This window comes from Caretta caretta, chromosome 4, assembly GCF_965140235.1.
Source record: "Caretta caretta isolate rCarCar2 chromosome 4, rCarCar1.hap1, whole genome shotgun sequence".
In the NCBI taxonomy this organism is placed as follows: domain Eukaryota; kingdom Metazoa; phylum Chordata; order Testudines; family Cheloniidae; genus Caretta; species Caretta caretta.
In genome coordinates this window covers 12,585,629-12,863,407 of record NC_134209.1, presented here as the reverse complement: position 1 = coordinate 12,863,407, position 277,779 = coordinate 12,585,629, and the positions used below count along the sequence as shown (strand labels likewise).

The 277,779-nt window shown below is 47.5% G+C and overlaps 6 protein-coding genes and 1 long non-coding RNA gene across 17 annotated transcripts; 5 read left to right on the top strand and 2 right to left on the bottom strand.

Moving 5' to 3' along the window:
* The first annotated feature begins 1,574 nt into the window (after nucleotides 1–1,574).
* On the top strand, nucleotides 1,575–10,394 carry LEPROTL1 (leptin receptor overlapping transcript like 1). Its single transcript, XM_048846869.2, has 4 exons — nucleotides 1,575–1,691; nucleotides 4,833–4,911; nucleotides 6,694–6,880; nucleotides 7,942–10,394. The coding sequence occupies exons 1-4, from the start codon at nucleotides 1,676–1,678 to the stop codon at nucleotides 8,056–8,058; spliced, it is 399 nt and encodes a 132-aa protein (XP_048702826.1). The 5' UTR covers nucleotides 1,575–1,675; the 3' UTR covers nucleotides 8,059–10,394.
* A 5,304-nt stretch (nucleotides 10,395–15,698) lies between these two features.
* SRP72 (signal recognition particle 72) lies at nucleotides 15,699–63,291 on the top strand. Its single transcript, XM_048846865.2, has 19 exons — nucleotides 15,699–15,854; nucleotides 19,669–19,789; nucleotides 21,526–21,649; nucleotides 22,520–22,663; nucleotides 24,947–25,058; nucleotides 27,410–27,441; nucleotides 28,087–28,211; nucleotides 28,306–28,363; nucleotides 40,171–40,302; nucleotides 42,219–42,347; nucleotides 43,340–43,412; nucleotides 45,264–45,328; nucleotides 46,193–46,288; nucleotides 47,876–47,979; nucleotides 52,134–52,211; nucleotides 53,002–53,139; nucleotides 53,778–53,815; nucleotides 54,697–54,856; nucleotides 63,015–63,291. The coding sequence occupies exons 1-19, from the start codon at nucleotides 15,749–15,751 to the stop codon at nucleotides 63,193–63,195; spliced, it is 2,016 nt and encodes a 671-aa protein (XP_048702822.1). The 5' UTR covers nucleotides 15,699–15,748; the 3' UTR covers nucleotides 63,196–63,291.
* A 160-nt stretch (nucleotides 63,292–63,451) lies between these two features.
* On the top strand, nucleotides 63,452–68,305 carry LOC142071825 (uncharacterized). Its single transcript, XR_012668002.1, has 2 exons — nucleotides 63,452–67,027; nucleotides 67,676–68,305. It is a non-coding gene; the product is annotated as an uncharacterized LOC142071825 (long non-coding RNA).
* Nucleotides 68,306–88,031: 19,726 nt separating this feature from the next.
* On the top strand, nucleotides 88,032–121,402 carry ARL9 (ARF like GTPase 9). Its single transcript, XM_048846868.2, has 4 exons — nucleotides 88,032–88,291; nucleotides 101,381–101,549; nucleotides 118,699–118,874; nucleotides 119,966–121,402. The coding sequence occupies exons 1-4, from the start codon at nucleotides 88,118–88,120 to the stop codon at nucleotides 120,143–120,145; spliced, it is 699 nt and encodes a 232-aa protein (XP_048702825.2). The 5' UTR covers nucleotides 88,032–88,117; the 3' UTR covers nucleotides 120,146–121,402.
* A 14,027-nt stretch (nucleotides 121,403–135,429) lies between these two features.
* SPMAP2L (sperm microtubule associated protein 2 like) lies at nucleotides 135,430–248,271 on the top strand. 10 transcript variants are annotated; one of them, XR_007356229.2, is made up of 12 exons: nucleotides 135,430–135,548; nucleotides 138,904–139,092; nucleotides 147,081–147,111; nucleotides 151,002–151,058; nucleotides 156,013–156,141; nucleotides 159,438–159,575; nucleotides 163,468–163,588; nucleotides 169,127–169,258; nucleotides 178,908–179,083; nucleotides 202,579–202,780; nucleotides 222,530–222,622; nucleotides 223,163–226,040. XR_007356229.2 is itself a non-coding variant. In XM_048846915.2 (10 exons), the coding sequence occupies exons 1-10, from the start codon at nucleotides 135,530–135,532 to the stop codon at nucleotides 180,944–180,946; spliced, it is 1,107 nt and encodes a 368-aa protein (XP_048702872.2). In that variant the 5' UTR covers nucleotides 135,431–135,529; the 3' UTR covers nucleotides 180,947–181,187. The 10 variants fall into 10 exon arrangements, 7 of the variants coding, with proteins under 7 accessions (XP_048702876.2, XP_048702872.2, XP_048702873.2 ...); XR_012668001.1 differs by having other exon boundaries at nucleotides 222,530–222,634; XR_007356230.2 differs by lacking the exons at nucleotides 222,530–222,622; nucleotides 223,163–226,040 and adding an exon at nucleotides 247,667–248,271.
* Nucleotides 198,034–219,557, bottom strand: HOPX (HOP homeobox). 2 transcript variants are annotated; one of them, XM_048846926.2, is made up of 3 exons: nucleotides 216,564–216,789; nucleotides 209,902–210,076; nucleotides 198,034–198,729 (listed from the first exon to the last, which is right to left on the bottom strand). In XM_048846926.2, the coding sequence occupies exons 1-3, from the start codon at nucleotides 216,698–216,700 to the stop codon at nucleotides 198,652–198,654; spliced, it is 390 nt and encodes a 129-aa protein (XP_048702883.1). In that variant the 5' UTR covers nucleotides 216,701–216,789; the 3' UTR covers nucleotides 198,034–198,651. The 2 variants fall into 2 exon arrangements, with proteins under 2 accessions (XP_048702883.1, XP_048702882.1); XM_048846925.2 differs by lacking the exon at nucleotides 198,034–198,729 and adding an exon at nucleotides 202,778–204,639 and having other exon boundaries at nucleotides 216,564–219,557.
* A 17,159-nt stretch (nucleotides 248,272–265,430) lies between the features above and the next one.
* On the bottom strand, nucleotides 265,431–276,477 carry SPINK2 (serine peptidase inhibitor Kazal type 2). Its single transcript, XM_048847163.2, has 4 exons — nucleotides 276,371–276,477; nucleotides 276,240–276,283; nucleotides 274,534–274,643; nucleotides 265,431–266,855 (listed from the first exon to the last, which is right to left on the bottom strand). The coding sequence occupies exons 1-4, from the start codon at nucleotides 276,432–276,434 to the stop codon at nucleotides 266,810–266,812; spliced, it is 264 nt and encodes an 87-aa protein (XP_048703120.2). The 5' UTR covers nucleotides 276,435–276,477; the 3' UTR covers nucleotides 265,431–266,809.
* Between the last annotated feature and the right edge of the window lie 1,302 nt (nucleotides 276,478–277,779).

Below are 277,779 nucleotides of genomic sequence, written 5' to 3'. Positions count from 1 at the left end.
AACATGAGCTGCTAACCCAAGTTAAATTCCGAATAGTTGAGTCTTCTCTGCTGATTTAACCCAATTTAGCGATCCTGAGTTAAGAACACGCTTTGTTTGGAGCCTAGACATACCTAAAGAGTGATGCTCTTGTTCAATCAAAAGTTATTGGGCTTGCTAAAGGACACATTAGTTAAAATTTTGTGGCTTGTGTTATTCACTAGATAAGAGGTCAGTTTAATCCCTTCTGGTCTTAACAACTGAATCTATAGACCCAATTTATGCACTATAGCTCTCATTTGTGTTAATAAACTTTTTCAATATTGTAGACTTTCTGTGCGTCATATAGTGCCTAATGCAGTAAGCCAGAGGTTCTCCACCTTTTTCTTTCTGAGCCCCCTTCTCCCCCCAGCATGCTATAAAAACTCCCTGGCCCACCTGTGCCACAAAAACAGTTTTTCTGCATAGAAAAGTCCAGGCTGGCATTAGGGGGCAGCAAGCAGCCAAGCAGGGCAATTGACCACGGCCCCACACCACAGGGTACCCTGTAAAGCTAAGTTGCTCAGGCTTTGGCTTCATCTCCCCATGGCGGGGCTCAGGTTTGGGCTTTCTGCGCTGGGCCCCATAGAGTCCAATGCCAGCCCTGCTTGCCAGACCCACTGAAACCTGCTTGCAGCCCTCCATGGGGCTCTGGACCCCCAGTTGAGAACTGCTGCATTAAACTTAAATGTAGACCATACCCAATCCTCCTCTTGAAGGACTGAGCCTTAAATGTTTTTGGCAAAACGTAGTAAATTGGTTTTGCTTATTGAGGACTTGAGCTAGACACAGATTTGGAATATACACATGTTCAAAAAGCATGTTGGTCATGGAGGGCCTTTTTTGCTTTGTACCAGCTGTTCCTTCCAAGTTCTTTTGCTCTGCATTCAGTGTGCAATTACATATTTTGTGTGGCTCCTTTGAAAGGGATGGGCAATTACCTTACACATCCAGCAACATCTAAAATTGTTCACGCTGGAGGGAGGAGCAGGCACTCTGTCAGCTGCAGAATTGCCACCTCAAGCATTCAAAAATCATGACTCAGACCCAAATGAAATTTGTCTGAAAAATAACAAAATAACAACAGTGGGGATGTTTTGATTTGTTTTCAGCATCCTGTTCTGACTGGCTCACGGTGTCAGCCAACCACAAGGGCTAGAAACGAACTTGTTTTACAGAGGAGAGTCTCCCATAATCACAGGGCTCCAGGAGCTGGGGCTTTAAGGAAAGCACCACACGTTGTGCGACTAATGATAATATCAGGGGGGTTGCAACATTTCTGAGGTAAGAACTGAGGCACAGCTGGCATCTGCGCCCAACAGGGAGCGGTCTTGGGCCAGGCGGGAAGGGGTGTGACTTGGGCGCTTCATTTTGCTGGTCTAGGGAGGCTGAGTAACATGTTGTCCCTGGCCCTGTAAGGATTCCCCGCTGCGATACTGGCCCTTTAAGCAGCCACCTCCCTTCCCCGACAGGCCCCTCGCGCAGGGCTTCACAGCCGCCCCAGTCACAAGACGGGGGGGCCGAGCTCCTGCGTTGGCGGCTGCGCAGTTCTTACCGGAAGTGTTGTCTCGCCGCATACGCACTTCCGGGGGTGGGGTCGGGCCTGCTCTGCGCCGGCGGGCGGCTGTGCGCAGAGGGGAGCGGCGGCGGCGGCACTATGGCCGGGATCAAAGGTGCCGGGGGCAGGAGCGGTTGTTGGCGCTCGGCGTTGGGAGGGATCAGGGAGCGGAGGCGGATGGGTGCCCCGAGACCCAAGGTCCCAGCTACACCCCGTGCCCCGAGGTAGAGGGGGAGCCGCCGGGGCAGCGCCTTCGCTCCCCGGTGCGGGGCCGGTCTCCCGCAGCCTCGGGTCGGGCCCTCCACCCTGGCGGGGAGCAGTGGCTGGGCCGCGGGTGCGCGGAAACGGCTGTCAGAGCTGCCCTGCGCCCCCAGCGCCGTGAGCAGCCGCGAGAGACCGGGCGCCGCGCTGAGCGGTTCTCGGGGTGAGCGCTCTCTGCGGGGGAGACACGGTCCGGAGGCCCGAGTGGTCTCTTCCTCCGTGTGGCTGATCCAGGCCACCCCAGTACCCACCGCCGGGGGCTAGCAAACACACCCGTACCTTGTCCCCCCTTGGGTTTGACTGCAAGGTAGCTGTTTCCACGTGAAAACAAAGCCTTAGGCCTGCAGCACTTGATTGGTTTACCCTTGGCTCTCGTTCGTGGGGGCGCCTTTGCAGACAGGAGGGTGGAAGGTCAAATTTTAAACACCCACAACTAGTAAATTCTGCAAGAAATATTACTTTTGCTTTCCCTCGCTCTTCCAGTGAAAGCCATCTTCTGGCTACAGGCAAGCTGACTCCTCAAATCCTAGATTTACTCTAATCTTCATTTGTATTGTATCTATACAACTAGAATCTCCAGTAACATTTTTCATAAAACAAATCCTAACTTTAAATGGACTGAAATCTCTTGGGGAATACCTTTATGAATCTGTGAAGTTAAATAATTCTGATCTTAGGATTTTATTTAAAGACAGATTTACAGTGAAGCCAGCTGGCTGGTTAAGAATTGGTAAGACTTCAGTTTCTTGAAATCTGTCATTTGCCTCAAAATGTTTTCAGATAAAAATGAACACATGGAACCAAAAGCACAATAACTTAATGGGAAACAGGTTTAACATGAAATTTAACATATTTCTATATTAATAATTCCTTTGATTGTTTAAAATTTGAAATAAGCTAGAAGTAGCCTTAGGTACTAGCTCTGCTTCTGAGATCTCACTGATTTTTGCTGTATAATTTTATGTGGGTCATTTTAAGAGAAAATACGTAGAAGAAACCGACTGAGTGTACGGGGTAAACAGTACAATGTACTATGGGCAAAATGCTGTCAAATTAATGAAGGGCCTGATTCAGAGTCCTTTGAGGTCAGAGTTTTTGTTAGCTCCATTGGGCTTTGGAATCCATAAACAAACCGAATAATCCATTTTAAAAAATATGAAAGGAAAATACTTTACAATTACCTTACAATACTTTAGAATTCCAAAAACTCTGTTCACTTCAATTTTATTGTCTGAATCTATACTGGGAAATGGGTATGTATATACCACATAGCTTCAGGAGAAACCTCTATTCATTCTCCTTGCTAGCTTAATCATACTGCCAAAGTTAAATCACATTTTCCTCAGAATAGGATTAATAAATGAAGTAACCCCATGAAGTTACCTGAAGGGACTCAACCTCTCTTGTGGTTCAGAAAGTCCCAAGGTGGATATGACAGTCCCACTTGCATCATCTTTGTTCTTTAAGTATTAACAGGTGAAAATATGTAGCAAACAAAGAGGTGAAAGCCTCATTTTAAATTACATTCAAAACTTCATCTAAAATAGACTTTCTTTTAAAGCTTAATATAAATGTTCCTGTAACCAAAGTTACATTTTTGTGTAGTGTTAAATACAAATGTACAGAACCTTTTACTGTAATACCAATAAACATCTCCTTAAATTAAATATGAAACAAATGAGAAATAAAATGTTTGCTTATAATGCTCTAATGGCTTGGAATCAGTGAAAAGAATCTGGGAACTTGAGTTTCAGTAGATTTGAATGAATCCTACTTAATACACAAATGGTAGCACTTTAAATTTTACAGCTACTATGCTTTTCAGAATTAAATCTTTTAATTTGGCTGTATATCAAGTTAACATTTTCATTGGTAAATAACTGAGCAGTTTTAAGAGGACATTGTTTGATAGGATGTAAAATGAGGATTTAAAACAATTACACTTTCACATCAGTCAATGGGAATAGCTTCTATTTTCTGATTTAAAAAAAAAAAAGATTTCTAGTGGATGCAATTACCATACTTTATTTTTATATAAACGTGGACATCTCGGAGCATGAAATAAAATTGAGGTATATGTTGCATGTGACTTGACACTAATTTAGTCAAATATAACTTCAGAATAACTTTAAAAAAAAATCACATAAGAGAAGGTTTCAGAACATAGCCTTGTGAACAATTATCAATCTCTGACCTATGATACTAAACAATGAATAAGTATAAGGCAGTGAGTTTATACAAAGGAGGCTGGGCTTCTTTGCTAAAATCTTATTGTGCTAAGTGAATACAAGTAATTTAGAAATATGTCCAGTTGTATTTTTTGCAAGCTTGATTATGGAATATTCCATTCAATAAGCATGATTTGTGGCTCATTTCAAAGTTCAGCCCATTTGCATTATTAGTGTGACACATTTGTTTTTCACAATTCAAGTAGTTGAATAGATTTCCTTCAAACATGCAAAAAAATTAATCTTCTGTCTAGCCCCAAGGAGTTTTTGAGCAAGTGAAAAACAGGATTATTATTGAATCTGTTTTGCAACCTTAATTACAGCGTATTCTGTCAAGCAAATGCTGGGGAGGAATGAGATCAGCTCACCCCAATCTACTGCAATAGCATCCATTGATCTGTTTTAAATGTTTATAAAAGTAAAATTGACTTGGATATTATAGGATACTCTGTAAGCTCAAAAGCTTGTTTTTCTCCCCAACAAAAGTTGGTCCAATAAAAGATATTCCCTCCTCCACCTTGACTTTGAAAGTCTGTTAATGCAGCAGGAGGAGGCTGTTATCGCAATGATACCCATTAAAATCCCACATAAACAGTTATAATATACTTCCCACATAATATACTTCCCACATAAATCCCTTGACTTGTGTAGATATTGTTCAGCTTTGCCAACAGCCAAAAAAATTGTTAATGCTTTCAGATTGTGTAGTAGTGTTCCATGTGGTCCAGCAAACTGACCATCCTGTTCTTGATTTGTTTTCCTTACAGCTTTGATTAGTTTGTCCTTTGGAGGAGCAATTGGACTAATGTTCCTAATGCTTGGATGTGCTCTTCCACAGTACAATAGGTAATGTATACAGTTTGACTTCTTGCCCTTTCACTACTGAATAGTCTGTCCTCCAGATCCAGTGTACTGAAAATCCTTTTGCTGCACACTCGCCTGTTCCTATAGGCAGTTTTTTGATTATGGATTGAAAATGTTGGAAAAAACAAAGATCACCTGTGAACTAGTTCGCAGCTATCTGGTCAGAAGAGGGAAATCAACTAATATTAATAGGATAGTCTTAAATACAAACCATTAAGGAAAGCATCAGAAAAATATTTCTCAAATACTCCTTTTATCCTATAACCTCTGTGTACTTGCGATTGACAAGGGTTTTAGCATGTATTGAAATGGGAAATAGAAATGTATTGCCAGTGTGATGGCCACTTTGTCCAACAAGCTCTGTTGGATAGTTGATACATTCAGTGTTGTAGCTGAGTTGGTCCCAGAATATTCGAGAGATAAGGAGGGAAAGGTAATATCTTTTATTGGACCAACTTCTTGGTCTCTCTTGCCAACAACAGTTGGTCCAATAAAAGATATTACCTCACCTACCTTGTCTCTCTCGATTCACTGATAGACAAGCTTGTAGACCATCTAGCCCAAGGGAAGGCCCTTCTCGTTTCTTCTGTATACCAGGTCTGTTTGATAAATTGTCCTGCTCTTTCAACTTATGGTAGAATGAAAAAAATATACTAAACACCTCTTGCTAGGTAGGATGACATCTTGCACTGTTGTTGTGGGATAAGTTGTCCTCATGGGTCTGTGTTTTGGTCTGTAGCGTCCTTTTCCCTGCTTTCTGTGTGATAAATGTCAGGTGTAGTGCTAAATATACTTTGTATGACCCCTTCTTACTGAGTGAACGCTAAACTTAAAATATCTGCCAAAGTATTAATTTTCCAAGTTCTTAAAAATATTATGGAGGCATTCATTCCATTGCTTTGCTTTTTTTTTTATAAATGTCTGTAGAGAACAATTGTCTCCTTCCACAGATAATTTTTTTTATGGGCAGCTTTTAAGTCCTATTAAGCTTGGCTTGGTTGGTAAAATATTCAGAGTGGAGTTGATCATATCTGGTTCTCTTAAATGATGCAATGAGGCTCCCAGAAAAACATGGATGGATATGTCTTTCCCTTCATTATGTGCTTAAGAAACCATATCGGTTTAAGTGTTAATAAAATAAACCATTATTGCCAAATGGTATGGATGTATGGATTACATAATGGCATTGGTGCACTTGGATATTTAAAATGTTAAAAGATCTTGGCACTTGATTATTTTTAGTAATGATAGCTGGATTTGTGTTTTGTTTTAAATGTTTCAATACAAGTTCATGAAGCGAAGGGAGGAGCAGATTGAGATCTTTCTCTATAACCTTCTGAGAACTCCCTCTGAACCTGTTTTCCTCCACTGTCATTGAGGTCAGCTGAATCAGCCCCAGGCTTGAACATCTGGGGCTATTGCCAGAACATTTTCATCAGTGGGCCTATCTTGGTTATGGAATTCACTTCCCACATCAATGAACTGGAGCCAATATGTCTGTCAGTTCATGTTGGAATGCCCCATTCTTAAAGTTTTGCCTGAATAGGAAATCGATTAAAAGAGGGTTATAACTTTGCAGTGGGGCAAGTGACTAGTTCTTAATATGCTTTGTACAGCAATCACTGTGGTAGGGGCTTCTTAAACTTTCCTGTTTCCTGGGTGGTAGGATAAAAGTATAATCTTATATCAGGAAAAGCAACAATAAAGTATTTACTGTGGAGAAATGGGAATATTAACTCTTGTCTCTTTTTTTCTTTTCCCCAGCCAATACTGGCCACTGTTTGTTCTGTTTTTTTACATCCTTTCTCCTATTCCATACTGCATAGCAAGAAGATTAGTAGATGAAACAGATGCTACAAGTAATGCTTGCAAGGAACTAGCAATATTTCTTACAACAGGCATTGTTGTCTCAGCATTTGGACTACCTATAGTATTTGCCAGAGCACAACTGGTTGGTAATATTTCCATATGGGAACATGTTCTTTGCTAAATGATTCTATGTTGTGTAATACTCTCTCTAAGCTTAAAGTTTTGCTGATACATTTTAATATAACTTAAACTAAGATGTTTAGAGTGTACCTGAGTAGATGAAAATATATATAACACAACAGCAATATAAAAACTTACCCCCAGAAACAAAACTAGAAATGTTCCAAATAATTTGGAGACCCTTTCCAACTATTACACAAATGATAGTTCCTTGGTAGTCAGCTATTTCTCTTTCTTCTTTTTGTTAGGTTCAGTAAACAAAAATATAGGATGTCAGAGAATGATGAAAAAATGAGTGGCCCTCATTCTAATCCATGTATAATTCTCTTCAGTCCCTCAAAACACTCTGTACTGCTTTGTATTCTTTCACTTACACCTTTTAAAAGAATATCTAGTCTGCTTTAATTCCATTGAGAAAATCAGAAAATAAAGTTGTTGTTTAAGTTCTTTCCTAGAGGGAAACCTCCCAACTGAAGTGTGGCTTTCAGAAGTGCCTGAGGGAGTCAGGTGCCCAACTTCTATTGACTTTTAATGGATTCTGAACACCTAATTCCTTTATATGGCTTTTGAAAATCCCACTTAGTTACCAAGATAACTTTTTTTTTTTAGAGGGCTGCATCTATAATTCTCTGTTTAGGCAAGTCTGGTACTCGGGCTAGCAACCAAAGAAGCACAAGGGTAGGTTGAGAGCAGACGTGTTTTACTGTGTTATCTAACCCTGCTTGGAGCAGGTCTAGATGACATGGTGGTGAAAAGCAGCTGTGCCTGTACTCTAGCACTTCCTCCATTGCTAGCAGTGTGGGGAGCTGCTCTGGTGCCGGACCAACTGTGAGAGAATTGTTAAAACATGTACCTGGGCTTTGTGGTTTAATTTCAAATCATAATATACAAACTTGTCCTTGCATCAGTGACTTGTTACACTTCAGACCACGTTCAGTAACTTTGCATACTCATTTTTGTCTCATTTGGTTGCTTCTGCTGTCTGTTTCTCTGTATATGTAACTAAATTTCCCTTATCCACAGATTTTGTGGGGAGCATGTGCACTCGTCCTCACAGGGAATACTGTCATCTTTGCTACTATCCTAGGATTTTTCTTGGTCTTTGGCAGCAATGACGACTTCAGCTGGCAGCAGTGGTGAAAGGAGTTTAGTACAGAACTGTCATAGACATCTTGTCATTCAGTGGCCATCCATACAAATGAGAGAAAGGGCAATAAGGAGAAATAGCATAGCAAACCTTGGGTGTATTTTAGATCCTCCTTTTCACCTTGTTTATTGTAAGTGTACTATCTTGACTGACTTGCTGATGGATTTCAAGGTTTCTATTGTTTGGAAAAAGACACTGTGTTCACTTCCTTTTATCTAAATATGTTTAGTATCTCACTTTAAAAATTGTAATTGTTGGTTCCATTCTGTTTTTGTATTTATGCTACATATAAATGCTGGAACAAGAATTTTTAAATGGTTCCATTGAAAGTTTTTTTTTTTAAAAAGAGCAACAGTAATATTGAGTTAAAAGATGAAATGTATCTTTTTTTTCTTGACCATGGTGACTAAAATATGATGTACAAAGGAGACAAAGTAAGCAATTTTACTGCCCAAACGACAGCATTGTCAATAAGCAAATGTGTATGGGGGTGGGGGTATGCATAATGGGTGGGAGTACCAGTTGTAGACTTTTTCTGTTCATACCTCACTATGACTGAAGTATTGATGTCACTGGCTTGGGGATGGGGCTTCTGCCAATAAGCAGGTAATTATTTTCTGGGATCTGATTCCTATGTTTTTAACACCCTTAAAGGAGTACTTCCCCCTTTTTGTTCTCAACTCTTGTATGGGTGTGACATGCAAATCTCTTATCTGTAAGTTTATTGATGCTATAAAATGCAAAATTTAAATTGCATTGTTGAGAAAAGAAAACTGACATCTAATTCCATTTTTCAAAAAATCTGTGTTGAAATGTTTCTATTTATAAGTATTGTATGTTTTTGGTCTTATGTCAACTTTTCACATTTTACCAAAGGGAGGTAAAATGTTCATTTATGGAACTACTGATGTGTGTTTTTGTGGTTTTTTTTTTTTTTTTTTGCAGTGGATACAAAATATTTTCCCCGCTTCCCTTTTTAAATTTATTTTATACATAGTATATATTGAGTAAAATGGCTTTTCAAATGTAGACTAACACTTAAATCATAGGTATTTAACTTGTGTAAGAAAATTGATTGCTATATGAATATACAGTACCGTCAAAGCACAACTTTTTTGCAAGTCTTTGACTGAAATGATTTCCTAGTGACTGTCAGTCTTTCAGTTCATGCATTATCTGTTAACAGTAATGTTATCTGTAATAATTGTAGTTCTTGTTCCATAAGGCTATATCACCTGTAATTTACAATATTTAAGACAAGTTTTCTGCATACCTCTCAGTTGTCTGTTTTTAATTGAAGCAAATCCTATTTATTAGACATTCATCGTGGTAGACAGTGGATTAATGCAGATTAGCCAGGCTTGATTGTATTAGATGCATCAATAAAGCTGACCAAAAATACTTCTTAATCTATTTTTATTCAACTTTTTTTAAAATGAAGATTAGAAAGCTAACTGTGCAGGCATGATAAAAATTGATTACTTAGGTCTTAATGACCAGTGCTTCAGTATAAAAAAGCACAGAGTAAGTGGATCTTGTCTTATCTTGTTTGAAAGGGGATTATTTTATTTACACGGATGTAAACTAACTATAAAACTATTTCAAGTCTGATAGTTATATATGTGATATTGTATGTTCAAGATACTTAGTCTAGTGTGTACAGCTATCTGTCAGTCTACTAAAGCCACACAATGTTGTGGCTTTGAGCAATATTCTCCATAGCTATAAAGGAACTGAAGAATAAAGTCATAGGTGTGCAGAAAGTGAGTCTTTAGCAGATAGCATTTCAGCCACCTGTAAAGACATGTAACAGAAGAATCTGCTGAGTAAGGTGGAAATTTTCAAAAGTGCCTAAGTGAGTTAGAAGCATGTCTCATTGACTTTCAGTGGCACTTGTCCATGCTTTTGAAAATCTTCTAAACCAGTGGCTAAGGATAGTACTTGCCTTCACACAAAAGGTAGCACTTGTGACTTTGACAGCTCCTGCCAGATTCTTGAATTTTTTTGACCTGTCCCAGTCAATTGCCCAAGAAATGAGTTCTGTTTTTCCCATACCCACATTGCTTTCCTAGTTGTCATTGTAATACCCTGTTACTCTTCCACTTGACCACAGAATTTTTTATATTTAATAGCTGTGTATTTTTCTGTATATTTGCATTGACAGCATTGTGTTCTTGACCTTGCACACTAATTAGACATAGTGCTGTCTCTGGTTTCTAGGCTAGACACTTGAGAGGTATGATTTTTCCATATAATATGCACTGAAATAGCATTGCCATCCTTCTATAGAGAACTTTTAATGATGAAACAATAAACATTTTAAATATCAGCTTGAGTTCTGGGTATTTAATTAAAATATACTGTTATGTTAATCAAAGAGTATAATCTGATGTGTTTAAAACATGGATTGCTTTCCCCAACTTGTTTTCATAGGCAGTTGCTATTGGAACTGTTGGAAAAATGTGCTTGTTTTCAAAAATTACTTGAGGCAGTTCTGTGAACCAGTACTTCATTAATCTGAGGCTGCTATTGAGGCTTACTGTGGAGGTTTAAGATTATATATTCATCAGTACACAATGATGTCCCAACAAACTCCAAAAAAGCCATAAAAGATCATTTAAAATGTTTAGACACTTTTCCAAGTCTCTCTCCCATTTTCTTGAATTTCATTTGTAAGATGTGTAATATCAGATACTACCTCTCTAACTTAATTGTATATGCTTACATTGCCAATAGATGTCACAATATGGGGACTTCTGAAATTCTTAAATTATATATAACAGTATGCTAAACCATACAGTATTTTATTAGTTGTAACCAGTGGATTCGCCCAAGCTAGCACAATTTAAACTTAAATATTCCACAGTAATATGTTGTCAGTCAAAACTCTGGTATGTTGAGCTTCTGCTACATTTATTGCCTCAGTACACACAAGGTATAAGAATACTCATTTATAAAGAGTGGTGTGAAATACGTTTATCAGCAAACTTCTGAAAATTGGGAAGTGCCTGTTTCTAACAAAAGAAATCAATGGAAACTGTTGGATGAGCCCTTTCCTTTTTTCTAGGGGGGGAAAAACTGATAACTTGATGGGGTCAAACCAGTTTCTGAAAAGCAAAAAACATGTATTTCTAACGTGTGAAATCTGAGGAAAATTATAATAGATGGTTTCTAATGGTTGAAACTTTAATTTTCTAACCATCACTCATAAGTGAGGAAACAAGTGAGTCAGAGTCCTGCAGTGGGTGAGGGAAGAACTTATGACCGTAACAACGAAGAGCTGCTTTTCTGGGGTAAATGAGATCTCTTGGGACCAGTACTGGGGGAAGTGTTAATATAGTTTGTTGGACACAACTGAGTTGAGACTATTAAATTAGCAAATAAGGATTAGGGATACTTTAGGTCTAAACATATCAATGGACATTAATTAGCACAATGGCAAATGGAATTTGACTAGGATAAGTTACTCTTGACTAAAATCTAAAATACTTGTTGTGACGTTCCCCCCTGGTGTTATCTGGACTGGTGATCTGCTAGGTCACTCCAATCCTTGACTCTGGGAGCCAGCCTTACCTTGCTCTGCTGTGAGAATCTCCACTCTTGGGCTGTTCATGCACAGCCTCTGGCATGGAAGCTGCTCCCAGCTACTTGCAAGCGAATGACACTAGCCAATATCTCCGGTCTCAGACACAACCCTAGGAACCTCCATCTTGCAATGTCCAGTTATGCCTGCTGGACACTGCAAGTTTGAGTTTGTCAAGTGAACAAAGAAATTGATATGTACCAGGCTTGTTATCCCAAAGGAAGCCTCTGACATGTTTCAAACCAAATGCACTGCTTCAGGTAGAATAAACAAACTTATTAACTATGATAGATTTTAAGTGATTATAAGTCAAAGCATAACAAGTCAGATTTGATCAAATGAAATAAAAGCAAAACATTCTAAGCTGCTCTAACACTTTCAATGTCTTTACAATCTTAGATGCTTCTCACCACAGGCTGGCTGGTTGCTCTTCAGCCAGGCTCACCCCTTTGATCAGCGCTTCAGTTGCTTGGTGTGGTGTCTGTAGATGTAGGTGGAAGAGAGGAAGAGCATGGCAAATGTCTCTTCCTTTTATCATGTCCTTTCTTCCCTATTGGCTTTGTCCCGCCCCCACCCCGTCCAGAGTTGCATGAGCATTGTCTCTCCAAGCAAGGTTGAGCAATTCCCCTGGTGTGGCCCCATGCAGGTGAGTCATTGCAGCACCCATTGCAGCTCCCTTGTTGGACAATGGCTGTTGATGATTGTTTGATACCCCACTTGGGTGTTGGTTACCTTCCTTGCTGTTGCCTCTGTGGAGCTAATATTTGGCTGATTCCCCTAACTTACAGCATGTTTTAGTGACCACCATACAACACAATTCTTTTCTCATATATGAGTTAACGATACACATCTATGGATAGAGAAATGACTTCCAGCAGATCATGACCTTTCCCCTGATACCTTACAAAGCATGCTTTATTTGTAAGATCACAATTATATGAAAATGAGGAATATGGGGGCTACAGTATGCTCCCCAAGGTATAGAATGTCACACGCATGAACTCTGAACTTGCACTATCTTAGGAGTGGAAAAGGCCAAAAAGTCCTTGTGGATGGATAGTTTAAAGAATAAGGCTGCCTATTGTTTTTAAAAAAAAAAAATTTAGGTTGCATTTGCAAAAGGATGGATACTACAGACTTGAACTTTATGCAATCACCTGGCCTCAAGAAACCACTGAGATTTAAATGTTTATACAAAAATAGTGGTACAATGGGTTTACATACCAGAGACTGGAAAGAAAGTGAAGTGTTAACAATGTCAACATAAAATGAAGCTTCTGAGTCTGTTGCCTATTACAAATTACTCCTTCAATGAGTAGAGTGTTAGCATAACTGGAAAAAGTATAGGAAAAATGTTTAGCATGTAGTGTTCCCTCAAATTTGTCTACTGTGTGCAACAAATGATCAAGTCTAAAACCTCTAAATGTAATCTCTCCCACATTGTCCATTTATTTATAAAATTAAGTCAGTGGCAACGTTAATCTACCAATTTACTATGGAAGTGTTACATGTACTTGTTCTATTATCATTTTAGTTTTCGTGGATCTTGTTCCTGGGCACTGTTGCTAAGCTGTAAGTTAAACAAGGAAAGGCTGTTTGCGCCAAAGATACTGTTAAAATCAAATCCTGTAACAACAGCAAGCTGTACTTCATGGTCATTGTATAGTTTGGCTATTCTCAGCACAGGAGTGAAGTTCTGGAACAGCCTTCCAAGAGGAGCAGTGGGAGCAAAAACTTAACAAGCTCAATCTTGAAACAAGTTAAGTTTTTATGCAGGGGATGTGTCATAAAGGGAAGGCTAACCACCTTTAAATCCCTCCTGGCCAGAGGAAAAAACCCTTTCACCTGTAAAGGATTAAGAAGCTAAAGATAACCTCGTTGGCACCTGACCAAAATGACCAATGAGGAGACAAGATACTTTCAAAGCTGGGAGCGGGGGGCCAAAGGGGTCTGTCTGTCTGTTTCTTTTGCTGGGACAAGAGCAGGAATGCAGATCAGAACTCCTGTAAAGGGTTAATAAGCAATCTAGTTAGATATGTGTTAGATTCTGTTTTGTTTAAATGGCTGATAAAATAAGTTGTGCTGAATGGAATGGATATTCCTGTTTTTGTGTCTTTTTGTAACTTAAGGTTTTGCCTAGAGGGATTCTCTATGTTTTGAATCTGATTACCCTGTAAGGTATTCACCATCCTGATTTTACAAAGGTGATTCTTTTACTTTTTCTTCAATTAAAATTCTTCTTTTAAGAACCTGATTGCTTTTTCCTTGTTCTTAAGATCCAAGGGTTTGGGTCTGTGTTCACCTCTGCAAATTGGTGAGGATTTTTATCAAGCCTTCCCCAGGAAAGGGGGTGTAGGGCTCGGAGGGATTTTGGGGGGGAAAGACATTTCCAAGCAGGCTCTTTCCCAGTTATATTTTGTTAGATGCTTGGTGGTGGCAGCCATAAAGTCCAGGGACAAAAGGAAAAATAGTTTGTACCTTGGGGAAGTTTTAACCTAAGCTGGTAAAAATAAGCTCAAGGGCTTTTTCATGCAGGTCCCCACATCTGTACCCTAGAGTTCAGAGTGGGGAAGGAACCTTGACAGGATGGTTTGATGTTGCCTATGATAGCAATGTGCCCCTTTTGTGTGACTGTTAGCAAATCTCTCCAAAGGCCAGAGATGGGACATGAGAGGGGGAGAGCTCTGAGCTACCACAGAATTTTTTCCCAGGTGTCTGGCTGGTGGGTCTAACAGACTGCCATATTTGGGGTTGGGAAGGCATTTTCTTCCAGGTCAGGTCGGCAGAAACCCTGTTTTGTTTTGCCTTCCTCTGTAGTGTGCAGCATGGGTCACTTCTTTGAACTATAGTAAATGGTGGATTCTCTGTAACTTGAAGTTTTAAATCAAGATTTGAGGACTTTAATAATTCATCCAGAGATTATTGGCCTATTACAGGAATGGGTGGGTGAGGTTCTGTGGCCTGTGATATACAGGTCAGACTAAAAAAATCATAATAGTCCCTTTAGGCCTTAAAGCTTGAGTCTAAGATGTACAAACCCAAACTGAAGCTGGAATAAGAACTGCCTCAAGATAATCCCAAATGTGTAAAATACTGCAGAAGTTTGCTGAGGAAATGTATGGCACAAACGTTTTGCCAAATTTTGAGAGAACTATGGCCATAAAAGTAGCTAGTCTTAACTAAAAAGTGATGCAGTGCAAATATTGAAATCAAATGCATTTTAAGATTTTTAAAATATTCTCTCCAAGTTACAGATTTTACAGTCAGAAGGGGCCACTGCAAGCAGAGAACAGATGGGAAAGGCTTTCATTCTGCCCTAAATTGCATCCGATGAAGTGAGCTGTAGCTCTGGAAAGCTCATGCTCAAATAAATTGGTTAGTCTCTAAGGTGCCACAAGTCCTCCTTTTCTTTTTTCGTTCTGCCCTAAGTACCTTGTCTGAAACAGCGTGGTTAAGGGCCCGCTATCCCGGGTAACAAACTGGGAAAGTACTGTGTTGCTAAGCCCCGATCCGCTTGGAATAAGTTAGTGACAAACGGGGTGGTTCAGATTGTGTTTTCTATTTTCACTTCTACAAGCGTCTAAGTTTTTTCTCCTCGGGGCCCCGGAGTCCAGCACCGGTCAAATGCCTGTAGCGCTCCCTTGAAGTAAGTCTTATTCCAGGGGGTCAGAGCGGGCCTGAAGCAGTCCTGCACCGCGTGCGCTAAACGCCGGCCCGGCCTGGCAGGAGAAGGCGGAGAGCCCCCTCCCGTTACACGAGCTCTCTGCGGCAGGCGCCCGAGGGCGAGCGGCCGCAGCCACTTCCCACCAAGCCACGCGTCACGGTGCCCGAGGGCCAGCGGGCGCTGCGGGCTGGGCGGGGACCGGGACTGCTGAGGCGGCGCCCCGGTTTCTGCAGGCGGCTGGGCGCGCTTTCCCCAGCAGCGCTCCCGGGCCTGGCTATCGGCGCTGGCCCCACCTGGGGCTCTAGCTGGCCCCGTCCCCGGACCGACCCCGGACAGCGCCGGGCCGACGGCGACGCGCGCCCCGGCCCCCGGCGGGCACGCGTCCGCTTCCGGGGGAAAGGTGACGAGCCGCGCCCCCGCTCTCCCCGTTCCCAAGATGGCGGCCGCGGGCGGCGCGGGGACGGCGGCCGCGCTGTGGAGCGAGGTGAATCGCAGCGGCCAGAACGGAGACTTCGGCCGCGCGCTCAAGTCCGTCAACAAGTGTGAGTCCCGCGCGCGCGCAGCACCCCCTCCTTCCCCCCCCCCAGCGCGCGGTGCGGAGGGGCCGGTCCGAGCCGCGCCGGAGCCGGAGCGTGGGGGTTCCGGGCCGCGGCGAGACTCCCCGCGTCCAGCGCCGGGCTGGTACCGGTTCCGGGGTGCCGGCCCAGCTGCCACGCCTGGCCGTTCCGGGCCCGGGCCCTGCCCCTTCTCCCCGGGCCCTGGGAGATCCCTGGCGCTCGGTGGCGGGCAGCGCTGCCGGGCCCCGGGACTGCCCCCCCGCCGGGCCCGGTGCAGCGCTCTCTGCAGCCCGCTGTGCAGGCCGGTGCCATATGCCGACGTGTCACAAACACGCTGGTCTCGGGCTGTCCCGGGGCAGCGCCGGCTGCGCCTTGATGGGCTGGAGCAGCGGATCTCAACTTTTCCAGGCTGTGCCCCTTTCAGCAGGCCCACGGGTCTTATGAACCCCCAAGTTTCACCTCACTTATAAACTATTTGCAGATGATACAAAACTATTCTTCCCAGGCAGACTGCGAAGAGCTACAAAAGGATCTCTTATACAAAACTGGGTGACTGGGCAACAAAATGGCAGATGAAATTTAATGTTGATAAATGCAAAGTAATGCATGTTGGAAAACATAATCCTAACTATACATATACAATGATGGGGTCCAAATTAGTTGTTACCACTCAAGAAAGAGATCTTGGAGTCATTGTGGATAGTTCTCTGAAATCATCCGCTCAATGTACAGTGGCAGTCAAAAAAGTGAACAGAATGTTGGGAATTGTCAAGAAAGGGATAGATAGTAAGACACAGGCAATATGATATTGTCTGTATAAATCCATGGTATGCCTTCACTGTGAATACTGCGTGCAGATGTGGTCGCCCCATCTCAAAAAAGATATATTGGAGTTGGAAAAGATTCAGAAAAGGGCAACCAAAATGATTAGGGGTATGGAACAACTTCCGTATGAGGAGAGATTGATAAAACTGGGACTTTTCAGCTTGGAAAAGAGGCGACTAAGGGGGGATATCATAGAGGTCTATAAAATCATGAGTGGTATAGAGAAAGTAAATAAGGAAGTGTCATTTACTCCTTCTCATAATACAAGAACAAGGAACCACCAAATGAAATTAATAGGTAGCAGGTTTAAAACAAACACAAGGAAGTATCTTTTCACACAATGCACTGTCAACCTCTGGAACGTCTTGCCAGAGCGTGTTGTGAAAGCCAGTACTGTAACAGGGTTCAAAAGGGAGTTAGATAGTTTCATGGAAGATAGGTCCATCAATGGCTATTAGCCAGGATGGACAGGAATGGTGTCCCTAGCCTCTGTTTGCCAGAAGCTGGGATTGGGTGACAGGGCATGGATCACTTGATGATAACCTGTTCTGTTCATTCCCTTTTGGGCACCTGCCATTGGCCACTGTCAGAGGACATGATACTGGGCTTGATGGACCTTTGGTCTGACCCAGTATGGCCGTTCTTATGTTCAGTGGTTTTCAAACTTTTTGAGCTGGACCCCCCACCCCCCTTTGAGTTACAATTTTCAGTTGTGTACCCCTGGCCCCCCCCCCTCCCCAGCCCAGACAAAAAGAGGTGAGTCGGGGGTGGAGGTGGTGCTCCCTCTCTGAGCTCCACCGGGCTGAAGCCCAAGCTGCCTGGCGTCACCGCACGTTCACCCAAATGTTTCTCCAGGCCCCCCACAGTTTGAAAACCATCTCAAGGGACTTTCATTACATCACATGTTAATGTATTGAGAACGTCTCCATCTATGGATATTTGTGTTCTCAGCTCCCAGGATCCTGATTCTGCAGTTGGGTCTGTGTGGGCAGCGGCTTATCAACCTCAGTTAGGCATTTCATGTTCTCAGAAGCCTGTCTGCATGGATCTGATTTCAGGATCAGGGCGCCAGTATGTCCTGTGAGCGTAATGCGGGTGGTCAGGCAGCTGGTGTTCTGTGGTCACTGCTTTTCATGCTGGCTGGTTTTGTTTTATTCTTTCCTAGTGCTCCCCTCATCTTTTCATTTAGCCACTTGTTTTTGTAACATTACACTTAGCCCTGGTCTACACTCGGGGGTGGGGTGATCGATCTAAGTTACGCAACTTCAGCTACGTGAATAACGTAGCTGAAGTCGACGTACTTAGATCGACTTACTGTGGTTTCTCCACCGTGGTGAGTCAACTGCTGCCGCTCCCCCGTCGACTCTGCCGGCGCCTCTCGCAGCGCTGGAGTACAGGAGTCAACGGGAGAGCGCTCAGGGCTCTATTTATCGCGTCTAGACTAGACGCGATAAATTGATCCCCGCTGGATCGATTGCTGCCCGCTGATCCGGTGGGTAGTGAAGACATACCCTTAGATTGTAAGGTCTTCCAGGGAGGGATTGTCTCTATTGCGTTTCTACAGTGCACAGTGGGGCCCTGGTTTATAGGCTCTACAGTAATACAAATAATAAAGAAAAGCATCTACAGTACAGTAGCAAGATGCAGACTATATTTTATTGAGTAGTAATATTATGTGAACAGTTCCATTGCTAAAGTATGATGTGGCTTCATAAATCCATTGGTTTGCAATCGGGCTACCCTTGATAGAGGAAAAGGGAGAATACTGATGGAAGGAGAAGCAAGAGAGGAAGGGCGCATATTTAGGCCCTAGTCCTGCATCAGGGGCTGTCGTTAGATAGTGTTTGGGATTCAGTTTGGTTATGTTTAACTGGGCAGCCTAGATACAGTTTCTGAAGAGATGTTTTCTAGGGGTTAAGTTCACCTTGCTGTGTCTCCATAGATGTATTAGAATTCTGAGTTTTGTCAGTTTTGTAGAGGCACCCGTAAGCTTTGTGAAATCAGAGTTTGGGAGCATTGGGTGGCACCCAGGGAGCTTCAGCCCTGAGAGATTTCGGTGTGGAGGAAGGAGCCTTGGTTTGTGTATGCAGCTTTGGAAGCAGCTGACCTATGGCTAACTGGAGTTTGGACAATCAGGGTTGAAAGGTGTTGTCATATGACTGCTAGTCTGGTATCTAAAGCGGTGTAGTCTGAGGGTGGTATAGGGAAAGAGCAGGTACTTTTCTCTTTGACATGTTTTTGGGGGAAGGAGTGGATCTGTTTTTTTTCCATAGTCGAACTTTCAACAATTAATGTCGTGTGGCAAAAATACAAACCGTGTTCCAAATTTTTCCCTATCATCTTTCCCTGGTAGCAAGCCTCTGGGTCCTGAAATTAATCCTCTTGTCGACCTGGACTTGCTTTGCTTTTTCTCAGTGTGCTTGCCCTTTTGTTCCTGAGTAGGGATTGCAGAATTGATGATGCCCAGTTCTTGAGAACCTGTTAGTCAGGCTTTGACCTCTGATCTGCAAAGTGACGTGTGAGTGCAGTAACCCTGGTGCTATCTAGCCCTCCCGTCACTTTCACACTTAGCTGACATCAAGGCTTGGTCTGCCCTAAAAAAAAAATTCTACCAGTATAATTGGCGATTAATTGTGTTATTTATTTATTTAATTTATTTATTTATACCTGTAATACTGGTATAAACCCTACTGTGGAGGCAGTTTTACCAGTATAAGGTATTTTATACTGGTATAGCTTTTGCTGCCTAAACCAGAATGAGCTATACCAGTATAATCACTTTTATACCATTATACCTGATCCACTCCAGGGGTTTTTGGCCACTTCTACGTCACTGGGATTGTTAAAAGCAGTTCAACTTTCTAGTCTAGACAAGGTCTGAGACATTGTCTGGATTTTAATTTGATGAACTCTGATTTTAATGGGAAGTAGGAAAGGAGTTAGAGATTGTGATAACTCTCTTTGCTTCCCCAAGTGTTGCAGATCAACAAGGATGATGTGACTGCCCTTCACTGCAAAGTGGTGTGTCTCATTCAGAATGGAAGCTTCAAGGAAGCCCTCAGTGTAATCCACACCCACACCAAAGTGTTAACCAGGTGAGTGGTAGCCCCACAGGCTCCTGCAAATGAAAAAAACACAAGCCCCAGGAAGCTATTAATCTAGGTAGAAGGGTGGTGCTGGTTGGCAATGGCTGTTGCTGATGTTTTCAGTGTTTCACATGCTTAACTTTAGGCTTGGTCTATACTACACAGTTAGGTCAATGTAAGGCAGCTTATGTCAACCTAACTATGTCAGTATACGCACCACAGCCTTGCTCCCTCCAATGTAAGTGCCCTACTACACTGACAGAACTCCATCTCCACAAGAGGTGTAGACCTTATGTCAGTGTAGTTACGGTGACGTAGTATCTGTGTAGACACTTATATATGCTGTTGGCTGTCATCCAGTGCAGCTGTGAAATTGACAAGAAAGCTGGCTCCTGGCTCACCCATTGGGCTGCTACCAGGTCTCTGCTCCAAGCCGGGCTGTCACCTGAGCTCCCCATTCCTCTCTGGGAGCCCTACTGCCCCCCGGGGTCCCAGTTCCCCAGCGGGAACACGGCAGCTGACCAGACTACGGGTGCTGATTTACCTGCCGGAGGTGAGAAGCCCCGGGCGACTTGCCCCCCACTCCTGACTGGGAGCATGCAGGCGAGAAGCCTTGCGGGGGCAGCTGGACTTCCAGTGCGGAGTGGTGTGGAACTGAGAGCCCAGGCCAGTGGAAGTGCTCATGGTGAGGATGCACAGCACTGACAGAAGAGGGGTAGTGTGGACATCAGCCACCGTGGTAATTACTGTGGTGGCTGTAAGTCGATCTAACATAGGTCGACTTAAGATTGTAGTGTAGAGGTGCCCTTACTCTCATAAGCACTCCTGTGAAAGACAATGGAACTGCTCAGGTGAATAAAGTTCAGAATATGCAAAAGCGTTCCCAAGACTGGGGCCCATTCCCCTCCTTATCTCCATTTTCCCATCTGTGAAACTGCAGTGATAAATGTTACGTATCTACCTTCCTGCCTCACAGGGCTGTTTGTGGCCTAGTGTCTGTGCAGTGGCTTAAGATGAAAACTGCTATGTAAGAACTCACTATTAGCAAAACTAATGTATGTACTGTCAGAAGCACTTCCCTATGGGAAAGCAAGAAGTATGCATGGAGGGAAAGGATGTAGGACTGATTATTGTTATAGTACAAGAGTAGACTCTAAAAGTATTTTCTCATATTTCTTATTTATAACCACTAATGTGAATGTAAAAAAAATCAATCTAGACTTTAGCCTTAATTCCTTGCCTCTTTGAACACTCATAACTTAAATAGCAAAGCAACTTTCATTCAGCCTATGTAAAAATATGTGTGTGTGTGTGTGTGTATGTACTTGTGAGGACTGGTAGAACCTCATGGGAAATTACCTGTCAGGTGTAATGGTAGTGGATCGCATGAGACGTAGATAGCCTTACAGGTAGTGCTCGGAAGGAATTGGTGGTTGTGGTACATGTAGGTACCAAAGACATAGGAAAAGGTAGAAGAGAGGTCCCGGAGGCCAAATTTAGGCTGCAAGGTAAGAGATTAAAGTCCAGGATCTCCATGGTAGCGTCTTCTGAAATGCCTCCTCAGTAGAGAAATAATTCAATACCCTTGTGCTGACACATGCTGTTCTGTCTCTAGCAACACGGTAAGCTTATAAGAGTCGTTATGGATGCTCAAATAAGGGTTCATGGCTCTCCTAGGAGGCAGATGTTGTAGAATGAGCGCTGTGGTGATGCGCCCGCCATCCGTCTCTGCCTTGTTTTCGCAGTGACTGTATCACATTTGAGAAGGCGTACTGTGAGTACAGGTTGAACAGAATTGAAAATGCCCTGAAGACCATTCAGAGTGCCAGCCAGCAGACAGACAAACTGAAGGAGCTGCATGGACAAGTGGTAATTACTGCTTTGGAAACTCTGTGTCTTTCATTCATGAGCTCTCTGCTTTGTGAAGGTGGAAAAAGTCAGAGAGAAACTTTTCTCCCCCTCAGGTGTGATTTTATAAATGGTTATGTTCTGGGCGAAAACCCCAGTGAAATCAGTAACAAAACTCCCACTGACTTCAGTGGGGCCTAGGATTTTACCCTCTCTTCTAGTTAGCCGGGGTCTCCCAAACTGTCAGATAGCACCACCCTTTCACTTGTTGGCTCACTAATCTTCCCCCACTTCCATCCATTTCAGCTCCTAATGAATCACATTCCTCTGTTCCGGAAAGCAGGGTAGTTTGCTGGACGCCACTGAACCAAAATGTGCCTGTGCAGCCATACAGTTGGCCACCTTCCTTCTCCCCAGGGCTAGAATGAAGTGATTTGCTTGATTTCCATCAGCCAGGGAAGTGGGCGGTCCTGAGGCGAGTGCTTTACTTCTCACTCTGTGAGCGCTTGGTTTAGGATCTAGTCCTGCACATGCTTCATGCATATAGCTCTGACATCAGGAGCCGCTGTGTGTGAAGCAACACAAGGATGGACTACCTTGGAGCATCAGGATTGAAAAGAGGAAGAGAAAAGGCTTTTCCTCCTCCTTTTGTTTCCATAGTTGATTAGAATAATCCCAACATGTGGAAGAAACAGTTGTTTGCTGTAAACAGTGCTTGAAAGATGGTCATTTAATTTGCTCCCTAGAGAGCTAAAGCCTGCTGTGAGGAGGCTGGCAGAGACCACAATGGACTCTATTTTCTCAAGTAAATTCTGAATTAGACTTTACAGCACTTGTTCGGGTGTCTCTAGTTGTGGATGCCGATGTGCAGGGCAATGTCTCTCTTTTCAGTTGTACAGGTTGGAGCGCTATGATGACTGCTTAGCTGTGTATCGGGATCTCATCCGGAACTCCCAAGACGACTACGAAGAAGAAAGGAAAACCAACCTTTCTGCAGTGGTTGCAGCACAGAGCACATGGGAGAAAGTGGAGCCAGTGAGTTTGTGTGCATGCATGCACGCGTGGGAGAGATTGTTCCTCCTTCCACCCTCTCTCTGCTGAACCTTGCCCGTGTTAGAACACTTCTGAAGATGGATTGCATGGCTCATAGATGGTAGAGGCAGGAAGAGGACATTCGAGAACCCAAATCATTAACAGAAAATAGGAGAACTCAGCTAATACACACAGAAAATGACAGGTTTCAGAGTAGCAGCCGTGTTAGTCTGTATTCGCAAAAAGAACAGGAGGACTTGTGGCACCTTAGAGACTAACCAATTTATTAGAGCATAAGCTTTTGTGAGCTACAGCTCACTTCATCGGATGCATTCAGTGGAAAATACAGTGAGGAGATTTATGTACACACAGAACATGAAAAAATGGGTGTTTATCACGCACACTGTAAGGAGAGTGATCACTTAAGATGAGCTATTGCCAGCGGGAGAGTGGGGGGGGGCGGGGGAGAAAATCTTTTGTAGTGATAATCAAGGTGGGCCATTTCCAGCAGTTAACAAGAATGTCTGAGGAACAGTGGGGGGGGGGGAGGGGGGGAATAAACAAGGGGAAATAGTTTTACTTTGTGTAATGACCCATCCACTCCCAGTCTCTATTCAAGCCTGAGTTAATTGTATCCAGTTTGCAAATTAATTCCAATTCAGCAGTCTCTCGCTGGAGTCTGTTTTTGAAATTTTTTTGTTGAAGAATAGCCACTTTTAGATCAGAAATTGAGTAACCAGAGAGATTGAAGTGTTCTCAGACTGGTTTATGGATGTTATAATTCTTGACGTCTGATTTGTGTCCATTCTTTTAAGTAGAGACTGTCCAGTTTGACAAATGTACGTGGCAGAGGGGCATTGGTGGCACATGATGGCATATATCACATTGGTAGATGTGCAGGTGAACAAGCCTCTGATAGTGTGGCTGATGTGATTAGGCCCTATGATGGTGTCCCCTGAATAGATATGTGGACACAGTTGGCAACGGGCTTTGTTGCAAGGATAGGTTCCTGGGTTAGTGGTTCTGTTGTGTGGTTGCTGGTGAGTATTTGCTTTTGTTTCGGGGGCTGTCTGTAGGCAAGGACTGGCCTGTCTCCCAAGATTTGTGAGAGCGATGGGTCGTCCTTCAGGATAGGTTGTAGATCCTTGATGATGTGTTGGAGAGGTTTTAGTTGGGCCACCTGCTGAAGTGAAGAAACAGATTGACAGAGCCAGAAGAGTACCCAGAAGTCACCTACTACAGGACAGGCCCAACAAAGAAAATAACAGAACGCCACTAGCCATCACCTTCAGCCTCCAACTAAAACCTCTCCAACGCATCATCAAGTGAGGGTGATGGTGGTTTCTCCAAACTGGAGGCCTCCTATCCAACAGGAGCACATCCAGATTGACCTCTGGAAGTGTCAGAGGTCACTCTTGTGGTTTATCCATGCAATCAGTGTCCCTTAATGCACGAGTGCATGACGTACTTCAAGTTTCTAGTTTGGGAATGTGGACATTTATTGCTAATGAGTCATCTGTCACCTTGCTTACCAGTGTCTCTTTTCTATTGGATACCCCAGCACGTCATGAAGTATAATTTAATGTAAACTACAGTTAACAAAAGTGCCTTTTGCTATTGGCACATATTACCACACTTGTGCAATCTGGTAATTTACAGTGGGTCTCCAAGACCGTGCAAACCAGCAAGATTCCACTGAATGTGAATGGATGTAAGCCCTTGGTCCTGCAAAGCCTACTTAAATCCAGTAGAACATTGCTAATCTGCACTAGTGACTGGGAAGAGCCATTGCAAGTGTAAAGCTCAATAGTTAGGCACATTAAATAAGTTTTTAAATATTTAAGACTGCAGCTTGTCTTTGAAATTCTCCAGGGCTACAGTTTCTGCCAATTCTCTCTGTGCTTAAACAGCCTGGACAGCTCCCCTGAGGTCTAATCTGATTTTCTCTAATTCCTAAGAACAGGACTGCTCTACAGCTAGGAGTTGGATAGCTCCATTGCAGATTCCCCCTTGGCTTTGTCCTGCAGCATAAAGGGAAGACCATTCATGTCGTGGCTTTTTAGACAGCACATATCCTCTCAAGATCACCTTCGCATGTGGATTTCATAATGAATCTTCTGTTGTATATTAATCTAAGAAGTTGGCATGTTTGCTAAAAGCTATGATTTGTGTCTGTAGTAATCCTATAAAAGTGGCTTTAAACAAATCTGTTTAGATTCTAATCCAAAATTAGGCTGTATTTAATTTCTTTCAAGCATTTAACCCAATCCTTTCACTCCATGTCAGGAAGATCTGGGCCTCCAAGAAGCTACCTATGAGCTGTGTTATAATGCTGCATGTGCATTGATTGGTCAAGGCAGGCTGAATGAGGCAATGAAAAACCTACAGAAAGCAGAAGGTAAAAACACAGGGGGGTTATAGATCTCTCTGTCACTCATTCTTTGTAAACACATTTAAAGAGAGAACAAGGATTTGATACCGGATTGAAAATGGGATTGGACAACCATAGGGTTCTTCTATTACAGTTTCCATAGCTTGTTTGCCAAGACGGGTTGGGACATAGTAGCACTTAACATTCCTTAAATAAATTTTATTATATCAGTAATTTTTAACTCTTGTAGATCAAACTGTTTTCTTATCTACAATTCCCATGTAGTCCATAGTTTTTCAATCTGTAGATCTCAGCTTGCTTTCCAGCTATGCATAGTTTATTGTTTTGCTGTCATTTTACAATAGTAAACTGTATATAACATCTCAGTCTTCTCTCCCAATTGGTGTTTAATTCTCAAATGCAATTTGGTATCTGCTTATAATTTTGTCAGTGCAATCTCTTCACGTTAGCAGAAGTTTTAAAAGCCCTATTTAGTTGTTGTTTTATGAGTGTACTGAAGACTGTAGAGTGCCGTAATGTTCTGAGTTGGGGGTTGCCCTATCAAGTGTACTAACTTTGATTTTTCACATTCAGAAAGACCATTTTTATTATTGTTATATTTCAGTCTGTTCAATAAGATGTGTAGGAAGGAGAATAAATGATTAAAGTAGAAGCTGATAGTAGCAAAGAGGAACCAAGTTACAGGCCTTTCAGATTAGGTTTAACATCGACAGCTGCAAAACTGAAAAGCTTGATCTCCCTTATATCCTCTTATTAAGCTGACTAAATATGTTATAGGTGGAGCTGGCAATGCCATCAATACTTAAAGCTACCCAACACTTGCCATTGTAAGGCCCTGTTTTCAGTTGCTTATAACTTTGCCAGACTATAGTCATTCAGAAGTTTTCCAGGCCAGGTGCTTGCCTTAGGCCTGACATTTTTGGAAAACCTCAGCATAAATAGTTCAGCCATTTCCAAGAAGGGGTGTAAGAAACAATACCTTAGTTTGCCCATGTTAAAAACCAAACAAACAATGCTTACAGCAGTTTCATTGAGAAGTTCTGGCACGCCCAAGTGACACAGCAAGTACTCAGTATTTGGAAAAGGGGTTGCCCTGGTGTCATGGATGTGCCTTTTGTCCTCACAAGCTATACGTCTCTGAAAATCTCAATTCTCAAATACTAGAGGTTTGTTAGTTTTACAGCTAAATTTGTAAATCTGTCTGTGTGCAACCAGATGAGGAAGGGGGCTGAGTTAAGCTTGCACAGGCAACCTTAATTCTGGCCTTTCCTGACTTTGGAGTGCTTGACTTTGCAAACTTAATGTACTTCTAACATAATTTTTTGGTTCAGTAGCTAATCTATAATGTTACTGTGGAATCAGGAGTGCTAGTTTTGTACATTCCTATTTAGTAATTTTGCTTTTTTGTGATCTAATTGTGGAAAATAATGCGAACCCTTCAGGTTTGTCCTGTCGGATACCATGGTAATAAATAACATAGTTCAGTCTTGACCTTAGTTACAGTTGTGTGGAGCTAGACGAGCTGCAGGTCATTCTTAGTGCATGTTCTTTCTACTGTTAGTTAATCCAGGCGCTGAGACAATAATCTTTAGGAAAACACAGAGCTTCACTGCTTTTATCACACTGCAAAACTGCTTACTGAGCAGTAGGTGAGAGAGAAGAGTAGACTCCAGGAATAAAAGTGGGGATGAAAACCAGAAGGACCTAGTGAGGCAGTATTGCACAAAGGAGAATGACAAAATCTACATCAGTCTTTTAAGTCTGGGTAAGGCCATATGAGTAACAAGTAATTATGGTGGAGAGAGCTCCTTCATGAAAGATCATAAAGTATTTTTAAAGAAAATGAACAGGGGAAGGAGAGAAACAAGTAAAAAAACAGGTTTCAGAGTAGCAGCCGTGTTAGTCTGTATTCGCAAAAAGAAAAGGAGTACTTGTGACACCTTAGAGACTAACAAATGTATTTGAGCATAAGCTTTTGTGAGCTCCAGCTCACTTCATCCACTGATGCATCCAATGAAGTGAGCTGTAGCTCACGAAAGCTTATGCTCAAATAAATTTGTTAGTCTCTAAGTAAAAAAACGTGAGTACTCAAAAAGAATTCTGGAGGAGCTATGTCTCCGGCATTCTTGACTTTTTAAAAAATTTCACTGTAGACTGTATTTCTCTCCCACACACACCCAATCATTTCCTTACTTTCTTGCATTAAAAAGTACTTGTGAAACTTTGTAGAAGCCTCACTTATTATCCACAATGGGCACATGATATAAACAAACATTCCTGCCATCGTCTTGTTCTGTGCTTTCCTCTAGGTAAGAATTAACCCTTTCTAAATTTGTCTTTCAAATTATTTTCTCTAGATCTGTGTCGCCAGTCGCTTTCAGAAGACTCTGTAAGTTGTTGTTGTTACTCTGAATAATGTGCCTTTTACACCAAAGCATTTCAAAGCAGTGCCCCAGGGATTAGCCATGTGATCACTTATTAAATTGCTATGCAATATCATACCCAGCAAGAGTCACCAGTCTGCCTAATTTCATGTTCCCAATACCACTCCTGAGGTGTGAGCTATCCTTCTGCCTGTTGCTAAAATTTAAATTCTTGGGGCCTGACTGTCTCCTGTCTTGCCCCTTCTGCAGTCCCTTCATCAGTGCAATGTGTGTGTACTCCTACCACATTAGAGGGGTGGGTACGCCCACTGCAGAGGTATTGAGGCTGTGTGAATCAGGCCCACAATTTGTGATTCATATCCAGCACACTTTGACATATCTGTAGGGTGGAAGCAGGCCGCACACACGTGGGTTGGGAGGGTACTTTCTGTTGTTAAAAGTAGCTCTGCCTTTTGCGCCTATTTTCTGCTTTATGGCGTGAATGTGTGTAATGGTGTCTTTTGAAGATATGCTCTTCTAGTGGTGGGGATTGTGACTGATGGTTTTGCCCAAGATCGACTGAAAAAGGAACAGGTCCTCTGCAAAACGCTGAAGCCAGGGAGCACACGAAAGGAGAGTCTTCATTTTGTTTTGTCTGGATTTTCCTTCAGGATGTGACTGAGGAAGACATTGAGGCTGAGTTGGCCATTATTCATGGTCAGATGGCCTATATCATGCAACTACAGGGACGTACAGAGGATGCTCTCCAGCTTTACAATCAGATCATCAAATTAAAGTAAGTGCTTCATTCAAACAAGCTCTCATACTTCCACATGTGACAAGGCTGCTGTCTAATAGCTGTGCCTTTCATTCTCATTTGTTGTCTGCAGGCCGACAGACGTGGGATTGATTGCTGTCATTGCAAATAACATCATCACTATTAATAAGGTATAGAATTTGCCCATCCTCTTTCTAAAGCATTTTTGCAAAGAAGTGAGAATGAACTCAGAACTTACCACATAGAATCATAGAATCATAGAATGTCAGGGTTGGAAGGGACCCCAGAAGGTCATCTAGTCCAACCCCCTGCTCGAAGCAGGACCAATTCCCAGTTAAATCATCCCAGCCAGGGCTTTGTCAAGCCTGACCTTAAAAATCTCTAAGGAAGGAGATCCTACCACCTCCCTACGTAACGCATTCCAGTGTTTCACCACCCTCTTAGTGAAAAAGTTTTTCCTAATATCCAATCTAAACCTCCCCCACTGCAACTTGAGACCATTACTCCTCGTTCTGTCATCTGCTACCATTGAGAACAGTCTAGAGCCATCCTCTTTGGAACCCCCTTTCAGGTAGTTGAAAGCAGCTATCAAATCCCCCCTCATTCTTCTCTTCTGCAGGCTAAACAATCCCAGCTCCCTCAGCCTCTCCTCATAAGTCATGTGTTCCAGACCCCTAATCATTTTTGTTGCCCTTCGCTGGACTCTCTCCAATTTATCCACATCCTTCTTGTGGTGTGGGGCCCAAAACTGGACACAGTACTCCAGATGAGGCCTCACCAATGTCGAATAGAGGGGAACGATCACGTCTCTCGATCTGCTCGCTATGCCCCTACTTATACATCCCAAAATGCCATTGGCCTTCTTGGCAACAAGGGCACACTGCTGACTCATATCCAGCTTCTCGTCCACTGTCACCCCTAGGTCCTTTTCCGCAGAACTGCTGCCTAGCCATTCGGTCCCTAGTCTGTAGCTGTGCATTGGGTTCTTCCGTCCTAAGTGCAGGACCCTGCACTTATCCTTATTGAACCTCATCAGATTTCTTTTGGCCCAATCCTCCAATTTGTCTAGGTCCTTCTGTATCCTATCCCTCCCCTCCAGCGTATCTACCACTCCTCCCAGTTTAGTATCATCCGCAAATTTGCTGAGAGTGCAATCCACACCATCCTCCAGATCATTTATGAAGATATTGAACAAAACCGGCCCCAGGACCGACCCTTGGGGCACTCCACTTGATACCGGCTGCCAACTAGACATGGAACCATTGATAACTACCCGTTGAGCCCGACAATCTAGCCAGCTTTCTACCCACCTTATAGTGCATTCATCCAGCCCATACTTCCTTAACTTGCTGACAAGAATACTGTGGGAGACCGTGTCAAAAGCTTTGCTAAAGTCAAGAAACAATACATCCACTGCTTTCCCTTCATCCACAGAACCAGTAATCTCATCATAAAAGGTGATTAGATTAGTCAGGCATGACCTTCCCTTGGTGAATCCATGCTGGCTGTTCCTGATCACTTTCCTCTCATGCAAGTGCTTCAGGATTGATTCTTTGAGGACCTGCTCCATGATTTTTCCAAGGACTGAGGTGAGGCTGACTGGCCTGTAGTTCCCAGGATCCTCCTTCTTCCCTTTTTTAAAGATGGGCACTACATTAGCCTTTTTCCAGTCATCCGGGACTTCCCCCGTTCGCCACGAGTTTTCAAAGATAATGGCCAATGGCTCTGCAATCACAGCCGCCAATTCCTTCAGCACTCTCGGATGCAACTCGTCCGGCCCCATGGACTTGTGCACGTCCAGCTTTTCTAAATAGTCCCTAACCACCTCTATCTCCACAGAGGGCTGGCCATCTCTTCCCCATTTTGCGATGCCCAGCGCAGCAGTCTGGGAGCTGACCTTGTTAGTGAAAACAGAGGCAAAAAAAGCATTGAGTACATTAGCTTTTTCCACATCCTCTGTCACTAGGTTGCCTCCCTCATTCAGTAAGGGGCCCACACTTTCCTTGGCTTTCTTCTTGTTGCCAACATACCTGAAGAAACCCTTCTTGTTACTCTTGACATCTCTGGCTAGCTGCAGCTCCAGGTGCGATTTGGCCCTCCTGATATCATTCCTACATGCCCGAGCAATATTTTTATACTCTTCCCTGGTCATATGTCCAACCTTCCACTTCTTGTAAGCCTCTTTTTTATGTTTAAGATCCGCTAGGATTTCACCATTAAGCCAAGCTGGTCGCCTGCCATATTTACTATTCTTTCGACTCATCGGGATGGTTTGTCCCTGTAACCTCAACAGGGATTCCTTGAAATACAGCCAGCTCTCCTGGACTCCTTTCCCCTTCAAGTTAGTCCCCCAGGGGATCCTGGCCATCCGTTCCCTGAGGGAGTCGAAGTCTGCTTTCCTGAAGTCCAGGGTCCGTATCCTGCTGCTTACCTTTCTTCCCTGCGTCAGGATCCTGAACTCAACCAACTCATGGTCACTGCCTCCCAGATTCCCATCCACATGCAGAGCTCCCATTGGCTTTGAGGGGGGTTCTGCGTGCAGAGAGATTGGAGAGTTGCATCTCTCTTCGAACTAAGTCCTTACTTTCAAGGGGAAGCACTCTAGCATGAAAGTTCTATTTACAGTGTTGCTGTTTGTGCTGTTACACTGGTATTTCCATTATATTTTTATCCTTATAGGCCCCAGTCCTGCAAAAATAGATGCAAAAATGATCTTGCACATAGATAAATTCACCAGAATGAGTCCCACTGGAGCCAGTCACACTGCTTGCATGACTAGAGTTACATATGTGGCTAGGAATTTGCAGGATCTGGGTCTTAGAAGACTGGAGCTTCCAGACTAAGGGTGTGTGTGTGTGAGAGAGAGTTTTTTTCAGGTACAGGATTGAGGGAGATGGGAAGATTCTGGATTTAGGTGTGCTGTGCTTGTGCTTCTGTAACTTCTAAAGTGCATCACGCAAGCTGTTAGTGCGTATTGTGGACATGAGGCTTTTGTGCTGTCTTCAAAACCTGATGGATGACTTCAGTGAAATTTACATCAAGTGCACAGCCACAACAGTATTTTTATGTGTGAAAACTACAAATAGCATAACGGAGGAGTCATTTCTTATCTAGTCTCACCCTACTTCTGCACTATTGTCATGAGCATTGCAAGCATTGGGCTCAAGATCCTGAAATATTTGCAGAGCCTCAAGAAGAACGGAATGAATAGGGAGCATGACGGGTTCATGGAGGACAGATTGCTATGGGACACACAGAGAACCAATTCGAGGTTGGTGGTGGTGGTCTCAGAGTGGCTTCAGATAGTGGGGCACTGATTCTCGGACCAAGAAACAAGCACGAGCTGTTAGTATCACATTGTAATACAGGGTTGGGATGAAGAGCTCTGGATGCAGAACTTTCAGATGCACAATGCCAGATTTCTGGATCTGTGCACTGAGCTCATTCCAGCCCTCCGTTGCAGGGACACCAAAATGAAAACTGCACTGACAGTGGAGACGCAAGTAGTGATTGCACTGTGGAAACGTGTAACACCAGATCGCTATTGGTCACTCGGGAATAATTTGGAGTTAGGAAATGCACGCTGAGGGTCGTTGTGATGCAAGCATTCAGGACCATTATTCACCTCCTGCTATGCAGGACTGTGACTCTAGGCAATGCACAGGACATGGTTGATGGATTTGCAGCAGTGAGGTTCCTGAATTGCAGTGGAGCGATAGACAACACCTATGTACCCATTTTGGCACAAGCCCATGTTCATATAATCATAGAATAACAGGGTTGGAAGGGACCTCAGGAGGTCATCTAGTCCAACCCCCTGCTCAAAAGCAGGACCGATCCCCGACTAAATCATCCCAGCCAGAGCTTTCTCAAGCCTGATCTTAAAAACTTCTAGGGAAGGAGATTTCACCACCTACCTAGGTAACACATTCCAGTGTTTCACCACCCTCCTAGTGAAAAAGTTTTTCCTAATATCCAACCTAAATCTCCCCCACTGCAACTTGAGACCATTACTCCTTGTTCTGTCATCTGCTACCACTGAGAACAGTCTAGAGCCATCCTCTTTGGAATCCCCTTTCAGGTAGTTGAAAGCAGCTATCAAATCCCCCCTCATTCTTCTCTTCTGAAGACTAAACATCCCCAGTTCCCTCAGGCTCTCCTCATAAGTCATGTGTTCCAGTCCCCTAATCAATTTTGTTGCCCTCTGCTGGACTCTTTCCAGTTTTTCCACATCTTTCTTGTAGTGTGGGGCCCAAAACTGGACACAGTACTCCAGATGAGGCCTCACCAATGTCGAATAGAGGGGAACGATCACGTCCCTTGATCTGTGGGCAATGCCCCTACTTATACAGCCCAAAATGCCATTGGCCTTCTTGGCACTGTGCAACAAGGGCACACTGCTGACTCATATCCAACTTCTCGTCCACTGTAACCCCTAGGTCCTTTTCTGCAGAACTGCTGCCGAGCCATTCGGTCCCTAGTCTGTAGCGGTGCATTGGATTCTTCCATCCTAAGTGCAGGACTCTGCACTTGTCCTTGTTGAACCTCATCAGATTTCTTTTGGCCCAATCCTCCAATTTGTCTAGGTCCCTCTGTATCCTATCCCTACCCTCCAGTGTACCTATCACTCCTCCCAGTTTAGTGTCATCTGCAAACTTGCTGAGGGTGCAATCCACACCATCCTCCAGATCATTTATGAAGATATTGAACAAAACCGGCCCCAGGACCGACCCCTGGGGCACTCCACTTGATACCGGCTGCCAACTGGACATGGAGCCATTGATCACTACCCGTTGAGCCCGACAATCTAGCCAACTTTCTATCCACCTTATAGTCCATTCATCCAGCCCATGCTTCTTTAACTTGCTGTCAAGAATACTGTGGGAGACTGTGTCAAAAGCTTTGCTAAAGTCAAGGAACAACATGTCCACTGCTTTCCCTTCATCCACAGAACCAGTTATCTCGTCATAGAAGGTAATTAGATTAGTCAGGCATGACTTGCCCTTGGTGAATCCATGCTGACTGTTCCAGATCACTTTCCTCTCCGCTAAGTGCTTCAGAATTGATTCCTTGAGGACCTGCTCCATGATTTTTCCAGGGACTGAGGTGAGGCTGACTGGCCTGTAGTTCCCCGGATCCTCCTCCTTCCCTTTTTTAAAGATGGGCACTACATTAGCCTTTTTCCAGTCATCTGGGACCTCCCCCGATCGCCATGAGTTTTCAAAGATAATGGCCAATGGCTCTGCAATCACATCCGCCAACTCCTTTAGCACTCTCGGATGCAACGCATCTGGCCCCATGGACTTGTGCTCGTCCAGCTTTTCTAAATAGTCCCGAACCACTTCTTTCTCCACAGAGGGCTGGTCACCTTCTCCCCATGCTGTGCTGCCCAGCGCAGTAGTCTGGGAGCTGACCTTGTTCGTGAAGACAGAGGCAAAAAAAGCATTGAGTACGTTAGCTTTTTCCACATCCTCTGTCACTAGGTTGTCTCCCTCATTCAGTAAGGGGCCCACACTTTCCTTGACTTTCTTTTTGTTGCTAACATACCTGAAGAAACCCTTCTTGTTACTCTTAACATCTCTTGCTAGCTGCAACTCCAGGTGTGATTTGGCCTTCCTAATTTCACTCCTGCAAGCCCGAGCAATATTTTTATACTCATCCCTGGTCATTTGCCCAATCTTCCACTTCTTGTAAGCTTCTTTTTCGTATTTAAGAGCAGCAAGGATTTCACTGTTAAGCCAAGCTGGTCGCCTGCCATATTTACTATTCTTTCTACACATTGGGATGGTTTGTCCCTGTAACCTCAATAAGGATTCTTTAAAATACAGCCAGCTCTCCTGGACTCCTTTCCCCCTCATGTTATTCTCCCAGGGGATCTTGCCCATCAGTTCCCTGAGGGAGTCAAAGTCTGCTTTTCTGAAGTCCAGGGTCTGTATTCTGCTGCTCTCCTTTCTTCCTTGTGTTAGGATCCTGAACTCGACCATTTCATGGTCACTGCCTCCCAGGTTCCCAACCACTTTTGCTTCCCCTACTAATTCTTCCCGGTTTGTGAGCAGCAGGTCAAGAGGAGCTCTGCCCCTAGTTGGTTCCTCCAGCACTTGCACCAGGAAATTGTCCCCTACATTTTCCAAAAACTTCCTGGATTGCCTGTGCACCGCTGTATTGCTCTCCCAGCAGATATCAGGGTGATTGAAGTCTCCCATGAGAACCAGGGCCTGCGATCTAGTAACTTCTGCGAGTTGCTGGAAGAAAGCCTCTTCCACCTCATCCCCCTGGTCCGGTGGTCTATAGTAGACTCCCACCACGACATCACCCTTGTTGCTCACACTTCTAAACTTAATCTAGAGACTCTCAGGTTTTTTTGCAGTATGAAACTCTGAGCAGTCATACTGAGCAGTCATACTTTTTTTGCAGTATGAAGCTCTGAGCAGTCATACTGCTCTTTTACATACAGTGCAACTCCCCCTCCTTTTCTGCCCTTCCTGTCCTTCCTGAACAGCTTATATCCATCCATGACAGTACTCCAGTCATGTGAGTTATCCCACCAAGTCTTTGTTATTCCAATCACATCATAATTCCTTGACTGTGCCAGGACTTCCAGTTCTCCCTGCTTGCTTCCCAGGCTTCGTGCATTTGTATATAGGCACTTGAGGTAACCTGCTGATCACCCCTCTTTCTCAGTATGAGGCAGGAGCCCTCCCCTCTCACGCGCTCCTCGTGCCTCCTCCTGGTATCCTACTTCCCCACTTACCTCAGGGCTTTGGTCTCCTTCCCCCGGTGAACCTAGTTTAAAGCCCCCCTCACTAGGTTAGCCAGCCTGCTTGCAAAGATGCTCTTCCCTCTCTTGGTTAGGTGGAGCCAGTCTCTGCCTAGCACTCCTCCTTCCTGGAACACCATCCCGTGGTCAAAGAATCCAAAGCCTTCTCTCCGACACCACCTGTGTAGCCATTCGTTGACTTCCACGATTCGACGGTCTCTACCCAGGTGGATTTTTTTCCTTCCACGGGGAGGATGGACGAGAACACCACTGGCACCTCAAACTTCTTCCCAGAGCCACGTAGTCCGCAGTGATCCGCTCAAGGTCATTCTTGGCAGTATCATTGGAGCCCGCGTGGGGAAGCAGGAACGGGTAGCGATCTGAGGGCTTGATGAGTCTCGGCAGTCTCTCCGTCACATCGCGAATCTTAGCTCCTGGCAAGCAGCAGACTTCTCGGTTTTCCCGGTTGGGGCGGCAGATAGATGACTCAGTCCCCCTGAGGAGAGAGTCCTCGACCACCACCACCCGCCTCCTTCTCTTGGGAGCAGTGGTCATGGAACCCCCAACCCTAGGACAGTGCATCCCATGCCTTCCAATTGGCTGAGTCTCCTTCTGCTCCCTTCCCTCAGACGTATCATCTGGTCCACTCTCCGCATTAGTATCTGTGGAGAGAACATGAAAACGGTTACTTACCTGTATCTGCCCTGCTGGTACATGGACGTTCCCCTTTTTTCTTCTGGAGGTCACATGATGCCAGATTTCTTCACCATCTTTCTGTCCCCGATGTGCAGCCTGCTCTGAATCTTCAGAACCTTGTACCCATAGAAGCCTATCCTGACATCCGTCCAGGAAATCTTCAGTTTCTCTTATGCAATGCAGGGTTGATACCTGTTGCTCCAGACCTTGAACTTTCTCTTCCAGTATGGAGACCAGCATGCACTTTGTACAGACAAAGTCACATCTGTCCTGTGGAAGAAAAACAAACATAGCACATCCAGTGCAGGTCACAACAGCTGAACACTCCCCATCTATATTACCTTCCTTCTATGAGCTTCCTCAGGAGTTGTAGTACTTAGAGAATCCAGCAAGATGTAAGCCTCAGTGGGCTCTCCCCAGGCAAACTCCTAGGCAAACTCCTTTTGTTAGCTGCTCTGCTGTTTGCTGCTCAGCTGGTTCGCAGCCACTGAGTACATCATAAGAAAGGGCTACTTTTCTATGGTTATGGAAGCATTGGTGGATCACTGGGAATGCTTCACTGACATCACTGTTGGCTGGTCAGGGAAGATGCATGACACTTGTATCTTTAAGAACACAGGACTGTTCAGAAAACTACAAGCAGGGACTTTTTCCTGGTAGATGGATTACCACAGGGAATGTTGAAATACCACTCGTGCTCCTGGGCGACCCAGCCTCCCCCTTACTCCCCTGGCCAATGAAGCTGTACACTGGCCACCTTGACAGCACCAAGGAATGGTTCAACTCCCTGCACGGCAGGTGCAGAATGACGGAATGATTGATTGAAGGGCAGCGGTTGTATTTACTCACAAGATTGGATCTCAGTGAGAAAAATACCCCAATGGTTATAGCTGCCTGCTGTGTCCTGCATGATATATATGAAGCAAAGAGGGAAATGTTTTTGCTGGGGTGGATGGTGGAGGTGGAGTGGCTGTCTGCTGAGTTTGAACAGCCGGCTACAAGGGCTATTAAAAGAGCTCAACATGGAGCTATGCAGTTCAACAAGATTTTGAAAGACCATTTTAATAGCGAGCCAGAGTAGTGAGTGGTGGTATGCTCCTGTGGCCTAGTAGGAATCCTGTGGTGATTGCTGTAACGTTGTAGGTGTACCTATGAATTTTAATTGTGACTGAATCCGAGTTGTGTGACATTATGCAGTAACAGGAAATTGATGGGTTTCAGAATTGCTGAGCATTCTGCTGCATGTATTGTAAAATAATTATGTTCAACATAATTTTATTCTGTAACAGAATTCAGTGCAACTCCATCCCCATGCAATTTTAAAACACATACTTTAAAAAACTAATAAAAACGTAATAAATTAAGAGCACAGAACTTATGAAGAGAAAAGAACATGCACATCCATTTCAGCTACACGTACACCAACGGTGGCTTTCAAAGGCCTGGGTCTGTGACGTTGCAATTGTCTTCAGTGTCCCCCAGGGTGGAGTGGTGGGGGTAGTGCAGTGACCCCGAGGCCATGTGGAATGTTGGGGGGAGGTTAATGGGAAGGTCCTGCTATTGAGTTTGCAGTGGGCTGCAGAGGGAGGCAAGCCCGGGCTTGTTGAACCTGCAGGTCCAGCAGAGTCTGCAGCATCTGTGTTTGCTGTCTGAGAATCTCTCCATTATGTCCTGGTGCCTCTCCCTCTTCTTTTCCTACTGGGACTCCTGGGCCTGTCTCCTCTCCACTCTTTCCTTCTCCAGGCTGTCCGCAGCGTTCATCCTCCAGGCCCTGTGTTCGTGGTCCGATGCAGCGCTGGTTTGCAGGGTCTCATTGAACGTGTCATCCCGAGTCCTCTTCTTTCTCCTCCTTATCTGGCTTAGGTGTTCTGTGGGTGTGGGGGGGAGACCCTGAAGGCCACAGAGGCAGCAGCTGAAGATACAACACACAGCGGTACATTGTCAGCACATTCACTACAGAGAGCGAAACTACCGCTGCTGAACTCACTCCCCCTGCTCCCCTAACGTTGTAAACTCTACATTCTCACTTGGGATTGGGATTGCTTATGCATGGCCCCACTCGCAGCACCAGCCCTGGTGAGTATGGCCCACTGGGGTTGGGGAGATGCGGAGGGATTTGCTCACTGGCATGATTCTCTTGGCACAGGGCAATGGCACTGAGCACTGGCACCATTTCCTACAGATGGGGGTGATTTTAGCTGATCTCTCACTCGTGAGTGTAACAAAGGCAGAGAGAGCAAAGCTGCTGCAAGGATCCCGAAGCCACCAGGGTCCATATGCTGCTAGCCTGTGCACTCCAATGTCGCCTGCTGAAGTTATCACTGACTGGCGTGGGAAAGTGTCCCACCGCGGCGGAAGAAATAAGGCTGCCTTCTCTAGAAACCTTCAGCAGGGGATTGCAGACACCTCCATGAAAGTTTCATCGAGATCTCGATGGAGGATTCACGAGACATGCCGGTGCACATAAACAGACTGCTCCACTTGGCCCCCTTGGCCTAACGAGGGGAATGAAAAGCAGGTAGCAACTCTACCTCTCTTGGTTGTGCCACACCCTCTTCTAGCTTGAGTAAAGTAATGAAAAGTCAACAGTTGTGTCCTGCCATTTTGGGGCTGCCATCCCTGTAATGGAAAAGTTATCTACGCACCTACCTGAGGTGCCTTCCCCTGCATCAGGCTCACCTGTGCTCCACTGGTGGAACTGGCTGGACGGCAGCGAAGTCAAAAACAGGTCCTGGCTGTCTGCGCAGGTGGATCCCACCGGTCGCCTGACCCCATACTCCTCTTCCTCACTTTTCACAGCAGGGACCTGTGGCTCGGGGTCCTCAGAGGTAGCCATAGTGCTGTAGGGGGTGGTGGTGGGGTCTGAGGATGGCATGTAGCTCTTTGTAAAAGTGATAGGTCTGCGGCTCAGCCCCACAATGACTGTTGGCCTCACTGGCCTGCTTTCACATGGCACTGCTGTTGTCCCTGTCGTGCCCCTCCTCCTGCTTCCCCCGAGCAATCTGCTCGTAGATGTCCAAGTTTCTGTGGCTGGATAGGAGCTGTGTCTGCGCAGCCTGTTCTCCCCATCAGCCCACGAGATCCCGTATCTCCTGGATACATCCAGGCTGGAGTGTGCACTTGGCATGGTTAGTGGGGGAGCTCCACTCAACAGTGGAGAGCTGCTAAGTGTGCTCACCAAGCTGGGCAATGAGAAAAAGGAATTTCAAAAATTCGCCAGGCTTTGTAGGGAAGGGGCTTCCGGTCTCCATGACCCCTGTGCAGTGGATTTCACGATGGTAACCAGCGTGGTCAGTGTGGAGCATTGCGAGACAGCAGCTGGAGGACAGTTAGGGTCAATGTAACTAATGCAGAGTCTACCTTTTGCGTTGCGTCGACTTCAGCACATCGATTGTGGCTCTCCCCTGCTTGGGCAGAGGTGTTACTATGTCAGCGTAATGGGGTGCTTTCATTGGTGGGAGACCAATTTGAGTGTAGACACGTGCACAACTAGGTCAATGTAAACTGCCTTTTGTTGAGCTAAGCACGTAGTGTAGACCAGGCCTTAGTTACGTATCACAGCTCCAGTTTGCACTTGGTTCACGTTTGGGAAATGTTCTTCACAGCCATAAGCACTAGAGGCCTGATTTCTTTTTAAGTGAAAACTCTGGAACGTGAGACACAGCCTCCAGGGGAAAGTATTGACTCGCTGAGCTCTCACACACTGGCCCAGTTCAGCCCCTTCTAACGCTCTTCTCTGTATGTATCTCACAGGAAGTCACATAAATACCTAAATAATGCAACATTCCCAAAGAGTTGCCACTCTGGTTAATTTGTGTTTTTTATTGTCAAGTGAGTGAACTCTTCTTGTAAGAAAGAATAAGAAACCAGTGAGAACTTTAAAGCCAGTCTTGCAAGAGAACAAACAAGCATAAACATTGATTGATGTTTGTCAGCAGTTATCAAGGTCTTGTTTCTTTCACAGGAGGTGAGCCAGGCTTTGCTCTAGGAGGCAAATACTATTTCTATAAGTCAGGATTTGGCTAGTTACATACTTTTAATATGTTTTTATGGTGGAAAATAACGAGGGGAGAATCAGAATATGTGGCCCAGAGGGAAGGGTGCTGACTTAGGAGACCCAGGTTCTGTCCCCGCTCTACCACAAACTCTTTTTGCAACCTAAGGCAAATCTGTGTGCCTCAGTTCCCCATCTATACGATTGGGATAACAATATGGCCTTACCTCACAGGGGTGTTGAGGGTAAAGACGACAAAGGTTGTCAGGTGCTCAGGTAGCACCATAATGGAGGCTATATAGATACTTAACCACGCTATGCTCTTTTATCTTATTTCCCTCCCAGTCACTGTGCCTCATCGGCTCCTCTCTTGTGTTTTTTATGCTGCCCAGTGCTGGCAAACAAGGCAGAAACACATGCCTGTGGGTGTTCATGGCACATTCTGCATGTGGTGTGGGGAGGGCCAGATAGAGATCACCATTTAATTAAGATAGTGGAACTTGGCTTTATCTCGGTTTTGTTTCCTACAGGACCAAAATGTCTTTGACTCAAAGAAAAAGGTGAAATTGACCAATGCAGAAGGCGTGGAGCACAAACTCTCCAAGAAACAGCTCCAGGCCATCGAATTCAACAAAGCTTTACTGGCTATGTACACCAATCAGGTAGAGAACTGTCCTGTGTCTGCTGGGTACAGATTTACAACCAGTCACAGGAGTTTAATTAAGCAGAAATGTAATCCAGTTGAGCTAGTTAAGTATCAGAGGGGTAGCCATGTTAGTCTGGATCTGCAGAAGTGGCAAAGAGTCCTGTGGCACCTTATAGACTAACAGACGTATTGGAGCAACAGCTTTTGTGGGTGAATACCCACTTCGTCGGATGCATGGAGTGGAAATTTCCAGAGGCAGGTATAAATATGCAAGCAAGAATCAGGCTAGGGATAATGAGGTTAGTTCAATCAGGGAGGATGAGGCCCTCTTCTAGCAGTTGAGGTGTGAACACCAAGGGAGAAGAAACGGCTTTTGTCGTTGGCTAGCCAGTCACGGTCCTTGTTTCATCCTGAGCTGATGGTGTCAAATTTGCAAATGAATTGAAGCTCAGCAGTTTCTCTTTGAAGTCTGGTCCTGAAGTTTTTTTGCTGCAGGATGGCTACCTTTACATCTGCTATTGTGTGTCCAGCGAGGTTGAAGCGTTGTCCTACAGGTTTTTATATATTGCCATTCCTAATATCTGAGGAATTGAGCTAGTTAGATTTCCATAGACTGTTCTTTCCCCCTCAAAATAGTCAGGATGTTATCCAGAGATGCTAGATTTTTCAGAAGTGCTCAGCACCCAGCAGCTCCTATTGAGAATAATCTTTTTGCTGAGGCCTTTTGATGATCTGGCCAATTCATTTAGGTGCCTAAATCGGAGATGAGCATTTAAAAAAAAAAAAAGTCTGGCCCATAATGTTTAATACCTATCAGGGAAACATCATGTGACTGTCCTGGTGAATGTATTGTTTGTTAAAATAGTATTGACTGGGTATCTACAGGTTGAGAAGAAATTGTGCATTGCTATACATGAGGACATGTGCATACCGCTGTTCTTGTTAACAAGGACCAATAATATCCATTGCCAAAATGAAAACACAGGAATAATGGATTTGGTACTAATATCGGGTCCATGAAGCTCAGTGCTTTGGATGCGTGAGCTTTGTAGAGGTCTAAATAACTAACAAAAAATACTATCTGTTTTCTAGATCACAGAGACTTACCTGTACAGGCACTTCATGGGCTTACACACTGGTTGCTGATGGCAGCTTTCGGTGTGGTCCTGTAGTGAGGGAGATTCTGAGTCACTCTAGCAAGAAATAAATACCTGGAGTTGCATGTACACAGAAACTGAGATTTATCCTTTGTCTATTACAGTATCTGGTAGAAGAGGTGTGCTGGGCATTTTCACATGGTTCCCCTTCCATTTCCTGTAAAATCAGACTCCACCCCCGTGTGTGTGTCTAGCTCCTCTGTTTTCCACACAGACATTCTGGTGGAAAAACAAGGGAGAACTTTTGGGAAGAATTCATATGATGGTGGCTTGCACAGCACCTCACTTGGAGAGTCTCTTCCCAGATAATGTATTTATTACTGCCGTAGCACCTACAGGCTCTGATGCTGATTGAACTAGGCACTGGATGCACATAAGTCTGTCTCTGCCCCCACACTGCTTGCAGCCTGAGCGTCTAGGCAGATGTAATGAACTGGCAGGAGGAGCACAAGGGGGTAATGAGGTGGCTCTGGCCAGTGTAGTAACCAGCTTCCTGCCCACTGAGTGTTGCGTAGGAGAGATGTAGAGGAGTGCAGAGTGATGGCTGTAGTTGTCACCCAAAGGCCCTGCCATGTGGGAGTCGTGGGTCAGAATCTCCTTGGGCCAGTGACTTTACCTGTTTCCACAGCCTCTACTGCCACCACGTCCCATTCCCCACTGATGGCAGGCAGTGTCTGGCCCCACTATCCCTTTCGCCCTGTTCTCTCTGTGGGGTTTGCACCGTTGCACTAACTATCCACTAATACTGAGGAAAACGTTCCATTGTGTCCCGTAGGCAGATCAGTGCCGCAAGCTGTCAGCAAGTTTACAGTCCCAGAACCCCGAGCACCTGCTGCCCGTGCTAATCCAGGCTGCCCAGCTCTGTCGAGAGAAGCAGCATGCAGGGGCAATAGAGCTCCTACAGGTGGGTGACTGATCTCCTCCTGCTGGCCAGGAGAGTGGAGCCCTGTTCCCTGCACTGGAACCTGACAGATGGAGCTGGTACAAGGGGCAATTAATAGTCCTGAAACACTGGGCACTGCAGAAGTGGATGTTAGCTCAACTACCCGCAGTGGTCATTGCGTTGTGTAATGGATGTGGCTTACGCAGGGCTCAGTAGTGAGGATGCAGTGACTGGTGTGTGGGGAGAGACGTGGGCACGCCCATGCTCTGATCATGAAGGGTGTGTTCTTTCTGTAAAGGGAGAGCCCCACCTGAAAATGACCCCCTTCACTATGGCGGTGGCGCCAGGGCTGCTTTTCCTTCCCACAGGGACATGGTGGGCGCTGGTGCCTGGGGCTGTGCTCCTCTGGAAGGCAGGACTTCACTTCTGGCCTCTCATCCCAAAGGGTGGTGGTGCCCACATTCCTTCTCCAGCCCTTCTCTGGCCTCATCTACATGCACAGGTTGCACTGGTTTACTTAAAATTGGGGTTTAAACCAGTGCTAAAGACTCTGCGGACACTTCGGTTTCAGAGTGCCCTGTTCCTAATCAACCTCTGCTAAATTGAAATAAGCTGGTTTTAAACTGAAGTCGTGTTCGCATGGCACTTTAAACTGGTTTACTTAAACAGGTACAGCTTCCTTATGTAAACAAGGCCTTGGACATGGTGTCAGGTGTCACCTGGGACGCTGCACTTGCCAGCTGCTTGCCTAGAGGGAGCAGCTACTGTGTGTGGTGAGGGCATGGACCCTGGGAATTGCTTGTGGTGGAATGGGATGGCACTGTGGGAGGAGTGACAGTCCATGGAAGCAATTCAGGACTCTGGGTGGCGTGGTTCCACTCGAACTGGCTCCCTCCCTGTCTATTCAAATGACACTGTCGAGCTTTTCTTTCTGAAGTTGGTTTTAAAATGGGCCCGGGCCATGGCTGATGCGCTGTGTTCATGAACATGCTCTTTGCTTCTCTCGCTCTCAGGACTTTGCGGAGCAGAGCCCTGCCAACTCGGCGCAGATAAAGCTGACAATGGCCCAGCTGAAAATCGCTCAAGGTACCAGTGCCCTTTTGTGCTGAGAAATGCTTGTTTAATGCTAAGTTTAAAAAAACCCACAATTCTTTGTTGCTGGCCTTAGTGTCCGGAGAGCCAGGACTGAGAGTGGCCTCTTGCTGCTGTGAGCCCCAGCAAGACAACTCCATCCAGAGTGGGGTTAGAAATACCTTCTCAAACACTGCGCTTCACAGCCCTGCACGAGGGCTGGGACAACATCTCCACTCCTCATAGTGAGCAGCATTAAAGCAAGATGTACTCTGCATTTGGCCAGAACCATTTTTCTCTTGATTAGTTCTTGGACAGAGCTGCACCTGCCCCTCTGGTGTCTCTGAGAGGAGTTACCAGGGGAAGGGATTGTAATTAGGGGATAAAAAGAAAAGGAGGACTTGTGGCACCTTAGAGACTAACAAATTTATTAGAGCATAAGCTTTCGTGAGGTACAGCTCACTTCATCGGATGCATACGAGCTGTAGCTCACGAAAGCTCATGCTCTAATAAATTGGTTAGTCTCTAAGGTGCCACAAGTACTCCTTTTCTTTTTCGGATACAGACTAACACGGCTGCTACTCTGAAACCTGTAATTAGGGGATGGCACCTTTTTCGGGGGGGCTGGAGGGAAATTAAGCCTGGCAGGGGCGGGCCTCTTCTCTTTTCACCATGGATGGGGGGGTGAGAAATGAGGAGACGTTCTCCCGTTCCTTGTCTCTTGCTGCCCTTTCTTCTCAGAAGAATGCCTGCAATCCCATAGTACGGCACCTCTTGCCGAGAGGGGTGCCCTATGGAGATCAGTGCTCATGCCTGAACCTGGCGTTGTCCATGCAATGTGGGGGGGTTGTGTGCCCCAGGGGGCATGGCCTGTGGAACAAGTGGAGGGCAGTCCTGGGCACTGTGCTGATGGCTGGCGTTCACCACATTGACAATGGGCTGATGTGTGTGCCTCAGCCTGACCCGAGAGAGGAAGCAGGACAGCTGGGCACTGAGAGTCAGCGGGGGCAGGGGAAAGGGGAAGGGGAATTCATATTAATGTGGATGGTGCGGGATTGACCCTTTCCTGAGTGGCTGCAGAAGTGCATACTGGAAAGCTTGGGGATCTGCGTGTTGAAATGGCTGGCTGTTGCTGATTGCATGTCACTCAAGTTTTAAAGTTCCCCTCGAGCTACCTCAAATATGCACTACCCAGCATCCAGTACTTGGCATGGGCCGTACTCCATTGTGCCTGCAATGGGTGGGACTATTCAGGAGAAATAAGGGGGCAGGATCTGGCCCCGCACTGCGTGGGGTGGGGAGAATGGGGAAGGGGTCAAAGCACATGGTGATGGCCCAGCTTTGCTCTCATTGAAGTTTGTGATAAAACTTGCACTGGCATCAGTCGGAGCAGGCAGGCCAGAGCTGTTTTAGGTTTGTTCTGAAATCGTAAATAATACACCCAGCTGCTGATGCTCCATTCCCTCTCATAGGGAAGTAAAGCATTGCTCTGGACCCACTGCTTCTAGCATTGGAGGTGGGGATGAGCCCTTTGCATGTGGTAGCAGCCTTGGGCGTGCTGGACACTTAGGTGGAAAGCCCAGTAGGTGCTGGGGTTGCTGCAAAGGCTGTTTAGTCTGAGAATGAGAAGAGCACTGTTGGGACTGACGTTTCTTCCCCATGAATGGCCAGCGATTGTGTTGTCTTAAGAATAATAGTGGAGAAAACCTCTTCGCAGCTGGCCTTGCAGGCAGAGGAGTGTAGTGGCTGGTTGGTGTATGCTGACTTCCCCAGGGAGACTCTGAGGGCAGGGGGATCCAGGATGGAGAACAGGGGCAGGGAAAGCATTGCTGTTTAAATTGCATTATTCTCCCTTCTTTCTCTAAGGCAGCGTCACCAAAGCATGCATCATCTTGAGGAGTATAGAAGAGCTGAAGCATAAGCCAGGCATGGTGAGTGGCAGTTAACAGGCACCATCCCAGAATACCATCATCCTTTTCATGCTCCTTCCTTGTTCCTGTTTTCCTGTCTCCTTAGCTACTCGTGGGCTGAGATTCAGATCTGGGTGCCCAGCGTTGGTCTCAGTCTGCTGGTCTGCTTGCACAGTGGGGCTTGGTTGCTGAGATTTTTGATACACAGCATTATGCCTCAGAGTAGATGTTAGACCTTTAGGTAGCTCACTTATTGTGGTGAAAGCCAGCCAGACAAAGGGTAATAACTTGCATCAGGGTCCCCAAACTTGTTTTTAGAGTGGACAACTTCCCTCTCGTTCATAGTTGCACGGACCTGCCTCCCCTTCCTCCAGCACTCCCTTAACAGCCCTAGGGCAGCTACAGGAATTGCTTGCCCAGTAAGCAATGTTGGGGAAGTATCAAACACATTTTTAAGCTGCTCTATGTGGCAGTGAGCAGTGGGAAGCAAGGAGGAGCCAGTATTGTAAGACCTTCCAGCTCCCCCCAGGGCCCCAGCAGCAGCAAGTGCCCTGCCGACCATTGTGGTGGTGAGAGAACAGTGTGGGAGCCTTGGCTTTTCCAATTAAGTAATTCTCTCATCCCTTATCCTCTATTGATCCGAAACCTTTTAAAAACAGTTCTCCTGGGCTGTTTCGACCATTGCAGTAATGTCCTAGCTGTACTGGGGAGGATAATCCCAGGGGGCGGCTGCTGCCTCCAAATTCCATTGTAGTAGTTCGTTCCATTCCCTTTTTTTTCAGCAATTCTTTTAATAACGGGTTTACATGAAAAGTACCTTAAAATGATCACTTACAAGTAACGCCCGTCCCGTGGCTGCACGCTGACTGTTGTTGGGGTTTGCAGGTGTCTGCATTGGTGACGATGTACAGTCATGAAGAAGACATTGACAGTGCTATTGAGGTCTTCACGCAAGCTATCCAGTGGCACCAGGGATACCAGGCAAGTAGATCAGGTCAGACAATACATTTGAGAGGTGAAGCTACTTTTTGTCCCTTGCTAACTTGCTGGAGACCAGCTGTTCCTGTCCAGCTCCCAGCTCCCACCTGTCTGTCCCCTGGAGAGGAGCGGTCTCCTTGCCAACGGCTCACTACCTCTGATGAGATGTTGGGGGGCCAGGGAACATTCTACTCCATGTCTGCCTCTGTCTCTGACATGCTGCTTGCACCAGGTTTGTCATTCAGACCAATGGCAAGTCTGCAGTGTGGGAAAAATGGCAGACTCTTTTCCAGCTCTTCCAGTGCCTGTCAGGTTATAGATTCTGGAGGCTAGCAGAGGGAACATCGCAGTATTGTCCCTCTTCCCATGTTGACTTTGGAGCAGCAGCAGTCAGTTGGCTTTTTGCATGCACTTGAGGAGAAGGAAAAGCTTGAGCAGAAGAGCTTCAGAGGGGGAGACTGATTCCAGCCCGGCAGCCTGCTGGCTGTACTCAGTTAATCGGAACGTCAGGCTGCTGAAAGGAGTCAGTTGGAGTCTGTCTGAGCGGAGTGATGGTTCCATTGGGGGCTTAGTGATTCGTTCCTGTAACCTGGTTATTTTGGAGCTGGAGGTAGCAATTATTTTAGCAAACAGTGAATTGCCGGAAAAAGTGTGACCCCCATGGGAAGTGTTCTCACAAAGCTGCGTTGGCATTGGCTGTTTCCTTTGTTTCTTTCTTCCCTGGTTTTCTATCAGCAAGGACACTTGGTTTTTCAAAATGTGTCTGCCTGCACTTGTTCCTTACCTGATGATCTGATGCCTTGGCAGGTCACTGGGGAAATGGCTGATGTCCTAAGCGAGGCTGACTGCAGGTTGCAAATCATCATCAGCAGCAGACTGTTAGTTTTCCGTGATTGTCAAACACTGGCTAAAATGCCTGTCCCCTTCCCATTTTCACCCCCTCCTCCCAATTCTGTTGCTCTGGGGCTGCTGGCAGGGTTAGTAGCTGTGTTTGTTAAGAACCAGGCAGAGGAACTGGAGATTATTCTTACATATGAGGGGTCTCCGAACAAGGGGCTAGGTTGTGCTAGCACCATCTGGGTGTGAAGGGGCAGGGAAAGTGCGTGAGGGCTGTGCACAGGGGCCAGGAGCAATCCTGCCCCTTACACTCTTGGTAAATACGCAACCCAAAGACTGAGCTGTGGACCCACCCCCTTCTACACCAGCCAGCAGCGCTAGGCTCAGAGCATTGGTTGCAGGAGGTAACGCAGGCATGAATATTAAGTAACAGCCATCTGTGTACTGTATTAATGAGCTGACAGCCTGTTTCCGCCTCAGGCTCATACAGGTAGCTGCTGCTGAGCAAACCACGTCTCCTTTCCCAGCCCCGTCTAACATGCGTAGTGGTTTAATGCTACAGACTGCCAAGCCTTTTTCTCATGGAATGGGGAAGAAATTCCTGCAGCTCAGTTTTCCTTCCAGATCACTTGGGTGGGGAGCGTACGTTGGTGTGAGCCAGTCTCTAGTAACGTCAGGAAGCAAAGCAGCCACATCACTGAATTGCTAAGTGCTGTCAAACATGTCTTCATTTGAAGAACCTTGTGATTGCAGCCAAAGTCTCCAGTTCATTTGTCGCTGATAAGGGAAGCAGCCAACTTTAAGCTGAAGTATGGGAGGAAGAAGGAAGCAATCAGCGACCTGGAAGAGCTGTGGAAGTGAGTTCAGGGAGGGGAGAGGGGTATCTTGTTTTCCTTCTGGACTTGAGCCGTGGCCCTGCTGTCTTGTGCACTGAAACATGAGCAGTGCCTGGTCCCCGTGAGGACTGCTCAGGGGTTCTAGAGCCAGATAACGTCTGCTAGCATTTTGGTGACGTCTGAGGCAATAGTTCGTCCTTTTAGACATTGTAAAGGGGCTTCTGGTCAAAGCTGTGCTCCCTGTCCAACCCCTTGGATGAAGTAACTGTTCCAGCAGGCCTAGCCCTGCGATCTGTTGTGGGTTCTTTTGTGTTACATCCTGATAGAAGCTGTGTCTTCCATGTTGGATGCCATGTCTTCTGTTCTCAGCCAGCACCCATTCACTGCGGGAGGAGTTCCCCAGTCTGTATCCAGATGCAGACTGCTGGCACTTCACATTAAAAAGGTTGCAGAGCAGTTTTTAAACTAAACGATGGGGGAAAGCCGATTGCTGCAGAGGCGCACGTGGATCGGACAGAGACTTCTCTTAGAGGAGAATCTATTGATAGAAATTCTCTTGATTTTAGTCAGGAGGAGAGGATGGAAGAGGATAAAGTATGGGCCAGATCAGACGAGAAACATTCACATAAAGAATCTGACACATCAGAAAAGGGCAGACAAATAAATATTTACAAGTTTTTAAAGTGCTTGTACACAAATGCTGTAAGTCTAAATAATAAGATGGGTGAACTAGAGTGCTTTGTGTTAAAGGAGGATATTGATATAATGGGCATCACAGAAACCTGGTGGAGTGAGGACAATCAATGGGACACAATCATTCCGGGGTACAAAATATATCGGAAGGACAGAACAGGTCGTGCCGGCGGGGGGAGAGTGGCATTATATGTGAAAGAAAATGTAGAATCAAATGAAATAAAAATCTTAAATGAATCCACATGTTCCATAGGATCTCTGTGGATAGTAATTCCATGTTCTAATAAGAATATAACGGAATACAGGGATCTATTATTGACCATCTGACCACAACAGTGATAGTGACGATGAAATGCTAAGGGAGATTAGAGAGGCTATCAGAATAACTCAATAATAGTGGGGGATTTCAATTATCCCCATATTGACTGGGTACATGTCACCTCAGGATGAAATACAGAGACATTATTTCTCGATACTTGAAATGACTGCTTCTTGGAGCAGCTGGTAAAGGAACCCAAAGGGGAGAGGCAACTCTCGATCTAGTCCTGAGTGGAGCGTAGGATCTGGTCCAAGAGGTAGCTATAACAGGACCACTTGGAAATAGTGACCATAATATAATAACATTTAACATTCCTGTGGTGGGAAGATCACTTCAACAGCCCAACACTGTGGCATTTAATTTCAGAAAGGGGAACTATGCAAAAATGAGGAGGTTAGTTAAACAGAAATTAAATGGTACAGTGACTAGAGTGAACTCCCTGCAAGCTGCATGGATGCTTTTCAAAGACACCATAATAGAGGCTCAACTTAAATGTATACCCCAAATTATAAAACACAGTAAAAGAACTAAGAAAGAGCTACCGTGGCTTAACTACCGTGTAAAAGAAGCGGTGAGAGATAAAAAGACATCTTTTAAAAAGTGGAAGTCAAATCCTAGTGAGGTAAATAGAAAGGAGCATAAACACTGCCAAATTAAATTAAAAATGTAATAAGAAAAACTAAAAAAGAGTTTGAAGAACAGCCAGCCAAAAACTCAAAAGGTAATAACAAAATGTTTAAGTACATCAGAAGCAGGAAGCCTGCTAAACAACCAGTGGGACCCCTGGATGCTCGAGATACAAAAGGAGCACTTAAAGATGATAAAGTCATTGCAGAGAAACTAAATTAATTCTTTGCTTCAGTCTTCACGGCTGAGGATGTTAAGGAGATTCCCAAACCTGAGCCGTCTTTTTGTAGATGACAAATCTGAGGAATTGTCACAGGTTGAAGCATCACTAGTGGAGGTTTTGTAATTAACTAACAGTAGCAAGTCACTGGGCCCAGCTGGCATTCACCCAAGAGTTCTGAAAGAACTCAAATGTGAAATTGCGGAACTCTTAAGTATGGTTTGTAACCTGTCCTTTAAATCAGCTACTGTACCCAGTGACTGGACGATAGCTAATGTAACGCCGATATTTAAGAAGAGCTCTAGAGATGATCCCGGCAGTTATAGACCGGTATGTCTAATGTCAGTACCGGGCAAATTAGTTTAAACAATAGTAAAGAATACAATTGTCAGACACATAGAAGAATATAAATTGTTGCGCAAAAGTCAACATGGTTTCTCTAAAGGGAGATCATGTCTTACTAATCTATTAAAGTTCTTTGAGGGGGTCAACAAACATGTGGACAAGGGGGATCCAGTGGACATAGTGTACTTAGATTTCCAGAAAGCCTTTGACAAGGTCCCTCACCAAAGGCTCTTACGTAAATTAAGTTGTCATGGGATAAGAGGGAAGATCCTTTCATGGACTGAGAACTGGTTAAAAGACAGGGAACAAAGGGTAGGAATAAATGGTAAATTTTCAGAATGGAGAGGGGTGTTCCCCAAGGGTCAGTCCTAGGACCAATCCTATTCAACTTATTCATAAATGATCTGGAGAAAGGGATAAACAGTGAGGTGGCAAAGTTTGCAGATGATACTAAACTGTTCAAGATAGTTAAGACCAAAGCAGACTGTGAAGAACTTCAAAAAGCTCTCACAAAACTAAGTGATTGGGCAACAAAATGGCAAATGAAATTGAATGTGGATAAATGTAAAGTAATGCACACTGGAAAAAATAACCCCAACGATACATACAATACGATGGGGGCTAATTTAGCTACAACTAATCAGGAGAAAGATCTTGGAGTCATCGTGGGTAGTTCTCTGAAGACGTCCACGCAGTGTGCATCGGCAGTCAAAAAAGCAAATGGGATGTTAGGAATCATTAAAAAAGGGATAGAGAGTAAGACGGAGAATATCTTATTGCCCTTATATAAATCCATGGTACGCCCACATCTTGAATACTGCATACAGATGTGGTCCCCTCATCTCAAAAAAGATATACTGGCATTAGAAAAGGTTCAGAAAAGGGCAACTAAAATGATTAGGGGTTTGGAATGGGTCCCATATGAGGAGAGATTAGAGGCTAGGACTTTTCAGTTTGGAAAAGAGGAGTCTAAGGGGGGATATGATTGAGGTCTATAAAATCATGAGTGGTATGGAGAAAGTGAAGAAGGAAATGTTATTTACTTGTTCTCATAATATAAGAATTAGGGGCCACAAAATGAAATTAATGGGTAGCAGGTTTAAAACAAATAAAAGGAAGTTCTTCTTCACTCAGCGCACAGTCAACCTTTGGAACTCCTTGCCTGAGGAGGTTGTGAAGGCTAGGACTATAACAGGGTTTAAAAGAGAACTGGATAAATTCATGGAGGTTAAGTCCATTTATGGCTATTAGCCAGGATGGGTAAGGAATGGTGTCCCTAGCCTCTGTTTGTCAGAGGGTGGAGATGGATGGCAGGAGAGAGATTACTTGATCATTAGCTGTTAGCTTCACTCCCTCTAGGGCACCTGACATTGGCCACTGTCGGTAGACAGGATACTGGGCTGGATGGACCTTTGGTCTGACCCAGTATGGTCGTTCTTATGTATCTGAAATTCATATGAACCCCAGACCCTTCTTGATGCTGGCATATTCTGAGGTCTGATCTGCAGCTCTCTCTCCTATTGTGCCAAAAGACAAATCAGCCTGTTTGTGCAGTCTGAGCTAATTGTGGAGAGAAGCAGAGGCAGTGTCGTTTTTTTATAGGGGTAGAAGATTTTCACAGGAGCGACCTTAAAGGAAAAACAAACAAACACACGAATTAAAAGAATGTAGAATAAGAAAATGGGTAAGAAAAATGAAAACAGGCCCTAGATTTCTAGGGTTGTTGGTGGCAGCATGGTCCCTGGGGAGAGGCTAGTCAAAGTGCTTGGCAGTGTGAGGTAGTGAACACGCTCCGGATTGTACTTTGAATCTCAAGGCCTCTATTGGCACCTGCTATTGTACACACTGAAAGCACCTGCCCGGGGCTAGCCAGTGCTGGGCCAAGTGGTTAGCTGTAGTGTACACTTGGGGCATGGCTGGTGTTTGTAGAGTGTTCAGTGAACTTCAGAATGTTTCTTTCTTCTCTTCAAGGCAAAATCCAAGAGATATTCATACTCTGGCCCAGCTCATCTCCGCATACTCCCTCGTAGACCCCGAGAAGGCGAAGGTGTATCCTTTGTGGTGGTGACTGGGCTTGCGGTGGGAAACGGGTTTTGCTGTCCCTTCGGTTCCCAGAATGTTTTCCTAATGATGTCATGAGTGTTTGGAATTTTTGAGCTGCTTCAGGACCCTTCCAACAGGGACATCAGAGAACCTCTGACCCTGGAGAGGAGCGGGAAGGTCATAGTGCAACTCCACATTAAGGGTGGGCTTTTCAAAGGCGCCTAAGTGAGTTGAGTGCCTAGCTGCTATTTACTTCTGGTAGGATTTGGGTGTCTAATTTCCTTAGGGCTTTTGAATCGCCCCATGGCCCCCCAAAAGCAATGAGAACTTCAGTCAGTTAATGATGAGCGAACATATCAGTATGATCCAACTTTTTGCTGTGGCGTTTTTGTCCTATAGTGGTAACATGTTGTACTTTCCCACCGAATCGTTTGGTGTAACTCTTATTATAATAACCAATTCTTACCGCACTCCCCATCAGCAGCTTTCAAAGCATGTTACAAAGGACCTCAGGGTCATCACTCCTATTGTACAGATGGGGACACAGGTACCTAGAAGGGAAGTGACTTGTCCAAGGTCACCCAGCAGGCCAGTGGCAAAGCCAGGAACAAAACCCAGGTCTCCTGGGTCTCTGACTGTTGCCCTCTCCACTAATTCACTCTGTGTCTATGGATTGGAGCTGCTGGTTAATCCCCCTGGGACAGAGATGGGGTTTGAGTTGCTGCTGGTGCCTCCCTCCTGGCTCTCTTTGCTGAATGCATTCCTGTTTCCATTCCTGAGCTCCACCCCTCGACAGCCTTAGCAAACACTTGCCCTCGTCGGACACGATGTCTTTGAAAGTAGACGTGGATGTGCTTGAAAATTCCCCCGGGGCTACGTACGTTCGGAAGAAAGGCGGAAAGCTCACGGGAGAGAACCAGCAGAAAGAACAAGGGTAAAAAGCATCTCTCACCCGTCATTCTCTTCCGTGGGCTTGGGGTTAGAAAGCACCTGCTGTGTGGATCACCTCAGAGCTTCAGGCCTGTTTCTGCAGCCACCCTGCAAATGGTCTGACTAGTCGAAAAGCAGGCTGTCCCTTAGAGTGTCTGTAGGTAACTCCGGGAGGTCCAGAGAGGGACAGCAGTCGTCCCGATCAGCGATGCAAGGACGTGTCCCTATGAGCGATGCAGAGGTGGGCAGCAAGGTCCTTGTGAAGCCAGAGCTGTGCACACCACTAGAGTGAGGCCAAGCATGGTCTGGGGAACATCCCCTCACACGGGGGTTCTTGTGCATTAGCTTGTGGTGCGTTTGCTGGAGGGCTGCAGAATGAAACATTGAGCCGGGGAAATGAGGGTATTCTGGGAGCAGGAGTCAGGGACTCTAACAGACTGATCTGTGGGGGAAGTAACTGGAGATCCACTGCCCCAGGGGATTAGAACTGTTTCTCTGAGACTGGTGTCCTTTCCTCCTTGCCCCCTCACTTCTTTGAAAAAAGACAGTCTTCTTTTCCCCTCCTTGGCTCCATGCTTGTTGGTGCATTCCAGGGAAGCCATGGCAGCACTGTGATCTTGTTTCTTCTCCTCGCCCTTTTAGGCAAGGGGATGTAAAGAAAAAGAAGAGGAAAAAGAAGGGTGAGTTGTGTGTGTTTGCAATACGCCTTTGCTGTCCTGTTAGCAATCAGTTTGGAGCCTCGACCACACCGTATCATCTGTGCATTACCCCTGTCCCTGGTAATGTTCTTTAAACTCCTGTCCAGAAAAGCAGAAGATTGTGAAAATCCCAGGCTGTTCTTTGAGGGTGGGGGGAATGCCTACAGGAGTTAGGTGCCCAAGTCCCATAGACGCCGAGTGCCTCATTTCCTTGGAAGGGGTGGGGAGGGTTTGGAAATCCCATATATAGAGTTTTAAACCATCTCTTTTAAAGAATAACAGCATGGCTGCTACATGCCCTCCCTCACACCAGGTCACTGTGCTTCCTGTGTGTTACCTGCCTAGTCCTGTGTCTTCAACCTCTTCGCTCCTCAGCTGCTGGGTTCAACATAAAATGTGAAGTGGCCAGGCCTGAGCACCCCTCTATTCCCATTGGCTTCAGTGGGAGTTTAAGGCAGTTTGCATCATACAGGATTGGGTCCTAAACAAACCATAACCCCTCTGATTTCCATGCCTTTGATTCCTGAGAGTATTTCCCACATCCCTTTTAGAGGGGAAAGCAGCCTGTCAGACTTAGCAGGCGCAGCTGTACCAGCAAGAGGAGCTTCATTTGACCCTGCACACCTTGCGGGCTTAAGCTTTGTAGAGTCACAGATTCTAAGGCCAGAAGGGACTAGCCTAACCCCCTGTATAACACAGGCCAGAGAACTGCCCTGGAATAATTCCCTGAGCAGTTCTTTTAGGGCAACATCCCAGATGGAAGGAAGATAGAAGAATTACTCTAGCTTCATATCGATGTGTGTGGGGTTTTCTTCACCATGTCACGTGATCTCCATGTTTTTCTTCTGCTGACTGCTGTGCAGGAAAACTGCCCAAGAACTATGATCCCAAGGTGACCCCGGACCCTGAGCGGTGGCTGCCGATGCGAGAGCGCTCCTATTATCGCGGAAGGAAGAAGGGCAAAAAGAAGGATCAGATTGGAAAGGGAACCCAGGGAGCAACGACAACTGGCACATCTGAGTTGTGAGTAGGGGTTGCACAGAAGAGTGCTTTGTAATTACACAGTGCCCCAAGTAGCAAACACTCCTTAACTGCTTCACAAACATGGCCCCCAGATCCCACCAAGGCCAGTGAGGCTTATCCTCTGCTTCTGCCAATGCATTGAGCCTGATTTGTTTGCTCTGTAGATTGCTAACTCCCCAGAGCTGGGACTATATCTTTAGTTGTCTTAAACTGAGCATGTCATCCGTGTGTGGCATGAGTCTGGCGTGCGCCGGGCATATGGGGCTGGACCATAATGTACAGAGTATATGCTGACAGAGCTTCATCGGTCATTAAAAATAGTAGTTCTTCAACAGCTTACGGGTGAATTAGGCAGCACTTCAGGACAGGAAATGAAACATCCTTATCCAATTGCAAGTGTGGGAAAACGTAAGTAGAAAGAATTACATAAGAATATTAGAATGGCCATACTGGGTCATCCAGCCCAGCATCCTGTCTTCTGACAGTGGCCAATGCCAGGTGCCACAGAGGGAATGAAGAGAACAGCTAATCATCAAGTGATCCATCCCCTGTCGCCCATTCCCAGCTTCTGGCAAACACAGGCTAGGGACACCGTCCCTGCCCACCCTGAATAATAGCCATTGATGGACCTATCCTCCATGAACTTACCTAGTTCTTTTTTGAACCCTGCCTTGGACTTAGCTTAATGGTAGAGCTGCTTCAACTTTTCCAGTAGCCTTTCCTTTGTGGCGCCCCTGGGGTGGAATGAATTCTGTCTCTCTCATCACACTTGTGTGTGTATAATATGAGCCTAGTGTTAAATGGGCAATTCATGGCTAAATCACTTCTTAGTGCAGCTGATTACTTTAGAAAGGATTGAAACTATTAAGCTACTAATAGCGGTAGAAGCAAATGGGAGTTGTAGTACCTCTTAGCCCGAATGGTACCTGGAGTCACTTGTGAAAAAGGTGGCCATGGCTCTGATTGCAGACTTGTGAGTTGGGACTCACTGCTAAGTGCAGCAGTTACGCAGCTGTCGCCACCTGCAAATCACAGGCTCAGAATCTGTCGACAGGGCGGCGGCTTTAGCAGAATGCAATGGTTATGTTTTTGTTGTTGTGATCTACATCAGTTCTTACTGTTAAACATTTTGAAATGTATCAGTTTTAATTTTCTAAGTGTGATCTGAAGGGTTTCACCTTTTTTAAATTTTTTTTTTCTATTTGAATGTTCACAGTCGCAGAAAATTAAGGTGGGGGGTGTCAGACAATAACTTTGTAGTGACCCCCGATTCCGGCAGGGACAAGATGCGAGGAAGGCTGAGTTCCTAGCAGGGCAGAGCAGAGACTGAGAGCAGAATTCCTGGCAGGGCAGAGCAGAGACTGGCCAAGACTGAGAGCAGGAGGATGAGCTGGTGGCCGTGGGGCAGGCCACCTCGCTGTGTCCAGCCCCAGGCAGTGCAGGGAGCCTCCTGCAGCCCCACTGTTCATAGATTCATAGAATAGATGAATAGAATATCAGAGTTGGAAGGGACCTCAGGAGGTCATCTAGTCCAACCCCCTGCTCAAAGCAGGACCAATCCCCAATTTTGCCCAGAACCCTAAATGGCCCCCTCAAGGATTGACCTCACAACCCAGGGTTTAGCAGGCCAATGCTCAAACTACTGAGCTATCCCTCCCCACACTGTTATAGCCCTGCTCACTCACTCACTGTCCAGGAGTGTGGGAGCCATCCCTAGGCAAGAGCCATTCAGCAGCAGGGTGGCCTCCCTCCCGGCTGGGGGCTTGTCAGTGTCCTTGCAGACCTGGCTGGGTGGTGTTGCTTTGCCCCACCAGAACCCAGCCTTCCCTGCACCTGGGGCCTGCAGGGATGGAATACCCAACAGTATTTATCATCCGGTTGATGCTCCAGAGGAGAGATATGTTGGGATTTTCAAAAGTGCCTAATGGAGGTGAATGCCCCTTGACTTTCACCTGATTCCCTTGCACCCTTTCACGACCCCAGCCCAGACAGAACGAGGGACCTGGTGCTTTGTCGTTAGTGAACAAACAGGTGATTTATGCTACCTGAGGTTTGGGTGAAAAGGTTCCTTCAGCCCAGAATTTGTCTGTGCAAGCTTGTGCCATTCTTCTGACATAAAATGTTCTGATTTGGAACCAAAGCGTGTGCTGGTTGCAGTTTTTGTGAGCTAGAGCTAGGAGGCAAATCACACTTCCTAAAACTTTCTTGGCTCCTGTCTTCTTCCCTTCCCACTTTTCAGGTGTACCATGTTACATTCATGTTGAATTAGAAAGGAGACTGTGTTCTGTTTAGTTTTACGATAAGTGAGCTCAGCTCCTACAGACCCTTCAGAGCTCCTAAGCATGAATTCTGGGCTAAAGTGAGGTTCTGTTTGCATTGAACTCAGTAAGAATTGTGCACTGGATAGGAGCTCATTGCTGCCACTTGCAGGGTCAAGCGGGGAGGAGCTGAGTTGTGGCAGGGGGAGCCCTGGTGCAAACAAACCTCCCCGTAACAGTGCAGGCAAGAGAAGAGCAGGAGCCTGGCTTCTGTCGGGTTTGCTTGTCTGCATTCCCTGAGCGTGAGCTTTCTACTTTGTGTCTGAATAATTTAACCATAACCTAGACAGTGTGGTCACTTCAGTTCTTCTTAGAGTGCTTGCTCATATCAATTCCAGTTGGTGTGTGTGCATGCACCGCGTGCATGGCTCTCGGAAACTTTTCCCTAGCAGCTACCTGTCGGGCCGGCTGTGGAGCCCCCTGGGGTGGCGCCGGTATGGAGCTCTATATACGACCCTGCCTGCCCATCCCCCCTTCAGTTCCTTCTTACCGCCAGTGACAGTTGTTGGAACAGTGGTCTCTTGCTTGCAAGTGTCCCACTAATCCCTAGCTCTTCTGCTAATCTCTGTATATAGTTACCCATTGTTAGTTAATAGTTCTTAATTAGTTGTTAATTGTTAATTGTAGTCTCACTGCTTAGCAGTTGGGGGGTCTCCCCCTCCAACTCGTGCCCCGTGCCCCGCAGGACCACAGGGCATGCCATCTTAAGGTTTCAAACCCTGTAGTTCCTGTGCTAAACCTATGCCCACGAGTGACCCCCATGACTACTGCCTCTGGTGTCTGGGAGAAGGCCATCAGTCAGACAAGTGCAAGATCTGCAAGGCTTTCAAGCCTTGCACCAGGAAAGAGAGGGACATTCGCCTAAAACAACTTCTGATGGAGTCAGCCCTCTGTCCGCAGCAGGACCCGGCCCCGAGCGCCTTGGTGCGGAGCGATCCTCCTGCGGTGCCTTCTGCAGTGTCGTGGAAGGACTCTGCATGCCAGCCCGGGAGCTGCCAGTCCCCCAGGCCCCAGAAGCGCTCTCCCCGGCACCGTTCTCCTTCACCGGATGCTCGTAAGAAACAGGCCAAGGGGAAGTCCCCCCAGCAGCTTGCTATGGCTACTGCACCCCCGGAAGGGGACTGTGAAGGGGACGGTCCTATGACTGACAGACCCTTGGGCTGCGCACAATCCTCGCAGGCCCCTGTCTCCCCAGGAAGCGCTGCTCTCCTGGACTCACCGCGGCTGCATGTGGGGGAAGTTGTGTTGCCTTCCACCCTAGACTCCTTCGAAGCTGCTAGGGGGCTCATTGAGATGACTGCATCTAAGTCTCCCACTATGAGGGATAAGCCTCTACTCCCTCGAGGTACGGCACCATCTAGAGGCAAGCCTGCCATGTTTGGCCAGTCTTCCCCTGACCTGTATCTCTGCACCGCTCCAAGTCCCGGCGCTGCTCTGAGTCCCAGCACTGGTCTGGCAGCCGTGACCCTTGGAGCCGCTCTCACTCAAGGTGGTCATTGGCGGACAAGTCGTGGTCCCGCTCGAGGTCCAGGTCCCATTCTGTGACCTCGTGGCACCGTTCTGAGCGCTGGCCTCAGCCTGCACGCTGTTCACCTTCCAGGTGTTGCTCAATGGACAGCACCGCTCCCTGCTCGCAGCACTGCTCCGCGCCGCGGCATCTCTCCCCGCTTCGTCACTGTCCTCGATCGTGGCACCGCTCCCTGCCTCGACGCGGCTCTGTGTCGCAGCACTGCTTTACTTCATACCACCGCTCCACACCCCGGCACCGCTCCTCACAGCAGTACTGCTCTGCACCGTGGCACCGATTGACATCAAGGCCCACTACGCTTCATGGCATGCATCCCACCTGTCGGAGGAGGATGTTTCTTCGGTGCTATCTTGCACCATTCCCCCTTGGCCGTCCCACTGAAGGTCACCCTTCCTCCGCTCAGGCAGGGCATCGGGGGCATCAGAGGTGCCCAGGTCGGGGCCAGGGAGCCTAAGGCAGGACGCTTCAGCGCCCCAGTGGCAGCCTCAGTGGCAGTTTTGGACCGCTTGGGCATGCCATTAGGCCCAGGGTGCCCCTCCTGATATCCCACCACCTCCCCATTCGGGATCTCGCCTCCCAGAGGCAACCCTCAGCCGCCTACCCCTGGACCCTCCACAAAACCCACACCCAGCTCCACGTTCACCCATTGAAGCTACGCCTGGTGCTTGTGAGGATCCGGTCCCTAAGGACCAAGAGGCCACCACGGAACTGATCCTACTGGTGGCTTCCTCCTCATTGTCCCCTGATGAGGTGGTGGCAGGCACCTCAATGTCTGGGCCGCCACCCAGGGATTACAGGGCCCTGCAGGAACTCCTCTGACGAGTAGCCCTGAATATGAACCTCCAGGTGGAGGAAGTGGTCGAACAGGAGCACCCTATGGTGGACATCCTGGCACCAGAGGGCCCTCTAGGGTGGCCTTACCCATTATAAAAACTATTCAATCCAATGCCAAACCCATTTGGCAAACGCCTGCTTCCGTTCCCCCTGTGGCCAATGGGGCTGAACGTAAATACTTTGTTCCCACTAAGGGATATGAGTGTCTCTTCACCCACCCTCCCCCATGCTCTCTCATGGTGGAGGCGGTGAATGAAAAAGAGAGACAAAGTCAGCAGGCCCCCGCACCCAAATCAAGGGAGGCTAAACAGCTTGATCGGTTTGGAAGGAAAATTTATTCCACAGGGGGTCTCTCTCTCAGGATCACAAATCAACTCATGGTCCTGAGTAGATACAACTATAACTCATGGTCCTCAATCTTAAAGTTTAAAGAGCACCTTCCCTCTGAATTGAGAGTGGAGTTGGGGGTCATCACTGAGGAGAGTAAAGCTGTTGCCCGGACTTCCCTCCGAGGCTCCTTTGATGCCTCGGACTCTGGCGTCCGGGATTGCGATGAGGCGCAGTGCCTGGCTCCAGTCCTCTGGCCTTCCCCCGGAGGTCCAGCAGACCATACAGGACCTTCCCTTTGATGGCCAGGGCCTATTTGCTGAGCAAACAAATTCCAGATTGCGTTGCCCAAAGGACTCCTGGAACACAATAAAGTCCCTCAGCATGCACACTCTGGTGACCCAAAGGAAGCCCTTTAAATTGCAGACCATTCAGCAGTGGTCTTTTCCCCCTAGGCCCAGACAGGACTTCTCTCATAGGAGAAGTAGATACAATCGACGCAAGCTATCGCATCGTCCTCCTGGGCAGGGCCGGGGCAATCCAAACCCCCTTTGGGCCCTAAGCGACCCTTTTAAAGGTCCAAACAAGGATGGATTACCAGTCCACAACCCCTCCTTTCCTGAACCGTCCTATCCTGCTTTTACCATGCATGGTCCCTTATTACGTTGGACCGACAGGTGCTCCACACGGTAGAGGCGGGATATTCTATCCAATTCCGTTCCTCCCCACCCTCCCATCCCCCTTGCCTGTCCCTCTTCAGGGACCCGTCTCATGAGCAGCTTCTCGTCCAGGAGGTCCAGGCTCTCCTTGCTCTAGGAGTGGATGGAGAAGGTCCCTCGGGAGCTTAAAGGCAAGGGTTTCTTCTCCTGATATTTCCTCAATCCCCAAAGCGAAGCGGGGCCTCAGGCCCATTCTGGACCTGTGGGAGCTCAACAAGTTCATAGCTTGAAGTTCCTATGCACAATCATTCCTTCCCTAGACCTGGGAGACTGGTACGCCACCCTCTATATGAGGGATGCTTATTTCCACATATCCATCACACTGGCTCACAGACGGTTCGTAGTGAACAAGGTGCATTACCAGTTCATGGCCTTCCCATTTGAGCTTTGCACAGTGCCTCACGTCTTCACCAAGTGCATAGCAGTTGTAGCAGCTTTGTTCCGCCGCCACCATGTGCATATCTACCCTTACCTGGACACTGGCTCCTCTGGGGCCGCTCCCGCCAGCAGGTGGAATCGCAGGTGCAGATAGTCAGGGACACGTTCAAACATTTAGGTATCATTCTCAGCGTCAACAAATCAGTGCTCTTTCCAACTCAGAGGATAGAATTCATCGGGGCCGTTCTGTATGTGTCTCAGGCGAGAGCATTCCTGCCAGAGACTTGTCACCTGTTCCTCTCGCAGATAATCGACAACCTTTGCAACTTCCCTACCACCACGGCGAGGCAGTGTCTCCGGCTGTTAGGCCATATGGCATCCTGCACTTATGTGGTTCAACACGCCAGGTTACGACTCAGACCCTTGTAAGCGTGGCTCACCTCTGTGTACCGCCCAGGCCGCGACAGTCCTGACATGGTGCTGACCATCCCTCAGCACACCCTCGATTCCCTCCGGTGGTGGCTGAATCCCTGCTTGGTAGTCACCGGGGTTCCTTTTCACCCACCCCAACCCACCTTGACTTTAGTCACAAACGCGTCCGTGTTGGGCTGGGGAGCACATCTGGGAAGCCTGACAGCTCAGGGCTTATGGCAAGTAGAGGAACTGGCTCTACACATCAACATCAAAGAACTCAGGGTGATCCGTCTCGCCTGCCAAGCTTTTCTGACTGACTTGCAGGTCCACTGCATAGCGGTACTGACGGACAACACCACGGCCATGTTCTGTATAAACAGGTTGAGTCACTGATATTGCTACCTCTCACTCCCGACCTCATTACACAGGACCACGGTTGCCTCCTTCACCCAGACCTTCAGTCTCTCCATCCAGCTTTCTTTCCCAAGGTGGTGTCCCGTTTCCATATCAGCCAGGACATTTCCTGCCAGTCTTCTATCCAAAACCTCACAACAGCCCTTAAGAGCAACAGCTACACTCGCTGGATGTTAGGAGGGTGCTCCCATTCTATATCGATCGCACAAAGCTGTTCCAAAAGACAACCCAGTTGTTTGTTATTATAGCAGAGTGGATGAAGGGTTTGCCAGTCTCTTCCCAGCGGATCTCTTCCTGGATCACAGCTTGTATCCACACTTGTTATGACTTGGCAAAGATTCCATCACTGCTCAGTCCACGAGGGCGCAGGCCTTGTAGACGGCCTTTCTAGCCCAAGTACCTCTCCAGAAAATGTGCAGGGCTGGGATGTAGTCTTCAGTGCTTACTTTCACGCACTATGCCATCGTCCACCGATCTAGGGATGATGCGGCCTTCGACAGAGCAGTACTTTGGTCGGCAATACCTTGACTCCGACCCCACCTCCTAGGTAAGGGTTGGGAGTCACCTAACTGGAATTAATATGAGCAAGCACTCGAAGAAGAAAAAACAGTTACTCATCTTTGTAACTGTTGTTCTTTGAGATGTGTTCATAGAATCATAGAATATCAGGGTTGGAAGGGACCTCAGGAGGTCATCTAGTCCAACCCCCTGCTCAAAAGCAGGACCCATCCCCAATTAAATCATCCCAGCCAGGGTTGTTTGTGTTGCTCATATCTATTCCATTCCCCCTCACCTTCCCCTCTGTCAGAGTAGCTGGCAAGAAGGAACTGAAGCGGGGGTCGGGCCAGCAGGGTCGTATATAGAGCTCCATGCCGGCGCCACTCCAGGGGGCTCCACAGCCGGCCCGACAAGTAGCTGCTAGGGAAAAGTTTCCTACAGCTGTGCACGCGCCGTGCGCACACACCTAACTGGGGTAGATATGAGCAACACATATCGAAGAACAACAGTTACAAAAAGGATAAGATAACCGTTTTTTGTTGGGCTGTAATTCCACAGCTTTAAAGGCAAGTCCCATGGCATAAGGCCAATTGCTTGTTTATCTGTTTTGGAGCCTAAATCAGTTTCCCTTTGATTTCTGTTTTGGGAAGGAAAGGGAAAATGTTCCTCTAAGTCCCCCAGCTCTGGGAGGCGCTCCTAACCCGGCGGTGTTCCCTGTCTCCCTGCAGGGATGCCAGTAAGACAGCAAGCAGCCCGCCTACCTCCCCACGGCCTGGCAGTACCACAGCCACGTCTTCCGCAGCCACGAGTAACATGATACCCCCCCGGCACCAGAAACCTGCTGGCGCTGCAGCAACCAAGAAGAAGCAGCAGCAGAAGAAGAAGAAAGGAGGCAAGGGAGGCTGGTAACGAGAGCGGCTGCTGAGCTGGCTGTGTGAGGGACTGGAGCTCTCTGCTGTAAAGTGCTGAGAACAGAATAAAGGTCAGAGTAAGAAGCAGCACAAAGTCACGGCTTCCTTCACGCTGTCTTGAAAAGGTTCCTCCTGGGCTTCGTTTCCTCTGCAGTGGGAAGGGAAGGGAAGCTTTTCCTCCTCCCATTCCCGCTCCCTTTCCTAACCCGCTGCCCGATGTTTCCCTCCATTGTTTTTTTTTTTTGGGGGGGGGGGGGGGGGGAAGAATCATGGTTCATTTGCTTACCGAGTCAGACCATTGTCCCTCCCTGGTGTGCCCGTGGCCCCCTGCAGCAGTTACACAAACACAAGGTATTTCCCCAGTCCTGCTTACAGCAGAGAATCAGCTGGAGTGATGAGTCTTGACAAACATACCACATTACTGGCCTCCCCACGGGCCCTTGCTGTCTCTTTGGGCTGCCTAGCAAAGGCCCTCACCTAGGTGACAGGAGGGCAGACATTGGTCACAGAGCCTGTGGGGTGCTGTCCGGAGGTGGCTGTGCATCTCAGAAGGGACAGTTCACTATCACTTCATTTTGTGGCTTGAACTCTGGAGAGCCACATTCTTAAATGTGTCAATTAAGAACAATCTGAGGTTGCATGGAGCTTCCCAGGGCAAGGTACAGGCGACCTGTGACACCTTGGCACTGTCTGGAGGCTTTGATTTCGTCTAGCCAAACGCAGTGTGTGAGAATGCTGCTTTGTTAGTGGACAACACTGGCCTTTGGGAGGGCACTGTGGGGGAGCAGCCTGCGTTCTGGGTTCCGTGAGGAACAAATCCTTCTGGAATGAGGCAGGGCATTGGAAATGGCACACTTCTCCTCTGGGGCCGGAGTGCTGGGTGCTGAGCTCTCTGAGCATCTGCTCTGTGGTGTCTGGCATTCAATACTTTGTTTTCAGGGTCTGGCCATGCCCAAGGGACACAGTCTAGATTTCAGCCTTCACATATATTATGACCTGTTTGGGTGCGATCTTCAGGGGTTTAGGAATATTTTCCAAAAATCTTTGCTGCAGCAAGATGATGTAGACAATGCCTCATGCCCTGCTTCTCCTCACAAAGGATGCTCATGCTGTCTTACTGATGCACACTCCTGTGCCAGCCTAAAGCCCCGGAATCATAAGGTGGTGTCTGGGGTTTTATACCGATATTTGTAGGGATAGTGTACTAACGGGGGCACCAGTCACACTCAGCTCCTTGCGAAGAAATGAGCATAGGAGCTGGCTCTTGGAGGCCCCTGGGCTGGTTAGGCTTTCTCCGAACTGCTCTGATGGTACCTCTTCAAGGATGGGAGTCTTGCTTCCTCCACCCTTTGGTAGCCGCTAACTCTAAATGATTGAAATAACCAAGCCTTCTAACGCCAGACTGCCTTACCAGACAGCACGCTGTACATAGACTGGTGTACAAGTGTCACTGGGTCTGCGGGCTGCAGTTCAGACGGCCAGGCTCGCTAAGCTGGGATGGATTTATTGCATGGCACAGGAACAGTATTTCTTACTGAGCAGAAATTCCTGGAGCCCTTCAGACAAAAACCATAAGCAGAGGAACATCCGTATTTGCATTTCCAGCTACCAGCATGTCAGACACACTGCTTTTCAGTCTCAGTCTCAACTCTTGCATCATCTTAGCACTGTAGGGACGCATGTCTCCTGTGTTAAAGTGCGGGGGGCAGTTGCTTGGCAATTGCTAGCAGGTAGCAACAATCACGGTAGAAAAGGAAGTGTGTGTGGACTGGAAGGAATTCTCTAGCGGCAGCTGGCTCCAAAACCAAGTTACAGTGAGTATTGTGCTTTGGATGGCAGGCAGATCAGGCACAAAAACACATTTTTGTGCTACTGTTTTGTATAGCACAATGGAATGGGCTGAGAACGGGGTAACTGAACAAAACACAATTATTTTTCACAGAAAGAACCTGAATGCAGTGTTAGAAATCACTTTGTCTATCACATGTATGGTCTCTAACTAGAACTATGAAGAGTAAATCAAAACACATAAAGCAGCTTTCACTCTGGTCACAACAACTGTGAATTCAGCTTTCGAGTGTATATATTTAGATGTTTGCAGTCTAGTTTGGAGAACTCTACATTCTTAATCATCATGGCCAAAACTGTCAAATGTGAAGACTGGAAGTTCAGACACCACAATAAAAAATGGATTGATTTTTTGCTGAGCAATCCCAGCTCCTGTTGACTTCAACTATAGAGGCATGACCAGTGTTTCCATCTTTCTAATACACTCTTGGACAGTATGTACTGATTGGGTTGGTGCCAGGATCTGTAGTGGCTGTATACAGAATATGATGGCTGCCGGAGGGAGGAGGAAGGGGAGAGGGGAGAGCTGTTTTCACTCCTCTTCCAATCACAGTTGCTTCTCCTTTAACTGTAAAGCCCTTCAGAAAATGCTGGTGTTCACACGGTATCGTTTATTTCTCTCTCTCCTCCAAACCCCACCCCCCACCCCCTGTGCCAGCCAAATGTAGTCGTACTAAGCTCTATATTAAAGCTAGAGGGAGGTTTAATACATTCTTTTGAGTGGAAGTTTGCAGTTGGACTATGTAAATAGATCAGTTTCTGTGTAATCCCCCTGGCAATTTCCTCCATGCTCCTCTTGCTTTTGTTTTGGTAAATGTTGCAAAATAATTTTTCAAGGAAATTGGGTAGGGAAGAGGTAGGTAGAGGGGAAGAGAGTGCTGGCTCGGACTGAGGCATTTCGAACTTGGGTGGAAATTGCACTAGTAAAGGGGTAGGTGGACAAAGTTTGGCACAAACTACAGGCTTTGTAAAAACAGTCTTTTAGAGACTTGTAAGACTAAACGCAATACTGCCAATGGAAACAAACATTGCCCTGCAGAATCTGCTTCCCAGCCTTTATAGCAGTAGTTCTCAACTTGCGGGCCACTTGCGGCTCACTTAGCACGCAGCTTTGGCCCATTTGACATCCTCGGGGCCTAGAGATAGTATAATGTTTGGCTGCGGCTCACATAACAAAGAAAGCTGCAGATGCGGCCCACAATGTTAAATAGGTTGAGAACCACTGCTTTATGCACTACCCAGCATGAGAATTGAAACTGACTAAACACTGACTAGTCTGTTTCATCATCCCAGTGACCATAAATGTGGAAAGTGAACAGTATAACCCAGGAAAATTAAATTTGATTTTTAAAAATCTTTGTTTTAATCCTCTTCCACTAAGTATGGTTAATAAGCAAGATCATGAGTTGAAAAACTGTTTGTGTTCCTTTTAAATTCCAATGCATAGTGCAAATAAAATACCTCCAGGCTGTGAACTTCAAGTCGCAAAAGAGCTCCAGTATGGACCAAATGGGAGGTACTGGATCTGATCACTTTATGGGGAGACGAATCAGTGCTATTAGATCTCCGTTCCAAAAGACAAAATGCCAAAATATTTGAAAAAATCTCCAAGGGCATGAAGGACAGAGGCTGTCACAGGGACCCGCAGCAGTGCCGCGTGAAACTTAAGGAGCTCAGGCAAGCCTACCAAAAAACCCAAGAGGCAAACACCCGCTCGGGGTCAGAGCCCCAGACATGCCGCTTCTATGATGAGCTGCATGCAATTCTAGGGGGTACCCCTACAACTACTCCACACCTGTACGTGGACTCCTGCAAAGGAGTCTCACGCAACAGGGATGAGGATTTGGGGGATGAGGAAGATAGCACACACCAGGCAAGCAGAGAAACCGTTCTCCCCGACAACCAGGAACTGTTTATCACTCTGGAGACAATACCCTCCCAACCCAGGCCCCCGGACCTTGAAGGCAGAGACGGCACCTCTGGTGAGTGTACCTTTTGTAAATATAATACAGGGTTTAAAGGCGTGTTTAATGATTAATTTGCCCTGAAGACTTGGGATGCATTCGCGGCCAGTACAGCTACTAGAAAAGTCTATTAATGTGTCTGGGGATGGAGCAGAAATCCTCCAGGGACATCTTAATGAAGCTGTCCTGTAGGTACTCCCAAAGCCTTTGCAAAAGGTTTCTGGAGAGGGCAGCCTTATTGCGTCCTCCATGGTAGGACACTACCACGGCAGGCCAGTAGCATGTAGTCTGGAATCATTGCAAAAGAAAGCATGGCAGCGTGTGGTCCTGGTGTTTGCTGGCACTCAAGCAACATCCGTTATTTATTTCTCTCTGTTATCCTCACGAGAGTGATATCATTCATGGTCACCTGGTTGAAATAGGGGAATTTTATTAAGGGGACAACGAGGTGGCCGTTCCTGCTGGGCTGTTTGCCTTGGCTGAAAATAAATCCTCCCCACTGTTAGCCACATGGTGGGGGGAGGGGTGACGCGATCATCCCAGAGAATTGGGTGTGGGGGGAGTTTAGTTGGGTTTGTGCTGCACGTTAACCCAAAAACTTCAGCCCCTTTTAAATGGCCAGTGTGTGTGTTTTTCAATTTTAATCTCCCTTTTTTTCTCCTGCAGCTGCAAATGTTTCAATGCTGTGACTAGCATCTCCATTCCAGAGGGTAGCACAGATTAGAAGGTGAAAAAAACGCACTCGTGATGAAATGCTCTCTGAGCTCATGGAGTCCTCCCGCACTGAAAGAGCCCAGCACAATGCGTGGAGGGAGACAATGGCAGAGTCCAGGAAAGCACAAAATGAACGTGAGGAGAGAAGGGACGAGTGAGAGGAGAGGTGGTATCAGCGTGATGAAAGGAGGCAGGATGCAATGCTGAGGCTACTGGAGGATCAAACCAATATTCCGGCGTATGGTTGAGGTGCAGGAAAGGCACAGACCGCCACTGCAGCCCCTGTGTAACCAACTACCCTCCTCCCCAATTTCCATAGCCTCCTCACCCAGACGTCCAAGAATGCGGGGGGAGGGGGAACCTCCGGGCACCCAACCACTCCACCCCAGAGGACTGCCCAATCAACAGAAAGCTGGCATTCAGTAAGTTTTGAAGTGCAGTGTGGCCTTGTCCTTCCCTCCTCCCCTCCTCTCCACCCCACCCGGTGTTTCCCTCCTCCCCCACCCCTCCCAGGCTACCTTGGCAGCTATCCCCCTATTTGTGTGATGAATTAATAAAGAATGCATGCATTTGAAACAACAATGACTTTATTGCCTCTGCAAGTGGTAATCAAAGGGGGAAGGAGAGGGGAGGGCGGTTGGCATACGGGGAAGTAGAATGAACCAAGGGGTGGGGGGTTTCATCAAGGAGAAACAAACAGAACTGTCACACCGTAGCCTGATCAGCCATGAAACTGGTTTTCAAAGCTTCTCTGATGTGCAGCATACCCTGCTGTGCTCTTCTAACCGCCCTGGTGTCTGGCTGTGCGTAATCAGTGGCCAGGCGATTTGCCTCAACTTCCCACCCCACCATAAACGTCTCCCTCTTACTCTCACAGAGATTGTGGAGCACACAGCAAACAGTAATAACAATGGGAATATTGGTTTTGCTGAGGTCTAACCGAGTCAGTAAACTGCGCCAGCGTGCTTTTAAACGTCCAAATGCACATTCTACCACCATTCTCACTTGCTCAGCCTGTAGTTGAACAGCTCCTGACTACTGTCCAGGCTGCCTGTGTATGGCTTCATGAGCCATGGCATTAAGGGGTAGGCTGGGTCCCCAAGGATAACTATAGGCATTTCAACATCCCCAATGGTTATCTTCTGGTCTGGGAATAAAGTCCCTTCTTGCAGCTTTTGAAACAGACCAGAGTTCCTGAAGATGCGAGCGTCATGTACCTTTCCCGGCCATCCCACGTTGATATTGGTGAAATGTCCCTTGTGATCCACCAGTGCTTGCAGCACTATTGAAAAGTACCCTGAGTACCGTGGCAGTTATGAGCATTGTAAACACCTCGCGCATTATCATGCAGTATATGCAGAACCAGACCCTGCAAAAGGAGATGATGGCAGCACGGTGATGAGGACATGGACACCGACTTTTCTCAAAGCACAAGCCCCGGCAGTTTGGCCATCCTGGTGGCAATGGGGCAGGCTCATGCCATAGAACACTGATTCTGGGCCCGGGAAACAAGAACAGACTGGTGGGACCGCATAGTGTTGCAGGTCTGGGATGATTCCCAGTGGCTGTGAAACTTTCGCATGCATAAGGGACTTTCATGGAACTTTGTGACTTGCTTTCCCCTGCCCTGAAGCACAAGAATACCAAGATGAGTGCAGCCCTCACAGTTGAGAAGCGAGTGGCAATAGCCCTGTGGAAGCTTGCAGCACCAGACAGTTAGCGGTCTCTTAGGAATCAATTTGGAGTGGGCAAATCTACTGTGGGGGCTGCTGTGATCCAAGTAGCCAATGCAATCACCGAGCTGCTGCTATCAAGGGTAGTGACCCTGGGAAATGTGCAGGTCATAGTGGATGGCTTTGCTGCAATGGGATTCCCTAACTGTGGTGGGGTGATAGACGGAATGTGTATCCCTATCTTGGGACCGGACCACCAGGGCAGCCAGTACATAAACCAAAAGGGGTACTTTTAAATGATGCTGCAAGCACTGGTGGATCACAAGGGACGTTTCACCAACATCAACATGGGATGGCTGGGAAAGGTACATGACGCTCGCATCTTCAGGAACTCTGGTCTGTTTCAAAAGCTGCAGGAAGGGACTTTATTCCCAGACCAGAAAATAACTGTTGGGGATGTTGAAATGCCTATAGTTATCCTTAGGGGCCCAGCCTACCCCTTAATGCCATGGCTCATGAAGCCATACACAGGCAGCTCCTGCTCCTGCTGCCTTTCCTGCAGCTCAACCATACACTGGAGCATATTAGTTTGATCCTCCAGCAGCCTCAGCATTGAATCCTGCCTCCTCTCATCACGCTGCCGCCACCTTTCAGCTTCAGCCCTCTCTTCAGCCCGCCACCTCTCCTCCCAGACATTTTGTGCTTTCCTGCACTTTGACATTGTCTGCCTCCACGCATTCGTCTGTGCTCTGTCAGTGTGGGAGGACAGCATGAGCTCAGAGAACATTTCATCGCGAGTGTGGTTTTTTTGCCTTCTGATCTTCGCTAGCCTCTTGGAAGGAGAAGATCCTGTGATCCTTGAAACACATGCAGCTGGTGGAGAAAGAAAAAGGGACAGTGGTATTTAAAAAGACACATTTTATAGAACAATGGGTACACTCTTTCACGGTGAACCTTGCTGTTAACATTACACACATAGCACATGTGCTTTTGTTCCAAGGTCGCATTTTGCCTCCCTGCTCTCCATGGCTAACAGCAGGGAACATTTCTGTTCGGCCACAGGCAAACAGCCCAGCAGGAACAGGCACCTCTGAATGTCCCCTGAAGAAAAGCAGCCTATTTTAACCAGGTGACCATGAATGATCTCACTCTCCTGAGTATAACACAGAGAGATAAAGAACAGATGTTGTTTGAATACCAGCAAACATACACTGCAATGCTTTGTTCTACAATGATTCTTGAGTACATGCTACTGGCCTAGAGTGGTAAAGTGTCCTACCATGGTGGATGGAATAAGGTTGCCCGCCCCAGAAACCTTTTGCAAAGGCTTTGGGAGTACATCCAGGAGAGCTGCGAATGCCAGGGCAAATTAATCATTAAACATGCTTGCTTTTAAACCATCTATTGTATTTTAAAAGGTACACTCACCAGAGGTCCCTTCTCCGCATGGCGAGTCCAGGAGGCAGCCTTGGGTGGGTTCGGGGGGTACTGGCTCCAGGGTGAGAAATAGTTCCTGGCTGTCAGGAAAACAGGTTTCTCTGCTTGCTTGCTGTGAGCTGTTTACAACCTCATCATCTTCCTCGTCCCCAAAATCTGCTTCCGTGTTGCCTCCATCTCCATTGAAGGAGTCAAACAACACGGCTGGGGTAGTGGTGGCTGAACCCCCTAAAATGGCATGCAGCTCACCAGAGAAGCGGCATGTTTGGGGCTCTGACCCGGAGCAGCTGTTTGCCTCTCTGGTTTTCTGGTAGGCTTGCCTCAGCTCCTTAAGTTTCACACGGCACTGCTTCAGGTCCCTATTATGGCCTCTGTCCTTCATGCCCTGGGAAATTTTGACAAATGTTTTGGCATTTCGAAAACTAGAACAGAGTTCTGATAGCACGGATTCCTCTCCCCACACAGCGATCAGATCCCGTACCTCCCGTTCGGTCCATGCTGGAGCTCTTTTGCGATTCTGGGACTCCATCATGGTCACCTCTGCTGATGCGCTCTGCATGGTCACCTGCAGCTTGCCACGCTGGCCAAACAGGAAATGAGATTCAAAAGTTCGCAGTTCTTTTCCTGTCTACCTGGCCAGTGCATCTGAGTTGAGAGTGCTGTCCAGAGTGGTCACAATGGAGCACTCTGGGATAGCTCCCGGAGGCCAATACTGTCTAATTGTGTCCACAGTACCCCAAGTTCGACCTGGCAAGGCCGATTTCAGTGCTAATCCCCTTGTCGGGGGTGGAGTAAGGAAGTCAATTTTAAGAGCCCTTTTAGTCAAAAAAAAGGGCTTTGTCGTGTGGACGGGTGCAGGGTTAAATCGATTTAACGCTGCTAAATTCGACCTCCACTTCTAGTGTAGACCAGGGCTCAGAGAGAGATAGTCCCTGGCCTTCCCTTCTTCCTGTGGCCGAAGAGGAACCTTGCCCCCACATACAGAACAGAGAGGCTAACAGAAGAGCATGCCATGTGCATTGTGACTTCATGTGGCTGCCCTGAACCAAACTGAAATAAGTGCCCTAGCCTGGTGCCACAACACACAGTGTGACTAGGCTATTCATTCGGAAATGTGTTGACCAGCCCTACTACCTCTAGGCAGTTTTGTGTACTAAATGCCACCTCGTGGCCAAACTAGGACATTTCAGCATGAGTTCCTCACCAGGAAACATTGCAAATCCTGTAACATAACACCATTTTACATTTCCCCCAATAAATTGTAGGATTGCTATATTAAAACACATTGCAGTACACCCTTCTTTTCCTCAGCTGCAAGTAATAAATTTGTGGGAATAAGACAGACTGCTAGAAGATACCTTAATATCAGTTTATCTGCTACCACATTAAGGGTTGCAGCACTGAACTAGTTTCAAAGAAACATAGGTAAAAACTTTGTGGAGGACCACACCTTACATTAGAGCTAGATCAGAAAAAAAGAAAGCTAAAGACTTGATCCTGTAGACACTTAGGTGCATGCTTAGCTACTTACCAGAGCAGTGCTGCTGAAATCAGTGGAATTACCCATATGAGTAAAGTTACAATATGTTTATATGTGTAAACATAAAGACTGGGCCGTGATTTTGGGCTAACCACCTGCATTTTTAAAATGTGAAATGAAAAAAAACAACAGCCCTCTTAGTTATATGCAAATACATAGGATATAAAGGGAGACTGGGCCAAAAATATAAATGCAATAACACGTAATATTATAAATGTTTTAATATTTTAACTGGGATATCTTTGTGTGTGCTATTACCCTGTGGTACTAGCAGCCCAAGCATTGCAGTGATTGCAAGTTGCTTACTTTCTCATTTTTATCACATAATTATAAAATAAATGAATTGAAGTATAACTCTTGTACTTCTATTTCAGTGTATGGTATTGTTGCCGGCACCCAGTGCCAGAGGCAAGCAACAGCAGGGGTTCGTTGCCCGGTGTGCGTCACCCAATAATCACAACGGGATGGAGAAGCGGAAAAGTTTATTTGAAGTTTCAAAGAAGGTACAGGAAGAATAGAATCTCAAATCCTGCACACCGAGCAGGAAGTTACACAGGCTTTTATACATCCTTTCTTCAGCATACTTATCCAATAGCAAGCTGCCCTAAGTATCCATATAGCCGGCCAATCCAGTTACCAGCTAGTTCCCTTGTTCTCTGTACCATCTATTAAACTATAGATATAAAGCTGCTTTGTTCAGCATTGTTCTGCCGTATCTGCCCTGTTTGGCCTTGTTTAGTTTCAGGCAGTCTAACTTTGCAACATATTGTTGCAGATCCTCAGCATAACTGCTGCGAGTGCCTCCAGGCGGGGGAGGCCAAGGTCACTTGGGCCTAGTGTGAGGGGGCTTCATTGACACTCGTGGTCTTCCATCCCCTCGAGTTACCTAGTGGCCATGCCCAATGTCCCCAACAACTCCCTCCTTTGAGAACACTCAACAGCCTTGGCTCTGAGTTTTCTCACTTGGGCTACTTATTTCTTTACAATAGGACTTTGCATAAGCACTTTGTGATAGGCCTGAAGAGAATGACTTATTAACCTTTGCAAAAGGGTCCTGACACATGATACTGCACAGCATAATACCGTTAATACAAGCAATACAGGAAAGAGAAGTTTCAATAACAAGCTAAATAAACCACCAAGCCAAAACGACAAACCCCAGCCTGAAAACAAGGCTCGCAACCAATCGCTCTCGGGGGCAGTATAGGCAACCTGTGCTCCGGCTCGGGCATGGGCCTCAGCCTGTACCACCTTTTCATAGATCTCATAACTGCTGTCATTTACATATACACAACATCGGGGCCTAACAAGGGCACAACCCCCCCCCCTTGGGATGCCAAGAGATAGTCCAAAGCCAACCTGTTTTGGAGGGAAAACGTCCTGAGCTGCTGTACCTCTTTATTTAATGTTTTTACTGCTGACCCTAAATCACTAACTGAGTCCTCTAACTCTAAGGCAATTTTCTCAAGTACCATTTGCACCCTTACAGTATAGCGGCCTATGCATGCCATGGCTGGCCTGGTAAACAGTGGCGCTATTCCCAGTTCAGAGCACCCTACAAGCTTCTGGGTTGTGAGGGGATTCTTTATATTGCCCTCCAATGCCGTAGTCAGTCGCCACAGGGTCTTTTCTCATGACTCAACAGAGGTATCTCGGGCATTTCTAATCTTTCCTTTGGGCAGTGTGGCAGTTATTGACAGATGAGGAACTCCATAAGCTATATAACAGCTACCTGTCCAGTTGGCTGGCAGCACCTTGTAAGCCTTTCTGCCACATACAAAATAGTGACCCTGTAGGGCCCAGTAAGGACTGTTTCTTAAGGGGATTCCTGGGATATTTAAGGCTGCTTTTCCAAAACAGTTCATATGCCCCTAAGGGGGCATCCCATCCTCCTGATTGGGTACAAATGGGAATGTTTCTTATTGTGCCGTTCAAATTACACTCGCCATAGGGACCACTGCAAACCCACCATTGGCCTGCTACATTGAAGATATTAACTGGACGGCAAGTTATATTTCCAAATCCTCCTTTTGTGGTAAGACTATTTGTAAGAGTTTCCCCAAAAGGGGAGGAACCATTACACCCACACTGCTGACCTCCCCTCTTGGTCTTTATCCAATACCCATCAGCCCGCTGTGTATTAACACAGGAGCTCTTTCCCACAGGACGCCCATAGTGATCAGATTGGCTTCGGGTAAAACATAACACTCCCTCAGTGAGTACCGGAACTGAATACTCCTGGTCCTGATAGGTGGATTGCTGTAAAAAGGTCTTGTTCCAGAACGGTGAGTCCGTTCTTTCCTGCTCTTTGGTGGCAGCTAATTCTGCTAGGGTCAGGGGCAGCATGTCAAGGGGCATTCCTGTTTTGGGGGACAGTGGAGTTGAAGCACATACCCAGCAATCAGTCTGGTTTGTTAAAGTAGCAACATGGTGCGCAAGCGAAACAAAGGAGTTATGCTCCTGATATGCACAGTTTGGAAATAACAATACAGAGAATAACAATGTTACCCAATTAATTATTACCAAAGTCTTTCCAACCCAGGGTCTCCAGTACCATTTTGGCGTTAAGGTGCCCACTATTTGTGTCTCTTAAACAGTAGCTTTAGCCCGAGATCGTCACTAGATGAGGAGTCAGCAGGTTGGACGGTCCACTGTTCTGCTGATGAGGGGGCGGGTACTGCCTTCAGTCGAGAGTGATGGATCCAATTCTTGTGTCCCGCGATCTTTGCCGCTGTGTGGGAGATCAGCAGGACGGTATAGGGTCCTTTCCACTTTTCCTGGAGAGGCTCATCTTTACAGGTACGAACAAGCACGGAGTCACCGGGCTGTAAGGAGTGGACGGGAGAGTCTAAGGGGAGAGGCTGGGAATCCCTGGTATACCTGTGAAGAGACAAGAGAACAGCAGATAGGGAACACATATACTGAGACAAAAAAACATTACCCAACTCCCATTCCTCTGACAGAACCGGGGTGCCATTCATAGGCCATGCCCTTCCAAACATAATTTCAAAGGGACTAAGCCCTAATCTACCCTTTGGGAGAACGCAGATACGGAGTAGGATGAGGGGCAAAGCATCAGGCCATCGCAGTGAGGCTTCTTGGCACACTTTTGAGAGATGCCGTTTAAGGGTCTGATTGGTCCGCTCCACTACCCCACTGGCTTGTGGTCTCCAGGGCGTATGGAGTTTCCAGGGGATCTGTAAGGCATATGAGATGCTTTGAATGATTTTTGACGTGAAGTGTGTCCCGTTGTCAGATTCCATCCACTGGGGGAGTCCAAAGTGGGGAATGATTTCCCTAACAAACTTGAGGGCCACTGTTCTGGCAGTGCAATTACTGCAGGGGAAGGCTTCTGGCCATCCGCTGAATTGATCCACTATAACAAGGAGATATTTGAACCCTTGGGTCGGGGAAACTCAGTAAAGTCTATTTGCCACACTTGTCCAGGGCCCGGAGTGGGTTCTAGGGCAGCTGGTGGCACAGGATGTCCCGGTCGGGGGTTATTCTTTTGGCAGACTAAGCAGTCCGCTTGTACCTGGGCAGTCAGGGGTTGGAGTCCGGAAGTGTTAAAGTATTTTCCCATTAGTTGAATAAGTGCTTCCCTGCCAGCATGAGTGGTTTGATGTAGTTTCTGCAGCACCGGCCGGATCAGGCCCTTTGGTAAGAGGACCTTCCCTTCCGGGGAATGGAGCCATCCCTCCTTTTCCCGGAGGCTGAGTTTATCGGTTAGCTGTCTCTCCTCCCCAGAGTACTGAGGGGTTGGAAGCTCCCCTACTGATGGGATAAGGGCATGCATATGGGCGTTCTCAGTCTGAGGGGATGGCAGGGTGGCAGCATGCTTAGCATCTCTATCTGCCGGGCGTTACCTCTGGCCACATCTTGATCCTCCCTTTGATGGGCTTTACAGTGTACCACCGCCACTTCCGAGGGAAGTTGTATGGCTTCTAGGAGCCGGAGGATTTGGGGCCCTTACTTGACTGGGGAGCCTTGGGCTGTCAGCATTCCCCTTTGCTTCCATAGGCCAGCATGAGCATGCAGCACCCCAAAAGCATACTTTGAATCAGTAAAAATGTTGACCCGCTTTCCTTTTGACAGTTCAAGTGCACGGGTCAGGGCTATTAGTTCGGCAAGCTGGGCAGAGGTCCCAGCAGGCAAACCTTCAGCTTCCACAATGTCATGGAGGGTCACAACAGCATAACCCGCCCTCCTTTGCCCATCTATTACAGTACTGCTACCATCAGTGAACCACTCATTATCTGCATTTGGGAGTGGTACATCCTTTAAGTCCGGAAGGCTGGAGTACTGGGCATCTGTGATCTCTGAACAGTCATGTTCCTGTTCCTCTGTTTCTGGCAAGAGGGTGGCTGGGTTAAGGGAGGGGCAAGGCTGTAAGGTGACTTCAGAGTTCTCTAGCAGCTTAGCCTAATACCGAGAAATCCGAGCCTGGGTGAGCCAGAGCGCACCCTTTGTGTCTAGCAGGGCTCGGACCATATGGGGAGTATAGATTTGCATAACCCCTCCCAATGTTAGCTTCTCGGCTTCCTCAAGCACTAGGGCAGTAGCTGCGACTGCCCGTAAACATGCCGGCCAACCCGTTGCAACCTGATCCAGTTGCTTAGAAAAATAAGCCACGGGACGTTTCCATGCTCCTAACAGCTGTGTGAGCACTCCTAGGGCCACCCCCTTTCGTTCATGTACATACAACTGAAACGGCTTAGAGAGATCCGGCAGGCCCAGAGCCGTGGCTTCCATCAACTTTCTTTTCAAGATTTTAAATGCCGTCAGCCTCTGGGGTCCAATAGAAGGGGTCATGATCTGCTCCTTTTACACAGTCGTACAGGGGTTTAGCCCATAGTCCAAACTCTGGGATCCATAGCCTGCAAAAGCCTGCCATACCCAGAAATGCCCTGAGCCGCTTACGATTTCTTGGGGTAGGAACTTGGCATATAGCTTCCTTCCTTTGAAAGCTGGCGCTCCCCTTGCCGTATGTGGAACCCGAGGTACCGTACCTCTGGGCGGGCGATTTGAGCCTTACTCCGTGCTACCCGATATCCCCGGAGTCCAATAAAATTCAGGAGGCTCACGGTGGCTTTAAGGCAGGGGGTTTGGCCCACAGTGGCAATTAACAAATCATCTACATACTGCAGAAGGAGGGCCTCCTCATTATCCCACTCTTCTTGGTCCCTGGCCAGAGCCTGGCCAAAGAGTGTGGGGGAGTTTTTAAATCCCTGGGCCAACATAGTCCAGCAAAGTTGCTTTTTAACCCTATTTTGGTCCTCCCACTCAAAGGAGAAGATCTCCTGTGATGGGGTGGCAACTGGGATGGTAAAGAAAGCATCTTTCAGATCGAGGACTGAAAAAATGGGTATACTGTCCCCCTATAAAAAGAAAAGGAGTACTTGTGGCACCTTAGAGACTAACAAATTTATTTGAGCATGAGCTTTCGTGAGCTACAGCTCACTTCATCGGATGCATACGATGAAGTGAGCTGTAGCTCACGAAAGCTTATGCTCAAATAAATTTGTTAGTCTCTAAGGTGCCACAAGTACTCCTTTTCTTTTTGAGAATACAGACTAACACGGCTGTTACTCTGAAACCTGTCCCCCTATAGAAGCCAATAAGGTATACGAGTTAGGGACAAGAGGGTACAGAGTCTTAACCCGTTCATTGACTGCCCTTAGGTCCTGTACCAGCCGATACGTGCCATCAGGCTTCCGTACGGGTAGAATGGGAGTGTTCCAGGCTGACTGACATTCCCGGAGAATATCATACATTAGGAATCGATCTATAGTTTCCTGTAAACCTTCTCTGGCTTCCCTCTTGATTGGATACTGTTTTACTGGCACCAGGCCTTTCCCTGGTATGTGCTGAATAGTAATGGGGGTTTGGTGGGTGGCCTTTCCTGGGATCCCTGATGCCCATACGAGGGGGTACACCTGGTCTTCCCACGGGCTCTATTCTGCGGCTTGCATGGCTGAGGGCTCAACTGCAAGGGTCATGATCCATGCATTCTCAGGGGGTAAGGTAAGGGTTTTTTCATCCTCAGTAAAATGCAGGGTGGCACCTAGGCGACAAAGCAAATCCCGTCCCAGCAGAGGTGTTGGACACTCAGGGAGGTATACCAGCTTGTGGGATATAGTCCTGTTTCCCAAAGCGCATTCCGCTGGGGCATACACTGGGCACTTGGTGTCTCTGCCTGTGGCTCCCACTACGGTAAGGGAATCTGCTACTGGCAACTGAAGGGGTCGATTTATGGCAGTTCGTGCCTCTCCAGAGTCCACTAAAAAATCTATTTCTGAGCTCCCCACCCGCATCTTTACTCAGGGTTCCGGGGTTAGGGTGGCCCGTCTCCCCTGACACCCCTATTCCTGCTCTGCCATCGCCATCATAGAGGCACCCTCCTTTTCTTTCCTCTTTGGGCATTCATTTTTCCAGTGTCCTTCTTGTCGACACAAGGCACACTGGTTGCGACCCAATCATCTCTCCTGCGAGCCCGGACGTCCGCGTCCACGGCTCCTTCCTCCCGGCCACTTCCCTTAGTGCCGGCCTGTTCCGCTGTTACCATCAGTCTCACTTGCTTTCTCTCCTTCTCTGTCTCTCTCAGACTATAAGCTCCGTTTGCAGTCTCTAAGATGCCATGGTCATGCCCATTAGATCCTCCTTTTTTTGTAACTTTCTCTTAATATCAGGGGCTGCTCTGCTCATAAAAATTCCCTTAATAATTGACTCAGTTGCCTGATCATCGGGATCTGCATTAGTGTACTGTCGAATCGTGTTCCGAATACGCTGTAGAAAGGCCCCTGGGCTTTCTTTTAAATCCTGCATTACTTCGTATGGCTTTGCCCAATTATTATGTTGGACAGCCGAGTGACGGAGTCCATGCAAAAGCAACTCCTTATAGGAGGTAAGGCGGGTCATATCCCCATAATTATTTGGATCCCACCTGGGGTCTGCTCGGGGGACTTGTGCATCCGGGTCAGGGACATTAATACCATCCCGGTCGTACCGTTTCTGCACCTCCTCCCTTGCCTTGGACACAACCTGTTGTCTTTCAACCTCAGACAGTAAGGTTCACAGGAGGATGTTACAATCATCCCAGTCTGGCTTGTGGCTGCTAAGACATCCCTCAAAAACTGAAATAAACCTGCTTGGGTTGGTGGAAAACTCCCCTGCTTGTGCTTTGAAAGCAGCCAAATCCACAGGGTTAAAGGGCACATGAGTATAAACCTGCATAGTCGTGGCCGGACGCCTTTCCGATCCAGACCGGGCGACTTTAGTTTCGGTGATTAAGGGGTATAAGCCAACCTTGGGGACTTACAAGGTGTGGGTGTAGGGGCCGAAGGGGACACCGGCTCTGCCATTACAGTGGGGTGGGGGTCTGGGGACTAACATTAGCTGTTACCGAACCAGTCGGAGTCAGATTACATTGCTGTAAAATATCTGGTCGAGTACATAAAGCCAAAAACAAATGTGCATTTCATTCCATTTCCTTGTTCTCTGACAGAACAGGAGTAACTGGAGGATCGTGTTGTAATTAATTGACCCTCCTGGTGGCCACCACTCCTGGTCCTCTAGTTGATATTGAGGCCAGTCAACTGTACAGAATCGTTTAAATTGACTCTTAGTCATCGGATCCGCACCAAATACCTTCCAGTTTGCTAGGATACACTCTAAGGGTATGTCTACACTACGAAATTAGGTTGAATTTATAGAAGTCGTTTTTTTAGAAATCGGTTTTATATATTCGAGTGTGTGTGTCCCCACAGAAAATGCTCTAAGTGCATTAAGTGCATTAACTTGGCAGAGTGCTTCCACAGTACCGAGGCTAGAGTCGACTTCCGGAGCGTTGCACTGTGGGTAGCTATCCCACAGTTCCCGCAGTCTCCGCTTCCCATTGGAATTCTGGGGTGAGATCCCAATGCCTGATGGGGCTAAAACATTGTCGCGGGTGGTTCTGGGTACATATCGTCAGGCCCCCATTCCCTCCCTCACTCCGTGAAAGCAAGGGCAGACAATTGTTTCACGCCTTTTTTCCTGAGTTACCTGTGCAGACGCCATACCACGGCAAGCATGGAGCCCGCTCAGGTAACCGTCACCGTATGTCTCCTGGGTGCTGGCAGACGCGGTACTGCATTGCTACACAGTAGCAGCAACCCATTGCCTTGTGGCAGCAGACGGTGCAATAGGACTGGTAGCCGTCATCGTCGTGTCCGAAGTGCTCCTGGCCGCGTCGGCCGGGAGTGCCTGGACAGACATGGGCGCAGGGACTAAATTTGGAGTGACTTGATCAAGTCATTCTCTTTAGTCCTGCGGTCAGTCCTATTGAACCATCTTATGGTGAGCAGGCAGGCGATATGGATTGCTAGCAGTTGTATTGTACCATCTTCTGCCAGGCAGGCAAGAGATGAGGATGGCTAGCAGTCGTATTGTACCATCTTCTGCCGAGCAGCCCTGAGATGTGGATGGCATGCAATCCTTCTGCACCGTCTGCTGCCAGCTAAAGATGTAAAAGATAGATGGAGTGGATCAAAACAAGAAATAGACCAGATTTGTTTTGTACTCATTTGCTTCCCCGCCCTCCCCCGTCTAGGGGACTCATTCCTCTAGGTCACACTGCAGTCACTCACAGGGAAGGTGCAGCGAGGTAAATCTAGCCACGTATCAATCAGAGGCCAGACTAACCTCCTTGTTCCAATAAGAACAATAACTTAGGTGCACCATTTCTTATTGGAACCCGCCGTGAAGTCCTGCCTGAAATAATCCTTGATCTAAAGCCACCCCCTTTGTTGATTTTAGCTCCTGAAGCCAACCCTGTAAGCCGTGTCGTCAGTCACCCCTCCCTCCGTCAGAGCAACGGCAGACAATCGTTCCGCGCCTTTTTCTGAGCGGACGCCATACCAAGGCAAGCATGGAGGCCGCTCAGCTCAGTTTGGCAATTAGGAGCACATTAAACACCACACGCATTATCCAGCAGTATATGCAGCACCAGAACCTGGCAGAGCGATACCGGGTGAGTAGGCGATGTCAGCGCGGTCGCGTGAGTGACCAGGACATGGACACAGATTTCTCTGAAAGCATGGGCCCTGCCAATGCATGCATCATGGTGCTAATTGGGCAGGTTCAGATGCTGTGGAACGCTGATTCTGGGCTCGGGAAACAACCACAGACTGGTGGGACCGCATAGTGTTGCAGGTCTGGAATGATTCCCAGTGGCTGCAAAACTTTCGCATGCGTAAGGGCACTTTCATGGAACTTTGTGACTTGATTTCCCCTGCCCTGAAGCGCATGAAAACCAAGATGAGAGCAGCCCTCACAGTTGAGAAGCAAGTGGCGATAGCCCTGTGGAAGCTTGCAACGCCAGACAGCTACCGGTCAGTTGGGAATCAATTTGGAGTGGGCAAATCTACTGTGGGGGCTGCTGTGATGCAAGAAGTCCATGCAATCAAAGATTTGCTGATATCAAGGGTAGTGACCCTGGGAAATGTGCAGGTCATAGTGGATGGCTTTGCTGCAATGGGATTCCCTAACTGTGGTGGGGCGATAGATGGAATGTGTATCCCTATCTTGGGACCGGACCACCAGGGCAGCCAGTACATAAACCAAAAGGGGTACTTTTAAATGATGCCGCAAGCACTGGTGGATCACAAGGGACGTTTCACCAACATCAACATGGGATGGCCGGGAAAGGTACATGACGCTCGCATCTTCAGGAACTCTGGTCTGTTTCAAAAGCTGCAGGAAGGGACTTTATTCCCAGACCAGAAAATAACTGTTGGGGATGTTGAAATGCCTATAGTTATCCTTGGGGACCCAGCCTACCCCTTAACGCCATGGCTCATGAAGCTGTACACAGGCAGCCTGGACAGTAGTCAGGAGCTGTTCAACTACAGGCTGAGCAAGTGAAACTGGTGGTAGAATGTGCATTTGGACATTTAAAGGTGCGCTGGCGCAGTTTACTGACTCGCTTAGACCTCAGCGAAACCAATATTCCCACTGTTATTACTGCTTGCTGTGTGCTCCACAATATCTGTGAGAGTAAGGGGGAGATGTTTATGGCGGGGTGGGAGGTTGAGACAAATCGCCTGGCTGCTGGTTACGCGCAGCCAGACACCAGGGCAGTTAGAAGAGCACAGGAGGGTGCGGTACGCATCAGAGAAGCTTTGAAAACCAGTTTTATGACTGGCCAGTCTACGGTGTGAAAGTTCTCTTTGTTTCTCCTTGATGAAACCCCCCGCCCCTTGTTTCACTGTACTTCCCTGTAAGCTAACCACCGTCCCCTCCTCCCTTCGATCACCGCTTGCAGAGGCAATAAATCATTGTCGCTTCACATTCATGCATTCTTTATTCATTCATCACACAAATGGGGGATGACTACAAAGGTAGCCCAAGAGGGGTGATGGAGGAGGGAAGGACAAGGCCACACAGCACTTTAAGCACAGCACTTTAAAAGTTTACAACTTTAAAATTTATTGAATGCCAGCCTTCTTTTTTTGGGGCAATCTTCTGTGGTGTAGTGGCTGGTTGGCCGGTTGCCCCCCCACCGCGTTCTTGGGCGTCTGGGTGTGGAGGCTATGGAACTTGGGGAGGAGGGCGGTTGGTTACACAGGGGCTGTAGTGGCAGTCTGTGCTCCAGCTGCCTTTGCTGCAGCTCAACCATACACTGGAGCATACTGGTTTGATCCTCCAGCAGCCTCAGCATTGAATCCTGCCTCCTCTCATCACGCTGCCGCCACATTTGAGCTTCAGCCCTGTCTTCAGCCCGCCACTTACTCTCTTCAGCCCGCCACTTACTCTCTTCAGCCCGCCATCTCTCCTCCCGGTCATTTTGTGCTTTCCTGCACTCTGACATTATTTGCCTCCACGCATTTGTCTGTGCTCTGTCAGTGTGGGAGGACAGCGTGAGCTCAGAGAACATTTAATCACTAGTGCATTTTTTTTTCTTTCTAATCTTCACTAGCCTCTGGGAAGGAGAAGATCCTGTGTTCATTGAAACACATGCAGCTGGTGGAGAAAAAAAAGGGACAGCTGTATTTAAAAAGACACATTTTATAAAACAGTGGCTACAGTCTTTCAGGGTAAACCTTGCTGTTAACATTACATATATAGCACATGTGCTTTCGTTACAAGGTCGCATTTTGCCTCCCGCCACCGCGTGGCTACCCCCTCAACCCTGCCCCCTCCCCGTGGCTAACAGCGGGGAACAATTCTGTTCAGCCGCAGGCAAACAGCCCAGCAGGAAAGGCTCCTTTGAGTGTTTCCTGAAGAAAAGCACCCTATTTCCACCAGGTGACCATGAATGATATCTCACTCTCCTGAGGATAACACAGAGAGATAAAGAACAGATATTGTTTGAACGCCAGCAAACATACACTGCAATGCTTTGTTGTACAATGATTCCCGAGTACGTGTTACTGGCCTGGAGTGGTAAAGTGTCCTACCATGAAGGACGCAATAAGGCTGCCCTCCCCAGAAACCTTTTGCAAAGGCCTTGGGAGTACATCCAGGAGAGCCGCGAATGCCAGGGCAAATTAATCCTTTCACATGCTTGCTTTTAAACCATGTATAGTATTTTAAAAGGTACACTCACCGGAGGTCCCTTCTCCGCCTGCCGGGTCCAGGAGGCAGCCTTGGGTGGGTTCGGGGGGTATTGGCTCCAGGTCCAGGGTGAGAAACAGTTCCTCGCTGTCGGGAAAACCGGTTTCTCCGCTTGCTTGCTGTGAGCTATCTACAACCTCATCATCATCATCATCATCTTCTTCGTCCCCAAAACCTGCTTCCGTGTTGCCTCCATCTCCATTGAAGGAGTCAAACACGGCTGGGGTAGTGGTGGCTGAACCCCCTAAAATGGCATGCAGCTCATCAGAGAAGCGGCATGTTTGGGGCTCTGACCCGGAGCGGCCATTCGCCTCTCTGGTTTTCTGGTAGGCTTGCCTCAGCTCCTTAAGTTTCATGCGGCACTGCTTCGGGTCCCTGTTATGGCCTCTGTCCTTCATGCCCTGGGAGATTTTGACAAAGGTTTTGGCATTTCGAAAACTGGAACGGAGTTCTGATAGCACGGATTCCTCTCCCCATATAGCGATCAGATTCCGTACCTCCCATTCGGTCCATGCTGGAGCTCTTTTGCGATTCTGGGATTCCATCATGGTCACCTCTGCTGATGAGCTCTGCATGGTCACCTGCAGCTTGCCACACTGGCCAAACAGGAAATGAGATTCAAAAGTTCGCAGTTCTTTTCCTGTCTACCTGGCCAGTGCATCTGAGTTGAGAGTGCTGTCCAGAGCGGTCACAATGGAGCACTCTGGGATAGCTCCCGGAGGCCAATACCATCGAATTGTGTCCACAGTACCCCAAGTTCGACCCGGCAAGGCCGATTTAAGCGCTAATCCACTTGTCAGGGGTGGAGTACAGAAATCGATTTTAAGAGCCCTTTAAGTCGAAATAAAGGGCTTCATCGTGTGGACGGGTGCAGGTTTACATCGATTTAATGCTGCTAAATTCGACCTAAAGTCCTAGTGTAGACCAGGGCTAAGGGTGTACACTGTGCCCTACCCCCCGAGCTCTGTCCCTGTCCCATACCTACAGGGTAACTCTGGGCATCGCCAGGTTCCGACAGAGCATACAATCCGGATTTCAAAAGTTTCCTACCTTATCCAAGGGACCGGTTCCCCACTGTCGCCCGCAGCTGCTTCTCCACTATATGAGTGCGTTGCACCGTTGTGCCCTCCGGGGTCGATCAAATCGCATCTCCTCCGAGGCCCCCGATGAACTCACCAGTGCGCGCTGGGCGTTGGTTCTCACCGCAATCCTCGACCTCCAGGAGGGGTCCGGGCAAGGCTCAATAGCGGCCTCGTAGCCCACCCAGGGATGCCAAAAGCTGTTGCCGGCACCCAGTGCCAGAGGCAAGCAACAGCAGGGGTTCGTTGCCCGGTGTGCGTCACCCAATAATCACAACGGGATGGAGAAGCGGAAAAGTTTATTTGAAGTTTCAAAGAAGGTACAGGGAGAATAGAATCTCAAATCCTGCACACCAAGCAGGAAGTTACACAGGCTTTTATACATCCTTTCTTCAGCATACTTATCCAATAGCAAGCTGCCCTAAGTATCCATATAGCCAGCCAATCCAGTTACCAGCTAGTTCCCTTGTTCTCTGTACCATCTATTAAACTATAGATATAAAGCTGCTTTGTTCAGCATTGTTCTGCCATATCTGCTCCGTTTGGCCTTGTTTAGTTTCAGGCAGTCTAACTTTGCAACATATTGTTGCAGATCCTCAGCATAACTGCTGCGAGTGCCTCCAGGCGGGGGAGGCCAAGGTCACTTGGGCCTAGTGTGAGGGGGCTTCATCGACACTCGTGGTCTTCCATCCCCTCGAGTTACCTAGTGGCCATGCCCAGTGTCCCCAACAGTATGTAGAGCAGTATAAACAAGTCATTGTCTGTTTGAAATTTTAGTTTGTACTGACTTCGCTAGCGGTGCCTTATACGTAGCCTATTCTAAAACTAGGCAAATATCTAGATGAGTTGATGTACCCCTGGAAGACCTCTGCGTACCCCCTGGGGTACATGTCCCCCTGGTTGAGAACCACTGCTCTAGACCTTTAATCATTTTTGGTCTTCTCTTGACATCCTCCAATTTGTCCATATCTTTCCTGACATGTGGAGCCCAGTGGACAAAATACTCCAGTTGAGGCCTCATCAGCATGGAGCAGAGTGGAAGAATTACATCTCATGTCTTGCTGACAACACTCCTGCTAACACATCCCAGAATGATGTTTGCTTTATTTGTAACCGTGTTGTACTGTTGACTCATATTTAGCTTGTGATCCACTATGATCCCCAGATCCCTTGCCACAGTACTCCTTCCTAGGCAGTCATTTCCCCTTTTTTATGTATGCAGAGGTGGTCAGATTTTTGTTGGTGATAATAGTTTGACTGAAAAATGCCATTTTTGTCAGTTGAAATTATTTGGAAAAACGGTGTCTATTTTGATGAAATTTCATTTAAGGGGAAAAAATAAAGTGTTTTAATGTTAAAACATCCTATTTGACATTTTAAAAATGGAACACTTTTGTTTTGAAATGACTTTTTGGAAGAAAATTGTTTATGCATAAAAGTATTTTTAAAAAGTTTAAAAGGGTGAAATTGTAACAAAATGTTTCAATTGACCCAAAATACATTTGGGGGGGGGGGAGAAATTTTGAATATGGTTTCATTCCTTCTCAAACGATTTTTTTTTAATTGTGGAATTTGAAAATCCAGGCCCTGCCCCTCCCTCCACTACTCCCTTGTAGGCACCAGACAATTTGGCCAATTCATTTAAGTGCCTACAGGAGAGCAGCTGCAATCTGACTGTTGCAAATCAGGCCCACAGTGTTCTTATTAAAGCATTAGCCATGTTTGATTCTGTCTGCCAAGCTACATTGCTGTCCATGGTCATAAGCAGGGCCGTATTAACTCTCCTGTGGGCCCAGCGCGATTAGATTTTGTGAGGCCCCTGTCCTTTTCCTGGGAGGGAGTTTGGTGCAGGAGGGGGCTGGGGCAGGGGATTGGGGTGCAAGAGGGGGTGCAGTGTCTGGGAGGGAGTTTGGGTGCAGAGGAGGATTCTGATCTGGGGCAGGGGGTTGGGGTGCAGGAGGGGGTGCGAGTTGCAGGCTCTAGCTGGGAGGCGCTTACCACATCGACTCCCAGGAAGGCTTCCTGCCATAGCCCCATGCGGCTCCCAGAAGCAGCCGGCTGCTAGCACATCTCCGCGGCCCCTGGAGGGAGGGGGATGGTGTATCTCTGTGCACTGCCCGTGCCTGCAAGTGCTGCCCCCGTAGCTCCCATTGACTGATTCCCAGCTGTGGGGATGGTGTTGGGGGCGAGGGGGAGCTCATGGAGCTGCCTCCCCCTGTCCCCCTAGGGGCCACAGAGACATGCTAGCGCCCGGCTGCTTCTGGGGGCCGCGTGGGGCTATGGCAGGCAGGCAGCCTGAGCGCCCCACTGTGCTTTTAGTGGCCTGGAGTTGGAGGTCGCTGCCTGTGATTTATTTTTGCGGGGCCCCCCTTGAGCTGGGGCCCTGGGCTGCAGCCCTTAAAGCCCCTGCCTTAATCTGGCCCTGGTCATAGGCGCTGGAACTAGGGGTGCTGGGGGGGGTGCGGTAGCACCCCTGGTTTGAAGTCCTTTCGATCACACACAGGATTTATAATTTGGTTCAAGGGCTCTCAGCACCCCCTGGATCCACATTGTTCCGGCGCCCCTGTCCATGGTGTCACAGTTCACGCCCGGGGAAATAGAGTCAAGTTTTAAGCAGCGGCTGGGGCTGGGGACGGGGCTTGCTCGGGGAACGTGGACCTGACTGAAAGCTGCTTTGGGCATTGCTCTTGGGAGTGACAGGGAGTGAGAATGAAGAAAACACCCCCGGGGCCCCCTAGTAAAATACACGACAACCCTTCACAGCGGGATTGCTGCAGCAGTTCCGGCTCGCAGCTGGCCGCTCGGGGTCGGCGGCCGGGTGGCGAGAGGAGGAAGGCGAAGGGCGCGCTGCAGGCGGGGGAGGACGTGGGGACGCTGGCGGGGACCCGGGGCCGGACGGAGCGAGCAGCCGGCGGGGGAGGTGGGGCGAAGGCGGGCGCGGGCGCGGGCGCGGGGCGGGCCCGGCGGAGGTACAGCCCCTTCCCGCCCGGCTCCGGCCGGGGAACGCGCAGCCCGGCGCTACGCCCAGGCGTCTGGCGGGGAGTCCCGCCCTGCCCGGGGCAGAGCCGCGATGGGCACCAGCCTGCGGCGGGCAGGGCTGGCGGGCGCGGTCCTGGCGCTCGGCGCGGGCGGGGCCTACGCCGCCTGGCGCTACCTGGCCCGGGACCCCGGGGGCCGAGCGCTGCCGCCGGAGCCGCCGCTGGAGCCGCGGGCGGGCGGAGCCTGCGCGGCGGCCGGGGAGCAGGTACGGGGCAGGGAGCCGGGCGCGGGGTTCCGCCGGGCTGCGAGCTCTGCGGGGGCCCGGGCGCCCCTTCGGGCGGCTGCTCCGTGGCCGGGCAGGGCCGTACGGACGTAGGGGTCCCGCTGGGAGGTCACCGGCCGGAGCCGCGGGACCTGCCCTTCTTCCCGGCCCCCGGGGTACCGGCAGGGGCGTGTGGGGCAAGAGCTCGTTCCTGGGCCGCGCGGAGCGGGGGAGTGTGGCCAGGCCTCCCTGCAATCCCGGGCACAGGCGAGCGGAGCCAGCCAGGCCAGGAGATCTGCCTGCCCCCGGGCTATCGAGGCCAAGGCAGGATAAGCCCGAACGGCCTTGGGGGAAATCTTGTTAGGGCCGAGTGGAAGGACGGCTCAGAATAGGAGGTGCCTGGAGCGCCTCTCCCGCAGGGGCTGGCTCTCCCTGCCCCGGCCCAGGGGCGGCCTGGGGCCAGGCGCAGCAAAGGGCGTGCTGCCGCTGGTGACTTCAGCGGGCTCGCTCCGAGTCGGGACAGTCTTCGCTTGGCTCTCGCTGGGACAGCTCGTGTGTCCCCTTTGTACTGGATTGAGGAGCTGCCCTGCTGTAATGAACGGGCAACAGATTAAACGTTTATTTTAGTAACTAAGCCACAGGGTCTTATCTATGTAAGACCCACCGTTCACAGCTTCAGAACTAATCAAATGCAAATCCTTCCATGCCAAGGTGGCTGCAAGTTCACTCTTATGCTCCTGTTAAACCATAAAAAGAAAAGGAGGACTTCTGGCACCTTGCTCAGGACAGCTTATGCTCTAATAAATTTGTTAGTCTCTAAGGTGCCACAAGTCCTCCTTTTCTTTTTGCAGATACAGACTTAACACAGCTGGTACTCTGAAACCTGTTAAACCATAGACACTCCTGCTGCTCTCTTGATTTCTGGTACAAGAGCAAACTCTTCACACAGAAATGCAGACTGGGAGTGTCAGAGAGGCCTATGCGATTTAGGCATATAGTTCCTATTGACCACTGGGGACTGGTGTGTGCCTGACTCCCCTGGCTGCTTTTGAAAATCTCACCCATAAGCAATATGCTGTCTCCATCCTGTATCTACTTATTTCTTCCAGGGTAACCCAACTTTGCCTGTCTAGGAAGAGGCAGGGCTGACTTTCACAGAGAGCAGGAGAGCATTCTTCAGAGGTTAAGGATTAGCATGGTTTGAATGTGACAGGTTAATCTCAGGCTCTTGTTCCCACCTGCCCACAATGATGTTTGAAAAGCCTTTAAAAAATAAAGAAGGTTATTGGGCCCAATTTATCACTGGCATAAAATCGCACAACCCCGCTGAAGTCAGTGGAGTTGAACTTTGCTTTCCCCAGCAGTGGATGGGGGCTAGGAAATGGAAAAGCCCATCATTGTAAAGTTCACATTTGTGGGATCTACTCTCTTTCTTTTCTGAATGTCCTCCCCTCTCTCCCCCCTCCCCCCCGATCAAATCCTGCACTTAGTAAACACTAATTTCGGACAGCAGGATCTGTAAGTGCAGACCCATGTGGTTGTGTAAAGCCAGGGAAGGCCTGATCCGAGCCCACTGGGAAGACTCCATGTGCTTCTGTGGGTTCATGTTAGTGGAGCACTTGGTGGTCTCGGGGCAGAGACAGCTCTTGAGTTAACTGGCCACTGTGATTTTTCAGTTAGACTTGTAAGTGTGACTTACATGTAGAAAAAGCACTGGGCTTTGTTCTTCATTGGTGCGTTAGGATTTCATAATCCTACTGCTTCACTAGATCGCCAAAGAGGCTTCCAGGGCAGACAGTTCTTGAACTTCTCCTTTAAAAAAAAAAATCCTGCCTTCCTTATATATCATAATGTAACCATAGAGAGCACAACCCACTGCACTCAATTTTCGGACCCAGCTCTACTCTACAGTGTTTGGCGGGCTAAAATCCATGTCACAGAAGCTTCATTCACAAATTAGTGGACCTGAGAGTTTCTGCTCGGCTGAGACCCAGGCTCACAGGAGAGGCTTTATAGATGTGTTTCGGCACTCATGCCTGGAGAGGGAAGTGGCTCTAGGTCAGGTGTGAAGTCAGGGGAAGGGAAGAGTGGAGGCACATGCCCAGCATCTGGATAGAAAGGGGACTTAAATTCTCATGGCTAGTCTCCTTACATTAGACACTAAAACAATCTAAATAAATACATACACGCACGAGAACAGCCATACTAATTCAGACCAATGGTCCATCTAGCCCAGTATCCTGTCTTCCAACAGTGGCCAATGCCAGGTGCCCTAGAGAGAATTAACAGAACAGGACAATGGTCAAGTGATCCATCCCCTGTCGTTCAGTCCTAGCTTCTGGCAGTCAGAGGTTTAGGGACACCCATAGCATGGGGTTGCGTACCTGACCATTTTGGCTAATATAGGCCTGTCTTCCATGAATGTATCTAATTCTTTTTAGAACCAACCCAGTTACACTTTTGGCCTCCACAACACCCCCCGGTCTGCTTTGTTATGTGAAATACTTCCTTTTGTTTATTTTAAACCTGCTGCCTATTAACTTCATTGGTGGACCCCTGGTTCTTGTGTTATGTGAAAGAGTAAATAATACGTCCTTATTCACTTTCTCCATACTATACATGCTTTTCTAGAGCTCTGTCATATCCCCGCTAATTCTCTCTCTTTTAAACTGAAAAGTCCCAGTCTTTTCAATCTCTCCTTGTATGGAAGCTGTTCCATCCCTCTAAATATTTTTGTAGCCCTTCTCTGTATCTTTGCAGATGATGATATAACTTTTTTTGCGATGGGGTGACCAGAACTGCACACAGTATCCAAAGTGTGGGCATCCCGTGTATTTATATCATGGCATTATGATATTTACTGTCTTATTTTCTATCCCTTTCCTAATGGTTCTCAACATTGTTAGCTTTTTGACTGCTGCTGCACACTGAGTGGATGTTTTCAGAAAACTATGCACAGTGACTCCAAGTTCTCTTTCTTGAGTGGTAACAGCTAATTTACATCCCATCATTGTGTATAGTTGGAATTATGTTTTCCAATGTGCATTTACATTGCATTTATCAACACTGAATTTAATTTGCCATTTTGTTGCCCAGTCACCCAGTTTTGTGAGATTCCTTTGTAACTCTTCGCAGTCTGCTTTGGACTTAACTATCTTGAGAAATTTTCTATCATCTGCAAACTTTGCCACCTCACTGTTCACTCCTTTTGCCAAATTATCAATGAATATGTTGAACAGCACGCGTCCCATTACAGGTCCCTGGGGGACCCCTCTATTTACCTCTCTCCACTGTGAAAACTGGCCATTTATTCCTGCCTTCAATTTCCTATCTTTTAACCAGTTACTGATCCATGAGAATCTTCTCTTATCCCATGCTGCCCACTTTACTTAAGAGCCTTTTGTGAGGGACCTTGTCAAAGGCTTTGTGAAAGTCAAAGTACACTATATCCACTTTGTCATACCTCACCAAACAAGTACATGGATTTCCCTTTACAAAAGCTGTGTTGATTTGTCCCAGCATACCTTGTTCATCTATGCATCTGATGATTCTGTTCTTACTGTAGTTCAACCAGTTTGCCTGGTACTGAACTCAGGCTTACTGGCCTGTAATTGCCAAGATCACCTCTGGAACCCTTTTTAAAAATCAGTGTTGCATTAGCTACCCTCCAGTCGTCTGGTACAGAGGCTGATTTAAGTGATAGGTTGCATATCCCTGTTGGTAGTGCTGAAATTTCACATTTGAGTTCCTTCAGAACGCTTGTGTGATACCATCTGGTCCTGGTGACTTATTACTGTTTAATTTATCAGTTTGTTCCAAAACCTCCTCTATCGACCCCTCAGTCTGGGGCAGTTCCTCAGGTTTGCCACCTACAAAGAACGGCTCAGGTGTGGGGATCTCCCTCACATCCTCTGCAGTGAAGACTGATGCAAGGGATTCATTTACATTTCTGTGCAACGGCCTTTTCTTTCTTGAGTGCTCCTTTAGCATCTCGTTGGCCCACTGATTGTTTGGCAGGCCTCCCAAAACACACCCCAAATAAAACTCCTTCTTCATTTATGAACTGCCTGTGCCTCTGCCTGTTGATTGCACTGACTGCTGAAACTGACCATAGTCCAAGAGAGCACTTGTTACATTTTCAGGGGATTACCTGTAACCCTAGAGCCACAGCTTTGGCTCACCCTGACATCCAAGGTGCAATTCTAACTTCTCTTAAACCAGAGGAATTCCAGAGGAGTCAATAGGTTTTTGGTTTTGTGTTTTGTTTTTTAAGTCATTGGTGTTAATCAAGTCTTACACTTGTGTAATAGAGATCAAAACTGGCCCACTAACAGTCATGGAGACACTGCTGGTTTCATGTTGTGCGTGAACTGAATATGTTCATATGGATTCCATCGCGGTGGATCTGTGTGTTGTGCAGAAGGTAAACGCAATAATTCAGATAGGCACTCTGGCAATTGCAGGGGAAAGAAAGGAAGAGCTGGTGATTAAAGGGAGTTCCACGGGGGTAATGATGGGCTGGCTTGAATAGAGGGGCCTGACACTCAGCCTTGAAGGCTGACAGAGAGACTCCAGTGGAAATACTCCAAAAGGTGACCCTGAGCCCAGCACATTTCAGGGGGAGGCTGAGGATAACTAGAGCTTCCCTTTGCAAGATAGAAATTGTTTCTCCCCCCAAATACAAGGGTCTGGTGGCATCGCCACTAGCCCAGGACATCATGTGAACCTGCTCAAAGCGTCTCTGCCTGCTTAGGAATGAAAGGATGGACTGATGATACAGTGACATCTGCTGCAGCCCATGTGCTGTCACTGCTGGGGAGCTGGTTTGCTGTCGTGTGTAGTTAGCTGGCCGGGGGCTAGTGAACCGATCAGCCATTTGATGAAAACCATTCTGGGAACATAGATCATGAAGAAATTTCTCCACCCACAAGACTAACACATGCAGAGCTGAGATGCAATGAAATGAGCAAGGAGCTCCTGTCTTTGGATGGTGATAGAGAGCAACCAGAAATACAAAGTGAGGAGTGGAGATGAGACTGTAGAAGCGGGGGAAGGATTCATTGCTGTGTCTTGTGGCCTGAGGCACTCTTCCATCTACACTCTGCCATGTTATGAAACTGTATGCGCCAAAGCTGCAGAGCCTGTAAGTGACTGGCTGACTGGCCCCCGTCTTCTCTCTTGCATGCACTAACCCTTGTTCTGCACTGCTTTTCTGCAAGTTGTCATCCAGCTATCATGAGCCAGCAGTAAGAGAGGAGTGTGGATCATTTTTCTATAAATAATTCTATTTCTGTAATTAATCATCCCAACAGCTTCTAGAGCAGAGATCTCAAACTCAAATCACCACGAGGGCCACATGAGGACTAGTACGTTGGCCCGAGGGCCGCATCACTGACACCTTTTCATATAAAGATACAAAAGTCCCCCACCCCGCCCCCGGCCCCACCCGCACTCCACCCGTTCCATGAACCCCTGCCTTGCATCTTCCCACCCATTCCCGGCTCCTATTCCAACCCCTTCCCCAGATCCCCACCCCTTCTCCGCCTCCTCCCGTGAGCACGCGGCTCCCTGCTCCTCCCTCCTGGAAAGTGCTAAGTGCTGCCAAACAGCTGTTTGGTGGCAGGAAGTGCCTGGAGGTAGGCAGAGGAGCGGAGACGCGGTGCACTGGGGAGGAGGGAGGGCGGCGGGTGAGGGGAGCTTGGTGGCCACAGGAAATAACTCCGGGGGGGTGGGGAGCTTGGCAGGCTGCAGCAAATAACCCTGCCGGCTGCGTGTTTGAGACCCCTATTCTAGAGGTAGCTGGCAGAGCTTTGAGGGCTGTAGATTTCAGCACCTGTGTCCATTCCAGATCTCACACGTGCTTTGGGGTGTCCTCTGAATACACTATAAGATTGAAACTACCATTCACACGAGGTTTGATTGGACAAAGAACCCTACAGCTCTGCGGCTTAACCTGTGTGTGCACAAGTGGCTTTTCTCACCTCGGTGTCTAATCGATGCTGCCGTGCCTTCTTTCTGCTCCTGCAAGGCCGTGTTTGCATTGCCCTTGCCTGCCTGCCTGGCCATCATAGTCCCGTCTAAGGGGCTGTGCTACCTCGGTGCCATTGCCAGGGTGCATCCTTCTCTCCTCATTCTAGCAGCCCCAGGCTCCATCCACATTAAGATCTCTGGACAGATGCACAGTGACTAATCAAGTGGCAATTGCTATTTCTTGTTTTCTGGATACAGCTGTGTAATAAAGCAGAACCCTCCTGTCCAGAGTTTCTTCAGTCCTTGCCTACTTGGATACATGGTGGAACACTGGTTCACACACCTTTGAAAGCTGCAGGCAGTCTGGCCACAGAAACCCCACAAGGCCCATCCTTGTTTAGATCTTGGGCAGAACTCGCACTGAAGCCAATGGGAGACTTGCCTGCAAAGGGGCCTCAGCTGGGTGCACACAGAAACACCTTGGCTAATGCCTCAAGAACAAGGCCAGCAGCCATTCCGGGAAGGGAAGGGTTAGTGAATGAAGGCAGAGGAGAGGCTGCAGCTCTGATGATTGTGTAGAGGCTGGCGTATAGGTGGCACTGTGGGTTAATGCATGCAGCTCGTACAGTAGTAATTGTTCTATTGTGCAGTTCTGAGCCATAATCCGGCCATGATTCCCAGCCAGATGGCTCCTGTGAGCTCAACCAGTGGTCTCTTGTGAATGTATGTGTGTCACCACACAGCTTGGCTTGGTTGGCAGCACATTTAGGAGGGGCTCAGGATTGTGATGGTGCCTCTGAGATGCATGGCTACCCCCAGGGATCAACCTGGACCTGCTGGATGGAGGTGGAAGGTGTTAGTTAACTTGCATCTCTGCGAGAGGAAAGACAGGGGTGAGTTAACATACGCTGCCTAAAACCCACCTCCTAGTTCAGACAGACCGGCTGTGGGAGAGCTGGGATAGGGCCGAGCTCTTGCGATTGCTGACTCCTCACTTCCAAGAGCAGTAATGGTCACTGAAGTAAAGGCATGAAATGTTTTGTACTGCTGTCTTCAGCAATATTACCCATTTACAAGCAGGCAGAGTTCTGTGATCTCCTCTTACTACCCCAAAGAGCAGAGCTTAACTAGTTGTTGAAGTGGTTTGGTTTGGCCAGTGTTAGGTAGAACTGGGTCAGAGGCTGCTTTACAGAAATAACCCACACCAAGCTAGTGCTTCAGTTCAGGTTTCTTCTGCCTCCTCTACATCACATCCTATCCCAGTCAGCCACCTGCAAATGCAATAGCTGAACATAAAAACGGCCAGACTGGGTCAGACTAATGGTCTATCTAGCCCAGTACTCCGTCGTCTTACAACGGCCAATGCCAGGTGCCCCATAGGAAATGAACAGAAGAGGGCAATGATTGAGTGATCCATCCTCTGTTGCCTATTCCCAGCTTCCAGCAAAAAACAGGCTAGGGACACTCAGAGCATGGGATTGCGTCCCTCACTATCCTGCTTAATAGTCACTGATGGACCTACCCTCCATGAACTTATCCAGCTGCTGTCTCAACTTTTGTTCTCACAGTATAACGGGGGTGTACAAGTCCAGATGCTCATGTCTGACCTGAGCCAAACAAGCTGTGATTCCGCTTGTTCCCCCCACTGTCAGGTCTCCCCTGAATTGAATCGGTAACCCGTTACGAATGCTAACGCTCTGGTGAAATGCTGGCTGCAGGCTGCTCCTTCCTTAGAAACGACAGCGATTATGAATGAGGTACCCGTTAAAAGAGAGGAGAGCGAGAGATTGAGCTGATATTTAGCCTCACTAAGCCTACAACTTGGCATCTGCTTATTGTAGTTTAGTTCTGAGCTCTGTTCATCAGCAGTGAACTCTGCCACATCTGTTACCTGGTGGCGATTGTGGAGCCTGCGATGGAGCTGGGAACCCCCAAATGGCACCTGCTCATGTAACAGACAGTGGAGACAAGGAGTGAAAAAAGCCAGAGCTGGATTTTAAGAGTTCAGCCCCCAACAGCTCCCACTTAGGCACTTAAATAAATAGTCACCTTTTCCAAAGAGCTCAGCAGCCCCTCTTGTTCTCAAAGGGGCTGGAGGGGCAGGGTCCACCATTGCTCTCTGAGAGCTGCTGGGGTCCAGGCCCTTTTAAAAATCCAACCATTGTGTGTAGGTGCCTAAAGGGGAGCTGAGCCCTGTGGATAACCTGGCTTGAATGACTGTGCTTGAGGTTCTCTGGTTTTAACTAGAGAACGCCACATCAGCTCTGAAAAGTCATCTCCTAGTTACTGCAAACTCTGAGCGGCATTTCTGGTCTATTTAATCTGTCGTACATGCTGTTGTGAGCTGGTGCCTCCTGCTGTGTATCTAGATTATCAATCCCTTGTTTTACTTGACAGTCAAACCCCTGAGCCTGTCTGCGCTTTGACTTCAGCCACAACAGGGGACTTAGTTACATCACCAGGTCCAGTCTGTAGCGCAGATGGGACCTGACCTACCTTTTAACCACGACCCAGAAACTTGCTGAAGTCTTACATACCCAACCCCTTCATGCTGAGACCTCAAGTGAGTTCTCCTACAAAACCAGGCAAGACCAGGCTTGACAATCCTGCTCTCTCTCAGGCAAAGGAAAAACAATTTGTTTGACAACACCCTCAAAGCTTCCTTCCCCCATCATTAAGAAGCAAGAAAGAGGATGCAGCCGCAATTCCCACCCCCCATGTCCCATTCCTGGCAGGTCACCTTAAGTTTCTTCAGGGCTGAATTTTAGCATGCCCTTAGGGTCAGATTTTTAAAGGTATTTAGGTGCCCATTTGTATCTTCAGGCATTTAAATACCTTTAAAAATGTGGCCCTTAGGGACGGGGCCATGTAACTGAGTCACCATCAATTTTAGTAGGAGTCTGGAGAGCAATTAAGTGGCTAATATACAGTATATCTCTATATCACAAGCAATTAACTTTTCTAAATTAGTGAACCACAGCCTATACCTGCGTAGGCCCTAATCCTGCAAATATTGAGTGCTGGGTAGTAAACGCGCTGCTGTGTAGTGAGCAGCTGTGAGATCAAACTCTTACCACTTTCTTCTATGTTGTGGATCATGGCAGCAAAATATACACACAAATCTGCAGGATAGCTGATGACTTCAGCTGCTGGCTGGGGGATGGTTCATATGCAAATAGTATGCGGTTCTTTATTTCGGTGACCTGAGTATGCTTTTTCTGCATGATATGGATGGCTAATGCCACTGGCTTGCAGAGGTTATCATCTGCTACATGCATTTGTAAAGCCCCTGTCACACTGGGAATCTAGACTGCAGTTTACATGGCTTGAATTGTTCTCCGTGTTCGCCGAGGGTAAGACAAGAAGTACTCAGCTTAGTTTGTCGCGAGGTTAGGTTAGACACTAGGAAAAATGTTCTCACTCTAAGGATGGTTGAGCGCAGGAACAGGAGGGAGGCTGTGGGATCCCTGCACTGGACGCTGTTGGACAAACACCTACAGTGTGTATGGTAACACCCATTGTTTCATGTTCTCTGTGTATATAAATCTCCCCACTGTATTTTCCACTGAATGCATCCGATGAAGTGAGCTGTAGCTCACGAAAGCTTATGCTCAAATAAATTTGTTAGTCTCTAAGGTGCCACAAGTCCTCCTTTTTGCGGATACAGTCTAACATGGCTGCTACTCTGAAACCTGTCCAGGAATACTCACTCCTGCCTCAGAGTTTGGGAGAGGAACTAGACACCCTTTTGAGGTCCCTTCCAATCCTTTGTTTCTATGACAGGAGCAAAATACCAGGCTGATCTTTCCAGCTCCCAACTCCCTTGCATTTTTATCAGGTCAAGATCCTTTTAAGTGCAGATTTCCCAAAATGGCTTTCTGTGCCATGTAGCAGTTAAATAGACAAATCAGGTGTTGAGGACTTAGTGCAGTAACCAGTCATCCAGGCAATCGGTGCCTCTGCTGGCAGCAATGAACTCAAGGCTGATGTGCTGTTGGGAGCAAAGACCAGGGTAATGTCAGGGTCAGTTATTTACTCCCATGCATATAACACTCGGAAGGCTATGAGCCTCATTGGGCTGGATAAGTGGGCTCAACTCCCATTGAAATAAATAGGAGCTGTGGCTGTCTCCATTAGAGCTGATACAGTCCTATATTTTCAATGTTTTCATCAATGTTATTAAGTATTCTACTATTTAAAAGGTAGGGAAGCAGCATGGTCTAGTGGGCATAGACTGACCAGGTAGCAAGTGTGAAAAATCGGGGTGGGGGTGGTAATAGGGTCCTATATAAAACAAAGCCCCAAATATCCAGAGGTCCCGATAGTATTGGGACATCTGGTCACCCTTAGTGGGGAGGGCAGTGAACTGGGAGTCAGGAGACCTGGCTTCTAGACTCAGCTTTGTCAGACCAACTGCGTTACCAAAAATGAATCATTCATTTCTCTTGTCTGTACAGAACAGGGATAAGGATATGTCCCTTCCTTTGTAAAACGCGTTGAGATCTGTGAATGAAAAGAGCTAAGGTCCAGATAAGTGCGAAAGCAATGGGAGTTAGGTGTCCAATACCTTTTGAGAATCTGGGTCTAAGTGTCATTGTTATGCTCTTGTGCTTTGGGATAGCTGGTACGAATTTTCCATTCTTTCTGTGTTGTTTGGTATGAGATATACACAGAGTTCTGTGGGTATCCAAAAGCCAACTGTGGGTGCAAAACACCTACATTAGCAACAAAACTGTGCTAGCGATCATTGGTTTAAATAGTGATGGAGAATCTAGTGACAGAAATTCAGGTGGTAAAGAGAAGTCTTGCAATACAAGGGTGATTTTAGAGCTAAAAGCTGTGTGAGTGGCACAGAGAGCTCAGAAAGCTGGCACCAAAACAGATTTCATAGGCTCAATGCTAGATTGTAGCCCAAACTGCAAAAAACAAATTACACCAGACAGAGTCCAACGCCCTTAAAAAACTATATAAGTAGAACCCACTTGTGCAGGGGAGGTCTGCAACACACTGTTGTGCAGGCAGCATGCTGCACAGCAGTGCAGGGAGGTGCTGTTGTGGCTAAGGACAGTGCCTCAATCCCCTGCTTTGAACAAAATCACCATGGGATCTTTAATGCCCGCATGCCATAGAGACCCCTCATTTCAGAACGAAGCTAGCCAGCTGCTGCAGCACTGGAGAATGAGTATGGAGGGGCGCATGGCACGCTGGGCTTTGCACTGCTAGCCGTAATACACAACAGTGTGCCTACACCTCTGGGATGGTGTGATTCCCACATCCAGCGCCACCCGGTGTTGCTCATCCCAGGTGACGCTCACGCACCCAGTGGCCCCTCGCCCCTGCTCGACAGGCCCCGTGTGGTGGGGTGGCACGGAGCCTCCTGCAGCTGCTCCTCCGGGCCAGCAAAGGGCTGCGCTGCCGAGGAATGGCAGGTGACCAAACTGCCTCTCTGGTTTGGCCCTCTATCCCCTGGCCCCAGCTGGGAACAGGCCGCATGGCGCAGCTGGAGGGAGGTGGCTGGGTGCCCGGTGCCCTGCCAGAGCGGGAGGTGAGAGGGGTCATGGGGAGCAGCTGGGGGCTGGAACCAGGAGGCTGATGGAGATCAAACCATCCTGGGTAGCCTCCGTCATCCTGTCCTAACCTCCCAACCAGAGCCCCAGGCCTTCCCCCGTCTGCCTGGCTGTCCCCACATGCCTGGATGGGGGGGACGGGCTCTGCCTGCTCTCACCATGTGCTGGGCGGGTCCGATGTGTTTTCTCATCAGTGAGAAATGAGCCATGTGGGGCTGCATGACATGCGGCGCGACTGGCCCCCAGAATCCTGGGCACTGGTCTTGGCTCTTGCCGAGCCTCACGGGAGCTGCTGGGAGAGGCATTGGTTTATTTGGGGGTCCTAGTCTGAGGACCAGCTGAGGAAACGTGCCAGCGGGAGAGCAGAAGGGGGAATGGGTATGGCCTCCCCTTCTAAAAATAACCCTGTAGCAATAGCCCTAAGCAGTGCATAGCGCTCTTGTCCACGCATGCCATCCTTGCCATCTAGAGTAAGGATCAGGATCATATGTCCCCCCGCCCCATCCCATCACTGGTGGTGACCCCCTTGGGAGTTATTCATAACACACACCAGGGTTTCACATCACGTAAACAGTTTGTGAGGCTGTCACTTGCATTACAGTGGAAGAAAAATGCTGATGTCCCTCTTTAAAAAAAAAAAAAAAAAAGGGGGGGGGGGAGTAGCTAGCGAAAGCCCTGTCCAATTCTGAATAGCTAGTAAAAACAAACTAACTGCCAAGTCAAATAAATCAGATTCTACAAGAACATAATGTACCTTTGTTCTTTCTGCTTCTTGCTGCAGAGATGAAGTGACAAACGATATTCCAATAGCTGTGGTGGGCTAACTGATAATGCTAGGCCACAGACGACAAAGTCTTGGCTTGATGATATGAGGTGTGCATTGAAGGTCGTTAATCAGGTGCAAATATATTAATCCAGATGCATTCAAAGCTCAGAAGAAACAGGCGTTTGCCAAGGAGAACGTGTTGGTATTTGTAGAGAAACACTTATTTTCAGGCTTCTAAAAGGGTGTCTATAAATAAAGGAGACTAAGATGTTTTTTTCCCGAAAGACATGGCAGTGTTCTGTTAATGGGGGCTGGGAAAACTGCAGGAGCTCCAGTGTGTCCCACTCTCATTGCAGGTGGGGAGGCTTCTCTTTTACAGAATGGCTGTGATATTGGACAACGGAAGTCGTTCCAAACAAACTGATGATGGTCCCTGCAACGAGCTAACTTCACACACTTTGAGTAGTCCCATTGAAGGCAGTGGGGTTATTCAGTGTATAAAGAAAGCGTATTCATAGCTATTTGCAGGATCAGGCTCTAATTTGATACATTTCTAAGCCTTTCTATTCCCAGTGCAGGCATAGGCCCCTACTGCATTCATCTTGCTAGAATTTGACTAATATTTGAGTTTTTTTCTCTTAGCCACACACAGACAGATCAGTTCTCTTGCTTCCTTGTATGCTAGTCCTATAAAACTTCATAGTGTGATTCTCTGCAGACCTGTATGCTGACCAGCCTACTCACCCTCTTCCTGCTGCACTAGTGAACATGTTCATTCTTATTTCACAGGGTAAGCTCCAAAGCAAACAGATATTAGTATTGGGCCTGGACGGAGCGGGGAAGACCAGCGTTCTCCACTCACTGGCCACAAACCATGTGAAGCGAAGTACAGCTTCCACAGAGGGCATCAATGCGGTCTGCATCAACACCGAAGAGGCGAAGATGGAATTCTTAGAAAGTAAGTGCGTGCATTTTAATAAGTAACATAAGGAAAATTCTCATTATACTTAATGGGAGCTTTGCTTTAGGTAGAATGCTTAGACCCTTAATTTTTTTAACTTATTTATTTATTTATTTAGGAAGTTTAAACAAGTTTACAGATCCTTGCCATGTAAGTATCAGAAACAAAATAATTATTACAACAGAGAGTTTTTGTCTAAAGAGACATTATACAGGAATATAGTCATCAGATCTTTCTGTTTAACAGGGTGGTACCGTATAAAGTGTGAGCATCATTACAACACCAACAATATGTCATTTCTGGTGATTTTATTAAATTGAGTGAAATCTCTCTATACACGTATTTAACAGACCAGGCATGTCTATCAAATGGTACTTTTCCAAAAAAAATGGACAGAGGTGCTGGTTTTTTTACAGTAGTTTTTCTGAGTATAACGTAAAAGGTAACCAAATATATATCTGTCCTGTCTATTTTGCTGGGTACATAGTTGGTGTATTAATTTTTTCATAGTCAGAAGCTCCCTTTTTTTAACCATCCCTCTATAGACCCACCATTTTTAATCCTTCCAATTTCAGGAATGTGCTGTCACACTGTCCTCTGGGACACTGTGAAGACTGTACGGCTATGGTGCTTATTAACGGATTACATCTTTCTGCATTGTTTCTTGCTTAGGAAAATAAATTGGCGTCAAAGTGCATGCATGTGTGCACATATGCTAAATGGAAACATGGAGCCAAAGTCATTTCTGGCATAGCTCCAGTGAAGTTACACTCGGGATGACTTTTGCTGAATGTGAGAGAATGCTAACATAACCCAAAACAGTGACACTGTTGAAGAAAGTTGTGTTTTACAGCTATGAATTAGCTAGACACGTTCTCTAGAGAAAAACACTAAGTATAGCATTGGCACGAGGGCTGGGTAATCGCTCTAAGGCTAGGAAAGAATAAGGATCTTCTGATGTTTGTAAAGTTGAAAAACCACAGGAACGCGAACTGTTTTAATTCTTAATTACTGTTAAGCTGGTGTCCCTTTGAACTCTGGCTAATCCCGTCCTTCCTCCAGACCGTTCCTAGGGTGGACTCTGGATGCTGACTGAGTCTACAAACAAGAAGCTGCTGTGACCACTTTGGAGGTCTTAAAAACTTAATTTTCACTGGGAAAAATATACACTAGTTCAATGCATGAAAACAGTCTAAAACCAGTTTTGTTTCTGGCTATAGTACATTTGGGTTATTTATAATATCCGACTGAAACAGTTCCTTAACAGGGCCCTGATCCTCAAAGCATCCACTGAGAGGTATTTAGCACCTGCACCTTCCATTGACTTGGAAGGAAGTGGAGGATGCTCTGGCTGAGCCCAAAGCATGCATTATATTAATATCCAAAGCAGTTTTGTAGAGTAGAACTGCTTGGTTCAGGCAATACTTGACAGAACCTTTCATTTCAGAGTTGTCCTTTCCTATCCAGGCCTGGCTGGTAGTAACCGAAGTTTGTTGTTAACTGGTGGCTCTTTAGTGACCTCTGTGAAATGAGATGTCTTAGTTCAGTTTCTGTCAGTCAAATCTGTACCTCCCTATCTAATCTATTTACTTATCTGGCCTGTGGTATTTTCTGTGTTATGCATGCATGTTGGCAAACCATTAAAACAGCATTACCAAATCCAGTACGCGTGTTCCAAGCACATTTTAAAAATACTTTAACAGGTCATACCACCAAAAGGCAGGCCCAGCTGTAACCACAGGATTATCTCTACCCCAAATGTCTAGTTCTTACTATGTACCGTGGATGTGCTAGAGCTGTTAGAGAAAAGTTACACTTTCTTTTCTTGATAATTGAAAAGGTGTATTTTTTCCCCATGTTCTTTGTTCTGGAAACTACTGATCTGTTTTGACTAAAATTTAAGGGGAACAACATCATTCCCAGATGAAGAACAACCCTCCCTATATTCAGCCAGAACAGAAAAGCTTAACAAATTGTAAGCAACAGAATGGTAACCCTTATGTAACTTTGCTCATGCTCCACCTCTAATAATAACTGAATGTACATAGAGACAGGGTTCTGCTCTCTAGAGTAGGAGTGGGGCGTGTTGGCAGGGCAATATATAGGAACTTATAGTGTTGCCTGTTTACTTGGATAAATAGAAGTTTGCTGTTCTGTCAGGCCACCATCTTTTATGAGAACTAGAAGGAACCAAGCAAACAGAAATCCAGTATTTAGAAAATATAGGGCCAGATTTTTAAAAGTATTCGGGTGCCTAGTGGGATTTTCAAAAGTGTCTGTGAAGGGTAGGTTGATTTTTTAAATCAGCGATTTAAATCGGCAAGCAGGAAGCTTTGATTTAAATAATCAATTTTAATTTTGTTCTGTATTTGTACTTTTTAGTTGTATTCCTAAAGAGAGGCTGAGGTATATTTTGGTACTTTTTTGCTAACCAGGGGAATATACCATAGCTATACATAGTTATTTAAGCAATTATATAGCTTTGCTTACATTTACTCAGATTCTTAATTTTTACTTCTTTTTATCATGTTAGAAAATATGGACACGTTTACTAGATGATAATTATTCGTTTACTTGTGATCTATGTCAGGCTGCATTTGGATGGAAAGTGGAATTCAGTTAAATGCACAAAATCCGCATTTTAAAATTGTTTTCTAGTAGCTAAATAAAACTACCTTAAATGTACTAGATTCATGAGGGAAAAAAATTAAGCTGATCAAAACATATTTTGTTTTTTAAAACTGATTTAATAAACAAAGGAAGTGTGATCTGAAGCTAGTGCATTGAACTGATTGTTTCTGGTCACCATGTCCTTCAAGATATTAGAACTAGCAGATCTCAGTCTCTCATGCTTCAGTTTTATTCATAGATTGGTCAACAAACTTTCCTGCTTTTTCCGCTCCTAACTGGTTTTTTCACTTTGAATGAGCTAATCATTTAACTGAACTAATTGAATAAACTGAAAGAAAATATTTTCTCTGCACCGGAAGAAGAGGCTGCTGCTGTCTAGCACGTCAGCAAACTCTGCTTGGCCAGAGACTTGCACCAGTTCCATAGTCTGACTTTCTTTAAAACTTGGCAGCAAACAGGTATTGCTTGACTATTTTTTTTTTAAGTAATGAAAATGATTTAAATAGATTATAGTAAAGTTTAGGCCTTAACAGAAATTTTCATGATTTCAGATTTGTTTGAACAGATCATTTTTTTAAAAGAAAAAGTATAACTTCAATAAAAAAATCGAGATATATTGATATATATATTTAAATCTCATTATCCACCTGGCTTTTTAGGCATTTAGGTGCTTTCAAAAATACCACTAGGAGCTTAAATACCTTTAAAATCTGTGTGCCACTGTGACACTATCTCCATAGCAATGAATGGTGTGTCTGTGGGAGAGGCCACTGTAATATTTCCAGACTGGGAGCATCTGACTCCTGGTGGTAGAGTAGGATTAAGGATGCAGCAGTCCTTAGCATTCATGAGGAAGAAGGGATTTATAGGGAGAAAGGATGGCCCAGTGGCTAGGGCAAGCCTTGGACTTGAGCTATCTGGGTAAATTCCTTGCTCTGACACAGACTCTCTGTGTGACTTTGGGCAGACCACTTAGGCTCTGTGTGTGTAACACTTAGGCTCCCCATCTGTAAAACGGGAATTATTTAGGGAACGTTCTCTGGCCTGTGTTATACAGGAGGTCAGAATAGATGATCACAGTGGTCCCTTCTGGCCTTGCGGCCTATAAAAAGTTGGACCAGTAGCACTTCCTTACCTGATGGAGGGGAGAGGTGCTCAGGTACTGTGATAATTGGGACCAGGTAAGTACCATACATTGGAAAAAAACCGGAACTTTCTATGTAATAACTTTGCTTTCCTATGCGTCTGCATCCTCTCAGTCCTGAAATACATTATCGGACTCTCAGATAACAGCTTCATAACTGATTACGTATCCTGTATAAGACACATAATTTTTAGTGACACAATTAGAATAAATCTTTTAAGCTTTCCCTTTGGAGCTTTGAAAACGGCTAGGTGACTCTCCTTCTGAGGTCTCTGTTCTCAGAAGAGGCTGATGGGAACTAAAAATAAGCTTCTAGCTGCAAAAACCTTGCAGCATGTGCAATGCTTCCCCTAGTGGAAATAAAACATATTAAGATTAAGGGCCTGGTTTGCCACTCTAGTCTGGTGAAACTCCAGTGGGGAATTCGGGGGCAGTGTGGTTCCTGGTGAAAAGCTTCTGGGCTGGGGAACAAGGGACCTCTGTCCCCTCCTTAAAACAGGGAAGTCTCCTCCCTGGGGCAAAAAGTCTCCACTGCTTCCTGGGTGCCCTAATCCCAGCTGTTTTTCTGCAGTTCCCAAACCTTCCAGCCTCCCTCCACAACTTCTGTGGCCAGGTCTGTGTTTTCAGAACAAAATTCCAGGGCTTGTTGGAAATCTAGAAGCTGCATCAAACAGACTGACTTTCAAATCAATATAAATCAGGGATATTCTCGTGGCTGGTGTTATCTATGTTTGTGTTTAATTCAAGGAATCCTCCTTTTTCGAATATACCTGAAGCTGCTCCAGTATTTCTGGCCTGCACTGGACCCTGGCCCTTACCGCAGATTTTAGATCCAGCTTGGTGCCCAGTACACAGACAGGGCCCTGCATTTAAGCAGACATGATCCCCCTCTGCCCCCGCAACAAGCAGCCAGCTGGTGAAGAATTCCATAATCATAACTCTGACTTTTCTGTTTCCTGGCACTGATATCACTGCCATGAAGTGCACCCGTTTGACCAATACGAGCATTATACAAAGGATTTGAAGTCAATTGTATGCTGATATCACAGGCCTGGTCTGCACTGGTGGTTTTTTTACCTTGAGTTAATTAATTGCCAGTTAACTCAAGATTGTGAACATATTGGCCTGGTCTTCAGTAGGAGAAATGGTGTGTTCTTAACTTGAATAAGCTAACTTTTGGTCTGTCTTCACTGCACAGTTAACCTGGGCTCTTACCTGGGTGTTAGCCCAAATCCCTACCAACCACACACAAAAGCCTCTGAGCTGGGTTTGGACCCTGGGCTAGGTGACCCCTTAAGGGTACAGGCTAGAACCTGGGCTTCAGTTTAACTCAGGCTAGAATTCTTCCACTTTGCCGTGAGCATGCAGGTTAAATCCCCCAAGTGCTTATAGTCCTTCGCTGCCTTCCTACAGTGTCCTCCGAAGGATAGACAAGTGCTCCCACAATTGACAGGGCAGGACAGAGAGCCAGGGGCTGTGCCCCCCGTCACATGGGCATTCTAGTGTGTCACCGCACCGAGAGCCAGGGGCTGTGCCCCCCGTCACACACACGGGTGAATGCAGAAACAGCGAGGACTCAAGAACGTGGGAAAGGCTTTGCTGTGGGGATGCTCACACCCAGACTAGGCTAATCCAGCTGCTCAGGCTTGGGGGCCAGTCATCCAGGTTAACTATGCAGTGAAGAGAGAGCCCAAGATTTTACTTCATGTTAGGCCTAGTGTAGATTTAAAAGCTTTACCCGCACTGCTGTGTCAATGAGGGGTGTGGCTTTGTTGACATAGCGAGACCAGTAAACACCCGCGTGTAGAGGCAGTCATACTGGGATCAAAGTGTTTATGCTGAAGTAGCTTGTGTTCGTTCTCTGAACCAGAGGCATAGTCGTGGCGTCGGGGAAGAAGCTAAGCTAGCACCATCTGCCATTGCCCGTCCACCCAAAAGTCGGGGCCCACCCAAACGTTCACTCCTAGCCACGCCACTGCTCAGAACTGGCATAAGCTATACCAGTAGAAGCACTTTTATACCAATATAGCTGTGCCCACAGCAAGAGGGCTTTGCCAGTTTAACTAAGTTGGTGAGTTAAACTGGCAGAACCTATAAGTGTAGCCCACACCTGAGTTAAGAATACACCTTTTATCCTAGTGAAGGCACCCCTTTTGAAAGGCTCATTTGTTCTAGGCTACAAACGATTGTCATTTGTCCCAGGAAAATGGCTCTGCCAAACTACAAATGCTCAGTGTGTTAAAGTACCTCGAGTTAATTGTACCTCAAGCTAACTAAGGTCAATTGTACCTTTAACTGACTGTCTAAGGTCTGGCGAAGACAAGTAAAAACAAGCTGCCTTTTCCAGGCCTCAGTTACTACACAGTAGTACCCAAGATGGCTGGTCTCATGTGTAAAGGGAACTGACTCTTGTTCCACAATTGTGTGAATACCCTGTGAATTCAGATATACAAATACAATGCAGCAAAACCACTGCCAAGGTGCCAGGCGCATCCCAGGGGTTGTGGTGATACCACAACCCACGTGAACCACACACATGCCGTTAGAAGCCAGTAAGGTGACTGTGTGTTTAGCCTTATCGTCCAGGCCTACCTGTGTAGTAATATGCATAATAGCCTAACCCTGTATCCCAGTTGTACACCCAGTTGAAGTCTGTGGAAATCTGCATGGACAGTGGGTGCAGGATTGTGCTTACTCAGGGCACATACTGCTGTGTCCTGCCATGCGGGAGAACCCAGATCTTATTCCTAGCTCTGTCGTCACACTGCCCTGCGGAGCAGATACGGGAGGGGCTTTGGAAGCCATATGCCCAGACCTAGCACTTGTCTACACTACCACTTAAGTGAAAAAGCCACCCCCTGAGCGATGCAAGTTACATCCATGTAAAGCAGTGTCCACACCATTGAGGTGGAGTAATTATGCTGACATGAGAGCGCTCTCCTGTCGGCATGGCACGTCTTCATCGGGTGTGCTACAGCGGCGCAGCTGTGTGGATATAGTGTGGTATAGACTAGCCCTGCAGCAGTGCCTTTTGACCAGCTGGGCTCCCCCAGGAGAGCGGCTTCTCTGAGCAAGGAGGGGTTGGTGCTGCGACAGGCACCTGGGGCTGGGAAGTGTCAAGCAGAGTAGAAAGGTGGGATATGAACATGGGACAGAACTATTGCTGGCTCTGACATTGATGCACACCAACTTCTCATCTAGAATTGTCCTCCCAATTAATGAGGCGATTCTAGATCCTGCCAAAGTCATCTGGCAGACACCAGCCTCCATCACACCATCCAGCAACAGAGTGTTTTAAAAAAACAAAAACCCTACATCTCTACCCAAAGAGGCAGACTTTGTTTTCAACATCCGCAACCCAACTCCATCATAGTGGATGTGGTTAATGCACGAAGCAAGCAATATGATGCCAAGTCAACTCCATACGATCAGGCTTAGCAAGATGGCCTATTCATTGACAACATTACTGTTTAGAGTCATAAATTACCAAACTGACATGGCCAAATACAATTTTATTAATTATGGGAAACCCAATGTGTTTCTGGAACATTACTGGAAACACAAAAAGAACAGATTCAGACCATTCTTAGAGATGGTCAGTTAATAGCCAGACTGGTCCCAGAGACAGCACTGGATGTAGCTGTTACAGCTGCCTGCCCAGTCTCCATGACAGTGGTACTGAGGCAGGTTGTGTTGTTTTTGTTTTTTGGGCTACGCCTCTCTAGATTGCCCAAAGAGCTACAGACTTCCAGTTTGAAGGGCCAAACTCTTTATGGAGAAGACCGATTTTCTCTCCGCATCCTGAAGGATTCTCAGACCACGTTACACCCCTTAGGAATCTACATTGTGAGACAGAAGAGAAGATATACCTCTCAACCACACCACAGGTCACAATCTTCTCAATACCCACCATCTCAGTGCTATGAGCCACAGTGTAAGAGGACCAGGGCTCAAAAGTGGGAACAGGCAGCACCCCAGTCTGTGACCTCTCAAACTGCCTCTTAAAAGCACTTTTGATGAGCTGGTCGAGGGCCTGAACAGTGATACCTTACACATCAGCTGCCATCTGTATACCTGTCACACCACTCAGAAGTCACCTTGCCCTACTTCGCAGCAGTTAGGACCAGCTCTAAAGCAAGGAGATTGATTTCTAGCCCTGAACCTACAGGGTGCCTACTTCCATATCTCAATACAACCATTGTACAGCAGATTTCCTACTGCTTACCTTTGGGGCAGGATCATTTTCAGCACAGGCTGCTCCACACAGGGTATTCTCCAAGGTTCTCTTCATTGTAGTGGCATGCTAACCCCGGTACAGTGACTAGACTTTATCAGCACCAACTTTGATGCAGTACAAGCGAGAGCATTCCTCTCGCTACCCACATTCACCACCCTGGGACACATGTCTCCCTAATACACTGGGGAAATCACCTACACAACCACAAGGTTCAAGACAAATGGCCGTCCACAGAAATGAGCTTCCATATCACTCTTTTGGGGCTAAGGGCTGTCGGGAGTGCCTGTGCACACTTTCTGCCTTTCATCAAAAACAACACACAAAGGTCATGATGGGCTTAATGTGACCTGTATGTTTTGTATAAACCGCCAAGGAGCTGCCAGATCTCCCTCCCTCTACAAGGCAGCACTCAAACTTTGGAATTGATGCACCCATCACAATATGCTCATCTCAGCTGTCTATCTACTAGGGATACAGAATGTCACAGCCAACAGTCTCAGTTGCAATTTTCTCACAACAATGAGTGTGTACTGAATTCAGAGGTGCTCCAAGATATAGCCGCCCTTGTTACTGCTCCAGGGCCGGCCTGGGGAAACAGTCACTGGCAGTTGCCCTCATCTTCCCACGGGACAGGGCCCACTTATATGTCTCTTACCAGTTTCCTACTCTATCCAAGATTCAGTTGAAAATTCAATGAGACAAAGCAAGTGTTATTCTGATTGCTCCTCTTGACCATGACAAGTCTGGCTCCCTTACCTGACACAGATGGCAATATGCCCTCCTGTTTCTCTTCAGCCCATCCCTCACCCGCTCTCTCAAAACAATGGGCTAACTCTTCACCCCAACCTGCGGGTCCTTCACCTCCAGGCTTGGCTCCTTCTTAGTTCCAAGGCTTAGAGGCAGAATGCTCTGACAAGCTGAACGTGTTGCAACACAACCAAAAGTTGACTGCTTGACATACTTATCTACAAAATGGAAACGACTCCAAGTTTGTGTCATTTCAAACACACAGACTCAACCTCATCTTTCCTCCCTCTGATTTTGCACTACATTTTAAACTCTCACTCAGCTTCCTTAAGGTTCATCTTGCAGTGAAATCGGCTTCCCACTTGGTGTTTGCTCACCCACTAATGTGTAGATTCTTTAAGGGCATTGGGAATCTCTTCCCACAGGTGACACCACCTGCTCCAGCCTGGGACTTTAACCTAGTTCTCAGGGCTTTGACTAGACCTCCCTCCGAGTCCAGGGCAACTTGTTCTCTCTTACACCTGTCCATGAAGACAGCATTACTAATTGCCATCACCTCAGCTAGGTACATAGGAGAAATCCATCATTCACAGCCTTTAATAAAAAAAGAAAAAGACAAAGTAACTCTAAGACCATATCCCAAGTTTCTCCCTACTTTCTCTGCACTTTCCATATGAATCAACAGATCCGTCTCCCTGTTTTTTCCCAAAGCCACATTGTGACAACTGGGAGACAATTGTGCATATGTTAGATATTAGAAGGACATTAGCATTCTACTTGGACAGGACTAAGGACTTCAGGAAATCCCCTAAACTCTTCCTTTTGTCCACAGAAAGATCCAAAGTCTCTGTGATATCAGCTCAAAGACTATCCAAATGGGACTCTAGTTGCATTAATCACTTATCAAGGGTGCTACTTGCTTCCATCCAGAGACCATATGCACTCCACGAGGCCATTTTTTACCTCAATCACATTCCGTAGGGATACCCCAACCTCTGCCCATACTTTCGCAGAATGTTATGCGATCACTGAAGATTTGGCTGCTCACACCATCTTCGACTCCACAGTACTCTCTGTAGTAAAAGACTCCACTTCAGAGTCCCAGCCTTCAGTGGTGGGTGCTGCTCGGGAGTCACCTACTGTGGAGCACCCATAGGAACACGACGCGAAGAAGAGGAATTTACTCATCGTGTGCAGTAACGATGGTCCTTTGAGATGTGTGTCCCTATGGGTGCTCCACAACCCGCCCTCCTCCCCTCTACTTCAGAGCCCTCTATAGGGCTCTGCAGTAGAGAAGGAAGTGAGGGGGGGTTCACCTGTGCAGGGCTAAATAGCCTCAAGGCAGACCATGAGGGAGGGAGGGCACATGCGCGGGCTCAATGGGACACTGCTACCAAAAATATCTGACTAGAGGCACAGGGGCATTCAGACACTTATAGTGGAGTACCCATAGGGGGACACATCTTGAAGAACCATCGTTACTGCACAAGGTGAGTAACTTCCTCATCTGTGTATTACCTCTGAGAGTGATTGTGAGATTGTCAGGCCTACGTTTGCAAATGTGCAAAGCTCACTTTAGGTAGCCACCATGAAGCCTGATTTGCAGAGGTGCGAAGCACCCACAGCCTCCATTCTAATCAGCTGGAGTTTTGCACCTCTGAAAATCAAGCCCTAAATGTCTTATGTTGGAAGGGCAGGGGCCCAACTCAGTGACCATTTGTGAAGTATTTGGCCCCCATGTTTGCAAAGCATGCTATAAATGCAACATATGTATTGTTGTAATAATCCACAAAGGCATTCTGTTGTACAGCACACTGTTAGTAACTGGTTGAAATTCTATGGCCTGTGTTAATCAGGAGATCAGACTAGATGTTCTAATTGTCCTTTAATATATATACATCAACCTCCACTAGAGTATTGCACTGACTTTGAAGTTTGCCTAAGAGGAAGCTTGTACATTCTGATCCTCTGGTCGCTTAAAAGAGTGGATCAGGCGAGCTGCGCAGAGTAGCAGTGCATGATCACACCTGTGCCTTGTACTGGGCAGCTGCTCCCACTGAAATCCACAGGCAATGCAAAGTCCACTTTGCAGATAGGAGCGGGCTGAGCTCAGTTATGTTACTGGTGGGTGACTCAGCTGAGTAGTTGGGAAGTACAGTATTGCAGCCCTTGTATTGCAGACAGCTTTACTCAGGATCCAGAAGATACCGGGGTCAGTAAAATGTATCCTAAGCAAGGATTTTTACCTAGTGTACAGCTGCCTGTGGAGACGGGCAGTAAACCCTCTCCCTCACGCTCCCGGGCTAAGTCAGAACCGATCGGGAGTGTGGCTTCACCCTCTCAGGCGAAGAGGCAGGAAGCCCCAATGTCTCCGCGCAGAGACCTTCAAAAGGATAAAGGGTCTCCTCTGAGATCTTTACCCTCGGTGCTGACAGCACCAAGAGCAGGCGCTTCCGACCGCCCCAGCACCTCGGCCGTGGCTCACGCCGAGCACAAAAGCAGGGACCCGACTTTCCACAGCGGGAAGTTCTCCTCAGCACCGGTCCCGCCGGCACCGACGATGGACCCGGTGCTGGCAGCGCGTTTCACCCCGGTGCCCACAAGAACGTTGGCACCGGGCCTGCCCGTCACCCCCGCAGCAGACGCGGAACCTCTGCAGGGCTCCTACAAACGGCCTGTGGCTCCCACTAAAGTTAAACAAAAGTCGGTGCGGGCTGCCGCTCGTGCTCCGCAGCACCGCAGCCCAGGGAGCATCAGCGGGATATCTCCATGGCCCCTGAGCCTGACTCTCCGCTCCTCGACATGGAGCACTCACTGTTTGAACACCCACTCTCACCACCCCGACCTGGCTGCCTTCACTGACAGCGAGAACAACATGCAGCAGCAGGCAGAGTTCTCCCCGCCTGATTCTCCTCCTCCACCGGAGCCATATCTGTCTCAAGACACAGCACTTCACAAGAACCAGCCTCAGTTTCCCTACTCTGTCCCCCTGTGGGCGGGGCCCCACTTTTCCTACCCTATGCCCTGGCCTCAGTGGCATGGTATGCCCTTGATCAGCTCCTGCCACTACTCCTCCTCATGCCCCTTCCACCAGACCGCAAGCCCGTTCTGCGCCTCTGTCTCCAGCAACATCTACATCTAGAGTTCCTGAACCCCTTCTTGAAGATGTGGGCTATGAACCCTTCCTGGATTTACTGGCTCCTGCCTTTCCATCAGCTGCAGATGAAGCCCTCATGCCTCCACCTCCACAAAATGTGGATGATTTTAAGCAATTCCAGGAACTTTTCAATAGGGTGGCACTCAGCCAGGACATTCCTTTGGAGGAAGTCCAGGAGACACAATACAGATGCCTCAAAATTGTCCAACTCTCTGCGCCCTCAAAGATCGTGCTACCCATAAACAAATTCCTCCTAGAATCAGCTGATATTCTATGGCAGACCCCTGCCTCCATCCCACCAACATGCAAGAAGGCTGAATGTAAATATTATGTTCCCAATAAGGAGGTAGATTTCTTATTTTCCCACCCACAACCCAACTCTCTTGTGGTGGATGCAGCGATACACAGAACAAAACAGCCACAATACCAGCCCACTCCGCAAGACAAGGACCTCAAACGCCTTGACCTCCTGGGCTGCAAGGTTTATACCTCCTCTGCTCTACAATTTAAATTGTAAATTATTCCGCCCTCCTCGCAAGCTATGACTGTGACAACTACAACAAGCTCTTTGATTTTGCCTCCCATATCCCGAAGGACAGGAGAGTGGACTTTTAAGTCAGTCCTTGTCGAAGGTCAGTTGGTGTCCAGGACGGCACTACAAGCATCCCTGGACATGGCAGACCCAGCAGCCCGCACTACTGCGACTGCGGTGGTGATGCGCAGGTCTTCCTGGCTGTCTGCGTCCGGTATCCCAAAGATCTGCAGACCAACAAAAAACTAAAGCAACGAAGTCCTTCACACTATGAAAGACACCCTGCGCACACTAGGGATATACTCGTCCCTCCCCAGGAGACAACGGTATCAACCTTATCAGAGGCCCTGCACACAACAATATCACCAGCCCCAGCCCAGACTGTATGATATTGGGAGAAACCGCAATACTCCTAGGTGCAGACAAAACCACACGCAACCAGCTACCTCCCACCCATCGGAAAACAAACAGCAATTTTGAAGTGCTGGTCGGGGGTCTGCACGACCACCCCTTGACTCCGCCACCTATTTGCCCATTTGGCCACCCCCTCTAGGTTTTCCACCATGCCTGGCAACGGGTCACCCAGGACTGCTGGGTCCTGGAAATAGTTCAGTCAGGTTACTCCATCCCTTTCATATCCTGCCCACCCGCCCACCGTTCCCCCTCCCTCTTCAGGGACCCCTCTCACGAGCACCTACTTCGCATGGAAGTGGCTCATCTTCTCCGGCTAGGTGCAGTGGAGTCTGTACGAAGACAACGTCGGGGAAAAGGCTTCTACTCCCACTGCTTTCTGACCCAGAAGAAAGGCGGGGGATGGAGACCTATACTAGACCTACGCCCACTCAACACATCTGTACGCGGACAGAAATTCAGGATGGTCACATTGGGCACAATAATACTTATGCTGGAACAAAGGGACTGGTTCACAGCCCTTGACCTACAAGATGCCTATTTCCACATATCCGTTCATCCAGCACACAGACGCTTCCTGCGATTCTCACGCGGACAAGACCACTTTCAATACAGAGTACTTCCATTCTGTTTTTCCACAGCACCAAGAGTATTCTCCAAGACCCTAGCTGTAGTCGTGGCCCACCTCTGCAAACACGGGATATACTTAGACGACTGCCTTATCAAAGGTGGCACGTACAACGAGACATTAAAAGCGACACGTTTTACCATCTTCCTCTTGTTATACCAATAAAATAAAAACCAGCCGGATCTTATTAAAGGGGAAAAGGCAAAATGCCACATTTATTGTGAATACAGAAAGAATCATAGTAAGCTGTTAGTTATAGCTATAACATTCCATTCAATTTCATATTTATTCACACATTCATTCATACACACACAGGTTCTGCAAGGTTGTTATCATAGTTACCAGCCTTAGAGTTGCTCATGCCAAGCCACTGGCTGGGTTGCCTGGACATGAGGAGGGAGCAGGGCCTTGTCAGATGCTCATCTGACGCTCCTGGAAGTTGGTTTGCAGAATCAGACCCCAAAATTCTCACTTTCTAGAGTCCATTTTTATAGGAATTTCTTCCTATGCCAGTCTATGGAAATTGCTTCATCATGCTGTTGCTGAATCAATCAGCATATGGCACATTACTGACGGCTCCGTGCTGCCAGCTGTTATCTTGTTCTTTGGTTCTCCCATTCTTGAGGCTGTTGGGTGGATTCTCAGTCTGCCCTCCGGGGGTCCTCTGGTTATTTCCACTTGATGCCTTCTTCAGCCAATGGACACTGGATTCTTAGGCTGGCACCTCCCTGATCATTCAGTTATTATCCACACCAAGCATTCATTCATGTACATCCTCTATCTCTATTTTAATCACAATTGTTAACAAAGCGAGATGAATACAACAAAAGGGCGGGGAGTCTCTGAGTGCTGTTTCTGTTGTTACAGAGTATTGCTTTGAGTCTCTCTCTGTGTGAGTAGTTGTTGTTACAAAGAATTGCTTTGAGAACAGACTCTGTCTTAGAATGTACTAACACAATTAGCAGCTGGCAAGTTTCACACACAGAGGGAGAGAAACAGTACCAAAAACCAAGAGACCTCTTAATTAGTAATACCCTGGAATTTAAACTATGGGGAATTAAACTCATTTGTGATTTTAATACAGAACTTCTTTAATATGATCCAACACTCTTCCACACCATCCACACTCCCCAGTACTCATGCTCACCACGGACACTTCCCTGATAGGCTGGGGAGTGCACCTAGGGGAACACACGGTGTTCTAGAGCTCAGAGCAGTCAGGTATGCCTGCCTTCACTTTCTCCCCATCATAAAGAACAAATCAATTTGGATCCTGATGGACAATATAGCATGTATATTCTACAGCAACAGGCGTGGGGGAGCACAATCACACTCCCTAGGCACAGCAGCCATCCGGTTATGGAATTGGTGCATACAACATCACATCGAAATCACCACTTCCCACCTGCTTGGGTGTCACAACACTACCACTGATACATTCAGCGGACACTTCTCCAAGGAACACAAATAGGAATTACATACCACGATACTCCGACAGCTCTTCTCCCACTGGGGCACGCCGTCCATAGACCTCTTTGCCACAACTCAAAACTGCAAATGCCATCTCTTCTGCTCCTGAGCTGGACTCGGGACCACATCCCTAAGGGATGCATTCCTCATTCTGTGGAACAAATCCCTCATGTATGCTTTTCCACCGATCCCACTGATACACAGGATTCTACGCAAGATCAGAGAGAACGAGGACAGGGTCATACTTATTGCCCCATATTGGTCCAGACAGACATGGTATCCTTACCTGCTGCGCAAGTCCATCTGTCCTCCAAGGACTCTCCCCAACAGACCAGATCTGCTCTCCCAGGATAACAGTCAGCTTTTCTCCACCCGCAGTTCCAGAAACTCCATCTGACGGCGTGGTTCCTTCATGGTTTCAAACCCACGAATTAGCCTGTTCGGAGCAGGTCCAGTATGTCCTCCTGCACAGTAGAAGAGACTCCACTCGTAAGACTTACCTGCAAAAGTGGAAACGCTTCTCTGTATGGTGCTTCCACAGATGCTTGACACCCCAGACCGCAACCCTCCCTGACATCTTAGACTACCTTTTGAATCTAAAACAGGACAGGCTCTCACTCGGTTCTATCAGAGTACACCTCGCGTCCCTCACCACCTTCCATGACTGGCTGGATGGATATTCACTTTTTGCGCCCCCCACATAAAACGCTTCTACACAGGCCTGCAAAATCTCTACCCTGAGATTCATCCACCAGCAGCCTTCTGGAATCTCAGCCTAGTTCTCCAAGGTCTCATAAAACCTCCCTTCGAGCCCCTGGCTACCTCATCCCTGCTCCACATGTCTATGAAAGTAGCTTTCTTGGTTGCCATAATGTAAGTGAGAAAAGTCGGTGAAATAAGCGCCCTGATGGCCTACCCTCTCTACACGATTTTCTCTAAAGACAAGGTTATGTTGCGTCCCCACCCCAAATTCCTCCCCAAGGTGGTGTCTACCTTCCACCTTAACCAGCCAATACACTTACCTGCATTCTATCCCAAACCTCATAAGACTCCACAGGAAGCAGGCAATTGCATTCTATCTTGACAGAACTAAGCCATTTCGAAAATGCCCTAGGCTATTGGTCTCCACTACCGAGAGATCAAAGGGTGATGCTATCTCTAAGCAAGGACTCTCCAAGTGGATCTCTGACTGCATCAGGTCATGCTACCAGACTCAGAATGCTCAACCACCCGAAGACATCAGAACTCATTCTACTTGGGTGATGTCAACATCTGTTGCCTTCCTCCACAACTTACCTATTACTGACGTATGCAAGGTGGCCACATGGACATCGGACCACACATTTGCCAGACATTAGGCTATCACACAGGATACCACGGCAGACACCATAGTAGGCCACACAGTACTGTCTACCATTATTACAGCCGCAACTCCAAAATCCCACCAACCATAGTGGGTACTGCTTCACAGTCACCCGGAATGGAGCATCCACAGGGACAGCACTCGAAAAAGAAGAGAAGGTTATTCACCTTGCAGTAATTGAGGCTCTTCGAGATGTGTCCCCCTGTGGGTGCTCCACTACCCACCCTCCTCCCCTCTACTTTGGAGTACTAATCAGACAACTCTACGGGTAGAGAAGGAACTGAGTGTGGGTGCGGGACGCGCACCCTCAGGCAGATCCTAACAACGATGCGAGACAGCAGCTGAGTGCGTTCGTCCCGACCAGGCACTACTGCCAAAGATCTCCGATCAATGGTGCTGGGACACACCGTGACCTGGAGTGGAGCACTCACAGGGACACATCTCGAAGAACCTCAGTTACTGCAAGGTGAGTAAGCTTCTCAAATGTTTGAAAATGTTAGGCCTTAATAAAAGAACAAGCACTTGGATGTAGTCTTTTGTAGGAATGTTTTCAGGGAGAGAATCTGCTATCCTGTAGCACGAAGCTAGCTTCCCCCACTCCCCTTCCCCCGCAAAACATAGAGAGACTAAGGACAGCTTAACATTTGAAAAATAAGGAAATGGTATTTTGATTAGATGCCTTTATATTTAGGAATTGTTAACGGATAACAAAAGTACATAAAATCAAATATTCTCTCATCTGAATATCTTGTGTTCACATTGCATATCTTGTAGCTGCATTGCGAGGGTTACTAACAGAGTGCTCTGCTATACTGTTCTCTTCCAGTTGGGGGCAGTGAATCTTTGCGTTCCTATTGGAAGATCTACCTGCCCAGGGTTCTGGTGCTGATATTCGTTGTGGATTCAGCAGATCATGAGCGCTTCCCTTTGGCTAAACAGCTTCTTCATCAGCTGATCCAAAATGACTCCACTCTGCCTGTAGTGATCCTAGCCAATAAACAGGTAAAAGGGAAACTTCACCATTCAAAGTGGAGGGGAAGAATAAACCTCTCCAAACACATCTGAATCTTTAAAGGCCAGGTATTTCAGAAATTGGTCTTCAATTTTGTGCTTCCCAATTGCAGATGAAAACAATCCAAGGATTGGTTTTGCACTTAGGTCAGGTGCTTATATATCCATATGACCTAAGTCGGGGTGTAAATAATTGCACATGTGAAATTGTGTGTGCAATTTGCAGGTGCAAAAATGGAGAACTGGCTAACCCTGGTTGACAGTTTGGATCTGAAGGCTCAGCAATGTGTCTGTACAGTGTCATGGGAAAATATTATTTAATTTAGGGGCTGGATGGCATTTATCTATATGTTTCACGTTACCTACTAGCATCCACTTGGTGAATCCCAAATGATTCTTTATATTAGGTACTTTGTGTCATAGAATGGGTGCATAGCTGAAGGAACGTGGAAACTGCGATATGCTTTCTCTCAACTAGGCACATTTTCTTCTACCTAATGCACTAAAATTCAGAAGATAACTTTGTATTCCTTGGCTACTCTGCACCCTGAATTGAATTACACCCATATTATATCAATATGACAAAGAAAATGCCTTTTCTTTTCTAAAACAAGATGCTTTTATCTTAATAAAACCCTGTTTGTTTCTTCTGCTTTGCCTCAGATTTTCTAATGACTTGACTTTTACTTGGGTCATGTATCTGTCTGATGGGTGTGCACTTCCAGAAATCCATTGGGTCACGTTACCAGTGGGGACTCTCAAGTTCAGGGATGGGCCTTGGTGTCAGAGACATTGGAACAGCATAAAACAGGATCATACCCTTGGATTATATGCTAGAGAAAAATTAAAACGGAGATAGCCAGATTTTCAAAAGGCTGAAGGGTTTGGGAGCACAGATCTCACTGAGTCAATAGGAATTTATGCTCCGAAATCCATTAGGCGCTTTTGAAAATCTTCCCCTCAATTCACAGTACTCGCTCTCAATTATCCAAATGTACTTGTCTTTGCCTCAGAGACTGAATGGTGTAATTGGTGCTTATAAGAGATGCAAGTAACAGAGTTGTTTTGTCTTTGTTGGTCAGGATCTCAAAGGTGCATATTGCATCACAGACATTCATGATGCTCTGGCATTGTCTCAAATGGGAGATGAGAGAAAGATGTTCCTGATTGGAACCCACGTGGCAGAGGATGGCTCCGAGATCTCTTCCAGCATGAAGGATGCCAAGGAACTGATTGCGCAGCTGGTTTCAGAAACTCAGTGACAACTGTTCTCCTGGGAGCAGTAATGGGATACTGTACTATTGTATTGCCAGCTTGCAGCCACTTTCAAATCAAAATATGTGGCTTTATTTTTCCTAATGCATTGAGTTTATATGAAAATGATGTCAATTTGTTACGAACATCTATTTTATTTAGGGTTTGCAGTTTAAAATATCTTTGAAAAGCAGTGTATTTTTTTTTTAGTATTTGTGGGGCAGGGGAAGTTTCAATAAGACAGAGTTAATAGGAGATGCAGTTTAGACACACTGAGCCAGATCCTCAGCTGGTATAAATCAACCTTACTCCATTATCTTCAGTTACATGACACTGATTTATACCAGCTGAGGAACTAAGCCTGAAATTTAGTTTTTGTTTTTATGTTTTACAAAATCCTAATAGCAATGATTTCTGCACTTAAAAATATGAAAACATTCCCCCACAGTGTTGGGAAGAATAAGATTGTTCAGGAGTGACTAGCAATTTTGGATGCCCCAATTTCTGAGTGTCAGCTTGACACCTTTGAGAAGGACTGTTTTTCAGAGGGTGGCCATTCGTCACTTTCTGGAAATTGAGCCCTTTTAAGGAGTCTTGAGTTGGGCATCCAAAATCACTAATTCCCTTTGAAAATCTTGGCTTGCAGCCTTTTGTTGGGTGTGTGAAAACCAGGAAGTGAAACTGAGACGGTAGAAAGGTTTCTTTGCCTATAGAAGATAGTTTCAACAGTATAATTTACGGTGTGAATTTAAATCTGTTTAGTTAAAGTGATGCAGATGGCTGTAGGGACACTTACTTTAGTTTAAGAGTGGCTTATTTTGGTTTATTTTAATTCAGTTAGGAACTCATTTAAGCTAAACTGAAATTCGCCATTCTTATACCAGATAAGACTGTCCAGACACCCTCTTTGCATTAGTTTAACTATATTGGTTTTAAAGACAATTAAAGTTATTTCAGGGCAAATTGACCGGCCCTGAACTAAGTCAAATGCCAAAAAGTAAACACAGTATCAAAGATGAAAAATAAATCACATTTTAAAAATTACTTTGGTTATTTACAGATGAGGAAAACAATTTGTTCATTATGTTCATCTTGCCATTGTCTCTTTAATTTAAAGAATGTATCTCCTTAATAAGAATATTTAGAAAATACTGTAAATACCAAGCAAAGGTTTTGTAACAGCAAATACTGTACAAAGGTTTTGTAGCAGCAGCCTTTCCATTTGTCCACTGAAACAGTTATATAAAGCAGAACATTTTATCTTAGTCACATGTCTGAGTTTCATTTATCTGACCAGACTGCTCAGCTGATATTCCAGAACCTCACAATGGTCTGGTAGAGTTAGTTTGAGGTTTCATTACACTCTGGTATTGCTATTGTCAAAATCAGACCCTTTCACAGCCATCTAGAGTCTAGGCTTCTCCCAGACTGCTGCGCTGGGCATCACAAAATGGGGAAGAGATGGCCAGCCCTCTGTGGAGATAGAGGTGGTTAGGGACTATTTAGAAAAGCTGGACGTGCACAAGTCCATGGGGCCGGACGAGTTGCATCCGAGAGTGCTGAAGGAATTGGCGGCTGTGATTGCAGAGCCATTGGCCATTATCTTTGAAAACTCGTGGCGAACGGGGGAAGTCCCGGATGACTGGAAAAAGGCTAATGTAGTGCCAATCTTTAAAAAAGGGAAGAAGGAGGATCCTGGGAACTACAGGCCAGTCAGCCTCACCTCAGTCCCTGGAAAAATCATGGAGCAGGTCCTCAAAGAATCAATCCTGAAGCACTTGCATGAGAGGAAAGTGATCAGGAACAGCCAGCATGGATTCACCAAGGGAAGGTCATGCCTGACTAATCTAATCGCCTTTTATGATGAGATTACTGGTTCTGTAGATGAAGGGAAAGCAGTGGATGTATTGTTTCTTGACTTTAGCAAAGCTTTTGACACGGTCTCCCACAGTATTCTTGTCAGCAAGTTAAGGAAGTATGGGCTGGATGAATGCACTATAAGGTGGGTAGAAAGCTGGCTAGATTGTCGGGCTCAACGGGTAGTTATCAATGGCTCCATGTCTAGTTGGCAGCCGGTATCAAGTGGAGTGCCCCAAGGGTCGGTCCTGGGGCCGGTTTTGTTCAATATCTTCATAAATGATCTGGAGGATGGTGTGGATTGCACTCTCAGCAAATTTGCGGATGATACTAAACTGGGAGGAGTGGTAGATACGCTGGAGGGGAGGGATGGGATACAGAAGGACCTAGACAAATTGGAGGATTGGGCCAAAAGAAATCTGATGAGGTTCAATAAGGATAAGTGCAGGGTCCTGCACTTAGGATGGAAGAATCCAATGCACCGCTACAGACCAGGGACCGAATGGCTAGGCAGCAGTTCTGCGGAAAAGGACCTAGGGGTGACAGTGGATGAGAAGCTGGATATGAGTCAGCAGTGTGCCCTTGTTGCCAAGAAGGCCAATGGCATTTTGGGATGTATAAGTAGGGGCATAGCGAGCAGATCGAGGGACGTGATCGTTCCCCTCTATTCGACATTGGTGAGGCCTCATCTGGAGTACTGTGCCCAGTTTTGGGCCCCACACTGCAAGAAGGATGTGGATAAATTGGAGAGAGTCCAGCGAAGGGCAACAAAAATGATTAGGGGTCTAGAACACATGACTTATGAGGAGAGGCTGAGGGAGCTGGGATTGTTTAGCCTGCAGAAGAGAAGAATGAGGGGGGATTTGATAGCTGCTTTCAACTACCTGAAAGGGGGTTCCAAAGAGGATGGCTCTAGACTGTTCTCAATGGTAGCAGATGACAGAACGAGGAGTAATGGTCTCAAGTTGCAGTGGGGGAGGTTTAGATTGGATATTAGGAAAAACTTTTTCACTAAGAGGGTGGTGAAACACTGGAATGCGTTACCTAGGGAGGTGGTAGAATCTCCTTCCTTAGAGGTTTTTAAGGTCAGGCTTGACAAAGCCCTGGCTGGGATGATTTAACTGGGAATTGGTCCTGCTTCGAGCAGGGGGTTGGACTAGATGACCTTCAGGGGTCCCTTCCAACCCTGATATTCTATGATTCTTTGTAATTCCTCATTGCAGCCCCAGGTACCATTCTCTCTCCCCCTCCCTTTCTGCACCCCATCCTGGTCCCAGGCTTCCCACTCTTTCTCCAAAGACCTCCTTTCCTCTGCTTCGAACACATCTCCTGTTCCAGGCTGCTGCTTCACCTCCCACTTCCTGGACTCTGCTCAGGCAACTAGCACTCTCCCCCTGGTTAACAGTGACTGCCTGCAACCGTTGCTTGGGCCACTCCTGTTAGTTGATTGGCTGGGGAAAGGAAGGGGGTGTTCATTCAAACACCCTCCCAAACAAGCAGCATGAGAGAGAAAGCGTGTTCATTTCAAACCTCCGACTGTGTCCAGTTTCCAGCCTCACCATTCCACCTGTATAGTGCTGAACCCTACTCCAGGAGCAGATCTGACCCAAAATATTGGACTTTACTGACTTAAAGAACAGACCAAAACTAATTTTTCTGCCAGATAGACTACTGGAGCAGAACTTTAACCAAATTCGGTGACACCACTACTGCTTTGTTTCCTTGCCCTTTGCCCTAAGCTGAGAAAGAGGTGATGATAGCTCAAAACAGAGGTTATGGACTTAATACAGAAATTACTGGTAAAATTCTCTGGCAGGTGAGCTATGCAGGTCAGATTGGTTGATCATAATGATATCTTCTGGCCTTAGAACATAAGAACGACGATACTGGGTCAGACAAAAGGTCCATCTAGCCCAGTATCCTACCTTCCAACAATGGCCAATGTGCCCCAGAGGGAATGAACAGAACAGGTAATCATCAAGTGATCCATCTCCTGTTGCCCATTTCCAGCTTCTGGCAAACAGAGGTTAGGGACACCATCCCTGTCCATCCTGGCTAATAGCCATTGATGGACCTATCCTCCATGAACTTATCTAGTTCTTTTTTGAACCCTGTTATAGTCTTGGCCTTCACAACATCCTCTGGCAAGGAGTTCCACAGGTTGACTGCGTTGTGTGAAAAAATACTTCCTTTTGTTTGTTTTAAATCTTCTGCCTATTAATTTCATTTGGTGACCCCTAGTTCTTGTGTTATAAGAAGGAGTTAATAACACTTCCTTATTTACTTTCGCCACACCAGTCGTCATTTTATAAACCTCTATGATATCCCCCCTTAGTCGTCTCCTTTCCAAGCTGAAAAGTCCCAGTCTTATTAATCTCTCCTCATATGGCAGCCGTTCCATACCCCTCATCATTTTTGTCGCCCTTTTCTGAACCTTTTCCAATTCCAATGTGTCTTTTTTGGGATGGGGCAACCACATCTGCCTATAGTATTCAAGATGTGAACGTACTATGGATTTATATAGAGGCAATATGATATTTTCTATCTTATTATCTATCCCCTTCTTAATGATTCCCAACATTCGGTTTGCTTTTTTGACTGCTGCTGCACACTGAGTGGATGTTTTCAGAGAACTATCCACAATGACTCTAAGATCTTTCTTCAGTGGTAACAGCTAATTTAGACCCCATCATTTTATATGTATAGTTGGGATTATGTTTTCCAACGTGCATTGCTTTGCATTTATCAACATTACATTTCATCTGCCATTTTGTTGCCCAGTCACCCAGTTTTGAGAGATCCTTTTGTAGCTCTTCGCAGTCTGCCTGGGACTTAACTGTCTTGAGTAGTTTTGTATTATCAGCAAATTTTGCCACCTCACTGTTTACCCCCTTTTCCAGATCATTTATGAATATGTTGAATAGGACTGGGCCCAGTACAGACCCCTGGGGGACACCACTACTTACCTCTCTCCAGTCTGAAAACTGACAATTTATTCCTACCCTTTGTTTCCTATCTTTTAACCAGTTACCAATCCATAAGAGGACCTTCCCTGTTATCCTATGAGAGCTTACTTTGCTTAAGAGCCTTTGGTGAGGGACCTTGTCACAGGCTTTCTGAAAATCTAAGTACACTATATCCACTGGATCCCCTTTGTCCAAATGCTTGTTGACCCCCTTAAAGAATTCTAGTAGATTTCCTTTACAAATCCATGTTGACTCTTCCCCAACAAATTATGTTCATCTATGTGTCTGACAATTCTGTTCTTTACCATAGTTTCAACCAGTTAGCCCGGTACTGAAATCAGGCTTACTGGCCTGTATTTGCCGGGATCACCTCTGGAGCCCTTTTTAAAAATGGATGTCACATTAGCTATCATCCAGTCATTTGGTACAGAAGCTGATTTAAATGATAGGTTATAGACTATAGTTAGTAGTTCTGCTATAATCGGGGACAGTTCTTTAGATTTGTCACCTAAAAGAATGGCTCAGATTTGGGAATCTCCCTCGCATCCTCAGCCATGAAGTCCTATACAAAGAATTCATTTAGTTTCTCCGCAATGGCCTTATCATCCTTGAGTGCTCCTTTAGCATCTCGATCGTCCAGTGGCCCCACTGGTTGTTTAGCAGGCTTCCTGCTTCTGATGTACTTAAAATTTTTTTTTTGCTATTACTTTTTGAGTCTTTGGCAAGCTGTTCAAATCCTTTTTTGGCCTTCCTAATTATATTTTTACACTTAATTTGCCAGACTTTACGCTCCTTTCTATTTTCCTCACTACGATTTAACTTTCACTTTAACTTTCACTTTTTGTCTCTCACTGCTTCTTTTACTTTGTTGTTTAGCCACAGTGGCACTTTTTTGGTTCTCTTACTATGTCTTTTAATTTGGGGTGTACATTCAAATTGAGCCTCTATTATGGTGTCTTTAAAAAGTTTCCATGCAGCTTGCAGGGATTTCATTTTTTTGTGCTGTACCTTTTAATTTCTATTTAACTTCCTCATTTTTGTGTAGCCCCCCCTTTCTGAAATTAAATGTTACCATATTTGGGCTGCTGTGGTATTTTCCCCGTCCCAGGGATGTTAAATTTAATTATATTGTGGTCACTATTACGAAGCGGTCCATCTATATTCACCTCTTGGACCTGATCCTGTGCTCCACTTAGGACTAAATCAAGAATTGCATCTCCTCTTGTGGGTTCCAGGGCTAGCTTCTTCAAGAAGCAGTCATTTAAGGTGTCAAGAAACTTTATCTCTGCATCCTGTCCTGAGGTGACATGTACCCAGTCAATATGGGGATAGCTGAAATCCCCCATTATTATTGAGTTTTTTATTTTAATAACCTCCCTAATTTCCGTGAGCATTTCACAGTCACTATCACCATCCTGGTCAGGTGGTCAGTAATATACCTCTACTGCTATATTCTTATTAGAGCATGGAATTACTATCCATAGAGATTCTATGGTACAGTTTGGTTCATTTAAGATTTTTACTTCATTTGATTCTACGTTTTCACATATAGTGCCACTCCCCCACCAGCACGATCTCTTCTGTCCTTCCAATATATTTTGTACCCTGGTATTACTGTGTTCCATTGATTATCCGCATTCCGCCAAATTTCTGTGATGCCTGTTATATCAATATCCTCCTTTAACACGAGCCATTCTCGTTCACCCATCTTATTATTTAGACTTCTAGCATTGGTATATAAGCACTTTAAAAACTTGTCACTTTTTAGCTGTCTGTGATTACATGATGTAATTGAATGGGGCTTTTTTTCATTTAACTGTTTATCAGATCCTACCAGTCTTTTATCATCTTCCATCCCCTCCTCCTTACTAGGACATAGAGAATTTCTATTAATAGAGCCTCCCCTAAGGGATGTCTCTGTCCGAACCACGTGCTCCTCCGCACCTGTCGGCGTTTCCCAGCCCTTAGTTTAAAAACTGCTCTACAACCTTTTTAATGTGAAGTGCCAGCCCTCTGGTTCCATTCTGGTTTAGGTGGAGCCCCTCCTTCCAGCATAGGCTCCCCCTTTCCCGAAAGTTTCCTCAGTTTCTAAGAAATCTCAGCTGCTCCTCCATGCACCATCATCTCATCCACGCATTGAGATCCTGCAGTTCTGCCTGTCTAACTGGCCCTGTGCATGGAACTGGGAGCATTTCAGAGAATGTTACTATAGAGGCTCTGGACTCCAATCTCTTACCTAGCAGCTTAACTTGGCCTCCAGGACCTCTCTCCTAACCTTCCCTATGTCATTGGTACCTACATGTACCATGACCACAGGCTCCTCCCCAGCACTACACATAAGTCTATCTAGGTGTCTTGAGAGATCTGCACTTACTGTCGCACCAGGCCGTTCTCGCAGTCATTGCAAATCCAGCTCTGTGTTTCTAATCATTGAATCACCCATTATTAATACCTGTCTCTTCCTAATAACTGGAGTTCCCTCTGGAGAGGTATCAATGCAAGAGGATAACACAAAATCGTCTGGGACTTCCACAACTATGGGATTGTTTCCCTTGGCTCCAGTTGGATGTTCTCCTTCCCTGAGACTTTCATCCTCCTCAACAGCACAGAGGCTGTCAGACCGGGGGTGGGACCATTCTACTGTGTCCCAGAAAGTCTCATCTATGTACCTCTCTGTCTCCCTTAGCTCCTCCAGCTCAACCACCCTGGTCTCCAAAGCCCGTACACGGTCTCTGAGGGCCAGGAGCTCCTTGCACCGAATACACACATACACCTCCTGCCCATAGGGCAGGTAATCATTCATAGAATCCTAGGCTTTAAGGTCAGAAGGGACCATTATGATCATCTAGTCCGACCTCCTGCACAAAGCAGGCCACAGAATCTCACCTACCCACTCCTGTAACAAACCCCTAACCTATGTCTGAGCTACTGAAGTCCTCAAATGGTGGTTTAAAGACTTCAAGGTGCAGCTAATCCTCCAGCAAGTGACCCGTGTCCCACGCTGCAGAAGAAGACAAAAATGCTCCAGGGCCTCTGCCAATCTGCCCTGGAGGAAAATTCCTTCCTGACCCCAAATATGGCGATCAGCTAAACCCTGAGCATATGGGCAAGACTCACCAGCCAGACACCCAGGAAAGAATTCTCTGTAGTAACTCAGATTCCATCCCATCACAGGCCATTGGGCATATCTACCGCTAATAATTGAAGATTAATTAATTGCCAAAATTAGGTTATCCCATCATATCATCCCTTCCATAAACTTATCGAGCTTAGTCTTGAAGCCAGATATGTCTTTTGCTCCCACTGCTTCCCTTGGAAGGCTGTTCCAGAACTTCACTCCTCTGATGGTTAGAAACCTTCATCTAATTTCAAGTCTAAACTTCTTGATCGCCAGTTTATATCCATTTGTTCTTGTGTCCACATTGGTACTGAGCTTAAATAATTCTTCTCCCTCTGTGGTATTTATCCCTCTGATATATTTATAGAGAGCTGCATTGGATGCAATAAATTGGATAGCCCACACTCTGTTGCTTGACTTCTGCCTGCATTCTCTTTTTACTCCTGCAGCTTGTTCCTTTGTTGTTGTTTTGATTTTTGTCAGGGGGTGTTTTGGGCTTTAAATTTAAAGAATGTTAAGTGTATCTAGCCCCCCCTCATACTTCTCTAAAGTCTCTCACAAGACTCCCCTGTTCGCTAGCTCCTCTGGTTTTAGGAGTGGGCTTTTTAAAGCACTGGTCTTCCTGAGAAGCCCCACCCCCTGGTTAAGGGTTGATGGGTGCTAAAGGGCTTAGGGATCAAAGCCTCATTAAGACGCTCTCAGCTTTGCCTAGCAGGCTGCTAGGCTCAGCACACGGTCCCCCAAACAAACAGAACACATGGTATATTTCAGTCCAGCAGCAAGCACACCACAACACACACACACAACAGACGCCAAACTTACCCCAAGGGTCATGTAATTGCTCCTCCTTCACCTGGAGAACTCCCTTGCAACAGTCCCATTAGCCGCTCCTGTTCGCTAGCCTGAGGCCTGGGCTACGCTGGGGGGCGGGGTTCGAACTAAGATACGCAACTTCCGCTACTCTATTCGCATAGCTGAAGTCGAAATATCTTAGTTCGAGTTACTGGCCGTCCTCACAGCGGCGAGTTGACTGCAGCAGCTCCCCCATCGACGCTGCTTACTCCTCCTGCCAAGGTGGAGTACAGGCGTCGATTCAGGGATCTAGACGAGACGCAATAAATCAATCCCCAATAGATTGATCACTACCCGCTGAGCCAGTGGGTAGTGAAGACGTACCCTTAGAATCTATGAATCGGAGACTCCGTCTTCTTCCAGCTAGGGCAGGCACAAGGGGCAAACACTACAGCAGCCATAGCCATGACAAATTCATAGACAACTACAAGAAAATTTTTTAAAATCTTTAAAAAGAAAATGCTCAAATTGGAAGGAGTTGAAAGAGAAGACCATGGGGATGCAGTATTATCAATCCCAAGCACTCAGAATTACAAGATTTTAAAAATAACTTTTGGGTTCCTTTTCTTTGCCTTCTGGTGTCATAGGCTTTAGGGGTCACATTTTAAAGCTTTTCTTCACATCCATGAGGGCTATAAACTTATTTTTAAAGTGAATGCTGAGATTCTCAAAGTAATCATGACTCCAGAAGCTGGGTTTTTAAAGAAAGCATTGAATATCATGAGACTCCTGTTGAAGCTGTGAGAGTTGGCAACACTGGGACTGCAATACTGTCAGAAGAAAAAAAATATGCCATTCCTAACAGACAGGGCAGAGCCCTGATGCCATCTGCTAATTTAAAATAATATTTGACATTATTTTAATATAAGATCAGAGTTGAGAGAGTAGGGAAAAAATGCCAGTGCAAAGAATTCCTTCTCTGTAAATACAGTTTATGATCTATAGACAGGGTGCATAACTGATAGCAAGCTGATGCTATGCTTGATCTTAACTCATTGTCAGTAAAGTGGTTTTAAAATTCTCTCCCTGTTAGTAGGTTAATAGACTAGACTTTAAGGCCAGAAGGGACCATGATGATCATCTAGTCTGACCTCCTGCACACTGCAGTCCACAAAACCTCAGCTCCTCATTCCTGTAATAGACCCATGACCTCTGGCTGAGTTATTTTAAAGTTCTCAAATCAAGATTTAAATACTTTCAGCATAACAGGTGCTTTACCTTTCCTTAACAAATGATGTTGTAAGGGTGGAGAATCGGCCCAAAATGTTTAACAGCCCAGATCTGCACTTCCTGGATTCATTCTCCCATAGGCCCAGTCTACATAGCCAGGGAAACTGGGGGTCTGATTCTGTGTGGTGCTGAGCACCTTTGTTTCCCATAAGCTGAGCAGCACGCTGCAGGAGATGCTCAGTCCTTGGTAAGATCAGGCCCCATGTTAAGGCTTCTCTAGCTATTCAGGTTTAAGTACAGGTTCCCTGGCCAGTGCAGACAGGACCTACCTGTGCTGTGGACTGGTTTAAACTGTTGGGGCAGTGCACACAGCAGGATCCAGCAGCCTGCACTGGGCCTGGCTGCAGGGAGCTGGAGAAGAAGAAATAAGTGTTGGGCAAATAAGGTGTTGGAACCGCTGCTCCCTCTGGTCATGGCCTTGGGCGATGGGCTTATATTGTATGCGGGTGGGCACCTCTGAACTCTACTGGATGTGCCACCCACACCTAGGGCAGCATCACAGCTAGAGTGTAAGAGCTTGGTGAGCCTGCCTAGGAGCCCCTGTCCAGAGCCAGTGCCTCCATCCCAGCCCCGGCCACGGGGGCTCTGGACCCAGCTGGTTCCCGTCCTCAGCCCTGGCCAGGGGGCTCTGGACCAGCCGCTGCCCCTGTCCCTGTTCCAGCCCAGGCTGCAGGGCTCTGAACCGGTCCAGTGACCCCGTCCCTACCCCTGGGGCTTCTGGACCAGCCGGTGCCCCATCCCCAGCACTGGCTACAGGGCTCTAAACCTGGCCGGTGACACCCTGGCACCCCCTTATTCACCACTGTCATACAATTAAGATATGTTTTGCCCAAAGTATGCCTTGTGAGGTATCATTCAAAATGTCTTGATCTGCTAGACAGTAATAGCTCATTGGATGGTATGTGCTATCATCATATGAGAAGTTATGAAGTTTGGCTCTGTATGTGTTACTGAAACCTGTTGTGAGGTTGAAATCACCCACAAGCAGCCTGCCAGGTACAACAGTAAAAAGGCCAAACAATGTGAATGGCTTATTGAGGAAATGCACACAAGCACCAGGATTACCCCAGGAACTGTGTACAACACAAACCTCTCAGAGATAGCACTACACAATGGGAACTGTTTGACCCAGGTCACAGCAAAAGAGCTTTCCAGCAAGTGGGGAGAAGATATAAAAGGGAGAAAATGACATCATGATGGGACCTCACTCTCCCTACAACAACACACCTGGAAACATCTAAGGAACAAAGACTGAACTGGGGGAAGTGATGGTCCCAGACTAAGGGATTTCTAGTAGGGCTGTCGATTAATCACAGCTAACTCACACGATTAACTCAAAAAATTAATTATGATTAGTTGCAGTCTTAAACAATAGAATACCAATTGACATTTCTTAAATATTTTTGGATGGTTTTCTACATTTTCAAATATATTGATTTCAATTAAAACAGAATACAAAGTGTAAAATTTTCACTTTATATTATTATTTTTATTAGAAATATTTGCACTGTAAAAATGATAAACAAAAGAAATAGTATTTTTAATTCACCTCATACAAGTACTGTAGTGTATTGTACTCTTTGTCCTGAAAGTGCAACCTCCAAATGTAGAATTTTTTTGTTACATAACTGCACTCAAAAACAAAACAATGTAAAACTTCAGAGGCTACAAGTCCACTCAGTCCTACTTCTTGTTCAGTCAATTGCTAAGACAAACAAGGTTATTTACATTTACAGGAGATACTGCTGCCCTCTTCTTATTTACAATGTCACCAGAAAGTGAGAACAGGCATTTGCATGGCATTTTTGTAGCTAGCATTGCAAGGTACTTATGTGCCAGGTACACGAAACATTCGTATGCCCCTTCATGTTTCGGCCACCATTCCAGAGGACATGCTTTGATGACACTCGTTAAAAAAATAATGCGTTAATTAAATTTGTGACTGAACTCCTTCGGGGAGAATTGTATGTCTTCGGCTCTGTTTTACCCGCATTCTGCCATATATTACATCTTACAGCAATCTTGGATGATGACCTAGCACATGTTGTTGTTCGTTTTAAGAACACTTTCACTGCAGATTTGACAAAATGCAAAGAAGGTACCAATGTGAGATTTCTAAAAATAGTTACAGCACTTGACCCAAGATTTAAGAATCTGAAGTGCCATCCAAAATCTGAGAGGGACGAGGTGTGGAGCATGCTTTCAGAAGTCTTAAAAGAGCAACACTCAGATGCAGAAACTGCAGAACCCAAACCACCAAAAAAGAAAATCAACCTTCTGCTGGTGGCATCTGACTCAGATAATGAAAATGAACATGCGTCGGTCTGCACTGCTTTGGATGGTTTTTGAGCAGAACCCATCATCAACATGGATGCATGTCCCCTGGAATGGTGGTTGAAGCACGAAGGGACATATGAATCTTTAGTGCATCTGGCACATAAATATCTTGCGACGCCGGCTACAAGAGTGCCATGAGAACGCCTGTTCTCACTTTCAGGTGACACTGTAAACAAGAATCAGGCAGCATTATCTCCTGCAAATTGTAACCAAACTTGTTTGTCTGAGAAATTGGCTGAAGTAGGACTGAGTGGTCTTGTAGGCTCTAAAGTTTTACATTGTTTTATTTTTGAATGCAGTTTTTTTGTACAGAATTCTATATTTGTGAGTTCAACTTTCATGATAAAGAGATTGCATTAGAGTATTGTATTAGGTGAATTGAAAAATACTATTTCTTTTGTCTTTTTAAAGTGCAAACACTTGTAATAAAAATAAATATAAAGTGAGCACTGTGCACTTTGTATTCTGTATTGTAATTGAAATAGATATGCTGGAAAATGTAGAAAACATCCACAAATATTTAAATAAATGATATTCTATTATTGTTTAATAGCGCAATTAATCATGATTATTTTTTTAATTGTGCGATTAATCACAATTATTTTTTTAATCGCTTGAAAGTCCTAATTTTTAGCCTGTGTATGAAAACCTGGGAAACCCAAGCTGCAAAGCAAAGGTAGCTTGTGCCTTAAGAATCTGCCAGCCTGTTTATCACTCAGGGTGAGAATTTGTACTTCATATCCAATCTATTTAGTATATAAAGCTTAGTTTGTGATTTTTGTTTATTTGCTAGGTAATCTGCTTTGATCTGTTTGCTATAATCACTTAAAATCTGCCTTTTGTAGTTAATAAATTTATTTTTGTTTTAATCTAAACCAGTGAGCTTTGACTGGAGTGCTTGAGGAAAAGCTCTGCTTGGTTACCACAAATGTGCATTGTTTTCTTCACATTGAGGGAGAGGCAAATCTGGTATTAAAACCCATATACTGGCCAGATTTGACCAGGGCAGGATGGTACTGCTCTGTGGCCCTAGGCTGGGAAGCTGGCGGTTAGAGAGCCTGCATGTAACTGCAGCTGGGTGTGTTCCTGCCTGTATGTATGCTGGTGAAAGTGCAGGCTGGAGAGCTTTGCAGCTTCTCACAGCAGTACAGTGGGAAAGGGAGCACAGGCTGGTGGATCAGAGGGCTCAGTGGTACCCCAGTTCCAGGTGGCATCCCAGGGGGAACCCATCACAACTTAGTCCCTAGCCCTGGCCGCAGCGCTCTGAACCCAGTCGGAGCCCCTGGCCACAGCCATGGTCAGGGGTCTCTAGCCCCAGCCGGTCCTCCTGGCCCCCGCTGTGGGACTCTGAACCCATCCCAGCCAGTGCCCCTGGCCCCAGCCCTGGCCGCGGGGGCTCCGAACCCAGCCGGTGTCCCTGGCCCCAGCCCCGGCCGCGGGGCTCCGAACCCAGCCGGTGCCCCTGGCCCCAGCCCTGGCCGCGGGTCTCTGAGCCCAGCCGGGGACCCTGGCCCCAGCCCTGGCTGCGGGGCTCTGAGCCCAGCCGGGGACCCTGGCCCCAGCCCTGGCCGCGGGGCTCTGAGCCCAGCCGGTGCCCCTGGCCCCAGCCCTGGCCGCGGGTCTCTGAACCCAACCGGTGCCCCTGGCCCCAGCCCTGGCCGCGGGGGCTCCGAACCCAGCCGGTGCCCCTGGCCCCAGCCCTGGCCGCGGGGGCTCCGAACCCAGCCGGTGCCCCTGGCCCCAGCCCTGGCCGCGGGGCTCTGAGCCCAGCCGGTGTCCCTGGCCCCAGCCCCGGCCGCGGGGCTCCGAACCCAGCCGGTGCCCCTGGCCCCAGCCCTGGCCGCGGGTCTCTGAGCCCAGCCGGGGACCCTGGCCCCAGCCCTGGCCGCGGGGCTCTGAGCCCAGCCGGGGACCCTGGCCCCAGCCCTGGCCGCGGGGCTCTGAGCCCAGCCGGGGACCGTGGCCCCAGCCCTGGCCGCGGGGCTCTGAGCCCAGCCGGTGCCCCTGGCCCCAGCCCTGGCCGCGGGGCTCTGAGCCCAGCCGGTGTCCCTGGCCCCAGCCCCGGCCGCGGGGCTCCGAACCCAGCCGGTGCCCCTGGCCCCAGCCCTGGCCGCGGGTCTCTGAGCCCAGCCGGGGACCCTGGCCCCAGCCCTGCTGCGGGGCTCTGAGCCCAGCCGGGGACCCTGGCCCCAGCCCTGGCCGCGGGGGCTCCGAACCCAGCCGGTGCCCCTGGCCCCAGCCCTGGCCGCGGGGCTCTGAGCCCAGCCGGTGTCCCTGGCCCCAGCCCCGGCCGCGGGGCTCCGAACCCAGCCGGTGCCCCTGGCCCCAGCCCTGGCCGCGGGTCTCTGAGCCCAGCCGGGGACCCTGGCCCCAGCCCTGGCCGCGGGGCTCTGAGCCCAGCCGGGGACCGTGGCCCCAGCCCTGGCCGCGGGTCTCTGAGCCCAGCCGGTGCCCCTGGCCCCAGCCCTGGCCGCGGGGCTCTGAGCCCAGCCGGTGTCCCTGGCCCCAGCCCCGGCCGCGGGGCTCCGAACCCAGCCGGTGCCCCTGGCCCCAGCCCTGGCCGCGGGTCTCTGAGCCCAGCCGGGGACCCTGGCCCCAGCCCTGCTGCGGGGCTCTGAGCCCAGCCGGGGACCGTGGCCCCAGCCCTGGCCGCGGGGCTCTGAGCCCAGCCGGTGCCCCTGGCCCCAGCCCTGGCCGCGGGGCTCTGAGCCCAGCCGGTGTCCCTGGCCCCAGCCCTGGCCGCGGGGCTCCGAGCCCAGCCGGGGACCCTGGCCCCAGCCCTGGCCGCGGAGGCTCCGAACCCAGCCGGGGACCCTGGCCCCAGCCCTGGCCGCGGGGCTCTGAGCCCAGCCGGGGACCCTGGCCCCAGCCCTGGCCGCGGGGGCGCTGCAAGCCGGCTTCTAGCAGCAGGGGGCGCTGCAGCGCGCGAGCTGCCCCATTTCTGTGGCTGAGAACGCGGTTGCCCTGGCGACCGGGACAAAGGGCGGCGCCAAGCCAGGGCCGGCGGGCGCGGAGCGGGTCCGGCGCTCGGCATGGCGGGCCGGCAGCCAGGTGGGTGCACGGCCCTGCGCGGGGCGGGACCGGGACCGGGACGTGCAGCCGCCGCCCTGCCGGGGAGCGGCACCTTCCCCCGGCCGCGCTGGTGCTCCGGGTGCCGCTGTACGGAGAGCGGCAGCGACTGGCCGTGCCCAGCCTGACCCCCGCCCGCACCTGGGGCCGGGCTCGGCTGGCCCCCGAAGCGTGCGGAGCTCTGGGGCAGGGCTTTGCAGAGCGCCATTCACGCGCCGCCAAAACCCGGCATTAGTAAGTAGGGCTGTCAAGCGATTAAAAAAATTAATCGTGATTAATTGCACAATTAATCACAATGTTAAACAATAATAGAATACCATTTATTTAAATGTTTTAGGATGTTTTCAACTTTTTCCAATATATCTGTTTCAATTACAATACAGAATGCAAAGTGTACAGTGCTCACTTGTTATTATTTTTGATTACAAGTATTTGCACTGTAAAAAGACAAAAGAAATAGTATTTTTCAGTTCACCTTATACAAGTACTGTAGTGTAATCTCTTTATCTTAAAAGGTGAATTTACAAATATAGAATTACGTACAAAAATACTGCATTCAAAAATAAAACAATGTCATATTTTAGAGCTTGCAAGTCCACTCAGTCCTACTTCTTGTTCAGCCAGTCGCTCAAACAAGTTTGTTTACATTTGCAGGAGATAATGCTGACTGCTTCTTGTTCACAGTGTCACCTGAAAGTGAGAACAGGCGTTCTCATGGCACTGTTGTAGCCGGCGTCGCAAGATATTTACGTGCCAGATGCGCATGCTTCAGCCACCATTCCAGGGGACATGCGTCCATGTTGATGATGGGTTCTGCTCAAAAACCATCCAAAGCAGTGCGGACCGACGCATGTTCATTTTCATTATCTGAGTCAGATGCCACCAGCAGAAGGTTGATTTTCTTTTTTGGTGGTTTGGGTTCTGCAGTTTCTGCATCTGAGTGTTGCTCTTTTAAGACTTCTGAAAGCATGCTCCACACCTCGTCCCTCTCAGATTTTGGATGGCACTTCAGATTCTTAAATCTTGGGTCAAGTGCTGTAACTATTTTTAGAAATCTCACATTGGTACCTTCTTTGCATTTTGTCAAATCTGCAGTGAAAGTGTTCTTAAAACGAACAACAACATGTGCTAGGTCATCATCCAAGATTGCTGTAAGATGTAATATATGGCAGAATGCGGGTAAAACAGAGCCAAAGACATACAATTCTCCCCCAAGGAGTTCAATCACAAATTTATTTAACAGATTATTTTTTTTAACAAGCATCATCAGCATGGAAGCATGTCCTCTGGAATGGTGGCTGAAACATGAAGGGGCATACGAATGTTTAGCGTATCTGGCACGTAATTACCTTGCAATGCTAGCTACAAAAATGCCATGCAAATGCCTGTTCTCACTTTCTGGTGACATTGTAAATAAGAAGAGGGCAGCAGTATCTCCTGTAAATGAAATAACCTTGTTTGTCTTAGCTATTGGCTGAACAAGAAGTAGGACTGAGTGGAGTTATAGCCTCTGAAGTTTTATATTGTTTTGTTGTTGAGTGCAGTTATGTAACAAACAAAAAAAAATCTACATTTGGAGGTTGCACTTTCAGGACAAAGAGATTGCACTACAGTACTTGTATGAGGTGAATTGAAAAATACTATTTCTTCTATCATTTTTACAGTGCAAATATTTGTAATTAAAATATACACTTTGATTTCAATTACAACACAGAATACAACATATATATGACAATGTAGAAAAGCATCCAAAATATTTAATACATTTCAATTGGTAGTTTCTTGTTTAACAGTGAATTAAAACTGTGATTAATCACAGTAAATTATTTGAATTGCGATTAATTTTTTTGAATTAATCACGTGAGTTAACTGTGATTAATCGACAGCCCTATTAATAAGATCATCCAGCTACTTGCAGGAAAGCATCCCACATGGCGGAGAGTTGTTCTTGGCTATTGCTGTTAAGGTGTGTACGATTCTTTCCATGGGGGCCCAGTTTACCATGTCTGTGCTCCAGTCTTTGGTCCCCTTTTGGATTTCCATGTTTGTAGTGCTAGTCTTTCAGCAATTATTAACACTCTGCTTAGCCAAAGTTTTTCACTTTATTCAGCTTCCAATTAACATCCATTAGGTTTTAAATTACCTGTTTAGCTTGTAACAAATTTTATTTGATCGGAAAAAATTAACTCTGCCATTCACTTCTGCCTGGTGTAGGAGCCTTCCCAGAGTACATGTGTTAAGTTAGCACCTGCTGAATCATGGCACCAACCTTTGTCTGCCTTAGCAGCAGCTGTTTCGATCAGTTGGAGAGGGGTCCAATGCATACTCTATATGATTTTCGGATGGATTAAGCTTAAATGGAGATCTAAGGAGCACTGGCTAAATTTTGTTTCAATTGGTTTCAGTCCTAGTTCCTCCTCCCATTTCTTTTTGGGGTATTCATGTTTATTTCAAATTTGCTGGCCCTGTGTGCATATAGTGTTGCCATAGATCTTGGCAATCTGGATAATATTTGGAGGAATGAAAGCAGTTCAGGTGAGTCAGCTTAGCTCAGACATGGGGCCAAACAGATGGGAGAGGGCATGTCTAATTTGGGAATATTGCCACTCCTTCTTAGGCTCTAGATTGGACCTCAATTTTAATATTGTAAAAGGGAGGAAAGTGCCATGTTAAATTGGCTGATGGTCAAAATTCCTTTCCTAAGCCAATCTGGCGAAATGATGGGGTTGCCTACTTGTTACGGGGTGCACTCGCCACTGGTGGAGCGTCTTCCCCAACCTGTTCAAGTGAGAATCTACCTGTAAAATTTGTTCCCACATGAAGGACGATCAGTGGATTCTTTCCCGCTCCCCTTAGGATCCTCTTCAACCTCAGGTCCACATCCCGTATCTTAGCATCTGGAAGGCAGCACACCCTTCTATTCTCTGGATCAGCTCTGGTTACAGGCCTGTCCATTCTTCTCAGTAAGGAGTCCCCGATCATGTAGACCTGCCTTTTCCTGGTGATGGTGCGATTCTCCGGTCTATCCCCTGTTCCCTCTGGCTGCAAGTTCTTTCCATTCCTATTCTCCCTTGTAATCTTCTTCAACCCATCCTGTATCCTTCTGGGGCTCATATTTGGGGTAGTCTCCATTGACTCTTCCCCTTTTCCTTTAGGACTAGCCGCTCTTCTCTTTTTCCTTGCCCTTCCATCTTCAGTGACCACCTGCTGAGCCCCTTCTTCATTTTCCAACTCTGAAAACCTGTTCTTGAGCTCTATTTCTCCTTCACTAGCCCGTCTTTTCCTCTGCCTGGTTCTCTTAGTTACATGCTTCCACTGTCCATTTTCTTCACCTCAGAGTTCTTCGGTCCTGCTTCCATCTGCAAGTCTGAGCTTTTCCCTTCAGCCGCCTCATGTCTTTGCTCCATAATCCGCTCGAACCCCCTTCTAAACTCAATCAGACTTTCCACCTGCATCTCCAATCCTCGGATGTTTTCTTCCATCAGCTCAATCAGACGGCACTTCATGCAGACAAAACTCTTCCCAGGTATGTCTTTTGGGTCTCTTGATGTCAAAGAAACCATTGTAATTAAGTGACCTGATAGAGATGTTTTGGTCATTGCTGTTCACTGCTTTCAAAAAATGGAACACAGAGATAATGTGTGGATTGAAACAGGCACCATTAGCAGTACAACTGACAAGCATCACTTCATGCCTGTACATGCAATCTGTGATGCACTCACTCCTGATTTCTGCAGCATATTTCCTGTTATACATGCATTAACAGCTTGTGATTTTGTGTTATCCCTGTTTGGTATTGGGGGAAAAAATCTGTTTAATGTTGTCAAAAGAAAGGGAGCTTACTGCTTCAGAGATCTTGTCAAATTGTGAGAGTGACGGACAAGCTGCAATTTCTGCAGCAAGGAAGTTGGTAGCAGTGCTGTAAGACCAGAGCGAGCGAAAAAGGAGACCCTGAGACCTACATTGCTTGCGCCTCAATCTAGCCATCAAAAAGGACAGGTCACTGGCCAGACTCCCACCATGTGAGGATAGTTCTGAAGAACAAGTCAAAAGAGCATGTTGGCAAACAAAGATTTGGACACCTTTGCACATAGGTAAGCCAGATACTGGATCACCAGTGCAACATGGATGGGGAAAATGGAGATAGTGAACTACTTTCTGTATTCAAGGGCCCGATGGCATCTGAGCTTCTACAACACCTTGTTTGTGCCTCTGCCAGTAGAGGTTGCTCCACAATCATCTGTTCTGACTTCAGGCGCAATCTTCCCTGCACAGAACTGTGGACTGCCACAGCAAGGAAGACTCTCGAATCCCATGCACTCTCCACGGAGACCATAATGATGAACAAGATAATGACTAGAAATGTCACAAGCGTGATTACGTTTTAATGGTACCTGTACACATTTATTATTAGATTTTGTTTTACCCTTTTTGTTATGATGCTTTGAGGTCACAAAGAAATCTAATTTTATGTCTTGAAAATAATTCATAGAGTCATTAAACTAACAAAAACAAATGCTAATATTTCAACACGTTGATGATACCGTTGTTTATCCCTATTTCTATGGTGATGGCACCACTTGACAGCTCATGTTAGAGTGGACATAATAAGCTTTCAAATAGTGTATTGTGTGTAGAAAGGTACATTAAGTCTCCCAAATTGGTGGCGCCTGCAGCAATGAATGTGTCTTGGTTTGGTTAGCAGGATGTTTGCTGTGCGAATATTCTGGTTTAGTTTACTAGGGGGTTGTCAGGAAGGAAAAAAAATGGCTCTTTTCAGCAAGCATTTGAGGGTTGCCAAGAGACCATGCCAGAATGGGGAAAAGCCTAGGGACCCAGGAGAGCAAAAGGATCCTGACGTTTAAAAAGGAACACTCTCTTAAGAATCATAGAATATCAGGGTTGGAAGGGACCTCAGGAAGTCATCTAGTCCAACCCCCTGTTCAAAGCAGGACCAATCCCCAATTTTTGCCCCAGATCCCTAAATGGCCCCCTCAAGGATTGAACTCACAACCCTGGGTTTAGCAGGCCAATGCTCAAACCACTGAGCTATCCCTCCCCCCCGAAAGAGAGGTGGAAGTTGTTTGGGGGAGCCAGGCTAACGCCCAGGCACTTGCTGAGGTATCTGAAGAAACTAGGCCTGCCTAGGTTATCATCAGGGGATAGTAAACCTTTAGGTGAGATACACAGGAAGTGTTTGATGAGAAAACAGCATACATAGAGGAAGGAATAACGCCTGAATGTTGCACTGTCTTGACTCTCTCTCCTTTTCTGCTTGAACAGTAAATAGTGTTCATTTCTGTCCTATATCACATGTCTGGTACAATGTTACATTGACCATGACTTTTGATAAAGTGTTCCAGCAGAGGGCAAGCTTTTCCATCAGATACTAGACACTGAGGTGTGGAGCTACATTATTCCACAGCTAAGGCTGTAAGCCCAGTTCTCCATGTGCACACAAACAACTGTGTAACTTCTTCAGAAGATGTTTCTTTCCTCCTCACGTTTTTCATGTTCGGTTTCTAACCCAAGGAGCTGGAGGCTCATCATTTTTGCAATAAGAGACTTTTTAAAAAAAGCGTTCTTTCCTTTTTTGTAAAAGCTTCCAGCATGCATTTGTTTACTTAATAGATACAAAATAGAATAACTGAGAGAAGAAGGACATTTAGGAATGTATTTAGTAGTACTTTTGAGACTTTGGGCATAGGACTATTTTTACTAAGGCTGCGTTGAACATTTTAGAGCTCGGTCCGATTCTCTCCATTGTTTCACCTTGTGGAGTTATTTATTCCTGTGCAGAACTGGTGTGAAGTGCTCCCAGCTCAGACTGGTGGTGCTTTGCACACACTTTGCACAAGGCTAAAGGACTCCTCAAGATGCAAGGCAATCCCACATTTTTTATTTCTGGAAGTTATACTAAGGTCTCTGTGGAGATTATGGGCCTAATTTTTCTCCTGCTCCATGGGTCTAAGTCAAGAGTAACCCCATTCCAGTCAGTGGAGTTACAACAGCATAACACCAGTGTAAGCATGAGGAGAATCCAGCCTTGTGGCCATTAGGAGTAATATGTATAGTGGCTATTGTGTTTGCAGGTTCCATGAGAGCCTTAGCCATGGTTTGTGTAACTTACAAACTCAGCTGATGGATGATGGGAGCTCTGTGAGGTTGTTGGCTGGAGCTACAGTCTCAGCTGAGTAGCTGAAGGAAGTGGGGAGGGGGGTGCTCACCACATGGAAAGAGGCACCGGAGAAGCTGGCTCCTGCTTAAGGGCAGGGGCCTTGGCTCGGTGCTTGTCAGAGCCAGAAAGCCGCTCCTAACCCTCTCCTCCAGTGAAGAGGAAGCCTGTCTTTACACCAGCACCTGCCTTAGCCTGATCACAATTATGTGACCCTGTTCTCAGATATCACTCTGTGAAAGCCAGGTGCTCTTTCTTTCAGCCTCCATATTCACAGACTCTCAACCCACTCCAGTCACCGACCCTCATCTCTTCAGTCACAGGACACTCCCCAATCCAGCATGACCCTGCCACTCATTCCTCACCCATGCGGGACCATCCAGCTTCGCCCCCACCCTGGGGATGGCCCTGCTCACAGAATTGGGCACCTGGCTGATTTTACTTGCACACTGGTCGTGCTCCCTGCAGCAGAGGCTGACTGAGGATGATGCAGCCGTCAGAAAGAGCCCACTTTGGCTTTAGGATCCGAGTGGAATGTGCAGAGCTGGCAGTTAGAAAAACAATTGGCAGGATTCTCTCCCCCTCCCCTGGCCCCTAAGCTTTGCTTGAGTGCAGGGGGGAATGGGGCCCAAGTGGTGTCTTAGCCCAGTGCCAGCCAGCCCCAGCAGAAGCTATAGCTGCTTGGGGCTTGCTCAAGCATTACAGCTTTTACGTAAAGTTCTTAACAAGGTCAGCTGGTGCAGGAACGGTTCTGCCTCCCTCAACCCTCCCGTCAGAGAATCCTCTTACACCTGGGGAATTCTCTGCCAGTCCTTCCCAGCCAGAATCTGTTTTCTCTGCTGAGCAGCTGGGAGTAGCCAGAGCTATATGTTTTACCTAGAAACTGAGGACAATTGATATGGAAATCAGAGAGAGATAATCAACAGGGAGGGAGCCCTGCAGAGGTTCTCTCATTTCTGCATGGTCGCGTTCCAGAGCAGAACCTCACTTCAGCAACCAAGAGGCAGGGAAGCTTGGCTGCTTATATAAATTAATTAAAAAGGGACATTAAAGGATGTTACTGAATGCCACAAAAGCAAGTCTAGGGACCTCATCTCCCTAGGATAATGCATACGTCATGGCCAACAAGGTGCAATAAGGACGAGTCTCCTCTCTGAACTTTAGGTTTCCTTGATGGTGTGAAATGCCACCACCCACAACAATGGGTGGGGGAACTTGATGGGCCAAGGGACGATAGGTTGCCCCTCCCCCTGGAGTCTCTGCCATCTATTGGCCAGCTGGAGGAGAGGGGTGCTGATTGGCCAGCATTCCCCACTTCCCAGGGTGCAGGAGCCACGTGGAGCCTCTTTGAGCTCCGTTCCAGCAGCCCACCCTACCCCCTGAACTAGGAGTGGGAGCCTGACCTGATCGATGCTGTGGGTGTAGCCAATTGCCTGTTTAGGGGGTCTGGAATGAATTTTTCTCCCATAGGCCAATTGGCAGAGGATCAGAGAGGTTTTTTTGGCCTTCTTTGCAGCACCTGCAAGCCACAGTGGGTTGAATAGGAACGTGCTTAGCACCTAACTGCAGTACTGAGATGCTGGTGTTTACTCATCGCAACTTGCGACTGGTTTCCAGTGCGATTAATAGAACAAAGTGAATGGTTTCTAGAGGTAAAATATCTGGGATTTGGGTGATGGGCTTATGTGATAAGATGAGTCCTTGTGGCCTTTGTGGGCTGAGATCAGGACTTGTGGCCGACATGGGCCGAGATCCTTATCCTGCTGCACCATCTGTCCCCCTCATGCGGGGGAGGGTGCTAGGACTCAGAGAACTGAGTCCTGGGGAGTGGGCTGAGGAGAGCCTCGTTATGGGCTATATGGTAAGGAGCCCTGTAACCCCCAATTTAATGCCTGGTATAGGAGAGTGTGGGTGATGGGTGGGTAGTGCCCCTTTCTTGTTTAATAAAAGTTGCAGCCTGCCGTTTAATTCCATGCATGTGTCTGTCCTCACTTTGCCTCTACGTCCATATCAGTTGTCTTTGGGCCACATGGAACACATATGCAGTCATTCACCTGTACAGCGCCTAGCACAACGGGGCCCTGATCCTTGACTGGGGTCCTTTGGTGCCACCTCGATGGAAATAATCATCATTGTTCATGTAAGTGGGAGGAAATCCTGACCCAGTTCTGCTCTCCAAGCCTGTGAGACTGGATATCACAACTCTCTGTCTGCAACTAGTCTGCTAATACTGTGGTCATAACCTAGGCATCACTTTTCCAAGTCTCTGGGCTACAGGGAATAGTACGACTTCACAAGTGTAGATGGAAGAAGCAGGGAGAGTGATATGGCACTCATGCCTCCCAAGCAGTGATTCATGGTTGTTGGTCTCCAAAGGGAAAGGTAAGTGTTTTTTTTAAAAACACCTGATTGCAGCACTGTAGTGATCTCAGGAAAATAATTAAGTAAACCTCTCATTTGAGTGAAGTGGGGGAACAGTTTTCATGTTTTGTTGTTGCAATTGTCTAGCTGGGCACAGATTCTGCAAGGCTGGCTTAATTGTGCAAAAGTGCATTTGGAAAGTTGTCTTTGTAGAAGAAAGGGTTAGCAACTTCCTTTTAACGTACAGCTTAAATGGTGTAGAAATCAGCTAGGAATTGCAAAGAAATCCCACCATTGCAATACCAGAGCTCTTTTCTCCTGCTTTGCTCTTCTTACATGCCAGGCTACTGCCTGGAATGAATATTTAAAGCTGATATTTATCAGTTTGTAAAAAATAGTGTTTGGTAGCAGATTAAAAGGATGTGGAACAAATGAGAGCCTCAGCTATAAAGACTCCAGTAGTGGTGTTGAAATAATAGTGTCTGAAGAAATTAATTATAACAACTCACACCATCTGCAGATTTGCTTTTGTTGAGGTCCTCATAATGCATTGTTTCCCAATAATTACACAAGTATGGTATCATTTGCTTCACTTCTGCCTTTACAACATACATCATTGGCCCTTGATTTTTCCTGTTTCTCAAGCATCCCAGTTCTGAAAATGGCACTATTCCTTTTGTACTTTGTCTTGTACAGTTTATATAATACTGCTTACCTAAGGCTCTGAAAAATTCCCTTGAAGTTTTAGTTAAAGCACATAATAGATTATTAGACTTAGCCAAAGAAGGACTTGTACATTACCGTTACATCCAATGATAATTTCCCCTTGTTGCTCATGTAACCAGGATTGAAAGTGAGCCGGAACGGGCTGGTACGGCTTATCATTAAGAACCCACACCGCCCGTACCCAGCCCCCATTAAAGCGCTGCCATGGCAGCACTTTTATGTCCCTACCCCTTTTGCCTCTCCCTGCTGGTAGGGTCCGTACTGGCAGGGCTGCTGCTAGGGGAGGCAAAAGGGGCAGGGACATTAAAGCGCAGCAGCGGCAAAGGACCCTACTGCGCTTTGAGGTCCCCACCCTTTTGCCCCCCCTCCCTCGCCCTGGCCCCGTTCCGGTAAGTGTCCTGAGTTACTTTCACCCCTGCATGTAACCCTTTTGCTAGGTGGAGCCAGCAGCAACCGGGGCTGGGTTCAATATCTCGGGGCTCCTTTCCATTGATGCAACACAGAACCGGCTCGCGCCCCCACCCTTAACCTGGGAAATTTACACACCATCCTTGGTGCCTCGGAGAGGCAATACTTTCCCCTCTTGCAAGCACAGAGTCTGAGTGTAGAAAAGAAACTTAATAAAAGGAGGGAAGTAACTCAGGAGTTAATTTGGGAAAACACCGCAAACAGGGTTCATAAACATAAACCATGAATAAAAGACCCACCCCCAAGTAAGTTGGGCAGTGTCCTTTTCTCCTCAGGTTCTTACGTCCAGCAACCCAAAAGTCCCTTTCAAATTCCCGACCCTTCTCTGCACCCCACTCACAGTTGCTGTTCTTGGTCAGTGCAGACCAGAGTTCAGAGGTGCATCTGCAGAGTTCACCTCCCCCCCGGGTGGGGGGTAAAGAGGCATCTTACTCACTCCACTCACTGGCAACCTGCTCTCGCCGCACCCCTCCACCAGCCACCCTGCCAACAGCTCTTCAAGCCCCTCCACCGCCCCCTGTGGGCCGCTTGTCACTCCTCTCTGCCGCCACCCTGCTGATCACTCATTCGCCAGCTGACTGTAAGTCACCTTCTGCCTCTCTGCTGTGACCTCTGCACATCAGTCTCTCAGTGATTTTTGGTTCTTTTGCAGGCTGGGCAGAAACACAGCCCCATCTCAAGTGATTTCAGCTCTCAGTGATTTTAGCTGTTAGCAGGCAGGGCAGAAACATAGTCCTACCACAACTGGTTTCAGCTCTGATTGAGCATTTAAAATAAAAAAAGAGGCTCCTAATGAAGCCTATTTAGCTCTATTCTTTGAACAGTGAAGAAGAACAGGTTAAGCCAGTTTAGAGAGGAGCCCTGGGATGTGGTGGGGAGTTGTGCAGCCTCCTGACCAGGACACCAGGACTCCTGTCCCCACCCCTCTTACTTTCATAGGGCTCTGACATTCGAGCCCCTGCTTAATGAGGTTCTTTCAACTGAGGGTGCCCCCCCTCATTTGGGACAGGTTAAGCCAGGGGTTCTCAAACTGGGGATTGTGACCCCTCAGGGGGTCACGAGGTTATTACCTGGGGGGTTGCGAGCTGTCAGCCTCCACCCCAAACCCCGCTTCACCTCCAGCATTTATAATAGTGTTAAATATTTTTTTAAAATTTTAGTGTATAAGGGGGGGTCGCATTCAGAGGTTTGCTGTGTGAAAGGGGTCACCAGTACAAAAGTCTTAGAACCACTGGGTTAAGCACAGTCCTGCTTTCCTGTATTCCTATAATAATTACCACATTGGTAACCATACTTCACTACCCCTGCATTCAGTGCTAAGATCATTTGTACCCAACACCAGCCAAAGTTGATCCTTTGACACAGCTGTAAATGATGAATATGTAAACAGAACAGGAGCAAACTGTATTTACATAAACATATCCATAGTCTCTTCCTCTCCCAGCTAGCTGTCAGGGAAGTATTCATTCAGACCCTGCTTACAGTTGCATGGTTCAAAGAAATATGTGAATGTTTTTTGTTACAACAATTAATCACAGGGAAGTGTGAGAGATGATGTGTACATTGCACGGTAGTTACATTCAGGATAACTACTAGGAAAACATACCCAAAGCTGTCCGATAACTAAGGCTTAAGTAGTTGGACATGCTTCTTTTCCCTTGCCAGTTATTTTATAGAGAATAAAGTATAGTCATCTACTTACAATGAATGCAAATAAATGATAGCACAGAATGCAGGCATTATCCAGCCTTTTAATACCCACTTTGTTTTTGTTTTCTTTGCAGTTTCTTACTTCTGTTCATATTCAAGTGACAGGTAAGAAAAAATAACCTGGCAGGCATCTGGAAATGCAAGTACATAAGTCCTCTTCCTCACTCAGACAGAGCTCCCAGCATACCTAATGGGAGCTTTGCCTGAGTGTGGACTGCAGGCCTGGCTCCAAGGGGATTCATGGGGCTGGGGCTAATGTCATAAATATCAGGAGGAAATGTCTCCTGCAGATGAGGGAACTTGAATGAGTAAATCAGTTATGATGGCACAACAACATTTCTTACAACGCTGATGTGCTTTTGGAGGTCTGTGTCAACTGGTTATTACAAGAAATAATGTAGGGGAAATTATTCACATTATTTCAGTGTATCACCTGCAAAAAATAAATCCATTCCATGATATAGATGCTTGTAATAGTGTGCAGGTATGTGGCGCTGACCCTGAGCGCCTTGTGAAAGAGCAACCTGTGAATCCAGGAGGTTTAATGTCTCAACTAGAAGAATCTCTTACCAGAAATTCCCATGCATACAAAACTGGAGATGTGCTAGTTTTGATTATAATGCCCACATAAAGAATAGAAATGCATTCATTGTATGCAGAGGATTTGGGCTTATTTATTTTAATTTGTAAAAAATCCCAAATACTAGACCGGTATAGTCAATTTCATTATTTCTCCTGTCAATATGACTGCTCATGTGCTTAAAGTTACAGACTTATTTAAATCATTTGCTGGGCTGGGACTTCAGAGAGTCATTTTCTCCTGTTTGTGGGAGTCTTTCACGTGACAGCAAAGGAGAGAATGACATTTTTTTAAAAACAGGAAAATGTGATTCATAAAAAAACACAAAAATTGTGAGTGGAATTCAGGGGCAGGAGTGGGACATGAAAATACTTTTAACTTATTTCTTTAAAGTGTTTACATTTCAAACTGAAGGTGAGATGTAAATTACAGCCATTCTGTCATTTTTAACAAACAGCATACAAGCAGAAGGTCATCTTGGTGTTTTTCATGCTTCTTGAGAGGAATCTTTGCACAGAACATACTTTGTGAGGTGATTTGATTCTTAGGAAAACATAAAGTATTACAGTTAGACTTTCCTTATAATCCACTGGATATAGTTAGAAAATGGATCTAGGCCAACGTACTATATTGTGAATGAGTAAAGATTAGAGAGATACTAATGAGCCTCTTCTGCTGAGAGGATGCCCAGTAATAATCTCATTTTCAGTAAACGAGTTTATCTGCTGTTAAATTTATGCTGTGACAAGGCTGGAACTAAAAATAGTTCTCTATAAAATTTTAATTGGCCCCTTGCTGCTTCTCAGGGAAAGACCATTGTAGAACAACTTGACTGGGAGTTAAAAAATGAAACTGATGCTTGGATCCTTAAAAGACAAGGCCATACCTGGACATGTTCTGCCATGAGCTGAAGGCACAGGACCAGAGTTTCATGAGCAAATCCCTCTGAAGCTCATGGGAGTTGTGCTGATCTTTCTGAAAGCAGTTTGTACATGATGTGAGGATGGTAGAGCTTAAGTATAATTAGCACAGTCCATTATCTTGCCTCTTGCATCAAGTAAACAACAATAGACTGCCTAAAAGATAATCTGCTATTGCAGGCATCTTTCCAGCTTCCTGCAAGAGGCTGAGCTCCCCCATTCCCACTGACTTCAGGGAGAATTTACTGTGCTCAGCATCTTGCAAGAAGTTCTCAGCAGTTTCAAATCAGGCTGTGTCATAACCATAGGGGTAGCCTAAAATTCCTCCTTACCTGTAAGGGGTTAAGAAGCTCAAATAACCTAGCTGGCACCTGACCAAAGGAACCAATGGGGACAAAAGATACTTTTAAATCGGGGGAGGGGATGGGGTGAGGCTTTTCTTTGGGTTCTTTGTTTCTGTGTTCATTCGCTCTTGGGACTAAGAGGGACTGGACATCAATCCATGTCCTCCAAACCCTTCTGAACCAGTCTCTCGTATTACAGAAATTGTAAGTACAGCCAGGCAAGGCATATTAGTTTATCTTTGTTTTCTCAACTTGTGAATTTTCCCTTTGCTGGGGGGAGGTTTATCCCTGTTTTGTTGTAACTTTGAAACTAAGGCTAGAGGGGGTTCCTCTGTGTTTTGTGCATCTTTTGTTACCCTGCAAAGTTATCTTCCAACCTGATTTTACAGAGGGGATTTTTACCTTTTCTTTTTTATTTTAAATAAAATTCTTCTTTTAAGAACTGATTGATTTTTTTTCAGTATCCAAAGATCCAGGGATTTGGGTCTGTGTTTACTTTGTAACCAATTGGTTAGGATATCATTCTCAAGCCTCCCCAGGAAAGGGGGCGTAAGGGTTTGGGGGGGATATTTTGGGGGAACAGGAACTCCAAGTGGTCCTTTCCCTGATTCTTTGTCTAAATCACTTGGTGGTGGCAGCATACTGTTCAAGGACAGGTGGAATTTGTGCCTTGGGGAAGTTTTTAGCCTAAGCTGGTAAAAATAAGCTTAGGAGGTCTTGCATGTGGGTCCCCACATCTGTACCCCAAAGTTCAGAGTGGGGAAGGAACCCTGACAGGCCACGTGCCCTTAAGAGAACCCAATAGCATAATCACATAGTACATGCATTCTTAACCAACATTTCTCAGACACTGCTCCAGCCCCACCCCCTCACCAGGCTGTGTTCCCATTGCCAGGCTAATGGAGGGCCTGATCCAACGCCCAGTGACACCATTGACTTTAGTGGGTGTTGGATCAGGCCCATAGTGCATAATTTATACACCTATTTCTGTTCAATTGCTAAGGGAAGTGTCACAAAGTAAAGGGAAGCCACCAGCCCCCTTCCTGCCTGGAGAAAGTGTTGAATAGATACCAAGGATGTCAACATATGAAATATGGGACTCATGGAGAAGGAGGAAGAATTTGATGGCACTTCATCTATTTAATTAGACTCTTTTGCCACTAACTTCCAACAAGCAAAGAGGTTGTTGACAGAGGACTTAGTCTGATTCTAATTCAAAGACCTTGCAAATACTATTGAACTTCTAAATCAATTGCTTGTATCCCTTCCCCTGATTGGATATGCAGTCTGAATATTTTATCTTGCAACCGCAAACACCAGTCAAGTGTGCCTGCCCATGCTTCAGACACTGTATAAACAGAGACAGACAATACTTTGTTGGGAATTCTTGATAATTCAATGTAACCATCTTACCTTCTTTACAGTGAAGCTTTTTGGGATAAGGACCATGCATTTTGTGTGTTTCTGCAGTGCCTTGCACATTGTAGGTACTAGCGGAAACAAGCAAACAACATTAATATTAACAGTAATATAATAAATTGATCTTAAAGTGTAAGCAGCTTAGTGCAGGAAATGTGACTTAATCTATACTTACAAAGCACTGTGTGAATGGTGTTATTTAATAATCATGATGATAATAATGCATGCACATTTGTGTGGTGCTTGTTCTGTTTATTTTTGTGTTGGCTGGGAGAATCTCTGAGCTCCTAGTCCTTGTGTATTAATATCACAGTATTAAAACAATAAAAAGTGCTTCCACATCGGCCCATCTCACACTGATTCTGCATTGAAGTCTTAATCCTGAATTTTTCTGTTCAATTCTGGCCCAGACAGCAGACTACTGTAACAGAAAAAAACTGGATTATGAGTTCACCAGAGAACTGAGCAAAGGAGAAACTGGACTGAGAGGGAAAGAATTCTTACGTCAATATATGTACTGAAAAGATAGGTAAAGTTATAGAGACAATGACTAGCCAGGCCCATTACTTAAAAAAATGAATGAATGTTCTTTTGTCACGTTGGTTTCATGATGAAAATCTTTGAGTGACTCAAGAATTATTTAAGGTTCAGAATACTGTAACACCTGCTCTATGCTTGTTTTAACAGCCTCTGAGTTTAATTGCTTATGTAACCTTGATTTGCATTTACTAGGATCAGAGAACTAGCAAGACCAAAGAAGCCTAAAGCAGCTTGGGAGAACTATAGTAGGTTAGTGGAAAAAGTACAAAGCTTACGCTGTATGGGCTTTGGGTTTCTTCTACACTGGTGAGCTGTCTCCATCTGACATCTGGGAAAGACAAAAGAATATGACTTTTTGTTTACAGTGCTAGAGAGTCTAAGGGTATGTCTACAGTACAAAATTATTTCGAAATTATTCTATTTGAATTTTCTGAAGTGACTTTATACATTCGGTCTTGTGTGTCCCCACTAAAGCGCGTGAATTCGGCGGAGTATGGCCACAGTACTGAGGCTAGCATTGAATGTTGGAGCAGTGCACCGTGGGTAGCTATCCCACAGTTCCCGCAGTCCTTGCTGCCCATTGGAATTCTGGGTTAAGCTCCCAGTGCATGATGGGTCAAAAACATTCTCGCAGGTGTTTCTGGGTGCGTGTCATCAGTTGCTTCTCCCTCCATGAAAGCTACATCAGACAATCGTTTTGTGCCTTTTTGGCGTGCAGACGCCATACTGCTTTCGGCAGATGGTGCAGTATGGTGCACCACTTCTCTTCTGGTACTATGAATCCACCTCGCATTTCCTCTCGTCTTTCTATGTAATCTCTATAAGTATCTACTCTTTCTCTTCCTCATCGACCGCTTTCGCTGCCAACTCTGCTCAGCCATCGTGAACTGAGCAGCACAGCTTCCACCGCCAACTCTGCTCTCCCGCTCTTGCCTCGCTACCAAGCTTCTCCATGTTGTCTGTCCTGGGCTCCCGTCTCCATGAAAGCTACAGAAGACAACCATTTCCCGCATTTTTCCGCTATCGTGAACTGAACAGCACCTCTTCCGCTGCCACTCTGCTCTCCTACGTTTCGCGCCCTTTTTCCAGGATTACCCATGCAGGCACCATAGTACGGCAAGCATGGAGCCCGCTCAGATCGCCGCTGCAGTTTTGGCCATTGTAAATACCTTGCGCATTATCCAGCAGTATGTGCAGTACCTGCAAAACCAGGCGAGGAAGTGACGGCAGCGCGATTACGATAGTGATGAGGACCGGGACACAGACGTTCCTAGAAGCACAGCATGTGGCGATTGGGAGATTATGGTGGTGTTGGGCCAGGTTCATGCCGTGGAACACCGATTCTGGGCCCGGGAAACAAGCACAGACTGGTGGGACCGCATAGTGTTGCAAGTATGGGATGATTCCCAGTGGCTGCGAAAGTTTCGTATGCGTAGGGCCACTTTCATGGAACTTTGTGACTTGCTGTCCCCTGCCCTGAAGCGCAAAGACACCAAAATGAGAGCAGCCCTCACAGTTGAGAAGCGAGTGGCCATCTCCCTGTGGAAGCTTGCAACACCCGACAGCTACCCGTCAGTTGGGAATCAGTTTGGAGTGGGCAAATGGAGCGGGGGACAGATAGCTCAGTGGTTTGAGCATTGGCCTGCTAAACCCAGGGTTGCAAGCTCAATCCTTGAGGGGGTCATTTAGGGATCTGGGGCAAAAATTGGGGATTGGTCCTGCTTTGAGCAGAGGGTTGGACTAGATGACCTCATAAGGTCCCTTCCAACCTTGGTATTCTATGATTCTATGAAATCTACTGTGGGGGCTGCTGTGATGCAAGTAGCTAACACAATCATTGACCAGCTGCTATCAAGGGTAGTGACTTTGGGAAATGTGCACGTCATAGTGGATGGCTTTAATGCACTGCGGCAGGGCAATAGACAGAATTCATATCCCTGACTTGACCCCGCAACACTGGGGCGGCCAGTATGTAAACCGCAAGGGGTACTTTTCAATGGTGCTGCAAGCAGTGGTGGATCACAAGGGACGTTTCACCAACATCAACGTGGGATGGCCAGGAAAGGTGCATGATGCTCGCATCTTCAGGAACTCTGGTCTTTTTGAACAGCTGCAGGAAGGGACTTACTTCCCAGACCAGAAAATCACTGTTGGGGATGTTGCAATGCCTATAGTTATCCTCGGGGACCCAACCTATCCCTTAATGCCATGGCTCATGAAGCTGTACACAGGCACCCTGGACAGTAGTAAGGAACAGTTCAACTATAGGCTGAGCAAGTGCAGAATGGTGGTAGAATGTGCTTTTGGACATTTGAAAGTGCGCTGGCTCAGTTTACTGACTCGGTTAGACCTCAGCACAACCAATATTCCAATTGTAATTGCTGCTTGTTGTGTGCTCCACAATCTCTGTGAGAGTAAGGGGGAGACGTTTATGGTGGGTTCGGAAGTTGAGGCAACTCGCCTGGTGGCCAATTTCGCACAGCCAGACAACAGGGCGATTAGAAGAGCGCAGCAGGGCACGCTGCGCATCAGAGAAGCTTTGAAAGCCAGTTTCATGACTGGCCAGGGTACGGCATGACAGTTGTGTTTGTTTCTCTTCAAGTTACCTGTCCCCTATATATATGAAAGGAAATAAAGTCACAATTGTTTAAAAACCGTTCTTTATTATTTATTGCACAACACATTTAGAGAAATCAGAAGATAGACTGGGGAGGGGGGTACTGAGGGAAGGGGGTGGAGGAGGAGGGAAGGACAAGTCCGGAAAGCAAATCAAAATTTTGGATATGCCAGCTTTCTGCTGCTTGTGCAATCCTCTGGGGTTGTGTGTGGGTCCCCGCAGCCTCCCTCCCCCCCCCGCCCCGTGTTCTTGGGCATCTGGGTGAGGAGGCTATGGAACTTGGGGAGGAGGGAGGGCAGTTATACAGGGGCTGCAGTGGCAGTCTGTGGTCTACTGTCTTTCCCACATTAGATCCACCATACAGTGGAGCATGTCAGTTTGCTCCCCCGTGGGCTTGACCATAGCATCCTGCCTGCTCTCATCACGCGCGTCCCTCCTCTCTTTGTGTTCATTTAACGCTTTATGGGACTCTGCAATTGTTTGCCTCCACACATTCAGCTGGGCCCTGTCCGTGCGGGAGGACTGCATGAGTTCTGCGAACATGTCGTCCCAAGTTCGTTTTTTCTACCTTCTAATCTAGACCAGCCTCTGGGACGGAGTAGATAGGGGCTGCGTCGAAACATTTTCACCTGCGGGAGGAGAAAAAGGGAGGGTAGTATTTTAAAAGATACATTTTAGAGAACAAAGGGGACACTCTTTCTCAGCGAAACAAGCAATTCATAGTACACAGCACATGTTCTTTCTGTACAAGGTCGCATTTTGCCTCTTATGCTGAAGTGCCTGACACTTTGGTGTGAGTAAGCCATCACATGTGGCTGGGCAACAGAATTCAGCTTGAAGGCAGACATGGTAAGCCCTAGGGGCACACAGCGTTCTGCTTCTTCCGCATTCATTTCAATGCTTTCAAACTACCAGGCCCCCTTTCCCATAGCAAGCAATGCCTGGTGCGTTTGCCATATCAAAGGAGGGCCTGCGGGCTCTCTGGGATGATTGCTTCACACAACACCCCCCAGCTGCCCACACACCCCCACTGCATGGCTCCGATGAGGCTCTGAGCAGCGATGAGCCCTTTCAACTAAATGCGAACAGCCCAGCACGGCTGGGTTTCCCCCCTCTGCGTGGCTCCGATCAGGCTCTCACTCACCAGAAGTGCCTTCTCCAGGGTCATATTCCAGGAGCCCGCCTTGGGAGTGGGGGGAGGCTATTGGGTCCAGTGTTAAGACTGGTTCCTGGCTAGGGGGGAAAACAGATTCCCCACTTGCCCCCTGTGTACTGTCCTCCTCCTCTTCATTCTCCAATAACTCATCCTTGTCGCTCCATGCAACTCCCCCCTTGCAGACATCCACAGACAGTGGTTGGGTAGTGGTGGCGTCACCCCCCATAATTGCATGCAGCTCACGATAGAAGCAGCATGTATGGGACTGTGACCCAGAGTGCCCGTTCGCCTCCCTGGCTTTTTGGTACGTTTGCCTGAGCTCCTTGATTTTTGAACGACACTGCTCTGTGTCCCTGGAGTAGCCTCTTTCTGTCATGGCCCTGGAGACTTCAGCGTAAGTATTTGCATTTTTTTTTTTTTTTGGAATACAGTTCTGCCATAACAGATTTGTCTCCCCAAAATGTGATGACATCCAGTACCTCCCATTCGGACCATGCTGGAGCTAGTCTGCGAATCTGGGACTGCATGGTCTCTTGTGATGGTGGACTCTGCATGGTCGCCTGTGATAGTGGACTGTGCTGATGGTGACCAAACAGGAAATGAAATTCAAAAGTTCCTGGGGCTTTTACTGCCTACCTGGTTAGTGCGTCGGAGTTGAGAGTGTTGTCCAGAGTGGTCACAAGGGAGCATTCTGGGATAGCTCCCGGAGGCCAATAATGTTGAATTGTGTCCACGGTACCTGGAACCCAGAACTGTGATCTCAATTTTAGCGCTACTCCACTTGCTGAGGTGGAGTACAGAAATCAGATTAAAGAGCCCTTTAAATCAAAAAAACTTGTGTGGTCATGTGGACGGAATCAGTTTTATTTCAAATTAACTCGGCTAATTCCGAAATAACCACGTACTGTAGACCAGGCCAAAGTTCACCCACAGCAGCTGTGGTCAGGCTAAGACAATCCAGGGCCCTGAATATGTAGTGCCTACACGTTAATTTAGCTCCGGTTGTGGTCAGGATTACTGTAGTCCTCAAGTTTCACCTGCCATTTGGGTGGCTGTGCATTTTGCCAGTTCTTGTCATGCCTGGCCAGTTCTTGTTCCCCTGCACATTTTGGACAGTTGGGAGGAGAGCAAGGGGAGACTTATCAACCACCCTTACCAGTGTGTTTAAGGTCTGGGAGATGGAAGATGGCCTCTCCTGAAAGTGGACATGGCTGGGGATGGTGGGATGGAGCAGGTCATGCTGTTCCTCAGGAATGTCATTGACAGGGCTGCTCACATTGTGCAGCGACAATGGTTGAAACCAATAAACATGCACGTTGCTCCTCAGTTGTTTTGCAAATTTGGAAGAGCATCAGAGGCTCAATGCAAAGCTTAGTTTAGTGATCATCTAACCGTGAATTTTGTTTCCCTTTTATTCCCTGTTTTAACAGTAGGTTAGAATGGGGAAACCAGCAGACAATTTGGCCCCTCTCCCTGAGTGCTTTGACGGCTCAGCCAACGCCAAGAATTATGTCTCTGGCCAAACCCAAGAAAATTTTCGATGGTAACCTTCAGCGCAGGTTGGTTGTATTCAGGAGCGCTCTTCCTTCTGTTGGAAAACATTCACTAATGAATGCAACAGCTCAGGGTTTACTGATAATAATCAATACAAATAAAGACATGACAACTGTACAGAGGTGAATCTAGAACAGGAGAAGAAAGCAGAAGTTTCTGCACTTTCACATTATGACTGTAGTCCAATCCACCATGAACAGCTTCCCTCTGAGATCAGCTCAGCAGAGCTGCTACTGAGTAAAGCAGTTGTTCAGTTTTGCCATCTTAAGGTCTCTCTACGTTTGGCTGAGTTCTGCAATTTTCTGGATGAAAAGGGGCTGCAGAAGTGTAAAGCATTTATTATAAATGTCTCTACATAGAATGTTTTTTCAATGGCTCCCATCTATTTCATCTTTGTGGTTGTTCTGGTCACTAAATGTTGCTGAGATTTTCAACATAGGACTAATGATTCTGGGTGCCTCCATTTTCAGGTGGCCAATTTGAGACACTTTAAGGAGTCTCATTTTTTCAGAGGGCAGGTGCTCAGCACTTTCTGAAAATCAAGCCCCCCTTTTAAGGTTTTCTCAGGTTGAGCACCCAAACACAAGTCAGCAAATCACTGGTCACTTCTGAAAAATCCCGATTTTTCATAATAGAAAATCTTGGTTCTTCATAATATAGTCTCCTCCTAAATATATGTTTGTTCCAAAAACTGGGAGCAGGTTGATTTCCAAAGGGAAATTGGGAAGGTTAAATTGTATTTCAGTTTTAATTCAGGCTCCCTCCAAAACCTGGCAGGCAATACAGGGATTAGGTAGAAGGGTGGAGCCGCTGATGGGCTGTGAGAAGGGTATGACTCGCGTAAAGGGAAGCTGTTGTTGCTGGAGCAACAATTTGTCATCTTAGAATTCCAGTGACACCAGGTTCAGTCTAGTGCCAATTTGATCTTGGTTTCCACATGGCGTGTGGCTTTGGAACGGAACGCCGGGTGTTGTATGACATTTGACTGGTGGTGGTTGTGTCTGTGTAATGTGCGTGGGTGTGGATTGTTACACCCTGGCCCCAATGCAAGGCCCTGTATCCTATGCAGCATTAGACCTGGATTTATGTGGCACTGGCCCCCGCCCAACCTATCACCCCTTCACTGTTCACCCATTTACTCAACTACCTGTCCCACGTGCACTGCCACTTCAAAGGCATAACGATCCAGCGGCTTGAGGGTAGAAGGAGCAGAGTCCTGCTGCATCATTCGTTAGCTGGTCTGCAGGGCCAGGTGGGAGGACTGCCTGGGCAGAAGCTCTCGACCTGCTGTCCACTCCCCCTTCCTTCTCCCCACCACTGTAAGAGCCCAGGGTTCTCTATAGTGACTTGCTAAGTTGCACAGGGTTGGCGCTGTCTTTGACCTCTCCATTTCCCCTGGTCTGCAGGCCCCTGTACCCAGTAGCCTTCAGCAAGCCACAACTGTCCTGTCTTGCACATGCTGTCTGATGCCCCATGGCTGAGACCCTTGGAAGCAAGGCCCTGTGTGCTTTCCTAGACCATAGCCCTCTCTCCTTCATGGCCCTGTTGTTCCATGAGAAGAAGGATAATGCTAGATAATGGCATATGCATCCTTCAGCAAATCGTCTACATTGTGTAAATTCCCCCTGTGTTCAACAAACATCCCTGTGTCACATGCTGATGAAGAGAATGGAAAGATATATGAATTAATAGGGTTGAATTTGTAGCATGGAGTTTTGTTAACATACCAGACCGCGTGTGATGATATCAAAGAGGAGCCAGTACACCAAATGAGGGCATAGACGAGAGCACACTATTGTCCAAGGAATGTGGCTGTAAGGCAACAAATTAACCAACCCACTGCCAACAGCTTGCAAGAAGAAAACAGGCCCTAACAAGTGTTATTACTGAGCAGTGTTATTTAGTTCCTCTTTCAAAAGAGGATTGATCACAAAGCCATGTACATACTTAAAATGCCCATCTTGAGGTGTAGGTGAATGATTATTACCACTATTGGTTATATTGAGGTAATGAATCTTCAGTTTCATTAACATCTGCCAATTGTATTTGTCATAAAAAACCAATGGAAACTCCCTTCTCCAGATGATCATTGTTTTTCATAACTTATGGATTTGATGGAATAAGGCAAAGCCAGGGGACAAACTGGCCGTACGGACATGTAGTTCAAAGTTGTTCCAGGGGGACAGTGCCCAAATTTGCAGTTCTCTGGTAGCAGTTTCAATAAAGTCACAGAAGAATAAACAATATTTTTTACTTATCAGGTGCTAATAATTGAATTAATTCACCAGTCCCTTCCTAAAGATTTACTGTCCCCCATGCTTTGTAGATCCCAGGGGGATAACTGGAGATTTTTTAGCGGAAGGTTTCTCTAAGTGCTTATAAGTCTCAATTCATTTTTGAAATAATTACTGGAGGGGGTGGTTTTGGTGAGGAGACTAGGTCAAAGCTCTGTCAGGGTGTAGAGTAGATTTCTAGCCCCTGAGGAGCCATAACACCCATGAGAAAGTGTCTCTGCATTTCTTGTGCTGTTGAATATAATGCTCAGTAGCCAGAATAAGGATTGGGGATGTCATGACAATACAACTGTATTTGTTTCTCTCTTGCCATTGCCACTAGTTTCTTGTCTCTTTCCTACTCAGAGTTAATATAAAACACTGATTTACAAATACAAAACAAAATGCCAGTGTTAAGTAAAGTGGGTATAGTAGGTGGGGTGAGAATTACAGAGAAACAATTGGGAATCTGTACTACCGCATTGTAGTCCCATCTCCACCACTGGCCTTGAACAAACCTCGCTGTGTTTCATTTTCCCCATCCATACAGTGAGGATAATCATCCTGACTCCACCTGCCAAGGGGATTGTTATGAGGCTAAATTAATTCCATGCTTCTGAGACCCTGACATGAAAGGAGCTATAACAGTTCAATATGTTATTAAATGTTATACTTAGACTGATTCTAATTTACATGCTTCAGAGATATTGTGGGATTTGTATTATGAAGTAGTTTCTTAAAACTGCCCATAGAAAGGACTACATTTTCACCCCCCACACACACACTCCTTTGTGCATGCAAGCAAGCAGGTATTTGCATGGCCAAATCAGGTAATCCCATGTGCAAGTACCCATTTGTTTATGCATTGTACCTAGTTTGAGTACAGAAATGTGGATTTTTGCATGTGGAATGTCTGTGTATGGATTTAAGTTATCCTGGTTTGGCCATGCATGCTTGTTGTCACTGTTTTAATGAGGTTATGGTCCTGGCTGACTCTCTTCATTACTTCTTCCATGACATTCCCAAAGGCACCTCTTCCTGTACAGCTGTGGCCGGATGTCAGAGATCTGGCAGCGCCCACCGTTGATGGATTTAGCTTTACCGTCGCCTCGAATATTGAAGTTGGCAGAACCTAAAAAATACCAAACAGTGTACTTAAAACAAAGGTAAAAGCTCTTATTGTGCTACACATGTTTCAAGTGGGTTTTCAGCATAATGAGCATTCAAAAGCAGTTTGTCTGGTTGGAGTAGGAGCAAAACGAACAGAACCAAAAAAGGGGGAGAGCAGAGGTGCTGTGCTCTGTGTGGCACTTGCTGATGATCTGCAGCTAGCTGACTGCTGTCATCGTGTGGACTTGCCTCCTTCCAGCTGCCAAATTGGGTTGAAAGAAGCTAAGCATATAAGTTACACGCAGTGCTTTCCTCACATTGCCTGCATAGATGTGAATGGGAGGGCTGAAAGTTTCTGTATTTGTGTGGCCAACAAACTCCACACTTTGAAAATGATTGCGAACCATCCTAGAGAGCACATCATTATGTTATGATGACTCCAAGGGCAAAATAGGTGGTGTACTTGGAATAGGCAAGGGTTATAAATGTGAGACAAGGATACATTTACCATAAACACGTATTCATCTGATGAAAAGAATAGAACACTGGGTCATATTCAAAGCATAGTCCTGATGGAACAGACCCTCCATAGTACTGACCATAGGGTCTAAGAGAGTGCCTTTCTCTCTGGGCTTGGCTAGATTAGGAAAAGAGGTGAGGATAGGTCAGGCTTAGCTAACAAATATTAGCTGCCCCTGACTAGGGCAGGCTGAAAATAGTCAATCCAAACTGTTGGTTTTTTTTACATAAAAATGGGTTTTTGACAAAATGAAGTTTTTTGCAAAAAGCTTTCCACTGAAAAAAATGTATTGTTTTGCCAAAAACCAGAATGGCGGAAGTGGAAGTGTTTCAATTTGGAAATGTTGCAGTGGTGCCTCATGGGCATTATAGTTCTGTTCCCTCGTGTCTCCATTCTTCTTTATCTACCAGGCGCCCTGGTAGGACTGCATCTCCCAAGGTGTACCATGGCCAAGGACTCCATGGTACACTGCCTCCCGCCTCCAAAAAGGGAGGTTTGGTGCAACCAAGGAGCCCAACTTGTGGAGGAGAAAGGGAGCAGGAGGCATCTGAACTACACCTCCCATGGGGTGCCGTGGCCACATTTCCATATAGAATTTTTTCAGTTTTGGACCAAAAAAATCTAATTATTCTGTGGAAAATTAGATGAAAATGAATGTTCTTTCCATGGGGAGACAACCTCCTTTTATCCAAACAGCTCTTCCCCTGGCCTAATGTCCACTTCTTTTCCTTGTCTAGACAAACCCTGTGTGACCATAACCTCCCTTAGCAGCTGCATTCCTCAACATCTGTGCAGCTGTCAGGCTTGAGGGTGATGTTGGTGAGAGTGGGAGACATGGTGTGAGCAGGGCTGAGGAGATGAGTGACCACTAATCTGGCTGCCTTCAGAAGGACACGTGAAACTCACCTGTTTGGTATAACTTCCTCAAAGAGGAAGAGGTATAACTCACCTGTTTGATATAACTTCAAGCAAAGAGGAAGAGGAGGAAAATGAGGTGAAGAGAGGAAGGGGAGAAGGGCTAGTGGAGGGGGGGCAGGGGTGGGTAGGGGGAGGAAAAAAGACGAAAAGGAAAGAAGAAAGGAAACTGCCTGACTTCCTCTGGGGAAGTAGGGAAACAAATTAAGCCCTGGGCTTGGTTATAACTCTTGGGGAGAGACAGATTCTGCTGTGATGGCCCCACTATCAAGCTCTGGGTAGACAGAAACCATCAGAAATGGTGAACCTGATCATAAGAATTCTCTGCTTTGGGTCCAGTTAGGGTAGCAGCTGGGGGACAGGTATAGAATTCTTAAGAGCTTTCCCCTGCAAAGTGCAGTCCTGAATGGCTTGTCTGTTTTTCAGCACAGAGAGATGGGCTAACCAGGCTGCAAGTTATTTGCAGTGTAAAAAAAGGAAGGCCCTATTTATGGGGTCTCCCAAGAGAAGCAGAGGCAGAGTGTGCTAGGGAAACAGACAATCAAAAGTAGAAGGCAGTTTACTAGCAACTGTCCATCACCAACTTTGCAGCACCAGGTCGTACACTGCATGCACCTTTAAGCTGGGAGCTGGAGTCGTTAGGTGAAAGTCAATGGGATTTGGGCACCACTTCAGGTCTATTTCGAATGCCCATATTCCTTATTTTCAGCTGCCGCCTTTTGCTTCTTCACTGAGTGAAAATGCACCCCTTCCCCCATTTCGTTAAAAAATGTTCCCAGCCTTTGACCTGAAACATGGAGTGTGTCCCCCTTGCTTTGTGACGGGGAGAGGAATGAGATGGCAGGGTTTCCCCTCGTCCACACAGCAGCTCATTGTAATTCCCTGGCTCTTTTGATCTCATTTGCACAGTCACCCTAGTTCCCTTCGTTCATTTGACCACTGGAGTTCTGCACCAGAGCCGCTAAATATTCATGTACAAAGTGGCTTAGACCACATTTTGGTGTAGAGCTGATGGTTTTGCATCATGGCGAGGCACGCGGTGATGGAGGGTTTAGTAACGTAGGTAACAAAGAGAGCAACAAATCACTTTGCTTCCCAGTTCTGTAATGTGAGGCAATTCAGTCTCAGGGTGGAGCACCCCCGGTTCATCATGTGGACCCCAGATCCCAAGCCTCATGCCTGAGAGAACCCTGCTAATCTCCCAACCCCTGGGTCCCTCAACAGCCCTCGGGGAGGCAGCCGGAAATAAAGGCTGCACTCAGCTATCACGTCAGTGGCTTTATGTGGGCAGGACAAACCCTGAAATAGCACAAGAGACCATTTGTGGGCCCGTGGTGAGTCTCTCATCCTGCTTCCAGCCAGAGCACGGAGTACTGAGTCCCCAGAGCCCAGACATAGAATCATAGAATATCAGGGTTGGAAGGGACCCCAGAAGGTCATCTAGTCCAACCCCCTGCTCGAAGCAGGACCAATTCCCAGTTAAATCATCCCAGCCAGGGCTTTGTCAAGCCTGACCTTAAAAACCTCTAAGGAAGGAGATTCTACCACCTCCCTAGGTAACGCATTCCAGTGTTTCACCACCCTCTTAGTGAAAAAGTTTTTCCTAATATCCAATCTAAACCTCCCCCACTGCAACTTGAGAATACAGATCAGCATTCACTAGCCCAAATAAGAGTCCATCTGACCTCCAGCTCCAGTCCCAGGACAGGCACCTCCTGCCCCTGGCAGCACAGGCCAGGGTCTTGGTTGGGTGTGAGCTGGGAGGGTGAATCCTGGTTTCTGCTGCATTGCCTGGTGTCCATCTCCGTGTCACTGGGCTCCTCGCTGGATCCAGGTTGTGCCTTCAGCCTTGCTGTGCCCATGCCCCCAACCTGCTCCCTGGGCTGACCCCCAGCCTGCAGGGCCAGGCTGTACATGGTCCTGCTCCCTCCCGCAGCAACATGTGCTCCCCACCTAACCCCACAGTCTTCTCCAGCCCCACCCCTGTGCCCACCGATCGGCCCACAGCCTGCCAGGGCTGCAGGCAGAGCTCCTGCTCTGGAGTGGCATTCCCCTCCTCCAGTGGGGAGTAGGTTGGCTTCAGGGAGTCAAGCCAGCCATCCCTTAGCCAGCAGAGCTCTGGGGCCAGCTCCCCTCTCCGCCCCCCCAATTCAATCAGGGCTGGTGGGGTAGGACTAGACCTTTCACACTGGACCCATGCCCATGTGGAGTGGGGGCGCCACACCCAGCTCACTGCTTAGCAGGGTGACGGGTCCCTCAAGCACACACCTACTCCAGATATTTTCATGTACTCCTTAAGTTACATTGTCTCTATGGGTTTGGTTTTATTTACACCAGGCATTAAATGAAAACCAGTTTTAGGGCTGGTTGTTACAGCATTACCACCACAATCCTTGTAGACAGACAACTACAATAATTCTGCAACAGTGTGTCTAGTTTAATTCAAATAAACAAACCTATTCTGGGAACGCCCTGAAGCTGTGTCCATATTGCACGTTTGTGTTTTTCTCTAGGCCTCGTAGTTCTCCGGAGTGGCCCGTGCCAACAGCTGCGCTCACCTGTGAGGCTTCCCAGCGAGTTCAAGAACTTGCCTGTCCGAAATCAGTGCATCCAGGCTTCAAGCTAGACAGAAAGGTGATGGTGATGTTCAGCCAAACTGGGAAAGGGGAACCATTGCTCCTCCCTGTATCAGCTTTCAGCAACAGATTAACTTTGGTTGCTGCAGCCCGAGGTTAGCCCCGGAATAGACACGATGGCCTGTTTGCACTACAGAAACAGCTGGATGGTTCCACCAGTTCAGGAGATGGGGCAGAAGTTGCTTGATATGCTTTTTAATTACTAGGTTAAGAAAGTTTGCCAGACCTGCCGTGGCTGCTTAGCCATACTAACTGATGCCATTTTTAAAGCATCTTTTTTCTTGTATTTTAGTGGTGACTTAAATGGTGGCCCATTTGCATGATGTCTTTTTTTTTATTGCTTTGGTTGGTTGATAAAGATAATAGGGGTGACAGAATACACGTAAACTTCTGTAAGGGTTTTGACTTGGTACTGCATGACATTTTGGTTAAAAAAAATATGATACAAAATTAACATGGCACACATTAAATTGATTAAAACTGGCTAACTGATAGGTCTCACACTGTAACTGTAAAAGGGGAGTCATCACTCTTTCCTGTATACAGCTTGGGCCTTTGATCTTGGCCTCATGTAACAGGTGAAACAAAAGCCCGCTCCTCAGCGTGGAGCTTCAAAAAGCTTGGTTTTTGCGTAACTGGAGACAGGGAATTTACATTCACCTCCCCCGAGGCATTTCCCAGGAAATCCCCTTCACAGTTGCCCATTCTCATCTGGCACATTGTTCAGTATAGTCCTTTGATCATTCATGCCTCACATCACAGCTGCCCCGCCCCCAGAGAGGTTACATTATATTCTGCCCCACGATAATAACCTTTGCATTTAATATAATGGACCGCAAAGATACTTAAACTTAATTCAGTAAGGTCTTCCAAGGATATTGCAGGCCATTGCCACATCTCGCACTATTACAACACAGGGAGAAACCTACTTCTGCATTTTGCTCACATAGCTTCTGTGAATTCTATTTGGGTGTAGTTCAGTGATTTCATTTCATTTCATTTCAATCAGCTGGCTAAAATAAAAAAAAAATAACAACCATGAATCCCATTAGCCACAAAAATCTGGATGCTTTGTGCAATAGGTGGATTGTTGATGGTCAATATATTTCTTTGTCACAGTATTTCCTGTCGTAGCTGAAAAATAGATGTATTCTAGGAAAGCAATGCCTCCCTCTCTTTAGTGACTTCTGTTGTGTAGCAGTAGGGCTGTCTGGGAGGGAACATGTTGTATATCCAGTTTATATTTTTGGATGCAGGTGTTTGCCTACTTCATGCCAGCTGTGAATGCCAAGAACAACATTTGGCTGAAATGACAGATCCCATTCTCTCTATTTCCCAGATACAATGTGGCCAGCAAAAGAAGACAAGTACAATACTCATGTCCCCAAAAGTCCCCTGGCTGATCTTGCAAAACTCCACTTGCTAAATTGTCAAACAAGCTTCTTTGTGCTTCCTCCCATGCTGTACCTCCCTCTTGGGAGGAGCTCCCCTAAATACCCACCAAGCCACCTCACTGGCATCCTGCACCGCCCTCCTTTTCCATGAAGCATACAAAAAAACCTGACAAAGGTCAGGTCGCTGGTGTGCTAAGCCCACTGTCCATGATGCTGACCTGTATTGTCTCTTTGTTTCCTTGCACTCACCCGTCTGTCTGTGTCCATCTGTTGTCTCTTGTCTTACACTTAGATTAAGTCTTTTTGTTCTATGTTTGTACAGTACCTAGCACAATGGGGTCCTGGTCCATGACTGGGCCTCCTCAGTGTTACCACAACGTATAGTTATAAATGTAGTTAGATGTTTGCCTGTGTTTGTTTCCTCTGTATGCTGTCAAAGCTCTGCACAGGTAGCTGGCATAGCAGACCTTGAGCAAACCGCCCAATGACCACAAGATCCATCACGGTGCAAAGGCACTTGGTCGGGTTTATTGTCAATCAAGCATGGTCCTAGCTACCCGGATCAGTGTCTAGTTACATTAGCACATGTATGCCCCGTGGTTATGGACCAGGTCAATGAATGGCGGGACTTTCCACTATCCCCTTGGCTGACCAAAGACACTTCCTCCAAGACTCCATTTTATACCTCAATGCAAACAAGTTACGTATTGCCCCGCTGACGTAGTTAGGTACCACCCATCACCTTGTACACGTTGGTTCGATCAAAACATCTCTGTCCATCATGCTGTCATCCTGACCTTATCTTTAAGATGGGTCAGCGTGTTCCTGTTCTCGTTAGGGAATGTGCTGGTATTGAGGTGCTGTTCCGGTACCACCCTTCTGGAATGTGTTTGTGTGAGTGTCCTGTGCCTAGCACCTCTTCGGAATGTGTGTTTCTGCAATATTAGTCCTGTTCTTGCCAGATTCAGTGAAGCCTAGCTCACAGCCTGACTTTGATCACAACTTTAGCCCAGGCCTCAGGCCTTATTCCAGGCTTCTGATACAAGGGCTTATGTCTCAGACTCTCTTTCTACCACATGGCCCCACTTTTTCTCTTTTTATGGGGAGGATGTTCACCCATTGATTGTCCTGGAAAAGCATAATTCATGGACTGAAGATGACCCATTGGACTAAACAGTGTTATGTAGTCACCTTACTTTACCATCCACACATTCATGCCTCATCTGTCCCATAATCTGCACATTCCCTCGTACGACTGATAGACAGATTTTATTTTTTAATTGTTTTTAGTTCCTTATGGTGGACCTGGGAGTGTTAGGCGTGGGACCATGACTGATGTGTGGGGTTTAGAGTTGTTTTTTGATAACTTTTGGGTGACATGAGAAGGCCTTTCTACTTAATTGGTGATAGATGAGAAGGGCTTTGGTCACGGTTATAAGTGTATTGTGCTTATACTTTATAGAGTAGTACAGGTTTATAGATGGATATATATGAGGGATTACACGATTATTTTCTTGAATAGATGAATACCAGATATATTCCCGATAAGCCCTGCTAGAAGGAAAAGGTGGGGAGAACTAATGCACCAGGCTTTAAAGAGTCCCTTGCAGGCTGTAGCGCTTGCAGGTGGATTTTGTGGGGCCATTGCTCACCACACTGAGAAAGAACAGATTTTTATTTGTAGAGGCATTTCCCACCAGGAAGGAAGATAGCCCTGCAGCTGCTAAAATGCTGGTGACGGAAGTGTTCCCCAAATGGGGACTACCACACAGTATTGATTCTGATAATGGACCTGCATTCATTGGGGAAGTATTCCAGAGCACGGGTACATGGGCTGGTATTCCCCTACCTTTGCACATTCCCTACCATCCTCTGAGGGCAGGTGGAAAGAATGAACAAGTCTCTTAAAATTGAATTATCCAAAGCGTGCAGTGAGTTGGGAACAAATTGGGATATGGTGCTACCATGGGTTCATGTGAGAATCCGGAGCTGTCCAAATTGCACCGGATTTAGCCCTTCTGAGGTGCTCTTTGGCAGACCGATGCATGGCTGGAGAAACTTGCTATACCCCCCAGATTGGGAAACTGTAAAAGCAATGGCAACAACAATCAGGATAAACAATCTTAAACACTGGTTGGGTATGGTCCAAGGGGCCGCTGCAGCATAACAAGCCGCAGAACAGCAAAAAATGAATCAAGCATTTGATGAAAAGAGTGATATTAAGCAATGGCAAATTGGAAGCCAAGTAATGGTTAAAAGTGACCCAGCACCTATTGTCATGTTTCCCCATTTTCTTTTTTAAAATTCACATGGGGCCCCCCTTGCTGGCAATTCATCGGGTCCAAATTTCATCAAACTTTGTGGGAATTTGCAGGGTAGGTATTAGAGGGTTCCCTAACTCATAGCTTTCTGCCAAGTTAGATCGTGATTCCTACAGAGGGCAGCTCATTTACTTAACAGATCAGTGGTTGGGGTCCCCAGTGTAGTTAGACGTTTGGTTGCGTGTGTTTCCTCCATATGCCATCCCAGCTCTGCGCAGGTAGCTGGCACAGCAGACCTCGAGCAGAATGCTCAATGACCACAAGATCCGTCAAGGTGGGAAGGCACTTGGTCAGGTTTATTGTCAATGAAGCACAGTCCTAACCCCCCAGATCAATGTCTACAGTTATACTAGCACATGTATGCCCATGACAATGGATGCAGCTCAGTGAATGCCAGGTGGCTTTACCTTCCCGGGAGTCCTGTCAGCCCCCTCTCTTCGAGTCCAATAGGCCTCGGTTCAAACCAGGTGTACGAAGTAGGTGCCTGACATCAGACCTTCCATCCTCTCCTCCACCACACTGCCAGGTCCTCTACTGTGGGGGCCAGAGCTGGCTGGGATGTGATCAAGCCGCACACACAGCGAGAGGGGTGAGAGCAGTGCTCACAGCTGGAGAGGAGCAGGAAGCCTGCTGCAGCCTGCCTGGAGACATGGCCAGAAAGGTTAGATGCTGAGGGTAAAGTGCAGGACAAGAGAGTAGGACCCAGGGGAAGAGTAGCAGGATCGAAGTCTGTGAGGCTCTGGGAAAGTAATACAGTACAGCGGTTGGTGGACCAGAAAGAGCTTGGCATTGTGGTGGAGAGGCGAGTGGAAAGGCTGATGTCAGGACAAGTACCTTGTACATCTGGTGAGAAATGGCTTTACCGTACTTGGATCCCCTGGGGCCCATTGGGCCTGCTGATGCACTTTTCCCAGGCCCAGTAACCCCTGGCTGCAGGCCTGCAGACTAAGCAGTTCCATGCCATCTATACTGTGTGAAGTGTTTTATTCCCCCCTTGCTTCTCTTGCCTTACAGATTAGTGTGTGCCCAAAATAGCTTATGCCCAAATAAATCTGTTAGTCTTTAATGTGCCACTGGACTCCTCGTTGCTTTTGTGGATACAGACTAACATGGCTCTGATAGATTAGCCTTTGTGTGCCTGGGGCACCCCTGGCGAGTTTCCATTGAGCAGGTTGGCTGGCTACCAGGTACACTCGCACACACAAACTTTGGAAGGACTTCCCCTTTTCTCTCTTCACTTATAATCCCTGTATTCTCCTCCTATGGTTGCTGTTTATCCACCCTTGAGCACAGAATTGTGAACGCACCACTGTAACCATTATCTAAGGTCCTTCCTTTCCATTGCCTGTGGCTCCAGCAGTTCTGTGAGGTCCTTGGTCCATCTGTTGTTTCCTCTCATAAAGAAGGCCAACACCCTGACTTCCAAACAGCATTCAGTGGGGCTTGGTTTGTGGAGTCAGAGTGGCATTTCCAGGGCCCATTGATTTCAATGGGATTTGTGCTCCTCAACCACTTAGGCACTTTTGAAACTCCCACCCTAAAAGGTTTCAGAGTAGCAGCCACGTTAGTCTGTATTCGCAAAAAGAAAAGGAGTACTTGTGGCACCTTAGAGACTAACCAATTTATTTGAGCATAAGCATAAGTTTTTCCACTGAATGCATCCGATGAAATGAGCTGTAGCTCATGAAAGCTTATGCTCAAATAAATTGGTTAGTCTCTAAGGTGCCACTAGTACTCCTTTTCGTTTTGCAAATACAGACTAACACGGCTGCTACTCTGAAACCTAACAGACCTGTGTACTGGTTTATTTGTCCTCTGTAGGTTGAAACACAAATTGCAGACACTGCAAGGATGACTCTCACCCCTCCAAGAACACAACGTCTTGCCCAGCCGAAGATTCAGAAGAATACTTTGTGCTACGACCGGGGAAGTCCCGAGTCCACGATCCGCCCAGTAAGGCAAAGTGTCTGCAGCTCCTTGTCGTGGAGGGGCTTCCTCTCTATTGACGGGCTGTCACTGGTCTCCCTTAGATGACAAAGCAGACAATGCTTATGAATTCATAGAATCATAGAATATCAGGGTTGGAAAGGACCTCAGGAGGTCATCTAGTCCAACCCCCTGCTCAAAGCAGGACCAATCCCCAATTAAATCATCCCAACCAGGGCTTTGTCAAGCCTGACCTTAAAAACTTCTAAGGAAGGAGATTCCACCACCTCCCTAGGTAACGCATTCCAGTGTTTCACCACCCTCCTAGTGAAAAAGTTTTTCCTAATATCCAACCTAAACCTCCCCCACTGCAACTTGAGACCATTACTCCTTGTCCTGTCCTCTTCTACCACTGAGAATAGTCTAGAACCATCCTCTCTGGAACCACCTCTCAGGTAGTTGAAAACAGCTATCAAATCCCCCCTCATTCTTCTCTTCTGCAAACTAAACAATCCCAGTTCCCTCAGCCTCTCCTCATAAGTCATGTGTTCCAGACCCCTAATCATTTTTGTTGCCCTTCGCTGGACTCTCTCCAATTTATCCACATCCTTGTAGTGTGGGGCCCAAAACTGGACACACTACTCCAGATGAGGCCTACTTCAGGATTGATTCAGTGCTTCAGGATTGATTCCTTGAGGACCTGCTCCATGATTTTTCCGGGGACTGAGGTGAGGCTGACTGGCCTGTAGTTCCCAGGATCCTCCTTCTTCCCTTTTTTAAATATTGGCACTACATTAGCCTTTTTCCAGTCATCAGGGACTTCCCCCATTCGCCACGAGTTTTCAAAGATAACACACTACTCCATGGCAGCCCAGCAGGAGGCCACCCAGGTTCAGGCAATGGCACAACAGGAGTCTATGCGGCTACAGCAGGAAACCAATCAATTATTGATGAGCCAGGCGACCCAAGATCGTGCCCTCTTGAGAGAGGCGGTGGACCAGCTGAAGATCCTCGCCACCCAGGCCCAGGGGTCTGACAGGACGCTAACCCTGAGGGCCACTGCTTATCTGCCAAAGATGACGTCAGGAGATGACATAGAGGCATATCTCCTCTCATTCGAAAGGACTGCTCAGTGTGAGGAGTGGCCCCAGGAGCAGTGGGCCAGCATTCTCACCCCTTTTTTTTTGTGTGGAGAGGCCCAGAAGGCCTACTTTGACTTGCCTGCCACGGATGCCACTGACTATACCTGTCTGAAGGCAGAGATCCTAGCACGATCAGGGGTAATGGCAGCGGTAAGGGCCCAGAGGTTCCATGAGTGGAAATACCAGGAGAACAAACCCCTGAGGTCTGAGCTATTCGACCTCATACACCTCGCATTGAAGTGGTTACAGCCCGAGGTGTGCAGGCCAGAGGAGATTTTGGAGACCCTGGTCAAAGACCATTACATGCGGGGACTGCCGCCAGATCTCGGCAAATGGGTAGGCCAGAACGATCCTTCCATGTACGAGATGATCACGCTGATAGAAAGACAGATGACAGCCAGGGAACTGACCCGACTCCCCAAGGAAGGCCCCTTTCGAAGCAAGCACCCGACCCCAACCCTGGAAGGTTGGGCAGCCAAACCCCCAGGGAGTCCTAGGTGGAAGGGGGGGGGGGGCTGAAAACCAGCAGGGACCCCAGAAGGAAGGGATTGGCCTGAGTGGGGAGAACCCCAGGACTAAACCCCCTAGCCCCCGGGATAGGGGAGTGATTAAAAGCAATTATAGATGTTATGCATGTGGGGAGTGGGGACACATAGCAGCACAGTGTCCCAGCACCGAGGAGCCTATGCAATGTAACTTGGGGGATTGGGAGGTCCCATGCTCCCTTATCCACCTCGCGGGGGTCGCATTAGCCCCGCATAATTACACCAGGCCAGTGAGGATAAATGGAGCACAGACTACAGAGCTTGTGGACTCTGGGAGTGCTATCACCATTATATCGGGGAAGCTGGTAAAAAGTAGTCAGATGCTACAAGCCAAATGCATAGCAGTGACGTGTGTGCATGGGGCCATGAGCCATTACCCCACCATCCCAGGGGAGATAGAGGTTCAGGGAAACCCCATTGAGGTGACCGTGGGCGTAGTTCCTAAACTCCCATATCCTGTAGTCATTGGGAGGGACTATCCAGGGTTTGATAATTTACTCCCCCCGGAGAGGCTGGAGGGAGGTGGGGATCCTGAGACAGCAACTTGTCACTGGGGGAATGTCAACACCCGATGTTCGCTGAGATTTCTCAAGATCTGTTCTCAGCCACCCGAAAGACGCAGAAGACAAAAAAAGAGAGGAAGGCTGCGAAGGCCTAGGGAACCCGGATCCTGACCCAGGGCCAGAAGACCTCCCTAGTAGGCAGATGGACGCGAGCAGCCAACAGAGAAACTTCCATCACAGAAGGTGAGCCAGAGGCTGCCCCCAGCCATGACGGCGGCGAGCCGTTGGAAGAAGCAGAAGCCGGCCCCTGGGAGCTTAGGCAGGTTAGTCCTGGGAGAGAGACTTTTGGGCGGGACCAGGCGGAGGACCCCAGATATGATAACGCCAGGAAAGAGGTGGCTGAGATCGATGGGATACCCGTGGATGGGAAGGTCCGGGGTCCCGGACCTTACTTTATAGTGAAGAAAGATCTCCTGTACCGCATGGTGCAAATGCAGGAGCAAGAGATGCAACAACTTCTGGTGCCACAAAAACATCAAAAAGCCATATTGAGTCTCACCCACAGTCACCTGTTTGGAGGACACCTAGGGGTCGAGAAAACCCAGGCACAGATCCTGCGGAGGTTCTTCTGGCCAGGAGTACATGAAGATGTCCAGCGATACTGCACCTCTTGTCCGGAGTGTCAGTTACATAGCCCTCACCCACACTTGCGGGCTCCTTTGATACCTCTTCCAATAATAGAGGTTCCTTTCGAACAGATAGCCATGGATCTGGTAGGGCCCCTAGAGAAGACAGCTCGGGGTCACCAACATGTGCTTGTACTGGACTATGCAACCTGGTACCCTGAAGCTGTTCCCCTACACAACACAGCTTCCAAGACAATAGCTAAGGAGCTAGTACAGATCTTTGCCCGGGTTGGGCTACCCAAGGAGATATTGACTGATCAAGGGACACCTTTCGTGTCCAAGTTGATGAAAGATCTCTGTTCATTGAATCATAGAATCATAGAATATCAGGGTTGGAAGGGACCCCAGAAGGTCATCTAGTCCAACCCCCTGCTCGAAGCAGGACCAATTCCCAGTTAAATCATCCCAGCCAGGGCTTTGTCAAGCCTGACCTTAAAAACCTCTAAGGAAGGAGATTCTACCACCTCCCTAGGTAACGCATTCCAGTGTTTCACCACCCTCTTAGTGAAAAAGTTTTTCCTAATATCCAATCTAAACCTCCCCCACTGCAACTTGAGACCATTACTCCTCGTTCTGTCATCTGCTATCATTGAGAACAGTCTAGAGCCATCCTCTTTGGAACCCCCTTTCAGGTAGTTGAAAGCAGCTATCAAATCCCCCCTCACTCTTCTCTTCTGCAGGCTAAACAATCCCAGCTCCCTCAGCCTCTCCTCATAAGTCATGTGTTCCAGACCCCAATCATTTTTGTTGCCCTTCGCTGGACTCTCTCCAATTTATCCACATCCTTCTTGTAGTGTGGGGCCCAAAACTGGACACAGTACTCCAGATGAGGCCTCACCAATGTCGAATAGAGGGGAACGATCACGTCCCTCGATCTGCTCGCTATGCCCCTACTTATACATCCCAAAATGCCATTGGCCTTCTTGGCAACAAGGGCACACTGCTGACTCATATCCAGCTTCTCGTCCACTGTCACCCCTAGGTCCTTTTCCGCAGAACTGCTGCCTAGCCATTCGGTCCCTAGTCTGTAGCTGTGCATTGGGTTCTTCCGTCCTAAGTGCAGGACCCTGCACTTATCCTTATTGAATCTCATCAGATTTCTTTTGGCCCAGTCCTCCAATTTGTCTAGGTCCTTCTGTATCCTATCCCTCCCCTCCAGCGTATCTACCACTCCTCCCAGTTTAGTATCATCTGCAAATTTGCTGAGAGTGCAATCCACACCATCCTCCAGATCATTTATGAAGATATTGAACAAAACCGGCCCCAGGACCGACCCTTGGGGCACTCCACTTGATACCGGCTGCCAACTAGACATGGAGCCATTGATCACTACCCGTTGAGCCCGACAATCTAGCCAGCTTTCTACCCACCTTATAGTGCATTCATCCAGCCCATACTTCCTTAACTTGCTGACAAGAATACTGTGGGATATGGAGGATATTGCTCCATATACAAGCCCTACGGACCTCTGTATACCACCCGCAAACAGATGGCCTTGTGGAAAGGTTCAATAGGACCCTCAAGGCCATGATCAGGAAAGTGGTGAGCCGGGATGGGAAAGATTGGGATACCCTATTGCCTTACCTCATGTTCGCCATCCGGGAGGTTCTGCAAGCCTCCACGGGTTTCTCTCTATTCGAACTACTATAGGGGTGCCACCCTCAGGGTATATTGGATATAGCCAGAGAAGCCTGGGAAGAGGAGCCAAATCCCGGAAGGAACATAGTTGAGCATGTACTGCAGATGAGAGATCGGATAGCCCGAGTTATGCCCATGTACGGGAACACTTGGAGAGAGCACAGGAGACCCAACGAACCCATTATAACCACCAAGCGAAGCTTCGACAGTTCCAACCAGGGGATCGGGTGATGGTACTGGTGCCCACAGCAGAAAGTAAACTGTTGGCCCCGTGGCAGGGACACCAGGTGGTTCTTATCCCTCCAACCATTCCAGTTCCGCATATGGCACAGGGGTGGATGCCACCATGGCAACGCTTATGGTCTGTCACGAGCATACTGCCTGGCGTCCCAAGTTGCCCAACTCTATGGTATTGAGCAGAGGAGGGGATATGTGACGGGGCAAGGCCAGATGGCTATAGAAAAGTAGTGGGAGATAAATATATTAGCTCCAGGCTAAACAAATCCCTGGTACCAGGATAAGTGAAATGGCAGCTGCTCCAGGTCAGTTAAGACACCTGGGGCCAATTAAGAACTTTCCAGAAGGCAGGGAGAAGGCTAGGTTGATTGGGACACCTGAAGCCAATCAGGGGCTGGCTGAAACTAGTTAAAAGCCTCCCAGTCAGTCAGATGGGTGTGGATGTCAGGAGCTGTGGGAGGAAGTTGCGCTGTTGGAGAGACTGAGTAGTACACACCATATCAGACACAAGGAAGGAGGCCCTGAGGTAAGGGTGAAGTGGAGCTTGAGGAAGTGAGGGCTGCTGTGGGGGAAGTAGCCCAGGGAATTGTACATGTCATGTTTCTAAAAGGTCAGCTACCATAGCTGATGCTATTAGGATCCCTGGGCTGGAGCCTGGAGTAGAGGGTGAGCCTGGGCTTCTCCCCCCGACCTTTGCCCCCTGATTAATCACTGATACTGGGAGAGAACAGAGACTGTGCAAGGAAGGATAACTTCTCCTCACCTCCCTCGCTGGCTTATGATGCAAATGGCTCAGTAGACTGTGACCCTTGTCTCTAGAGAGAGAAGGGTTATGTGGAGTGTCACAGTGAGCCTCTGAGGCTAGCGAAATCTGCCAGGAAACACGGGACCCATGGAGGCAAGGACAGAGATTTGTCACAATATATATATACATACAGAGAACATAAAAAGGTGGAGTAAGAGGCTAATTAATTAAGATGAGCTATTATCAGCAGGAGAAAAAAACTTTTGTAGTGATAATCGAGATGGCCCACTTAGACAGTTGACAGGAAGCTGTGAGGATACTTAACATGGGGAAATAGATTCAATATGTGTAATGACCCAGCCACTCCCAGTCTCGATTCAAACCCAAGTTAATGGTATCTAGTTTGCACATTAATTCAAGCTCAGCAGTTTCTCATTGGAGTCTATTTTTGAAGCTTTTCTGGCCACCTTTAAATCTGTTCTGAGTGGCCAGAGAGGTTGAAGTGTTCTCCTACCGGTTTTTGAATATTATGATTCCTGATGTCAGATTTGTGTCCATTTATTCTTTTGCACAGAGACTGTCTGGTTTGGCCAATGTACATGGGGGGAGGGATAGCTCAGTGGTTTGAGCATTGGCCTGCTAAACCCAGGGTTGTGAGTTCAATCCTTGAGGGGGCCATTTAGGGATCTGGGGCAAAAATTGGGGATGGGTCCTGCTTTGAGCAGCAGGTTGGACTAGATGACCTCCTGAGGTCCCTTCCAATCCTGGTATTCTATGATTCTATGATTGCTGGCACATGATGGCATATATCACATTGGTAGATGTGCAGGCGAACAAGCCCCTGATGGTGTGGCTAATGTGATTAGGTCCTATGATGGTGTCACTTGAATAAATATGCGGACAGAGTTGGCATTGGGCTTTGTTGCAAGGATAGGTTCCTGGGTTAGTGTTTTTGCTGTGTGGTTGCTGGAGAGTATTAGCTTCAGGTAGACTAACACGGCTGCTACTCTGAAACCTGTCATAGTATGTCAGAAGCAGCTCCGGGAATAGATCCTGTGTCTCCTGGTTCCTAGCCCTATTCATTGGACAATGCTGCTTTCCTTATTTTCTCTTGTCTCCTTCCCACCCTCTACTCCTCTTGTGGGAGTTATCTAACGTAGCTCTTTGGACCAAGGGCCTCTCTTCTCACTTCACCGTGCACACCTATGGCTCTCTCTCCAGATATGACCACTCTAGTGAGCTCTCCTGCTAGGGTTGCCAACCCTCCCCATTTCGCCACGAGTCTCCCAGAATTAGTTTCTAACACCCGGAGGCTGCTGAAGCCAAACCGGGAGATTTTAGGCCGCTAAAAGTCTGGTGGTACAGTGGGGTAAAGGCAGGCTCCCTGCCTGCCCTGGTCCTGTGCCGCTCCCGGAAGCAGTCGGCACATCCTTGTGGCCCCTGGGGGGTGGGAAAGGCCAGGGGATCTCTGCGTGCTGCCCCCGCCCCGAACACCAACTCCGCAGCTCCCATTGGCTGGGAACTGTGGGCGGAGGCAGAGTGCAGAGCCGTCTTCCCCCTCCCCACCAGGGGCCACAGGGACGTGCTGCTTCTGAGCCTGCCTTAGCCCCACTGCATCGCCTCCCAGAAGCCACCTGAGGTAAACGCTACCTGGCCGGAGATGGCACCCCTCGCCCCCTCCCGAACCCCAAGCCCCTGCCCCAGCCGTGAGCCCCTTCCTGCACCCAAACTCCCTCCCAGAGTCCAGACCCCCTCCTGCATGCCAACCCCCTACCCCAACCCAGAGCCCCCTTTTTTGCACCCAAGCTCCCTCCCAGAACTTGCACCCCTCACCCCCTCCTGCACCCCAACCCCCTGCCCCAGGCTCAGCCCGGAGCCCCCTCCCACACTCTGAACCCCTCAGCCCCAGCTCGCACCCCTTCCCGCACCCCAACTCCCTGCTCCAGCCTGGTGAAAGTGAGTGAGGGTGGGGGAGAGCGAGTGACAAAGGGAGGGGGGATGGAGTGAGCAGGGCGTGGCATCAGAAAAGGTGCAGGGCGGTGGGGTCTTGAGGCAGGGGTGGGGTAGGGGCAGAGCAAGGGTGTTTGGGTTTGTGTAATTAGACAGTTGGCAACCCTATCTCGTGCTGTGAGAACGGAATTGGTAGCGGGAGAGGCAGCTAGGAGAGATGGATTCCCAGCTGGGCTGGGGAAGCGGGCTAGCTTTGATATGGATACTTTAGCACTGTTTAGGGGGGGGCTCTCTGGCGGGTGTCAGGCATCTCCACTCTGCCCACCCTTGTTCAGTGCGTGCGTGTGAGGAGCCAGTGGGAGGCTCAGTGCAGAGCTGTATCTGCAGCACCTGCAGTATGCCGAAGGGTCAAGCGACCCTCCCCAGCGTCCAGTGCCCCCAGCAGCCGGCCCGGGCGGGGAGAGGAGGGACAGGCCCAGAGCCTCTCCTCCTCCAGCCTCGCTGCCTGCCTGGGACGCTGCCCGGCGCAGCGCAGCAGCTGCCTGGAGAGCGCGCGGCTGTGGCAGCAGCTGGCTGCCCCCTGCGCAGCCTCAGCCCCTGGGGGCGCTCCGGCTCTCTCAGCTGCTGTCCCCAGGAGCAGCCTGCTGCTGCCACAGCCGCGCGCTCTCCAGGCAGCTGCTGCGCTGCACCGGGCAGCGTCTGGAGTGGCTCCGGGCCCTGGCTGCCAGGAAGAGCAGTCAAACATGCCGGGGAAGCTGGCGCAGTGGGAGGACAGAGCCGCCCCCCACAGGTAATGTTGGACGGGGAGAGCGCGGGGGCCCTAGGCTGGGGGTGGGTTGGGGCACAGTCATGTTGGGGGGTCACATAGGGAGGTCATGTGCCCCTCCCCTTTAGCTGGTGCCCCCTTTTGTGTCCCTACCCCGAGTCGCCTTGATGCATCCAGCATTATAATGGGGCCACCTAGCCCAGGCCACAGGGTACGGTGGTGTGTTTCTCTCCAGGTCTGGGCAGGACTGGACGTGAGGTTCATTCTCGCTGAGACTGAGCCTATGATGGCAGGTTGCGGGAAGCAGCTGCAGGGTTTAGCAAAGTCACTGTCAGCCCCTCTGATTGAGGGGATGGGTGCAGCATTTGTCACTTGGGTGTATAACTTAGTAGGATTGGTAAACTCCCAGGTGCTTCCCTCGGATCAAATAACAGCAGTGGCCAGGCAGTGTCTGGGCACTAGGCTCCAGCCTTTTCTCTTGGCTGAGGACTTTGCTACTGTGATCCATGCCTTTGTCACCTCTAGGCTGCTATGCTGGGCTGCATTGGGTAAACCTTAAATTCCTTTGGGAACAGAAGGTTTTGTGAAGTGGTGTCTCCTGACAGGAGAGTATGGCACTGGGCTACAGGATTGGCACTGGCTGCCCAGGGGCTACCTAACTTTCAGCCCAGCGCTTCACGGCCAAATGCTTGTCGGCTCCAATCTAACAGCTTTCAGGACAGAGCTGCTAGGCAGCAGTTCTGCGGAAAAGGACCTAGGGGTGACAGTGGACGAGAAGCTGGATATGAGTCAGCAGTGTGCCCTTGTTGCCAAGAAGGCCAATGGCATTTTGGGATGTATAAGTAGGGGCATAGCGAGCAGATCGAGGGACGTGATCGTTCCCCTCTATTCGACATTGGTGAGGCCTCATCTGGAGTACTGTGTCCAGTTTTGGGCCCCACACCACAAGAAGGATGTGGATAAATTGGAGAGAGTCCAGCGAAGGGCAACAAAAATGATTAGGGGTCTGGAACACATGACTTATGAGGAGAGGCTGAGGGAGCTGGGATTGTTTAGCCTGCAGAAGAGAAGAATGAGGGGGGATTTGATAGCTGCTTTCAACTACCTGAAAGGGGGTTCCAAAGAGGATGGCTCTAGACTGTTCTCAATGGTATCAGATGACAGAACGAGGAGTAATGGTCTCAAGTTGCAGTGGGGGAGGTTTAGATTGGATATTAGGAAAAACTTTTTCACTAAGAGGGTGGTAAAACACTGGAATGCGTTACCTAGGGAGGTGGTAGAATCTCCTTCCTTAGAGGTTTTTAAGGTCAGGCTTGACAAAGCCCTGGCTGGGATGATTTAACTGGGAATTGGTCCTGCTTCGAGCAGGGGGTTGGACTAGATGATCTTCTGGGGTCCCTTCCAACCCTGATATTCTATGATTCTATGATTCTAGGGGAGCTCCTCCCATGGTTCCTCCCACAGGTATCCAGGGCTGCCCAGCAAGCAGTAGCAAGTGTTCGGACACTAGAGTTGGCTAAAGCAAAAGAGGTGCCACACGAGTATCTGCCTGCCCGTGATACCGAATGGCCAGTGACAAAGGCAGCAAAGCATGCAGTGCCTACGCCTAGGATTGAGGAACTGTCCCAGCCGTGCAAAAGGTACGTGCTCACCAGAGGGGGCTTGCTAAAGGGAGAGGGGAAAGTTTGCTCAGCTGTGCAGAGAGCACGTTTCTTTGTCATCGTTCCTGTGTCTCACCAGCTGGTTCTATGGCCATTTCGCTCAGAATGCAGAAATGTATTAAGCAGAACTAGTTCTTGTAGGAACCCAAAAGCTAATTGTGCTGTTAAACAGCTGCCATTCCACCCCAGAGATGTTTGCATGTTACTATTGGAAGAAGCGACTCGTGATTGTATATTAGACTGTATATACAGTTTGAAAAGTGCTATGAAATTTTTTGAGATGGCAGCGCTGGGAAAACCACTCTTGAGTTACTGATTTTAGCACATTACTTAGTAAATACGGTAAGAAAAGTAAGGCTAATGTATCATACAATGCTCTTTGTTCATTTATGTTGTTAATCGTAGTGTAGCCTTTGTCAGGCTGTCTGGAGTGGCTCACAACTGTGAGTGCCTATCTCAGGGCAGACTGCCAGAAAACAAGGGCAGATGCCCCAAACTCATGGTGTGTTCTATTGTTAGATTTTTACCAAGCCAGTAACAAATGTGAATGCCTGGATCACTATACCTGGAGTCACAGACAGTCCCCTTAGACTCTCCAGCCCATCTTGCCACCCAGACAAACTGCACTTTGTGATAAAAAATTATAGAAACCAAAAGTCACATCACATTAGGTTACTCCCAATCCCAAAGTCACTTACCCCAAATCAATTGGTAGTCTGGATCTTATGCCAAGAACAACACTTATAGCCAGTTCTCTAGTAAACTAACTAAAGGTTTATTAGCTAAGAAAAAGAAATGAGAGTTATTGAGAGGTTAAAGCAAGTAAAACATATTAACAGGTGAGTCAAAGTTTGTAAGTCCAAATGTTAGCAGAGATGGAGTAATCTGCCAGTCTCCAAAAGACTTTCAGGGTTACCCAGGAGAACTCTGGGGATCTCTGTCTGTTCACTCAGTATTTCCACCCTGTTGGAATCCAGACAGTCCAGAGATGCAGGATCATTCCATGAACCCATATTTATAGCTTTCCCTCACAGGAGGCAATCTGATAAGTGTCTTTATTCCTCCATGATCCCTGGCTTTGAAATTAGCATTTTCTGTTACAGCCATTAAGTCTTTCATTAGCATTTCCAAGATTCCATTTTAGTCACAGGGATATACATAATTTAAAAGGTAAGGTAATAGCAAACAACAATCCTTCATTAGTTTTCATGAAGTTTTAATACCTGATTACAATCTTACACGAACACACCTTTGATTACAGGGTATACATAATGTAGAAGTAACGTAATAGCAAACTATGGGATATAGACAGATGAAAACAATATAATCAACATCTTTGATATTCACATACAAGTGAATTGCCTTGAGAATCTGGCATGCACAGGCACCTGGCCTGTCAGCATCACAGCCTTAATTATCTGTGGCAATATATCAGCATGTACTACGGAATGCTCTGTGATATATTTTGCAAAAATAATGAAATTTTAGTACTATGGGACCTCTCAATGATGCCTGCTATTCAATCTTGGCTGAGAGACATGGAGAGGTCGTCAGTGATTTGTGCAGAGTGTAAGGGGTGCAGTTTGAAGTTCTCCTGAAAACATAAGCTCTTACTGTTAGTAGCTATAGATTCAGAACTTAAGCTCCAGTTGTTAAAACTGAGGGAGTCTTCAGAAATCACGTTGACACTCCTAACCCATTCTTCTTCTGTGTTTTCACGGTTTCAGGCCCACTGCAAACCTTGCTCAGTTTGATCCAGATGCCTTTTTTGTAAAGGAGTCTGCTAAGAAGGCAGTTTGCTCCAGCAGGCTTCAAAAACTAGCACACCCTATTGAGCGCTGAACCCCTTGGCTCTTAGGTTCATTAAATCCTTCGAAGATTCATGGCTGTCTTGTCTGCTGTTCCCCTCCCCAGTGCATGTGATTACATGTTGTAGGTAGACTGTATGCTTGGGAGAGTTTGAATAAAGAAGAGATGGATGATCTGGGGAAAAGCCCGCCAGTGATTCAACTGCTGCTGCTTTTAAATACGTTGCGTCTCTACCCAAGTTCTCAAATAAAAATTTGTCCAAAAATTAAAAAAACTCAGAGTATTTCTTTGCACAGTTAGGGCTGAATCATACTCCCCATGCCCTGAGTTCCTTTGCTTCTCAGAGGCGCCCTATGAGAGGATTTCTTCCATGAGTTAGCCCATCCAACTCCACATTCTTTATACTCACCTTATGCTTAATCTGGCCTCTTCCCCACACATATTGCCCATATATAACATGTTTTAGTTTCATCTTCATGGGAAGGCCCAGAACCACCGTGATCTGCAAAGACATGCTTTTCACTTTGCTGGGAGGTACCTACAACCCAATGCAGAAATCCTTTCTCATGTTTTTCGTAAGCGATTTCCATTCACTGTTAGAGCGGGGATGAATTTTTTTTGGCAAATAGTTTATTCACCAAAAATGTAGTTTCAGGTTGACTGAAACTATTTGCAAATTTGGGTCGAATTCAGTGAATAGTTTTGGCTGGAAAAAAAGGAAAAAATATTCTGAAAATGCTGAAGTGAAACATTTTGATTTTTTGTTTCAAAATGATGATTTGCTTAAAAATTTAGCTACATTTAGCTAATTTCCCCTCAAAGTATAAAAAACTCCCAAAATGAAATGAAACATTCTATTTTGAGTTGAACTAAATGTTTTGTTTGACTCGAAACAAAAAAAAATATTTTTTTTTCTTTTAGGGTGAGAAATTGTCATTTTGGGTTGACCCGAAACAAAACATTTTTCTGTTTTTTTTTTTCAGTTTGGCCACTGAACTGAAAAATCGGTTATTCAACCAGCTCTATACTTACACTTGGATTACTTTGTAAATGAAGACTATTAGTCATATATTGCTACTGTAACAGGTGAAAGGGATGCATATATGCTCAATTGTAATCTGTTCTTTGCTTCATGGACTCAAAATCCCATATGGAATGCTGATAGGTGTGGAGGAGCACACGTGTAGGGAACATAATAACGGCTATACTGGGTCAGACCAAAGGTCCATAGATTCATAGATACTAAGGTCAGAAGGGACCATTATGATCATGTAGTCTGACCTTCTGCACAACGCAGGCAACAGAATCTCACCCAGCCACTCCTGCGAAAAACCTCTCACCTATGTCTGAGCTATTGAAGTCCTCAGATCGTCGTTTAATGACTTCAAGGAGCAGAGAATCCTCCAGCAAGTGACCCATGCCCCATGCTATAGAGGAATGCGAAAAACCGCCAGGGCCTCTTCCAATCTGCCCTGGAGGAAAATTCCTTCCCAACCCCAAATATGGCGATCAGCTAAACCCTGAGCATATGGGCAAGATTCACCAGCCAGATATCCGGGAAAGAATTTTCTGTAGTAACTCAGATCCCACCCCATCTAACATCCCATCACAGGCCATTGGGCCTATTTACCATGAATATTTAAAGATCAACTAATTACCAAAATCATGTTATCACCTAGCCCAGTATCCTGCCTTCTGACAGTGGCCAATGCCAGGTGCCCCACAGGGAATGAACAGAACAGGTAATCATCAAGTGATCCATCCCCTGTCACCCATTCCCAGCTTCTGGCAAACAGAGGCTAGGGACACCATCCCTGCCCATCCTGGCTAATAGCCATTGATAATAGCACCCCTTAGTGATGCAGTTATTAAAGGGGGTACTAGTAAAGAGGATAGGAAAGAAGCTAATAAAGTACAGGTAGAAGCTAGTGAGGAACAGTCAAATGTAAAAGAGTCCCATTTAAATATAAGATGTGAAGGAAAGCAACTGAATATTGACAAAATTTACAAGTGCTTATATACAAATGTTAGAAGTCTAAATATTAGAGTGAATTAGCGTCCTGGCAATAAATGAGGATGTTGATATAACAGAAACTTGGTGGAATGATGATAATCAGTAGGACATGGTAACACCAGAGTACAAAATATATCAGAATGACAGAGGAGTTTGTGCTCGTGCGGGAGGGGCACACTTAGTAACAGAAAGCATCGAGTCAAATAGTCAAAGTAAAAATGTTAAATAAATCAAACTGTCCCATAGAAGCTCTATGGATAGAAAGAACAGAATTATCAGACTCATAGATGGACATGATATATTGAGGAAGAGTCTTTGACAAGGTCACACACAAAAGGCTCTTAAAAAAAGTAAGCAGTCATGGGATAAGAGAGAAGGTCCTCTCTTGGATCAGTAACTGATTAAAAGATAGGAAACAAAAGGTAGGAATAAATTATCAGTTTTCACAATGGAGAGAGAAAGAAATAATGGGGTTCTCCAAGGATCTATCTTGGGACCTATACTATTCAACATATTCATAAATGATCCAAAAAAGGGGATGAAAAGTGAAGTGGCAAAGTCTGCAAATGATAGAGAATTACTCATGATAGTTAAGTCCAAAACAGACTGTGAAGAGTTACAAAGGAGTCTCACAAAACTGAGGGACTGGGTGACAGAATGGTAGATGAAATTCAATGTTGATAAGTTCAAAGTAATGCACATTGGAAAACATAATCCTAACTGTACATACAAAACGATGGAGTCTAAATTAGCTGTTACCACTCAAGAAAGAGATCTTGGAGTCACTGGATAGTTCTCTGCAAACCATTGCTCAATTTGTAGCGGCAGTCAAAAAAGCTAACAGACTGTTAGGAACCATTAGGAAAGGGATAAATAATAAAATAGAAAATATCATAAAACCACAAAATAAATCCATGGTACACCCACACCTCGAATACTATGTGCAGTGCTGGTTCTGTTTCTGCAGGAAGGGATAGCTCAGTGGCTTGAGCATTGGCCTGCTAAACCTAGGGTTGTGAGTTCAATCCTTGAGGGGGCCATTTAGGGATGTGGGGCAAAAATTGGGGATGGGTCCTGCTTTGAGCAGGGGGTTGGACTAAATGACCTCCTGAGGTCCCTTCCAATCCTGATAGATTCCCCCATCTCAAAAATCTGAAAAGGTGTAGAGAAATGCAACAAAAATTATTAGAAGTATGGAACAGCTTCCACATGTGTAGAGATTAAAAAGACTGGGACTGTTCATCTCAGAAAAGAAACAGCCAAGGGGGGATATGATAGGGGGTCTATGAAATCAGGAATGGCTTGGAGAAAGTGAATAAGGACTTATTGTTTATTACTTCACCTAACACAAGAACTAGGGGACACCCATTTTTGCACACAGCACACAGTCAATCTGTGGAACTCATTGCCAGGGGATCCTGTGAAGGCCAAAATTATAACTGGGTTAAAAAAAGAATTAGATAAGTTCATGGAAGATAGGCCCATCAATGGCTATTAGCCAAGATGGTCAGGGATAAAACCCAATGCTCCAGATATCCCTAAACCTCCAACTAACAGAAGCTGGACTAGACAACAGGGAATGGGTCACTTCCAATTTCCATGTTCTGTTCATTCTCTTGGAAGCACCTGGCAGTGTCAGAAGACAGGATACTAGGCTAGATGGATCATTGGTCCTATCCAGTCTGGCTATTGTTATGTTCTTAAGCACCCTCAGCAAATTTGCGGATGACACTATGCTGGGGGAAGAGGTAGATACGCTGGAGGGTAGGAACAGGGTCCAGAGTGACGTAGACAAATTGGAGGACTGGGCCAAAAGCAATCTAATGAGGTTCAACAAGGGCAAGTGCAGAGTCTTGCACTTAGGATGGAAGAATCCCATGCACCGCTACAGACTGGGGACTGACTGGCTAACCGGCAGTTCTGCAGAAAAGGACCTGGGGATTACAGTGGACAAGAAGCTGGATATGAGTCAACAATGTGCCCTCGTTGCCAAGAAGGCCAATGGCATATTGGGCTGCATTAGTAGTAGCATTGCCAGCAGATCGAGGGAAGTGATTATTCCCCTCTATTAAGCACTCATGTGGCCTCATCTGTAGTATTGTGTCCAGTTTTGGGGCCCCCACTACAGAAAGGATGTGTACAAATTGGTGAGAGTCCAGCGGAGGGCAACAAAAATGATTAGGGGCCTGGGTCACATGACTTATGAGGAGCGGCTGAGGGAACTGGGGTTATTTAGTCTGCAGAAGAAAAAAGTGAGGGGATATTTGATAGCAGCCTTCAACTACCTGAAAGGAGGTTCCAAAGTGGATGGATCTAGACTGTTCTCAGTGGTAGCAGATGACCGAACAACGAATAATGGTCTCAAGTTTCAATGGGGGAGGTTTAGGATGCTAGGAAAAACTTTTTCACTAGGAGGGTGGTGAAGCACTGGAATGGGTTACCTAGGGAGGTGGTGGAATCTCCGTCCTTAGAGGTTTTTAAGGTCAGGCTTGACAAATCCCTGGCTGGGATGATTTAGTTGGTGTTGATCCTGCTTTGAGCAGGGGGTTGGACTACATGACTTGCTGAGGTCTCTTCCAACCCTGATTGTCTATGATTCTATAGCTCCTTGTGCAAGCAATCCAAGCTACATGAGGCCTGAGCCATCAACTCTCAGAGCCAAGACTTTGCTCAGACCTGTCAGTGTGGTGCTGTCTGCTGATGCTGTATGTTTTCATATTGCATTCATATGCACCTGTCAACAAAAGTTATTTAGCAGACTATGAAGAGCAACTAATGTTTGTATTTATATGAAGGAGGGTGCCTTCAGCCCTGGGAACCCATGACCCTAATATCTTGCCAGGCCTGGCCTAGGGAAAGACTCAGTGTTCTGAAAGGTGTTTTCTATCCCTCACCACTATGATCTAGTCCATTTTGCCAGGTCTCATTCCAGGGAGCAGAGAAGTGTGTATGTTTCACATTTCTCTGCTGGCCTCAGGCTAGTTACCAGGAAGCTTTGGGGAATATGGCCTGCAAGTCCAAGGTGAATGGGAAGATTTTTGGGTACTAACTAGAGACCAAGCAAAGAAGCCATAAGAACTACTGGCTGGTGGTGACATATGCAAGTCATTTGTCCCTGATACACCCACTGGAGATGCCAGAATGGTTATAGATGGGAGCATATAGCTTAGAATTCTGACTCTTTAATTACAACTCAGTTGGGTGCTCTTGCAATACAGCTATGAAACATGTGCATAAGTATCCTAAACACTGCCTCTAGGACTTAGCCTGTTCAGGGCAAGTCTGCTAGGCGTGGCCCAAACACACAGCTGTTCTGTGATGGGAATCAGAGCTGCAGTAGTGGATTGTAGATACCAGCATTTACCCACTTTGCATTTTTGGAGGCAGAAGTTGGCCAGCCCTTTTGCCAACAGTGAATTCTGATGGGACACCCTGTGGTTTCTACAGATAGTTGCTAGGTTAGGGGAATTTCCGGTGTGAATGCTGGGCCCACAAAGAAACCTCATACAGAACACACACTTCATAAATTACCTCTACAGCCATGCTTGGGGAACTCATGCTTTGATAAATGTGTTTGTGAATGCATGTGAGATTTCATGTCAGAGGTTTATATGGCACTTCTGGCATTGTAAGCTGGGCCATTGTTTGTGAGACTCACAAGAAACTTGACTCTTACTCATACCAGAAAAGCTTGATTCAAGCTGTGTATTCTGCAAAGGTTTGAAAAACGTGGAGATATCTGTATTTTTTAATGAATATTATGTGTATCTCTAGTTGCGTATCATAGTGTGGCCAGCTCTATGGAACACCAAGGGGTAGTTCCAGCTGGAGCTCTCCACACATACCCAGAATGAGGCAATGACTCTAATTTAGTTGCTGCTGCTTAACAACAACACAATAAATCTACTGCTGGAGGTCTGCCCCCAACTTTCCTGAGGAAAAGCATAAACCTGACGGTGATGGATTGTGCACCCCACACCAGCCTTGATAGGGTTAAGAAGGCGCTGAGAGGCCAATTAGGTCACCTGGCATCACCTGAGAGAAGGAGGTTAATTGAGAATAAAGCCCAGCTGGGGAAGGACTGGGACAGCACTATGAAACTAGGAAGCTGAGAGTAGAAAGGGGCTTCAGGAGAAGGAATCTTCAGTCACTCCCTGGGATTGGATTGATTGGACTGGATTGAATCGAATCGAATCGAATCTTCAGTCACTCCCTGGGTGGAGGTCTCATCAGGGACAAGGAAGAGGTACAGGGGGAGAGTAAGCTCTCAGACCCTGTCTTGGAATAAGGAGTCTGGAAAGAGGCTAGGAGGGGTAAAGTAGCCAGAGGGAGTAGAGTAAACTCCAGTGGTAAACCCAGACCCAGGAAGAGATGTGTTAGGCTACAGATATTGAAGCCTGTCTGAAAAGGCCTATACTTTAAGAATTTAGGTGTATTCATAGAATCATAGAATATCAGGGTTGGAAGGGACCTTACGAGGTCATCTAGTCCAACCCCCTGCTCAAAAGCAGGACCAATCCCCAATTAAATCATCCCAGCCAGGGCTTTGTCAAGCCTGACCTTGAAAACCTCTAAGGAGGGAGATTCCACCACCTCCCCAGGTAACGCATTCCAGTGTTTCACCACCCTCCTAGTGAAAAAGTTTTTCCTAATATCCAACCTAAACCTCCCCCACTGCAACTTGAGACCATTACTCCTTGTCCTGTCCTCTTCTACCACTGAGAACAGTCTAGATCCATCCTCTTTGGAACCCCCCTTCAGGTAGTTGAAAGGAGCTATCAAATCCACCCTCATTCTTCCCTTCTGCAGACTATACAATCCCAGTTCCCTCAGCCTCTCCTCATAAGTCATGTGCTCCAGCCCCCTAATCATTTTTGTTGCCCTCCGCTGGACTCTTTCCAATTTTTCCACATCCTTCTTGTAGTGTGGGGCCAAAACTGGACACAGTACTCCAGATGAGGCCTCACCAATGTCGAATAGAGGGGAATGATCACGTCCCTCGATCTGCTTGCTATGCCCCTACTTATACATCCCAAAATGCCATTGGCCTTCTTGGCAACAAGGGCACACTGTTGACTCAAATCCAGCTTCTTGTCCACTGTCACCCCTAGGTCCTTTTCTGCAGAACTGCTGCCTAGCCATTCGGTCCCTAGTCTGTAGTGGTGCATGGGATTCTTCTGTCCTAAGTGCAGGACTCTGCACTTGTCCTTGTTGAACCTCATCAGATTTCTTTTGGCCCAATCCTCCAATTTGTCTAGGGCCCTCTGTATCCTATTCCTACCCTCCAGCGTATCTACCACGCCTCCTAGTTTAGTATCATCCACAAACTTGCTGAGGGTGCAATCCACGCCATCCTCCAGATCATTTATGAAGATATTGAACAAAACTGGCCCCAGGACCGACCCTTGGGGCACTCCGCTTCATACTGGCTGCCAACTAGACATGGAGCCATTGATCGCTACCTGTTGAGCCCAATGATATAGCCAGCTCTCTATCCACCTTATAGTCCATTCATCCATCCCATACTTCTTTAACTTGCTGGTAAGAATACTGTGGGAGACCATGTCAAAAGCTTTGCTAAAGTCAAGGAATAACACATCCACTGCTTTCCCCTCATCCACAGAGCCAGTTATCTCATCACAGAAGGCAATTAGGTTAGTCAGGCATGACTTGCCCTTGGTGAATCCATGCTGACTGTTCCTGATCACTTTCCTTTCCTCTAAGTGCTTCAGAATTGATTCCTTGAGGACCTGCTCCATGATTTTTCCAGGGACTGAGGTGAGGCTGACTGGCCTGTAGTTCCCAGGATCCTCCTTCTTCCCTTTTTTAAAGATTGGCACTACATTAGCCTTTTTCCAGTCTTCTGGGACCTCCCCCGATCACCATGAGTTTTCAAAGATAATGGCCAATGGTTCTGCAATCACATCCACCAACTCCTTTAGCACCCTCGGATACTGCGCATCTGGCCCCATGGACTTGTGCTTGTCCAGCTTTTCTAATGAGTCCGGAACCACTTTTCTCCACAGGGGGCTGGTCACCTCCTCCCAATGCTGTGCTGCCCAGTGCAGTAGTCTGGGAGCTGACCTTGTTCATGAAGACAGAGGCAAAAAAAGGATTGAGTACATTAGCTTTTTCCACATCCTCTGTCACTAGGGTTGCCTCCCTCATTCAGTAAGGGGCCCACACTTTCCTTGGCTTTCTTCTTGCTGCTAACATACCTGAAGAAGCCCTTCTTTTAACATCTCTTGCTAGCTGCAACTCCAAGTGTGATTTGTCCTTCCTGATTTCATTCCTGCATACCTGAGCAATATTTTTATACTCCTCCCTGGTCATTTGTCCAATTTTCCACTTCTTGTCAGCTTCTTTTTTGTGTTTAAGATCAGCAACGATTTCACTGTTAAGCCAAGCTGGTCGCCTGCCATATTTACTATTCTTTCTACACATCGGGATGGTTTGTTCTTATCACTTAGCTAGTTATAGAGGTATAAAAGAGAGAATCAAAATCACTGTCTGTCGGTGTAAGGGCCTCCTCTCACTGTGACAGTCTGAGGCCCTCTTCTCAGGCTAAGGCCTTTGGATAAGCAGTGGGAGCAGCCATAAGCTGGGAAGCGAACGGTCACATCCCAAACTAGTCATATTGAAATAAGGCAATCTGGGGCTGTTAGAAAGATGATCCAATCTATCTCCTCCAGAGAAAGGGAAGAGCTTAGAGGATGTAAAAGCAAATTTAGTTTGATAGTTTTCTGTTTGGTAAGAACTCACTTATCAATAGACACAGCTGGGAAACCCTTATGTCTTTATAGATGTCGTTGTAAAATCCTCACTTCTGTATTGTTTTGTCATTATAGTTCCCACTTTGTTATTGTTTATTTGCATGGTCTCTGTCTGGTTCTGTGATAGTTTCTGTCTGCTGTATAATTAATTTTGCTGGGTGTAAACTAATTAAGGTGGTGGGATATAATTGGTTACCTAATCATGTTACAATATGTTCGGATTGGTTAGTAAAATTTCAGTAAAATGATTGGTTAAGGTATAGCTGAGAATATTACTATATAAATTAGGGGCAAACAGGAAGTAAGTTGGGATTCAAAAATAAGGAAAAGAATTTGGATTTAAGCTTGCTGGAAGTTCACCCCAATAAACATCGAATTGTTTGCACCTTTGGACTTCGGGTATTGTTGCTCTCTGTTCATGCGAGAAGGACCAGGGAAGTGGGAGAGTGAAGGAATAAACTCTCTAACATCTTGGTGCCATGACTTGGATGCATCGCATCAGGTAGGTGAGTGGCAGCCTGTAAGTCCCCCACCCCAATAGTCCGCGCAGCTACTTGGAGGGGTATAGTGCACTCTTGAAATGGTAGTTGCGGGTTCTGGCAAGCCGGGGTAATGGATTTTTTTGATAAATGGATAAGGAAGAACCAGGCCCCATACCAGGTGCAGGGGTGAACGTGGGATGAGATTAAAAAGGAAATGGAGGTTGTGTTAGGGAATCCAGTGGTATGGGGAGTGGCTGAGAAGCCCACCCTCCTTGGTATATGGGTAGTGGAAGAAGGTCCCTGCCCATGGGGACTAGATGCTGTCCAGGGAATGGAGGCACTTCAGTCTGCTTGTGAGAGGTTTGAAGTACGGGCAGCATTACATGAGGTGGGACTTGGCCCTTGGGGAGTGGGGTGGAGGGAGGAAAGTAGGTTTCAAAGTGAAAAATGGCAGGGTTTGCAGGAGCAGATACTAACCCCCACTCTTGTCCCAGAGCCAGGATGAAAACCTGGGAGTAAGGGTTCCCAAGTGTTTCAACCCAGGGAGCCTAATCTTGGCTCAGAGTTAACTGTATCCTTTTCTTCTTTTCCTTCTTCCTTTTTTCAGTTTACTTAATTTGCTGCTGGTAGCCTGTACTTTAAACTGACCTGACAGGCTTAATTAGTTTCTTTCCACCTCTTCTTCCACCTTTCCACACTTTTGTTTTTCTGAAGTTTTAATGGAGGGTACTTTGGATACGTATGTAAAAGGTTTTGGGTTTTCTGGACAAAGCATGATGGAGGTCTACTGTATTCCACTGGAATTTTTTGGAGTATAAGATCCATGGGCATCCATGGAGACAAATGTTTTACTGCATTTTGTAATAGTCTTAAGGTAAAGACAGCACAGGTTAAGGCAGCTGTGTGGCAATAATTGTACTTGGTGGCTAAGTTGTTACATACAAATTGCACTATCTTAAAGAACTAAATGTAGGAGTAAGTGATTTAAAGAAGTAAGTGAAAAGTTACAAATAGCTTTTGCAAAAATTAATAATACAAAGTTTGGAGGAAAGTAAACATTTGGTAGTTGTGGAAATGGTATAAGGTAACAGTTGTGAAGATGTTAAAGAGTAACAATTGTGGTATTACAAGAAGGAAGTTTTTGTTTAATGATAAAACCCAGTTAAATAAATGTAACTGTATGTGCGACTCTGTGCAATCACATAGGTTGAAAGCTTGGTAATTAAATTATCCAAGGGGGTCAGGTAGAGTGGCTACTACCAGCACTATGCTTCTGTCCCCAGAAGTCTTTACAGCTATTCTGAGGGAAAATGGGCCCTTTTCCATCAGAAATGGTCTATAAGGGGCTGCTGCAAGCAGCAGGCAGAGAGATAATCTGATCAAATGATTTAACTATTAGGTAATGTAATCAAAATCACTAAAGGAATGTAAGGGGTTTCTATTGGAATTTAACTTGGCTACCCATGGCTGTCTCTAGTTGTACAAGATGGGAGTGTAATTGGGGTACAGTTGTGTAAAAAAGAGTAATCGCAGTGCAAGGGATGTTAGGCAAAAGAGAACTTTGTGTGTGCGCACAGGAAAAAGAAAAGGAAAAGGGTAGCAATGATGCCTTGGAACACTAAGCCTTGGGGTGGCTCTGGGGGATTGGAATGTTGCTTTGGTGGGGGTGCATGAAAACTCTGTGGGCACGGGGGAGGCAGTTACACCTTGTGTAGAATTAATATGGCTAATATAATGTTATGGAGGTTAAACTATGGAAGGAATGTGCACTTTCCCAGGATGTGTGCAGTGTATATTTGAGAAGGGGTAAAAGAAATGCAAACAAAACATGGCACTTAATATAATCCTATTAGGGCTCCAAAAGGAGCCACAATAGGTTGTGCTTTCTTTTTCAGATCTGTGTGTGTTTTGGAGCAGGAGATGAAAGTGGAAAGTAATCAGAACTCTGGTTGAAGTGGAATGTGTCCCTTTTAAGACAGTCTCTGGGCTGCTAATCCAAAAGCAAGCCAAAAAGCCTCTGTGTGGATGCAAATTACTTAGCTGATGGGGCAAGGGAAGTGGCAGCACAAAGAAACAAAGGAGCTGCAAATAATAAATACATCTGATCAGCAAACAAGCTACTAGAAGACTCAAATTATGGCCCTCCAGGAAAGGGAGGTGGAAAAAACAAGTCAAGCCTGAAAATAAGGGGGACAGGTTAACCTTAAGAGGGTGTGTGTGTGTGTGTGTGTGTGCGCAGTGCTAAAATCTGAAGCTGTCTCTCCGCTATTATCTGAGAATAAACTTAAAGCTTGGTACAGCAGAAAAACTATAGCAAACCTGGTCTGTTGTACAAGAGGGGAAACTGAGGTACACCACCTCATGAATTTCATAAATGACCAGTGAGTGGGGTAATTCACTAGCCTAACTATAGAACAAAATAAGGAGAGCCTGGAGGTAATTCTTCTGTTTTCCTGCAATTAGCAAGGAGATTTGTAAAAGGAAGTGGTATTATTATTAAGCAATAATCTGTCTCCGCCAGGGGAGTGGAAATTGTTTCTTTTTGTCAGACACTCTACAAGCAAGCTGGCGCCAGTAGAAGAATAACCCATAATGCCAATGATCTATGTTTTGTGTTGTTTATCTGTGGTGTTTGTCTTGTTGCTAGCATTGTTGTTTCAATGAACACAAAACCTCATGATGTGGGTGGGGGATGGCTTCAAAAGGCTGACCTGGGGGGAAGATGTGTATGGGAATGCAAAATGCTCAACGAGGAGGCCAGCACCTGTGTAATAGCTACCGTGGTACCTGGAAATGGAACAGCAACTACTGTGGTCCCCACAAGCCCTATGGGAATAATGAGAAGGGGAGGAGCTCACTTGGAATCAATGCAGGGGTGTGTAAAATGGTGTAAATCCAGAGAAGATGTTTGGATGTGCCCCTCCCTGATGGCCATGGAGGAGCACAGCCAATGGCCTCTGGCAAGGGGTGGACAATTGGGTGTACTGTGTATGAAGTGTTTTGCTGGGAATGTACATATTACTAGGGGGCACAATTACACCAGCCCATAACCAAACCACATACATCTACACATTGCTATCTGGACTTTGGCGCACAAATGGATATGTAAATCCTATTGCTGTAACTAATCGAGCCAGGGCATATGGCCTGATTCCATACCAAGTGGTTAAGTTGGTTTGGACAATAACCCATTTCTCTGTGGACATTCAATGGACTTATAATATGGACAAAAGCAAGCAAAACCTGCAGGGGCAGTTTGTTGCAACTGCCAGCAACTGGACACATTAGGATCTTAACCCTATCACAGGAGGAGAAGCCGTGTTTTTGGTGGTGGCCGGGATGTTGGACCATACTGCAGTGGTCAGGACTCTCAGTGTTGCTGTGGATTATCATAGCAGCTGGTGTATTGTTAACTGTATTTGTGTTACGTTGCATATGAAAACGAACAAGGTGGGCACAACCCCCTAGAGAACAGCCAGTAATTATAACCGATAAGTAATGTAGTAAGCCCTCCCCACCCCTCAGTGTGCTAGACAACCCGGACCCAACCTTTTCGGGCCTGCTATACTGGGAAGTCTGGAACACTAATTGGAATAGGTGTGGTATGCCCGTACGAGAGAAGCTGCAGGGCATGGTACTACACAAGGGGCAGTGGGACAGATGGAGCATCAACACCTTCCACCTTGATGCCTGGCCCTATCAGGAAGTGTGTTGCCCTATGTCCTATGCTTTTCCAGGGATACCTGGGCAGGAGGATCCCAAAAGAAAAGAAAGGGGTGGCGTGTTAGAATATAGATATTCAGGCCTGTCTGTAAAGGCCTAGACTTTAAGAATTTAGGTGTGTTCTTATCACTTAGCTGGGGCCGAACACCATCTGGAGATGGCATTTGGACAGGGGTCCTGTTGAACTTTGTAACCAGGGAAGGGGTGGGCTAAATGGTGACCTTGGCAGAGGGCCAAGCTACCAGAAGAAAAGCTATCGCAGAGCGAGGCAGCAGGAGCAAAGTTCCATCACTTGAATGCAAGGAGCCGTGCTAATGGTGAATGATGACCTTGTTACGTGGGGTGCCCAGGTTCAGGGTCCCCAAACAAACAGGGATTTTGAAATGGATAAAAGAGTGCCTGTGAACTTGGGGGCGAGATACTGACTGGGGTCAGACTGACAGTAAAGGCTGCAGGGGGGCCCTCACCCAACCCAGTGCTGGGGTGTGTGTCTGAGACAAGGGAGCCTATGGAAAAATATAAGGAGAGGTTAAGGTTTAGGCAGGATAACATGTGGAAAATCATTTTGTTGTTTTGATCCTTTTCCTGTCTGTTTTCCTATGGAAATATAAATCATTCTTTGTTTTGAACAAGCCCTTCTCTGTCACTGTGTTCTCACACTGATCATAGGCTCCCGAAACATGCTCTTTTGCAGGGGTCAAACCCAGCAGGACCTGTTGAGGTAACATGGTTGGTGACCAGGGGTGGGAAATGGAGGTTCAAATTCCTACTCCAAAGCAGGCTGAGGGAAGAGATGAACCTTGGTCCCTGTGATGGAGTGCTGACGGCTAGCACTTGAGCGAGCATGCTAGTCACTATTAGTACTAATTAGATTCCCCTGGAGAAAGTCTAATTAGACTGAGGTGTACCTGATTAACAGGCCAGGTTGGGGCTGGTGAGTCAATGAGACAATTAGCGTGTTAACAGGGAAGCTATATAAAAGGGGACAGGAAGGAGTGGTTGGGAGAGAAACAGAAAACTAGGAGAGCCTGATAAAGGGGTCCTCTGAGGAGACACCTCCCTCCCCCCTTTTTTTGGCAAAGGGGTGCGAAAGTTGAGATGCAGTGTGTAAAACTGTAGAGATACTGCTGTGTATTGTGGAGGGGTTAAATACTGTAAATGAACTGTGCGGGGAGGTTCACAAGCAAGGTCTGTGTTGTGGAAGAGGTGGGGGTGCAGCACGCTGCCCCATCACAGTCTCTCCCATGCTGGGTTGAATTCTCTAACCAGTGGGCTATTGGGCATAAGAGGTGAGATGGGCCTGGCACCGTTACCACCACCTTGGTTTTTTGCAAGAATGGACCGATCTGGATTGGGCGCCTGGCTCCAGCAGAGGGTTCGCAGCCGTGAATCCCAAGCGGAGGATGGTGCCTCCCTCTAGCCCAGAGTTACCCGCCTACTTCCCTAAGAGGGTGGGGCTCAGGCCACTTCCCCTCTCCTCACTCTATTCTATTAGCTAGCTTGGGCAGCTCCCCCGCTCAGCAGGCCGGCTTTCGTGGATCCCGTTCTTGGGCACTGTGGCGCTCCCTGCGTCCTGGGCAGGGAGGCTAAGTCAAGGCTGAAAGTTCCACGGAGCAGTAGGCCAGCTGACGCTGGGTGCTGCAATGCTAAGTCACCTTCTGGCTCCGGTGCTGAGTGTGCCATACGGTGCCCTTCAAATCTAGGGCAAAATATTGCCTTCATGCTCACAGTTTGGAAGCTGAACACAGGATGTTCAGTGTTTCTCCTTTGCCTCAGTTCTTAAACGCTCCCCCCCCCCCCCCCCGCCGCCAAAACCAAAATCAACAAAAACCCAACCTGCTGCTTTTATCTCTCCTCTAGTGACTCAGACACCACTGCATCATTTAGACCTCCTCCAGCAAGGGCAAGTGTGATATAGCTTTAAATACAAGGGCCTAGGATGCTAGGATTCTAGCTGTTTGTGCTGTAACTCTGCTCCTGCATGAATGTCTAGCCTTTTGCTACTCTCCATGGTGATGGGAAGCATCCCAGCACTGGGACAAGCAATTCCACATCCCTTTGAAGGGATGGTATTCAGAGCACTGGGGGGGAATAAATATTTAGCACTCATGACAGCAGCCAGATTGGGTCCTCTTTGAGATAGGAAAGGAATGAATGTCAGCCAATTCGGGAACAGCAGAGATCCCACTACCGCCTGTCAGGGAGAAAAGCTTACATTGCACTCAGGCCTGTTGGTCTGACACTGCAAGCGATAGTTCTTCCCTCTCACTTTTGTTGCCATATTCCCACACCTACCCCACGCAGTTGCTGTGAGCCAGCACAGCTAATGTTTAGAAATCTCTATGAAAACTGTGAGCAACATGATCTCGCCTCATCCAGCACTGTTCCCCCTAGCTGCCTCAATTTCCCTGCTCTCAGGCTTTCAAATCACATCCCAGGTGCTTGGACAAGTCAAATATCCCTTCCAGGAGATGTTATTAAAACAACCCAGGTCAGCTAAACAAAACAGACACCTGCAACTTCATGCTACGTCTTACCAGGGCCTTGCACTGGGCAACTCAAGGTGATAGAAGGGAGACATCCCCTCCCCCTCACTAAATTGCCTCTGCGCTGTTGGCTTTTTTCAATACCTCCTTCCCCAGAGCCAGCTCGTTCTCCCTGAATGCTTCCCTCAAATGCGCCCTTTCAGTAGCTTCTGCCCCTCACGGCCGGGCACTGCTACCTGCCCTCTCTCTGCGTGGCATGGAGAGCCCCTTCCCCAGTCTGCTCGCCTGTACATTCCCCTTTTATCTTTGTATCAGGACATGACACCCCAGCTCTTTCTTTCAGCCCCCACAGCTCTCTGAGCAGGGGAGCGCTGCCAGCCCCACTCCAAAGGCCACCAAGGGCCTTCCTGGGCTCTCGAGCCCCCTCTCACAGGAAGCCTTGCCTGGGGCTACCATCACATGATGCCTGGTCACCTGCCCCAAGTCCAAACCCATCACGTGCCTGGCAGACGGGCTGAGCCCAGCCCCCCTGGAAGGACCAGGCCACTCGATGATACAGGTTTCTGGGCTGGATTCACATGGGCACCTAACTGCCTCTTTTGATAGCCAGGTGCCGCTGATGTGCCCAAAAGCCCTGCTCAGCCACCACCTCAATGCCCACAGGCACCTACGTTCCCCTGGTGGGCAACCTTGTGCATGCCTAAGTCCTGATGCTGCCCCAGCAGGATGCTCCAACCAGGCAATTCTCTGCCTCTCTCTCCCGTGAGGGACCCACTCTGGTAGGTGTGCTCCGATCTCACCCAGCCAGGGTGAGTGGGGATGTGTCCCAGGAGCCAGGTGAACAGGGTGCTTGCTGGGGAGAGGGAAGATCCAAATTCAAATCCCTGCTCTGTCTGCTTTGGAGAAGGGACTTGAACCTGGCTCTGGCATCTTCTAGTTGAGGGCCCCAGTTGCTGGATTAGAGTCAATCCCTCACTTGCTTTCTCTGGGCCAGGTGACTATTTATACCTGGTGAAATGACTTTAACAGAAGAGAGTGAGACATCCCTTCCCCTGAATATCCCACAGGCTGGTGCCCAGGTCGTCTCCTGAGAGCTGGGAGCCCTGGCTGCACGTCCCTGCTCCAATCAGTCAGAGCAGGGCTTGAATCTGGGTGTCTCACAGCTCAGGGGAGGGCGCTGGCTGCTGGCTATAATGGGAGGGGCCCCTTTCTGCTCCTTTCATGAGAAAGGGCTGAGCATGGAAACTGGAGGACAAACAATACATACCCAAAAGCTTTTTAAAAATACAACAGATGGGACAAAATCCTTCCGGACATGAAACTGCCCCAAGGTCTGCCATGTGCAGAAGGCCTGCAAAATGGCCAGCAACCCTTTAAAGACAGTTAGTGTGGAAGGGAAGAAAAGACCTGTGTTGTCATAGTGAATACTTTGGATGGGCTGTCAGGGAGCTGCTGGCTAAGAGCATCACATGCTGACAAAAACATGCTGAATAATGTGAACATCTACTTCAGGTTGTTTGGCTTGGCATGCGGGTGGCTGGATGGTGGTCATTGGCCGGCAATATACAGGTCAGACTAGGTGAGCTGAGGGTGGGGGCTCATCTGGCCTTGAACTGACTTTAGTGTGACCAGAACACAAATATTTTCAGTTTGAACAAAAAGTTCTAATTTTATTAATACATCAGAAAAATATTCCTTTTCATTCAGTGACATTTATTAGACACACTTCAGATAAAGTCAAGGGTTCTTGGCATGATCTAGTAATTATGGATGTCCTCAGTTCTCCTCTGTGGTGATTTTCAGTGCTCTCTGTGTTGAGTTGAGCAAGCTCAGGTTAATGACACATCTGGTTTTCTGTTCCAGGAACCTAGAGACTGTTAATGCTGGCACTGGGTGTGCATATGGGGATCAGAAGAAAAGGAAAATTTTCACACTATCATTTTGCCCTTTCATAGTAGCTTTGCTCAGAGCCAAGGCTTAGGTCCTTAACTGGTTCTGCTCTGTGCAGCTGACATTACATTTATACGCCATATGGAACTCTAATCCAAACAGGGTACAGCTGCTCTCCTCTTAGCCACTCTATAATATGTGACAAGAGCTGTTTAAAGTATTATATCATTATTTTTTTCTGGTTATGTACATTTTAAATAAAACACCATGTTAAACAGCAGGATGTTACTTTGGATCATAACATCTATTGCGAGAAGGAAAAGCAAAATCAGTTGTTTACAGTGAGTAGGGAAAAAGCTAGTCATCCTCCTTAGTCTCTAACGGATCCACACTCTGAAGGGAGCCCTTCGGATTTTCTCCACTCTGCAAGGCGCTGCTTGAACCATTTCTAGAGAACAGAGAAATGTACAAAGATGAAAGTTTTCAAGGAAATTAGACTTATGCACTTAACTTCTTTGCATTGCAATAACTTTCTATTCCATTGCAATCACACACAAGGTAAAACATTTTGGAAGTGCCTATGTGATTTAGGGGCCTAAAGTCCCACCAAAAATCAACAGGAATAAAGCTCCTAAGTCAGTTAGGGGCTTTTGACAATGTTACCCATTGTCTTACATTCCTACTTTCTAAAGACTCTATCAGGAGGATCTAGTTTTCCAATAGTCTTACATCACAATGGTAAGGTGATTTGTTGCCCAGAAAACAGATGGATCCAGGATGGGAGAAAGCCGCAGAGAGAGAGATGTGGCTGTCTTGCAGCAAGGGGCTGCTTTGATACCAGGTGTGCAGCAGTCCTGTGCTCCCAGTTAGTGTAGATATCAGAGAGTGAGGAAAGAAATGTGGATCACTGGACTAAACCTTTTACATGTAAAATAGTCATGCAAGCTCTCTAGGGCAGGGACTATAGCCAGTGTTTTCCCCAGGAATTGAACTTAGTGGGGGTGTTCAAATTTATGAGGGAGGGAGGGGGTCAGGGCCGATGAGGAGTGAGACCGTGAGGGTGAAGGTGGGCTGTATGGCACCATAGTAAAAACTGAAAAATGTTTCATGACCATTTTATTAGATTTTAAAATCATCACACAAATTAAAGTTGGCTACTCAAGCCTTCTGTGAAGCACTACATCTACATCCTTCTTGGTTTCTTGTTATAATTTTGCACAACTCTGTTAATGAACTTCTCAAATGCAATGCGTTCATCTTTGGTGGCTTCTCATGTGTCCGGTACTTCCATTCTTTCAATTGATATGCTCATTAGTTCATTCACATGATCAGGCAGAAGGCGACTTCTTTCAAAACACAAAATTCTATTCAATGATGAAAAAGAACGCTCAACTGTAGCTGTTGTGACTGGGAGTAGCAAGAGATGAATTCCTACTTCTTTCAGTCCAGGAAACAGAGCACAAAGATCGGGTCCAGCCACTAGTGATGATAAAAAAGAAGTTGAAGTCAAATCTTCATTCATTCATGGTATGATATTCCACGCTGTGTTCAAATTCTTTATTCTGTCCTGCGCACATGGCAGCCCCATTGCTGGTAGTGCCTCACTCCACTCAACTGTCAGTGTTTTATAGGACAGGGATCTGTAAAAGCTACGCAGAGGTTGAGTAGAATCTAGAAGTCGCTGTTGTAGATTTTTAAGACTCAAGTCTGTGTACTTTTTCAGCTGTCTTAACAAACACTTCTTGTTCTCTTAACTTAAGGATTCAATATAAATGCCTTCATTAGTCAACTTCTGGACTTGAAGTCTTTGCTTCTTCCAGTACTTTTTTAATGGATAGCTCTCTGATCAATCCAAATGTAGCTTGTTGTAGCAGATGCCTGCATGGCATTGTTTAATGACCCAAGTGGTTTCAACAGTAGACTTACAAGAGAGAGAATGGCAATAGTCTTCTCTGAACGTAGTAGCAAAAGTAATCCACCAGCCCCACTACTCAGATCCATCCCATCTTGGTAGATACTTTCCAAAGCCAGTAAGAATGGCTGGAGTAAGAATGGCCAGTAAGAATGGCTGTTAAGACAACAGCCAAGGATTGCTGATGAAAAAGCCAGCGGGTTTTCCCAGGTTGGGCTAATTTGAACTTCAGTCCCAGTGTATCTTCTATATTTTCCAAGATATTCAGTCTTTTTGGACTCTTGCTGAAAAAAGAGTATAATGAAGACATTAAATTTATAGCTTTTAAAATGTCTTTTGAAGAGTCTGCAGCTCGTACTAGCGCTAGTTGGAGTAGATGGCCTCTGCAGGGTGTATAGGAGAGACTAGGGTTACACTTTTCTTTGAGCAAAGCTTGTCCTCCACCATGTCTTCCAGAGAAGTTTGCAGCTCCATCAAATGCACAAGCAGCCATCTGTTTGGGGTCCCATTGACAAGCATTTAACTCTTCTAAGATGTCGGTTGTCACAGATGCAGCCAATCTGTCTTCTATAACTTGAACATCTAGAAATGCATCTACTGGCCTACCACTGACATCAAGATAACGTACACAATGACTTAATAGTTGGTGCTCATTTGCATCAGTGCATTCATCAGCCATGTATGCAAATTTTTTGAATGTGGTGAGAGAGTTCTTCATTTTTTCAACTGTTGTGTCTTTCACTGTTGCACCACATGTGTCTAGCCAGTCAGTTGAGTTTCTTGCAGAAAGATAGTGAGCATTTGCTGGTCTTGTTCAGAACCAGTGTTCAACTTCAGGGTGAACAAGTGACAATGCACTTAACATTGGCCTCCAGTTTGTAGTGTGTGGTATCTCTTGCCTAAATAAAAAGTATGAGGCCACAGCCATGTTTGTTCGCTTGAACTGTGTTGTGTCTCCAGCATTCTTAACAGCCTCATTAACACTCACCGGTGTTGTCCTTGGTCAGAGGAGACTCAGAGTTCAGAGGTGCTTTCACATGAGTTTATCTCCCAGGTAGGGGGCAAGAAGGCACCTTGCTCATTCCTCCAGCTGCTCACTGTTCACTCTGGCCACTGTTGTTCATTGTGCCACCGTTTGCTCCATCGCTCTGTTGCCAATGGCCCTGCGCCGTCACCTTCTGCTGCCACCTCCACTGTGACCTCTGCGAGTTGGTCTCTTGAGGTTCCACCCAGCTCTGTGGTTTCAGCTGAGCTCTCGGGGGGGGGGGGGCGGGGGGGGGAACGTCGCTGCTAGTGCAGACTGGGCCATCTCTTCCATAGAAACACTGTCCCACAGCAGGTCTAAGCACCTGATTATCAGTGATTTCAGTTGTAGTGGTCACTTAACAAAACAAAAGACCATCTATGGAGCCTAATCAGTTCTGTCTTTAAACAGTGGAGGGGGCAGGTCTAATAGTACTTGTGACTCAGGCAGACCATCAAGCAAAACACCTGTCCCCACCCTCTCTCTTGATGCCCTCAGTCAGCACAGGCTAAGTACAGTTCTACGGCCCTTTACTCATACAATGGAAATAACACTTCATTACATCTCCCACCTCGCATTCAAGTGATTTATAACCCAACCCTAGCCAAAATCTATCACTTGGGCAACACAGCTCTGTTTGCTCGATACCTAGGTAGATGAGGTTGGAATGTAAATACAGTCTGGTCCTTTAGCCTTTCCCCCCCAACCCCAGCTCATCACTAGCTGTCAGGGAGAATTCATTTAGAGTTTACTTACAAATCATAATTTGAAATTATTAGGTTGGCCAACATCACCAAAATGAATGCACTGACATGGTCATTAAAACAACAGCTGTAAAAGGAAGCTAGTCTGTGTTCATACTTTTCAAATCTAGTATACTTTTTCAGATACACATATTTTATCATACACTTTATATGCTTTTAAAGTGTGTATTAATGTTTCAATTTCAACTCAAATTTCCAAACAATCACTAAATTAGCAACACTGCATGTAACTAGTTCACAAAACTGGGCAGAGGGGTGTTGGGAAAATTCAGGGGTGGTAAACACCCCCATGGGGGGGTGTAGGGAAATCCCTCACTATAGCCCTAATCCTGCATGGGCAAAGTACCTGCATGGAGCTTTGTGCACGATGGGAGTTGATGTTTGCAGATCTCCAAGCACACTAATAGGGCTTGGCTGGTGGTAGTGAGTACAAGTGTATGGGCATATTGAAGGCTGTGATCACAACGCACTTTAATATAAGTGTGGAAATTATCTTCACTATAGGACTAAATTCTGTCTTTTTGCTGCAGAATTTTGCAGGACAGATAATCTAAGTCACATTTTTAACACTGACATTTTTGATTTTCTAATTCACAGAAGTAAGTACTGCCTAAGTGACCAGAACATGATTGGCACTGCATGAACAGCAATGCTGGGAAACCTGGAGTAGTGAAACTACCCTCATCCTCCCATCCAATGGTGGGATCAACATATGCTTTAGATGACAAGGGTGGTAATCAAAGAGGAAACTATTTCAAAGTGCACGAGGAAGAAGCAGAATGGCTCTCTGCAGATACAGGTACAGTTTGGTTAAAAATTTAGATCCCTGTGGTACAGGTAGGCTAATTTCTAGGTTCTGCACCTTTAAGAGTAAAGTGAACTCCCTAGTCTGTCTGCAGGGGCATGCCCTGTGAGTTAGCCCAAGATGGCAGGTAGTATAGAGTGAGTCACACACACTGTGCTCTCCACAGGAGATTGCATATTGTTTTTAATTTGCTTCTTGTTTCTGTTAATCTAAAATAAGTCATCCTCAATGGATGCCTACTATACAATATTATAATGCCTCAGCTCTGCTGTATTCCCTTAGTGTTTGCCTTTGCGACCTTTTAACACTTACATAAGAAAATGTGTACTGTCAACAATGCCATGTGCCTTCAATAAAAAGCCAGCAGCTTAAATAAGTCATCCACACGGAAAGTACAATGAACGAGGAGTACTTGTGGCACCTTAAAGACTAACAAATTTATTTGGGCATAAGCTTTCGTGGTCTAAAGCCCACTTCATCAGATGCATGCAGTGGAAAATACAATAGGAAGATATATATATATATATATATAGACAGAGAACATGAGAAAATGGGGGTTGCCATACCAACTCTAACAAGATTAATCATAGAATTATAGAATCATAGAATATCAGGGTTGGAAGGGACCTCAAGAAGTCACCTGGTCCAACCCCCTACTCAAAGCAGGACCAATCCCCAACTAAATCATCCCAGCCAGGACTTTGCAAGCCGGGCCTTAAAAACCTCTAAGGAAGGAGATTCAACCACTTCCCTAGGTAACCCATTTCAATGCTTCACCACCCTCCTAGTGAAAAAGTTTTTCCTCAAATCCAAACTAAACCTCCCCCACTGCAACTTGAGACCATTACTCCTTGTTCTGTCATCTGCTACCACTGAGAACAGTCTAGAGCCATCCTCTTTGGAACCCCCTTTCAAGTAGTTGAAAGCAGCTATCAATCCCCCCCTTATTCTTCTCTTCTGCAGACTAAACAATCCCAGTTCCCTCAGCCTCTCCTCATAAATCATGTGTTCCAGTCCCCTAATCATTTTTGTTGCCCTCCGCTGGATGTTTTCCAATTTTTCCACAACCTTCTTGTAGTGTGGGGCCCAAAACTGGACACAATTAAGGTGGGCTATTATCAGCAGGAGAAAAACTTTTGTAGTGATAATCAGGATGGCCCATTTCAAACAGTTGACAATCAGGTGTGAGTAACAATAGGGGGAAAATTAGCATGGGGAAATAGATTTTACTTTGTGTAATGACCCATCCACTGCCAGTCCTTATTCAAGCCTAATTTAATGGTGTCCAGTCTGCAAATTAATTCCAGTTCTGTAGTTTCTCGTTGGAGTCTGTTTTTGAAGTTTTTTTGTTGAAGAATTGTGACTTTTAGGTCTGTAATTGAGTGACCAGGGAGGTTGAAGTGTTCTCCGACTTGTTTTTGAATGTTATAATTCTTGATGTCTGATTTGTGTCCATTGATTCTTTTGCGTAGGGACTGTCCGGTTTGGTCAATGTACATGGCAGAGGGGCATTGCTGGCACATGATGGCCTATAAGTACAATGTTGCTCTCCATCTGCGAATACGCACAGCACTCCTACGCCTGTGATCTACTATTTTGCTGTTAGCAGTTGTTTTTGGAGCTGTTGTGGTCACTAGAGACACCAGTGCCACAACACTTTTCCTAAGAGCATTGTAGCATCATTAACAGGGATATCTTGGCCCAACTCCAGCCTGGTAAATATCTACTTAAATTTCTCCCTGTCAGTTCACTTAGATGCACTGTTTGTCACGTCCTGTCCCAAACAGTTGACCAGTCACCACTTTGCACTTCAGCAGTAGTCTCTCTGGTGTCTGACTACTGACTGGAGGACACTGCAGATGGAAAACACTGATATTAATAATATTAGACACAGTACATGTGCCATATAACTAAAACCTCAGTCTTGATTTATTACATAAACAACCCTTTTTTAAAAAAACATCCTCAGCTCTGTAGGAGTATTTCAGGTTCAGGAGCAGACAAGCTTGTCTATGAAGGTCACATTTTAATGTGCAGTAATTTTCACGAGAGAGACACGGGTTCTCTGCACCCTGTGCGATATTTGATCGTCACTTTGTAAAGAAAGAAGTGAAACTTCAGAGCCATAGCACATCTCTAACAAACTAACACACAGCAGCAGCTCTGCCCATCGTCTGATGTCATCTTTTAACCAGGGAAATAAGTCCTTTAAGGGGAGACTCCAATGAGGAGCATGGATTCTCTTTTGTGATAGCTTGTTTTAATCAGGAGATCAGCACTAAGAGGCTCGTGTGTAACTGATTCTTGCCCCCCCCCCCCCCCCGGAGCAGCTTGGAACCAGGAGCACAGCGTGGTGTTAGACACAGCACAGAGACCTGCACTGCTCCCTACTGGTGCCAGCTGCACTCTGGTAAACTGAAGGGGGAGAAGGGTGCTGTGAACAAAGGAATGAATATTACCCCAGGGCCACTTACTTGGGCCAGGCCAGAGACTGGTCTCGCTATGTTTAGCCCATTTGTGACTCCACCGACTGCAATGGTACTTCTGAGTTACACAGTCTGAGATCTGAACTGGGCCCTTTCCATTTCACTTCCCCTGAGCTCAGAGGCAGCCTGTAGCACATGGCGAAACGGTTTTCCTGGGGCTGCTTTCTTTTTAGATGCAACTTTGGCAATTTTCAAAAAGAAAACTATCAAATGGAAATGGCCCAGTGGGTGCTTTGCTGTTCCACCCTCATAGAATCATAGAATATCAGGGTTGGAAGGGACCTCAGGAGGTCATCTAGTCCAACCCCCTGCTCAAAGCAGGACCAATCCCCAATTAAATCATCCCAGCCAGGGCTTTGTCAAGCCTGACCTTAAAAACTTCTAAGGAAGGAGATTCCACCATCTCCCTAGGTAACACATTCCAGTGCTTCACCACCCTCCTAGTGAAAAAGTTTTTCCTAACATGCAACCTAAACCTCACACACTGCAACTTGAGACCATTGCTCCTTGTTCTCTCATCTGCTACCACTGAGAACAGTCTAGATCCATCCTCTTTGGAACCCCCCTTCAGGTAGTTGAAAGCAGTTATCAAATCCCCCCTCATTCTTCTCTTCCGCAGACTAAACAATCCCAGTTCCCTCAGCCTCTCCTCATAAGTCATGTGTTCCAGTCCCCTAATCATTTTTGTTGCCCTCCGCTGGACTCTTTCCAATTTTTCCACATCCTTCTTGTAGTGTGGGGCCCAAAACTGGACACAGTACTCCAGATGAGGCCTCACCAGTGTCGAATAGAGGGGAACGATCATGTCCCTCGATCTGCTGGCAATGACCCTACTTATACATCTCAAAATGCCATTGGCCTTCTTGGCAACAAGGGCACACTGAGTCATATCCAGCTTGTCGTCCACTGTAACCCCTAGGTCCTTTTCTGCAGAACTGCTGCCGAGCCATTCGGTCCCTAGTCTGTAGCGGTGCATTGGATTCTTCCGTCCTAAGTGCAGGACTCTGCACTTGTCCTTGTTGAACCTCATCAGATTTCTTTTGGCCCAATCCTCCAACTTGTCTAGGTCCCTCTGTATCCTATCCCTGCCCTCCAGCGAATCTACCTCTCCTCCCAGTTTAGTGTCATCTGCAAACTTGCTGAGGGTGCAATCCACACCATCCTCCAGATTATTTATGAAGATATTGAACAAAATCGGCCCCAGGACCGACCCTTGGGACACTCCACTTGATACCGGCTGCCAACTAGACATGGAGCCATTGATCACTACCCGTTGAGCCCAACAATGTAGCCAGCTTTCTGTCCACCTTATAGTCCATTCATCCAGTCTATACTTCTTTAACTTGCTGGCAAGAATACTGTGGGAGACAGGGTCAAAAGTTTTGCTAAAGTCAAGGAACAACACGTCCACTGCTTTCCCTTCATCCACAGAACCAGTTATCTCGTCATAGAAGGCAATTAGATTAGTCAGGCATGACCTGCCCTTGGTGAATCCATGCTGACTGTTCCTGATCACTTTCCTCTCCTCTAATTGCTTCAGAATTGATTCCTTGAGCACCTGCTCCATGATTTTTCCAGGGACTGAGGTGAGGCTGACTGGCCTGTAGTTCCCAGGATCCTCCTTCTTCCCTTTTTTAAAGATGGGCACTATATTAGCCTTTTTCCAGTTGTCCTCCTCCGATCGCCATGAGTTTTCAAAGATAATGGTCAATGGCTCTGCAATCACATTCGCCAACTCCTTTAGCACTCTTGGATGCAACGCATCCGGCCCCATGGACTTGTGCACGTCCAGCTTTTCTAAATAGTCCCAAACCACTTCTTTCTCCTGGGTCTGCTCATTGTGCTTGGTCTCTGTGCTATCTAGCGCTCACCTGGCCCCCTTCCCTGTACTGGCCTCCCAAATCCTGACCCTGAACCCCGCGTCTTGCAGCCAGTCTGGCAGCTCCTGCCTCCTATTGAAGGAGCTTTCAGAATTTCTTTGACCCCTTTTAGTCCACAGAGAATTCAGCTGATGCTACTGATCTGATTTAAAGGGACAGAAACGAGGACCAAGGAGAAAAAGGAGAGACCAGCCAGCGAGAAAGGGGCCATTGTGAAGGTGCTGTAAATGGCCTGGCCTGCATTGTAAGAGCAGAGACAGCCAGGGCTGCTGCTGGAAACCCAGCACTAGAGGAGTCACAGTGGAGTCTGCCAGCCCAGCCTGGAGGGGAAGTGACAGCAATTCAGCCTCCCCAGGAGAGCCAGCGGGGACAGGGAGAGAAAGAAACAGGCTTGAAAGGAAGAGGAGAGAAATGCCAGACAGTGTGAGAGAGAGAAGGGGCAGGCCAAGCAGGCTGGGGAAGGGATGGAGCTCTGGGGTAGCAAGGGCAGGTGCTGGTGAAGTAGCTGGGAGCAGGGCTGGGGAGGCAAATTGAGGCCATGGGATGGAGGAGGGGAGCACTTATGGGGCTATGCGGTGCGCGATGGGAGCAGGGTCATGGGTGTGTGTTGAGCATAGGGTGTATGGGGCTGTGGCATGGGGCGGGGTGGGAGTCTGGTGTAAGAAGGACAGCAGAGTTGTGGAGGTAAGCGGTGAGATTATGGGGCTGTGCGCCGGACAGCAGAGTTATAGCAGTGTGGGGTGGGATGCAGGTGTGCTGTGAGATGAGGAGCAGGATTATGAGGCTGTGGGGTGGAGGGTAGGACTCTGGGGGCAGTTGGGGTAGAAGGATGTGGAGTTAGTGGTATGGAGAGCAGTGATATGGGGTGTTGTGGTATGAAGAGTGGGGTTATGGCGTGGACTGAGGTTGAGGGTGTGGGGTGAATCACAGAGCAGAGTTATGGTGTTGTGGGGTGGGGAATGGAGTTATGAGGTGCAGTGTGGTTGTGGCATGAGGCAAGGAGCAGGGCTGAGGGGTTAGCTGGTGCAATGGGGTTGTGGGGTGAGATGGAGCAGTGGGGTGAAGTGAGGAGTTTGCATGTGGAGGTTTGGTGTGAGATGGGGATATGGGGCTCAGTGGGGCTGTCGAAGTGTGAGGTGAGGCTGGAAGGCTGGAGAGCAAGGTGCACTGGGGTATAGGGCTGGGGGCTCTGGGGGCAGCATACAGGAGTGTGTTTGGGTTCTGGTGATGTGGGGTGAGGCAGGTTTGTTGGGGTAGGGAGCAGAGGCAGTGAGATTTGTACAGTTATGAGGGAATAGGGGTGTGGAGATGAAAAGAGTGGGATTGTGGAGGCAACAGAGTTAGCATTGTGGAGTTCGGAGCAGGGTTGGGGTGAATTGGGAGTATGAGGGTATGGGGTTATGTGGTGGCTTGGGGCTATAGGGTTATAGGGTGGGGAGGGGGTGATTGGGTGGTTAGGAGCTATAGAGTTGTGGAATGGGTCGTGGCTGTAGGGTTATGGGGCAAGGAGTGCAGTTATGGGGTGGGTATGGAATGGTTCGGGGCTGTATGGCTATGGATCCAGGAGTGGAGTTATGGGGTGAGTTGTGGAGTGGGTCGGGGCTCTGGGGTTATGGGGCGAGGAGTGGAGTTATGGGGTGAGTTGTGGGGTGGGTTGGAACTATAGGGTTATGGGGTGGGTTACAAAATGGGTCGGGGCTAAAGGGTTATAGGGCAAGGAGTGGAGTTATGGGGTGGGTTCTGGAGTGGGTCGGGGCAGTAGGGTTCTAGGTTGGGGAGTTGAGTTATGGGGTGGGTTGTGGGTGACTCGGGGCTGTAGGGTTTTGGGGCGAGGAGTGGAGTTATGGGGTGGGTTGTGGAGTGGTTCGCGCGTGTAGGGTGATGAGGACAGGAGGGAGATATGGGGTGGGTTGTGTAATGTGTCAGGGCTGCATGGTTATGGGACAAAGAGGGAGTTATGAGGTGGGTTGTGGAGTGGGTCAGGGCTGTAGAATTATGCGGCGAGGAGTGGAGTTTTGGGGTGGGTTGTGGAGTGGTTCGGGGCTGTAGGGTTATAGTTTGGGGAGTGGATTTGTGGGGTGGGTTATGAAATGGGGAGCGCTGTAGGGTTATGGGGCGAGGAGTGGAGTTATAGAGTGGGTGTGGAACGGGTTGGGGCTGTAGGGTTATGGGGTGGGGAGTGGAATTATGGGGTGGGTTGTGGAGTGGGTCAGGGCTGTAGGGCTATGGGGCAAGCAGTGGAGTTATAGGGTGGGTTGAGGAGTGGGTCAGGGCTGCAGTGTTATTGGGTGAGGTGGGGTTATGGGGTGGGTTGAGGAGTGGGTCGGGGCTGTAGGGCTATGGGGCAAGGAGTGGGTTTATGGGGTGGGTTGAGGAGTGGGTTGGGGCTGTAGGACTATGGGGCAAGCAGTGGAGTTATGGGGTGGGTTGAGGAGTGGGTTGGGGCTGTAGGGCTATGGGGCGAGGAGTGGAGTTATGGGGTGGGTTGAGGAGTGGGTCAGGGCTGTAGGGCTATGGGGCAAGCAGTGGAGTTATGGGGTGGGTTGAGGAGTGGGTCGCGGCTGTAGGGCTATGGGGCGAGGAGTGGAGTTATGGGGTGGGTTGAGGAGTGGGTCGGGGCTGTAGGGCTATGGGGCGAGGAGTGGAGTTATGGGGTGGGTTGAGGAGTGGGTCGCGGCTGTCGGGGGGGAGTGGGTTTCTGGGCCGAGGAGCAGGGCTTTGGGCCCGGGGGCCCGTGTTGCTCACTCACCAGGGTCTCCTCCTCGGACAGCCCCGCCTCGGCGGCGATGAGGCACAGGGTGGTGGGGTCCGGGTGCTTGTTGACCTTGCTGAAGTTATACTCCAGGATCTCCAGCTGCTCCTCCGTGGGGCCCATCAGCTGCTCAGTGGCCATTTCCTCTGCACACGGGGCGCTGGGCGAGGGGCTGAGGAGAGAGACCCGGGGGAAGGGGGTTCTTGCCTGAGCCCAGAGCAGGCGGTGGAGCTGCGTCCCCTCCTGCCCTGTGCGGCTGGTGCTCTGCTCAGCCCTTGACACACAGCTCCAGGCCGTACTGCCGCAGCCAGCTCTGATCAGCAGGCAGAGTGGCCGCAGCATGTGGTCTCTGGGCCTGGTGGGGCCTGCATGCGTTGTGAGTGCGACACTGTCCAAAGCCAGGGCAGTCTCATGCTGGGGGCTGTCCCAAACCAGGCTAATCTGAAAGAGTGAGATTTAGTGCGCTAGCTCGTTGGGATTCCCCCAGCAAACCCCTTTATCGTAGGGAGGGGAGAACCAGCCACCAAAGACCCCTGAATAGAGTAACCACCCTCCTGATGCACAGGACCAGCGGGCTAGGTAATGCGTGGCAGTCTGCACCCAGGGCAATACTCAGTCTGCTACTTGCAAACCATTCAGAGGCTCCATATCACTGTATCTTCTGTTCCCACTTGGGTTTGAGCAGAGCCCCTTCACCGGTAACACCAGGAGCTGCTTCCCCGTGAGCAAAAGCAGTCCTTCCGTCCGCTGGGAGCTGGCACAGACCCTTCACCAGATGGTAGAGGGGACAGAATATTGGGCTTGTGTGATTGCAACTGCTCAGCCCAAAGATTAGCAGAAAGGCATAATTGGAATTTGGGACAGTGGAAATCTGGGGAGAGCATTAGCTAGTTCACATCAATGCATATCTATCTGCTTGAGCTGTAACAGCCCGGTAGAGCAGAAAATAACACCTCTTTCCATGCTGATTCCGTGCTCTGCTGGGCAAAGCTATTTTGCCATGTTTACAGTTCCAGCAGCCTCCTGCAGGGCTGATTCCTATTCACAACTTGAGGCGTTGGCATCACTCGTTGGGGATGTTACAGGAATGTGCATGGCTCTGGAAGGAGAGGCTGCTAGTTATCGCGCTAGGAGAGCTAGCCCTCTGGATCCTGTAGTGCCCTGCAAGCCCTGGTAACAAATTAGTGCATTAAGGGTAACTGCTAAGGCAAAAAAAAAAAAAAGCATTGTGCTTTTTTCTTGCTTCTCCCTGATGTTGAAAGAATGTCCGAAAGGTTTTTTTGTGGAACGCTTTTTTCCTTGGGCGTATCAGCAACCGAAGGGCTTCCCTGCACGACCAGACACCTTATAGAACCACTGCATTGAAGCGTGACCTATCGGCCATGTTTAGAGCAGTGTAGGAAATGGTTTCCCTTCCCAGGAGAACTGTGCAGAGTTCAAAAGAAATTTCTGTCCCAAAATTGACAGAAAAGTCAAAATGTCAAAAATTTTCACAAACTGAAAAATCTGCATTTTGTTTCCGATTGGGTCAATTGAAATCATAGAATCATAGAATATCAGGGTTGGAAGGGACCTCAGGAGATCATCTAGTCCAACCCCCTGCTCAAAAGCAGGATCCATACCCAATTAAATCATCCCAGCCAGGGCTTTGTCAAGCCTGACCTTAAAAACTTCTAAGGAAGGAGATTCCACCACCTCCCTAGGCAATCCAAACCACCCTCCTAGTGAAAAAGTTTTTCCTAATATCCAACCTGAACCTCCCCCACTGCAACTTGAGACCATTACTCCTTGTTCTGTCCTCTTCCACCACTGAGAATAGTCTAGAACCATCCTCTCTGGAACTACCTCTCAGGTAGTTGAAAGCAGCTATCAAATCCCCCCTCATTCTTCTCTTCTGCAGACTAAACAATCCCAGTTCCCTCAGCCTCTCCTCATAAGTCATGTGTTCCAGACCCCTAATCATTTTTGTTGCCGTTCGCTGGACTCTCTCCAATTTATCCACATCCTTCTTGTAGTGTGGGGCCCAAAACTGGACAGAGTACTCCAGATGAGGCCTCACCAATGTCGAATAGAGGGGAACGATCACGTCCCTCCATCTGCTCGCTATGCCCCTACTTATACATCCCAAAATGCCATTGGCCTTCTTGGCAACAAGGGCACACTGCTGGCTCATATCCAGCTTCTCGTCCACTGTCACCCCTAGGTCCTTTTCCGCAGAACTGCTGCCTAGCCATTTGGTCCCTAGTCTGTAGCTGTGCATTGGGTTCTTCCGTCCTAAGTGCAGGACCCTGCACTTATCCTTATTGAACCTCATCAGATTTCTTTTGGCCCAATCCTCCAATTTGTCTAGGTCCCTCTGTATCCTATCCCTCCCCTCCAGCGTATCTACCACTCCTCCCAGTTTAGTATCATCCGCAAATTTGCTGAGAGTGCAATCCACACCATCCTCCAGATCATTTATGAAGATATTGAACAAAACCGGCCCCAGGACCGACCCCTGGGGCACTCCACTTGACACCGGCTGCCAACTAGACATGGAGCCATTGATCACTACCTGTTGAGCCCGACAATCTAGCCAACTTTCCCACCTTATGGTGCATTCATCCAGCCCATACTTCCTTAACTTGCTGACAAGAATACTGTGGGAGACCGTGTCAAAAGCTTTGCTAAAGTCAAGATATAATACATCCACTGCTTTCCCTTCATCCACAGAACCAGTAATCTCATCATAGAAGGCGATTAGATTAGTCAGGCATGACCTTCCCTTGGTGAATCCATGCTGACTGTTCCTGATCACTTTCCTCTCATGTAAGTGCTTCAGGATTGATTCTTTGAGGACCTGCTCCATGATTTTTCTGGGGACTGAAGTGAGGCTGACTGGCCTGTAGTTCCCAGGATCCTCCTTCTTCCCTTTTTTAAAGATTGGCACTACATTAGCCTTTTTCCAGTCATCCGGGACTTCCCCCGTTTGCCACGAGTTTTCAAAGATAATGGCCAATGGCTCTGCAATCACAGTCGCCAGTTCCTTTAGCACTCTCGGATGCAACTCATCCGGCCCCATGGACTTGTGCACGTCCAGTTTTTCTAAATAGTCCCTAACCACCTCTTTCTCCACAGAGGGCTGGCCATCTATTCCCCATGTTGTGATGCCCAGCACAGCAGTCTGGGAGCTGACCTAGTTCGTGAATGTACTCCTGTTCATTTTGATTTTGACCTTTCTCTGAGAACCTGTTTTTTTTTTAACTATAAATTAACTAAAAGTTTAACCAAAGTCACTTTGAACTGAAAATGGGATTTTTCATTTTGAAAATGTCAAAACGGGACATTTTTGACAATTGTGATTTTTCCCCCCAACTTTTTTTGAAAGTGGAAATGTGTCAAACCTGCCCCTTTCCCAGGAGACATTTCGGTTTTAACAAAATGGCATTTTTCCAACAAAAAATAAGTTATGTGAAAAATTCCCACCCTTGATAATGGCAGGACAGGTTTTGCTCCCTCGTGGTCAGGGGAGCCTTTCCAATCTCTGGGAGTGCATGAGGAAGGAACGGAAGAGAGCAAACAGGGAAGGGGGCTCTGTCGCTGTTTGGAGGGGTGAGCGGGACAGGACGGGGGGAGGGGAGCGGCTGCAGATGTGAGGCAGTTTGTCTGAAGCCTGTGTATGAGTCCCCTGCAGGAGCTGGCGTATGTGTGTGTGACTAGAGCTGAGGGTGACCATAGAGCAAATGTGAAAAATCAGGACGGGGATGTGGGTAACAGGTGCCTATAAAAGGCAAAGCCCCAAACATCAGGACTATCCTTATAACCACAGGCCAGCTGGTCTCCCTACTGGAGCTGGGGGCAAGGGGAGGCACCTGCATGGGTGGGTGGGTTCATGCTGGCTGGATTTTCGAGGGGTGGCAGTGTGAGATTTTGGGGTGGGGGGCTGGAGAGATGGTGAAGGTGGGGGCAGCACAGAGAGGTTGTAAAGGGGCACACGAGAGCAGGAAGGAGCACATCGAGGATGGAGGCTTAGCCCATTTTCTTGAGTAGAAAGTGTAGGCACAAAAGGATTCACTAACCAGCCATGCTTGAAGCAGGGCTGGGATGTTGAGAACTGTCCCCTTGTGCCCCCACTCCATTACTTCTCCTGAAAGTCCACCTCAGCATGTCCCAGTCCTGATTTTGGTCACTGCGCATGCCGGGCCCAGCACCTCCTGGTCTTTCCTTGGTGAAGTCCTGCTCCTTCCCAGTCCCTTCCCCCACCCCTTGTTTATTAGCACTGCTAACAGTGTATGGCCAACATACAGTCCTGTCCTGCAAAGATTTAAGAATATGAGGAACTTTACTCGCACAAGAAAAGCTCCATTCGACTCAATTATTCACATGCTTCAGTCTTTGTAGATGCAGATCCTCAACTTGCAAGCCCCTTAGCACAGGGACGCTCCAGTATTTAGTTTTTGGTCTGTTAAGTGTCATGTTCTCCTATGCCACTTCAACGCATGAGAAGGCTGGGGCAGATTCTACCGTCAGTCAAAGCAGTGCATCTCCCCACGCAGCCCAGGGCCCCATGGTTTGTTCTTAGTCACCCCACAAATACCAATCTCCAAGTGCTTTATGGTTCAACTGGCAGCTCCCACTGGGCTCTCAGGGGGATGCACATCCATTCCCAAAGAGCCCAACGTAGACAAGGAATGCAGTCCTCCAGGAAAGCATCAAATAGAGTGCAAGATTTTCCACACCTGAGATCACCTTGGGGAAACGTTACCCAGCAAACTTCCAAGGCCCTAACGACCCTGTCACAAGTTTTGAACTACGGATTGTGGGAATATTTCTTGTGTGTGCTAAGCCGGAGTTTCCCGTGCCCATCTTCAGTTTCGTTGCTAGGGGATTTCTGTAGTATCCTGACACACTTCTCACCCTCAGGCTGAGCAGTTCACACTATTTCACATGGTTGTGACACAGGTTCATACTCTGTTGGAGGACTGCAAAACAAATGTTTGTTTGCTAGCTCTTAGACACCAAGAAGACGTAGCTGCATAAACTCTAACCTTAGCAGCTCCAAAAGCATTCCTGTGTTCTTCCAGGTTACCATTCTGTTTGTAGGCCCTAGTGCATTTCTAGTATGCAGAGTTGGGGGAAATATTTCATGCAAAACCTTTGTTTGCACACGCACACACAAATGCAGATTCGGGTCGCCCAAAACAATTTGTGAATTCAGCAAATTGTTTTTGTTGAATGTTTTTTCCCTTGGAAAGGTTGAAACAGTTTGTTTCAGCAGTTCTGAAATGAAATGTTTTGACTTTTCATTTCAGAAAGTCAGTTTGCATTGGGATGTCCCTGGGTCACTGGGCAGGTGACCTGCAAAGTGCTGACCTCTATTACCACTCAACAGAGGGGCAAAAACCTAATTTGTGCATCAATCTACAAGCTGTTGCACAGGCCGAGGATGCAAAGACCACCTGAGGCACAGGGCTGTGGAAATGTGTCCCGGCAATGTGCTGTCACCCCACGCAGTGCCGGCAGAGTTGTGTGACGCATTAGTATTGTTCTCCAAGTCACCACAGAGAACTGCAGTAAAGGAGTCAGAGCTCTTTACAAATGGAATAGCTTTTAGAGTCTTATGCTGCCCCTGTGCCTGGGACATCCCCCCTAAGCCCCTGGCCTATACAACCACACCTGCCTTCACATTCCCTCCTCAAAAGCCATGTCTTCCCTTGGGCCTTACCCTGGCCCAGCTGTCATCCAGGGCATTGGAGGAAGGGGTAAACAGGTGGCAAAGTTTGCAGATGATACTAAACTGCTCAAGATAGTTAAGACCAAAGCAGACTGTGAAGAACTTCAAAAAGCTCTCACAAAACTAAGTGATTGGGCAACAAAATGGCAAATAAAATTTAATGTGGATAAATGTAAAGTAATGCACATTGGAAAAAATAACCCCAACAATACATAGACTATGATGGGGGCTAATTTAGTTATAACTAATAAGGAAAGAGATCTTGGAGTCATCGTGGATAGTTGTCTGAAGACTTCCACGCAGTGTGCGGCGGCAGTCGAAATAGCAAACAGGATGTTAGGAATCATTAAAAAAGGGATAGAGAATAAGACGGAGAATATCTTATTGCCCTTATATAAATCCATGGTACGTCCACATCTTGAATACTGCGTACAGATGTGGTCTCCTCATCTCAAAAAAGATATACTAGCATTAGAAAAGGTTCAGAAAAGGGCAACTAAAATGATTAGGGGTTTGGAATGGGTCCCATATGAGGAGAGATTAAAGAGGCCAGGACTTTTCAGCTTGGAAAAGAGGAGACTAAGGGGGGATATGACTGAGGTCTATAAAACCATGAGTGGTGTGGAGAAAGTGAATAAGGAAAAGTTTTTTACTTGTTTCCATAATATAAGAACTAGGGGCCACGAAATGAAATTAATGGGTAGCAGGTTTAAAACAAATAAAAGGAAGTTCTTCTTCACACAGCACACAATCAACCTGTGGAACTCCTTGCCTGAGGAGGTTGTGACGACTAGGACTATAACAGGGATTAAAAGAGAACTAGATAAATTCATGAAGGTTAAGTCCATTAATGGCTATTAGCAGGATGGGTAAGGAATGGTGTCCCTAGCCTCTGTTTGTCAGAGGGTGGAGATGGATGGCAGGAAAGAGATCACTTGATAATTACCTGTTAGGTTCACTCCCTCTGGGGCACCTGGCATTGGCCACTGTCAAGAGGACAGGATACTGGGCTGGGTGGACCTTTGGTCTGAACCAGTATGGCCATTCATATTTTCTTATGTCCCCAAATGTCCAATCAACCATAATGTCCAGCTACCCTGGTTTCTACTCTGGTTCAGTCCGGCTCTGTGGCTATAGCTGGATCCTATCTAGAAGCCGCATTGTAGCCTGATGTTGGAGTGATGGTTCGGGGGCTCAGTGTAACAGCCAGGCTAGACAGAAAGAAAGAAGGAAGGGAACAGTCAAGTCAGAAAAACATGCAGTTGCCAATGTGAGCCCCAGAGCTAGAGTGCTGAAATGGGAAAGAAGCTCCCACTATTCTGCTCCTCCTGTAGGAGAACAGGGAAGGAACAAGCTGTGGCAGGCTTCCCTTACATGGGTTGCAGTTTGGCTTACGCATGGTGGGTTGTGTTGCGTTGTCTGGAAGCTGTTTGTGTTCTGTTTCTAGGAATGACAGCAGTGTGTTAACGTGGCTGGTTATGAAAAGGCATTTGAATTGTGCAAGATACGCCCAGTAGTAAGTGGGTCACCCTGAGCTGACAGGTTGTGTGCGGTTTGACAGGTTGGGAATGCCCGCTTCCGAAGGGAAGAGAGGGGCTGTGCTGGAAAGGGAAGTGGTTTGACCAGGAGTCCTGCCTGGCTCTGGGTTTTGTAGCTGGGGACTCGGAACCCTCCATAGCACTGTCTTTACTGCAGAGGGCTTCCTGGTGGCAGAAATGAATGTTGTGGGGCCTGCGCAATGGCGACGGAGCTAGAGCTGAACATCATGCCTGCCCTGAGCGCCAGGGGAAGAGCCGCAGCAGCTGAACTGCCTGAGACAGCCACAGACCAGCAGGGGGCCTGGTGGGGTGGATGTTGCTGGGCCAGAGCAGCCCAGCTGAGGAGCCGCTTCCTAGCGCCCGCTTGATCAGCACTGGGCCTAATGGGATCTGCAAGTGAGCTTTTAGGTGGATGTAAATAGAGCTGTGGGCCCTCAAAAAGCAGGACACTTAATAACTGGGACTGTGGGGTGCGCCATACTCCTGATCATAGAACCACAGGGTTAGAAGGGACCGCCCGGGTTAGTCTAACCCCTGCCACGATGCAGCATTTGTTGTGTCTAAACCATCCAAGACAGGTGGCTCTGTCCAGCCTTCTATAGAAAACCTCCAGTGAAGAAGCTTCCACAATCTCCCTAGGCGTCTGTTCCATTGTCCTACTGGTCTGACCGTTAGGAAGTTTTTCCTGAGATTTAATCTAAATCTGCTGTGGGGTAGGTTGAACCCATTGCCATTTGCCCTGTTCTCTGTGGCAAGAGAGAACAACTTTTCTCCATCTTTTTTAAGGCAGCCTTTCAAGTGTCTGAAGACAGCTTTCATATCTCCCCCTTAATCTCCTCTTGTCCAAACTAAACATACCCAGTTCCTTCAGCCTTTGTGCATATGGCTTTCACTGCATTTCTTTGATCATCTTTGTTGCTCACCTCTGGATCCTTTCCAGTTTCTCCACATTTCCACATCCACGGATGACCAGAATTGGACAGCTTGGGTTTTGCCCGTTTTATTGCAGGTAAATATATAGTGATTGTGTTTTTCCCAAATAAAAGGTGTGCATGGTTCCTTATTCCCAAGGACTCTGAGTGCTGGGAAATGGGAAAGAACCACCTGCAATAGTGACCAGGGAATTTAAAGGTTAAGTTTCTGAAAGATGGGCATGGCTAAGGTTTTAATTGGGGGTGGAGAGGGCTAGAGCCACATGTTTCTAGAAAGGTCTCCTTGGCATCTCATTGGAGCTAGCCTGGGTTAGTGCCATGGACAGCTGAGGGCAAATGGTCTCCAGGCACAGGTGAACTTGTGGAGGTGGAAATTCCACCCTCCCCATTGCTACTTCCCTGCTCCAAAACACAACTAAGATCTGGCTTGAACTTGCTGTGAAAAGGCAGCAGATTCTGACGTCAGAATCAAACCTTATATCCTGCTTTGTCACCAGCGATTGCTAGGAATCTCTCAGGAGCCCCCTGTAGCAGCTGTGTTTTCATGTCCCAGCAGGACTTGGTACAACCCCCCAGGCTCACAAACCAGGGTGGCACTTTCGAGGCCGACAGTCATAGACTCTAAAGTGCCGAGGTCTTATTGAAAGCCGATGGGACTTTCACTCCTAACTGCCAAAGTCATTTCTGAAAATGGGGCAAATGCTCATAAGTCACAGAGGGGCTTTTGAAATGTTACTCTCTGTCTCAAAGCCCTTTGAGCTTTCTGCTGCCAACACCCTGTCTGGAAACTCCTGTTCAAGCCACTTCTGCAGAAGGCGGCATTTGCTAGTGAAATCACTGTTTGGCAATATGGAAAGTGGTCATAAATAGGACTGTGCCCAACATCACATGACTCATTGGTTGCTCAAACACAGAGCTTTTTTCTTGTGTCCGAGAATGCTGCAGGACAGTAACCACACCCATGGCTCTGGGATGTACTGGGGTGTGAAGTGGGTGGGACCAGCTGATTTCTCGTTACGAAACAAACGAATGACCAACTCGCTCACCTCTTGAAAGTAATAGAACATCATTGCTTGTGCAAACTTAATTACTGCCACACCCTCATTTGGTCACTAGTGACCCACACAAACAAAATGAGTAGAATGCTATCCTAAGGGACAAACCTTCACCTGCGTCCTCCAGCACTCAGCCACAGGAAGGCCAGTGTCCTCCTGCCTGGTCAGCAATGTGGAGTACTCTGCATAGAAAGCTGAGTGACTCCAACAGAGCACACAGTCAAGAGACAAAGTGGGTTTGCCTACCCAGCAGTGGGGAGGCAGCATGTGTAGACGTACCCGAGCCAGCTTGGATCTAGCTCGCTCAAAGTGACCATAGCAGTGAAGCTGTGACAGCAAGGGCAGTGGCCCGGCTAGCCCCATTCGGGACTTGGGTGTGTACTTGAGCCGCTCGCCCTAGCTCAACGGTAGCTCAGGTACTGTGTGTGTAGACGTGCTGCAGTCACACCTTCTGACTGTGGTGTAGACACAGACTCGCTGCGGCTTTGACAGGCGGGGTTTGTGCAAAAAGATAGTGGCCCCAAACTGGAAACCTAAATCTGGTTGTAGGCACCTTAATTAAAATACCCTGATTTTCAGAGGTGCTGAGCAGATGCTGATGGGTAGGGTTAAACAAACAGAGCCCAAGGAGGCCTCTGCCCAGCATAGGCTAAAATTTAGGCTGGCGAGCAAAGGATAACCCGGCTGATCGTAACTGCCTTGGGGGAGCTAGAAGGAAATAAATGGTCCTGCAAGTACCTAGGGACTAGATTTGCCAGGCTGGCTGAGTCCATCCCAATGCCTGGAATTGTCTCACTGGTAGCTGGTGTAGTTTGCCGAAGGCCAGTTCCCTGCCTGCCATCCGGCAAGGGAGCACGCTGCAAACCCCAATGCTTCTGGCTGAACTGGAAGGAGTAGGGAAGAGCAAATTCCGGCCCCGACCTGGAGGTGATGTCCCGTGCGCTCACAGGGGGCTTCGCTCGGGAAAGGGGCAGGCTCTCCAAAGAAGCTGATGCTAGCCATGCTAGGCCAGCGTGGGCTCCCCTGGTGAGGGAGCAGCCCCCAGTGACTCCTGCACCTACCATCATTGCCCCAGGCACTCTGGGCTGGAGCCTCAGCCCAGAAGCAAACACTTGGCCTCACACTCCCAGTATCAATGGCTACAAAGCTGATGTAAGTCTTCATGGGCATTCCCCTGGTCTAGAGGAATCGCTGCATCTCCACCATCTCCATTGTGTGGGCTGGGAAGCAGGGAGCAACATGTCCCCTCCTAGATGCCAAGCACCTGTCTAAGCACCTATATATCTATATAGGCCCCAGTCCCATACAGTCTGAGCACTCGTGCTGCTCAGCGCATTTGCCTTCCCAACACCCCATGGGGCAGGGCCACAGTGTTAGCCTCACCACACAGGTGGGAGCTGGAACACAGGGGAGAGTAAGTGACATGCATAGGGCCCCAGGGAGTCTGGGGCAGAGCAGGGGCTGACTCAGGTCTTTGCATCCCTCTTTCCTCTGCCACCAGCTGTTTGGAAATGTCCATCTGTCTCTGTGCCCCATCTTCAGACCTGCTCCAAAACCGGATATTTCTGACTGTGTCTGCCTGTAATTCACCCCTCGCTCTGCTGTTCTGCAACTCTGTGGGGTATGAGCCCTGAGGAAACCACCCAAGGGAAAGCTGTCGTGCCTCGCCATACAGCAGAGTCGTGTTGGTTCCTCCTCCAGGCCAGGTCTCTAGCCGCCCACTGCAGAGATAGGGCTGGTTTCCGTGTAGAAAAGCTGTCTAGTATCTGCTTGGGCAAGTCCCCGCCGGGCGCGCAGGGCGGGCTAGACGGGAGTGCCCTATGAGTGTGTCATCTCCGAGCAATGCCTGGCCTGTTTTATTGTCTGTACTGTTTCGAGGGAGATATGAGTATATGGGATGTGTTTTCCTCCAGCTCCCACCCTCTCCTGTCTTTACTCTCATGTCCTCCCTCTGTCCTCGGCTTCCTCTCTTGCCAGACCCCGGGCCTGGAACGCACCCTCCCCTCCTGCTCGGTGTTCAGATCTGGAGCCGGAACTGATCTGCAGCGCTAGTGTCTGGCTTGGGGTGCAAGCTCGATCAGTGGGGCTGGGGCCAGCTGTGATAGGCTGAGAGCCCTGGGCACGCTGACGGGACTCAGTAAACTGTCATTCTTTACAATGTGTTAATTTTATGCGTGCAAATTTGCATATGAAATTTAACACGTGCATATTTGTTTCCCCAGTTCCACTTTACAGCTGTTTCCTTTCTTCTAGCACTCTCCAGTGAGTGACTGGAGTCGGAGGTAGCTCAGTGGCAAAGCAGTTTCCACAGGGAGGGATATTCCTGCAATGACTTCAGGCTCAGGAGCAGCTGGGGGGCTGCTGTTCAGTGTTTGCCACCCATTATCTCTGGCCTCACAGTCTGTGGCCCTCAGGCTGCTGATTCCCTTTCCCTCACTAGCCCCAATCTGAGGCTTTCATAGCTCTCCCCCAGACTTTGGAAACACGAGGTAACCTCAAGCTCAGTGGGTGTGTCTACACTGCACACTAAGCCCAGGCCTGGACGCAGGTTTGAGGCCATGCCCCCTTCTGTCCGCACAGAATCAGACACTCAGGATGTGGGTTTTAGGATTCTGCTGGAGGGTGGGGTCAGAGCCTAGCTCCTGCTGTGACTCAGGGCCAAGCCGTGTCACTTTGCAGCATAGATGCTGGTCTAGCTGCAGACCTGTATCTGGAGGGCTGTGCAGTGCAGTGTGGATGCGTTAACAGGGCTGTGAGATCAGGGTCCAGCAATGGTAAACCCAGGTTTATAATGCAGTGTGGATGCTCAAGCTTGGGCTTGGAAACTCTGCATCCCCAAGGCTGGGTCCCCCAGACCTGTGCTTAGTGTGCAGTGCACACATAGGCTATAGAGCCCCAAAAGGCACAAGCTTTCAGATGGCTCATGTCCTGGTCTCTGCTGTTGGGTAAGCTATTTCCCTGGTGTACGTGTGTTCTGTGCCGCCCACAGTGGCTGGGGCTACCAGAGGCTTCCCCGAAATTCTCCCCATTGCTCCAGTGCTGATTTAGCGCCATCAGAGCTAGCAAAGGTGGGTGCACTTATGCAGACTGCCCAGACTGCGGCTGTGCCCTAGCCACAATGTCACACTACACCATGGCACCGACTTGTGCCTCGCAAGGCTGTGTAGAGTAAGAGAGCTAAAACTGCACCAGTAAAATGCTGTCCAGCTCTCTGAGCATTTGACTAGAGACGCCCCGTAACACGGGCCAGAAACAGGACTGGTGCACTGAAGAGTACAGATTTCATTGACACTTCATTAGCGTGAGCTGAATAACTCTCTCAAGTCTTTGCCACTCAGCTGCACTGTAGTCAGCCTAAACTCCGCCTAATAAATACCTTGTTTACAGAGCCTAGAAGAATTGTTACTCCAGTCACCATGCACAAAGCGACTCTTCTGTAACTCTGTAATGACTGAAGCAGTACGGGCCAGGTGTCACTGAGTAAGTTCTGGGGTGAGTGCCATTGTAAGTGCTAAGGTTGCATTTCCATTTCCAATGGGACAGATCATCATGATTTAAAATCTTGCAGAAATTTGGGCAAATGCAAACATTATTCCACTGTTTGAATAACAGTCCATTGTTTGGTTTGCTGAATTTTCAGCAGATTTGCTTGAAACAGTATTTTTTGCTTTTAAAACTGAAAAAAGTGTTCAAAACATTTTTTTAAATGTCAATACAATTTTTTGATTTGGGGATAAAACATTCCTATATGACTAGATTGATAGATCAAAACTGGCATTAAAAATCCCCACAAAACAAAACTGAAAAAAGAAAATTAAGAAACAGTCAATAGAACAACAGGCTAAATATTTTCATTTAAAGTTTCTCATCTAAAGTTTCTTTCCCTGCCCCCCCGCCTCCCCCCCCAAAATGGAAATTTTTTGAGGAAAATGTTTTTGTGAAAAATTCCCTGAGCAGGGCAGGGGATGGGGAAGGGGGAGATAAAGGGCCAAATTTTAACAAATTTTTTTTTGTTTTGAGAAATTTTGCCCAGGTGGAATTTTCAGATGCCTCCTAAACACTCAGAAACATTAGCTTGTGAGTCAGGAAGGCCGGCGGTGTTGCCAGCATGGGGGAACAAGCGCTGAGGTCCCTGTACAGGACCGGGACCTCCGTGGGTGTCAAGCAGCATAGCTCCATTGACGTCAGAATTCACCATGAAACTCCACCTGCTGAGGAGCTGGCCGAAGGACTCCAATGGAGTGACACCGGTTTACTCCAGCTGGGGGTCAGACCCATTGAATCCAATGGAACTACACTGATTTACACCAGCTGAGGATTGGGCCCTCCAGTTGTTTGCATCCAAGAGGGCTGCGTGACAAATGAGTAAGATCTTCTCCCACGGCTACAGTAACGTTGGGGCACAATGGGGCACAGACTGGCACACGCAAAACTATTTCTCACAGAGGTGAAACGTTCCTGTTTGTCCTTCTGCTATGGCCACGTGGCGAGAAACGCTCAGCATTGGCTGACCCCACAACTCCCAGTCAAGTCCAGGGGAGCTGAAGGTGCTGAGAGACAGGTGTTAGCAGTGTGGGGTTGGCCCCTATGTTCCCGGCTGAGCGCTCTGTGTCTGGGCCAGTCTACACTGGCAACGCGAAAGCGCTGCTGTGGCCGGCACTTTAACGTGCCTTGAGTGGTCGTGGTGCAGCTCTAAAAAATCCCACCTCCACCAGGGGCGCAGCTCCCAGCGCTGGGGCACTGTCTACCCTGGCGCTTTACAGCGCTGAAACTTGCTGCACTCAGGGGGGTGTTTTTTCACCCCCCCGAGCCAGAAAGTTGCTGCGCTGTAAATTGCCAGGGTAGACAAGCCCTTAGACTTTGCTCAGTAATGCAGGAGTAATAAGGGTTCTGAGGCACTTTCCCAGCGCACCACGTACCTGTCTTGTCATGTACACTCCGGCTGCAAAGCCAGCAAGTTTACACCCGGACCTGAATGAACTTACCACCCTCGCCATCTTGGTTAGATCCTCAGCTGCTGTAAGTCAGCAGGGCACCCTGATTTAAAGTAATTCTGAAGTAAATAGGATGAAATTCAATAAGGACAAATGCAAAGTACTCCACTTAGGAAGGAACACATACAAAATGGGAAATGACTGCCTAGGAAGGAGTACTGCAGAAAGGGATCTCGGGGTTATAGTGGATCACAAGCTAAATATGAGTCAACAGTGTAACACTATTGCAAAAAAAGCAAACATCATTCTGGGATGAATTAGCAGGAGTGTTGTAAGCAAGACACGAGAAGTAATTCTTCTGCTCTACTCCATGCTGATTAGACCTCCACTGGAGTATTGTGTCCAGTTCTGGGCACCACATTCCAGGAAAGATGTGGACAAATTGGAGAAATTCCAGAGAAGAGCAACAAAAATGATTAAAGGTCTAGAAAACATGACCTAGGAAGGAAGATTGAAAAAATTGGGTTTGTTTAGTCTGGAGAAGAGAAGACCGAGTGGGGACATGATAACAATTTTCAAGTACATAAAAGTTTGTTCCAAGAAAGAGGGAGAAAAAATGTTCTCCTTAACCTCTGAGGATAGGACAAGAAGAAACACGGGCGATTTATGTTGGATGTTAGGAAAAACTTCCTAACTGTCAGGCTGGTTAAGCACTGGAACAAAGTGCCATGGGAGGTTGTGGAATCTCCATCATTGGGGATTTTTAAGAGCACATTGGACAAACCCCTGTCAGGGATGGTCTAGATAATACTTAGTCCTGCCTTGAGTGCAGGGGACTGGACTAGATGACCTCTCGAGGTCCCTTCCAGTCCTATGATTCTATGATTTCACTGGACTGATGTTGATTTACACCAGCTGAGGATCTAGCCCTAGATTTCCAAGCGGGGATACTAAAGTGAAGGACCAGTCAGGTAGAACACACCCTAACGCAAGCAGTTGTCACGGTGGGGCTCTGCCAGTGCATCTCAATACTGACCCAGAGCAGCATTTGTGTGCTCATCTAGGGCCTCTGGGGGCAAATGGCCGGCTTCTGCATTTGGAAATGTGCTCGTGGGGCGAGTGATTTGTCATATGGCTAAACAGCTACTACCTGTTAGGGGTTTTAAAAATTACCGTGAAGAAAATCATTTGGGCTTGCATAAGCCCAGCCCTACAGAGCAGCGCTGCTGGGTTCATGTAAACCCAGACAGCTTTGTAGTTGGATGGACTTTGAAAATATTTCTGCGGAGCCACTTAGGTGACTACTTATATGATTCTTATCCTGTATTAGCTGTGCACCTCCCAGTATTTAATTTGTTAATCCGCACACCACCCCTGTGAGGTGGGGCAGGGCCATTATCCCCATTGTCCAGATGAAGAAACTGAGGTACAGAGAAGCTACATGACTGTGGCCAAGCTGGGCACCTAGATGGTCTTCTGCGCCCCAGGGTAATGCCTTAAACACTGGAACAACCTTCCACTCCAGACTGGTCTTCTCACAGTCACTATCAGCCAAACAGTGAAACACTAGGAGAAATGCAGGTCCCATGCGATTTCAGGGTTTAAAAAAAGCACCTCCAAGCCATAAACACAAAAGCCGGATACACTGACCCTCTGCAAAGCCCCAATGAATCTGCTGCAGCGACACCTTTGCTCCAAACGAGCAAGGAAGGCCACTTCACAGAGAACAGAGGTGTCCTCTAGTAGCGCCCCCCTCTCTCGCGGTAGCGCTGCTTGTCACAGCTGAGTCCGAGTCACGTTAGAGCAAAGCAAGTAAGCATGGTAGGGACCAGTGGTGGGGAGCGGGTGTGTAAACAAAGCACTTCCCACCTGTTTACACTTTTTAACGAAAAGCTCATCATCAGAGTCTTGGAACAAAAGTCAGAGCGTTTCCCTTTCTATGGAATAAAAGTGAAAATAAAGGAGCAATGCAATGAACAGGGGCCCAGCCTATCCCCACGCCCCCGTGCAATGCTTTCTCTCTCACAGGGGCCCACCCCCCGGGCATTAAAGCCAATGAGCATCAGCGACCTGCTAACAACAGCTCTTCCCAGCGCGCTGCCAAGCCTTGCTCTCGGGGCGGGCTGCGCACAGTGCCGGCTTCCCCGGGAGCCTTTTCTGGCTCGCTGCCCCACTCCCGAACAGACCCCTAACCCGGGGGAGCCTTGCTGCCCCGGCTCGCGGCAGCCCCCTGGCCTCCAGGCAGGTGTCGCTCAGCGAAGGCGGCGCTGCGACTGGCGGCAAACTCGGCAGCCCGACTGCGTCCCTGTGGAGAAGCAGGGTGGCAGGCGCTGGGCTCCCCAGGCAAAGCAGGAGAGAGCCAGGCTGCGAGCGGCTGCTCAGGCAGAGGACCCTGCCTGCAGGAGAGGGCTTCCTCACCCAGTGCGGGGCTGCAGGCAGGGTCCTCTGCCTGAGCAGCCTGGAGATATTTCTTTGGAACCAGAGGCGGCGAGTTCTATCTCCACGTGGTGCCTTAGCACCAGCAATAGTCAGAGCCCACGGGCCCGGCCCCACCTGCCGCGCCCCCGGCCCCTCTTGCTGCCCCCAGCCCCCTGCGCGCCTCCCAGGCCCCGGAGCAGAGCGTCCCTGCCTCTGCCTCTTCCCCGCAGCTCCATGCTGCCTCCCTGCAGCAACTGCTGCCCCGGGGTCCTAGTGCCCCCCAACTCCCCTGCCAGGGCAGACTGACTCTGAGCCTGCCCTTCCCCCTCAGACCCTTCCCTTTTCCGGCGCGACCCTCCACCAGCCCAGGGCCCCCTCGCCCGCAGTCACCGCTCCTGCCCCATGCTGGGCAAGGAGGCAGCCCCATCCCTCACCCCCAGTGAGGCTACAGTCGGGGCAAGGGCAGGGGAGGAGGCGCACGCAGCACCCCCCGGGACCCACCCTGGGGGAGGCGAGGGAGATTCCTGGACCTGAGAGGGCCCCTAGGAGCACATGCAGTGACAGTTGTGGGGGTGAGTGCGCCGCTGGGGGGGCGGGAAAGGGGAGGTCCTCCCCCAGAGCTTGCTACTGCTGGCAGGGAAAGGGCTGGCGGGAATCCTCCTCTCTGGTCCCTGTCCCAGAGCAGCCTGCCTGCACCCCAAACTCATCCCCAGCCCTGCCCCACCCCAGAGCCCACACCCCCAGCCAGAGCTTTCACCCCCCCACCCTCTACCCTAGCCCTGAGCCTCTCTAACACCCCAAACACCTTATCCCCAGTCCCAGCCAGAGCCCGCATCCCCCTGCGCTCCAACCCTCTGCCCCAGCCCTGAGCCGCTCTAACACCCCAACCCCCCCAGCCCGAGCCCTCATTCCCCCACACCCTAACCCTCTGCCCTAGCCCTGAGCCCCCTCCAACAGCACAAACCCCTCATCTCCAGCCCCAGCCAGAGCCCTCACCCCCCCACACCCTAACCCTCTGCCTCAGCCCTGAGCCTCTCTAACCCCCCAAACCCACCAGCCCCAGACAGAGCCCTCACCCCCCCCACTCCTACTCTCACCCTGAGCCCCTCCCACACACAAACTCCTCATTCCCAGCCCCAGACAGAGCCCTCACCCCCCTACACCCCTACTCTTGCCCTGAGCCCCTCCCATACCCCACAGCCCTCACCCCTGCACCCCCTCCCTCCACACCCCCTCCCAGAGCCTGCACCCCAATCCCCTGCCCCAGCCTAGGGCCTGCATCCCAGACCTCCTCCCCCACCCAAACTCCCTCCCAGAGCCTTGGGCAGGTGGGGGGGGGCGGAGTTTGGGCGGGGGCGGGTTCTGGGCACCACCAACATTTCTACAAACCTGCCACCCCTGTTTGGAACAACAGTTTAGAGCAACGTGGGCAGAGCGCTCCGCCCTTCCACAGGTTTGCAGAGTCCTGTGGCCAGCCCTGAGTGTTCCTCTCGGGGCCTGGGGCCAGAGGTGCGGGCCCAGGGACCTCGCTTGGGGGTAGGTGCTCCTCACTGCTGACAGTGCTGGCCTCGCCCCATGGGTGTCGGTGCTGAAACTCCCCCGGCTTCACCACGAGCAGAGTCAGGGCCAAACCCACTGCTCCCCCCCCCCCGTCCCCATAGCGCATCTTTCCTCCCGAAAGGGGCCGCAAGCTGTAGGCTGCGTCCCGCAAACACGCGCTGGTCACATACAGTCGGAGTCGTCCCAAGCCCAGCCCTCGGAGCCCCGTTGGGCTGATCGGCCCTGGCTCCACGGGCAGCTGAATCCCCGCAGGTGGAGATGGGGCAGGCCATGGTCTGGTCCCGAGCGCCCAAGCAGCAGAAAGGGCTGGGGCGCTGGAGCACGGCCCAGGGCTTCCGAGGCACCTCGCAGCAGGGGCTCAGGATTTCAGCGGGAGCCAGGTGCCCCCGTTTCTTTGGGGCTCGGGGCCTCAGCGTCTGAGTGCCAGAGGCGCCCGCGAGCGGCAAGTTCTCGCCCCGGGTGCGCGGGCTCCTGCCTTGCGGAAGCCCGTCCCGCCGCGGGGAGCGGGCTCTGGGCTCGGACGCCGCACCCCGCGGCCACGCCAAGGGCTCGTTGTGCGCCGACTGCCGCCAAGCCGGGCCTGTCCCCCCCGCCGGCTCCTTCGAGCGCTCCGCGCGGTGCCTGCCCGGCGGCCGCAGCTGCTGAGCGGGGGGTCTCCCGGGGAGCGTGGCCTCAGGAGCACTCACCGGCGAACCCGCACGGCGGCGCTTCGCACACCGCCGCTGCGCTGCCAGTGGGCTCTCCCGCGACTGGGTGTTTACGGGGCTATTTTTAGATACCCCCTTTTTCCTGCCACCGGGAACCAAAAGGCGACCGTGAAAAGCTGAACCCCCCCCCCCCCATGTGCATCCCTTTCTCGGCTGCAGCACGTGTCCTGCTCCGCGGCTCGGTTCTGCCACCTTTACTCTTGTTGGTGCGCACCGCGCTTTTGCCCGTGTTCCTGTTGACCCCCGTTACCATTGGTTCTGAAATCAGTGGGGGGGTGTGAGACACACAATACGGTACCGCTCACTGTACACAAGGTGACAGAATCCGCCGCTGACTACATAAACTATCTTCCTCAGTGATCGTGTAAAATAGGAACGTGCAGCAGCTAATTCGTCTCCAGCGGCTCCGTGTTTAGAGCAAAATATCTGGTGAAAGCAGAAGAAATAATAATCTGAATGCACCAACAGCCAGCAGAGCCAACTCCCTACCTTTCCACATTGCAAAGGGCGGCAACGCCTGGTGCTGTTCCGCGCCTCTTCCTGCACGGGGCACTTGCTTCCCCCGGGCCCTGGCAGGGTAGTGCCAGGGCAGTTCGGGTCCCTCATGCCCACACCCCTCTGCGGCCCTCTCGCTGCAGCAGCAGCGTCCGTGGCACCCCCGAGTTCCCCCCTCCAGCTCCCCAGGGCAAAGTTTGCACTCACCTGGAGCTGGAAGGGACCGGAGCGTCCTCAGCAAGCCAGCGTCCGACGCGCCGGTGCAGGAGCTGCGCAGGCGGTTGCCCGGACCACAAGCCTGCGTGCGCGTGTGACAAGCAGGCAGCGGGAACCCTGCAGCGCCCTGTCGCCTGGCTGGCTGGTCACAGCCCCGGACGCAGCTGCGCGTTTCGGGCGCTCTCGCCCGCTCTCCTTCAACCCCCCGGTTCTGTAGCTCCCCCGAAGCCTGGCGAGAGCAGAGGCGGCGGATACTTGGCTTCCCTCTCTGCGCCTGGCTTCTCGCTAGCTGCTGCAGCTCTTCAGAGAGCAGCTGTGGACGTCCCCAGCTCCCCTGGCCGTGGTTCTGACGGCTAATTACCGCACACTTGTTTCCCTGCGGGGACAAAACGTTCATAGCAGGCAGAAGGGAGGGGCTGGCAGGTATGACTCACCCGCAGCTCCACCACAGACGCTGGTAAATCTGTTTTGTTTCTCAGCGTGTCCTTCCTAGCTTTCCCGCCCTCACATCTCAGCAAAGAGCTGGAAGGCTTTTCAGGGCACTTCTGCACCCAAGTTTGTGCATGTGCATGCCTGTAATTGTTGGCACGCTGCACTCAGTCATGCCTTGGCGTCCCCTGCACAGGGCACGAGTACCACTTCCCAAACTCTCCTGGGTGGGCGAACTGCAGCAAGGGATCCTTGGCACTGTCCCCGCAATGGACAGGCCCGTGTGGCTGACTCAGCGTCGAGGGGTCACTGTGCAAGTGGAATAGCCATCAGAAGATCCCCACCACCAGTTCTGGGAGGGAGGCCGGTGAGGTCTCCGGCCTGTGTCGCACAGAGGTCACACTAGATGATCACAATGGTCCTTCTGCCCTTGGAATCTGTGACTCCTTCTGAGCTCGGATGAAGCCGGAGAAAATTGTGGGTCAGTCACAAGGGCTCCCAGGGCTCCTCCCCGTCGCACCCATGGCTGTGCCGACAGGCACCATCTAGCCCTGCAGAGGAAGGAGCCAGTTGGGCCTCCTGGAAATGATGACAAGCTTAAGGAAAATAACAAACTCCAGCAATGGGGTAAAATGCAAATGCAAACCCTTCTGTGGCAGCCCTCCCCATTCAAAGCCCCCAGCCATTAACCCTCGTGGTAGCTGGGGGTGCTGACCTCTTATTACCATCGGTGCACTAAGTACACAGGCCAACACTTAGTGAGCCTGGCTGCTAAAGTTCTGGGACACCCAGACTGAAACACCGAATGTGCCTGGAGCTCCAGTGGGCATCCGCTGGAGCTATATGTGCAGGCCAAGACAGCTCAGCTGGTCACCAAAAACTGGAGGCCCCTAAAATCAGTAGCTACTTTTGACCATATGGTCCTTAGCATCTGGTCTCTGCTGCTGTGAAAGGTGTCTGCCCCACCATTGGCGCATTGCCAATGGGCGTCTCTAGTGCCCTTGCTGAGGACTTACCTTTGGTTTTGGTTTCCTGCATTCAGTGGTAATGCCCCTTTGGCTGGGTTCCTGCCATAGTAAATTAGCAGTTTATAACTGGCTTTAATCTGCCCTCTAACCACAAGGATACTCTGGTGGTTAAGGCACAGGGCTGAGTGCTGTAATGATCTGCGGTCAGTTCCTGGCATGGCCACGAACCTCCTGTGACCTTGAAGTCCCATTGGCCTGGCTCAGCCTCTCCTGTAGAGAAACCTTTTCTGTGGGGAGTCTGAAGAGAGCTCCATAAGGAATCTTTCACTTGGATGATTAAGCAGAGATGGCTGTAATGTTACTACGGAAACAATTTGGGGGAAGAAGGAAATATATTAGCAAAAATAATCCGATTTAGGGGTGAGTTTTAGCAATGCACCCTCTTGCCCTCAGACTTTTATAGAAAATTGGTAACAGCTGGAGAGAGGCACAGTACATGCCACTTCTGCAAACTCCTACGTGCAGCTTGTTACTCCCTCTGGCATGGTGATGGGAGGACAGAGATCTCCTCTGGGGTTGTTCCTGCCTTGCCAATGGATGTGGCTCAGCTGGATCCTGTCTGCAGAGTGCCCAAGTGTTCTGTCTGTTGTGGGAATTTTCTGGTCTGTTTTTGGAATTTCCGTAGGTTTAGGGGTTTGTGTTCAGCTGTGCTGGGACTGAATAGAACTAAACATTGAATGTGTGAAAGGGCAGAAATAGTGAGTGTTGAAATGCTATGAAGGCTGGGGAAAAAAGCCTTCCGTTAAGAAGCTTGTAGTTGCAAACAGGAATGCAAACTTTTCCTTTAAGGAATAGCAGAGAGTTCCTACTGCAGTTGGTTGTCAGCCAGCTGGGTTGCAAATTAGCCAATCAGAGGCAACCAAAGCAATCCATAGTAATCTGACAGCACAGAAAATATGCTGTAAATGCTAAAGTCTCCTTTCCCAGCCTCAGAGGCCAGTTTGAGATTGATATCTAAACCCTGGATTTAAAAGCATTCAAGCACAGTGCTTTAATACCCAGTACCTACAGCTGCCCTCCCATGTATTTTATCACTACACTCTTTACTTATAGATACATTGTTCTTGAATCCTCAGTAATTTCCATGGCCATGTGCTAATGCTTCACTAGGTAAATTTCTTGGGCTTGACCCTGTAGTCCTTACTTAGGCAAATTGAGTTCAAGCAGAGTTTTGCTAGCACAAAAACTGCAAATTCAGTTGCTACTAAAACTCAAATGGAAACATAGTGAGAGCTAGATTAAACGTACCATTTCATAGACTGTTCCCAGGTTTAACAATGGAGTTCCAGAGACATGTGGCAGGCCACGGAATACATTGGATTTTGCAGAGCAAATTCAGTGGTGCTCTCGGGCTGCTTTGGGCTATCCCATGGCATAAGGAACCATGAACCATGGTTTGTGCTTCTGGAATGGGGCAAGATGTTAGAGAGCTTATTCCTTCACTCTCCCATTTCCCTGGTCCTTCTCGCATGAACAGAGAGCAACAATACCCGAAGTTCAAAGGTGCAAACAATTCGATGTTTATTGGGGTGAACTTCCAGCAAGCTTAAATCCAAGTTCCTTTTTCCTTATTTTCGAATCCCAACTTATTTCCTGTTTGCCCCTAATTTATATAGTAATATTCTTAGCTATACCTTAACCAATCATTCTACTGAAATTTAACTAACCAATCCGAACATACTGTAACATGATTAGGTAACCAATTATATCCCACCACCTTAATTAGTTTACACCCAACAAAATTAATTATACAGTAGACAGAAACAATCACAGAACCAGACAGAGATTATACAGACAAACAATAGCAAAGTGGGAACTATAATGACAAAACGATACAGAAGTGTGGATTTTACAACGACATCTATAAAGACATAAGGGTTTCCCAGCTGTGTCTATTGATAAGTGAGTTCTTACCAGTCAGAAAACTATCAACCTAAATTTCCTTTTACATCTTCTAGGTTCTTCCCTTTCTCTGGAGGTGATAGATCGGATCACCTTCCTAACAGCCCCATATTGACTAGCTTCCCAGTTTATGGCTGTTCGCTTCCCAGTTTATGGCTGCCTCTGCTGCTTAGCCAAAGGCCTTGGCCTAAGAACAGGGCCTCAGACTGTCACAGTGAAAGAAGGCCCTTCCACAGATTCTTTCTTGTATACCTCTATTACTAGAAAGAAAAGGAGTACTTGTGGCACCTTAGAGACTAACCAATTTATTTGAGCATGAGCTTTCGTGAGCTACAGCTCACTTCATCTCACGAAAGCTCATGCTCAAATAAATTGGTTAGTCTCTAAGGTGCCACAAGTCCTCCTTTTCTTTTTGCGAATACAGACTAACACGGCTGTTACTCTGAAACCTCTATTACTAGCTAAATGATAAACATGTAAGCCGAGACAGGATGAGCTCCACCCTGACATCTGGTGGTGAGGCGTGGCAGGTTGTGGAAAAGAACTTCAGGGGCCGATCTTATTTGCAAAGGCACACCCCCCCCCACCTAGAATGAGGCCGTAGCTGCCCAAATGGTCACTTTGGCTGCTGTGGGATCCCCAGTGTCTCTGTTATTGGGGCAGGAAGAATAAATTGTTATTACCCTGATTATGGGAATCAAGGACAGTGGAACTGCACTTGACCTTTTGTTATGATGGAGAAGGGTCTTACATCAACTAAGTAGCACTCGCTAAGCAAGGGACATGGGTTCCAAAACTCTGTGAATTGAGAGAGGCTAGGGACAGGTATTAATACTTGGTGGTATGGGCCCCCTGGGGAGGGCCTTACATGCTAATTGCACTTTCTCCTCTCTCCACTGTGGACTATCAGAGCTGATTTTGATTCTATTAGGAGTCTAGTTACAGGCTGCTGAGCTGAATTCACTTTGGGCTAATGGTGCACCAGCACTGAGGTTCCCCTACTACAAACTGAAATCACAAAAGAGCTAAACTAACTAAGAGCTGAAATCACTGAGTGTTGTGTTAAGTAGTGGGGGAGCCTGAAGATATATGGTGGAGCAGTTTGCAGGATGGTGAGCAGAGCGGTTTGTCGGATGCCTAGAGCAGCTCATGGGGTGGCTGGCAGAGCGGAGCCCCATGGAGAGGTGGGGCCATCAGCTTTGGACCACGTAAGGTGCCCCTTAACTGCCCCCCTCCCCCAATCTCCACCCAGGTTGGGAGGTAAAACTCTGCAGATAAACTTTCAAATTCTGGGGCTTCCCTGACCAGGGATAGAGACTTTTGGGTCGTTGGACTTTGCGTGATTTTTGGGTTGCTGGACTCAAGAACCAAAGGGAAAGGACATGCCCCAATTTGCTTGGGGTGGGTTTCTTGCTCATGGGTTGTGTTATGAATCCTGTAGGTGGTGTTTCCCCAATATAATGCCACATTGTTTCTCTCTGTTATTAAAAGGCTTTTTGCTACACTCGGACTCTGTGCTTGCGAGAGGGGAAGTATTGCCTCTTGGAGGTGCCCAGCGGGGGTGGTATATATTTGTCCCAGGTCACTGGGTGGGGGCTCGAGCCGGTTTTGCATTGTGTTATTGGAATGGATCCCCTAGATACTGAACCCGGACCTTGTTGCTGCCAACTCTGACAGGCAGAAGGGTTACAAACATATACCTACATTCTTAGAGTACAGGCCTTTACAGACAGGCCTGAATATCTATATCCTAACACAAGACAGATAGTGCCCTGATGAGTCTTCCCCTGTCAGAACAGTAACAGGCACAACACCAAAGAACAAAGAGAAAAATAAGTATGCAAGTGACTAGGATGCCCCTTGGAAAGCCGTGTCTCCGAAAAGGAGCTAGGTGTCGTCTGAACATGCGCTGCCAGTGTAATGCTGGGACACAAAGGGCTCATGCGATCCTGGGCTGTAGAATGGGGAGCAGTGTGAGCAGGAGCAGGGAGGTAGATGGCATTGGTGAGCCCGATGCAGGACTATTGAGTACAGTTCTGGTGTCCCCTTTGAAAACTAGAGAGGGTACAGAAAAGAGCCACAAAAATGATTGCAAGTCTGGAGAAAATGCCTGACAGTGAGCCATTTGAAGAGCTCAATCTCTTTAGTTATCAGAATGAAGAATGAGGTTATAGACTAGAAGAGCTTTCACAGGGAGAAAATACCAAGTACTAAGGGGCTCTGTGCTCTAGCAAAGAAAGGCAGAACAAGAACCAATGGCTGGATGCTGCTGCCAACACATTCAAATTAAAAATAAGGCAATTTGTTACCAGTGAGGGTGATGAGCCATTGGCACAAACTCCCAAGGGCAGTGGTGGATTTTCCATCTCAGTGTCTCAGATCAAGACTGGCTGCCTTTCTGGAAGAACTGCTGTAGCCAACCACACGTTATTGGGCTCAGTACAGGGGCAACTGGGTAAAATGTAACGGTCTGACTGGATGAGCTGATGGTCCTTCTAGTCTTGAACTCTATGAACATGCCAGGTGGAGCAGGCTCTGTTTGCAGTATAGTGGTAATCTAGACACCTCATAAAACAAGCTTTGCATTTAAATCTTTGTAAACAGACTTTCAGGGGCAGAGCACCTGGTCCTACATGCTTTACTTAGGCAAAAGGCCAGCGCCCCATGTCCTGCTTAGCAGCACTGCCAGGCAAGTAGTGCGTGGGCAGCCTTCCAAATATACCAAAATTCACACTTGGAGCAGTCCATCTTGGGACGGGGTTTGGATTTCTGCAGCAGTGCCTTCATTGAGTGTGTCCTTCGGGGGGGGGGGGTTGCTAGAGCAGACCTGGCATGGATAAAGTGGGGGTGCATGGAGCAAGGATACCCCCTTGCAAACTCCATTGACAGGGCTGGGAGGGAGTACCTGATGGAACCAATGGAAATCCTACCTTTCCCTCCCCCAGGGGTGTGTCTTCTCCCTGGCACAAAAAGATGTAACCTGTACTGCTCTACTCCAGAGCCTAACCAATCAGAATAAATTGTCAGTGTCTTTGATTCTCTCTCAAAGTGTATTTGATAGAGGGAGCTTTCTGAATGCAGCACAGATTCAAACCGGCTACGTATTTCACAACCCTTCCGCAGTATCATCGGCCCTCTCCCAACAATCTCCATAGAGTCAGGGGTAGCTGAGAGCTAAGTACAGACCTCAGCAGCTGAACAGATCTCTTGGGCTTTGGTGCTAGCTGAGTACTAGTCACAGGGCCTAGAGAATGTGGAACTGGTCTATTTTCTAGACTTGTCAGTTTGGCACTGCAGCAGAAAGAAGACCATCTACTCAATCTGGTGTGGATTTGTGTGTGTCTATTCCTAGCACATCAAAACTTTTCAAAACTTAACTCCCCTTACCCCTGGCAACTGTGAGAGAGAGCTGCAGCTAGTGAGAGATGTCAAGAGTAACAAGAAGGGTTTCTTCAGGTATGTTGGCAACAAGAAGAAAGCCAAGGAAAGTGTGGGCCCCTTACTGAATGAGGGAGGCAACCTAGTGACAGAGGATGTGGAAAAAGCTAATGTACTCAATGCTTTTTTTGCCTCACTAACAAGGTCAGCTCCCAGACTGCTGCGCTGGGCATCACAACATGGGGAATAGATGGCCAGCCCCCTGTGGAGAAAGAGGTGGTTAAGGACTATTTAGAAAAGCTGGATGTGCATAAGTCCATGGGGCCGGACGAGTTGCATCCAAGAGTGCTAAAGGAATTGGCGGCTGTGATTGCAGAGCCACTGGCCATTATCTTTGAAAACTCGTGGCGAACGGGGGAAGTCCCAGATGACTGGAAAAAGGCTAATGAAGTGCCAATCTTTAAAAAAGGGAAGAAGGAGGATCCTGGGAACTACAGGCCAGTCAGCCTCACCTCAGTCCCTGGAAAAATCATGGAGCAGGTCCTCAAAGAATCAATCCTGAAGCACTTACATGAGAGGAAAGTGATCAGGAACAGTCAGCATGGATTCACCAAGGGAAGGTCATGCCTGACTAATCTAATCGCCTTCTATGATGAGATTACTGGTTCTGTGGATGAAGGGAAAGCAGTGGATGTATTGTTTCTTGACTTTAGCAAAGCTTTTGACACGCTCTCCCACAGTATTCTTGTCAGCAAGTTAAAGAAGTATGGGCTGGATGAATGCACTATAAGGTGGGTAGAAAGTTGGCTACATTGTCGGGCTCAACGGGTAATGATCAATGGCTCCATGTCTAGTTGGCAGCCGGTGTCAAGTGGAGTGCCCCAAGGGTTGGTCCTGGGGCCGGTTTTGTTCAATATCTTCATAAATGATCTGGAGGATAGTGTGGATTGCACTCTCAGCAAATTTGCAGATGATACTAAACTGGGAGGAGTGGTAGATACGCTGGAGGGCAGGGATAGGATACAGAGGGACCTAGACAAATTGGAGGATTGGGCCAAAAGAAATCTGATGAGGTTCAATAAGGATAAGTGCAGGGTTCTGCATTTAGGAAGGAAGAACCCAATGCACAGCTACAGACTAGGGACCGAATGGCTCGGCAGCAGTTCTGCGGAAAAGGACCTAGGGGATACAGTGGACGAGAAGCTGGATATGAGTCAGCAGTGTGCCCTTGTTGCCAAGAAGGCCAATGGCATTTTGGGATGTATAAGTAGGGGCATAGCGAGCAGATCGAGGGACGTGATCGTCCCCCTCTATTCGACATTGGTGAGGCCTCACCTGGAGTACTGTGTCCAGTTTTGGGCCCCACACTACAAGAAGGATGTGGATAAATTGGAGAGAGTCCAGCGAAGGGCAACAAAAGTGATTAGGGGTCTGGAACACATGACTTATGAGGAGAGGCTGAGGGAACTGGGATTGTTTAGTCTGCAGAAGAGAAGAATGAGGGGGGATTTGATAGCTGCTTTCAACTACCTGAGAGGTGGTTCCAGAGAGGATGGTTCTAGACTATTCTCAGTGGTAGAAGAGGACAGGACAAGGAGTAATGGTCTCAAGTTGCAGTGGGGGAGGTTTAGGTTGGATATTAGGAAAAACTTTTTCACTAAGAGGGTGGTGAAACACTGGAATGTGTTACCTAGGGAGGTGGTAGAATCCCCTTCCTTAGAAGTTTTTAAGGTCAGGCTTGACAAAGCCCTGGCTGGGATGGTTTAGTTGGGGATTGGTCTTGCTTTGAGCAGGGGGTTGGACTAGATGACCTCCTGAGGTCCCTTCCAACCCTGATATTCTATGATTCTATGATTCTCTCTTCTTCTTTATTGCTTCCTAGGAAAGGAAGGAACCCCTAATGCAGCAGGAACTCTTTTCCTTCACCTCCTGATCTGCAGCAAGCAGGCCTCTGATTTGCAGGGACAGGGCATTAGGCAGAGATGTATTTCAGTTTAACAAAGTGTTGTTGTTGTAAACTTAGAGTTATTATTTCAGCAATATTCCTCTGAACACTAGAGCTGGTCACCCATTTTCATCTGAAAGATTTGTTTTGACAAACAATGGCTTTTCAATTATAGAGCAGGGTTTTCAAAAAAATTTCCAGTTTTGTCAAAAATTCAGGTTTTGTCAAAAATATAATCCCTCCAAGGCCAACTTTTATTTTGTTTTTCAGTTGTTGAATCCCTCCCCTGAATTTTTCATCGGGGGGGGGGGGGTGTTGGGTATTAACGAGAACCTGCAAGATTTTGATGTAAACCAAAAGTATTTTATTTTCAGATTTGTTAAATAATTTCCTGACCAGCTCTACTGAATAGTCCTGTCTGAAATCAGTCAGATGTGATTTTGCAGGACGTAAATGTGTTGCCATTAGCTTTGTAGGAGGTTACACATAATTGCTGTGTGTGGGATACTCAAAGGGGAAGGTCTGAATAATTCATCTGATGAGTCATCTCTCTTTCCATTGAAAAGCTCACAAAGGAGCATTAGGAGATGTGGAGGACCAGTGACTGCTACCCTCAGAAAGTTACTCTCACCAACAGAAGTTGGTCCAATGAAAGATTTTATTAAGATAATGTTGAAGTAAAAAGAAAATGGTACAGAGTTTAAGCATAGAAGATTCTGCTTATCAGGGAATAAGGTACAGATTATCAAGGGGTGCGAAATTCGGTTTAGGAACGGGTGGCGTAAGGAATACATAATCTGCAATCTCCCCGATTGGGGGTAAAAGTTTAACGGGTCAAAGTACAGACATTGAGCTACAGGGGTATGTTGTCCATATAATGGCTATGTTCAGGTGTGGAGTATAATGAGTGGATACGATGATGAGGATGGATCTACCCTCATTTGGTGGGATTTAATGTTCGGTGAGTTTATGGTTCCAGTTCATATGGTCCAATGGAAAAAGCCTCTCAGTCCCTTTCCCATAGTGGATGCACTATGTTGTACCGGCTCACACCTCCTGGTACTGTCGGTGGCCGGTGATGCGTTCGATGTAGATGTCCCTGGACCATCGGATGGTGTCCGAGACCATGAGGTGCCGCATGAGCCGTGCGTAGCGTCGACCGATCCCACAGGTCCGCAGCACACGCTCGTTGCAGGGGTCTCAAGTGCCCAGGGCCCCGACTTTCAGGGTGTCCATCTGCACCTCGTAGCCCTTCGCTCTCAGGGTGTCGGCCAAAGGGGCGTCTTTTTCCAGCTTACGAGCTTGGGCTTCGCGGAAGGCCGGGGTCCTGTTCTTGAAGGAGACCGTGATGTCGACGAGGATGATCTTTTTCTGGGCCTTGTCGGTGACTACCACGTCAGGTCGTAACTGGCTGTCAGTACCGGGTATTACTTACCCACCTTGTCTCTCTAGTATCTGGGGACTAACACGGCTACAACACCACTGCACGCCCTCAGAACAAACATTCTGAAATAGGTTTCAGAGCAGCAGCTGTGTTAGTCTGTATTCGCAAAAAGAAAAGGAGTACTTGGGGCACCTTAGAGATTAAATCTCTAAGGTGCCACTCGTACTCCTATTCTGAAATAGGCCTTCCCCAGAAAAAGCCTGCATCTTATGCATTGTAGCCAGGCCAAATTCTGCTCTCAGTTATGGGCTTGCAAGTCCCTTTGAAATGACCCTTTGAGCAGTCCCATTTGGGTAGTCCAGAGGCAGTTGCTTGCGCCCATGTAACAGTATTTGGCCCTCTCTACAAATTGTCTGCTGGGGTAAGATGGGAGAATTGCAGGGTTAAGGGCAGAGGGAAAGTTGGCCAAGTGATCTTTAACTGAGTTTCTCCATACTTTCAGATGTTTGCTTTATTTTTAACATGGAGCCTGCACCTTGATTTCCAGGCTCCCTAATGTTAAGTTTCTGTTTTTTTCAGAAAACTACCATAGTATTTTATGATGATCCCCCCTGAAGTAAGTGATATTGGGGAAAACAACTTAACTTCAGCTGAGCAAAGTCTCTGCCTTTGGATATAACTGAGAACTGCAGGACTCCCTGCACTGGCAAAGATACAGCTGCAGGAGCTATCAGTCCGTCTGTGTCTGGCCAAAATGCACTGAGCCCCCACTGGGACCACAGGGCTGTTCTCAAGGTGAGCTATACCTTCCTGTGACACCTTTGTCCTTGGCCACTTTCAGAGAAGTGCGTAGGGTGGATTAGGTCTGTTGCTGTATGGCAAGTTCTAGCTCATGGCTGGAGTGGTTGTATATTACTAGGACCCTGCCAAAGTCACGTCCATTTTCATCAACTTCACAGTCACAGGCTTCTTTAAATGGTCAATTTCACGGTTTCAGGTATTTACCTCTGAAATTTCATGGTGTTATAACCCTGGTGGTCCTGACCCCAAAAAAGGGTTTTGGGGCTATTATAGGAGGGGGGTCATGGCATTGCCCCCCTTACTTGGGGGGTGCTGCAGCTGCTGCCAGAGGCACTCCCTTCAGAACTGGGCAGCCGGAGAGCCGTGGGCAGCGCAGATGGGAGGGTGACATGGTATTCGTGGGGGTCATCACTCTTTCAGGGGGCAGGGCATGGTAGGAGACCCAGTTTGGGTGCCCCCAGCTCTCCCCCTCCCCAGCAGATTTCACTGGGCAGACCAGATTTCACAGTCTGTGACGTGTCTTTCATGGCTGTGAATGTGGTAGGGTCCTATATACTACCCACCAAATGTTGAGCAGAAGCACAATGACCCACCTCTCAATTCTCTTTTCTGGATTTCTGTTTCTTTAGTAAGATTTTATTATTTGACAGATAGCGGCCTGGGTTTCACTGCATGGCCTATCCCAGAGGTTACACAAGCAGATGCAAATTTCTCCGAAATGTTCCTTGCCCTGCAGTTAGGAGCACACCTTTCCCTCTGCCCCTGCCGTGTGCCATACAGAGCCATCATCTAGTCTGACCTCCTGTATATCACAGGCCACCAACCCTCGCTGGTACCTGCACCTTAAACCCAGCTGCTTGCATGGGATTTTTTACTGCTGGCTACATACAAACGAGTCCTCTGCTTGGCATTTCTAGTTGTAGGCTGTGTCTGATATAGATCCTTTCCCCCAACACCTTTAAGGCATGCTCCTGAGTGACTAAAATGCATACAGTCTACAGCTCCCTGCCAGGAGACGTCTGACAATGCTGTTGTCATCCTTAGGCACAGCATGCCCCAGCAGGTCGAGGAAGCATGCTAAATACCACACATGCACACGTGTGAGTTGGCTGCCTGACCCAGCTCACAGAAACACTGGCTTCTCACTGGAAATCCTAAGACACGGAGAAAGATTGTAAGAGGTAACAGACCATTCATTTGGTCTTGGAAAGTTGGGCTGCTTGCAGAGATGAGAAATACCATTGTGGTTCTAAAAGGCTCCGCCAATGGGTAATCATCATCATGATGATCCCATTATGCCTCTGGCATTTAGGGCAGCAATGAAGATCCTCAGCTCCACCTCCCTTGTAAGGTAACTCCCGTCTCTTCATGTGCGAATATATTTATGCCTGTATCTGTAATTTTCACTTCATGCATCTGAAGAAGTGGGTTTTTACCCACGAAAGCTTATGCCCAAATAAATCTGTTAGTCTTTAAGGTGCCACCAGACTCCTTGTTGTTTCTGTGTATACAGACTAACATGGCTACCCCTCTGATACTCCACTCCTGTCTGTCTCTGGCGAGTCTTTCAATGGTCCCCCAGCCGTGCCCCAGGTTTTTCAGCTTGGCTTCCACAGCTCTTCTCCATGTTGTTTTCGGGCAGCCTCTTTTTCGCTTGCCTTCAGGTGTCCATCTTATTGCTACTCTGGTGATGGAATCAGTTTGCATCCGAAGCACATGACTGATCCATCTCCAATGCCTCCTGGCAATGATGGTGCTCAGATCCGCTTGGCTGCACTGTGTCAATTGATCTTGGTTTGAGATCATTCTGGGCCAAAAGATACGGAGGATTTTTCTGAGGCAGGTTGTACGGGATGAAGACGGTTCGGACATGTCAGACTTTCTCATTCCCCAGCATTCTGCACTCTAAAGTAGTGTTGAAAGTATGCAGCTCTGATAAATCTTGACTTTGGTTTTGGTGTTGTATTTTGATGATTTCCTGACTGTATTTAAGCTCCTGAAGGTGTTCCTGGCTTTACTGATTTTGTTCCGGATGTCCTGGCTTGGGCAGCACCATCAGCCAGGACGGTGGAACAAGTATGTGAATGTTTCTACATTGAGAATATAATCTTCTATCCATACTGATGATGGAGAGGCAATATTAAAAGTCAGGAGATCGATCTTATTGCAATTGACTTTCAGTCCAATTTGCTGGCTGAATGCGTTGAGTCGAGTTTTTTCTTGTATATGGTTTTTGTTTTTTCTTGCCAGTAGGTAAGGTAGATACATTTTTAGACACCCTGAGCATGAGACTCATTACAGTGTGCTGGATAGCTCTGTTAAAATAAATCCTATACCAGAGTCTCCATGGTAGAGCCTGCATTTTTATGGTGTTATAATGCAGACACAATGAATCTGCTACTGGCTGCCATTGGGTATACCTGGCAAAATAGATTATGTTTATCCTTCTGGAATAAGAATTAACTTGACAGGTTTGTGTTACAGGACAACTTTACTGAAAGAATAACACACTAGTAGACATGACCCATAACAGACAATACAGGACCAGATTCTGCCATCCTTGGATTTGCAGAGTACCCTGCGAGCAGCCCCATTTAAACCAGTGTAGATATCATGGAGTACAGTACTACTCTGGATGAGCAAGGGTGGTAAAAATCTGGCCCAAAATGGTGATGATAATACATAATCGTTTCTATTTATTTAGTGCTTTTCACTTACTGGGGTCCCAAAGTACAAACTCCCAGGCCAGTCAGTAAGCCACATTTTTAAGAAAACAAAACAACCAGAAAATCTGGACATGCTCAACCCCAAGTCAACCTTAACTCTCCTGCATAGCCCTGATCACCATTCATCCCCTTGCTTACCACTGCAGGCCACAGATCTCCACTGGTCCAAAGAAAACTCCACACGCTGGCTTGTAAATTGCCAGACCAGTCACTAATTAAGGCCCAGAGACCAGATGCTTTCCAACCTTCACCACCTGGGCCAGAGACAACAACACCTCACAGTTTATTCTTAACACATGGCCCTGTGTTTGCAGAATCTGTAAACGCCTTCGGTCCAGCCCATTTGGCTGGTGGAGTTTGCAGATTCCATCAGCTACACTCTCAGAGTTAGTAAAGTTCATGAGGCGTAGGGAGAAATGTCTAAATATCCCCAAGATGGAGCAGAGAACTTACAGGTGCCAATGTTTGTAACAATTTATTCCAGAACAAACGACCCAGTCCGATCCAGCAGGAGCATCAGTGGAAGTAGATTTCAGAGTAGCAGCCGTGTTAGTCTGTATTCGCAAAAAGAAAAGCATCTGATGAAGTGAGCTGTAGCTCACGAAAGCTTATGCTCAAATAAATTGGTTAGTCTCTAAGGTGCCACAAGTCCTCCTTTTCTTTTTAGTGGAAGTAGACAAGGTTTTAACTATCTTAAGTGAAATCCTGGCCCTATTTAAGCTGATGAGAGTTTTGCCATTGACTCTAGCATTTCACTTGAGGTTCTTTAGCCCTGCTAGTGTTGGCTGACTACCCGTCTTGTGCGTAGTCCACTAGCACACAGAGCTTCCCAGGCAAGTCACTCCATTTCCCCAGTTTTACAGTTTATAAACTCAGTCTGTAGGGAACCTTCACTACAATATTCACTATCACCAAGTGCCAGGAGCATCTCACTGGGGCGGTAACACAATGGCCTTCTGCAGGAGTGAGAGGCAGCCTACACTGAGCTTCTTATCGCCTCTTCATGTTTTCTTCCCTCTTCAAGGTCTGGCTCAGTTATTCTTGGTCTCCATGTTGCATAGCTGCACCTTCTGAAGTGGGAGAGCCCTTCACAATGGAATGTTGAAGGGGAACTTTCCTTTTATGACCAAGGATTCAATGACTTGCAATTGAATTCCAGGTGATGAGGAGGCAGGGTGCTTTTGCATATGCAGTTTTTGGCAGCTGTGATGGTCATGTTGCTGTGGCAGGCTCACCGGAGGGGGCCTCTTTTTGATGTGGGATTTGGTTTTAATTTCCTCCAATAGCCATTTCTGTCAGAGCTGCTTGTGAAGGAGGCACTGGGGTTAATGTGGCCTAACAATGAAAGATGTCCTGATCAGAAAGTATGAACGGGAAGAGATGAAAAGGGACCTTGTTTGGCCACGTTCTTTTTATTAAATTATATTTTTCATAGATGTTAAGACCAGAAGGGACCAGTAGGATCATCTAGACTGACCTCCTGCATGACCCAGGCCAGAGGACCTCACTCGGTGATCCCTGCATAATTTTAATGTGACATAATATTCGTGCCCACTGCAAGAACTTTCACAGGATTAGAACCATTCTAAGCCAGGCTCTTACCCCTAGCCCAATAAATCACTTGAGATTGCAAAATGCAACAAAATCAAATACAGTAGAGTGTAGCAAATTGCCTTTTGACAGCATGTCATGTAGCACTCCGACGTGACACCCTTTTATTACATATCCCACACACAAACTCTGTTAAAAGAACATTATGAAGGTTCTAAAGTCAAGCATGCAAAGGTTTGGAAATACCAGATTTACAGTTGTCCATGCAACCTTAATTTGGCCCCCTTGTGTATAGACATTATGTAAGTATCTTTAATTACATGATTACATAATCACATTGCCATATGACCTCATATTCATTCAATGCACAGTGTTCTTTTAACATTTTCTTGTGCATAATTTCCTAGATTTTAAAAATAGCAACTTGAGAAAACAGAATTTCCATCATGTGGCATCATATTGACACCCATGTGGGTCTTTGGTAAGGCTGGAATTTTTAGATCCATCACATAGCCCTCTGTCACTTGAGCTAATGGAGGAACTGATAGCAGTGGTAGGTTGTCATCCTCTCTGTGGATCAGCACTGGTGGGGGAGAGGGGAGGCACATATTTTGCCAGCGGGTTTCACAGCTATTTGCTGACAGCAGAGGAATGGTGAGACGCTGGATTCTTGGGTTCCATTCCAGGCTCTGGAGGGAGTGTTCTCCAAAGGGCACAGACTCTTCTGCCCATTTGCCACCTGTTTGACCCCTTCTGCCCCAGGTCAAAGACACCCTGTCTTTGTCCCAGTCCTCACCTACCCAGTCCCAGTCTCCACTCCTCAGGCTTATTATCCCAGGCTCAGTCTCTCCTTGTTGAGCGCTAGTCTCACTGTACAAGTCCTAATATCCCCCGACTCCCAGTCTCTCCCTCTCCTCACACCCAGTCCCAGGCTCCTGCCCAGCCAGTCCCCATTCCTCATTCCCAATGCCTCATCCAAACTGTCTCTCCCCTGCACTCCTGTCTATTTGTCCAGCCAGTCCCAGTTCTCCCTCAGCACTAATGCTCTTTATCAGATCTGTCTACCCTCTTCCTCTGCCCCTGTTCCTCCCAAGAGTGGTTCCTAATGCCAGTGTCTTTGTCCAGCTGGTCCCACTCTCTCACCCTCGCCCCTAACTCTCGTCTTATCTCTGTGACCCCTCCAGTCAACTGGGGTCCCAGTCGCGCTCTCATTTCTCTCACTGGCACCAGTTCCAAGCTCCCCATCCAACTCCAGTCTCAGGCCATGTCTCCACTACAGCTTATGTCAGCATAATCACCCCCTGAGGAATGTAAGTTACCCTGACCTGGTGTGGACAGTGCTATGTCAGCGGGAGAGCTTCTCCAACTGACATAGCTACTGCTGCTCGCAGAGGTGGTTTGATTATACCAATGGGAGAGCTCTCTCCCATCGGCATAGAGCGTCTTCACCAGACGTGCTGTATGTGTAGCCAATCCCTCCGTCTTACCAGCCTCCTTTCCCCACACTGTTCCTTTCCCTCCCCAAAGTCCAATTTTTGTCCCCTCTGCATTCAAATACATTTGTTTCCTCCTACACATTGCCTGCATGCCAGCAGGCGGCCACTGAGCGCACATGGCTAACAAGACTCCCTGCACTCTATTCCAGTGCCCAGCCCCATCCTGACCCAGAGTAATTGGGAGCAGAAATTATAGGGGAATCCTGTAGTCTATGGGGTGGTGCATGCTCAGATACACTGTGGGGATGGCACATGTAGAGTCAAGGCAGCACTAGGAGCTGTGAGGGGACTGAGCACGCTCAGTGAGGATGGACTCTCTGAAGATTTTCGCTGAGCATATATGAACTGTGATTTTCCAGAGGCTCATAAGTTGGCCAAATTTGGGCTGATTTGTACAGGGATAGTTAAAGGCACATCCCAGACACAAAGGCTACCCCCTTTCGAATGTCAAACTCCTTCTCCAAAGCACGGGGGGAGAACTACAGCATCTCAAAACACATCAGCTGGAGACAAACTCACTCTCCTGCTCTATTACCGCTCTATTACCAGTAGGAGAGTGAGTTTGTGTGTGGGGGGGTGGAGGGTGAGAAAACCTGGATTTGTGCTGGAAATGGCCCAACTTGATGATCACTTTAGATAAGCTATTACCAGCAGGACAGTGGGGTGGGAGGAGGTATTGTTTCATGATCTCTGTGTGTATATAAAGTCTGCTGCAGTTTCCACGGTATGCATCCGATGAAGTGAGCTGTAGCTCACGAAAGCTCATGCTCAAATAAATTGGTTAGTCTCTAAGGTGCCACAAGTCCTCCTTTTCTACTTGTGGGAGAAACAGCCAAGCCATGGGTCAGGCTGGCTATCTGGGAGAGCAGAGGGTGAGCTGGGATACAAAGCAGTGGAGTCCAGGGATAGGACACTGGACTAGGAGGATGCCGGATCCCTGAGTTCTCTTCCTGAGGCAAGTCTCCTCACTCTCTAGCCTTTTGTCTCCTCTCCTGCCTTTTATCAGACTTGTCCATGTAGCCATTCAGTCCTATGGGGCAGGGGTGTTTCAGTACCTAACATAATGGGGTCCTGTCTCTCTTGGGGCCTCCAGATGCTATTGTCAAACACACAGTAGTGTCAGCTAACTAGGGCAGGGTAGAGTTATGCAGCATTTTGAGGGCAAGAACAAGAAGAGGGAATGAGTGGCTTATGGCTTGGCTACTCAGGAGTAATGTAGCCATCTCAAAGGAGTGCTGATAAAACTCTTCTATGACACCACACCATCATGCAGCCCACAGTTGGCGCACGTGGTGTTGACTCTAAATGAATTGCTGGAAGTGCAAGCTTAAGCATTCTACCCTGGATTGTCTGAGAATCTATGTCAGTTTCAACCATCCCAGAATAGCTGTAGGGAGATACATGATCTCATTTGCAAGGGTAGCTTGTCAAAGGCAGAAGAAGTGTTGCAATTACCATGCCTGTCACAGTAATGCCATAGTTACAATAAACAAATCCAGGTGAACAAATTACAATGACATTTTTAAAGTACATCGTGTTCCTTTTTTCTTACAGTTATTATTGGTTCCAATGGCATTCCTGCAAGATCAGACCTTTAACCATGAAGAAGTTAAATGCCATCTGCCTTTTCCACACGGAGAGACTGAAGCTCAGAGGTTAAATGACTTGCCCAAGGTTACACAGCAAATCCGTGTCAGAGCAAAGATAGGAAGACATGCTTCTAACCTCTCCAACCAATGGCTATGCTCCTAGACCACACTTCCTCACAGGCAGCCTGTCTAACCATTCCTTAGGAACCTCGATTCCCCAGCCTGCACATTCTGTTGCAAATTACCTGTCCTCTGCTACCTACACTGGCTTCCCACAGAATATCCAATCAAGATCAACATCTCTGGGCTTGTCTTTAACGCGCTCCATGTCCTGGGCCCAAGGTACCTAAAAGAGTCTAAAGCTCTGGGATGGAAATTGTGGCGGACAGCAATGCTGCTCTGGCTCAGTGGAAGTCTCTACAATAATGGTAATGCTTGTCTGTGCAGGAGACAGCTTTTCCAGGGGCCGGGCCGAGACTGTGGAATGAGCTCCCATAGGAACTAAGAACCATCACAAACCTCCCCATCTCTCGCTCCCGGTGCCGGGCGCACTGTACCAACCTGCCTTCTCTAATATAAACACACCAATGTAATCTAATTTAATCTCATTCTCTCTCTCTCTCTCTCTCTCTCTATATATATATATCTATATATCTATATATACACAAATGGAAAAAATATTCCAAAGATTTCACTGCACACCTTTCTCCCCCGGGGAGAGGAAGAGAGACTAAACAAGGCATGACAGCGGTTAGTCATGTTGCTTAGTGCATTATGGATGATGCTTCGATACTATGGTGATGAGTGCAGTATAAAAACCTGTATATACTAGACTAAAAGTGGCTCTTAGAAACTATTCAGCAATGTTGGATGCAGGGAAGAAGGATTAGTGGCAGGATTAGAGGCAGTCAAATAAAATTTTTGTGGCTCTGCAACTCAGCATGGAGATCATAGCTATGTACATGGTATACACCAGACTGACTGGATGTTTCCTCTGTAAAGCATTTTGAACAGTATCTAATCACACTAGCCCCAGACAGAATAGGAAGGGGTGTATATATATATATATGTAACCCTTCTGCCAGGCCGAGTTGACAGCTGCAAGGGCCGGGTTCAGTACATAGGGGTTCCCTTTCAACAATACAATGCAAAACTGGCTTGAGCCCCCACCCAGTGACCTGGGAAAATTACACACACACCCCTGGGTGCCTCAAAGAGGCAATACTTTCCCTCTCGCAAGCACAGAGTCTCGGTATAGCAAAAATCTTTAATAATATGAGGTAAGCAACTCAGCATTAAATTGGGAAAACACCACAGCTAGGGTTCATAAACACAAACCATGAACCAGAAGACCCACCCCACAAGCAGATTGGACTGTGTCCTTTCCCTTCGGTTCTTGAGTCCAGCAACCCAAAAGTCACCCCTCCCACAGTTTCTGTCCCTGGTCAGTGCAGCCCCCCCAGAGTTCAGAATTTCATCTGCAGAGTTTACCTCCCAGGTTGTGTGGAAGGGGGGGGGAGGTATGGGGGCACCTTACATGCTCCGCTGCTTGTTAGGGGGCTTATTCCTTCACCCATTTACTTCCTTGGTCCTTCTCGCATGAACAGAGAGCAACAATACCCGAAGTCCAAAGGTGCAAACAATTCGATGTTTATTGGGGTGAACTTCCAGCAAGCATGATTCCAGTTTCCTTCCTTAGTACCCTCCTTCCCAGCTCTGACACCACAGAGCCTTACACCTGTGTCCCTGTTCCCATTCCTGCCCTTAGCCAAACATTATTCCAATTTCCTTACCCCCATTCCCATTTCCCCCTTTAGCAAAACATGATTGCAATTTCCTTACCCCTATTCCCTGTTCCCATTTCCCCTCTTTAGCAAAACATGATTTCAATTTCCGCACCCCCATTCCCTGTTCCCATCCCCTCCCACCCACACCCACTCACTTCCTCATTGACTGCAGACTATATAGTAAAACTTGAGTGCTGTTTAGCTATACCTTAACCAATCATTTTCCTGAAATTTAACTAACCAATCCTAACATATTGTAACATGATTATGCAACCAATTATATCCCACCACCTTAATTAGTTTACACCCAGCAAAATTAATTATACAGCAGACAGGAACAATCACAGAACCAGACAGAGATTATACAGACAAACAATAGTAAAGTGGGAACTATAATGACAAAACAATACAGAAGTGAGGATTTCACATCCCAGTACTGATAAGTGAGTTCTTGCCAGACAGGATGCTATCAAACTAAGTTTCCTTTTACATTTTCTAGGCACTTCCCTTTCTCTGGAGGTGATAGGAATACAATCCTGTCCTGATAGTGCCTAACAGCCCAATAGCACCTTATTTCAATGTGACTAGTTTGGAATGTGAGGATGTGACTGTTCGCTTCCTAGCTTATGGCTGCCTCTGCTGCTTAGCCAAAGGCCTGAGCCTAAGAACAGGGCCTCACACTGTCACAGTAAGAGAAGGCCCTTACACCAGCAGACAGTGATTTTGATTCTTTCTTTTATACCTCTAGAACTAGCCAAGTGATAAGAATACACCTAAATTCTTAAAGTACATGCCTTTGCAGACAGGCCTGAATATCTATATCCTAACACTGCTTATGTTAACGGCCAATTGCCATGCCTCTTTCTGGGGTTCTGCTGCAATCTTCACCACCAGCCGCGCCTCCCCACCAGCCATCCTGCTAGTGGCTCACTAATATGTCTTCAGGCCCCCCCCTTAACACAGCTCTCAGTGATTTCACCTCTTAGGAACTTTAGCAATAATGCTTAGACCTAGATATCAGTGATTTCAGCTCTGCAGCATGTAACAAGACTCCTAATAGAATCAAAATTAGCTCTGTTATTACACCATGGAATAGAGGAGAAGTCAAAGTAGTGTTTAAGGCCCACCCTACCAGATACAAATACCTATCCCCAACCTTTCTCAATTGCCTAGCAAGTGCTACTTAGTTGAGGGTGGGTCCCTCTGTCATAAAATGCCCTGTACAGTTCTACTGTCCTTGATTCACATCACCAGGATAACAACGCTTTATTACTCCTGCCCCAATAACAAAGAGCCTGGGGATCCCACAGCAGCCAAAGTGACCATTTGGGCAAGCAGTCCCATCATGCTAGGCAGGGTGGGTGTGCCCTTGTAAACAAGATCAGCCCCTGAAGTCCTTTTCCGCAGCTCACCACCAGATGTTAGGGTAGAGCCCGTTCTGAATAGACAGACTAGTGTTTTGCAGGTGAACATAGTTTGTTACCAGATTGTTTACTTGGTCCATGTGGGGCTAGGTCCTATGGCCTTTGCTCATACGAGCAGTTCCACTGAAGACAACAGGAATAATCACACGAGTAAGGGCTGTGCCACTGGTTAATAGAACTGGCCTGATAACTGCCTCTGAAACATTCAGCCTGATTCCTTCCATCCTGCCTTTGCTGGCAGCTCCCTCAACCTGCAGGAAATGTTCCCAGTGCCTGTGAGGAGAACTCGGGGGCAGCTGAAATTGGCCTGCTTACATGCAGCGCAAGAGGGCTTTATCTGCTCTGCAGGCCACCAGTTTCAGAGTGGCCCAGGGCTCTGTGGTTGCTCAAGTTTTCAGTAACCTTTTAAAGACACAGGCAGGTTTTTACACGTTGCAGCATGAACCGGATACCCATGTTATGGCAGTTTATGATTGCTTCTCAATGACAATAGCTGCCTCAAAGATCAAACCGGGTGCTGGGCCAGGGTCACTGCTCCGGTAATTAAGCGGCATTGGGGAAAACCCATGGGGAAGCTAACCACTGCAGCAGCCAGTAAGAGTGGTCTCTTGCTTCGAGGACTCCCTTTCTGATAGGCTGATCCCCAAGTGATAGCGGCTCCTCAGAAATGCCCAAAGCTGGGTGTTCTTATCCTTCTCTTGTAGAAGTGGAAATGAAGATCCGGAGCAGTGAAGTGATGTGTCCAAGTTCACAGTGAGTCGGGACAGTGTTGGCAAAAGAATCCTGGTCTCCTGGCACTTAGTTTCCTGTTTCTAGCTCTTGCACATGGTCCCTCCCGGTTCAGTGTTAAAGATTTCAGGGCTTGAAAACCCCACTTGCCCAGGGTGTGTTGGGCTCTGTCCTGGGTGAATGCCATCAAACTCTGCAGAATTGCCACCTTCATTTAAAAAGGGCATGGGGAGGTGGGGGTGGAAAGTTCTTACGGTTGCAAAGGATCCTTTCCCAGTGATGTCTTCACAAGCCTGCAGAGATGATTCCAGCACCCCTACTGCTCTTAGGGGAGAGGCTGCTGCTACTGTCACTGGCTGAAGTAGGGTGTCCTGGGGGGACCCAGCCACCCCACCTGAGGTCTGGGGGTTGTGAGCCTCATCTGCTGTCACTCCAGCAGAGGGCTTTGCTATAGAGTCCTCTTCTGGGGTGGGAGGAGGGTCCCCATGCCCATAGCTCTGTTCTCAGGGGGTTGTGTCTGGGGACATACCCCCACAGAAGACACTTTGGTGAGGGTGGCAGGAAAGGGGCTTTCCAGCACTGGTCCCAGACTGGATGGGACCTCCCTCTGCTTCAGCCCAGTGATCTTGGGCTTGGGAGGGTGGGCTGGGTTCCAGACCAGGAGGAGGGAAACCTCAGCTCTGTGCCCTTGCCCTGCCATGTCCAATGTAGGACCAGAGTAAACTGAGTAGGAGGGACCTGTGGGGTCCCATGGCTGTGAGGCACCGTGCTATTACCTTCCCTGAGCATGAGGAAGCCTCGTCTGGGCCTGCTGTTGATAGGGTTGCCAGGTGTCTGGTTTTCAACCAGAACATTTGATCAAAAAGGGACCTGGCAGCTCTGGTCAGCACTGCTGACTGGGCCATCAAAAGTCCAGTTGGAGTGGGGCTGGCAGGCTCCCTGACTGGGTCAGCGTGGCTCCAGGGAAGTGGTCGGCATGTCACTCTGGCTCCCAGGCATAAACTGGCTCTCAGCGCCTATTGTCTGGGAACCAGGGCCAATGGGAGCTGTGGGGGCAGTGCCTGTAGGCGCGGGCAGTGCACAGAACCCCTTGGCCACGCCTCTGCCTAGGAGCTGGAGAGACATGCTGGCCGCTTCCTGGGAGCCACCTGAGGTCAGTGCCACCCAGGACCCACACTCTGAACCCCGTCCTAAACCCCAACCCCCTGCCCCAGCCATGAGCCCCCTTCTACACCCTAACTCCCTCCTAGAGCCCACACCCCTTGCCCCAGGTCTAAGACCCCTCCCACACCCTAATTCCCTCCTGGATCCCGCACCCCCAGTCCAAGCCCTGAGCCCCCTCCCAAACTCCGAACCCCTTGTCCCTAGCCCAAAGCCCACACCCCCAGTCCAGAGCCTGTACCCCCTTCTATACCCCAACCCCCTGCCTCAGCCTGGACCCCCTTCCTACACTCCAAATCCCTCGGCCCCACACCCCAGCCCGGAGCCCCCTCCTGCATCCCAAACCCCTCATCCCCAGCCCCAACCCCAGAGCCTGCATCCCCAGCCAGAGCCCGCATCCCCAGCCAGAGCTCTGACTCCTTCATGCAACCTAACCCTCTGCCTCAGTCTGGCATCCCCTCCCACATTCCAAACCCCTCTGCCCCAGCCCGGGAGTACCTTCCTATACCCCAAACCCACATCCACATGCCTAGCTGGAGCCCTCATCCCCTCCTGCACCCCAAACTCCTGACCCAGCCTGTTAAAAATGAGCGAGTGAGTAATGGTTGGGAAGAACAAGTAACGGAGGGAGGGGAGATGGAATGAATGGGGGAGGGGCCTCAGAGAAGAGGTAGAGCAGAAGCAGGGCCCCAAAAAGGGGCGGGGCAGGGCGCCGGGCAAGGATGTTAGGTTTTCTGCAATTAGAAAGTTGGCAACCCTAGCTGTTGGTCAGTTCTCCGAAGACAGCAAACACGCTGCCTTCCAGGCCACCGCAGGCTCCATTGATATGCTGCAGGTTAGCGACAGGCACCCCCAACTCGAGGCCTCTGAGTATCACCCTGGAGTGCCCAGCCCCGGGGCCACTGGAAATCCACAGATTTGCTGCTTCCAAAGAAACAGGAAAGCCCAGCTTCCCCCGTTCCACCCCACTCACCACACTGCTGAACACACAGCGCTCTGACCTGTTTCTAGAGGAATCGAGCATAAGTTTATTTCACAAAGCACATGGATTCAGGTGTTGGAAACAAAGGGGTACATAGCAAATAAAACCCTAACAGGCAGTCTAGAGCCTAGACTTATTAACAAGTTAATAAATTAACAATGGCTAATCCAGTACTGCTCATCCAGCGTCCTGGCAGCACGTGGTGCCCAGGCTGACCGGGACCCTCCTTTCACGAGACATGCAAGCTGTCCATTTGCATCCCAGGTGACAGCTTCAGCGTGTCCCTTTGCACTCCAAGATATACAAAACCAACCCTTTGTCTTTATGCCTGGGCTGGACACTCCCTGCTGTTTGTTTCTGCCTGTAGATTTCCTCATCGCAATTTGCACCTGGCTCTATATGCACATAGGTGTACTGTATGAAGCCTACAATACACCAATGGCCAGACAGGGAGACAGGTGTTGATTCCCTCTGCGTAAATGGAACAGTGTCAATGTATGTCACCTCTTGGTGACCTGCCTGAACTCCCAGACCTTACGAGTATAATTTTCAGTATGGCCACATAACTCCTTTAAGTATTAGCTATACAGCCGTTCTGCAATGATTATGGCACCCAGCAGGCTATTGGCTCTCAGTAGAGACCTCACATGCCATTCTTTGGTGAACTATTGTGCAGCTGTCCGACACAGAGAGATCCTGTAGTAACCCATGAACGCTCCATGCCCTCTGCCAGTTGGCATCAAGGGGTACCTGGGTCCCAGCCTCTCCCCCATAATTGTTTTATTTAGGGGCTGGAAGTAGCCTTGCATTAATTAGTGGCTCAGAGTGCAGTTAGTGAGAGGCTATTTTTTAGCATGTTCACACATGATTAGCAAGAATATATCTCAAGGGCAGACAGGTCGTGCAGGCAGGGGAGTGACACTATACATAACAGAAAGTGTAGAATCAAATGAAGTAAAAATCTTAAATGAACCAAACTGTACCATAGAATCTCTAGGATAGTAATCCCATGCTCTAATAATAAGAATATAGCAGTAGGGATACATTACCGACCACCTGACCAGGATGGTGGTAGTGATTGTGAAATACTCAGGGAGATTAGAGAGGCTATTAAAAAAAAACACTCAATAATAATGTGGGATTTCAACTATCCCCATATTGACTGGGTACATATCACCTCAGGGCGGGATGCAGAGATAAAGTTTCTTGACACTTTAAATGACATCTTCTTGGAGCAACTAGTCCTGGAGAGGGAATTATTGATTTAGTCCTAACTGGGGCACAGGATCCAGAAGCTGGAAATGGGCAGCAGAGGATGGATCACTTGATGATTCCCTGTTCTGTTCATTCCCTCTGGGGCACCTGGCATTGGCAATTATCGGAAGACAGGATACTGGGCTAGATGGACCGTTAGTCTGACGCAGTATGGCTATTCTTATGTTCTTATGACTATTAAAACTCTGATGTTAAATTTCAGAAGATAAGGCCCAAGGGGACAAATAAGAATATGCCAGCACAGCAGGGTATAAAACCAGAATGTACTATGAGTATTTTAAAATGTACACAAAGCAAACTATGCAGAAAGAGATCAATAGTTTCAGTAGAAGTGTTTGTAGCGATGCCAGTTTGGTAATGCAGCCTCTGCTTTCAGAGTAGTTTGTAAAAGGTCATTTTCTGGTTCCTCTCAAACTGCGGTTGGTTTGTTGTCAGATGATGTTAACAGACACAGGCCCTTGGGAGTAAGAGGAAACGACCATCAAACTTCTGACAGAGACAGGCACGGCTCCTTTTAGCTGCTGTGCCATTTATCAGACTGAAGACTGAAAAACCACCGCCCTCCCTAAGGATATGCAGAGCTTGACTGGTTTGACTTCAGAGCATTATCTGAGCTAAAAAAGAAGAGTGGTTTGAGCAGAAACTTAACTAAGACAGCTTGAGTTCCAACCTGAGCTCTGACCCTGACCCCCACCCTGGGGACTGGGCAAGCCCTAACTCCTTCGCCTCTGTGAAAATGAGCACAAGATTTGCCTGTCTCCCAGCAGCACTGTGAGGGGTTAGTGTTTGTAAAATGTGAGGGAGATGAGCAGCAGTAAATGCCATTGAAAGTCCTATAGGAAACTGCAGGGTAACAGTTGCTATTATGTTTCTAATGCTCCGGTCACTGGCTGAATTTTGATATGCAGGGAAAGTCATGAGGCTCTAAACACTGGATTTATACACTGCATATTTATAAGGTGCCCGTCACCTTGACTGGTGGGCACCTACTTCATAAAGTGACATGAACATTCCCCATCTTACAGTACTTTGAGTACAAATTGAATTCTCTAAGAATTTACACATCAATCCACTAATTTGTGTTCCAATTAATTAAAAACGTGTCCTTTAAGGAATTAAGCACTCTGTTTCAAGCCTTTTTTTTGTTCCAAATGATGTTAATAATGGCAAACAGACTTCAGATTCCCATACAAATTCCATACTCCAATTTTTTGAAAAACTCCATGTGAGAACAAAAATCTTTCCCTTGTATTTTAATTGGTGTCAGAGCCAGATGGTGTTCTGTATGTTTGCTCTCTGGGATGTGGCCCCTTTCAAATATCATGCCTGAGTCACATTCCATTCCCCAAAAGCCAGATTAAGATAGCAAATGTGAGTCCTACAGAGTGGGGGCTGGGAAGGGGAAAATGAAGGGGGGAAGCCCCCTTCTGATTGGCTGTCTGCCTCACCTCCTTCAGGGGCAGGACAACGGTAATGATGCTAGTTCTGGCGGGACTCAACTGAGGGTGCCAATTCAGGACAAATTGCTTAAAGCAGGGCAGTTACAGCCCAAGGCTGGGGTTTTTCCACCTCTAAGGCAAACCAAACCAGCCAAACAGAGAGGACTTTGGTTTTAACCCAGGGGCCAACCACAGGTCACACAAGCAATTCCCTTAGACACTCCAGTTTCCGAGTATCACCACCAGTGCCACTCGTTATGGGGACAAATGGTTATGAAAACCAATACCCCAGTAAAAGAAAAAGGGTTCTCTAGAAGATCCCAAAGGACCAAGCCCCAGACCCAGGTCAATATACAAATCAGATCTTACCCACAAATCACGCTGTTGCCAATCCTTTAGAATCTAAAATCTAAAGGTTTATTCATAAAAGGGAAAAGACATAGATGATAACTAGAATTGGTTAAATGGAATCAATGACATACAGTAATGGCAAAGTTCTTGGTTCAGGCTTGTAGAAGTGATGGAATAAACTGCAGGTTCAAATCAAGTCTCTGGAGAACATCCCCAGCTGGGATGGGTCATTCAGTCCTTGGTTCAAATCTTCTGTGTAGCAAAGTTCCTCCAGAGGTATGAAGCAGGATTGAAGACAAGATGGAGATGAGGCATCAGCCTTTTATAGTCTCTTGCCAGGTGGTGTTTCTTTCTTTGTTCCAAAGGCAAGCTGTCCATCACATGGCATGGAAAAACCTCAGAGTTCTGTCCATAGGCAAGTCCACAGGCATAGACATGAGAGGAGTTATTTGTCAGGTATGATAAACAAAGCAGTTCTGGTGAAAAAGATAGTCAAATCTTCGAGATAGGTGTACCAGGGGCATCAGACGAACACAAATAAATCTCCATGGAATACTTGCAAGTGCAGGACATCTAACAAATTTCTCAGATCCATGTTTCTTCTTCTCTGAAAAGTGCATATTCAGCGACAACCCCCATTTACACTCTCTGTCAGAACTAGCGGTCAGGTTCTCCACTAGAGCGTGCCAGCCTAGCGCCATTCAGATCAATGGAGCTAGGCTGAGTTCCACTAGCTGAGGATCTGGATCTAGAACTTGACCACGAAAACACTGTCTGTATTAAAAACCTTCCATTTATGGCACAAAGTCAATTATACTAATTGAAAGGTGTCTATAGGAGTGATTCACAGATTTACATAAGAGTACCCTGTGGTGAGAATCTCAGTGTTATACTTTTTTTGTGTGGGTGGGGAAGGGAGGATGAAAATATTTTGGCCCTTTGATCAGCAGGCTTCTGGGGGAAGACTGAACATCATTTTATATTCATAACAGTGTAAGTGTTGGTAGCCCCCCATAAAGTCTGGCACAGGGCGATTTATATTATTCCTTTATGCAGTTAAGCAACAACCTTGGTATAGGACACTTCTGGGGACCTGGTTCATTAGGAGGTGTGTGTGCCTACGAGAACAAAAAATTTAGACAATACTATGAGTGTTCAGTTTACAGTTATCTTTATAGTTTCGCCAGTGACTGCCTGTCATAGTAAACTCCATTCTGAAGGCATTAAATTGCCTTTGTGAGCTAAGAGGGAACTGTAGAGAGTCTAAAACATTTCAACACAAGGCAGCTAATCTACAACAGGAGCTCTCAGCCTTTCCAGATGACTGTGCCCCTTTCAGCAGTCTGAGCTGTCTGCCCCAAGTGTCACCTCACTAAAAACTACTTGCTTACAAAATCAGACATACAAATACAGACATGTCACAGCCCATTGTTACTGACAAATTGCTGACTTTTCATTTTTACTGTATAATTCTAAAATAAATCACTTGGAATATAAATATTGTGCAGACAAACAAACAATCCCCCCTCCCAACCCCAATTCATAGAGGTCATGCAGGGCATCAATTATTAAAGTGACTATCTAGATAAATAAGTGAGAAATGGCCTTTGAGTATTGGGACTAATATATACTAAACTGCAAAAGTAATTTGTGTGACCAGACATCCTCATATTTTTCCAAGCATTTCTGTCAGAGAACGTCATTTTTTCCATTAATGCAATAGCAGAGAGCTCACTAAGTCAGCCTGTGCATGAGGGAGGAATTGCAGATTTCCAATTTCTCAGAATAACTCTTCTGGCTACTAAAATTAGTTACTGCAAGTTCCATTTCTTAATGTTAACACTGACTCATCCAGCACCCTAAAACACACAAGCTTGGAGAAGGAAAGACGGAGAGCACTGACATGCAGAACACATGCATGTTTGACAGGTATAGAGATTACTGAGGTGCAGAAGGTTGGCATGTAGCTATTTGCATCTCAGACACTCACAGTATGTCGCCAATCTTGCCTTAAACAAACGTTCTGGAGTACAGTAGCACCTGGTTAATGTCTTGTTCTGGAAGACTCGCAAGGAGAAAGCAGTTGAAGGATCTTTCACAGGAAGCCAGATTCCTCCCAAGTTTCTGTTTTGACAGTAAGGCAAGTTCTTTTTTCCATTTTGCTTTGCGACAGACTGAGGGGGTAATGCAAAGCATTAAGCCACTGAGAAATAATTCCTGCAAAGTGACTTTTGTTCCCATATTTCTTATTGCATGAATCCTTGAGCACAGCAGCTGAAAGAAGGAACCGTGAGACAGTGGTAGCTGATATTTGTCACACATGTAATTGATGGAGCCCAGTCTATCATCTTGTATTACATCTTTAATTTTTGTGAATTCTTTCTCTATCCAAATTGTCCTTGGCCTTGATCCTGAGGCACGGGTTATCCCAAAGTGGTACGAGAAGATAATTAGTAAGATCGGATGCTGTAACCATTGTATCGCGTTGCAGGATGCCCCACGTAGATGCAAAGACTGGATTTTTCCTTAAGGTGTGGGTAGCCTCTTAAGGTATATAACAGAAGAGAGGGAACCAAATGGCACAGCTAAGCTTTTTTCCATCTCAAACCAGGCCAGAATGTATGCAGAACTACTGGATGGGAACCACCTTACAGGGCGGCACATTTGGAATGCTAGATAACAGATACAAATCTGGCAACCCCATGCCTCCAGTTGCCCAAGATTTTTAAGGATCTTGTATGACAAGCAAGGCTGTTTTTATCCCATAAAAATTGCATACTAAGCCTATTGATTTCAGCAAAGAGGAGGGGAGAGGCCTTGAAAGGCAATAGGCTAATGATGTGAGTCGTTTTTGGGAAGATAGTCATGTTGGCTACTTCTGTTCTCCCCAGTAAATAGAAGGAGGAGATGCCACGTCTCTACATCCTTGAAAATTTCTTTTAATAGATAGTCCATATTTATAGAAACAATTTTGGGAAGATTAGGACAAATTTTAACACCTACATAAGTTATTTCCTTGCATATCTGAAATAGAAAAATGCTGAAACTGGTCCTTTGGATATATCCATTGCCTGTGATTTGTTCAAGTTACTGCGAAAACCAGAGATCTTTCCAAAAATACCAGCTACATTCAATAATGGTGGGAGTGATGAGGACAGAGTCTTCCACAGACACCCTCCCCCCAAGTTTTTCCAAATAGAACTACAGTGTTATACAGCAGAAAGAGGCCTTCAATCTACCACAGACATTCAACTTCTGGCACCGACAGATCACTGGCTCTAATTGTTCAGGAACTTCTCTACCTTGCTGCGTAATGGGGTCTCTTTGAGCTGGATGGATCCCACACTAGGAGCACATGTACCCCAGGCACGGGAGATCACAGTCTTTGAACAGCAGGGTGCGCTGGGCTGTGCCTGCACTGGGCATGTTCTTGTGCCCCCCCACAGGAACAAAGGGATCCCTCAGTTCCCTCATTCATTCAGAAGCCTTGATAAAGGGGACTCCATAAAGGCCAGGCTATAGGGTAGGTTGTGGGATCCACTCCGAGAACCACGGTTACTCTAAGGTAAGTAACCTTTCTTCAAGTCCATGGCTCCCACAGCTGTACACATGCGATGCACAGTGGGTACCATTGGCAGGGGCAGAGCTGTCCCCATGGCAGCTACCAGGAGCTGCAGCACTCGACGTCCACTACCCGCTCAGGTCTGGCCCCACCGCCCCTCCCCAATTCTGACAGAGGGGTCATGGGCCCAAACCTGAGCAGCACTGCAACCCCTATGCACCAGATCACAATGCTGCTCACTCAGTCCTGGCCCTGCTGCCCCCACATCATGACGGAAGGACCCGGGGCCAAACCTGAGCGGGCAGGGAGGTAGCCCGGGCTGCTTCTCCTCGCCCCTGCCATGGGGCTGGATCCTGCACAAGGGCTCACCTGCGGGTCTGGATGGCGTTGCTGCACTTCCAGCAGCCTGTGTCCCCTCCACTCTGCCAAAAGGATTTGCTAAGTGTCAGCCCCAAGACCTGCTGCAAGGACGAGGTGCTGCGGTGAGGGTCTGAGTGAGGGACCCGGCTGGGAGAGGGGCAGTGGGGCGCCCTGAAGAGCGAGCAGAGGCAGACATGACAGGCTCTGCCTAGGCCCCAGTGATGGGTCTCAGTGTGTGATTCTGTTTTGTTTCCTTGCTCTGGACAGGATTTTGTTGGAGAAGAAACTTTGGGCTGGAACCCGGAGGCACCATGCATCGTGCGTACCAGGTGAAAAATTTCTGGGGGTGTCCCTGTTCAATTCTGCAGCTGTGTAGTTCCAACTCTAGGAGACTGACAAGCAGAGCCCGTCTGGGACGTGGGATTGAGAAGTCCCTCCTGACTGTCACTAACTAAACGATTGTAATGCTGACCTACCAAGCTTGGCATCTGCTCGTGCGGCCAGATCAAGGGCACATTGCTTAGAGGAAACAAGGGAATTACTCCACGTAGCTACCTTGCAAATTCCAAATATTGGGATGCTGCTTCAGCTTTAGTATGTGGAGGGAGAGGTATATCTGCCATTTGATAGCAAACTGTATACCCTTTTGATATTCTCTGGGACAAGATGAAGCACCCAGGATGGCAATAAAAAGACAGAACAAAGCTCCCTCTCTCGGTAAGATAACAAGGCCTTTGAAATGGGTGGGGTGTGCATTTCATCCCCTGGAGAGGCCTGGGGTTGGGAAAGGACGCAGGCCCTTTAAGAGGCTGGCTGAAGGAAAGGCTGGTTTGGGTAGAGCTAAGCAGGCCACTGCCATGCTGACGATGAATGCACTGGAGTTCTAAAGTGAGAGCTCTGGTCTGTAGCGCACGAGGGAGACGTTCGCCTGACCTGTAAGAGCTGAGAGAGGAAGGGTCCCTGCTGGATGGAGGAGAAACGGGGTGTCCTGGTGATGGAGACGAGGAGTAGCCACAGAGAGGGGGTGCCGACTTTTGAAGCTACCTTGGTACCAAAAATGCGAGAACACACAGCAGTGCCGAGCGTAGAGACATTGCCTGACAATACCAAGGATTTTTAGGTGATACTGACCCTGGGAACACAAACTGGCTGGCAGAGGCTTAGCAGGGGGCACATGATACAGAAGCGCATTGGTGCTAGCTAGCAAAGGGTTCACTATTCTATGTCAGCAACGCGTATCAGGTCTGACAAACTCACTCACCCAATACACTGCTTTCATAGTGCTTATCCACAAAGTGTCTTGTAAGGTATCAAATGAAAGCCAATGACATGCTGCTCATTAATATCATTGTACAATGTATTTATTAACACTATATAAGAAATTGTGCAAAACAATTGCAATATATATACAATCTGTAACAAGGCAGCATGGACAAGCCAAGTTTTCTGCCAGCCAAAGCATGTCTATGCCTCTATTGCTATTTCGGATGTAAATTAAGCATTGTAAAGCCAACACAATGGACACCCTATTTGCATGTGAAGTCAGCAGGAAAACAGGTTGACAGGGGATGTGAATACACTGGAGAACAAGTACTAGGGGAGAAAAGTCTTAGGTTGGGGGTTCATTTCAACAGGTTTACTGGACTGTAAGAGGAAGGCAAATGGACTCCCCTTTATCCATCACTGGGAATTAAAAGGACAGCAGTTTTTGTATCCATGAGCAGTGGATCCCAGCCAGGGGTGTTCGTGACAGTGCAAGGAAGCGTTAGAAAGGTGAGAAGCTGCTTTAGACAAGGATTTTAGCCTGTTAGGTTTTGACTCTAAGAAGTGTGCTATACCCTTTGTTTTACACGTAAACAGTTGTTTCCACTTCTTGTCCTTATTCACGAGGTCTTAAAGCTTCTCCTTAGATAGTAAACTTACAACTGTTTCACTATTAACGTATTTCAGAGCTACACTCTGCTGACCCATATCCAGCTTCTCATCCACTGTAATCCCCAGGTCCTTTTCTGCAGAACTGCTGCTTAGCCAGTCGGTCCCCAGCCTGTAGCGGTGCATGGGATTCTTCTGTCCTTAGTGCAGGACTCTGCACTTGTCCTTGTTGAACCTCATCAGATTTCTTTTGACCCAATCCTCCAATTTGTCTAGGTCACTCTGCACCCTAGCCCTATTCTCCAGAGTATCTACCTCTCCCCACAGCTTAGTGTCATCTGCGAACTTGCTAAGGGTGCAATCCATCCCATCATCCAGATCATTAATGAAGATGTTGAACAAAACTGGTCTCAGGACCGACCCCTGGGGCACTCTGCTTGATACCAGCTGCCAACTAGACATCGAGCCATTGATCACATCCTGTTGAACCTGACAATCTAGCCAGCTTTCCATCCACCTTATAGTCCATTCATCCAATCCATACTTTTTTAACTTGCTGGCAAGAATACTGTGGGAGACCCTATCAAAAGCTTTGCTAAAGTCAAGATATATCACATCCACCGCTTTCCCCATATCCACAGAGCCAGTTATCTCATCATAGAAAGTTGGTCAGGCATGACTTGCCCTTGGTGAATCCATGTTGACTGTTCCTGATCACCTTCCTCTCCTCCAAGTGCTTCAAAATGGATTTCTTGAGGACACGCTCCATGATTTTGCCAGGGACTGAAGCGAGGCTGACCGGGCTGTTGTTCCCTGGGTTCTTTTTCTTTCCTTTTTTAAATATGGGCACTATATTTGCCTTTTTCCAATCATCCGGGACCTCCCCTAATCACTATGAATTTTCAAAGATAATGGCCAATGGCTCTGCAATCACATCAGCCAATTCTCGCAGCATCCTCGGATGCATTAGATCTGGACCCATGGACTTGTGCATGTCCAGCTTTTCTAAATAGTCCTTAACCTCTTCTTTCACCACTGAGAGCTGCTCACCTCCTCCCCATACTGTGTTGCCCAGTGCAGCAGTCTGGGAGCTGACCTTGTCTTTGAAGACCGAGGCAAAAAAAGCATTGAGTACTTCAGCTTTTTCCACATTATCTGGCACTATGTTGCCTCCCACATTCAGTAATGGTCCCACACTTTCCCTGACCACCTTCTTGCAAAACTGCGTCATGTGAAGGGCAGGTGGCAGTGAGGTGCCTCAAATTTGGAGGAGCAGAAGAGAGTAGATCTGCCTTGGAAGCTGATGCTTCCTCTTGAGGGTTTGAAGTTCACCTCACACTGTTTGAGGCAATATAGCTTCAAATGGGTGTCCCTGGAGTTGTTCTTACTCAAAACCACCGACACATGGCTCTTACCAAGACAAGACAGACAGCAGCTGTGGCCATAAAGGGGTGGAATTAAACTGGCATAGGACAGAGGTTTAAGCCAGAGGGCTTCAACTCTGTCATGGGTTAAGTAGACTCACTGTTGGTACCCCACCCCAACTGCTGGCATAGCCATTCTTTCCTCTATAGCACCCCTGCCGCTGGTCACTCTCGTCCTGTGATGATCCACTTCATCTCAGGACTTGGCCCTCTGGCCAGGTCACATTTTAGTCCCAGCTCATCCATGGTAATAAATGTACAAAAGTTTTCCCAGACCTGAAGAGTAAGCTCAAAAGCTTGCCTCTCTCACCAACTGGAGTTGGTCCAATAAGAGATATTAGAGAGACCAGGTTGGAGATGTAAAAGTACAAGAGTCAAAAAAATGCCCGGATGAAAAAGATCCTCTGACCCCTTTTGGACTATTCCTCATCCTCCCCATAAGATTTAGTCCTCTGCCCTGCTCTGGGCTCCATAATTCTTACACTGGGCTTCTATGCCCCTTTCTCAGTGCTGGTAGGAGAATCCAGGCACACCTCTGCTCCGAGTTCTGGACTAGGGACCCCATATGAAATAGCTATGTCTGCTCCTTCATACATATTGCTGTTTCCCTGTGCTGCTTCTTATCTCCAAGCCCCTTGTTCTGCTTCGCTACAGTCTGAGCATAACACAGCCTCTGCTCTGGGTCCCAAGCCTTGGGCTTCTCCCTAGGTCCTCACAGCTCCATTCTCTGCTGGAATGCTGGCCCTTCACCATGGCTTCTTTCCAGGGCCCATCACAGGGATTGATTCTGTCCCTGTGACCACCTCCTGTCTGCCTTCCCCAGGCTCTTCCCAGAGAGGGAACTCCCTACCTCCTCTCTCCTGCATATTTCCTATAGCGTCCACATCCTTATTTTATGAAAGTGACCCAGCTCCTCTCCAGTTGGGTCTAACAACAAATCAAGCCTGACACACTAGGTGCAGTCAGGTGAGCTAACTCAGCTCTCAGACACGTAACTCTTTATTCACCTATATGGAGCAAACACCCCAGCAAGGAGGATAGAGGTGCCAAGGGACAAATTTAGTTTTGATTGTTCGGTTTTCTTGGTATGACCAGAACAACATAATAAAAGAGGCTAATATTTTGAGGGGAATTACCCCTAACTAATACTCTAGAAGTAGATTTGGTTAAGGGTAATGCAAGGACTCCACTTGTTCTGTTTAGCTGCCACCAGTGGTAAGAGGGAACGAAGGGATGGTTGCAGCTGCTCTGTTCTTTGTGCTTTTGGGTGGAACTAGAACATTCAGGACACTGCTATTCAAAAGCTTCTGAGCTTGGATACATGGGGCACAGGTCAACTTAGCGTGGAAGCCACACTGACACATTCGAAGAACTTATTTTTATTTATCTGAATTTTTGTTCCTTATTCATTAACAAGGTTCCCACTTCTAGGGTATGAAACTACTTAATCATCCTATATAACTAAAGTTACAGTTTAACAGTAGAAATCTTGGTAAGACAACATCTAACTAAAAAAAAACCAAAAACACTTTTAATCCTTCTATGCAACCAAGTAACATTCTGAAACAGCTAACTTACTAGTTTATGCCTAGACTCTGCATTGGAATTGGCTATCATCTTCCTGAGCCCAGGAAGAGTCTCATTAAAGTGAATGGACACCCCAATGATGCTCTATGCTAGCAGTTCCTGATACAGCATCAGGGGCTTAGACTGTAATATGTTCCCCTCTGGGGCTAAAGTTATATATTTTAACATCAGTATCATAAGACATCACTAAGGTGGAAATGCATTAAGCTGAAGTTCTTATTTGATAATAGTGAGAATTGAATGTGGGGAATGTTAAGTTGGCACTTTGCTTTTGCTACTGACTAATGCAGAAATAAGATATTTTATTCAAAGTAAGATGGAATCATACATCAAAGTGAAAAGCGTGCATACGTAGTTTGCAGTGTGTAGACTGATAAAAGCTAAAAATAGGTGTGGTATAAAACTTACTGACAATTAAAAACTGTGGCTTTCAACAACAGAATCAAATGGTTACAAAACAAGTTTAAGCATTGTAGGCGGCAGGTAAGCTGTATTCCTACTAGGGCCCACACACCACCAAGAAGAATCTGTATTGCAAATTCAGTGTGGAAAAGTCAGTCCCCTGCCTATAGCAGCCAGCCGAGATCTCAGGGGAGGTAAAAGTTTTTTGTAACTAGAACAAGTTATTCTGGCTTTTTAATTAAAAAATAAAATAAACTTCATACCAGTGACTTTGCAGTGGTAGGGGATGATGTGGAACATACAGCACGCTTAGAAATTTGGTCTTCTAAGTAAAAATTATGCCACACCTAGGGAGGTTAGACACATGGATGGTGCAGCAATGGTATAGTATAACCTGCAAGATCCCCACATACCAAGCTGCCTCAGCTGCTCTATGAAGTAACCATGCCATCTCAGACAAATTCTACATAGATAATAAAATCAAATTAAATTCAGAAATCTTCAATAGTGTAGTATCTTCCAAAGAAAAAGGAAATATAGACTATGAGAATAAAAATGAATCTTACAGGTACATTCATAAACATGACTACTATTTTAATAAAATAATGGTATTATGTCTATTCAAAAGTGGTATAAGAGCAAAATAGGCATTTTATTTAATCAGACTAAACTACACAGACAGCAAATTTAAGACACGGTTTCCTCTTCAATCTGGCTTTCCTCTGTTCCATGTTCAAGTTTAATACTACCGTATTAGCAGTATCCCTTCCAACGAATTTTGACATCCCTCCTATTTTCCCTGTAACCAGAACAAAAAGAAAAAAGAAAAAAAAACATTAGAAGATAGATTCTAATTGAGTGGCAAACAAAACACACACTTTCCACAATGGAATTGTATTCAGCTTCTTTCTACATCTTACAAGTAGAATCACATTCAGTGATGTTTTCAGCAAATCTTACTGCAAAACTACAATATAAAGTTTTATACATCATGCTTAAATGACTTATTAGAGAACGCCTTACTTTTGAATCTGTCATCCATGCACGACTTGGTAACAGTTTATAAACCTGAGGAGTTTTAACTTGTGATAGAGAAAGCTTAAAATGAATGCCAAAATGTCAATAATCCAAGAATATTATCTTGTAGGACAGGCTCATACTCCCTGCAAAGTATCAGAGGGATAGCTGTGTTAGTCTGTATCCACAAAAACAGAAAGGAGTCCAGTGGCACCTTAAAAACCTAACATTTATTTGGGCAGGTTTCAGAGTAGCAGCAGTGTTAGTCTGTATTTGCAAAAAGAAAAGGAGTACTTGTGGCACCTTAGAGACTAACCAATTTATTTGAGCATAAGCTTTCATGAGCTACAGCATCTGATGAAGTGAGCTGTAGCTCACGAAAGCTTATGCTTAAATAAATTGGTTAGTCTCTAAGGCGCCACAAGTACTCCATTTATTTGGGCATAAGCTTTCATGGGTAAAAAACCCACTTCTTCAGATGCATGGAGTGAAAAGAGCCAAATTTAAACCTTACAAAACTGCCTGGCCTTGTCCAAAAAACTACTGGAGAACAGTGGTGGAGGGGGTACATCTTCTGAACAGTGCATTCCCATTTTAGGTGGCCATTTCTCCCCCTCCTCTGCCTCTTTTACACTTGTATCCCTCTTCAGCATTTTGAAGGGAGCAAACCAGGGAATGCAAAGTTAAGATCTAACAGAGTTTTGTTTTGGGGTACGATATTAAATTTGCTTTGTTTACAAATCAAGTTTTTCTGACTGCACTGAAAATGAGAGGAATTAGAAGCTGGACTTTTTTCCCCACCTCTTAAAGTGATGAGGTTTTACAATTGGAACTGGCAATTGTGTCGAAAAAGCAGAGCAGACCCTAGCTTCCATTTTGACAAGAGTAAAAACTTGTTTTAGTTAGTAAACAGGTGTAAGTGAGATACAAGGAATAAGGTGTTTCTGTATAGTAACTTTCCTGACCATAACCATACTTTAGTACAATGTTGATTATAGTTTTTACAAATAATTTGTTCAACTATTCATATTGGTTAAAAAATACAAAGATCCATAGTGAATACAAGATGGAGTTTCTATTATGGCCTCTCTACCACAACAGAATCAAGCCATCTGTAGAACATCGAGATTTATTTTACTCATCATAGCAGTCAAATGGAAGATGCTCATCCTTACTTTTGAGGAATTCATGTTACAAATGGCTGAATCAGAAATCTTTTTATCTGAAAGTAACAGAGCCACTTACTGAGCTGAAATGATGATCAACTTTTCTAACATTAGTATCTGTTTATGAATACTATAAACAAAAAATTCCAACCAAAGACACAGGGCCTTCTTCTAAGTTACATTAAGGTCACTTTAGAGATCTCTGGCTGTTTATAAGAAAGCCTTATTGCAGCACCACACCAATGTAAAGGGGCTTTAGTGCAAATGAGAATAAGATCCCTAGAGTTTAGAAGATGAAAGATTAGCCACTGCCATCATACAACTCTCATCTGAACACCCATTTAAGAATAAACCAGGCCCAAACTTGCTCAGCTTTAAAAAAAAGCACAAACCTGGATTTTATGGTTAAAAGAGAGCACTGAGTGTAAAGAGATCTGGGATGTATCCCTGGTTCTGTTACGAACTTCCTGTAAAATCTTGGGCTTGCCATGCAATCTCCATGCGTCAATTTCCCATTCTGTCAACTCTCTTACAAGGGTATTTGCAGCTTAAAAGTATTGTTTGCAAAGCTTTTGTAGATCTTCTGATAGATGATACAACAGAACTGCAAAGCAGCCATTCATTGCAGTCAGAATACTATCTCTAGTTGCAACTTACTAACTCCTATTTCTTATTCAAATAGGATGTACTTACCTATCTGCGAAGTCATTTCAGCCACTTAAGATATACCAGTCACTGTAAACATCTTACAAATTGCTATACAGACATTAAGTTAAATTAAGCAAAGTTGAGGGTGGCAGGTAACTAGTGCAGGAGAAAGCACAATAAGCAGAGCTCACATGGACGAAAGTCAAGCAACAAACATGTCAGAGGGTATACAAGCTTCCTGTATGAAAGTAAGAGCTCTTCCCACTGTTCTCCTTCCTGAGAAACTTGGAAGATTTGGACACTGCACTCTTCTGAAATTAAGTGACTACTGCATATATCCATAACTGTTTTTTCAAAGCTAAACAAGGGAAGTATGAATAAACATACTGATGAATAAGGATTTCAAAGTCAAAAGTTTTAAAACAAAGTCATTCAAACAATCAGTGTGCTACAAAGCAGCCAAGTAAGCAAACTGCCAAATGGGTTGTAATGAAACTTAAAAAAAAAAATCCACTTTCAAGCTGATACCCATGAATCTTCAATCCAAAAGACATTTTTGAGCATTTCATAAGCCATCAAATATGAGGGTTTAAGGTACCATTTCATTTATATGAAGTGTCAATCCCATAATGCACACACAAAACCATATAAAAATTAAACATGAGCAGTATACATCACTAGACATCATAAATTACTTCTTTATAGATGCAGGGAAAGTAATCAGGACTTCACTTAGAAACTTCTTTTGGATTTCTCTGTACCCTTACAAGATAGGGTGCTGTGCAGTGACCTATTTATGAATCTCAATTTCATCTATTTAGAACTACGTTGGAACTAAGTGGCAAACAGGAGAAAATTTTCATTAAGTATTAAAGTTGAGACAACATGCAGACAATACAGAAGGGAAACAAATTTCCTTTAAGATATTCACTATATAAGTACTGGTATCAGGCTAGATTTGATTTAAATCACTAATCACTGGGAGGGTTTTTTTTTTTTTTTTTTTAAATCATGGATTTTTATCCACCCTGACTGGTATTGATAGTATGTCTTGAGTAGACATATCAGAGCTAGCTTTAATCTAGCTCGCTCAGGTGCCAGACCAGTGAAGCTGTGTCAGCACTCACTTCAGCATGGGATAGGCCTGCAAGTAGTTATCCAGTGTTCCAGGTGGCCTTGTAGAGTCCATGCTGAAGTATGCCCTGCTGCAGCTTCACTGTTTTGGGACCAAAGCTAACTACTCGAGCAGCAATCACATTGTGATTTCAGTATAGATGGTATGAAGTGGGACAAAATTGGTGAGGTTACAGGGACAAACCATCCCGATGAGTCAAAAGAATAGTAAATATGGCAGGCGACCAGCTTGGCCTAACGGTGAAATCCTAGCGGATCTTAAACATAAAAAAGAAGCTTACAAGAAGTGGAAGATTGGACATATGACCAGGGAAGAGTATAAAAATATTGCTTGGGCATGTAGGAATGAAATCAGGAGGGCCAAATCGCACCTGGAGCTGCAGCTAGCAAGAGATGTCAAGAGTAACAAGAAGGGTTTCTTCAGGTATATTGGCAACAAGAAGAAAGCTAAGGAAAGTGTGGGCCCCTTAATGAATGAGGGAGGCAACCTAGTGACAGAGGATGTGGAAAAAGCTAATGTACTCAATGCTTTTTTTGCCTCTGTCTTCACTAACAAGGTCAGCTCCCAGACTGCTGCGCTGGGCATCACAACATGGGGAGTAGATGGCCAGCCCTCTGTGGAGAAAGAAGTGGTTAGGGACTATTTAGAGAAACTGGACGTGCACAAGTTCATGGGGCCGGACGAGTTGCATCCGAGAGTGCTAAAGGAATTGGCGGCTGTGATTGCAGAGCCATTGGCCATTATTTTTGAAAACTCGTGGCGAACGGGAGAAGTCCCAGATGACTGGAAAAAGGCTAATGTAGTGCCAATCTTTAAAAAAGGGAAGAAGGAGGATCCTGGGAACTACAGGCCAGTCAGCCTCACCTCAGTCCCCAGAAAAATCATGGAGCAGGTCCTCAAAGAATCAATCCTGAAGCACTTACATGAGAGGAAAGTGATCAGGAACAGTCAGCATGGATTCACCAAGGGAAGGTCATGCCTGACTAATCTAATCGCCTTCTATGATGAGATTACTGGTTCTGTGGATGAAGGGAAAGCAGTGGATGTATCGTTTCTTGACTTTAGCAAAGCTTTTGACACGGTCTCCCAGAGTATTCTTGTCAGCAAGTTAAAGAAGTATGGGCTGGATGAATGCACTATAAGGTGGGTAGAAAGTTGGCTAGATTGTCGGGCTCAACGAGTAGTGATCAATGGCTCCGTGTCTAGTTGGCAGCTGGTGTCAAGTGGAGTGCCCCAGGGGTCGGTCCTGGGGCCGGTTTTGTTCAATATCTTCATAAATGATCTGGAGGATGGTGTGGATTGCACTCTCAGCAAATTTGCGGATGATACTAAACTAGGAGGCGTGGTAGATACGCTGGAGGGCAGGGATAGGATACAGAGGGACCTAGACAAATTGGAGGATTGGGCCAAAAGAAATCTGATGAGGTTCAATAAGGATAAGTGCAGGGTCCTGCACTTAGGACGGAAGAACCCAATGCAAAGCTACAGACTAGGGACCGAATGGCTAGGCAGCAGTTCTGCGGAAAAGGACCTAGGGGTGACAGTGGACGAGAAGCTGGATATGAGTCAGCAGTGTGCCCTTGTTGCCAAGAAGGCCAATGGCATTTTGGGATGTATAAGTAGGGGCATAGCGAGCAGAGCGAGGGACGTGATCGTCCCCCTCTATTCGACATTGGTGAGGCCTCATCTGGAGTACTGTGTTCAGTTTTGGGCCCCACACTACAAGAAGGATGTGGATAAATTGGAGAGAGTCCAGCAAAGGGCAACAAAAATGATTAGGTTTCAGAGGAACAGCCGTGTTAGTCTGTATTCGCAAAAAGAAAAGGAGTACTTGTGGCACCTTAGAGACTAACCAATTTATTTGAGCATGAGCTTTCGTGAGCTACAGCTCACTTCATCAGATGTTTACCGTGGAAACTGCAGCAGACTTTATATACACACAGAGAATATGAAACAATACCTCCTCCCACCCCACTGTCCTGCTGGTAATAGCTTATCTAAAGTGATCAACAGGTGGGCCATTTCCAGCACAAATCCAGGTTTTCTCACCCTCCACCCCCCCACACAATTCACTCTCCTGCTGGTGCTAGCCCATCCAAAGTGACAACTCTTTACATAATCAAGTCGGGCTATTTCCTGCATAGATCAAGGTTTTCTCACATCCCCCCCACCCCCATACACACACAAACTCACTCTCCTGCTGGTAATAGCTCATCTAAACTGACCACTCTCCAGGTTTAAATCCAAGTTAAACCAGAACATCGGGGGGGGGGGTAGGAAAAAACAAGAGGAAACAGGCTACCCTGCATAATGACTTAGCCACTCCCAGTCTCTATTTAAGCCTAAATTAATAGTATCCAATTTGCAAATGAATTCCAATTCAGCAGTTTCTCGCTGGAGTCTGGATTTGAAGTTTTTTTGTTTTAAGATAGCGACCTTCATGTCTGTGATTGCGTGACCAGAGAGATTGAAGTGTTCTCCGAATGGTTTATGAATGTTATAATTCTTGACATCTGATTTGTGTCCATTTATTCTTTTACGTAGAGACTGTCCAGTTTGACCAATGTACATGGCAGAGGGGCATTGCTGGCACATGATGGCATATATCACATTGGTGGATGTGCAGGTGAACGAGCCTCTGATAGTGTGGCTGATGTTATTAGGCCCTGTGATGGTGTCCCCTGAATAGATATGTGGGCACAATTGGCAACGGGCTTTGTTGCAAGGATAAGTTCCTGGGTTAGTGGTTCTGTTGTGTGGTATGTGGTTGTTGGTGAGTATTTGCTTCAGGTTGCGGGGCTGTCTGTAGGCAAGGACTGGCCTGTCTCCCAAGACTTGTGAGAGTGTTGGGTCATCCTTTAGGATAGGTTGTAGATCCTTAATAATGCGTCTGGAACACATGACTTATGAGGAGAGGCTGAGGGAACTGGGACTGTTTAGTCTGCAGAAGAGAAGAATGAGGGGGGATTTGACAGCTGCTTTCAACTACCTCAGAGGTGGTTCTAGACTATTCTCAGTGGTAGAAGAGGACAGGACAAGGAGTAATGGTCTCAAGTTGCAGTGGGGGAGGTTTTGGTTGGATATTAGGAAAAACTTTTTCACTAGGAGGGTGGTGAAACACTGGAATGCGTTGCCTAGGGAGGTGGTGGAATCTCCTTCCTTAGAAGTTTTTAAGGTCAGGCTTGACAAAGCCCTGGCTGGGATGATTTAATTGGGGATTGGTCCTGCTTTGAGCAGGGGGTTGGACTAGATGACCTCCTGAGGTCCCTTCCAACCATGATATTCTATGAAAATATTTCCCCCCTCAACCATAGGCAATGCATGGGGGGGGTATGTGGGGTCATGTTCCCCCCCCCAAGTTTTCTGCTTGGCCTACAAGGGGGGGGGGGAGGAAGAGGTGCTTTGTCCTTCTCCCACTGGGCCTGCCCCTGGCACGCTCACAGCCCCTGTCCCTGGCAGCCAGGCCCGTGTGGGTAGCAGAAGGGGTGAGACCAGCTGCTTTCCATGTGGGCTGCTCTGGGTCGCTGCTCTGTGCAGAGCAGCAGCTGCCTGCAAGAGAGCCTGGCTGAGGTGGTGGCCTGCCTGGCCCCCTCTGCTCCCTGCCCAGGCCTGGCTGCTAGGGACAGGGGCTGAGTGAGCCAGAAGCGTGCCAGGGGGGTGGGGAGGGGAGAGGGGCTCTCTCTCAGGCAGCCACCATGCTGCACAGTCAGTGACCCAGGCTACCTTCAGCTGCTGTGAGAAGTGGCTCCCTCCCACTCCCCACCCAGGCCTGGCTGCCAGGAAGAGCAGCTGAACATGCTGGGGGAAGGGGGGTGGGGGGAAGAGAGGCGCAACAGAAGAAGGAAAAAGCTCCCCCTGCAGGTAATTCTGGTGGGGTGGGGAGAGCACAGGAGCTCCAGGCTGGGCTCAGGGCGAGGATGACACCGGGCACAGGAGACATGTGGGGCAGTCACATCTTCCCCTTTAGACTGTGCCCTTCCAGTATCATCTATGCCCTCAACATTCGTCACTCAGCCACTTTCCCTGCATAAGAAACTATGAACAGTTTAAGTCTAGAGCCCAAAAAAAAAAAAAGATTATAGTAAAAGCATCTCTGAGGCTGGGATAGCTTCATCCCACTCCCTCTTGGGGGATACCTTTCATGTTCTATAGGTCCCTGATTCTATGATAAGCTGGTAGGGTGTTGAGTCTTATCAAGCAGTGAGCAGGAGTTATGTAACACAACAGAATAAAATTCCCACAAGCCACTAGTTTTGCAGGATACATAAGCGTGCAGCATCTGTGGCTAACAGAATCCAAACTATATCATTTGCATGTGACACCATAAAAAGTATGCTATAGGAGATCAATATTTGAGGAAATACTCCTACACATACAGTTTAAGAAGTGTGAGAGCTGAAGTCTGTTTCAGTAACGCAGCCTGGAAAATGAAAAAGAGTCACTACTTTATGTGCAAAGTTTGTTATACTTCAGACAAAAAAAGATAGGATGTGTCCAAGTTACACAATTACCTGTTTGAAAGGCAAAGTGCACACTCATTTGGATAAGTGTGCCCATCAGTCCCACAAACTGGGTTAAAGTTCTTTGGACATCCAGGCAAACCATACAAGTAGCATTTTGGCTAGAGAGGAAACAAACTTATGAAACAGTCTAGGATAAGCAACTCCAAAACAGCATTTTGGAAACCTTTAAGCAATTTAATTGATTGGTTTTTTTTTTTTTTTGGATTAAGCAATTTAACAAATCCTGCCATCTTCCAATGGCATACCAATGTACTTATATACAAAATTAAAATCAACATTTCATAAAAATTTGTGGAGGGGTTGTGAGATATTGCATCACTTTCCTAGTTATGTGGAAATGTATCACTTCAGGCTTCACATACTAACTGCTCCCTACCATTACTTAGCTAAATACTTATCTTGCTTAACAGTCAAGGGGACCTTAGTCAACATTGCTAAAAAAGGAGTGTTTTTTAACCTTGGGATAACTAAGGCACCGCAGCTCTCCCAAAATAGAAGTACAGTGGAGACAAAAGGTTTTAGTTTTAGTTTAAAACGAAATAAACTCAGAGGTCAACCCAAGTTGGGTGTGTAAGGCTGGCCTCCACAAATTTACCTCCTGGTAAAACTGAAGTGCTTTGTCTTCACTGTTGTTTTTACCTCAGGATCATTCATGCACTTCAGTTAGCCTGAAAGATTAAAAAAGCCACCACAGCATTTTTAGCAGTGAAGACATGGTCACTTAACAAATCAACAGCATACTGTAAGATGGAATCCATTCAAAATCACATTCGCATAACATTTTAGGGCCAGAATAGGAGGTTTTATAATGAGAACAAGCTATCTGGAGCTAGTTATCTTGCTATAAAATCCTACCCTTAAATTGTTAGTCAACACAGCTATGTTGGTCAGGGAGGTGAGAAAGCCACAGGCTAAATATCCCATGCTGACCTAACCCCGGCTGTGGGCATAGCTAGGGCAGTGGAAGAAGGTTTCCAGCAGCCTAGCGGCTGTCGCCCAGGGAGATGGTGTTCCTACACCAAGGGGAAACCCCCCCTGCAGGCGCAGGCCGTGTCCGCATTTCAGGTTACGCTGGCATGGCTACCACGCAGTAACTAGTGTAGACGTAACCCTAGCTGAAGCATCAACTACCCCGCTGTAAAATCTTTAGCCCGACGTAGCTAGCGGGGGTCAAGCTCAGGTGGGACGAGGGGGACGCGGAGCACTGACTACAGCGAAGGAAGCAGCTACCGGCCTGGTCTCCGCCAGGGTTACAACGCGCGGCGGCTGAGGGGCTCGGGGAGCCAGACAAGCCCCGCCAGCCCAGGCGGCCGGGGCGCAGGGCAGCCTCGACGGAAACGCCGCCGTACAGAGCCCGCGAGGCGGCGAGACCCCCAGCCACCCCGGCCAGCTGGCGGCCCGTACTGCGGGCAGGGCACCCCGGCGCTCAGGGCCTGGCTCCCCAGCGCGGGCTCCCTGGGACGGAAAGGGGGGGCGCACCCGGGGCTTGCCCTGTGCCGGGGGGATGGGCACGGGCCCCTGCCGCTGCCCGCAGACACCCGCCGGGGGATGGTGCCAGGGCGGGGCGCTGGGAGGGGGGCAGGATGCTGCGGGACCCAGCGGGGCAGCGGCAGTGCGGGGCGCTGGGGACCCGGGGGCGTTGGGCGGTGCCGCGGGCTGCCCCGGCCCCACACACACGCCCCGGCCCCACTCACCCAGGCGGCGGCGGCGGCCCGCGCGGGCGGCGGCAGGAGAAGCCCTGTGAGGAAAGAGGAGCGCAGTGTTACCACGGCAACGGCAACCGCCCCGGCAACCGCAACCGCCCCCGCCCCCGCCCGGCCGGTACCTGCCAGCGCCCCGCACAGCAGCAGCAGAGCGGTCGCGCGCACGACGCGACACCGCACCCCCATCTCCGCACCCAGCGGCCGGCGCCGCGGGCCGCCCGCTTATAGGGCACGTGCCCCCTGGCGTCACAACCCGCCCCGCCCACCCTGCACCACCGACCACGCCCCCGGAGACCCCCCCCACGGCGCGTCCTAGCTCGCCCCGCCCACCCTGCACCACCGACCACGCCCCCGGAGACCCCCCCCACGGCGCGTCCTAGCTCGCCCCGCCCACCCTGCACCACCGACCACGCCCCCGGAGACCCCCCCCCACGGCGCGTCCTAGCTCGCCCCGCCCACCCTGCACCACCGACCACGCCCCCGGAGACCCCCCCCACGGCGCGTCCTAGCTCGCCCCGCCCACCCTGCACCACCGACCACGCCCCCGGAGACCCCCCCCACCCGGGGGATGGGGGCAGGGTCAGTGGTGCCCATGGGAGTGAGGAGAGGAGGTGGGGCTCCTGTGGGGTAGGGGGGCTGGGATACCAGTTGGGGTGGGGGGCTGGCTCCAATAGGAGTAGGGGGATGGTGGCTCCTGTGGGTGGGGGAATGGTACAATGGGAATGGGGCGGGGGTCAGTGGCTCCGGTGGGAGCAGTCCACAGGGCAAGGAGCCAGCAGGGACCTTGCTGCCGAGCTCAGCTTTCCCCCTGGCTGGCTTGGGTAGAGGCATCCTGGTGCACCACCCCACAAAATTCAGTGACTCCCTTTGTGAGAGATGCCAGCTGTCCAAGTCCTTATACAGTCCCTAGCACCTCCCAGCCATCAGTGCAGCCGACCTCCTCGCACCCCACGAGGCAAGAAGGCACGGTGCCCATTTTACAGAGAGTAAGCTGAGGCACAGAGCAGATGACGTCACATGCCTAAGCTCACAACAGGGAAACTGTGGCCAAGCCAGGAACTGAACCAAGCTCTTCTGCATCCAAGTCCATACAGCATGGTCCTGCACTGCCTCTCTTCTGAGCAGGAGATGGTGGTAGTTGCTCAATGCTGTGACAAGTGTGACATTTTATTATAGGCAGGACTGCTAGCACCACTCATTATTACGGTTGCTTCCCATTATAAGACCCTGTTTTCAGTTGTATGCAACAGGGGTGGCCAAATTTTCTGAGCCACATATGACAATCTGCAGAAGTTTGAGAGTTGGGGCTCACCTGCCGGGGCTTCAGCCGCACAGGAGGCGCCAGCTGGGGGGCAGGGCTTCAGCCTCACGCCTGCTGAAGCCCCAAGCCCCGTCAGCCATGCCCTGGGGGGCTGAAGCCCTGAGAACCCCTCCCCTGCTGGTCAAAAGCCCCAAGCCCCACCACGGGTCAGAAGCCCCAAGCTCTCCCCTCCCACCTATTCTGGTGGGCAGAGAGTGTGTGGGGAGGGGA

Bases quoted from the DNA above. Each gene is read 5' to 3' on its own strand.
- LEPROTL1 (XM_048846869.2), top strand. The intron at 4,912-6,693 runs GTAATGTATACA...TCTTTTCCCCAG, and splicing joins GCTCTTCCACAGTACAATAG to CCAATACTGGCCACTGTTTG. The intron at 6,881-7,941 runs GTTGGTAATATT...CCTTATCCACAG, and splicing joins TATTTGCCAGAGCACAACTG to ATTTTGTGGGGAGCATGTGC.
- SRP72 (XM_048846865.2), top strand. From the start codon at position 15,749: ATGGCGGCCGCGGGCGGCGCGGGGACGGCGGCCGCGCTGTGGAGCGAG. The intron at 15,855-19,668 runs GTGAGTCCCGCG...TGCTTCCCCAAG, and splicing joins GCTCAAGTCCGTCAACAAGT to TGTTGCAGATCAACAAGGAT. The intron at 43,413-45,263 runs GTACCAGTGCCC...TCTTTCTCTAAG, and splicing joins CCAGCTGAAAATCGCTCAAG to GCAGCGTCACCAAAGCATGC.
- ARL9 (XM_048846868.2), top strand. From the start codon at position 88,118: ATGGGCACCAGCCTGCGGCGGGCAGGGCTGGCGGGCGCGGTCCTGGCG. The intron at 101,550-118,698 runs GTAAGTGCGTGC...GTTCTCTTCCAG, and splicing joins GAAGATGGAATTCTTAGAAA to TTGGGGGCAGTGAATCTTTG. The intron at 118,875-119,965 runs GTAAAAGGGAAA...TTTGTTGGTCAG, and splicing joins TGATCCTAGCCAATAAACAG to GATCTCAAAGGTGCATATTG.
- SPMAP2L (XM_048846915.2), top strand. The intron at 147,112-151,001 runs GTAAGAAAAAAT...TGCATTTACTAG, and splicing joins TGTTCATATTCAAGTGACAG to GATCAGAGAACTAGCAAGAC. The intron at 163,589-169,126 runs GTGATGGTGATG...TGTCCTCTGTAG, and splicing joins GCTTCAAGCTAGACAGAAAG to GTTGAAACACAAATTGCAGA.
- HOPX (XM_048846925.2), bottom strand. From the start codon at position 216,700: ATGGTTGATTGGACATTTGGGGACATAAGAAAATATGAATGGCCATAC. The intron at 210,077-216,563 runs GTAATTATCAAG...CTCTCTCCTCAG, and splicing joins AGAGGGAGTGAACCTAACAG to CCCCTCGCCCAGCGCCCCGT. The intron at 204,640-209,901 runs GTGAGTGAGCAA...TTCCATCTGCAG, and splicing joins TGTCCGAGGAGGAGACCCTG to TGTCCTCCAGTCAGTAGTCA.
- SPINK2 (XM_048847163.2), bottom strand. From the start codon at position 276,434: ATGGGGGTGCGGTGTCGCGTCGTGCGCGCGACCGCTCTGCTGCTGCTG. The intron at 276,284-276,370 runs GTACCGGCCGGG...CTTTCCTCACAG, and splicing joins GCTGTGCGGGGCGCTGGCAG to GGCTTCTCCTGCCGCCGCCC. The intron at 266,856-274,533 runs GTAATTGTGTAA...TTCTGGTTACAG, and splicing joins GCACTTTGCCTTTCAAACAG to GGAAAATAGGAGGGATGTCA.